Source organism: Pelodiscus sinensis, chromosome 1, assembly GCF_049634645.1.
Source record: "Pelodiscus sinensis isolate JC-2024 chromosome 1, ASM4963464v1, whole genome shotgun sequence".
Lineage (NCBI taxonomy): Eukaryota > Metazoa > Chordata > Testudines > Trionychidae > Pelodiscus > Pelodiscus sinensis.
This window is the reverse complement of record NC_134711.1, coordinates 312,898,779-313,187,136: the sequence shown is the minus strand read 5'-3', so window position 1 is coordinate 313,187,136 and position 288,358 is coordinate 312,898,779. Positions and strand designations below refer to the sequence as shown.

General features: G+C 45.0%; 4 protein-coding genes and 2 long non-coding RNA genes across 21 annotated transcripts; 3 read left to right on the top strand and 3 right to left on the bottom strand.

Moving 5' to 3' along the window:
- Positions 1–28,783: 28,783 nt before the first annotated feature.
- Positions 28,784–34,216, bottom strand: FAM181B (family with sequence similarity 181 member B). Its single transcript, XM_075919461.1, has one exon. The coding sequence runs from the start codon at positions 33,966–33,968 to the stop codon at positions 32,760–32,762; it is 1,209 nt and encodes a 402-aa protein (XP_075775576.1). The 5' UTR covers positions 33,969–34,216; the 3' UTR covers positions 28,784–32,759.
- Positions 34,217–52,039: 17,823 nt separating this feature from the next.
- Positions 52,040–98,585, top strand: LOC112547328 (uncharacterized). Of its 3 annotated transcripts, XR_012900783.1 has the most exons (5): positions 58,646–58,749; positions 70,193–70,378; positions 85,320–85,395; positions 96,549–96,617; positions 98,450–98,585. It is a non-coding gene; the product is annotated as an uncharacterized LOC112547328 (long non-coding RNA). The 3 variants fall into 3 exon arrangements; XR_003091046.2 differs by lacking the exons at positions 58,646–58,749; positions 85,320–85,395 and adding an exon at positions 52,040–52,193; XR_012900781.1 differs by lacking the exon at positions 85,320–85,395.
- PRCP (prolylcarboxypeptidase) lies at positions 91,015–150,223 on the bottom strand. Of its 2 annotated transcripts, XM_075919459.1 has the most exons (10): positions 149,908–150,223; positions 117,881–118,021; positions 116,537–116,638; positions 115,933–116,114; positions 113,325–113,482; positions 111,028–111,200; positions 106,332–106,496; positions 102,882–103,069; positions 94,911–95,119; positions 91,015–92,348 (listed from the first exon to the last, which is right to left on the bottom strand). In XM_075919459.1, the coding sequence occupies exons 1-9, from the start codon at positions 150,112–150,114 to the stop codon at positions 94,915–94,917; spliced, it is 1,521 nt and encodes a 506-aa protein (XP_075775574.1). In that variant the 5' UTR covers positions 150,115–150,223; the 3' UTR covers positions 91,015–92,348; positions 94,911–94,914. The 2 variants fall into 2 exon arrangements, with proteins under 2 accessions (XP_075775574.1, XP_025045023.2); XM_025189238.2 differs by having other exon boundaries at positions 91,015–95,119; positions 149,908–150,216.
- A 209-nt stretch (positions 150,224–150,432) lies between these two features.
- On the top strand, positions 150,433–216,124 carry DDIAS (DNA damage induced apoptosis suppressor). Of its 12 annotated transcripts, none has more exons than XM_075919452.1 (7): positions 150,544–150,773; positions 153,529–153,659; positions 156,419–156,566; positions 164,674–164,800; positions 167,686–167,847; positions 170,008–170,125; positions 182,197–185,183. In XM_075919452.1, the coding sequence occupies exons 4-7, from the start codon at positions 164,688–164,690 to the stop codon at positions 184,732–184,734; spliced, it is 2,931 nt and encodes a 976-aa protein (XP_075775567.1). In that variant the 5' UTR covers positions 150,544–150,773; positions 153,529–153,659; positions 156,419–156,566; positions 164,674–164,687; the 3' UTR covers positions 184,735–185,183. The 12 variants fall into 12 exon arrangements, with proteins under 12 accessions (XP_075775571.1, XP_075775569.1, XP_014433595.1 ...); XM_075919451.1 differs by having other exon boundaries at positions 156,414–156,544; XM_014578108.3 differs by having other exon boundaries at positions 156,414–156,566.
- Positions 208,615–272,686, bottom strand: RAB30 (RAB30, member RAS oncogene family). Of its 2 annotated transcripts, XM_006132171.4 has the most exons (5): positions 272,445–272,686; positions 220,558–220,658; positions 217,433–217,516; positions 213,467–213,650; positions 208,615–210,530 (listed from the first exon to the last, which is right to left on the bottom strand). In XM_006132171.4, the coding sequence occupies exons 2-5, from the start codon at positions 220,648–220,650 to the stop codon at positions 210,280–210,282; spliced, it is 612 nt and encodes a 203-aa protein (XP_006132233.1). In that variant the 5' UTR covers positions 220,651–220,658; positions 272,445–272,686; the 3' UTR covers positions 208,615–210,279. The 2 variants fall into 2 exon arrangements, with proteins under 2 accessions (XP_006132233.1, XP_075775575.1); XM_075919460.1 differs by lacking the exon at positions 272,445–272,686 and having other exon boundaries at positions 220,558–221,031.
- Positions 272,687–273,188: 502 nt separating this feature from the next.
- LOC142826569 (uncharacterized) lies at positions 273,189–283,809 on the top strand. Its single transcript, XR_012900784.1, has 2 exons — positions 273,189–273,583; positions 273,690–283,809. It is a non-coding gene; the product is annotated as an uncharacterized LOC142826569 (long non-coding RNA).
- Positions 283,810–288,358: the final 4,549 nt, after the last annotated feature.

Here is a 288,358-nt window from a genome sequence, read left to right as displayed (position 1 = left end):
TTGTACAGCAGCTGGCATAGTTGTAGCTTTTGTACACTATCATAATACCAAAAATGATGAGGCCAAAAGCCATGCTCAGTTACATCTGACTTCTAAGAAAATTGCTCAGAGGTAGACAAAAGGAGCTCAGACCATTAATTCCATCTGTGTGCACGCTGGCTGAGAGCAGAAATTGGATGAAATGTGCCCATCCTATCTGGAAATATAAATGAAGCTCAAAAATGTCCAGGTTGGCTCCAAGATGGAAAGTCCTGGCTGCAGTAATGAATGAAGACAGGAAATCAGTGAGTGATAGAATGACTGACATGTCTGGCAGCTCTGGACACACAAAACAAGTGGACTGAAAATGCAGAGTGGCTCTTCACTTCTGTAGTGATGGACTCATGGCAACAACACTGTAGGTATGGGGAAATTGGCCTTTTAATGCCTTGTGGAGGGTGAATGCAGCTCCTGAGGCCAGATTTTTGCCACATATAGGCTGTGTCTAGACTGGCCAGTTTTTCCAGAAAATCAGCCGCTGTCTACACTGGCCGCTTGAATTTCCGCAAACGCACTGACTTCCTACTGTAAGAAATCAGTGCTTTTTGCGGAAATACTATGCTGCTCCCGTTCGGGCAAAAAAGCCCCGATTGCAAAAATGGCAATTGGGGCTTTTTTGCGCAAAAGCGCGTCTAGATTGACACGGACGCTTTTCTGCAAAAAGTGCTTTTGCGGAAAAGCGTCCGTGCCCATCTAGACGCTCTTTTCCGAAAATGCTTTTACTGGAAAACTTTTCCGTTGAAAGCATTTCCGGAAAATCATGCCAGTCTAGACATAGCCATAGTGTTCTATCTGTACCTGAAATGCTAGCAATCTGGCATTAACAATGTCTTAGCACATCCCATACTTAGTCCCACATGCTTTGCGGCTACTGACCAAATGAACCAAGTTCAGAAAATGATGAATGTTTTACTTGTACAGCAAATTAATCCTAACAATTTTACTTTGATGGCTGGGTGCTCTTTTGTGTTTACTCATGTATAAATGAAGGAGGACAATCAAACTGAAACTGAACAGAACTGATTTTAACAACTTTGGGGAAGCCAGATTTGGTCATTTGAAGTCTCCTTGAACAGTAGGGTTTAGGGACAGTTTCAAAAATGTGCTGGCTACACAAGAAAAAGCAGTTTATAAAAAAAGTTTATCAGAACATATTTTGCATTTAAAACTTGCTGAGGTATTAGAAGAAGGAAATATTAACTGTCATTAGTGAGTTGAACTGATTATTTCTGATCACAATGTCCTTCAAGATTTTAAAACTAATCGCTCTCATCCTCTCACTGCAAATGTTTGTTTATAGATTGGAAGAGAAAACCAAGTTCTCTTATTTTTTCAACTCCCAGTTGGTTTCTTAACTTTGAATGAATTAGTCACTGAACTAAACCAATTGAATAAACTGAAGGAGGAACCAGGGTTGGGGGTGTGAGGAGTAGTTCAGGGCAGTGGACTAGAGGATGGGGTGGTGCAGAAATCAGGTTTGGAGGCATGAGGAAAGGCTCAGTGTAGAGGGCTGGGGGGTGGAGGGGTGCAGGAATCATGGCTGGAGGCATGTGGAGGGTATCAGAACAGAGGGGTGGGAGTGGGGCTGCAGGAGTCAGGGTTGGGGGTGTGAGGAGGACTTCAGGACAGAGGGTTGGGTTTGATTGCAGGAATCAGGGGAGTGGTCAGGGGGCATAGGGAAGCTCAGGGTATGGGGCTGAGGGTGTGTGGGAGTGCAGGGGGCAAAGGCATCCTGTAGAGTGTACAGTGAGCACACAGCATGGGTTACTCACTCCTCTGCCCCCTCCCTACACCAGTAAGCAGGGATTGAAATGCAGGGACATTGTGTGCTTTCCTCTCACTCCCTGACAGGAACCAAAGTGAACAGCAAGCCACAAGCTGCATCGGTAGGAATGGGGAGCGGCTTCAGCCTGGGATGAAGCTCGGGGCAGGGGTAATTCTGGACCTGTGGGGGAGTGTGCCCCTAGTCAGCTCCTTTCACCTGCCTGCTGTTTAGAACATCAGCAGGAGCCGGGCTGCGAGTGCAGCCACCTCTCCTCCTGCAGCTCTTACTGGAGTGGCCCCCAGGTGCACCACCTCACTTTCACATCTGTGTGACTGTCATAGGACTCAGCATCCTCTGACTATTTTTACAGGCCCTGGGGAAATGTTTCTGATCTAAGGGACAACGGATTATCCTGTAGGACAGGTCTAGGAGCCAGAAGCCAAACCTAAAGATACCTCTCCATGCCTCACTTTCCACACCTGTAATAAGGGAGATGAGAAATGGTTACAATCTCTCTGGCACATTGTGTGGTTGAATCAGTTCCTGTTTGTGAGCATGCGATAAAATAGCAAAGTATTGCTGAAACTGAAGAGCAAAAGTAGCTATTTCCTGACATGCACATCAGTGACAATATTTTAGAATAAAATTAATTGCAACCAGGACCATATAACTAAGGTGCCCGCTGTAAGGAAGGAGCCCTGCTCTGTTCCTATGTTTAATTTTTCGGTGTTCTAGCAAAGTCTTTGCTATACTTTCATTAAAACGCTTACTTGATAGGCACAATACTAAGATTTTAGCACCATCTACTGGATAAAGGACATAATGGTCTTTTTTTTTTTTTTAAGCAAATTACTCTCTGTAAACACATCTAACCAGAATGATTCTTAAATGTTAAGTACAGATGGGACCATCTAGTTCAGCAGTTCTCAGCTGCCGGTCTGTGGACTGGTGCTGGGCCATGGCGGCTCTGGGTGCCGTGGGTCTCCTCGGCTACATCTAGACTGGCATGATTTTCTGGAAATGCTTTTAACAGAAAAGTTTTCCGTTAAAACCGTTTTCGGAACAGAACGTCTAGATTGGCAGGATGCTTTTCCACAAAAGCACTTTTTGCGGAAAAGCGTCCGTGGCCAATCTAGACGCACTTTTCCACAAAAAAGCCCCGATCGCCATTTTCACAATCGGGGCTTTTTTGTGGAAAACAAATCTCAGCTGTCTACACTGGCCCTTTTGTGCAAAAGTTTTGCACAAAAGGGACTTTTGCCCGAATGGGAGCAGCATAGTATTTCCGCAAGAAGCACTGATTTCTTACAGTAGGAAGTCAGTGCTTTTGCGGAAATTCAAGTGGCCAGTGTAGACAGCTGGCAAGTTTTTCCGGAAAAGCGGCTGATTTTCCGGAAAAACTGGCCAGTCTAGACACAGCCCTCCAGAACGTGGACGAGTGTTTGCTGTGTCGCGGGAGGGCCACACGGAGCCTGGCATGGCAGCCTTAGAGCAGCCACGACTCAGGCTGCAGCACTCAGCTGGCAGCTGGGAGGCAATGCAGAGCTAAGTGAGGGGGGTGGGGCAGGCGCTGGGGGCTCCAGGATCAGGGCTAGTGCTGGGGCATCCAGGGTGGGGAGTTGGCACTATTGGAGAAAGGCTGGTATGGGGGACTTCTGGAGGGTTGTGTCCAGTGGGGCTCTGGAAACAGGAGGCTGGCACTGGAGGTTCTCGTGGTGGGGTGCTCTGTGGGGTGGGGGTCTGGCCCTGAGGCATTTGGGATGGGGGGCTGGCACTGGAAGGCTCTTAGGGTAGACGACTGGCACTGGGGGGGTTGGGTGCAGGGGACTCTGGGGTCAGTGGCTGGTGCTGGGGGTTAGTGGAGGAGTAGGGAGTTCTAGGATTTAGGGCTGGCACTGGGGGGCTTAGAAGGCCAGGGTATACCCCAGCTCTGGCCCCCAGAGCTGCCACAAAGAGATGGTTTCAGCTGTGGCAGCCACCGGCCTGTGGCAACTGCCAGAGCTGAAGTTGGCTGTTCACAGCGGCTCTGGGGGCCGGGACTTTTGGTGGACCAGTAACATTTTATTTGCATATTTGTCATACAAGTAATGAATATGCAAATAAAATGTTACCAGTCTGCCAAAAGTTTGTGAATGGGTTTGCTGGTCCTTGGAATAAAAAAGGTTGGGAACCACTGATCTAGTATGACTTGTATAACACATTCACGGGTCAGAAACAGAATGGGTAAAGAGAAGAAGAAGAAGAAGAAATAAAAATAGATAGATCTGCTTAACTGCAATTGAATCTATAGATAATGCATGGAATCATAGAACTGGAAGGAACCTCAAGAGGTCATCAACTCTAGTCTCCTGAACTCATGGTATGATCAAGCACATCTACACTGTATTTGGATGCTGCCTTGTACCAACAATACCTCCTGGACAACAGAATAAAAGGCTGAGAACAGACCTAAAACAAGTACAACAGAGCCACATGACTTTTGTCCATCACCTGAAGGACAAGATCATACTTGGGCACTCAGCCAGTTTTCTGCTGCCACGCAATCACAGATCATTCTCTCCTATTTGCAGTGCCCACTTGATCTTAACTCTAGACCCTCAAATCTGCAAAAAAAATGCACACTTATCAACACAGAATTAAAACTCAAAATGCAGTTTTCTTATATCATTAACTTTTCAACATAATTATGACTTATAATGTAGAATCTATTAATACCAAATAATTCTGCTTCCTATTTCTTACTACACAATAAGAGCTACATGCTCAAGCTCATAATTGCCACACATTGTACAATTACCATTTCATAACAGTGAACAACATAACATTCATTCAAATTTGAGTCAAAATAATGTTCAGAAAATGGTAGGCGGGAAACTGTAAGTGTATTTATGCCTCTGACAGTGAAGAATTTGTATGTAAAATACCTGCTGGCTAACAGCATTTGTTAAAGCCCCAGGCTTAAGGAGCAAGAACCATGCCACCTATATATTGCACACAAAAACTATGTTAAAAGAACATTACTAAAGTAGCAAAGTTGAACACTTAAAAGTTAGAAATTACCAGAATTCAAGTTGTCTGTACCACCTTACTTCACTCCCTTGTGCATGTGAATTATGATAGTCTTTTATTACATGCTCACACACTACTTTTTTCGCAGGACTCCTGCCTCATTCAGTTCATGGAATGGCTGGAGTAGCTATTCAGTATTTGCTTTTATTCTCACTGTTCGATGTGCGCCCATGAACCATATTTACTGCACACTGTTCAGTCTTTGCTTTGAAGACAGAACTGGTAATTTTTTCATTGACTTTCTTATGGCATTCATCACCCTAGTGACTTAGGGTTTCATAACCATTAATTGATTTATATTCATAACTCCCTGTGAGGTGAGGGTAGTGGTATTATCTCTAGTTTACAGATGAGAAACTGAGGCATGGAGATTAAAGTAAAAAATGTCCACTAATTGTGGGTGCCCAATCTAAGACATCTAGGACCTGTAGCTTCCAGAGCATTATATAGTACTTGATATGCTTACAGTACAGCTCTGACTGATTTCCAGTGCAATTGGGAGCATTCAGCATTTCTGCAAATCAGGCCCCAGTATCTCCCATCAGGTATCCAGAAAATGAAGAACGCACAATTAATAACCACCTCTAAAAAGTTTGGTTGAAGTGACTTGCCTAGCATCCCACAGGAACTCTTTGGCCAAGGCAGAGATAGAACATAATTGTCCAAGGTAGACAACCAGGTAACTGATAGCAGCAGTAGGTTGTCATCCTGTATATTAGTGGTGAGGAACTTACATCCCTATGGCCCACGAGGCTTGGACTTGCCCTCTTCTCCTGCCACATGGCTGGAGCACCAGTGCGGTTTTCCCCTGCAGCAAGCAATCCCTGAGCCTTGTGGGCCTGATAAAGGCAATCTGCAGCCGCACACTGCCTGGAAGGCGGGAGGAAGTGACTCAGTGCACTGCAGGAAAGCACTCCCTGCAGGCTCTGCCCCCTGTCACTTCCATTAAAGGGAAGATAAGAAACGCACTTTGCCACTGGATTTCACAGCTATTTACTGGGGACAGAGGAAAGGTAAGACTCAAGAACCTTGGCTTCCACCTCCAAGTTCTGAAGGGGACTGTACTCTGTAGGCACAAAGTCTTCTGGCCATTCCCCCAATCTTGACCCCTGCTGCCATGTCACCTCTAACCTATCAAACCTGCCTCTTTCCTACTCCTGTTAAGAACATAAGAACGGCCATACTGGGTCAGACCTAAGATCCATCTAGCCCAGTATCCTGTCTGCCGACAATGGCCAATGCCAGGCGCCCCAGAAGGAATGAACAGAATGGTTTTTGTCCTAGTCTCCTGACCTAGCCAATCCAAGTCTTCAATCCTCATGTTTCTCATCTCAGTCCCAATCTCTTTACCCAATCATTCTCTGTTCCCTCCACTACCTCCTTTTTCCCAGTTTCCTTGCTCTGCCAGTCTGACCCTCGCCTGAACTCCCACTCTCTATGGGTATGTCTACACTACCCTCCTAGTTCGAACTAGGAGGGTAATGTAGGCATACCGTACTTGCAAATGAAGCCCGGGATTTGAATTTCCCGGGCTTCATTTGCATAAGCGGGGCTCCGCCATTTTTAAATCTCCGCTCGTTCGAACCCTGTGCCGCGCGGCTACACGCGGCACGAACTAGGTAGTTCGAACTAGGCTTCCTAGTTCGAACTACCGTTACTCCTCGTGGAGGCAACTTCTTCCTCCACATTGTCTGTCTCAGAGCATTGAAAGCCTGGGAGAGACCATCCCCTGCTCTCAGTTCCCCCAGGGTTCAGCCTGGATGGACAAGAGAAGTTGCCAGAATGAGAGGCTGCTCACAGCAGATTGTGCAGATGTTCAGAACATTAATCAAGTATGTTCTCCAAGCAACACTTAGCTTCACTGACTACAGCACTGCAATACACATGGGCACAAGGCCTTCAGCATTTGGGAAACTCCAGCTAGAAGAGAATGTTGCAAAAAGTTGCTTCATCAATACGGGCTATCACAAGAATATCAAACCCATTCTCTCTCCCTACCCTCGCCTCTCATAGACCATTGAATCAAGGTCCGGGGGCCAATAGCCTGGGCTCAGACTATCTAAACAATTGACGAAACCTCTACAATGTAGACTGTGGCAATCAACTTCCCTCAACTACTCAAGAGAGAGATTTTGGAGTCATTGTAGATAATTCTCTGAAAACATCCACTCAGTGTGTAGCAGCAGTCAAAAAAGAAAATAGAATGTTAGGAATCATTTAAAAAGAGATAGAGAATAAAATGGTATGCCCACGTCGTGAATACTGCATACAGATGTGGTCACCTCTTCTCAAAAAAGATATCTTGGCATTGGAAATGGTTCAGAAAAGAGCAACAAAAATGATTAGGGGTTTGGAATGAGTCCCATATGAAGAGAGATTAAAAAGACTGGGACTTTTCAGCTTAGAAAAGAAGAGACTAAGGGGGGACAGAAGTCTATAAAATCATGAATGGTGTGGAAAAAGTAAGTAAGGAAAAGTTATTTACATGTTTCCATAATATAAGAACTAGGGGTCACCAAATGAAATTAATAGATAGCAGGTTTAAAACAAACAAAAGGAAGTTTTTCTTCACACAGAGCATGGTCAGCCTGTGGAACTCCTTGCCTGAAGATGTTATGAAGACCAGGACTTTAACAGGGTTAAAAAAAGAGCTAGATAAATTCATAGAGGTTTGGTCCATCAATGGCTATTAGCTAGAATGGGTAGGAATGGTGTCCCTAGCCTCAGTTTGTTAGAGGCTGGAAATGGATGACAGCAAAGGGACCACCTGATGATTACCTGTTCTGTTCACTCCCCCTCTGGGTCATCAGCATTGGCCAGTGTCAGGAGACAAGATACTGGGCTAGATGGATGTTTGGTCTGGCCCAATATGGCCATTTTTATGTTCGTATGTTCACTCCCATGACACAATGTGACTGTCTGCTGTGAGGACAAAGCTTATTTGTGCAGGAGACAGAATCTTCTCTAGGACTGATCCCAGACCCAGACTATGGAAGGAATTCCCCCAGGAACTAAGGACCATCTGCAACTTCCCCATCTTCCACTCCATGTGCAAGATGCACTTCTTCAGCCTACCTTCTCTATCATAAAGACGTAGTGAGACAGAGAGAGATTTACATATGACAGGTGTTAATCACATTGCTCAATGCACTCTTGGAAGGTGCTCCAATGTTAAACTGATGAGTGTGACATAAGACTCTATATAAAATAGAACAGAATAGATCCTTGACCTGAACTTACCCTCTGTGGCACTTGAGCATATCCATAGCCTCTGCTAGGCTCCTTGGACTTGGCTCCTTCTTGACCGGAAAAAAAAATACAGAGTGGTATCTCCCAAATGCCGCTCATTTGTCGTACCTATCACTCAACAAATTGTACAGGTCTGTGAGGCTGGAGTCTAGAATGGGAGTGGGGATGGAGAAGGAGGCTATGGCCCCACCACTTTGTACTAGAGGACGGAGACAGAGAGGAGTGAGTGGGGAGTGGGTCATGGGAGGGAAAGCCTGGCTTTGGGGAAAGAGGTGTGGTGGGACCATAGGCAGAAAGAGGCAGTTGGGGTGGAGTCTCATGGGGGAGGGGTGGAGTTACAGGTTGGACACTGGTGGCCCTCCCACTTCTAGGAAGCTTTCTCCACTCCAGTCTCTGAGGCACTTCCAGCCTTAAACATGGGCAATGAGGGCTGCTGCCCAGGACAATGTGCTGATGGGAGCTCATGGATAGTCTCACGTGACCTTACCTGGGGCCAGCCAACTGAATAAGCGGGGAAACACAGCAGCCAGTTCAGCCAGGGTCAGGGAGGACAGAAGCCCTCACACACTTGTCTCAGGTAACTCATCTGCTCTGGTGGGAGCAGCAGCAGGGTGGATGCTGTTGGGAGCTCCCCATTCTCCCTATGACAGAGGGCTTCTTGTAGAAGCCCTGTGGGGAGTGGATGGTGCAGGTTGTGCTGGAGAAGGCTCAGAATGAATGGCTGAGTTTGGTGGGGATTGAAGGAGTGTGTGTGTGTGTGTGTGTGTGTGTGTGTGTGTGTATGTGTTCACACACGTGCAGCTTTTCTCTGTGTTCTGGCTGGCTGGGGTTTGGAGCAGCCTGCTATCTACATGTGTGTTAGTGTGGAGCAGGTCTGAGTCCACACACTTCCCCTTTGCTTCCCCTTCTCCCGTAAGAGCCCCACTTGCCTAGGAAAGAGCTTTCCCCAGCTCTGCCAGCAGGACTGGTGCACTGGGCACACATTTGTGCTCCCATCCCATCCCTGCACAGAGGTGACACGAGCACACTGACCATACAGCCCAGATTTTCTGGGACAGTCCCAATTTTAAATCTGCTATGTCCCTGTAAAACAGTGAAATGTCCTGGCAGGTGGGGGAGAAAGCCCCAAGGGTCCCCGCGGGATGCGGCTTGCAGGGATGAAGTGAGCCAGAAATGGCTCAGCACGCTACCATTTCCTTTTCCCCATCTGGGAACAGCCTCGCAGCACTTCCTGGAGGCTTTCCCCTTTGCTCCCATGGATCAGAATCAGAAGTGCATCAGGGAGTGGCAGAGACCTGCTCCCGGAACAGTCCCCAGGCAGCCTCTCCCCTCCAAAAATATCTGAAATGGTACCCAGATGAGTCAGGATTGAGCAGAAGGCTGCAAAAGGGCCATGGGCTCAGACAAGATGCAGCCCCCATCTGACAGCATGGAGCTTGCCTTGAGCTGCAGGCCAAGCACCAGGCAAAAGGGCAAGTGCAGCTGTGACAAGGGAACTGCCAGGGCTTCTGCAGAGCCGCTCAACCTGTGGAGGAAGATCCCACTGAAGGGTGAATGACACCCTGGTTTTTCACACACTGTTTCATTTCACAATCTGATGCCATTCAAAACTAGCAGCCTTACTTCTGTGCCTCATATTTTAGGATAAATATTTAATCTAAAATAATCCATTCCCCAGGTAGCTCTTAAAGAAAGGGCTTGGACAAGATGCACTGATAATGACAATTCTTTTTGAAAGGCGCAGAGACAAGTCACAGCTCCTGTGTCTACATTGGCACCCTTTTCCGGAAAAGGGATGCTAATGAGACACTTCGGAATTGTAAATGCCGCGGGGGATTTAAATATACCCCGCGGCATTTGCATGAACATGGCTGCCGCTTTTTTCCGGCTCGGGGCTTTGCCGGAGAAAAGCGCCAGTCTAGACGGATCTTTCGGAAAATAAAGCCTTTTCCGGAAGATCCCCTAGGGTATGTCTACACTACAAAGTTAGTTCGAACTAACGGACGTTAGTTCGAACTAACTTTCCTAGGCGCTACACTAGCGCTCCATTAGTTCGAACTTAATTCGAACTAACGGAGCGCTTAGTTCGAACTAGGTAAACCTCATTTTACGAGGACTAACGCCTAGTTCGAACTAGTGGGAAGCTAGCCCTCCCCAGATTTCCCTGGTGGCCACTCTGGCCAACACCAGGGAAACTCTATGCCCCCCTCCTGGCCCCGGACCCCTTAAAGGGGCACGGACTGGCTACGGTGCCCGTGCCAGGTGCAAGCCTGCCAGCACCCAGCTAGCAGACCCTGCACCTGGCACGGCACAGAGCCACCCACCCGATGCCCCCCAGCCCACTCCCTCTTGCCGGGACCAGGCTGGCGGCTCCCGGGAGCTTGCCCTGGACCGCAAGAGGCGGGCACCTTCCTGGGCTAGTGCGGACATCGTGGACCTCGTCCACGATCTCCGCACTAGGCACAGGAAAGTGGCCGTCTAGGGCAGGAGAGCTGCCAGCCTGGCCACCCAGGAGCAGGTGTGCATGAAAATCAAGGGGGTCCACTGAGACCCCCGACCCTGAGCCCTGAGCTTACAATGGCCGTCCTGGGTCAGACCAAAGGTCCATCTAGCCCAGTAGCCTGTCTGCTGACAGCAGCCAACCCTAGGGACCCTGGAGGGGATGGACCAAAGACAGTGACCAAGGCATTTGTCTCATGCCATCCCTCTCCAGCCTTCCACAAACTTTGGGCAGGGACACCACTCCTACCCCCTGGCTAAGACCACTCCATGGACCCAACCTCCATGACTTGATCTCACTTCCCTTTAAACTCTGTTCTAGTTGTAGCCTTCACAGCCTCCTGCAGCAAGGAGTTCCGCAGGTTAACTATTTGCTTTGGAAAGAAGAACAACTTTCTCTTACTAGTTTCAAGCCTGCTACCCATTCCTTTCCTTTGGTGTCCTCTAGTCCTTCTTTATGGGAACTCAGGAAGAACTTTTCTGAATGCACCATCTCCACCCAACCCCTACTTTTAGAGACCTCTATCCTGTCCCCCCTCCATCTCCTCTTTTCTAAGCTGAACAGTCCCAGTCTCTGTAGCCTTTCTTCATCTGGGACCTGTTCCCAACCCCTGATCATGTTAGTTGCCCTTCCCTCTCCCAGCCTTTCTCTTCCCCTCTCCCACCTCCTTTTCCCAGTCTCCCCCAGTTTTGTTCAATAAAGACAGAGTCAATGTTGGAAGAAACGTTATCTTTATTTTGTACATCAATAAGAAGGGGGGCTAGGGAAGGGTAAGTGGAAGGAGGTGAGGGAGGAATGGGGTACGAGCCCCCGATGGGGAGGACTGGCCTGGCTCTGCGGGCTTCTGGGGGTGGAAGCTCTCCTGCAGCCCCCCGATTTGCCCCCTCTCCCCAGATGGCAGCCTGCGGCAAGTGCAGCCGGGCTGATGTCCGAGTGGTGTGATGTGCCCAGTGTGGGTACTCCGGGCACTCCAAGCCAGAACTTCTGTGCAAGCGGGGCACCCCTTAGAACTGTGTGTCCGGGGTGGGGGTCGGGACCCTTTAAGCGCAGCCCTCGGCTAGCCTGAGACAGCATCTCCATGCTCTAAGTCCTCCTTTTATGCCCTGCCGGCACTGCTTCCGGCCATCCTTAAGCCCTGTTCAGAGTCCACTCAATGTGGACTTGCTAGTTCGAATTAGCAAAACGCTAATTCAAACTAGTTTTTAGTTCTAGACGCGTTAGTTCGAATTAGCTTAGTTCGAATTAACTAATTTGAACTAAGTTAGTTCGAACTAGCGCTGTAGTGTAGATGTACTCCTATTCCTCTTAAATTCAGGAAAAAGGGATCTTCTGGAAAAGGCTTTATTTTCCGAAAGATCCATCTAGACTGGCGCTTTTCTCCAGCAAAGCCCCGAGCCGGAAAAAAGCGGCAGCCATGTTCATGCAAATGCCGCGGGGAATATTTAAATCCCCCGCGGCATTTGCAATTCCGAAGTGTCTCATTAGCATCCCTTTTCCGGAAAAGGGTGCCAGTGTAGACACAGCCCTAGTGTACTCTGTGAACTGTTCCATTTTATCCTTCATTTTATTTACCAATTCAGTGAAAGTTTTGTTTGCTACTTCTCCCTCTTATGCACTTACTTTTCCCATTCTGATAGGCACCAGTCTAGGTCTCAGTTTAAGTTCAACTGGAACCTGGCTTTTATCATATGGTTGTGGTTGCAATGAAGTGGACCCCGTTTCACCTTTCAAATTTTCCAGAGCTACCACTGATAATTTCTGTCCCATGGCTTCAGATACTGTGAAAGTTCCCAAAGGCTATTGCTTTGCTAGGGACAGCACTTTTTTCCTTTACAAGGTTGCTTCTTTTACTTTCCCTATCTGTTTCATTACCAGGGAGGCTAGCAGTGTGGCAGGCTGTTTAAGCCATCTCATTGCCATAGACATAAGTCACAAAATCCTAGGCTTTTTAGTACTATTACTCTTTTTCAGCGCTTCAGTTTCTGCCATGGCTTCACATATACTGGTTTCTGCATACTCTTTTTTAAACTCATATGGCCCTCCTTTTTTAGCAATCCAACGGGTCCATATTTCATCAAAACCTAACAGGGTTTTAAGGGAATGTAGATGGGGGTTACCTAACTCATGATTTTCTGCCATTTTAGAAGTTAGATTGCAAACAGATAAACAGAACCGTTCGCCTTCTTACCAGATCAGTGGTCGGGGTCACCAGTGTCGTACCTCGGTGTTTTCGTACCTTGGTACCTTAGGTGGTCTGGACTGTCAGTATCAGCGTCATCTGGTTAGGGTCATCCTGGCGCACTCCTGACAGTACCTCTACTCCGTTGGTGGTGATAAACTTTCGGCTGCGTGCGTAACAATAGGTACTCCCTTTATCTAGAGTGTTAGACCCCTTGCACTTGGGTCAACACAAGAGATCTCTGAGAGGCCCCGGAAACGACAGATGCAGGCAAGGTTTGAAATCAATCGAGCAGGTTTATTGTCAAATGCGAAGCTCTACCAGTTGATAACAGAGATCCGTACAATGTTACACCACTGGGCACTATGGCCCACGTTGACAAGCCTATTGCTATATAACAGATATTAACAGCCGTTAGTCAAAGTTAAGCTACTGTGCATTCTGTAAGTTTAGGCAATGACACCTGCCATTCAGGCGCCTAGTGCCCCCCCCCCCCAAGGTCAGCCAGAGAGCACCCTCTGCAGTGTCCTTTTATAGACAGGTATAAAAAACTTACATCATTTCTTTACGTACCAGGTTACCACCCTCTGTTGCCTAGTTACCACCCCTCACCTTATGGAAGGGGGGCTTACTTACTATCCTTCATGCTGTCAATTCCAACCTGGTCCTGAACCTAGGTCAGTATGTGCATTCGTTTTTAGGGAGTTTTTGTACCAAGACATTTCTTATTAAGATGTTCCATTACTCTCCTTTGGCTTACAGTCTGTACCCAGTGCCTCCCTATGTCCTTCCATGCTCGACCCAACTTACACAATCACACAATTATCAATAGGGCTTCTTTCTTGGCACCTGTGTTACTGAACCAACGTCTTGCTCACTAGATTGCAGGCCTGTTGCTGTTTCCATGTTGCAGGCCTTAGGCCTGCTAACTCCATATTACTGAACCTCAACTTACTATAATTCTTATCTGCTTTGTTTAACTGGACGCATGGCCAAGAAACACTGGAGATATTCCACAGAGATTTCAACAACCTACACCCCACCATCAACCTCAGCCTGGACCATTCTACACGAGAGATCCACTTCCTGGACACCACCGTACAAATCAACAATGGAAAATTAGACACCACTCTCTACAGAAAACCCACCGACTCATACAGTTACCTACATGCATCCAGCTCCCATCCAGAACACACCATACGATCCATCGTCTATAGCCAAGCCCTTCGATACAACCGCATCTGCTCTAATCCCACTGACAGAGACCAGAAGCTTCAGGATCTCTACCAAGCATTTATAAATCTCAACTACCCACCCAGAGAAATAAAAAAGCAAATTGAAAGAGCCAGACGAATACCTAGAAACCATCTACTTCAAGACAGACCCAAGAAAACCAACAATAGAACACCACTTGTCATCACCTACAACCCCCAACTTAAACCTGTCCAACACATTATCAATAAACTACAGCCTATATTGGAACAGGATACCATACTCAAAGAGGCTCTGGGAGACAGACCCATAATCTCCTATAGACAACCACCTAACCTCAAGATGATTCTTACCAACCACCACAGGACATACCACACTAATACCAACCTTGGTACCTTCCCTTGCAACAAACCCCGTTGCCAGCTTTGTCCACATATTCATTCTGCTGATACCATTATTGGACCTAACCAAGGGTATGTCACTTGGGGTATGTCTACACTACCCCGCTAGTTCGAACTAGCGGGGTAATGTATGCATATCGAACTTGCTAATGAAGCCCGGGATTTGAATTTCCCGGGCTTCATTAGCATAAAGCCGGCTAGTGCGAACCCATGAGGTGTACAGATAGTTCGGAATAGCTAGCTAGTCCGAACTATCTAGCCCGTGCCGCGTGTAGCCGCGCGGCACGGGGTTCGCACTAGCCGGCTTTTAAAAATGGCGGCGCCGGCTTTATGCTAATGAAGCCCGGGAAATTCAAATCCCGGGCTTTATTAGCAAGTTCGGTATGCATACATTATCCCGCTAGTTCGAACTAGCGGGGTAGTGTAGACATACCCCAAGTGAGTTATAAGATCAAGAACACATATTCCTGCGCATCCAGAAATATAATCTATGCTATCATGTGCCGAAAGTGTCCGTCTGCTATGTACATTGACAAACATCTCAGACACTTCGCCAAAGGATTAATGCCCACAAAACAGATATCAGACAAGATCACAAAGAGAAAACAGTTTCTTGCCATTTTAACCAGAAAGGACACTCTCTCAATGACTTAACCACCTGCATTCTGCTACAAAGACCTTTTACATCTGCACTTGAAAGGGAATCCTCTGAACTGTCATTCATGTTAAAATTCGACACTTTCCAACAAGGACTTAACAAACATTTGAACTATCTCACCCATTACCAAGATAGTTTCCCCAATTATCACCTCTAATACCATTAACTCACAAACATCCCACTCTCCCTACCTCTAATATCATCAATTCACAGACACTTACCTTCCTTCCTCCCCCCCCCCCCCCCGCATCCCCCTCCTGTTCTGAAATGTGATTTGTCCTTTTCATATTTGTTCATTTTTTTTAATTGTATCCTTTGGTATATATGGGTGTGACTACTTTCTTCCACTATTTGATCTGAGGAAGTGGGTCTGGCCCACGAAAGCTCATCATCTAATAAACCATCTTGTTAGTATTTAAAGTGCTACATTGTCCTGCATTTTGCTTTTAACTACAGATACTTACTGATTCCCTCTAGCTCTCTGTCTCCCACCCTCTTCACCTTTTTTTTCCCTCCCCACATCCCTTCCCCTCTCCTATTTATTTTGGAGTTTATTTCTAAACTCATAACTCCGGTCATCTGAAGAAGTGGGCTGTGCCCACGAAAGGTCATGACGCCATCTTCACGTTTTGTTAGTCTATAAAGTGCTATCAGACTATTTGTTGTTTCTTAAGGAAACAGTTTGGCAATACTTCTGGGCTACGTATAGACTGGCATGATTTTCCGGAAATGCTTTTAACGGTATAGTTTACCGTTAAAAGCATTTTCGGAAAAGAGCATCTAGATTGGCCACGGACGCTTTTCCGCAAAAAGTGCCTTTTGTGGAAAAGTGTCCGTGGCCAATCTAGATGCGCTTTTCCGCACAAAAGCCCCGATCGCCATTTTTGCAATCGGGGCTTTTTTGCACAAGACAAATCTCAGTTGTCTACACTGGCCCTTTTGCACAAAAGTTTTGCACAAAAGGGACTTTTGCCCAAACGGGAGCAACATAGTATTTCCACCAAAAGCACTGATTTCTTACAGTAGGAAGTCAGTGCTTTTGCGGAAATTCAAGCGGCCAGTGTAGACAGCTGGCAAGTTTTTCCAGAAAAGCGGCTGATTTTCCAGAAAAATTGGCCAGTCTAGACACAGCCCTGTAGTAATTTTTATCAGGAAAACATTAGTATAAAGTTATTTTCCATTCCATATATTACCTTATTTTTCCATTCTTCTAATCTTCTGTAAAACTCAGTGCAAGGGCCATTGCTTGTCACTCTGTTCAAGCTTGTAACAGATGCAGAAAAAATAAGCCCAGAGATATCACACCACTATATGCAGTTGACACTTAAACACTTTTCTGGCCCACTTTTATTAATTACTGGTATTACCATAGCACCCAAAAGCCCCAAACAGGACGAGGGCTTGTGCAAGGTTCTATGCCTGCAGTAGGAGACAGTCCCTGACCCCAAAGGACAAAGCAGACAAAGAGTTAGAAAAAGAAGTGGCATTATCTCCATTTTACAGATGGGAAATGAAGGAATGGAGAGATGAAGTGATTAACTCAGTGTAAACTAGGAAATCTGTTGTAGAGGTAGGAACTGACTGTAGAGCCACTGCATCCCAGTCTACTACTTTAAACACAAAAACATTCTTCCTCTATGTTGATACCCAATTGCCACAATCATGGCCAATCGATCCTTAATTCCACTGCTGAAATACTACCCTGAAATATGAAAGACTCCGGTCGTGGTCTTCCTTTCTTCCAGATAAAGACTAAAGTTCTCTTCACTGTAAAGGCCCACCATCACATATTCTAATAGCTCTTCTTATGAAGCGTCTCTTGGACAGGCATACTAGTGGGAGGATGACTTTACAGAATAGCCTGAACCTCTCTGGTCTGGCACACTCTGGTCCAGCAACATCTGTGGCCCGGCATAATTTTAGTTAGCCAGATGTCCTCTTATCATGAGTGTGGCCAAGTTTCCTGTGGTCCCATAAAGTTTGTTTACAGCCACCTGTCCTGGCTCTCAGTGTTCTGTGCTGTTATTTAGCTCTAATTTACCCCTAAATTGTCTTCTAAGAGCCCAGTAAGCAATGCAAGTGTTGGTAATGCTGCTAAATAATATTGACCTCCCATGGTTGAACACATTCTCTGGTTGGGCACCGGTCAGGGCCCAAGAGTGCCGGATGAGAGAGGTTCAACCTATACATTGTTTTTTCCTGTTTCTATAAGCTATCGTGTAAAAATTCTTGAAAGAGAAATTCAGAGTTGTCAGTTCTGGGGACTCTAGTTGTGCTTGCCTGTTAGCACATGAGCACGCAAAAAATATCCCTAGCTTATAATGCACTAGATCATAAATATCACTTTCTCACATAAATGGGCACCACTAAAATGAGACGAGGCAGCCAAGCTGCTGCCTCGAAACTAATGTGCATATAAGGTGGTACACACATGGTCCAAGCCGTGATTGAAGTGTAAAAACTCACACTCGTGAAAGTAAAAGCTTAGAAAATGTTCTTAATAATTTCCAAATAGTCTAATCAATTCAGGCAGTAGCTGCACCAGAAAGAAACTCCCTTTGTGTATATATGATTTTATTTTTTCAGCAGTTACACAAAACATTATGAATATGGTAATGGCCACCATCTGGCTTAGTAAATATTACCTGCCAAAAAGAAAATGCAAGCATTAGCAAAGTAAGGACAATTCATAATCAGCAGTTGGCCTGAGCCTCCCAATGTGCACATACCAATTAAGGGAAGTAATTAGGCTTTAGCTAAATCCCAGTGGAATTTATTAGAAGAAACCCTTGTAAAACATTTTATCCTGGCAAATATATTTTGATAATACTGAGGGAAACTATAATTAAGAGGTAAAAAAGAAAAGCCAATTCAAGCATACTCCATAACCGAATTGTTTCCATTAAGTCTGCATCTAGTTCTCCTTCCGCCCTCCCTTCCTGGCCATAAATTAAAGGCAGACGCATAAGGACTGTTGTAATAGAGTTGTGAAAACTTCAAACGAGATATAGATCTGTGTTGTAGCTGGTATAGATGAAAACAGTCCATAACATGGGTAAAAACTTGATTAAGTGGATGCTCCTAATCAGTTTGAACTTAGTTGGATCTGTACAGTCCCACCTTTCACTAACAAGGAGATGAAATAAAGAATTGTTCTATTCACCAGGCTCACCTGGAATGACTATTGTATGTTTAAAGGGACAGAGAGCACTGTGTGCTACAGACCTGCCTCTCAATTGCATAAGACCAAACCTCTAGCTCCATAGAGCTGGGGAATATTACAGTGACAGCACAAAGACAGAGAAATAAAAGCCTCTGAGCTCTGATACAGAAGCAAATAGCACCAAAAGCAGCATAAAACCAGTCCAAAAAAAGCTCTGAAGCACATACCTAACTTTACACATGAGTAGCTCCACTGAAATCAATGGGGCTCAGCCAATTCCCATTGAAGTCACTGGAAAGTCTCCTACTGGCTTCAATTAGATCAGACCTATGGGATTTCTCCCCTGCTTAATGCTAGGCATGTGCTGCAGTGCTTTCCTAGATCAGTGCCCATTCCTAGGTAGGAGCTACATCCCTTTTGCACAGGTATAAATGACTACTCATGGTGCAGGACAGTGAAGTATCTGGCCAGGGAGTACAAAGTGAATGCAGAAGGTTACCATTCTAACTACTAGGTACCATTTTACATATAGCTTTGCACAAGATGCCACTCTTCCATCAATTATCCATACAGATCTCACTAGTTTAATGGCTACAGTGAGCAGCAGCTGTTTACACCAGGTATTTTGTTCATCATAAGCAAAGCATGTGGCATAACCACATTGATACTGGTGTACTAACTACATGCTACAGGTTGAACCGCTGTAGTCCGGCACCCTCAGGACCTGCCCAGTGATGAACCAGAGAATTTGCCAAACCACAAAAAGTCAATAATGTCTAGCATCATTATCAACATTTCCACTGTTTACTAGACTATTAGAAGACAGTTAGGAGTAAATTAGAGTTAAACAACAGCACAGAACACTGAGAGCCAGGACTAGTGGCTGTAAACAAACTTTATGGAACCATTGGAAACTTGGCCACATGCATGCTAAGTGGATCTCCAGCTAACAAAAATCATGCTGGACCATGGATGATGCCAGACCAAATAGTGATGGACTAGAGAGATTCGTCCTGTAGTATTTTTACAGCTCAGTAATGTGGTAAGATATTTTCAATTATATGGAGATAACTCTTGTAATAAGGTAAATTTCTGGTTAAGGGCTAGATTCTTGTCTCAGTTACAGCAGGGTAAATGCAGAATAACTCTATTTGCATTAGCAAAATTACTCCAGATTTACACTGGTGTAACTGAAATCAAAATCCAGCCTCAGTTTTCGTGGCTAATTTTGAACTGAACATTCAGCTGTAGTATTCCATACAAACCACTTGAGGGCGCAAGAGGACCTCTGTCTGACACAAAATGCAGGACAATGTAGCACTTTAAAGACTATTGTTGATCTGTCTGACACTTTTGCCTATTTCAGCTCACTGGTACACAGTAGTCCTGTGGCACCTCAGAGACTAACAAAAATTATATATTGCAGTGTTTCCCAATTTTATTTGACCACAGAACCCTTTTAAACTCGAAAGACTTTTGCGGAACCCCGAATAACAGTTTTATATATGGCACTGAAAAAGCAGACCACAAATAAGTATTATTGTAGATATGTAGATGAATCTATCATAGTCAATTGATATTTGTCACAGTTACATTTTTTAATACAAGAAATCATGCGACTATGCTGAAGTAAAGTATTTGTGAGAGCACTGCCTGCGCAGTCCCATACAAGCAACTGGTTTGACAGTGGAAGCTTTGACTATGTCCGATGTGGAGCTAATATATTCGTATTCAGTCACCCACACGATCCACACTACCTGAGAGTGAATATGGGGATTTACGGTGGTATTATAGCAGGCGATCGCACCACTGACTGACTGCGCGCACAGTGCTGAGTAGCGACATCATCATCCCCACTCTCTGGCTAAGCTGGCATTACACAGGGACACATCGTGGCAAACACAAATGAAAATTGTTTTCAATAAAATTCACAAATGCTTAAATATTAATTTTTTTTTAAATCACAAAAAGCTTATTGTAATGGAATTTTCTCGCAGAACCCTTATTTTCACTTCGCAGAACCCCTGGGATTCTGTGGAACACCATTTGGGAAACACTGATATATCGCATCATGAGCTTTGTGGGCAAAACCCAGTTCTTTGGATGAGTCTGAGTGGAGAAAAAAGAGGGATTCTGAAGTCCCTCTGAAGAACTGGATTTTGCTGCCACCGTCTTTCTCGTCAAAAGAAAATGTCTTTCCTTTGTTCTTAAACTCATCCATTTCTCTCCTTATAAAAAAAAATTGTTTAGGTATGTGGAGCCTATGGTGATGAGAGTGGTATAAATCCCTAAATAGATCTTGGTTGGTATATCACATACTTTCATACATTCACACTTTAAGACCAACAGGGACCATTGGGTTTTCTAGTATGACCTCCTGAAAAATACAGTCCATAGAATGTCATTCTATAATCCCTGAATTGTACCCAATAACTTGTGCTTCACTAAAGCCTATCTTTCAGAAAGGCATCCAGTCTTGATCTGAAGTCATGAAGGGATGGAGAATTCTCCACTTTCCTTGGTAGCTTGTTCCAATGGGGTTAATTGTCTTCTCTCATCCAAATCTATGTCTAATTTCTAATTTAATCCTCTCTAGTTTCAGAGTCCAACCACTGGTTCTTGTTGTGCCTTATTCTGCTAGATCAGTGTTTCCCAAATGGTGCTCCATGGAACCCTGGGGTTCCGTGAAGCGAACGTAAGGGTTCCGCGAGAACCTGAACGCTCCCCTCCCCCCGCCCATAAAGAGACAGAGGAGCCCGGCACGCAAAGACGTTGGCTCCTTCCCCGCTCCCCTTTCAGACATCTCCCGCGTCCCCCGCTGCCGCTCTGCTTTTACCACCGGACCTAGCAGCAGCAACAGCTGCTTGTCCCGCTTCTGCCCGATCAACCCAAGATCCCTCTCCCACGTCCCTCGCTGCCGCTCTGCTTTTACCACCGGAAAAAGCAGAGTGGCAGCAGGGGATGCGGGAGAGGGATCTTAGGTTGATCGGGCAGAAGCGGGACAAGCAGCTGTTGCTGCTGCTAGGTCCCTTGGTAAAGGCAGCATGTGTGTGTGTGTGGAGGGGGGGGGAGTACTGTCAGTGAGTGGAACACCGGAACTGCTACTCACTGTGCGGATCGGAACAAATCCCCATACACACTGTGAGGACACGTGGCTCCTGTGTATGACTTTAAGTTTAAGAATTCAATCTAATATCAAAATTCCCCATGGATCATTGGTTAAAAGAAGGAACTTTAAAGAGAAAAGTGAGTACTTCAAACTCCAATATTTTTACTGAAACCAGCAAGGAAAATACTGAGGCAGCTCAAGTTAATTATGAAAAATTTCAGCTGACTAATAAGAAACGCAGGTATTGTGAGGACTATTTGGCATTTGGATTCACAAGCAATGGAAATGAAGATGCTCCAGGAGTCCAGTGTGTAGTGTGCAACAAAATATTATCTAATAGTTGTTTACTACCTGCTAAATTGCGAAGACATTTTGAAACAAATCATCCAGAATACAAAGATAAAGACATTAGTTTTTTTAAGCAAAAGCTTGAATCGCTTGAAAAAAGTAAACTCTTCATGTCAAAAATTGCCAAATCTGATAATGAAAATGCAACAGAGGCATCTTACAAAGTAAGCTATCGTATATCGCTCGCTGAAGAAGCACACACTATTGGGGAATCACTCATAAAACCATGTGCAAAAGATATTGTGATGTGTATGTTGGATCAGGAATCTAGTAAAAAAGTTGAGGCTGTGCCACTATCAAACAATACTGTCACATGTCGTATTCACGATCTTGCTGCTGACATCGAGAAGGAGCTTATTTTTCAGCTGCATTTATGTGATGCATATGCATTACAATTAGACGAGTCCACTGACGTTGCAGGTCTTGCAGTTCTGCTTGTATTTGTCCGTTATGATTTTAATAGTTCTATTGAAGAAGACTTACTTTTATGTGAATTTTTGCAAACCAATACAACCGGTGAGAATATATTCAATTGTATCAATAACTTTATGAAAACACATCAAATAAGCTGGGAAAAATGTGTTGATATGTGCAGTGATGGTGCCAAAGCAACGGTAGGAACAGTGGCTGGCGCTGTAATACAAATAAAAAATGTAACACCAAACTGCACCAGCAGTCACTGCATTCTCCACAGACACACTCTGGTAGTTAAGAATATTTCTCTGTCTCTTAAAAATGTGTTGGACGAAGCAGTACAGATTATTAATTATATAAAAACTCGACCATTACAATCAAGACTGTTCAAAATTATGTGTGAAGATATGGGTAGTCAGCACACAGCCCTGCTTCTATATACAGAAGTCAGGTGGCTATCACGAGGAAAAGTGCTGGTTAGATTATTTGAATTGCGTCATGAGCTCTCCGCAAATCTGATGGATCACAAATTCCAACTGTCTGATCGTTTAACAGACTTTTTGTGGTTATCTAGAGTTGCGTATCTTGCAGACATCTTTACAAAACTAAATGAAGTAAATCTGTCACTGCAAGGAAAGAATGTAAATATTTTTAATGCGAAAGACAAAATTTTGTCATTGTCACGGAAGCTACAGTTTTGGATCTCATCTGTAGGACGAAATGATTTGGATTGTTTACCAACTCTGAATGATTTCCTTGAAGAAAATGGATACAAACTTGATGAAGATATTCACAGCGACATTGCAGATCATCTCCGCGATTTATATACGAACATCATTAAGTATTTTCCAAACATCAATGACAACAATAACTGGATTCGAAATCCATTAAGTTTAACAGAAAAGCCAGTTAGTTTTTCTACACAAGATTATGAAAACCTAATTGAAATCGCTTCAGATGGCAAATTAATACAAAAATTTAAAGAAGTTTCTCTGGTTATATTTTGAGTGACTTATGTCAAAGTCAAGAATATTCATCTTTATCAAGACGCGTAATTCATCAGCTGTTACCCTTTGCCAGTACATACTTGTGCGAAACTGGGTTCTCAAACTATGCAGCAATGAAAACGAAATACAGAAATCAACTGAATGCTGCGCCAGATATGCGAATCCAACTTTCTAGTATTAAATCAAATATAAAAAGAATTTGCCAAGAAAAGAAGAAAAACCACTCTTCGCATTGAAAACTATGAATATAATTAATATTATTTGATAGTTTTATTTTTTGTACATATTTAATGATTTTTGTTGAATATAAATGAATGGTGTTATATTCAATATGTTGAATTTAAATGAATGGTGATCTCATGACCGCATTTAGCATCTTATTACTACCAATTGTGGTGTACTGGCAGTCTGTGTGTGTTTGGGTGTGGGTTTTTTTTTTTTTGCTCGACAAACTTAATCCCTGGCTAGAGGGTTCCTTGAAATTTTTCTGAGTTTGAAAGGGTTCTGTGGTCAAAAAAAATTGGGAAACACTGTGCTAGATTATAGAGCATTTTAGAACCTGGAATTTTCTCTCTGTAAGATAATTATACACTGTACTCAAGATATCTCTTGATCTTGATAAATTAATAGATTGAACTGTTTAAGGCATTTTTTCCAGCTCTTAAATTATTTTTGTGCTCTTTTCTGCATGCTTTCAAATTTTTCCATATCCTCTACAATCAGTGACATGTACGCACAGCCCATGTGGCAAAATGAACCTAAATTCTGTGGCAAGACACTTCTTTTGGTGAAGCAGTGGTGCAGCCAAATGAAAATTCTGCTAAGACTCATGCTAGTTAAAAACAGAGAGTTGTATTAAATGAAGTATGAAAATTAATAATGGGCCCATTGACCTATTTGATATTAAAATCAACCTATCTTATGCTGCTCTAAGTTTCAGTGGGCCACATATTTTAATTTGACAATGCCTAACTGTCCTGGAAAAGTTCTCAAGGGAGCTAGAGGTTTTGGCAGCTGTATAGAGGACAGCTGGGACCTAGAAGGTATAGGAAACAATTTTAGGGTTTGGCACTCAAGAAGTGGTAGTGGTTTTTTGATAATACAGGAAGTCCCCGGGTTACATGGATCCGACTTACATCAGATCCCTACTTACAAACGGGGTGAGGCAACCCCGCACTAGCTGCTTATCCGCCTAGCAGACCAAGGAGACACGAAGCTAGCGCCCCACCCAGCAGACCAGGGAGACGCGGAGCGGCTTTTCTCAGCAGACACCTCAGCTTGAGAATAAAGGACTGAGGGAAGTGACGTGTGGGAGAATAAAACTGAGCTCTGGAGAAATGTTTGGCTAGAGTTTCCCCTACAATATGTACCAGTTCCGACTTACATACAAATTCAACTTAAGAACAAACCTACAGTCCCTATCTTGTACGTAACCCGGGGACTGCCTGTACTCTATGATCTAGCCTTAATAAAAGAGTCAACATAGCAATACAGTCATTCCATTGTTAGGAAGCATTCTGTCCCAGCTAGTTAGAGGAAGTGCCAATTCCCTTGCCTGGTGTTCCAGAACATCCCAATCATTAAAATGTTGGAAACAGAAGCTCTCTCTTGCTATGCACCTGTACAGTGCCTAGCACAATGGGACCTATTAGCACTATTGCAACATAAATAATAATAATCTTCAGTGCACAATGCATCACTTCAAGCAGTGGGAAATTTCTTTTTACCAGTTCTTCCAAATTACTCCTTTCCTATATAAATCACTTGCAGAGGCTGCTTAGTCACGGTCCTCAACTTACTGTGCAAATCTGTGACATTTGTTTTGCTAGCACTTCAAGGGCACAGTGACCTTTTAGTGCTGAAAAGGAAATCTAGATAAAATCACTAATTAATGACTGACTTTGAATCACTCCTCCTGGACACATGAATAGACAAAGAAGTTAAAGGTCTGGCTATCAAACTGAAGAGTGGGTTTTCTTCATAGAGCAAGCATGGTTCTTCAGACTGCCCCAAATGCTAGCAACTGCTCTTAGCCCTTTATTAAAGTGTTTAGAAGCAATTGTATCTAATCTTTAAAGTGGGGTTACTTACACCATGAAATGTTACTATGTAAAAATGGCACTTTATTACTTAGCTGCTGCTGAGCAAACATGGGTAGGAGATCTCATAAAAAATGTCATTTGTTTTTCTTTGAAACTTCATTTTTGTCTAAAATTTCCAAACAATTCTTCTCTGATCTACCCTTTATGTAGATTCATGGCCCTGTCCTCTTAGCTCTACAGAGCCTGCACAGTTAAAAAAAAAAAGCATGGTTCCATTGCTTACTGGGTATTGACAACAGGGTGAGTCCCACTTGCCAGACCCCAAGAAAGAAATGGGACAGCGCAGCTGGGACTGAAGGCAGAATTTAGCCTACAGACTTTTATTACTTGCTGGTGATAGTCCAGAAATCCAGTAGTTCATTCTGACTCTCCACTGTCCAGGCTATTTTGTAGGGCTGGCAATTGGGAATAAATAAAATATCTTTTTTATTCATAAGCTAAGCAAAGTTGCTCTGGAAATCCAAGAGAAAGAATAAACTTAGACACACCCACCCAATGTCATTTTTACATTAAATTTTAAGAGTGGAGCCCCAGTTTAAGGTTGGTGGATGTTGCTTCTGAGTTGATAATCTTCACTTACACATCTAGGAACCCCAATTCACCTACGTACAAAAGAAATTGGCCTGCCCTGAACATCTTACACTCTGAACAGACATGGTCATGGGAGCAGGGGAGAGGAAGACAGAAGTGATGGGGAACTAGACACAGAGATCTAATCTGTGGCAGCACTGGATCTCCTGAATGCCAGTCCAGCGCCTCTCATCACAAGGCCATCACATGCTCCTGTTTCCAGTGGGATTCTTTACATTTTAAGTTATATGTTTTGCAGCCAGTTGTTGGGGGGTTAGCACATTAAAAGTCATGGTGCTTTTTTCCATGCTGTGGGGACACCCAGAGGCTCAGGCAACAGTCTCTAGCTTATATAAATTGGAAGAAAGTTAATTAGCAATCCATGTGTCCAGCTTCTATGCAGAAAAAGAAAATGTATTAAGTCCTCCTTCTCAAGCAAAGCCAGTAGAAAAACAAGGTTACTGCCACCTCCCAATAGCATTCCAGACATTATTAGCTGCTTATATACAATTATACAATGCTCATGATCATGGTATGACCTGTCACAGCATTTACCATTTACATCCAAGACCACTGCACTTAGCTCTATGTGGCATAGTAAGGTACGGCTGGATATTCAAGATGCCCAGCACACAGTGGTCCTCATTCTGGGAATTGCTGCAAGTCGAACATGTTACAGCATCTTATAGGAGGTCCCCAGCACCTCAGAGGATCATGTCCAGGTTTACTAACTAGACACTTGAGTAAGATGGGCAATATCTGTTGGACTTCATGGGGAACACATATTTGATATTGGGCTCTTCACCCCAAAGGTATAACACAAGCCAATGACTGGAAGTTGCACCTAAGCAAATTCAGAGTAGAAATAAAGTGCACATTTTTAACAGTGAAAGTAATTAACCATTGGAACAATTTACCAAAGGTTGCGGTAAATTCTCTATCACTGGCAAGTTCTAAAGATGTGTTCTAGGAGTTATTTTTGAGGAAGTTCTATGGTCTGTGTTGTATAGGAGGTCAGATTAAGTGACCACGATGGTCTGGTATTGGAATCTATGAATCTATAACTTATTCTCCAAACCAGGTAATGATTACAAAACTTGCCATCAATATGGTGGTTTTTAAGTAGGAGGCCTGCAGTTTGCTGATTTTAGCAGACTACTTCTGTGAACCCCTAGTGATTATTCCAGTCGGGGGGGTGGGGGGGAGGAAGAGGAACTTTTGTTTTTAGTAACTTCTACTTTCATTTCTTTATGAAGATTCACCTATTTGCAAATAGTGACAATTAAAGGCTTTCTTTTTAGCACCTTGACAGCTTTTTTCCCAGAGGTCTAAAAGAAGCTTTGGAGTCCAAGGGATGGAAATTTAAAATACCAGCATGCATCAGGATGTCAACCGTTTAGTCTGAATAGGATCCTCCTTCCTAATCTGCAGGCCAATCTCGATTTTTTTTCAGACTTGCCCTGAGAGATATGGACACTCAAGGAGTGCAAGATCAAGTTGCAAATAAAGTATGTCACCACTACAAATTTTTCAAAAGAAAAGAAAAAACCCACCAAGCTGCTTACTTTTAAAATAATAAAAAATGTTGCTCTGATCCATCCTCGTTTTCTTCTTTTAGAGACTCATCTTGCTCTTCTTATTCACACTTTGGGGGAGAAGGGGAGAGCTGGTCTAGGGCAATGTTTCTCCACCAGCAAGTCATAAATCCAAAGATGGTGGAGAATAGACAGATGTTCACATTGAAAATGTTACTACAATCTAAAGCAAAGAAAATCTTGCTCCCTCCCTACTCCCCGCACACTTTACTCTTCAAAGTCAAGTATTCTCTGTCAACCTCCTGAAACACACACACACACACACACACACACACACACACACACACACACACACACACACACAAGTAAATTGCTTAGGTTTATGGTTGATACGTTTTTATAGTAAATGAAAGGGAGTGGTGAAAATATCTGACTTTGAGACAGGGGTTGCCCACCTCACATGGCTGAAAAATGTTGGTTTTGTGGATGGGGCACAATACAGGACTTGGGAGACCTTACTTGACTCTGAGGTACTAAACATTGCCAACCCCATGGGACATGCAGTATCGGGCCCTGATATTTCCAACATTTTTGTTTACGTCACTAATTTTTTATCCAACTCATATTCTTTAAAGTATTAACTGACATACTTTCTTTTATTCCCGTTGCTAATAACTGCAGAATTACCTTCCATCTGGGCATTGTTACTAAAAACATTTTATTCAGAAAATCATAAAACAAACTTTTTATAATTATTTCTGTAAACCGCCCCCCCTCCCCACACACACATACATTATATGAATGACTATGTAAAATCAAAGATGACTAATTATTAAATTAATAATTAGAATGCATCAGAGCATTTCAGCCTCAGGTCTTAAAGACATTAGGGAGCCTGATCCAAAAAAGCCCATTTGAAATCAGTGGAAAGACTCCTACTGCTAAGACTCCCATTGCTTTTGATGTGTTTTGTAGATGGCCCAGACTTTTTAAATCATGGAATATCAAAATGAAGTACTAGACCTTAGTTGCAATCCCTTTGTTAATCTAATTAGTCAATCATCGTTATAGGAAAAAATGTTTCCGCTATTTAAAAATATAAGGGTTCTTATTATTTTGCACCTATTTCAACATCTTTACAACAATAAAAAATTATAAACAGATTTGTACATTCATTTTCAGAAAAGATTTTGATAAAACAGTACAATCTGCATCATATCCAAAACAGAATTTTGTAAATGTGATGTACTACCCGGGCCCTTTTTAACAGTAACTATTTTGATGGCTATATAATAAATCCTCATGAGTTTCAGTGAAGAATAAAACCAGCTAGGAAATCTCTCTGTTTTATTTGTATTGAAAAGAACACAATACTTGAAAGAAAAGCCAAAAGGATCTATTTTAGTTCTCAAAAAAAGAAGACAGTGACTCCTTGTAAAAGAACATTGAACACAATATTCTGCTCAGTTATAACAATTTTTATTCTGACCAACATTCAATATTGGGCTTGGTTATTATAATTTCCCAATTATAATTACAGTAAATGGGATTTCTGTAGGGTATTTATGTTATGATAATATTATTAAACTTGTGCAAATCTGCAAAAGGAAAAGCCCATAGCCAGAGAATGTAACAGCCTTTCAAGAACACTAGGTGGCGCTATTCAGTCTGGAAAAGATCCAATCACTTTCACTTCTAGGCATGCAGTATGGCACACAATTCTTTTTTAAAAGTTGCATAGAAGTTCTTTGTTTGGTATTTGTCAGGGGAAAACAACAGTTTAGATCATCTTGAGCACTGTTAGCCTCTTCAGTGGTGTCAGAAAGATGCTTAGTTTGCTTTGCAAAAACTGTTGTGCAGAGTACCCGGAAATTACTTCTATACCAGAAAAAACCAGCACCATCAGTGAACTATATATTCATTGAGCCAAATAAATCCCAAACAATCCCAAAGTTCTTACTTAGGTAAGATTCTCATTTGAGGAGATAGGAGTTTTGCCTGAATAAGGACTGGGTGAGAAAAGAGTTTCTGGCTTTGGCTCAGTGCGCCTGATTCTTCTCTCACTGGGAGCATGATCCATCTCTTGTTGAAGTCAACAGAAACAGTCCTGTTAACTTCAGTGGGAGTGAGATCAGGCTGCTACATTGGTTTTATACCAGCATAACACCACTGATTTTCAAGGAGTTGCTTCCACATGGATATGAAAGGAGCATCAGACTTAATGAGACAGGGGCAAGGAGCGAAAAAGTATAAAATGCTATCAAATCAGCATTTTACACCCATTTTGAACAGACATCCATGCCTACACAAGGTTTAGGACAATACAGAATCAGAACCAATATCTTCAAAATTGGTATATTGTAATTCTCTTCCAGAGTCCATTCCTGAAGACGTCATTTAGTCCATACTCTGGCAAAATTCCCACTGATGTAAGTGAAAATTTTGCCTGAAACAGAATGGTATAAGGACTCCAGTGATTATAAATTTGCACATGCAGGATTTGATTATCCTGAGAGAGAAATAAAATTCCTCAATAAGAAATTCAGGTGAAAACATGTCCCTTATAAATGTATTATATCTATGGGCCAATCCTGCCTTTCTTGTGCACCCAAGAGTCTTGAGTGTGCAAAGGTTTCAGGAGCATGCCTCAAGTCAAAATGTTTAAAGACAAAGTAACATTATGCTAAATATATCAGTGCAAGGCCATTAGAGCTGAAGCCTCCTAGGAGGAAACACAATGGTCCAAAACTGCTACAAAATCACAAAGAATACAACAAAACCATTACCAGACAACAGAAAACGTATCAGCTCAAATGAGGTCGAAATCAACCTTGTCCTAAATCTTAATCAGATTACATGATGCTACTCTGAACCTGACACTACACTCTATAAAAAAAGCAAAACTCCCATTGTTTTCAGTATATTTGCCTAAGTAAAAGAATACAGAATTGAGCCAACATAGTGTGATGCTATTCTGTAGTACAATTGACCGACGAGTAAAGATTCGCTCATTTCTCTATATAGGCTGGACTGGCTGTCCATTGTTTTTTATATATTTATTAAGCTTAGTGAAATAAACTATAGTTAAATTAATACTTGAAAAGTGCATTGAATTTTTTTTAGTACAGCACTGTGCAGGTATTAAACAAATGCCTCATACCATCCTCATTTACCTGCTTTTCAGTGAAAGGATTACTGTATGCATACATAGGTTATGTGTAAATCACTTGGGGATTTTTTTGGATGAAAGATGCTGTATAAATGTAAGGTATCCTTTTTGTTGGTTAAAAGTAAAACTATTCCCATTACCAAAATAGTTAGCTGAAAGACAAATAATTTATTTCCAAAGTATTATGTAAAGCTCATACTTCCCCATCCATACATCTTAATGTTCGTGACCATAAATCTCAGCTAAAAATGGTATTTGCAGTCATTAATGAATGAGGCATTTTTTTCTTAATTCCCATCAATGATACAGGGTAGAATAATTTGCCATCTCTGGCCACGTCTACAATGGATCTGGAAGGTCAACTTAAAGTACCAGAGGGGTAGCTGTGTTAGTCTGAATCTGTAAGAACAACGAGAAGTCCTGTGGGTCTTTGCCCACGAAAGCTTATGCTCCAATAAATCTGTTAGTCTATAAGGTACCACAGGACTTCTCGTTGTTTCAACTTAAAGTACACAACTCCAGCTACGCAAAATGCTGGAGAAGATCGACTTCCAGAGCTTTGATCTTGCAGTAAGTATAGATGTGCCTTCTGGAAAGAATGTTTGCTGCACTGTAGCCCACACTTCTTGTATCTGACTCCCATTTTTAAAACAATTAATTTAGCTAGCCCAAAGCCAGACTCCAAGACTGCCTCTTAAAGCTGGAATCCCAACTAATTCCCCAACAGGAAACCTCAAATTCTGTTGAACTAGTTTCCTGAAAGTAATTATTTTTTTCCTTTGACTTTATAATAATTTGATACCATTCCTATCATTCTAATATTGTCCTGAAACTCTCAATAGAAAACACAAAACAGGAATAGGTTACTGAAGGTTAAATACAACATTCTAAAGGATTTAGGAAAGATAAAAGTGACCACTAGGCTGTCTTAAATTCTGCCAGCCAAATCTATTGAATGAACTTTACCAAAATTGAAGATGAGAGAGAGACTCTAGTGTATTTAGTTCCAACAGTAGTAACAGCCACAGGTCTTTAAGCTACTGTGCAGTTTTATTTTCATAGGACTTATCATAAACTCTTTTACATAATTTAAATGATTATCAAATAACCTCCTGTACATAACATAACAGAACTCATCTGCCTCACTTTCAATGCTTTGACACATTCCTGAAAGAAATCTAACAGTTTGCGGGAATCATGTTACTACAGTACATTTTGTCCAGAACGTATGCCATCAATTAACATATTATAATATTGCTGTTTGCAATATTCTGCAATACATTGTTAAATTTCAGGACACTAAGATTTGGTAACAGCATTTATAGTTATTTTTATTGTTCTCTTAATTTTTTTATTATGTTTGCACTTGTTTGTGTCCTCTCTTGAAAATCTGCCAGCATTTACAATGCACACAAGTGTGGGATACGATTTTAAATACACTGTAAGAGTTGACTGAGTTTTACTTTTAAACTCAAGTCACTTATAATTGGTCACGGCTGCTTTAAAGAAAAGCAGCCCCCGTTGCAAAGTAACATCAGACATGTAAATCAATTGCATTTGCCTACCGTAAAATAAAAAAGTCTCTCTAATCAATGCTAACAACATGTTACTGTGCACTATAAAAACACCTGAAAGAATAAAATAGTTTACATTTTTATTATGTGCAGTGATAGAACCTGAACAAGGAGACAAGAGATTGTTCCCAATGTAAAAGTAAATGAAAACCTAAAGGCCAGGCTCTGCCACTTTTACAAAACAATCTCATTAATTTCAGTGGGACTACTAGCAGAGTAAGGTATTATGTTCTATGCCTATGGCAAAATATGGCCCTAAACTTACTGCCACTGAAGAGCTTGATCTTTTTCTCAGAGGCAGTAGTGTCTGGTCCAAAGCCTCTGACGTTAGTGGAAAGCCTCCCTCTGGCTTTGGATCAGACCCTTGACTATACTGAAGCCAATGGTGGTGTATAGGAGAGAGGGATCAGACCCAAGCCATCGCCGTTTTCAGAGGCACATAGTAACAGCACACACACAACTCTGGCTATGAAAGACACCCCATCTCAGGCTGGCAATCGGCAGCTGTAAAACAGCCCCGGATTACAGGCTAAGTGGGCACCACCCCCATTTCACAGCGCTCCTCTCCTCCCACTTTCTGGATGTATTTGTCCTCAGTCACACAGTGGAAAGGGAGGGGGAATAAAGTGATCTCGGCTCTCTGCCAGCTGGCAGGTCCCAAGCAGCCGGAGACCGGCCTCCCTCCCCAAGCCTCCCCTAGAGGCCCGAATAGGCCACCCTGTTGTACGCGGCGCTGTACTCATACGGCATGGGGGGAGGCGGCGGGAGGGGGCAGTCGGGGAAGTAGGGCGCAAAGGCGGCGGCGAGGTGGGCTGGGCTCTCCTCGCCTCCCGCGGGGGCCGGGTCCGAGCTGGCCGGGTAGAGGGGCGCTGCTGGGCCGCCCATGGCAGGCAGGGGCCGCAAGGTCTCGGGCAGGCTCAAGTTGCTGCAGGACGCCGCCGCCGGGGGGTTCTTCTTGTTGCCGGGCCCCGGGGGGCTCCAGGCGGGCTCGGGGTAGAGCATCCCCCCGAGCAGGTGCGGGGGCAGCGGCGGGAGGTGGGGCTCGTACAGGGCGTGCTCCATGCCCAGCTCCGGGGGCAGCCGGACCGGGCCGCCGGGGAAACCCTCCTGCGCGGGGGGCTGCTCCGGGAGGAGGCCGCCGTAGTCGGGACCCAGCAGCTCGAAGAACTCCGCCGCCTCCGGGCTGCCGCCGCCCGCCTCCAGCGACTTGGGGCTGGCGCTGAGCGGCGGGGCGCGGGGCGGCGGCTGCGCGGCCGGCTCGGTGAAGAACGAAGGGGGCAGGTTGCGGTTCCGCAGCGGCACCTTGCGGGGGCCGCCCCCGCCGCCGCCGCTGCTGCTGCCCGCGCCGCCGCCGGCCGGGCCCTTCTGGCCGGCCCGGTGCAGGGAGTCGAAGAGGGCGGCCAGGCTCTTGCTCTGCAGGCTGCTGGCCGCCTGCGAGGCCTCCCGCTTGGCCAGGGGCTTGCAATGGCCGGCGGGGCCGGGCAGGCAGGAGGGCTGGGGCGAGGCGGCCCCTGCAGGCGGCGCTGGGCGCTTGGACAGCTCCTGGCCGCCGGCCGGGGCGGGCGCGGCCGGGGCGGAGGCGATGATGCCCGTGCAGCGCTTGATCTGCTTCTGCAGGTACTTCCTGTGGTTCACTTTCCGCTTGGACTTGACCGGCTTGTCCAGGGCCAGCTTGATGTTGCTGGAAGCCGAGTCTATGAAGCTCAGCAGGTCCCTGGTGGCTTCTTTAAAATCCCCCGGGACTTCTCCTCCGCCCACGCCGCCGCCGCCGCCTCCTCCCAGGAGAGCGGCTCCCCCGTCCTCGTAGCTCTTCTCAAGGTCAACATAGTCCGCCAAGCCCCCGGCGGACGGGAAGCAGAAGGGGATGAAGTGATGGGGGTTGAGGAGCGCAGCTTGCACGGCCATCGCCGCCTTCTCCTTTAGCCCGCGCTGCGGCAGCTGCCGGGGCGCTCCGCTCCGGGACCGGGAAGCTACTTTTTGCCCTTTGCGGAAGGTTGTCCGCTGTGCCGCCACCTGCCTGTGTGTGTCATGGTCCTGCCAGGGTGCTCTGCAAACCCTTGGTCCTGCTGCTGCCTGGGAGGGGACAGCAAGGCACACTACCCATCGCTTCACCAGCTCCTGTGCGCCTGTCTTTCCCCTCCCCAAGGGAGTTCATTAGTTCTTGGAAGAGGAGGGGGCTAATGATGCTGTGTTTATTTAAAAAAAAAGGAGGAGGAGGAGGGACCAGGAATTGAACTGATTCTTAACCCGTTGTTTTCATTCTCTTGCAGGAGCTGTAATTTGGGGCGCATCCAGAGTTAATTTTATTGTTGTGTGGGTGCTTAGACATCACAGTGACACGTGCTTTAGGTTCTCCGTGGACTACAAAACAAATTCAGTTATAAGCATCTTCGCTGGGAGGCTTTTAAACACCATTAAAGCACGGTTACATAGATATTTACTGATAACCCTAGCTTAGAAGGGTCTACCCAATGTGAAGAGTGACAAACAGATGAGGGAGCTGCACTACACGGTGCTAGTATTTTAAAGCTTTTTTTTTTTTAAGTTAAATTGTGCTTGTAAACATGTTTTTAAGCATAACTTCTTTTCTGAGGCTAGGCAGATCTTGAGAAAACTCTTCAGGCCTCAGTACTCCAGAAATTTTAATTGGACTAGTCACATATTAAGCATGTTTTTAAATCCATGCAGGATTGAAACTAAAATAAATAGGCTAGATTTTTTTAAAAAATTGGTAAAATAAAATACAGTAATTTCAACGGTCTGTCCAGCAAAAAGATCTACCTTGACATTTTTATTTTTAAACATTTATTTCATTTTCCATTTTTAAAGTAGATAAATATATATGAAGACATTTTTAAACATTTTATATTCTGAGTCAAAGGGTCTAAACTAAATTCACTACAAAATCAAAGTGTCAATTCTCTCAGTCTCTCTGAAGTAATTTTTGCAGAGCTTACTCGCAACTAATTTTGGTTTGCATGAAACTGGGTAGTGTAAAATAAAAGTTCTGAATAGTTTAGATGTATTACATTGTTTAAATTTCATATCCTAATTATAGAGAAGTTTGATTTAGACTAAAATATTTCTTCAGAAAACAATGACTTCCACTTGTCAGTGTTTCCAAAGGAAAGTTATATTGATACATTCGGTTTGGTTTTAGAACATAAGAATGGCCATCATGGGTCAGACCAATGATCCATATAGCGCAGTAACCTGTCTGCTGACAGTGTCCAGTGTCTGGTGTTTCAGAGGGGATGAACAGAACAGGTAATCATCAAGCGGTCCATTCCCTTTTGCCCATTCCCAGTTTCTGTCAAACAGAAGCTAGGAACACTTCAGAACATGGGTTTTGCATCTTTGCCTATCCTGGCTAATAGCCATTGATGGATCAATCCTCCATGAACTTATCTAAGTCTTTTTTGAATCCTGTTATAGTCTTGCTATAGTCTTGAGCTTTACAACATCCTCTGGCAAAGAATTCCACAGGTTGACTGTATTGTGAGAAGAAATACTTCTTGTTTGTTTTAAATCAGCTGCCCATTACCTCCTGTAAACTTATTTGTCTTAGCAATTGACTGAACAAGAAGTAGCACTGAGTAGACATGTAGGCTCGAAAGTTTTACATTATTCTATTTTTAGTACAGTTATGTAAAAAAAAACCCTACATTTCTAAGTTACATTTTCACAGTAAAGAGATTACACTATAGTATTTGTATGAGGTAAATTGCAAAATACCATTTTATCATTTTATAGTGAAAATATATGTGATAAAAATAAAGTGAGTACCATACATTTTATATTCTGTGTTGTAATAGAAATCAATATATTTGAAAATGCAGAAAATATTCAAATATGTTTAAGTAAATGGTATTCTACTCTTGTTTCACCAGTTAATCACACAAATCACAATTAATTTAATCTCTTCCTTCTTGCACAGTATTGAAAGATTGCTGCTGGCCAGATTCTGGTATGAACCCTGGCAGAAATCTGAGGAGGGTGGTATGTGACCCTGTGTACCCCTCTACCCAAGTTACCACAGGAAGACATGGTGCCAGGTGCCAAGTAAGGTGGGTCTGTCCCAGAGCCCAGCCACACATGAAGGGTGGAGAGTGCTAGGCAGGGAGGATTGGTTCAGTCTCGCAATTCCCTCCACTCTCCATGTGAGTATGTGTGTGTCATCTTTCCCCAAATAGTGGAGAGAGGGGTTGGTGAGTGTGTGTCACCGCCTACCCCTTTTGAGCCCTAAAGCCTGAAAGAAAAGAAGGTAAATAGAATCTAACCACTCAGTATTTCTTTTTAACAGGAGCTCAGTCAATTTGATGTTAATTTGAATGTTTGTACTGCATAGTTCTGATTGATTGCCACTGAACTCACTTGAATACAAGTAATTTTACTGGCAGTATGTCTACACTGCAACACTATTTTGAAATACCTAGCACTATTCCGAAATAACTTAGTCCATGTGTACACAGCAGGCAGTGGAATTCCTGCAAGGGGACTCCATGCAGAAGGGGCTTGGATGCTGGGGCTCAGTGGAGGGCAAATGTGGAGCTGCTCAGCCTGTCGTTGTCCTAGATCCTACCAATAGTTTTTGACTTTGCAGTAGAACTCAGACTTCCATTGACTCCAATGAGAGCTAAGAGTTGAGGCAAGATGCAACAATATCCCTTCAGCTGTAGGACTATTCAGCTCTGGGTGGGCTGTCCCAACTCTACTTTCTGCTGATTGCCAGAAACAGAACTTTCAACAATGCAAGAACAACCGGCCGTGTCATGCTCATGCTTGGAGAATGTGAGTCCACAGGCCCCTTCAGTTTACTTGGCAAAGAACAGAAAGCTAAGACTCTGGGTGGGGCATGGCAAGAAGAGTTGGCTCCCATGTGAGCTCTTCCTCCCTCCTGCTCTCAGGAAACCCATCTATGGGTGTCATGTGACATTTACAGCAACACAGGAAAAGAATCTGAGTCTCCACTACCAGGCACTAACATGGCACAAGACCATGAAAGATTTAAGGCCATGATGCTTTGCATGGGCTTTGTCCAGCGCGAGACAATTTCCTTTCAGACAGACATGAGACAATTCAGAAACAGAGTGAGAATTATCATCATGAGATGAGTAGCTGCTTCAGCATTGTCCGAGCAATATTTCATAGCCCCCCAACGGGGGGAGGGAACTAATGAGTTTGGGTGGCATTCTGTATAGAGTGGCTGAATATCTGATACATCAGAAACAAATGCTGAAAGCCCGAGATTCCATTCTATAAGGCTGAATTCATTCAGTTAAACAGCTTTACTAATGCAGATAGTTTAGCAGAAGACTTTATTATGTCCTAGAAATTTCAAGAACATTAAAATAATGGCCCTATCTGTGAACCAGAGTTTGCTTTCCGTTGTGCGATGTGGCAGAATTTACATATTACAGGCAAGATTTGGGGATTAAAATCCTCTCATAATTGCATTAAACATACATATTCCTTCTTTTCTCTGAAGCTGTGCTGATTACCTCAAGCAGAGAAATGCCAGGAGGAAAATGTGCTACGCAACATGATGTCAACAACTTACAAAGACTGATGTTTCAGGGAAGGAAATAGTCATTTGGTTATTCCTGCAAAATGCCTCTCAGGAGTAACAATTATGCAAGCCAATGGTTTTCTCGTGTTTCTCACATTTCCTATGTCACTCTGGGTTGATCAAGTACAGCATTCTGATTCAAATTTTCATCCCAGAATCCATCCAGATAATTCAGCGGGGGGCAGGAAACTGCTCTGAGGGAAGCTGGTGAGAGGAATGCTTTCCCCTCTGGGTCTTCAGGAGAGCCACAAAACAACCATTGCTTCAATCTAATGGCTCAACTAATTGCCACGGTCCTCCTAGTCCTCTCTTCTGGCCTCCAGAAGAACTGGATTTGGAGAGGGAAGACAAGACCAGAGATTTCATGTAGCAGGACATCTTCTGGTTTTGGGCCTCCCCCATTTCACAGCATTCAAAACCCCTTATAGGAGCTTGGTTCTGTTTAAGGGGTGTGCAACCTGTGTGAGGCCTCCCAAAACTTGTGACTTTCCTGTGCAAGGAACCCAACCAGGGATGAGACTTTTTGTTTTGCTTTGTTTTTGCTGAAACATGTTAAGAAGATGAACTCATAAAAACGTCAGCACGGCCATACTGGGTCACACAAATTGTCCATCAAGCCCAGTCCCCTGTTTCCTGATAGTGCCAAAGCCAGGTGCTTCAGAGGGAATGACTAGAACAGTTAATCATCACATGATCCATCCCAGTCACCCATGGGCAAAGAGAGGCCACCCACTGGCAGAGGGGCTGACAGCCTTGCTGGGCCCCTGGGCAAGGTAGGGGAGGGAGGGATCTGGCTCCATGCCCCTGGAATGGGGCCTCAGGCAGAAGGGTTGGGGCTGAGACTAGCCTCCCCCAGACAGCCTCAGAGCTGCCCAGAGCATGCTGCACCACACTGTCCCCATTCCCTGGCAACCTCAGTGCTGCCCAGAATGTGCTGCGCTGCATTCCAGTGGTAATTAGAAGGGCCCAGGACTCCGGCTACCACAGTAGTGGTGAGAGCAACCAAGAACCCTGGACCCTGTTGAATCGCCAGGCCCTGGGGCAGTTCCCCCCATCCCTTGAACTCTTCCTAGCAGTGGGCCTGGTCTAGGGACACCATCCCTGCCCTTCTGAAATAATAGTCATAGATGGACTTTGTCAAGGCTGTTCCCCACTCTAGAACTTGAAATGGAAAAGGTGGGGGGCCTGCAAGAGACTTTCCTTCCCGGTATAGGCTTCTGCTTAAAAACTCCCCAGGGTCCCTGTCCCTGGGTGGGATGCTACCACCACCCACGTGCAAAATCCCTTTCTATTTAAATCCAGGAATTTCACTTGGAAACTTCTTTCCGTGCTCTTTTTACCCTCCTTCAGGAAAGCGCCAAGGAGAGCTTTTACCCTCCCTCAGGAGACAGCTTGAAATTTCTAATAGCTGACCTCTCAGTCTCAGGTACATGCACATAGACCCTCCTGCCTTGTAGGACACAAGAATCAGGTTATAGTCTTAAAAAGATGCTTTTATTAACAAGACGAAGATAAACTCAGTTTCAGTTACAGTGTTCCGGGCAAGGGGGGTTGGCACATGGACTCAGCACGGAGTTTACAAACCAGAAATAAAAAAAAATAATAATAACAACATGATCACATCTAACACCACATTCCCCATCTACTCACTTTTCTTGTTCCCAGGTTCCATCCTTTGTAGACATGAATTTTGCTGGACAGTCTATGTCCAGCTCCCAAGGTTCACTTCATCTCTCCCCAGCTTTTTCTCTCAACCCCTCAAAGAACTGCAGCAGGCACATCACTTCTTTCAATTCAGATCTCACACTTTCTTCCCATTGGGTCTCCTGGCTCCCTGCCAACACTTCCTCAATCCCCACTGTTCTGGGTTTAACTCTTTAGTCACTGAATGCTGGGATGTCTAGAAAAGGGTAGTACTCCTCCCATCCATCACAGACCTAACCCTCCATGAACTTATCTGGTTCTTTTTAAAAAATTCTGTTAGTATCTAGGCCTTTCTAAAATCCTGTGGCAAGGAGTTCCTCAGATTCACTGAGTTGTGTGAAGAAATGCCTCCTTTTGTTTGTTTTAAATCAGCTGCCTATTCATTTCATTTGATGAATCCTAGTTCTTCTGTTATGAAAAAGAGTAAATAATACTTTCTTATTTATATCCTCCAAGCCAATCAGGATTTTATAAACCTCTATCATATCCTCCCTTAGTCATCTTGGCATGTGCATTTGTGATGGCTGCCATCTTGGCCAATGCCAAGGGACCTCCCTTGCTAAAAGCATAAGTGTCTGTGGCTTCAGCATCAGACTTTGTAACCAGGCCACATCCTCTGTGGTTTGAGCGCCTCCGGGGATACATAACTCACTATAACCAGTGGCTTAGGGTACAGCTCAAACTAGCAGCTAACAACAGGAGTGTGGTCTTGGCAGCACAGGCAGCAGCTCAAGCTAGCCACTCAAGTTCAGTTTTGCCTGGCCCTTTGGGTACATGCTCAAGCCACTGTTGCAGCCTCACTTGTTTTTAGCTGCTGGCTTAAGGAGAGCTGGTCCACATGTGTCTACCTGAGCTAGGAATTTTATCTTCCAACTGCTGTGTAGCTGTACTCTTACATCATCCATATATCCTGCCTTTAGTAATAAGCACAGTGTTATTCTTAAAAACTGAGCATTGGTTTTTTGCGGAGCAGGCAGCAGATATTGTCACTTGTTTCAGCAAATAAGCCTTAATGCCTTGTGCTGCCATAGTCTGGCACCGTTACTCATGCTGAGTAATGCCTTCCTGCCTGAGTAACACCACCGAACTTTATTAAACCAAAGAATGGGTATCAGATTCTGCCCCATTGACTTCAGTGGGGCTACCCCTGGGAGTAACTCCCACCAATATGAGTGAAGACTTCCAGTCTGACCCATTGGGACTACCCACAGAGCAAGATACTACACAACACAAATAAAGGTAACAGGATCTGGTCCTAAGTACAGCCTTTAAGGTTTGGCCCCTTATTAACAGAACCATCCCCTATCAATGCCTGAGAGTTTTAATGATCATGTTTGTGGTATTTTCAGGACATGGAATTAATGGCACTTGTTTTTGTTTTACAATTGCCTCAATGAGGCTACGTTAAAAGAGGAAATTCTCTATGGCAAAGCGGGGGAGGGAATTGCCATCCCCTTGCCCCCAGTTGTACAGACCTGTGTGGTTATCAAGTTATGGGAAAATCTCTCTGCCAAAACAGGTGTCACTGTTCTAAGCATACAGTCTCATTTCCTGATCGTGTCTTAATCTGCTAGTTGGTTGTGAAAGTTGATTTCTTGCACATTCTTATATCAGTGGGAATTTCTGCCCTTCCCTGACAAGCATTATGGGCCGCCTTTGACATACAGCCCTACAGGACCTAAATAGGCTGCTATTCTTTCCCTACACTGAAAGGGAGCTTTGTGCCAGGGATTCATTAAACTGCACTGCACAGCCCTTCATAAATGGGGCTCAATAATGAACAGTCGATTTAACTGGAAAAGCTGCTGGAGCTGTTAAATTAAAGGGAAATAAAGTGCACTTCAGGCTCAGTCTGCCAGAAGAAAATGTTGACCTAAAAAATCTTCATTTTATTGAACCTCGGCAAACAATCTAAAATTTGCAGGAAGTTTATACTTGCAACAGTTAGAGAAAATTTAAAAACTGCTGTTTTGTGTTACTACTACTAAAGAGAGTATGTGACACAAGAAAATGCTTTATGTTAGCCACAGAAATGAAGGGCATATATTTAGTGTAAGTAGTAGAAAGAGGGTGTATATATTTATACATATGGGCTTGATCCCTAGGTGGTATAAAACTGTGTAGTGCCATTCAGATCAAATAATCACTTATACGTACTCTTTTATTAAAGGATCAGTGTCTCCGGATAATATTGTGGGGGTTGGGCTGCAGACTTGACAATATGTGAAGAGAAAATTTGTTTTGCCTTTGCGGAACCTGGAGTCCATTGTCTCGGTTTCCTGGGCCCTTTTGATCTTGTTGTCCAGTTCATGTTCTCTAAAACATACTCCTCCCGGAAGAAGAGAGAAAGGGATGCTTGTGCACATGTGACACGAGTGTTTGGACATCACATTCAAAAGAGCTGCATAAAGACAAAGTCTAAACCGGAGTCATTGCTATGCAGATGCTCAGAACTCAATCCAGGAGAGCCTAGAAGGGCTAGATCTCAGCACAGTTGGGCCAGATTCTGAAATTATGAGTAACGCTCATACATTTCAGTGGGACCGCTCAAAGTGTAAGGGTAATGTAAATAAGGATGTCAGAATCTGGCCCTAATTCCCAGACTTTTCCTTCTATTTTTCTTTAATACAACAAAAATAAATTAAATGGAAATTAGACATGAAAGAGACCTGCAAAGGCATTTCGCATTCTACACAAACCCAAAATTCCCACTGGAATCAAGGGATATTCAGGTGTGCAGAGAATGCAGTCACTTGTGAGTTCAAGATCATGTCCTGTATTTTCAGTGTTTGGTAAAGATGCCTTGGATTTATAGAGTATGAACTTGCTTAAAGCCAATGGGAGTTTTGCCTAAGTGAAGAATGCAAGACAGAGCACATACTAGTTTCTATTGGGGAAAATAATTAGCCTGATTGGTGAGGATCAAAAATCCATAATTTTAGTGAGGACACAGCTTCATCTCTTCCTACCTCTTGCTCACCTGCAGCCAAGTTACTGTAGTTTTACCCCAGTATAATTCCTTGGTTTCAATAGAATAACTCCAGCATAAAACTGCAGTTATATAATGGTGAATCAGGTTCTTGATCTTAGTCATTTGTTCCTGCCATACAAACTGTTACTCCATGCCCACGTTATGCATTTAGTATATGCATTTAATTTATCACACTTTCTTATGTATGTGAAATCTATCTTGGGAAGTTAGAGGGGAAATCTAGAATAAAATCAAAATAAACTTCCAGTGGTAAAGAAAACATTTCCCAAAACAGTTTGTAAGAAAGCAACCCTCAATTTCATAATCTGAAACTGTATCATTTTCACTGGGTTAGACTGTAAGATGCCTGTTTGTTGTATGAACATTTTATTTGGGAGGGAGGATTTCCTTTCAGAAGCATTTATGTTCACTGTGTTGTACTGTGACTTTTGTTTTAATCCTCTAGCTTTAAGAAACATTTTAAAGGCCACTTCAATAGATTTCCAGCTCTCCATTTTAAACTTTTTAGACTATTTAAAGCTATCCAATTATTTAACAACACAAAAACCTGGGAAGGATATTGGCTTTATTTTATAAATCTTCCATTTTGAGTCTGCATAATTATTCATGGCTTAATTATAAATGGCCTGGAATAAATCACAATGTCACAAAAGTCACAAAACCATGAAATTCTGTGTCTGCCATGAAAATAGTGCATTTGATAACTTTTGTGGGCTGCCTTATTGAATGCAGAGCATCGATGACTAGCCATTGGTTCTCCATCCCCACCAAAGAGCTACATAAAAGCACCATTTGCCTTTTGGAAAAAGCGAATTAGGGGCTGGAATCATTGTTATTTTATCTGGCTTATTTGTTTTAATACAGATTTGTAAATCCTGCTCCCAGGCCAGCATTAAGCTGCAGTATACATATTTATTAGAGAAAAAAAATCTATGAGTATCTGTAAATAAAAAGACGCTGTTAGTGGTTTTCGTAATGTAGGAGAATTTTTCATTTTCCTCCCCTGTGAAATTTGCCATCTTTTGATCAGTTTCACAGCTTGGCGCACAGTTAGTTCTGCATGTAAATATATGTGGTGTGAGCGAAAACCTATTCCCCTTACCTTTATTATTTGCATGTGGCTTTGATTGTAAATTTTTAAATGAGTAGCAAATAAAAAGGGAAGATTTTTAATGAAACATTAAGGATTAATGTAAAATGCTGCCTTGTTTATCCCGAGCTATTGGGGACAAAGGTACTTCCTCTTTGCTTTAAAAAACACATGATTCACTGAATAACATAGCTCATCAAATGTCTGAAATGCAAGTGCTAGCCCCCACAAATTCCTGGCTCCACAGCACCTTTGATAATCAGGTCTCAATTGCCTCAATCAGGGACCCAAAAATCCAGACTTCCAAAGAAAGTGTTAGGCAAAGTGTTTTGTCCACATTTACAAAAAGTCAACAGTAGAAGTGAGGAAAAGAAGCCAGAAATCCCAATCCCCAATCTCCTGCACTGTCGAATCATAGAATACTGGAACAGGAAGGGACCTCAAGATGTCAACAAGTCCAGTTGCCTGCACACATGGCAGGACCAAGCTCCATTTATATCATTCCTGACCAGGCCCACTGGTGGGGAGGGGCAATGGTGGCAGTTGCCACACTCCCTCATTTTATACAACTGGGCCAAGCTTTGGAGACCAGTAGGCTCCTAAATTGATATTTGGGCACCCAAATAAGGATCCAGTGTGGCTCCCAGCAATGTCAATGTTACTCTTTCCATTGACTTGTCTTGGAGCCGGATTTCCTATTAATTGACCTGATTTTCACAAGTGCTACATGTCAGAGATGGGGATGTAGATGGTCATGCCTAGTGGTTGGAGCAGGAGTCAAGCTACACAAGAGCTGATAGCAAGAATTGGGACCCCAAGGTAAGTGCCAGAATAAGAGGCCAGAGCCAGAAATCAGAAATCAAAGTCGATGGTCAGAAATGGGTAACTTGGAGTGAGATAAGGCTGGGAACAACTATGCGCATGATCTGCTGACTCTTCCAACCAATCGGACAGCATAGCCAATCAGGCAGCCTCCTGCAGTAGGTAGTCTGGAGATTGAATCTGCTTCAGGCCCTGATTCCTGGCCCTAAGTGTTAGCAGCTCCACAAAATCCTTGAGAGCTGCAGGATGCCCAGAAATTTCAAACACTGCATTTTTTGACCTTCTTAGAACACATAGGAACTTAAATAATGCTGTAGGTGTCTAACTTGAAAATCTTGGCCGGGGTGGGGGTGACGTATCCTCACTGTTGAGGTCAGTACTTGACTTAGTAATTGTGTCTCTTTTCTGTTGGGTTTTATGAGAAGCAACCTGCTGCAGCTCCAGCAGGCACAGCATGTCCCCAGCGGGGGCAGATCCAGGTTCATCTGCCCCCTGGACTCCCCAGCCAGAGTGAGGAATGCAGCAAACTGTGCACTTTCCTCTTGCTCCCTGACAAAGGGAAGCAGCCAGCAACAGTCCCATATGAACCGGAGGGAGGGAGTTCCTATAGGAACATTGCTGGCTGTTCCCCTTCAGCCCTCCCATCCTCCCTAAAGGGTCCCTGGGGGTAGAAGGCTCAGGGCTGGGATAATCCTGGAGAAGGGGGCTCACGCCCCCAGCCAGCCTCTTTCACCTGCCTGTCTTTTTTCTATATGATCTTATGAGAAGCAATCCCATTCCAGGCACATCCCATTTTCCTGGCACAACCAACTCCTTACCTTGATTAAAGTTAATTTAAGAGGAAGCTGTATCCTGAATTTGGTGATCCTGGCTTTTACCATTTAGCAGTTCTTGAACAAACAGACTGACAGATGGACACACAGTCAGACACACTGATGTACAGACAAACTCTCTCAAATCTATAGTAGATTACTGTGTTGTCATTTGTGTTACTGAAGAACCTACAGGCACCGGCCAAGATCAGGACTCCATTGTTCTGGGCTGTACAAACACAGAGAAAGAGAGAGCCGCTTCCACAAAGATCTTACCAGCTAATTAGCACAGTTGGTTAGAAACATGAAACAACAGTTTCAGGAACGATTTCAATTTTTTAAAGTTTTTTTTCTTTCAGAGAGTTTGAAATTGCCATTTTTCTTTCTTTTTTTTTAAAAAAATCGTGGTTTTGTTAAAAGTTTTTCCAATTTTTATTGAAAGTTAGTCAATAGGGTTATCTTTTTTATAGAAAACTGAGTTTTCAGTAAACAAATTTTGAGTTAATCAAAAATCTGACTTTCAATATATAAAAAATAGTGGCACTCATTTTGATAATGGTTTGGATTAAAATGGTTAAAAATCTCAAGACATTTTTAACAGAAAAAATTTAAAAGTCTACAGAGGTATCTTCATTTTTTAAAAAAAGCACTAATTTTCCAATAAAAAAAAAATAATGAAAAATTTTTTGACCATCCCTGACAAATAGAGAAGACAATCAAAGGGGGAGAGAGGAAAAAAAGGCAGAGCTAGGTAAAGTATCTTGCCCATGGTCATGCAAACATGTCAGTAGCAGAGTTGGGAAGAGAACTTAGAAGGAATATCCTGGCCTCACTCAAGTCAATGGGAATTTTGCTTTTGACTTTAGTGGCGTCAGGATTTTGCACCGGGTTCCTAAGTCCCAGTCTTCTGCCCTATCTAGTAGACCATGCTGCATTGCTGTTGGCTATTCAATTTCTTGGATTTGCTTCAGTAGCTATGGAGTTTTATCAAAACATTCATTTGGAAGTGGCCCCAAATCCCCATTCATGGATCCACTTCTGGTTAGCCATGCCATGATGTCTTTCCTCTTGGGAAATGTGCAGTCTAACAGACCAGCTTCTGAAAAATTATTTCTGGAAATACCTGCCACATGTGCAATGAATCCATTCCTAATTCATGCTGATAAATGTTTTATACTTCACAATACCTCCCCAGCATGTATTGCATACATATGCCATCCTGCAATGTTAAGTTTGAAATACCATGCATTCAAATGTCGGGAGTACAGATCTGCAGCTAGACAACCCAAAATGGGAAGCAAAAAAAAAAAAGAAAAGAAAAATAGAGCAAAGCTTGTCCTTCCCCTCTCAAAAATTATTATACAAACATTATTATTGTTAATGTTGTAACAGCAATATGCTCATCACTCATCAGTATGGTATCTAAGCACTTTCCAAGGCTTAAGCTGAAGAGACATGCTTGATCTTAATATGAGATTAATCACCATGCTTTGAGCAAGTAGCAAGCCAGAAATGCCTGTACATGTGCCTATACATGAACAGAAGAATCCTGGGAAACAGATGAGAAGAATTAGAAGTCAAGGAACTATAATGTGAATGGAATAACAGAGACTTAGTGGGGTAACTTACATGACTAGAACACTGTCATGAATGGTATAAACTGTTCAGGAAGGACAAGCTGGTGAGAAAAGGTGGAAGAGTTGCACTGTATGGGTACGTCTAGATTACATCCCTTTTCTTGGAAAAGGGATGTAAATTAGACACTTCGAAATTGCAAATGAAGCTGGGATTTAAATTTTCTGTGCTTCATTTGCATAATGGCGGCTCAGGTTTTTTCGAAAAGGGGCTTTTCAAAAGAAAAACAGCTGTTTAGACGTGGATCATTTGAAAATAAAAGCCTTTTTCAAAAGATCTTGTACTTATTTTTTTCAGGAGTACAAGAGTTTTCGAAAAAGGGTTTTATTGTCGAACGATCCCCATCTAAACAGCTGTTTTTCTTTCAAAAAGCCCCTTTTCGAAAAAAACCATGGCCGCCTTCATGCAAATGAAGTGTGGGAAATTTAAATCCGGCTTTATTTGCAATTTCGAAGTGTCTAATTTACATCCCTTTTTTGAGAAAAGGAATGTAGTGTAGACACAGCTTATGTAAGAGAGCAGTATGATTGCCCAGTTCTCCAGTATGAAACCGTTAAGAGTCTTTGGCTTAAGATTAGAGAAGAGAGCAACAAAGTTGATGTCACAGTGGGCATCTGCTATAGACAACCAGACCAGAAGGCTGAGGAAGATAAAGCTTTCTTTGGACAAGTAACAGAAGTTTCCAGATCACAGGCCCTGGCTGTCATGGGAGACATCTGCTGGGAAAGCAACACAGCAGTGCACAGCCATTCCAGAGCATTTCTGGAGGTTGTTGGGGACACCTTCCTGGTGTAAGTGCTGGAGGAAGCAACTAAGGGTCAGGCTCTTCTTGACCTGCTGCTCTCACACAGGGAAGAATTGGTAGAGGAAGTGGATGTGAAGTGATCATGAGATGGTCATGTTCAGGATCCTGACAAAAGGAAGAAAGGAGAGCAGCAGAACACAGATCCTGGCCATCAGAAAAGTAAACTTTGACTCCCTCAGGAAACTGATGGGCAAGATCCCCTGGGAGGCAGATATAAGGAGGAAAGAGGTCCAGGAGAACTGGCTGTATTTTTAAAAAGCCTTATTGAGGATGCAGGAGCAAACCATCCCAATGTGCAGAAAGAATAGCAAACATGTCAGGTGACCAGCTTAGCTTAACAGATAAATCTTTGGTGAGTTTAAACATTAAAAGGAAGCTTACAAGAAGTGGAAACTTGGCCAGATGACTAGGGCAGAGTGTAAAACTATTGATCGAGCATTCAAGGTGTAATCATGAAGGCCAAAGTGCAACTGAAGTTGTAGCTAGCAAGGGCCATGAAGGTTAACAAGGGTTTCCACAGTTATGTTAGCAACAAGAAAAAGTTCAGGGAAAGTGTGGAACCCTTGCTGAATGGGAAGGCAACCTAGTAACAGATGATGTGGAAAAAGCTGAAGTACTCAAAAGCTTTTTTTGCCTTGGTCTTCACAAAGTCTGTTCCCAGATTGCTGCACTGGGCAGCACAGTATGGGAGGAGGTTAGCAGCTCTCAGTAGTCAAAGAACAAGTGAAGGCAGCGGTGGGGCCGGGTTCAACCCAGGGGCTCTGCCTGGCGTGGTGGGATGGAGTGTCTCTGCCCACAGCAGGGAGCACTTCCCTGCAGGCACTGCCCCACATTGCTCCCACTGGCCAGGAATCGTGCTCCTCCCACAACTCCCTCCCATCCAGATCCTGCACCCTAACCCTGCTTCTGCACCCCCTCCCACCCAGACCCCATCCGGACCCCATCCCCCACCCTAACCCTGCCCATGCACCCTCCCTTCTAGATCCCACACCTATCCCACTCTGGCATCTTCTTTCCCTTCCAGACTCCCCACCCACCAACCCACTCCTGTACTATACCTCCTGTACAGACCCCCCCACCTCCAGCCTGCTTCCCTGCAGCCCCCTCATGCACAATGAACTCCCTATTTTTGGCCTCACCCAGGCCTCAGAAGAGTTAATGTGGCCCACCTCCTGCCATGCCCCTTCCTTGGGGCTGGAGCTTGAGGGGGAGTGAGGTGAGCGTCTTTTTTTTTCTGCTCCCCGTTGTGGAGCCAGGGGTTTTGTTTTTGGATTTGGGGTTTGGATTTTTTTCTTTGCTTCTTACTTGTATGTGCCCCCTGACTGTTTTGCTGTGAGGCAGCCTTCTGAGCTGCAGCTGCTCATGAGCTTGATCCTGCCATGAGGGCAGGGGACTGGACTTGATGATCTTTCAAGGCCCCTTCCAGTTCTTGCATTCTGTGATTCTGCGATTCCCCAGACAGTGCTAAAGAGAAAAAAAGGATGCTTTAGACTATCTCTTTCCCTGAAAAGCCAGCAGTCCTCACTCAGTACCAAGGGCACTTCCATCATCTAAACTGCCTAACAGGGTCTTTCAATGAGCCACAAGCTGTCTACAGTTTGTAATGTCAGCCCAAAGGAAACCACATGGACGGCAATTTGACCATGTTAAGCCAGACTGCATCTTTCAGCATTCCCACTGCTGTATGGGCAAATATACGATAGGGTGCCAGAGAATCGTTCATGCTTGGGGGGGAGGAGCCCATGGGATAGTATTTAAAATGTAGTCTAACCTTTTCTGCAAACTGAAAGCAAGAAAAATGCTCATAAAACTGCTCTTTGTGCACAGGAAGAAGTCGGTTTTTATACTGTTGCTAAGTTCCTTATTGTTTTCTGGCTGTTTTTTGTGCTTCTGTGGCAGCCTTTTCTGTGGGCCTCTTTCAGTGACTTGGCTATATTGGCCTGCAGATAATTAGATCAGTGCTATCATTTGCACTGTCCTTTTTCCTCTGGGCCTATTTACATAATAATGGCAGTTTGTGCTACTCTCGCTCTCTCCTCTCTTTTAACAAGTCACCATTTCCAAACCTGAAATAATTCACTGAATAATCTATGAATGGTTCAGTTAAGAAAAGACTGCAAACATCTGGTTAAGAGAAAGTATTTTCAGGGCCCCATCTTCTCCAAGCTAAACATAAATGGTTTTATAAGTTTTATCTTTCCCCGTGAGTTTACTTTTACTGTATTCTTATTATAATCAGGATATATTTCCTATACTAACACAGTGCAATTATGCTCTACCATTTATTTTATACATGTATATATACTGTGTTACATGAAGAAAAACACATTCTATATATATATACGATATATTGTGATTTAATTTTTGTACAGCCAGTCACTTTACAAGGAAAGAAGTTAGGTTTCCTGAATTAAAATGCTTTCAGTCTAAATAGATTACATGAATGGGATGGGATAGATTAATATTTTTAAAATAACTATATCCAATAAGGTGGTTTAGAACAGTGTTTCTCAGCCAGTGGTATCAGTACCCTTAGGGGTACTTGAGAGAAGTCAGGGGGCACGTGAACACAACTGAAATGTGGAGAAAACTGAATTTTTGTTTTAAGTTTTACAGCGCTTTATTATTTTTGTACTTTTTACACCCAAAAATGTCATTGCCCGCCCAGCTACAATTAAGTTGTTTAAACAAATGTGTTGCAATGGTAGGAAAAAATTTTGTGTGTCTGAAAACTGTAGGTACAATTTTTTTGTAAAGGGGTATTTTATTAAATACAGGTTGAGAAACACTGGTTTAGAACACTGTTTACTGTGAATTAAGGCCTTTAGCCACCAAAGTATCTTGAGTACAAGCCTGAAATCCAGGGGCTAACTCAGGATGCATTTACACTGCACCATTATTTCGAGATAACTAGCGTTATTTTGAAATAACAATACAAGCGTCTAGACAGCCATTCCGTTATTTTGAAATAATTTCGAAATAACAGACAGCTTAGTCTGAAATCTGTAAACTTAATTCTACAAGGAATAATGCCTATTCTGAAATAGCTATTTTGAAATAAGGCATGTATAGATGCTCCACTGCTGTTATTTCGAAATAGCCTCTCAAACAGGGCCATTCTAAGTTATTCCTCCCCAGTGCCTTCGGGGGCTCTAAATCAAGGTAGCACGTCCACATTAGGGAAGCCTGCCTCAGTCTAATTCGTGGCTTCCCTGCAGTGTAGATGTGCTATTTTGAAATAAGCTATTTCAGAATAACTGTTCCATAATAGCTTATTTCAAAATAGCCATGCAGTGTAGATGTACCCTCAGATGCTTAAGGTTAGACTGTGCTTATGTAACTGCTGAATTGAGGCCCATATGATTAGGAGTTTTTAACTATATACCATTGTCATAGTACAGGTTTTTTGAAAGAAACATGCCATGTAAAAGAGGGGAGAGACGTGTCATCCTCTCCCTGCATATCCTAGCTTGGGGTAGAAAGGGCCCTGAACCTGTCCTGTTCCTGAAGATCCTACCTCATTCCCATGAAGATTACTAATGTAGAAGAGAGTAGCTGGCACCTCCCTGTCCCTGAAGGGAGCTATCATCTCCACAACCTTCCCTCAACAAGTAACCTGTGGGACAGACATAAAGGGAGTTAATAAAATTGGCGGTGATGGGCTGTAAGGCCTGAAAATGCATCCTGCTCCCCGAACAACGACCATCTGAGCTACTGGGAGTGTGGGGACACTTGTGGGGAAGCCTGTGGAGAGACAGAGAGGCAAAGTGGAAGAGAGCCCTGGTGACCAGTACCCCACCTGAGGTCCCAAGGGGCATGTCTACACTAGGAAACTATTTTGAAATAACTAAAATCAATTTAATAACTCCTGAAATAACAAAACTGAAAGTGTCCACACTATAGGGGAAGCCTCGAAATTAGTCCAAGGCAGGTTCTGTTATTGTGGACACACTACCTCGACATAGAGCCTGAGGAAGCACTGGGGAGTAATTACGTCGAATTATTCTGGGGAATAGTTATTTCGAAATAGCAGCAGCGGAGGGTCCACACTACCGCTATTTTGAAATAAGCATTATTCCCCAGAGGAAGCAGGAGCATAGCTTTTGAAATAACCAGTCTGTTATTTTGAAATAATGGGCTTGGTAGTGTGGACACTCTGCTTGTTATTTCAACATAAGGGGGGTATTTCGAAATAACTCCCTAGTGTAGAACAGGGCATGGTGCTTTTGGGTCATGATGGGATGGATGAAGGCATTCAGGGGACTGTGCTAGTGATGTGTGAGGGGAGCTACCCAGCCTATCTTCCAGCTCCTCAGGTTAGGGCTGTTTAGTCTCTTTACCATCTCCACTGAGGTATTAGGACTCTTGAGGGAAGTGTGTGTTGTTATTGGGGCTTTCTTACTGTGTGCTGAGCTTGTCTCCGTGAGTGAGGGTTGGTGTGTGTTCTTTTTTTGTTTTTGTTTGTTTTTTCCCCTGTGTTTGTGAGTGAGACTTCCCCCCCACACACACTTCTCCTTTGCCCTCCCCCACCTCTTCATGGAGTGTGTGCTGTGATTGGCAGGTGGAAACTGTTGGCTTCTAATTAAAGTTTGAATTCTAGAAGCCTCTGCTGATTGGCTGAGCCTTGGTAGGAGGAGGGACTTTCAGGCACTCCAGGGCTTTATAAGGCAGTGGGCAAGCGACCAAGGAGCTTGCGAACAGGTGAGTGCTAACAGTGAGTTTAGAGAGGGAGTTGGGAAGGGGGTGAGGTTCTCTTGCCTTTCTTTTTAAATCCCCTCTCTAGGACAGCAGCGATGGATGGTGATAGGTCTGCTGTTGTTACCTGCACGGAGTGTGACATGTTTGTCTTCCTCCCGGAATAAAGAACGGATTTCATCTGCACTAAGTGCAAGCTGGTCAACATTTTGGAAGAAAAAATTAGAGGACTGGAGGTGCAAGTGTCGACCGTATGCTCAATCAGAGAGGATGAAGACTTCCTCGATAGAAGGCAGCATTTAATCCTTCAAGCACAGCAGGTGGAAGAGCCAGAGAGGGCAGTACATGACCAAGAAGAAAACTGGCAGCATGTAACTTCTAGAAGGGGAGAAAGCATGGGAATTCCCCAATGCTATAGAGGTAAGTAATCGCTTTCAGGCTCTCTCCACAGGCTCTGCAGTGCTGAAAGCTCTGGAAGGGACCTCACAAGGAAGAAACCGGAAGGGAACACCATCTACTGGAAGGCATGGGATGTGTAGTCCTAGGGATGGGGGTTCCACAGCCACCACCCCCAAAAGAAAACGACAGGTGGTGGTGGTCGGGGACTCCCTCCTAAGAGGGACTGAGCCATCCATCTGCCATCCGGACCTGGAATCTTGAGAGGTGTGCTGCTTACCGGGAGCTCGCATTCAGGATGTGACTGACAGGCTTACCAAACTGAGCAAACCTTCAGATTGCTACCCCTTCCTGCTTCTCCACATGGGAACTAACGATATGGCCAAGAATGACCTTGAGTGGATTACTACGGATTATGTAGTGCTGGGAAGAAGGATACAAAAATTCGGAGCGCAAGTGGTGTTCTCGTCCATCCTCCCTGTTGAAGGGAAAGGACTGGGCAGGGATCGTTGAATTGAGGATGTAAATGCATGGTTGTGCAGGTGGTGTTGCAGAGAGGGCTTTGGTTTCTTCGACCATGGGACTCTGTTCTGGGCACAAGGATTGTTAGGAAGAGATGGGATCCACCTAACAAAGAGAGGAAGGAGCATCTCTGCAGGCAGGCTTGCAAACCTAGTGAGGAGGGCTTTAAACTAGGCACGTCAGGGGACGGTGACCAAAACCCTGAGGGGAGTGGGAAAGTCAGATACCGGGAAGAAATGCAGAGAGGAAGGAGCAAGAAAGGAGGATCCCTGATTTGAATGGAGAAGATAGGGCGATCAACTGGTTACCTGAGGTGTTTGTACATTAATGTGAGAAGCCTGGGCAACAAACAGGAAGAACTGGAGGCCCTGGCCCAGTCCATGAAATATGATTTAATTGGGATAACAGAGACTTGGTGGGATGACTCACATGACTGGAGCGCTGTCATGGAAGGGTATAGACCAGTGGTCCCCAACCTTTTCAGGTGGCGGGCGCCAGGGGGCGGGGACACTTGCCCGCCCGGGGGCGGCCCCCCCATAGCCACGCACCCGGGGTCGGGGGCCCCCCCATAGCCACGTATCCGGGGTCGGGGGCCCCCCCCATAGCCACGCGCCCGGGGCCGGCGCGCCCCCGTAAGCGCCGCGGGGCCAAGACCGGGGCCGGGGCCAGAGCACGCGCGGTGCCCCCGGGGGCGGGGCCAAGGCCGGAGCCGGAGCCGGAGCCGGAGCCAGCAAGGGCATGCGCGGCGCCCCCGGGGCCGGGACCAGCCATGCGCCCGGGGCTGGCACCTGCCAGCCCAGATTGCTCCGCGGGCGCATGTAAAGTGCCCGGCGGGCGCCATGGCGCCCGCGGGCACCGGGTTGGGGACCACGGGTATAGACTGTTCAGGAAGAACAGGCAGGGGAGAAAAAGAGGAGGAGTTGCACTATATGTAAGGGAGCACTAGGATTCCTCTGAACTCCAGTATAAAGAGGGAGAAAAACCTGTTGAGAGTCTATGGGTTAAGTTTAAAGAAGCATACAACAGCAGTGATGTTGTGGTTGGTGTCTGCTACAGGCCACCGAATCAGGTGGATGAGGTAGATGAGGCTTTCTTCGGACAACTGAGAGAAGCTTCCAGATCGCAGGCCCTGGTTCTCATGGGGGACTCTAATCACCCTGACATCTGTTGGGAAACCAATACGGCAGTACACAGGCAATCCAGGAAGTTTTTGGAGAATGTTGGGGATAACTTCTTGACACAAGTGCTGAAGGATCCGACCAGGGGTCGTGAGCAGTTTGACCTTCTGCTCACAAACAGGGAGGAACTAAGAGGGGAAGTAGAGGTGGGTTACAACCTGGGAAGCAGTGATCATGAGATGGTAGATTTCAGGATCCTGACCGAAGAAAGAAAAGCGAGTAGTAAAATACACACCTTGGACTTCAAAAAAGCAGATTTTGACTCCCTCAGAGACCTGATGGGCAGAATCCCCTGGGATGGTAACATGAAGGGGAAAGGAGTCCAGGACAGCTGGCAGTATTTTAAAGAAGCCTTATTGAAGGCACAGAAAGAAACCATCCCTACGCGTAGCAAGAGAGGCAAACATGGTAGGAGACCGGATTGGCTTACAGGGGAAATCCTTGGTGAACTTAAGCACAAAAAGGAAGCTTACAAAAAGTGGAAACTTGGACAAATGACCAGGGAGGGGTTTAAATGTATAGCTTGAGAATGCCGGGGGGTTATCAGGAAGGCGAAAGCGCAAATGGAATTGCGACTGGCTAAGGATGTGAAGGATAACAAGAACGGTTTCTACAGGCATGTTAACAAGAAGAAGGTGATCAGAGAGGGTGTGCGGCCCCTACTGGATGAAGGAGGTAACCTAGTGACAGATGATGTGGGGAAAGTTGAAGTACTCAATGCTTTCTTTGCCTCTGTATTCATGGACAAGGTGGGCTCCCAGACTAATGCGCTAAGTGACACAAGATGAGATGAAGATGGACAGCCCATCTTCGTGGGTAAAGAACAGGTTAGGAACTATTTAGAAAAGCTAAATGTACACAAATCCATGGGTCCGGACTTAATGCATCTTAGGGTACTGAGGGGGTTGGCAAATGTCATTGAGGAGCCTTTGGCCATTATCTTTGAAAAGTCGTGGAGGTTGGGAGAAATCCCGGATGATTGGAAAAAGGCAAATGTAGTGCCCATCTTCAAAAAAGGGAAGAAGGACGATCCAGGGAACTATAGGCCAGTCAGTCTTACCTCGGTTCCTAGAAAAATCATGGAAGGGATCCTTAAGGAATCCATTTTGAGGCACTTGGAAGAGAGGAAAGTGATTAGGAATAGTCAGCATGGATTCACAAAGGGAAAGTTGTGCCTGACCAATCTGATTAGCTTCTATGATGAGGTAACTGGCTCTGTGGATGTGGGAAAGTCAGTGGATGTGATATACCTTGACTTTAGCAAGGCTTTTGATACGGTCTCCCACAATATTCTTGCAAGCAAGTTAAGGGAATGTGGAATGGATAAATGGACAGTAAGATGGATAGAAAGATGGCTAGAGGGCCGGGGCCAGCGTGTAGTGATCAACGGCTCAATGTCAGGATGGCGGTCAGTTTCTAGCGGAGTGCCCTACGGTTCGGTTCTAGGACCGGTTTTGTTCAATATCTGTATTAATGACCTGGATGAGGGGATGGATTGCACCCTCAGCAAGTTTGCGGATGACACTAAGCTAGGGGGAGATGTAGATACACTTGAGGAAAGAGATAGGGTCCAGAGTGACTTAGACAAATTGGAGGTTTGGACCACAAGAAATCTGATGAGGTTCAACAAGGACAAGTATAGAGTCCTGCACTTGGGACAGAAGAATCTCAAGCATAGTTGCAAGCTGGAGACCAACCAGTTAAGTAGTAGTTCTGCAGAAAAGGACCTGGGCATTACAGTGGATGAGAAGCTGGATATGAGTCAACAGTGTGCCCTTGTAGCCAAGAAGGTTAATGGCATATTAGGTTGCATTAAGAGGAGCATTGCCAGCAGATCCAGAGATGTCATTATTCCCCTTTATTCGGCTTTGGTGAGGCCACATCTGGAGTATTGTGTCCAGTTCTGGGCCCCCCACTACAAAAAGGATGTGGACGCATTGGAGAGGGTCCAGCGGAGGGCAACCAAAATGATTAGGGGGTTGGAGCATATGAGAGGCTGAGGGAGTTGGGTCTGTTTAGTCTGCAGAAGCTAAGAGTGAGGGGGGATTTGATAGCAGCCTTCAACTTCCTGAAGGGAGGTTCCAAAGAGGATGGTGAGAGGCTGTTCTCAGTAGTGACAGATGGCAGAACAAGGAGCAATGGTCTCAAGTTGTGGTGGGAGAGGCCCAGGTATTTCACTAGGAGGGTAGTGAAGCACTGGAATGGGTTACCTAGGGAAGTAGAGGAGTCTACATCCCTATAGGTGTTTAAGTCTCGGCTTGACAAAGCCCTGGCTGGGTTGATATAGTTGGGTTTGGTCCTTGATGACCTTCTGAGGTCTCTTCCAGCTCTATGGTTCTATGGTTCTATGATTCTATGAAGGTCTACCAATGCTGAGAAAGCCATTTGGAAGACACCTGTGACAGCAAACCCACCCGCAGACCTATAGGTTGCCTGTGCCTTACAAAAACAGGTGGTTTGAGCTGTAAACGGACAGCCATTCTCAGTGTATCCCCAAGACAATGTCAACTGTCGGAGGTCCCAGCCACAGTTTAAAGCTGTGCTTCTATGGCAATTGAAACTGTTGTGTCAAAAGAAACATTGTCTCTGGTGAGTTATTGTCAGATTCCATATGGAGGCCAGGTGGACCTATTTGGCATAAAAATGTATTTAAAACCTTCTAATGCGCAGGATATTTTATCTGGTATTTTAAAAAAACACCCCTGCTCCCGGGGAATCTGCTTCCTGTAGAAACACAAGTACGAAGAACTGAGACACTCAGGAAAGTGTGTTTTGCAACTACCGGTCCTGCTTTCCATAAAATCAATCCTAGAAGATTAGGATTGGAAGAGACCTCAGGAGGTCATCTAGTCCAACCCCCTGCTCAAAGCAAGACCAACTCCAACTAATTCATCGCAGCCAGAGCTTTGTCAAGTCTCGTCTTAAAAACCTCTGAGGATGGAGATCCCACCACCTCCTTAGGTAACCCATTCCAGCACTTCACTACCCTCCTAATCAAATAGTCTTTCCAAATGTCCAACCTAGACCTCTCCCGTTGCACCGTGTGACCATTACTCCTTGTTCCATCATCTGTCACCACTGAGAACAGTCTAGCATCGTCCTCTTTGGAACCCCCCTTCAGGTAGTTGAAGGCTGTTGTCAGCCTCTCCTCATAAGTCATGCGCCCCAACCCCCTAATTATTTTTGTTGCCCTCTACTGGATTCTCTTCAATTTGTCCACATCCTTTCTGCAGTAGAGGCCCCAAAACTGGATGCTATATTCCAGATGTCAAAATAGAGGGGAATAATCACCAGTGCCAAATAGAGGGGAATAATCACTTCCCTCGATCTGTTGGCAAAGCTTCTATAAATGCAGCCCAGTATGCTTTTAGACTTCTTGGCAACACGGGCACATGGTAGACTCATATCCAGCTTCTTATCTGCTGTAATCCTGAGTCATTTTCTGCAGAACTGTCACTTAACCATTTGGTCCCCCGCCTGTAGCAGTGCATGGGATTCTTGTTGAACCTCATCAGATTTCTTATGGCCCAATCCTCCAATTTGTCTAGTCCACTCTGGACCCTGTCCCTATCCTCCAGCATATCAACCTCTCCCTCAAGCGTAGTGTCACCCTCAAACCTGCTGAGAGTACAATCCAGCCCATCATTCAGATCATTAATGACGATATTCAATAAAATGAGCCCCAGGACTGATCGCTGGGGCACTCTACTTGATACCACTTGATGCCAACTTGACATCAACTTGTTGATCACTACCCACTGAGCCTGACGATCTAGCCACCGTATAGTCCATTCACCTAGTACATACTGCTTAATCTTGCTGGCAAGAATACTGTGGGAGACTGTATCAAAAGCTTTGCTGAAGTCAAAGTATATTGCATCCACCACTTTCTCCATATCCACAGAGCCAGTTATCTCATCATAGAAGGCAATTGGGTTGGTCAGGAATGACTTGCCCTTGGTGAATTCATATTGACTGTTCCTGATCACCTTCCTCTTCTCCAAATGTTTCAAAATAGATTCCTTGAGAAACTGCCCTATGTTTTTTCCTGATTTTTCCTGGGACTGAGGTGAGGCTGACTAGTCTGTGGTTCCCCATATTTTCCATCTTCCCTTTTTTAAAGATGGGCACTACATTTGCCTTTTCTAATCAAATGGGACCTCCCCCGATCATCATGAGTTTTCAATGATAATGGCCAATGGATCTGCAATCACATCATCCAGTCTCTCAGCATCCTCAGATGCAATAGATATGGTCCCGGGGACCTGTGCATGTCCAGCTTTTCTAAGTAGTCCTTAACGAGTCAGTTATTCCACATTTTTGTAGTTGTACATTTGATTTTTCTGTCCTTCCTTTGCTTTTAGCTTCCTTCCATCAACTCCTGTAAGAAAAACTGGCAGGAGAAACTGATCACCATAAGTAAAGAACCACTGCCTCACAGAAGGGTGAGCCCAGACTAGGGAAAGGTACATTGCAAAACTTTCATTACCTTCAAAGATCTGTCATTCTCAGATGCATTAAGAGTAGAGTCAAAGACTTAAGAATTGCTCTGCTAAGCTTGTCTTCCTTGCTTTCCTGCCATGTTGTTTCTGACCGAGTTAGACAAGTGAGCTCAAAGCACCCACCACCTAGATGGAGCTCTGAGGGTATGTCTACACTACCCCCCTAGTTCAAACTAGGGGGGGTAATGTAGTCATACGGAGTTGCAAATGAAGCCCGGGATTTGAATTTCCCGGGCTTCATTTGCATAAAGCCGGCCGGCGCCATTTTTAAATGCCGGCTAGGTCGGACCCCCGTGCCGCGCACCTACACGTGGCATGGACTAGCTAGTTCAGATTAGGAAGCCTAATCCGAACTAGCTGTACGCCTCGTTCCACGTTCCGAACTAGCTAGTCCGTGCCGCGTGTAGCCGCGCGGCACGGGGTCCGACCTAGCCGGCATTTAAAAATGGCGCCGGCCGGCTTTATGCAAATGAAGCCCGGGAAATTCAAATCCTGGGCTTCATTTGCAACTCCGTATGACTACATTACCCCCCCTAGTTCGAACTAGGGGGGTAGTGTAGACATACTCTGAGGGAGTATGTGTAAGTGATGGACGAGCTCAGGAGCTAAGACAACTTCCTGCATGAATGAAACAAAATTCCTGCATGAATGTGGCTCTTTGAGTTTTACGAAGCATTTGCCCCTCATTGTGACATCAGGGCAATCTGAACAATAACTGAGTGGCTAGATACATTGCTATAAAATGGACTTTTCCTTCTGTGGTATGCCATGTGGCCTAACTCCTGCAAACATTTATGTGCAGGGTCCTACTAGATGCTGCGAGAAGCTTGACAATATTCTTTTTATATTCATTCCAATCACGATTTTGTGTTGACTTTCAAAATGGGGCACCCCAAGTTAATTCCTTAGGATAGTGAACCAAAATTTAGGAACCTCTAAGACAGGGATAGATAATAAGACAGCAAATATCATAATGCCACTAGACAAATTCATAGTATACCCACGCTTTGAATACCGTGTGCAGTTCTGGTCCTCCCATCTCTAAAAGGTTATACTCCAAAAGGAAAAGATACAGAGAAGGGCAACAACAATTATTTGGAGTATAGAACAGCTTCCATATGATGAGAGATTAAAAAGATTGTTCAGTTTGGAAATGAAACAACTAAAGGGATATGTGATTAGGATGACAACAGGTCCAAATATTATTGGAATCATCCCAATATTTACTGCTTTGTCTTATATACTCTCCACTTCCCCCCTCCCAAAACAAGTGTCCCAATTTTCAAATTTACTCTCTGGTCACCTAGATATGATAGAGGTCTATAAAATCATGAATGGTGTGAGGACAGGAAATAAGGACATGTAATTTGCCCCATCACATAACACAAGAATAAGGGTCACTCCATGACATTCACAGGCAGCAAGTTTTAAAAAAAAAAAACAGCAAAAGAAATACTTCTCCACACAATGCACAGTCAACCTGTGGAATTTGTCAGGGCATATTATGAAGACCAAAACTATAAATGGGTTCTAAAAATAATTAGATAAGTCCATGGAGGACATTAGCCAGGATGGGCAGAAATGCAATCCTATTCTTTGGGTGTCCCTAAGCCTCTAACTGACAGATACTGGGACTGGAGAACAGGGGAAAGATCACTTGATAGATGTGCTCTTCTATTCATTCCCTTTGAAGCATCTGGGATTGGCCACTATGAGAAGACTGGATGCTGGGCCAGATGGACCATTTATCTGATACAGTATGGCCATTCTTGTGTTCAGAGTGACATTTATTTTAGGCTAAGGAAACAAGAAAGAACAAAAGTAAAGTCACCAAGAAAGACTACAATGTGCACCACTCCTCTGACAAGGGGTGCTGAACTGAATACAAAGAAAAACTAAAAAAACAACAGTCTGGTAGCACTTTAAAGACTAACAAAACATGTAGGTGGTATCGTGAGCTTTCATCACCTGAAGAAATGGGTTGTGCCCGTGAAAGCTCATGATACTATCTACATGTTTTGTTAGTTTCTAAGGGTACATCCAGACTACATGCCTCTGTCACCAGAGGCATGTAGATTAGGCTACCAGACATAGTAAAATGAAGCGGCGATTTAAATAATCGCCGCTTCATTTAAATTTACATGGCTGCCCGCTGAGCCGACAAACAGCTGATCAGCTGTTTGTCGGTTCAGCGCGATAGTTTGGATACGCGGGTGTCGACATCAAAGGTATTTGTCAACCACCCAGGTAAGCCTCCTGGGATGAGGTTTACCTGGGTGGTCGACAAATACCCTTGATGTCGCCACCCGCGCATCCAGACTATCGCGCTGAGCCGACAAACAGCTGATTAGCTGTTTGTCGGCTCAGCGCGGCAGCCATGTAAATTTAAATGAAGCGGCGATTATTTAAATCACCGCTTCATTTTACTATGTCTGGTAGCCTAATCTACATGCCTCTGGCGACAGAGGCATGTAGTCTAGACGTACCCTCAGGTGCTACCAGACTATCTGTTGTTTTTTTAGTTTATCCTGTACAGACTAACTCGGCTACCCTTCTGAAGCTTTTGAATACAAAGTGGCTGTCTGTCTATCTAGAAAGCAGAGCCCTTAGATATTTAACAGTGCAGTACCCTGTAAGCAGAGGGGATCAGTTTCATAAATAAATATACCAACCACAAATACAGTGATTGGAAAGGAAATTAAGAGAATTGCCATAAAGACATTGACTGTAGCACAGAAATAAAAGGGACCTATTTCAGCTCTGCCCTGCTCTCTGGAGTGGCTGAATTTTTTAGTTTTTATGTTTCAAAGTGTCTCCAGAAATCATTGTCCCTCTGTTCATAATAAGGGCTGGGAGATGTCTTAGCATATGATACTCTTTTGGAGATTTTCATTAATCATTTCTGAACACAATTGGTTAAGGTCAGAGAAGAGATTTTGGGGGAAAAAATTGTCCGTGTCAGATAAACATTAGTCATGGTGATTATCTGCCAGCAAATGTAAACAGGCTACCAAGTGATAAGAGAAGCTGCTGGCACCAACAAGCCAGTTTACATTTTTGGCAGGTACAGAGAATTTAATTTATCCAGGCTTTGGAAATAACATCTGATCATCATGTTGGATGGTCCATCAACAATCAGCAGTTTCCAGCCTTTCACTCATGGAAACTCTCTGCATAATTTACTGTACTAGGTGCAAATGGAAGGGACTTGGCCCTATCTCCCTACCTGAAGATTATAATTTTGCTTTTCTGTGCACTTTTTAGATACACAGTGCAGCACGAATCATCTTATCTGTTCCTTTTTTGTAACATTATCCACCACATGCAAGTCATCGATCTTCCTTTTCAGCTTTTATTTGCTGCTTCTTGTCTGCAAGGCTACTTGATTCGGAAAATGACATCATCAGAGAAATATCCGACATTTTAACTGGTCTAAATTCAAAGTACACTCAGCATTGAATAGCACAGCCCTGCACACAAAGACAACTGACAGTCATAGGACACAGAGGCATACTTCAGAAAGGAACAAGATTGATTATTATTTCAGTGAACAGGAAAAGTAGACTTAATTGTACATATCTAAACCAAACCTGGATCATTTTATTAACCCAGCATCTACAATGTGTAATGTTGCACTGCCCGGCTTCAAAAGAGTTGGAAAGGAAAGGCAGTTTCCTTCCCTCTGCTATGTGAATAGAGGACAGGCACGCTCTTGGATCCTATGTTCTGATCAGACCAGGGCCAATAGCAGGGACAGGGAAGGTACGAGTGCCTTCATCAGGACTTGGTTAGTTTAGAAGTGAATTCCAGCATCAAAGGCCTCCCACTGTGAATGCACTCGCCCCAGCTTTCGGATTTACAAATCTAAGGACTGTCCGCTTGAGAGTTCCCAGTTCATGTGCTTTGTAATTTGAAGCATGAAGACAGATATACCTTTTAAAATGCACCTAACCCAAACACTCACATAAGCAATGGGACACTGACTGACTATGCAGGGGGAAAGGTGCAACTGGCTTCCTACAAAAAGCCTGATCCAATACCTAATTAAATCAGTAGGAGTCCTTCCACTGGCTTCAGTGCTGTTAAAGTAAAGACATTGTCAGAGCAGGATGGTTTTTAGTGTTCTGTTCTGTTGAGTCGTAAATTTCCCAGGTACTATTGCTGAAGCTCCAGAAATTTGGAGGTTTTATGGAAATTTGGAGCTCCAGAAATTTGCAGGTTTTATTCTGTTTAAAACAGAACATACCTTATTGCCTCTATATAAAACAATGGTACATGTACGCCCACATCATGAATACTGTGTGCAGATGTGATCGCCTCATCTCAAAAAAGATATATTAGCATAGAAAAAGGTTCAGAAAAGGGCAACAAAATTGATTAAGGGTTTGGAACAGGTCCCATTTAAAGAGAGATTAAAAAGACTGGGACTTTTCAGCTTAGAAAAGAGGAGACACTGGAGGTATTCCGGAAAAGCTCTGCCATGTCCAAAGACCATGCTTGTTTTTCTGAAAAATAATTTGGAAAAGCAGACGCGTTTTTTCAGCATCCCTGTAAACCTCATTCTACGAGGAAGAAAGGATGTTCTGAAAGAGGCTTTTTTTCCCAACATTTGGCCCAGTGTAGACAGGCCAAATGTCGGAAAAGTCTCTTTTGGAAGAAAGGTGGAAAAAGATACACAAATTGCAGCTTGCAATTTCCGTATCTTTTTCCTACTTTTCTTTGTAGTCTAGACACAGCCTAAGGGGACATATGATAGAGGTCTATAAAATCATGACTGGTGTGGAAAAAGTGAATAAGGAAAAGTTATTTACTTATTCCCACAATATAAGAACTAGGGGTCACCACATTAAATTAATACGTAGCAGGTTTAAAACAAACAAAAAGAAGTTTTTCTTCACTCAGCGCACAGTCAACCTCTGGAACTCCTTGCCAGAGTATGTGGTGAAGACTAGGACTTTAACAGGGTTCAAAAAAGAGGGTATGTCTACACTACCCTCCTAGTTCGAACTAGGAGGGTAATGTAGGCATACCGCACTTGCAAATGAAGCCCGGGATTTGAATTTCCCGGGCTTCATTTGCATAAGCGGGGCTCCGCCATTTTTAAATCCCCGCTTGTTCGAACCCTGTGCCGCGCGGCTACACGCGGCACGAACTAGGTAGTTCGAACTAGGCTTCCTAGTTCGAACTACCGTTACTCCTCATTCCACGAGGAGTAACGGTAGTTCGAACTAGGAAGCCTAGTTCGAACTACCTAGTTCGTGCCGCGTGTAGCCGCGTGGCACAGGGTTCGAACAAGCGGGGATTTAAAAATGGTGGAGCCCCGCTTATGCAAATGAAGCCCGGGAAATTCAAATGCCGGGCTTCATTTGCAAGTGCGGTATGCCTACATTACCCCGCTAGTTCGAACTAGCGGGGTAGTGTAGACATACCCAGAGCTAGATAGATTCATGGAGGTTAGGTCCATCAATGGCTATTGGCCAGGATGGGTAGGAATGGTGTCCCTAGCCTCTGTTTCTCTGGAAATGAGTGATAGGGGAGGGATCACGTGAGTATTACCTGTTGTATTCCCTCCCTTTGGGGCATCTGGCACTGTCGGCAGACAGGATACTGGGCTGGATGGACCATTGGTCTGACACAGTATCACCGTTCTTATGCAAATAATATAATGCATTAATTTGGATACACTAATCCTCATGAAAGTCTAGAAATTTCCTGCATCAGCCTTAGGAATGCAGGCATCTCCCTACCCCTTCCTGGCTCTGGCACTTCCCTGAGTTGGTGTCACTGGGCTGGCTTCTGTTTCATTAGCAAAGCCTGATGCTGAATTAAGGTTACCTTGAAGAGGTGAATGCAGTGCCTTGCATGTTCAGGAGCTTCAAGGGAATAGCCGAGTTAGTCTGTTACAGAAAAAAAACAACGAATGGTCTGGTAGTACTTTATAGACTAACAAAACATGTAGATGGTATCATGAGCTTTCGTGGGCACAGCCCACTTCTTCAGATGACCGGAGTTATGAGCAGGGAATATGAAAACTCAAAATAAACAGGAGAGGGGAAGGAGAAGGGTGAGAAAAAGAAAAAAAGGAAAAAGGAAGGGGGGGAGGTGAGACAGAGCATCATTAAGTATCTGGAGAATGGGTACTTAAACCTAAGCAGATTAAAATAAATAGACAGATGCTAAGACAGGCTGCTCTGACCCTGTGGATGGGTTGCTTCCAACTTAATTCCCCGTGTTCCCTGTTCCATTGCAATTCCACCCATAACAGCCCTTCAAGTGAACATGGGCCCTCTGACTCCAATTCTGACCCCAGGGTGGGGGCATAGAAAGAACCAGCTGAAAGTGGGGTCCCATTGGGCAGATCTAGGGACTGAATAACCAGGAATGGGGTTTCATCTGCACACTCTCATTTCCCCACCCATTTGCTTTGGTTATACTCCGTTGCAGCACCACAAATAGCCTGACACACTCCTCACTATGTACGCACTTCCTGCATCTGTAGGTCTAGGATCCTTCTTCCCCCAGACACTTCTCCTTAGTCATTGTTCCTATAGGGACAGCATAAGCAGCCTGGGGCTTTTTTAGCTTGGAAAAGAGATGATTAAGGGGGGAGATGAAAGAGGTTTATAAAACCTTGAATGATGTGGGGAAAGTAAATAAGGAAGTGTTATTGACTCCTTCCCATAATACAAGCACTAGAGTTAACCAAATGAAATTAATAGGCAGCAGGTTTAAAACAAACAAAATGAAGAATTTCTTCACACAACCTGTGGAACTCCTTGCAAGAGTACATTGTGAAGGCTAAGACTATAACAGGGTTCAAAAGAGAATTAGATAAGTTTATGGCTATTAGCCAGGATGGGCAGGTTTGCCAGAATTTGGGAATGAGCAACAAAAAGGGGATAGATTGTGTACGTGCATGGCAGGGACAAGGTCTCCCTCTCTAAAAGCACAATGGCTGTGTCTAGACTGGCCAGTTTTTCCAGAAAATCAGCCGCTTTTCTGGAAAAGCTTGCCAGCTGTCTACACTGGCCACTTGAATTTCCACAAAAGCACTGACTTCCTGACTGAAAAGTCTGAAATCAGTGCTTTTCGCGGAAATACTATGTGCTCCCGTTCGGGCAAAAGTCCCTTTTGCACAAAACTTTTGCGCAACAGGGCCAGTGTAGATAGCTGAGATTTGTTTTGCGCAAAAAAGCCCCGATCGTGAAAATGGTGATCGGGGCTTTTTTGCGCAAAAGCGTGTCTAGATTGGCCACGGACGCTTTTCCGCAAAAAGTGCTTTTGCGGAAAAGCGTCCGTGCCAATCTAGACGCTCTTTTCCGAAAATGCTTTTAACAGAAAACTTTTCCATTAAAAGCATTAAAATCATACCAGTGGAGACGTAGCCAAGGAGAAAGGATGGTCCAGTGGTTAGAATGCCAGCCTGAAACTGAGAAGAACTCATAGGCTCTAATTCCCTCCCAGCCCCAGACTTTCTGTGAGACCTTGAACTAATCACTTCGGCCATGTCTACACTACAGGTAAGATTGAAGCAGCTGCAGTCGATCTTTCAGGGCTCGAATTAGCGGGTCTAGTGAAGACACGCTAATTTGAACTGAGAGGGCACTCCCATCAGTGCTAGTAGTCCTGCTTCTAGCAGGAGTAATGGAAGTTGAAGGGAGAGTGTAACCCCGTTCCTCATCTGTACAATCAGGATGATGGCACTGTCCTGTCTCGAAGCACTGTTGTGAGGATAAATGCACTAAACCGCATGCTGAAGTGTTAGGTGGCTAAGCAGCACTTGCTGGATTTAACATCTTTAATGATTAGAGCTGGTCAAAAAGTAAACAAAATTCACAAGTTTCAATGTGTTCAGAAAGAACTAATTTCAAAAAGTTTCACTGTCCTTTTAACCACTTTTTCTGGGTTGGTTTTTTTTTTCCTTTTTTCCTCCCCTGTTTTTTTTCCCATTTATATCTGAAAAAAAAAGTAGAAAAAGAAAAAATGAATGAAAAGGAAACAAAGGAACAACAAAGCCTTTTGGTTTTGATTTTTAAAAACCCTTCAAAAATTCAAATACATTACAAAGCTTTCATTTTTAATAAGCCATTTTTTGAGAAACAAACAAAAATATTGCTCAGCTCTAATAAACAGTAATCATGATAGCATACTTGGTTTGTTCTTTTAAACTCACCATGAAGGTTCCCTAATCTGGTCCACAAGTCCCTGCTCATTTTCCAGCTGCTCGGTGCTCACCCAAAGCCTCAGATTCAGCCACACATACTGAATGTTCATTGTCTTGTTTCTGTCATCACGAAAACCACACACACACACACACACACACACACACACACACACACACACACACACACACACACACACACACACACACACACACAGAGTCATTCGCCCTTGATTTGTTCATCTATAAAATGAACTTCTGTGTAAAGTGTTTCAAAATGTACTTGGGAGCATCTCATCATCGTTCACTGATGTATCCCTCCAGCTGCCATAACAAACGCCTTTCCCTGCCTTTTGTTTAGTGCCAAACCTTGCTGTGTGGTGTCTTATTTATAGGGTAAGCTCCTGGGGCGAGCAGGGCTCTGTTGTCGTTGAACTGACTGGTAAGCACAATGGGTACTTATAGCACTGTCATTACCATTATTATTATTCCCTGACATGCTTTACAAGTAAATACTCTTTTAATAAGGCAGATTTGGAAATATTTTATCCTTTGTGGCTGTAATAATCTAAGAAAGGGAGACTAAGCAGATTGCTACCTCTGTGGTACTTATAATCCAGCCCAATGACCCTAAAACTAGGCCCATTTTGGAGGGCCTACAAGCATTTTTCAGGAGCTAATCAAGTTTCCGACAAGGAAGTTAACTAGTGGTTAGAGCACCGGACTAGGTGCCAACACACCCCAGTCCTACTCCCAACTTTGCTGCTGACTTTCTGTACAGCCTTGGGCTTGTCATACTTCTCTTTACCCATATTCAAGCTGGCCTAAAGCCAGCATCTCTGACCCTATGGAGATCACCCAGGTCCAAGAGGATTGTTCTTGCAGCACTGTGATGGAACAAAGTTTTTATTCATAGATTCCCCAGAAGGGATTGTGTTGTGCCTCTCACTTGACCTCAGTGGTGCTCAGTTCCTGATGCTCAGGACCTCACCAGCTCAATCTCTTACATTTCTTCATGCTGCGACTAGAGCAGTTTATACATCTGTAAATCACAGAAATGTTTCTGATTCTGAAATACCTGCAATGGCTCCTCTACTAGCCTGCTTATTAAAATGCCCCAGCCCATAAAAACAACATGAGTCATCATCCCCGAGCAAGGAAACCTGTAGAATAATCCTCCGTTTGGTGTGTGGTCTGATCTTCTGTTTCGTCATGCAGACAGTACAGAGACTGGGGGTCATACAGGTCATCAGAATGCTAATAAGAAATCTGATTGATGAGCCGGTGCCAGAAGAATGAATGGGATACTTAATTAATGACTTCTGCTCCGTTTAAGAGAAAGTTTCCCTTAACTCCCATTCCTCTTTTTCTTAAAAAAAAAAAAAACCTTCAAAACCCCCCTATAATCCTAAGTTTTCCAAACAACATAAAGAGACCTTCAAAGACAGACATGGTCGCATTTTTATGTGTTGGGTTGGTTCAGTGATTCTTTCCTTTCTTTGTTTACACGGGCAGTCAGGCTTGATTCCAAGGCTGAAAAATAAAAGGGTGCATTGTTTAATGAGATTCTGAATTTTTACAAGAAATTTCCTCTTCCCCAGTAGGGCATTTAACTGCTTCATTTCTGGGTTTGCTAATACAGAACCATACCATTAGCCTCTGTGTGACACTATTCTCAAAGCACTGTTTTGCCTCAGCAACAAAACAAGCTATGCAGACACTATTGTCACTGAAGTGCTGGTAATCTGCTCTGGATAGTTTTTGGCTTTGAAATACAAGTCTGTTAGGGGAAATATCTGCTAAGAGAGGGCTTAGGAGTGCCTAAAGGGGAGGATGTATTTTGAACAATTGACCACTTGGATAGAGCAGGATTCTAGTCCCAGGTCTGCCATTAGTCTGCCTGGTGATATAGGGCAAGTCACTTCTCCCTTTAAAACCTTGAGAACACAGCAGTAGTGCTAGTACAAGGTAGATTTCTAACTCAGCTTGCTGCATACTCACTGTTCACCTAGAAAAACCCTGAGCAGTTAAAAGGGAATGATGCCAATTAAGGTCACTATGTGTGTGGGTTTTTTAAATTTTGTTCTTTCATTGTAATGATCTATTTATATGTGTGACATCACCTGCGTGTTTGTCCTACTAGAGACTTCAAATGTAACTACAAATCATTTCTTAAAGCAAAACAAAACAAAAACAATGGGGAACTGGCAATGTAGAAAAGTTGTAAATTGGGGTGCATGGGAAAATGTGAAAATTCCAAAAGAAGAAATGTCAAAACAGAGTAAAAATTCAACCGCTTTCAAACCTGGCTGCTTAAATTAGGCACCAACATCTACTATGGGCATGAAAAGTAATACAGATATAGCTGCCACAGGGCCTAGGAACCTCCATACAAAAAAGCCTAATTTACAAAGGTGTTGAACACTTATAACTTCCCTTGATCCCAGTGAGAGCTCAGCATCTTTGAAAAACTGAGCCATGTATTTAATTCCCTAATTATGGATTTAGGAGCCTAATTTTAAGCATCCAAGTCTGCTCTTGTCCAGGATTCTGCTCTTCCAGTTGTTTTTTAACTGGAGAAGCTTTCACACATTCAAAACAGTAAATCCAATCAGAAACAACCTCCTTTTCAGAACTTGGTTCTTCGCATGGTGACAAGAGCTGTCTTTTTGGCCAGGAAGTTCTTTTGATTCCACTAAGGAGGTAAATTCTGTAAAGAAGTTAGGCAATGGAGCCCATAATATCAAATGCAAATAGGTCTTCTTTGGAATTATGTTCTCATTCAAGAATTCTTTTAAAAAATTCCAAACTGGCACAAAATGCCCTGCACAGGCATTTAAAGGGTTAATAAACAAACAACCTTAAACAAATGCATTGACCATAGAGAGAGAAAAAAAAGTTTGGAGAGGGAGAACATTTCAGAACCTTGAGGGAGCTCACTTCAAACACATCGGTTAAAGGAAATGGAGAGAAAAGGGAGAAGCGAGAAAAGATCAGCTAGTTGCCGCTGGGCAACCAATAAAAAACCCAAACCACATTTACCACCCTCAGCTGATTTGCATTTGTATTGGACACTTGGGGAATACTGATAAAACACTCTTTATTTTTCAGTGGAATTCAGGAAATATCATCCACAACATCTGTGCATAAACACAAAAGAGAGAATAAAAGTATTTCAGTGATCCTGGGCTTAGGCAGTGACAGTGATAATGTCAGAATAATGCAGCTCTCTCCCTTTCTCTCCAGATCTCACAGGGAAGAAAAACAACATAGATAAAAGTACAGTTGCTGTCCGTTGTTTCTGGAGAGAAAGGCAGCCAGGGCATTTGGAGTATGTTTTGGGTGACACCAGTTCCAAGTTCCAAGCTGTGAGTCAGAGGACGGATTCACTGAGTATCTAATCCTGTGCTTCTCCGAGCCCCTGGTGCCTGGGTAAGTAGCTGTCCGATCTGTGCTCTGCCAGTCTGCCTGCTGCGCATGTTAAAAATGCACTCTCCACTGGCAGCATTCAGTAACACCCACAACCTTGTGATTATGCCATGAGAAGCTCAGTGAGTCACCACAGCCCAGGCCAAGTAGTAATGAGGCAAAGGAGCCTTTATAGTGTCCCGAAGCTCCAAGTGAATGTATGGAAATTAAAACAGAAGGAAAGGTGGTGTGAGCAGAGAGCAGTCTCTGAAATCCTGTCTCTGTTCCTCCCTAAATACTCAGGCACTGGGCTCTGCCACAGCCTCCGGGTGCAGGATCAAACTAAGATGGAGGAGGGGGACGGCGGAATTGTGCAACATAGGGCTGGTTTCTGGGGAAACTTGGCACAGGAAGAAACTGTTGGCCAAAAATTTAAAAGAGGCCAGTAACAGGTTGAGAACTTTCATCCACCACAACACAATGGAGGGTCAAGCTGCTGTGTTTAAACACCCCTCCACCTGATGCAATCATGTCCTTCAGTGCTCTTAGGTGAGGCTCTCAGATCACTGGCACTGAGCATCACTCCTGCCATGTGCCAGTCCCCTCTGGGGCAGCAATCTCTTTGGTATTCTCCAGCTCACATCTCCCAAATATTCATTCTCCAGGTACCAGCCCTGTGCTTCAGTCACAATAGCAGCCTTCAACAAGCCCCTACCACAAGCCTAGCCCACAAAAGATGGTGGCCAATCACATCCTAGAGTCATTCAAAGGGCTTCCTGGCATGGCCCAAAAGAAAAGTAGTGAAGAATCCCCATGTGGTAGCCAAGAACACTGGAAAACAAGAGCAGCCCTGCGCAATTTGCTTCCTGAGCAGCAAGAAGGTATAACTTTCCTGGCAAGGTTGGAGACTTTCAGACCATGCTCAATCGAGCCCTATCCAGCTAAGTACTTAAGTGAATGAGTCACGCTGTGGCCAATAGGCCTATTCACATCCTTGCTGGATTGAGTGCGCAACGAGAGCAGAAATGCTTCTGCACCAAAATGATCCACCTTCTGATTTCTACTTGAAGTGACCTGAATTTTATCTCCAAGGGTGTGTCTAGACTACAGGGTTTTGTCGACAAAAGAGGACTTTTGTCGACAAAACTATACCTGCGTCTACACTACCGCTGAGTTCTGTCGACATAACGTCGACAGAACTCGGCAGTTTTGTCGACGGCGGTAAACCTCATTCTACAAGGAATAACGCCTTTTGTCAACAGAACTTTGTTGTCAGAAGGAGTTATTGCATCTACACTGTCCTTTGCGTCTACACTCTCATGTCGACAAAGCGGCTTGCTTTGTCAACAGAACTGGATGTATTCTAGACACTCTTTGTCGACAGAAGCTTTGTCAACAGTATCTGTCAACAAAGCCTCTGTCAACAAAAGCCTGTAGTCTAGACATACCCTAGTTCCCATCACCATTGCGAGGGCACATTGTCCCTGACATGTGAAAAATCCAGCCAAAGAGAGTCCCAGTGTGTGAGGAAATCTCTTTTACTAGACTCACTTCTGTGGGCAAGAGAGCCAAGCCTTTGAACTACACACAACCGTGTCTCTCTCACCAACCAAAGTGGGTCCAATAAAGGGTATTATCTCACTCACCTTGCCTCTCTATTATCCCGGGACAAACACAGCTACTACAATAACATGGTCTGGAATCCAGCCAAAACAGCACTGATAATGTGGATGGCTATTTTTTCCCAACTACATCCTCTAGATCAGGGACATCAAGGATCAGTCCATCTGTTCTTGAGCCCAGCTCTTACTACAGCAACTTGCCATGATTAACTAGCTGGCAAATATTATGAGGACAACCTGGCATAAAAATAATAGGACTTAGCAAGCCCAGGTACCCTCACTATGTACCATGCATATATCAAATACCCAGAGAAGAGAAAGAAAATCTAAATGTATTGGTTGCTAGCACTGCATGCCACACTACTACCCAGTGTCTTAGGCCAGGTCTACACTAGACCTGGACCTGGAAGGTTGGGTTAAGGTACTTTGATGGATAGGAGAAGTACTGGTCAGCACTCAGTGACTAACGGGTTAAACTTGGGTAGCTTAGAGTGTTGGCGGGGAGCCAGAAGAACCAATGGGACACAGTGCTGAAACTTAAATTATAACTATATAGCTGCTGCCTGCTCTCTTTGTGGGAGTTCTAAGTTAGCAGCTGGAGGAAGCAAGATGAAATAATCAAACAGAATTACTATACCTACAAGAAATATTGGGCATGGGAATGGATTGGGCCTTGAAGTATAGATTAGTATGGATCATGAGGAGAGGGAAAATGTATATTTGGTTGTGATCAGGCTCATTTTTCTTTATTTTGCTGTTTGGTTAAACTTCTCTGTGTGAAATCCATGTGCTTCCCTCCTCTATTCACCATATTTAAGCTACAGCCCAAAGAGACTGTGATTCTTTGTGGTTTTGATCTGTCCTTTATTTAGTTACTCTGTAACATCTAGCAACCAAGTATGCTTTATCAAGTATAGTTTTTTGTTTTGATAATAAAAATCACATTTTTTTAAGGCAATGATTTGATTCGTGTGTCCTGGAAGGTAACAGGAGGTCTGTGGGTGTGCTTTCCTAGCCTGAGAGGTCAGCTGTCAGAGGCACAGTTTGTTTTGGGGGAGGAGGTTTTTTTTTCTTTTTTCAAGCTCTCTTGTGGAAAAAAAGCTCCAGGTACCCCTTGGGAAGAATTTCAAGTGTTTCTTAGTTTTCAGGGTTTTATTTAATTCACCTGTCAGTGGCAGCCTGTCTCTCAGGGGCAGTATATTTATGACTCTTGAGAGTTTTTGTAAGCAGGGCCTATAGAGGCAAGGTATTTTTAAGGTCTCTTGCAGGCCCCCACCTTCTGCACTTGGAGTACCAGAGTGGGGAACAGCCCTGACTGATACACAACTTCAGCAATATAAAATACATAACTGGTGTTGGCTTATCTTAAGATGAGCTTGGCACTGTCTTCACTGAGAGAGGCCAATGGGAGCAAATGCTTACTCCTCATGACTGAGGAGTACAGGCACTGACTGGAGCCATTCTCAGCATTCAATTTAGCAGGTCTTAACTAGACCCACTAAATCGAATGTCAGAAGATCAATCTCTGGTGTGGCAAATGAAAATGTGGCCTCAGGCTAGTCAGCTTCAACCTGCTGCATAATTTTACCGAAACAGATTCCCAATTTCATAGACTTATAAGGCCAGAAAGGACCAATTACATCATCTAATCTGACCTCCTGTTTTTCCCAGGCCATAGAATATTACATAGTTGCCTCACTCTTGAGCCCAGTAAGTTGTATTTAACTAAAACCTGTCTTCCGGTAAGTATCCAGTCTTGACTTGAAGACAGCAAGAAATGGAGAATCCACCACTTTCCTTGGTAGTTTGTTCCAGTGGTTAATCACCCTCTCTGTTAAAAAATGTGTGCCTTGTTCCTAATTGGAATTTGTCTGGCTTCTGCTTTCAGCCATCAGTTCTTGCTGTGCCTGTCTCCACTAGATTAAAGAGCCTTCTAGTAGCTTGGATTTTCTCCCCGTGAAGTTACTTGTACACTGTAATCAAGTCACCTCTCGACTGTCAAAATCTAATTAGAGAGAAAAGTTACCCACTAAAATATCAATACGGGGTCCTCTGGGAAGCACTGCTTGTGATAGCCTAAGGCTAGCTTGATCTCCTGAAAAGCATCACTAGACTGGCATTAAACAACATAATAGAGCTTAAGTAACACAAAAGTCAAATATGGTAGAAAGCTCTTTGCCTGATCCGTGACTCCTAAGTAGCTTGCTTTTCTGAAGGCAGAAAGCTGCATCTAAGTTACTATCTTCTTTTCTTATTGCTTGGTTCAGCTTTGTAATACAGCCTCAAATAGCATTTGAGGCTACATCCCTCTTGAGTCAATATCTCATATCTGGTCTCTGTTCTTTTGGTGACTATCTCAATTATAATACTTCATGGTGATTGGTAAAAGCCTTCCAAGAATGTCTCAATAGTTTGATATCCTCCATCTCTCTCCCCAGTACTCAGCGCATGGTAGTTAGGCATATGTTGGTCAAACCTCAAACTGTCCTCTTGAAACATGTCAATTAAAAAAAGCTGGGTAGCTAATCTCCCAATACCACCAGTCTAATGTATTCAGATAGGAATTACTTAGGTAAAAAAATTTAAATCAGAGCAATTTTCAAAAAAGAGCAAAGCAGCACTCGTCCCTCACCTCCTAACTCAGAAACAACGTAGGTCAATTAACCTCAAACTTAATCTAAACAATAAACGCCCCTGGGCAGGAAGCATGTAAAAAATTTCAGGCTAGGAAAGACAGGTCAAAATCAGTCTTATAATGGAACAAGGTTTAAAATGTTAACTGTAGGGTCACTACCATGACATTCATACACACACATGTATCTATATGCATAATAAGCATACGTGTGTGTGAGAGAGAGAGTACCATAAATAGTACATTTGATATAGGAAAGAGTCACTCACTGTGCACACACACATTAATGCCATCCAGCAAGGATCAATTTATAAAGAAAGATTTCTTAAGCAATTTCCGCCACTATTTTCTAGACTTTTTTTCTAACCTGGGGGGAGGGTGAAGAGAAGAGAAATTTAACAAGTGACAGAGGTAGCAGAGGTCAGGACCTTGACATACTGTGCTGATCAAATCCTGAGGTTTGACATTACCTTCCATTTCAGCTGACCTAGTTATAGTGTTGTGACTGCCTATTCCCACGCCACGTCAAAGAAAAGGTTTACATTGTTCATTGGATATTAATTTAAATTATTCTGGGGTGCCTAGAAACCATTCTTCCTTCCCCCCCCCCCCTCCTCACCATCTCCATGGGGACTATCGCAGAGAGGGTTTGATATAAATGGACAGACACTGACATGCCGGTTTCTTGCCCCCCTGCCTTCCCTTCCCCTGAAAACTGAGGGGAGTGATTTTCGCTGTTGACATAAGGGAGAGTTGGTGATATTGCTGAATGACTTGTCAGGAAAGGGTTTTGGTGTTCTCTTTACTTGTTCGGAGCTGGTACAAACAACCTGGTAATATCAGTCTCCATTTGTTCCTGAGCCCAGAGGCATGTGTTGTGTTTCTTTTCTTCACACCAACATCCTGCTGTTTGTTGATGGTATTAATAATATAACCAGCAGGAAGCTGTGCACCCTGGGGCCTGGGCTGTCTGAATAATTATTGAATGACATTAGGGCTGCTCTGTAAATTACTTTGTGACCTAGGAATTCAGCAGGTTACCACTATAACTCAGGCTCTCTCATTTTATTGCACTCACCTCCTGCTGCCCTGACATTTATTAGTCTAGTTTACACAGAGAATGCTGACTTTTCTCTCAGGAGAAAAGGTAAGAGCATCCCTCTCATTAAAGTTGGTTCACAAGGGTATGAGCTTTTGAAAGTTCCTGTGACAGGGTGAGGTCACAGAAGACCCCTTGAGGGGATTTCCCAGGGTGCTGACAAGGCCACTGCCACTCACCTTCCTGCTCTCAGGGGCTTCTCGCTACCCTGTACTGCTGAGCCAGCTCGCTGGTCTCCCACAGCCAAGGCACAGAGGTGAGATCACTGCCCCTCACCCCTACCCCTGAGAAGCAGTACAGACACTGAAACTCTTCAGGTCCAAGGAAAATGCAATTTTGGGCCCACCTGCCTGGGATACCACTCCACAAATGGTCTCAAAATCCCCAAAGAATTATTTGGGGAAGCCCACTTTAACAATGAAAGGGGGAATGTACACACTGGTTGTTCCCCCAGGTAACAATTATTTACACTGGGCTTGATAGTAAATAAAAGTGATTTTATCAAGTACAAGCAGTAGGGATTGAGAGGTTATAAGTGAGAAAAGGCAGAACAAAGTAGATTACAAATTTTAAATAATAGAAAATGCTTAGCTAATTCTAACACTAAAACCTCAGTGCAAGCTCATTACAAACTCACCCTAAAATTGTTCTTATTCCAGGTAAGCCTCCAAAACCAGGGAAGTTCCCTTTCCCTGGGGTCTTTGGTTCCTTCCCTTGTGTGTGTCACGCTTGCCAAGGACAAAAACCTGTTCAGCTTCCCATTGTTTTATGGATTCCCACTTTTACCTGGGAAGTTACCTGGCCAGTCTGTACCAGTTAGGGAGGACACATGACTTCCCAGGGCCAACCACTACTAAGTCTTAAAGGACAAAAGAGGCTGTTTACATATGGGCTACATCTACACTACGAGTTCTGCTGCAAGAACCTATGCAAATGAAGCACAGATAGCACTCTCATGCTTCATTTGCATACACTCTTCCTATCTGTTTTTGCGCTAGGGGTTTTTGCACAAAAACAAGCAGTATGACCATGGCCGTTATGCGCAAAACCCCCTTTTTGCGCAAGGTCCTTATGCCTCAAAAAAGGAGGTATATCAATCTTGCACAAAAAGGGTTTTTTGTGCAAAAAGGAAACATCCACACTGCTTGTTTTTGCACAAAAACCCCTAGCGCAAAAATGGATTGGAAGAGAGTATGCAAATGAAGCGCAATAAATGCTAATCTGCGCTTCATTTGCATAGGCTCTTGCGGAAAAACTCATAGTGTAGATGTAGCTATGATTGCCCAGCTATTGAGGTGTCCCAACATTGGAAACACACTTGCTGGCATTCATTTTTACATTTAAAAAACATAAACCATTCCATACTCCGTATCTCTAACTTTAATATAGAAGAGTGATACATACACCAAAAAAAGATATACAGATCCAGTGGATTGTGACATTAAAATCAATAGGTTACATGAGTCAAATTGTCCCAAACATCTTTGAGTTACATATATTTCTGTCCATAAGTCCATTTCATAAAGCATGGCAGGGGACAGGTCCGTCACAGGCCCTGACAATAGAAATCAAAATCCTCAGACTTTCCTCTGTAGGGAAACATCGTTGTTAGATTTGTACCCATATTTCCACTAAGATGTTGTGTTTCAATCTTGGGCTGTGTCTACACTGCACCCCTTTTCCGGAAAATGGATGCAGATTGGACACTTTGGAACAGGCAAATCCGTGGGGGATTTAAATATTCTCCGCGGCATTTGCATTAACATGGCTGCCGCTTTTTTCTGGCTTGGGGATAAGCCGGAGAAAAGCGCCAGTCTAGACGTGATTCTCCGGAAAATAAACCCTTTTCCGGAGGATCTCTTATTCCTGCTTTCAAGGAATAAGAGATCCTCCGGAAAAGGGCTTATTTTCCGGAGAATCACGTCTAGACTGGCGCTTTTCTCCGGCTTATCCCCAAGCCGGAAAAAAGCGGCAGCCATGTTAATGCAAATGCCGCGGGGGATATTTAAATCCCCCGCGGATTTGCCTGTTCCAAAGTGTCCAATCTGCATCCATTTTCCGGAAAAGGGGTGCAGTGTAGACACAGCCTTGGAGGGCAAGTCAAGCAGACCCATTTTCAAATCTGCACTTTCAAAGAGACGTACAGATCTCTGACCAGAAAGATGGATAAAGGCCTCAGGAAATTTGAGCTCAGTTCACAGCTCTGCTACACTGCTCCTGTAGAACTGTGGGCAAGTCACTTTGTCTCTCTGTGCTTTAGTTCTCCACCTGTAAAATGGGAACATCCTGTTTCTGGGAGCTTAGAGAGGAAATCTCAAAGGAACAGCTCAGGATTCAACAGATTTCCTCACTTTCTATCACTGTTAAATGAATACCCCATTTTTGTATTGGGAGCACTGTGTTAAGGCATTAATGTGATTTCACACTAACTCCCTCTGGCCTAACTTGTGCCCAGAGGAACAGTTTCAACAAGCAGTGGTCCCATTGCTCTGACTGGCGAGGGGCAGTAACTTGCCGTTGGCCTAGCAACCAATCATGGTATTCCCACATCTACTCAGATGTGCTTGCCAGCCCCTTGAGGGAGAGGGACAGGGCTCCACCCACCTGCTCCAAGGGGCAGAAATACAGCACCAGAAATACTCCTCCACTCTAGTGCCAACATCTCGGCAGCCCCACAAGGACATAAGAAGGGTTCTTGCTTCTTTTTTTTTTAAAGATTTGTCAGAACACACGCACTGTAAGGTGGGAGAATGAGGCCCTACCTGCTGCCCTCCCAGTGCTGGCTTATGTGGAGGCTTGGTTCTTACAGGACTTTCTAAATATTAGAAGCTGTGCCCGGACTCCTGCACAAGCACTTAGACAAGGAGGTTAGTGGTTATCTAACATGAACATACATTTCCTCCCGCAGCATCACCCTGCTGCAGTGGGGAGCTCGTGCTGACGCTCCAGCCCTGCACCCACCCCAAAAGGCTGAAGTGCTAGCTTCAGGTGGGGAGCCCCAAACCTCACAGGCTGGATCTGGCTTGCAGGGGCTCTGCATGCCGCCACTTCCTCTCCCCTGGCTGGGGGAACAGCATTGCAGGAAACGGCTTACCTGGAGGCTTTCCCCACTGCTCCCATTGGCCAGAATCCCAGCCAATGGGAGCAGCAGAGGGTGGTACCAGGGAGCAGCAGGGAAATGAGCCAGATAAGAACTCCCTATCACTCATGCCCAGACACCCTACCCACAGTCTGCTCCTGCCCTGTCCCTCCCAGCCAGCCTCCCCACCCCCAGCCCACTCTTGCACTCAACCTGATGATCAGGCCCCCCAGCCCCCGCTGGCTCCTGTACCCTTCTTCCCAGCCAGACCTCACCCACCCACCCCTCCATCACCTATTTTGTCACCACGAGTGGTTGGCTGGTGGGCCATGGGAAGGTTTGCGTTGAGTGGGATGTGCTGGGGACCAAAAAGTTTGAGAACCACTGGTATAAAGCACCAATCATTAGCTCTGGCAGTTGGCAAGATGTCACATGCAGGGAATATGTAAGAACTGAAGTTGGAGAGAGAGAACAAGAAGATAATAAGAATGATGGCATTTTCAATGTCCGATAACTAGCATCCTGACAAGGCTAGAAACACACCGTAAGAGAGGACTAGAACAAGCGCTTTCAGGACCAGTAATCTTTTTCCCAGCAGAGCTTTTAGAACTGTGTTCAAAAAGAAAACATTTCATTCCCAGATTATGATTTATTTTTGGCTGATTTGGCTTTTTTGGGAATTGTTACTGACTGTGCAAGTATTCTATAGGAGAGATTCTTAATATTTCTGGTGCTCCCAAAGCTCTGTCTAATAAATTATTTTGCACCCTTCAAAGAAATTCATACTTTGACCCCATTTGTGCTTTGTAATTGGTCTTTGAATATTGGTCTCTTTACAAATGTTAACCCACACATACTCCCCGCATGTAGCCTCAGCAGTTTATGGAGTTAGCTGTGTTTCAGTAGAGGAACCTAAGGGCGAGGTGGTGAGTTGAGGGTCACGGGGTGAAATATCCTAAGGCATGTAGGATTTTAAATAGTTTATTGTCCTTTAGGAGTATCCATTTTGGGTGCTCACCTTGAGACACCTGGGTTCTTAATTCCATAGGTCCTCTAATGATGAACTTACTTGCACTATACTATTCATCTCTACGTGTCTCCATGTGTTGTGCAGAGTTCTAGACTGAACGTGGTCACTCAAACAGAGCTGAAACTCCAATTATGTGGAGACCAAGTTGTTTACATCTATTATGAAGGCAAACAACTACAAATGAATGCCTCCTGGTTCAGACAGACTGCAATTTCATATCACTAAGCACCTACAGCTCCTGATAACATCAGCTGGATTTGTGGGTGCTCAGTCCCTCTCAAGATGGGCACCTGAAACTCAAAGCACTCAAAAATCAGTGGTCACTTCAGAAAACGTGGGCCATGGAGAATTCCATTTCCCAGTATTACTGTTCACAGACACTTCTTGGAAACATGTGAAGCTATGATTATTCTGGGACAGGAAATGCTGCTTTACTGAGGCAACTTTGTCATACAGAAAACCATCCGTCTATTCAAGTTGCCCTGGTCAGATTTCATACACGCATAAAAAACATATTCCTTTTTTGAAAGTGTTAATACATTTTCTTCTGCCTGATGTGGGGGGAAGAACACTCCAAGGGTTTCTTCAGCCACAGTGGCTGTATCCTGTGAGATGCTGAGTTTCCTCTCTTCTTGATGTAATCCAGGGGAACTGAGGGTGCTCAACAGCTTGCCAGAATTAGCCCAAAGCAGCCTCCACACTTGGCCTGTGAAAGCACTCCCCCTCTCTCCAATGCCTTTGTATTCTCTAGAAGGTGAAACGTAAGGCTCTAAAAAGCTGCAAACAGTTCCTACCTCTGGAGACCAGGCATTTACTCTAAGAAAGAAAGCTCAATTGCTTCCCAGCGCATTGTCCCCCCACATTAGAGAAAGGATTAAGCAGATACATTCAGCTATTCTAACAGATTTTCTTTAAGCCTTGAATACCCCTCTCACACTCACTAAGATAATCACATTAGTTTTGTCATTAAAAGATCCCTTTTATAGAAAGTACCTAAACCGCTTAAACCACCCAGAGAGGTCACATACATTAGAAAACAACAAGCCAAACGGAAGGGATTTGCTATTCCCTGTCTCAGTGTTTCTCTGCATCTACTTTCTAAACTCAGGAGATTGAACTAAAAGATTTTGCAAATTATCAGCAAAGGGAAAAGCAGCCGAGTCCTGGGCAGCATTGCACTCAGCCCCGCCTCTATCCCAGCTCAGGATGGAAGAGCTGCCTTGGAAAGGCTGCTCTGGGAAGTTACGGATGACAGAACAGTGGGGCAGAACCTGAGGAGCACTTGCTCCCCACTGAGGTGACACCCGGTATGACACACAGAGGCCTAAAGTCACGTAAATGGGAACCCAGAACCCTGTCCACACCACATGCTGATTTACCCCAGCTGAGTCATCCTGTTCCAACAGATTTGTGAGTCCTGACTTCAGCTTAACCAATTTACAACATACGTTGCTCTTGCCTATGAGGGCTAATATAGGTTACAACCCTATTAGAGAAACATGGGCTAGCCTTTTCTGTAATTTTTGTCTTGCAGTAGCCTAGTGCTTAACACCCAATCCAATGTTGATGCCCTCTTGCATATAGCAGGGTGCGTACATATCACAAGAAGTCAGCGCTTGCCCCAAAGTGCCTGATGAGCAGCAACATACTGTAACACACAGACGCAATGCAACGCTATTCTGATTAGTATCAGAGGGGTAGCTGTGTTAGTCTGAATCTGCAAAGGCGGCAAGGAGTCCTGTGGCACCTTATAGACTAACTGAAGTGTAGGAGCATAAGCTTTCGTGGGCAAAGACCCACTTCGTCAGATGCATGTAGTGGAAATTATCAGGAAATTAATTATTCTGATTAGTGCAGCTGGTTGTTGAGAACTTTCTATTCAAATGATTTTCTTCTAGAAAAATTCATTTTTTAGTGAGAGTGGAAAGAGGGGAGGGAAAAGGAGGCAGAAAATTATTTCCCGCTCCAGTTTCCCTGCTCATTGTCACCATGAAAAACCTAGACTTCCAGCTACCCAAATTGTTGCAGAACAAGGACTTCTTAGCCTGGGATCCTATGCCTCCCAGAAGCCCTGGTATTCCCAGTACCCAAAGTCTCAGGCTCAAGCTGCCTGGTGAACTGTGAGTTCCCACTACCACCCCCCTACACACATCCCCTCCCCAGTGAGCTGAAATGTTTAAAAAATGCATAGACACAGCGGTGCTTTAGCTTTTTGTACATGTCATTTCAGCAGACTCAGCCCATGGGAAATCGGGATTTTTCTAAACAATTTTTTTTTTAGTTCAGAATTCCCCATAGAACAGGAATTCCGATACCCAGCCAGCTCTAACAATTAGTGCAACGTGCAGCCGTCCCAGCACACCCATTACCTACCTGTCCTTGTCCTCACGAGACAGTTTGTCTCTAAAAGCCTCGCTTTGATAACTGCATCACTAATGTGCAAAGGTGAGATCTCTACGGAAGCCCGGGCATGGACATTTCTACCACAGCATCACATGAGCCTGCTCAGAGCAGGTCTAGCCCACACAATGAAAACACTGGGGGCCACATGAGACCTAGCTCCACTTCACTTTGACTAACATGAACGGAGGATGAGACTGCCCCAAACATACTTCGGTCAAAGAGTTTGAGAATGGTCCATACCCAAATAAATTGGCCAAAATTTCAAAAGCCTACACTTAAGATCCTCGGCTCATATTTTGGAACATACGTGGTTGGATTTTCACAAAGCATCCAAATATAGAAAAGTATTTTAGGTCAAAGATGGCCAAGCCCACTGATGGATGGGAAAGGGGCCAGTTGCCCCTGGGCTCGGTAATTCAAAGGGCCCCAGCTACCACAGTTGCCACAGTAACCGCGGCGGCGGGTGGTGCTCCAGACCCTTTTGCATCACCTCCAGAGCACCAGAGCGCTACTCTGTGAGGCTCTGAGGGATGGGGCTGCAGGCTGGTTGCCTACCTCTTCCAGATTTTGGCCAATTTATTTGTTAGGGGCCAATTTCAAACTTTTTGACTGACGTAAGTTTGGGGCAGTCTTACCTTCCATTCATGTTAGTCACAGTAGCGAGGTCTCACAGGGCCCCTGGTGTTTTCACCCTGTGGTCTAGGCACCCGGCCCCCTCCACACATATCTTGCCCCGGAGTTTGTTAGTATAATGGGAATAGATAAGAGCAGTTAAAGTGTTACCGGGCATGGTAGGATTGTAATATATGAGAACACACTTGAAGAAGGTCTCCGTTCCTTATTTCAACGCAAGGTCAAGCAACCAGTTGTGGGGGACAAGGCAGGATTGAGGAGGGAGAGGGAAGTAAAATACTAAAACACCAGAGAAATGCCTGCCCCTGACTGAGTACAACTACACACCTTAACTCTCCCATGGGGTACAAAAAGGTGGGGGTGGAAATGAAGACCCCAGTCCGACAGCCGCCAAAACGAACACGTTCATAAGTTGTAAGGCGTAGACTGTGGGCATGCATTTCGGGTATAATTATGCCTGCTGGGCACACTGGAAAAGACATGGCTCTGTGGTGTCAAAGTTACAGGACACATATTTACTGGAAACTAACCCCAATAAATATTGTATTGTTTGCACACTGGGCTTCTGCCTTGCTCTCTGCGTGACAAGAACTAGGGCAGAGGGTGACGGGAAAGCCAGGACAGCAAGACTCTTGGTTCTCTGCCCAGAGCAATACACTCACTCCATCAGCATCTATCCTCTTCTCTCTTCTCTTGCCTAGGAAACAGAAGCTGGAGATAAGACATAGCTGCCAGGATGCTTAGAGGCAGGAGATCTTTATGTCCTTCTTGAGCCTGAACACTGGGGTGGTAACATGCCCTTTCTTGCTGCCAGATTCTGATATTCTTACTCATATTGACAGTGTCTAACTCCACAAGTGATCAGATGGCCTGCTGTGGGCCCCATCCCTCTGGACCTAAGTGAACTGTGTCAGGCAGCAGCGGGACCCCCTATTCCCTACCAACTTTGCCTGGGCAGGGCATAGGTCCATTTGGCAGGGTGCGACAAGTTTCGCCCAGCACTTTCAGGGGCAAATGCTGTCTTTACAGTACAAGTGCTAATGTTTCACCTTCAGATCTCTGAGCACAGCCCCAGGAAGGCATGCCGGAAGTTTCTTCCTTGCATTCCTATTTGCTGGAGGATTTGATGTCTGTTGTGTTCTAATTAATGCCCAACTTCCATAGACTAACTCCCATGCAGGTGCTCCGGAGCTGCCTCCTGAGGCTGCGTGGCACACACTGGTGCTGAACGTGCACCAACTGCAGCACGATGTCCAGGCTGAGCAGGCCGAGCAACGATCGCACCCAGCCCCTCTGCGCCCACCTCCCCCGCCCTGTGTGTGTGAAAAACTGAGAATATTCACCTGATGACCCTCCCCGCCATCAGAGGATACCTGAGACACATCCAGATTAAGGGGTGCTGGCCGTGTCCTCCTCATCCTGTCCCTGCTGTCCCTCCTCCTTCTCAGCGAGCTCTGGGCGGGTGACGATGGGCATTTCGAGCCCCGAGTCCACCACTATGGGTGGGGAAAAAGTTTCCCCACCCCCTAGGATCTGATGGAGCTCCTGGTAATAGGGGAAGGAGTGAGGTCCTTCCCTGAAGCAAGAGCTGCACTCCCTGGCCCAGGCATAGCCCTTGAGGAGTTCTTTGACTTTACTCTGGACCTGTTCTAAGGTCCAGGGGAAGGGGGTATCCCCAGTCCGCCAGGGCCTCAGCCATGCACCCATCGATATCAGCGTTTCGGCGCTGGGAGCAGAGATCCTGCAGGGTCTCCTCCTTCCCCCACAGCTCCAGGAGGGACAGGATCTCTGCTCCGGACCAGGAGGGCACACGCTGCTTGTTACCCCTGGAAAGGTCCTGGGAGCCCTGATAGTGCTCCCTGTGAGGGCCAGAGAGGGGTATCAGGTGTCTTGTGGCTAGACCATGGGTGGCAATGCCTGTGGCAGGGAGAGCCGTGCGGTCAGGTGCTGCTCCCAGGGCCGGCTTCCTGCCACAAGGCTTGTCCAGGGTTCCTGCAGTTTTAAGAGTTGGCAGGAGACAGAAACTATAGAGTTGTGATTAGTTTGAACCGAGTGTTCAACTGGGCACCTGTGTTATTTCCTGGAGGCCTTTTCTTTTTTTTTTTGTTTTTTTTAAAAGCCTCTTCTGCACACATGCCTTTTTCTGGAGGCGCTCTTTTGGAAAAAGGCTTCTTCCTTGTAGAAAGAGGTTTACCAGAGTTGGAAAACCCCCTCCGTTCTTTCAACTTTTTGTCAAAAGAATGCAATAGCAGTGTTGACATAAGTGTAGTTTTTCCGGGAAAATGCTGCAGTGTAGAGTTTTATGAATGTCTGAAAGATCATTCAAGTACCATCAACAAGGAGGCTCCAGCCAGTCTCCTCACTCCCTTGCCAACTGCCCAGTCTTGACCTCAGAACTGTACCATCTTGCTCTGGATAGAAACCTGACCAGTGTACGTTCATAACTTAGTTCACCGTTTCTGCCTAGGAAAGTGGACGTGCACCAAGCCTTGTAACCTGAGCTGAGATTCCCCCAAGCCCAGTATCAAAGTATGCTGTTTTAGGTAAGATGTAAAGTAGCCTTATTAACTACAGAATGACCCATTTAAAATGATTGTAAGGAACAGGCATTAGAGATCAGACTTGGTTGCCGGAGGAAAACAGATAAATCTGTAGCCTAAATTCTAAACTTTAACAGACTAAACAAGATCTGATTCAAGCAATGTCTCCCCCCAACAAACGGTACACGCAGGTTACAATTCCTCCATACACACTCTGGACCACATTTCTGCCTGGGTCCAAACTTCCTCACTTTAAAGTTCTTTTTCTTGCAAATGTTTTCCCAAGTGTTGAGATGGGGAGAGAGGCCAAATGATGTCATCACTCTGCTTTCTTCCGGCTGCTAGCAAGATCCTTGCTGTGCTGGAGCGGGGGCGGGGGAGGGGTAAGGCAGCCCTCATTAGCCAAGCAGTTTCGTTTGCATACATGTCTTCTTTAAGGAGTCTCTGGGAAAGTGGATTCTTTTCTTGATGGGCAATTAAGGCTGTCAGGCCCCCTTTTGCTTAAACTGAAAGGCCAGCTGTGGACATTTCAATCCTCACAACATAGTTCAATAATGCATATGGCAATACAGGTGGGATCTCCCTGTTCCAGCACTCTTGGGACCTGAGCGGCCCCCAAACCATGGAGTTTGCTGGGCTAGAGAGGTCAAGGCTCCTCTTCTCAGCTGTTGGCCCTGCTCCTGAGTACCAGCCCCAGCCAGGGCTATGCCCCTGCCCAGGGTGAGACTGCACTCCTGGCAGTGCCTGTCCCTCTGCTGGCAGTGCCTGTCTCTCCTCACTGCCAGCCCAACCTGGGCTCCACTTCTAAACCTGGCCAGCTGGGGCTCTCTGGTCCAGCAATATCCCTAGTCCTGCAAGACCGTGGATGTTCCTGAACCAGAGAGTCAAGAATTTTAGGGATTCTAGCCTCTAAAAACCTGCCAAAGCTAGCCAAAAACTCAAAAATTAATAGCAAAATGTTTTTTAAGTACGTCAGAAGCAGGAAGCTGGATAAACAACCAGTGGGGCTCTCAAGGATCACTCAAAGATGATAAAGTAATTGCAGAGAAGCTAAATGAATTCTTTGTTTCAGTCTTCAAGGCTAAGGATATTGGGGAAATTCCCAAACCTGAGCCACTCTTTTTAGGTGACAAATCCGAGGAATTGTCCCAGACTGAGGTGTCATTAGAGGTGGTTTTGGAATAAATTAATAAACTTAACAGTAACACGTCACCAAGACCAGATGGCATTCACCCAAGAGTTCTAAAAGAATTCAAATGGGAAATTGCGGAACTATTAACCGTGGTTTGTAACCTAGTCTTTAAATCAGCTTCCGTTGCTAATGACTGGAAGATAGCTAACATGATGCCAATATTTAAAAAGGGCTCTAGAGGTGATTCTGGCAATTACAGACCGGTAAGTCTAACGTCAGTAGTAGGCAAATTAGTTGATACTATAGTAAAGAATAAAATTGTCAGACACATAGATGAACATGATTTGTTAGGGGAAAGTCAACATGGTTTCTGTAAAGAGAAATCACGCCTTACCAAACTGCTAGAGTTCTTTGAGAGGATCAACAAACATGTGGACAAGAGGCATCCAGTGGATATAGTGTACTTAGATTTCCAGAAAGCCTTTGACAAGGTCCCTCAGCAATGAAAATAAATGTTAGGAATAAATGGTAAGTTTTCCGAGTGCAGAGGGGGAACTAGTAAGGTCTCCCAAAGGTCTGTCCTGGGACCCATCCTATTCAACTTATTTATAAATTATCAGAGAACGGGGTAAAAAGTGAGGTGGCAAAATTCGCAGATGATACCAAACTGCTCAAGATAGTTAAGACCAAAGCAGACTGTGAAGAGCTTCAAAAAGATCTCACCAAACTAAGTGATTGGGCAACAAAATGGCAAATTAAATTTCATGTTGATAAATATAAAGTAATGCACATTGGAAAACATAATGCCAACTATATATACACAATATGATGGGAACTAATTTAGCTACAACTACTCAAGAGAGAGATCTTGGAGTCACTGTGGGTAGTTCTCTGAAAACATGCGCTTAGTGTGCAGTAGCAATCAAAAAAGCAAACAGAAGGTTAGGAATAAGGGATAGAGAATAAGACAAAGGATATCTTATTGCCTCTATATAAAACCATGGTACGCCCACATCTTGAATATTGCGTACAGATGTGGTTGCCTCGTCTCAAAAAAGATATATTGGCATTGGAAAAGGTGCAGAAAAGGGCAACAAAAATGATTGGAACGGATCCCATATGAAGAGAGATTAAAAAAACTTGGACTTTTCATCTTAGAAGAGACTAAGGGGGGATATGACAGAGGTCTATAAAATCATGACTGGTATGGGAAAAGTGAATAAGGAAAAGTGGTTTACTTATTCCCACAATATAAGAACTAGGGGTCACCACATTAAATTAATAGGCAGTAGGTTTAAAACAAACAAAAGGAAGCTTTTCTTCACTCATCGCACAACCTGTGGAACTCCTTGCCAGAGGATGTGGTGAAGACTAGAACTTTAACAGGGTTCAAAAAAGAGCTAGATAGATTCATGGAGGTTAGGTCCATCAATGGCTATTAGTCAGGATGGGTAGGAACGGTGTCCCTAGCCTGTTTCTCCAGAAATGAGTGACAGGGGAGGGATCACGTGAGGATTACCTGTTGTGTTCCCTCCCTCTGGGGCATCTGGTATTGGCTACTGTCGGCAGACAAACTACTGAGATGGATAGACCGCTGGTTTGACCCAGTATGTCCAGCCTTATGTTCTATTTTTACTTCATACCCTCACATATGAGCCAACAGAAAACTAGTGTTCAACAGATTAAGACTTTAATAAATGATACCTCACAAGGTATACTTTGTACAAATTAGGGATGTGAATGGTTAACCAGTTAACTGGCAAGTATCAACTTTTAACAGGTGGGCATAACCAGAAGGGGGCTGGAGCAGCTCCCTGTCCGCTGTGGGGCCCATCATAGACAAGGGGCACACCAGTCCAGCTGGAGCAGCCCATTGGTGGGGGACCCGGCCCATCCACAGTGGGGGGGCTCCAGCCTGCCATCCCCCCTTTAATCAGTTAACTGGTTAAACATTACATTCAGCTGGTTGACTAATTAAACCGGATTTTACTTCCCTAGTACAAATCACAATTATACAACAGTGGTGAATATCGGGGTTCCAGGGTGCTACTTTAGGCTACTGAGTGTCACAACCAGGATAGCTTCTTCTCAAACTGGAGTTTAGAGTTTTTTGTAAACTCATTGACAATGCATGTTTGACTGTATTCCAGACCTACGTCAATGGTTTTCTAACTTTTTTCGTTAGTGGACCCCTACATTTTTTTTTCAAATGGAAATACAGACTCCTTTGGAAATCTTAGTCTACAGACTATGTCTTCTAAGTAGTTAATGTTTCCTATGAGCACAGTACATTATAGACAGAAGCTGTTTAAATTTCCTACCCACAGCCTAAGCCCAGCCTGTAAGGAATGACCCTATGGGAGATGTGGCATTTCAGTCTGTTTAGTTCTATCTGACCTTCACCTTTTGGGACTGTCAGACAATGCCAAAGATGCCAGTTTTCCATAATGCTTGTCTAGCTATAACAAAATACTGGACTATGTAGCACTTTAAAGACTAACAAGATGGTTTATTAGGTGATGAGCTTTCGTGGGCCAGACCCACTTCCTCAGATCAAATCTCAGATTTCATCTGAGGAAGTGGGTCTGGCCCACGAAAGCTCATCACCTAATAAACCATCTTGTTAGTCTTTAAAGTGCTACATAGTCCTGTATGTTGTTTCAGCTACATCAGACTAATACGGCTACATTTCTATCACTTGTCTAGCTATACACTTACATGGCCCTCAGCAGCGGAGGATGTGACAAGGTAAGCAGACATTTGTCTATTGGAGACTAGACTGAGGCTAACAAAGAACAGCAATCAAATGGTAACTTTCAAAATAATACTCATCTGGGCTAGATTCAACCCAGCATCCTACGGGGAAAGGGTTATTTGCCTACTACTAAGCTTGAGAGCCATTAAAACCTCAAAACTGTTCACTGTTTTAACTTTATCTTATCTGAACAGCCAGTGTGAGCTGTCTGGATACTACCAACTAGCGAAAACTTGATAGTGCCTATTTAGCTCACTTTCCCCATCTCTGGCTCAAGCTTCAAGTAGAAAACATACAGAATTGTGGCAGACCTCAGCCTCTAAAACAGCGGTTCTCAAATTTTTTGGCTCGTGGCCCACTTGGCTCAATGCAAACCTTGCCATGGACCACCAGTTGCTAATGGAAACTTACCATTAATTACATAATTATGCCTGAGCCATTTTGCTAGTGCTGCAGCTAGAGAGAATGGTTTAATTTAATCAGTAAAAAAGGAAATATTAAATTATTAAACAGATTAAGCGCTTTAACTTTATTTAAAATAAAGATTGATAAATTAATATTTTACTTTGTTAATGTTTAACACAAAAGGTTTAAATGTTTTCTTTATTTATGGCAGGAGTGGGGAACCTTTTTTAGGTTGGGGATCACATGTGAGAAACAAAAAACCCCTCCTCAACCCTAACTGATACGGCCCCCAACTAAGACACCTCACTCTGGTCCTCCAGCCAGAGGTGGCCCATGAGCCTAGGCAAACTAGGCAGTTGCCTAGGGTGCCGCTGGCTCCGGCGCCCTGTGATTATGTCACAGCCATTGATGGCCGTGCAGGCAGGGACGCTGATTGCACCTTCCTCCTAGGGCGCCAGCTGCCGCAGCTGGCCTCAGACCACTCCTGGCTCCAGCCCCACAGGGTGAAGAGGAAGGACAATGATGACAGGTTCAGGGCTTCCCATAGGCCAGATTTACTTTCTGGGGTTAGTGGATTTTGTGGCTCTGGGGTGGGGTCAAAAATGAGGGGTTCAATGTGTGGAACAGGGCTGCTAGTGAGTGGGATAGGGATGGGGGTGCAGAATCTGGGTAGGAAGTGGGGTACAGGAGAGGGTGAGGTCTGGGCAGGAGGTGTGGTACAAGAAGGGGGTGAGGGTGTGAGGTCTGTATGGGAGGTAGGGTGCAGGAGCAGGATAGGTGTTGGGTGTCTGACCAGGGGGAGAGGACAAGAGCAATGGAAGGTTCAGTGTGGCCAGGAGGGAGGGTACAGGAGCAAGGGAGGATGCAGGAGCAGGCTAGGGGTGCAGGGTCTTGGCAGGGGCAGTGCAGGAGCAGCATGGGGATGTGGGGTCTGGGCATGAGGGGGGGGTGGGGTGGCAATTGCTTTCACTCCCCATGTCACTCTCAGGCATTGTGTCCCCAGCACGGCCTCCTGCTGCTCCCACTGGCTTCAACTCCAGACAATGGGAGCAGCAGGAAAAACAACTAGGCAGCTTGCCCATGTGCTGCTATTTCCCCAGCCAGTGGAGGGCAGGGCAGGAACAGCAACACATGGAGCCACTTCTGGCTCCATGTTTTCCCCACAAGCCAGATCTGCCAGGGAGGCTTGGGGCAACCCCCACCCCACAGAGGGAAGCCAGTGCTGGTGCTCCAACCTTGCAGGGGGGAGGGTGCAAGGCAGGAAGACCAACATTTGAGAACCACTGGTCTAATACCAGCAACTGACTTACTTTAAAAATGAAACAACAACTTCCAGAAATTCACATTTATTTATCTTTAATACTTGTTACAGCATATTTTTGTCATACAGGTTTCAATTTCAAAATCTTCTAACTGTAAGATTCACAATTACTGGCTTTTTATTCACGTCATCAGTGCTTTATATAGAAATATCAATTATTTGTTTTATTTTATGCATTTTCCATCAAAAACGCAATATGTACTTCAAAGAATTCACAACACACACTGAGGTGGTGTATCTGGGATTATTTTCTTGAAGGAAGATGAAATATCGTTTAATCATGATACAGTGGGCCAAATAAAGTTACAACCCTATCCTGGCTCCTGATAGTCTAACGCGCCGGACATAAGCAGGGAAAGTTACACTTCAAAATGAGGTAGCTGATCTTTGTTGATGGTCATTCCCTAATGCACATAAATTCTGGGACTAGGTCTGAAAGATCATTTAAGGGAAATAAGTACACAGATAGACCTAGTGTTTCAACTATTATGATGAAGGCCAGAACAGAAAACTGGTCACCTTGTTAAAAACCTAAGAAAAGTGGTAAAACCCATGAAGTCTCCTAGGGACTTCAATGGGCATTGAAATCAAGCCCTTAGAGATACTACAGTAGTACAGCATGAGCTCAGGCTACAACATTATTATTTACAGATCTTTCTTTATATAAATTTATGAATTCTGTATTCTTAAGACCTGATCCAGTTCCCCCTGTGGTCAAAGGAAATAGATTAGACCCTTATCCTTTTTTTCCTTGGTTCCGAGCAGTGTTCCCTGTAAAATGAGCACTCGGGCGGCCACCCAGGAGATATGCAAATGCACCCAACTGATTAGCAGAGTGCCCTCAGCACCCTCAGCCAACAGCATCTATTCCTACTGGTGACACACATCCACAAATGCCTCAGTGCACAAAACAAAATATATTCTGCACATGGATAACAACAAGAGGGAATATTGATGATGAGTGGTTTGTGCATTCCTAATGTTTAGATGTACGTGGTCAGTTCCCTTCCTTGCCCTCCAATAAAGAAGATTAAGAATAAATAAGATGCCATCTTAAAATACTATTGATTGTGTCTTCAAGTTTGGCAGGGGACACAGGAAATGTGGTTAGCTTTTATTTGATCTAAAATGTTTAAAACATTGTAAAACAACAAAAAAGTTAAGGCCACTATTTTATTGTAAAGAGCACACATTGATATTAGGACACATTTACATCATAAAGCTAGAAATATGACCCATTCGAATGGAGATTACTAACAACCGACAGATTTTTGTCAAATCTTCCCTTTGTAGTAGGATTCTTCTCTTGTCTCACTCTTTATAGGCTCCAAAGTGATTACCTGCTAAAGACAGAGCATGAAAGATTCAGACTGCTCAACCTGAACATAAAGGTTCAAATCAACCTTCCCTAGAATACTGGAGCAAAAGCAAGGATATGCCAAGAGCTCTGTCAACGAGAGAACCAGACTTACTGGAGTGCGTTAAAAAAGTAAAGATTCATAGTAAAATCTGTGTTGTTCCTAGAAAATGCTGGATTATGTGCAAATATGAAAGGCTGCCTGGATTAATAAGAAATGTTGTACACTTGAACCTCCTTAATCCAGATGCCTGTGATCTGGAAACACCCATGATTCTTGCCCCAGCATGGCTGGAGCCCCAGCTCCCCACTGCAAGGGTGGGAGCTCTGAGCTTCGTGGACCAGATCTAGGCAAACCACAGGCTGGATCTGGCCCAGATGCTCTGCCCGGAAGGGGGAAGAGAAAGAGGCACTGCTGCTACCCCCTTTCCCAGCTGGGGGAATGGCAGCACAGCAAAGCTCTTGTCTGGAGACTTTTCTCCTGCCACTCACATTGGCCGCAAACCACAGCCAATGGAAGTTGTGGTGGGGCGGGCAGTGCTTGGGAGTGGTAGTGAGGCACAGAGCCACATGTCCCCAGGGGTGGAGCGCTAAGTAAGTGCCTCACCTCCGTCCCCCTCATGCCCAGATCCTGCATTCCCATTCCCTCATGCATACTCCTTCCCTCCCAGACCTTGCACTCCCAATAATAGTTTAAATACAGTGGCTTAAGGATTTATCTTATGACATGTTATCCATGTCTAGTACTCTATAATCATATGAATATACAAAAGATTTAGCAATAGATTTTGTTTACCATTCATTATGGCAAACACCCATGGTCGGAAAAACTCCATAGTCCGGCACAGCCAGATTAAAGAGGTTTGAGTATATTTTAGGCACACGACTTAAAGCTGGCAAATGCAAACAAAACTGGAATGTTATGAGACATTTGGGTACATTTGTTGCCTTGAGACTTTCTGACTCAAAATGAGCTAGTCCTGCTAGCTTAGAAAAGGGGCCTTTTGGTAGAAGGCTTTCAGTGTGAACAAAGCCAAAGCTGCAAAGTGAGGGGACTGTCCCAGCCATTTATTAATGTCAAATATGTTTCTGCATGAATTGGGCAGTTCTCTCTTTTGGAAGCTCTACAGAAAGCCCCCCCCCCCCCCCCACCTGCTCTGCTGAGCACTGCCTCACGCTTTGAGTTAATGCTGTCCCCATAGTTTAGCTGCATTCTGAAGCGTTTACCCTGCAAACAATTTTTAAAAGGCCTTATTGAACCATCAGCGGCAACCAGACCATGCAGAATCTTATCAATATACAGAAAAGGAAAAGAAAACAAGGTCCTGCCCCAATTATTTGTCACTTAAGATCTAGCCAGCAAGCGTGTCAGGTTCCCTCTGCAGGAGAAGAATTTAAAGAAGGTTTCCCAGTGCTGATCTGGAAAAAAAAGCAACAAGAAGGAAGAAAATACCCACATTTCTCTTCGGCAGCACCACAGCGGCTGGTATCCCGGCCTTAAGGGAAGCAGTGGTGGAGGGACAAAAACAACAAATGGCGCACAGACAAGCAATTGGAGAATTAAAAAGCAAAAATGTGTTTAGAGGCCACTCCTGTTTGGTGAGGAGAACAGAAACAACCACACGTGAGAACTTGTTTTCAGCAGCGTTGTAACCAAGAAAAATATATGGCTGGTCTTTCTGTCCATGAAATCACATCCTAATGTGGTTTTGTTCCCACACTAAAACAATTCCTTTGCCCCCAATCTTCACCATATCAAAGTGGTTTACATCCCCATTAAGTCTCCAACTCAGAGACAACAACTGTCTGAAGCAGAGGGAACACCAAAACTCAGCTCCTACCTGGTTTGTTTTTACCTGGAGATTGGAAACAATAACCGTTCTGCTAGAAAACTTGGAGAAACTTGCAAGCAGTCTCTTAAGACAAGATTTTGCCTATAGGAGGCAATACTCAGCAGCTTTCCTTATACTCATCAACTGAACAAATCTGGTTTCTCATTCTCCAGGTTATAGTATTAACTAGTCTGCATCTGATGGAAGGCAGCATATGTGCAGTTTGAGTTGATAAGGTTAAGCTTTAGGGCAGATCTCAGCTGACACTCCTGTTGGAGCTATGGCAATTTACACCTGCTGAAAAGGAGCCCCTATACTGAGATCCAGTTGAAATCAGGGAGAACTTTGCCATGGAGTTCAGTGATCCCTGCATTTGGTCAAGCTCACACTTTGCTAGCAACTTGGGAACTGATTTGGTGAGGATGTGTGTGGCCTTCCAGGAATTGGGCCCCACACAAGCATGTTGCAAAGAGGCTGGAGGAGGCATTTAGTAGCAGAATAGGAAAGCATGCCGCCCTGAGTGAGTCAAATCCATGCATTTTATTGACTGAGGTTTGCTACTGGAGCAGACTCCCAGTTAGCAGCCACCCCCACTGCTCCTCAGTCACACAGACAGTGCTGAGAGCCAGCACACACACATATCGCTAAGAACGGAAGAGAATGAATCAAACAGGAATGAAAAAAGTTTTGAGCCATGAACACCCCTGTTACAGTACCACTTTAGTATTTATGCCTGGACTTTTCAATCCATTGCTTCATGTACTGAACTTCCAAGGCCCGGGCTTGCAGCACAGATTTGGGGTCATCAGGATTGCTGGCACGTAGGTCCAAGTGATGAGCGCCTTCTGGGATTACAATTGCTATTAGAGAGTCTGTGATATTCTGAGTCACTCCACCTCCAGACCACGGGTCCAAGCCGCCATTGCTATAAGGAAAGTCCATAGATTACAGTTATTATCCTGAGCAACAGTACCTGTGTGATAAAGCTATGGGTCACTGTTATGATCAGAGGCTCAGTATTCAGGATAGGTGAAAATCCTACAACAAAGTCTCCCTGCTCTGGCATGTTCTTCAGCACTCAGCCCACTGGGGCCAGACTGTCCCTCCCCACGTGAAAGCACCACCCGAAGGGAATGTGTCTTAAGGACAACTCAGTAAAAAATCCCATGTGAAGGTTACCACAGGAGACTTTACTTGCCCTTCCCCCTGGCTTCCTGTCAGCTCCTGGGATTGACAAGATGGCACTATCTCCCCACTCCCCTAGGGCCTGCATGCTCATAGACTCCCACCAGACGATGGCAGCTCCTGGGGACTTTGGATCAGGATCGGAGGCTGTATTAACTTTCCCAGCTAACAGGGCCAGAGGGGAGGTGATCACGTGTCTCCCCATGGTCCATCCACTCCACATTTTGAAAATTTTCTTCAGATTTGTAGGAGCTACAAATGTACCACACAATCCTGCCAGACACGGACTAGACTCAGCTGCTATTACAACTGGTGAGAGTTAAGCTTACTCCCCCCGCCCTCCACCTTGGCACAATGAGTCCTGCTAATGCTCTTATGCGATGTTTTTCACACAGGGAGCTTAGGATTTAAAGCACTTTGAGTGTATGCATCAGACTGTGATATGCCACCTAACACCATAAGCAGCCCTACCTAAGCAAATGGGAACGGTTATAGAGTAAGATACCACTCAGTGGGGAGTAAGTGCATCCATCATGTTCTGGTACAGTAGAATTTTTACGTGAACTCCTTGGGATCCATTTCTGCCAGCTCTTTCGGAGATAAAACGTGACTGTTTTTCCACTGCATTCAGCAACACTGAAGTACGTGAAGTAGCCTCCCTTCACTTTAAGTTCCTGGGTCTTTTTTGAAAATTCACATTGAAATGGTAAACTTTTCAACACAGATTGCCTTTTCCATTCAAAGTAAGAGTGAATATAGCACAGGGGTATGTCAACACATGTACTTCTATCTTCTCTTTTCCTCTCTGCACTTTCGATACCAAGCCATTCATTTATTTATGCCTTTATTTTAATGTCTCTTCTGCAAAAAATAATGGAGTAACTTCCCTGTCTTTATAGATACGGAGAAAGTCAAGGAATGATCCAAGTTCTTCAGAGTAGACATGAATTTTGGGTGCCCTGTTGGAGATAACATCCTGTAGACATTTCTGAAAATTCAAGCCCTATAGGCAACAATCTAAAGCTCTAAAATCAATGGGACTTTTCCCACTGGTTTTGGATCAGGTCCATACAGCAAATTAGTGGGAGAATCCGGATTTAAGAGTCACAATCCTGAGCTTAATCCACTAATCTAAAATACTTTTTTTCCTGTCTCTTCTGTTTTACTAGGTTTTCTCCAGTGCCCTTTCTCCAGATGAAAAGAGGTGAGGTTGGACAGCACACCAAACAAATGCACAGGTAGTGGCTGTAGCTAATCCTTATTCAGTCATTCCTATTTAAATCAGGGGAACTGCTGCAAGAAGGATTAGAACCCTGGGTCCTTTTATGTTATTTAGAATGCAAGTTTTAAGTTAAATTTTTCAGATTCTCTTCCTAGGTCACAAGGACATTTCTATTATATCTGTCATCACGCAACTAGAAAAACATTAGTTTAGATCCCGTGCTATTGCTTGGACAGCATAGAGGCCACTGAATATTCTAAACACCTTCACGATATTCTGTCCTAAGCCAAATCTGGTGCATTACAGGCTCGGATGTCTAGGCGTCTGTTAATGTCATGCAGCCATCATGTTTCACAAAAATATTAGTTGATTGCAAAGCATTCGTCTCTCTCCAACTTTTGACCTTAAAACACTACAAATAAAAACTGACTATGCTTGAACTGTAGTCGTAGTGTTCATTTTTCCTCAGTGGAAAAATACAAAAAAATCTTGTTTCTCTCTCTGTACCTCTCGTTTCAATAGATCTTAATATGGCACAGGAGGAAAACAACATTCTGTATTTGCAAAACAAACACACACAGAGAGCTGCACAATAAGCAAAATGCATTTGATTTAAAAGGTCGCCTGCATCAGTCCAGTGCCTTAGCAACAGTAGGTTGACTTGCTGAGAGACTCAAAATGTACATGGACTTGGATTTCTTGGTCACAGTCATGTGGAAATTAAGGCCTGCAGTAGGAAAACAACACTCCTTCTGGCTTTCATGGGAGATTCTGGCTGTTCCGGCCAATCTGTCAAGGGATGGCACAGGCAACACTGATATCACTTGAGGGGCTCTCTCAGTAGGGGCTTTATCTTGGAAGTTGCTGAGTACTTGGATTCTGATTCACTAGGCACTTAAGCAGGTTTAACTTTAAGCCTATGAATAGTCTCATTTACTTCAGCGCAGATTTAAAGTTAAGCTTATGTGCTTTGCTGAGCACCTTACATGTACAGAGACTGAGAATACAAGAGGGTAAAGTCAAGCAAATGTTCCTTTTTAGCCAAGTGCGCTAAAATTCAGGAGTCAGGCATTCCCCTTCATTCACTACTTGGTTATAAATGCTTCCTGTGCAACAAGTTCCAAAGCAAATCTTCATTGACAAGGATCCCAGTGAGGCTTTCAAAAAAACAAAACAAAACCACACCAAGTTTCCAATCTAAAGTTACAATTTCCCACCCCCATCATTAGTTCTTTCTCCCTGACATCACCGTCCAGTATGGACAGTGCAAACAGAACTTCCTAAAGGGCCTTGACCCTAAAGACACAGCTCATTGAGAAAGTTCCCAACCTCTTTTCTCAGACCAGGCCCATCCATCTCTCTCACCCTCAGCTCCCCCTAGAGACCAGAAGAATCTGCTGGGAGGAGCCTTCATAGTCTGATGTCATCACCCAGCTCTGAAATTTGCTACTCACAACAAAAACGCTACAATCACATGTGTTAATGGGATTAAACTGTGGTTTCCACCAATATGCAAGGTTTCTATGCTATGTCAACTGAATAGCTTCCAATAAGGCTCACTGGTAGAAAACAACTGAGGGTGAAATAGTCACTGCAAATACCAAGCTCACAAAACCAAAGATGTAAGGAAGGTGCACTCTCCCGGAGAGTCATACCACAACAGCAGTGGTTCCAGTACTGCTCACAAGCTAGAGAGGGGTGAATGGGAGAGCTCCAAGGAGCTACAGAAGTTGTGCTGTGGATTTGAGTCAACACTAACTAATGCCCCCAGCATGGTACTTTAGGTAGGACACTGCTGCTAAGCAGAGAGCAGAAGTCAAGACCATTTTTGTTTTTTATATATTTCAGGGCATTTTTTTGTGCAAGTGGAGACATCAGTTCTAGTACCCTGGCCAAATTCCAATCTTCCTGGAGAAAAATCAACCCAACAGTTCCTTCTCAATATAGTATGCTTCACTCACTGTCCTAAAACTGTTGTATGAGTTGTTATGCAGTTAAACAGCTGTTGCATTTTACTCTATGTGCGGCTGCATCTCCCTGGCGGGTGTAGGGATACTTTATGGCCCTTCAGGATAAAAAGTCATATGTTTAGTATTTATAATATGTCTGTCTGAAGGAAAGAAGGGAAACAGCTCAGCGTGTGGTACAAAGCATTTAAAATGCCCTGAGCTGGCATTAATACTTAAACATGCTTTAAATGTTTGTTTGTTCATCTGTCAATTTATAAAGCAGAACCTTACTGTACAATTTTGTGGACTCTTATTACAAACAAGTAACAATTTGTTGGAACTAAACTGAATGGGCTTTTTGAATCAATCATTTAAATAAATTTTTCCTTTAAAGCAGAGTTTCACTCTTTAGAGCAGATACCCTGCTGGGGAAGAAACAGCAAGAGAAAAATGAGAGAAAAACAATAGGCTGAATTCCAGAGAATAATCCTTGTTTCAAGCCAGGACACCTTATTTTTAAAATTCACAGCTATTTACTGAGTCCCAAAGACTAATTCTGAAATTTGTTTAAAGAAGTTTCTGTTCTAAAGAAACTTGAACAATGTGAATGATAGCACAACAGGTATTGCCAGCTGTAGGCAATCGCTACAGAGATTTGGAACTCCTCTAAGGACACAAGTTCCAAATGTGTGGGAAACAAGTGTTTATTAATTGACAACCTAATATCTAATGGATTAAATGGACTAGCCAACACCTAGCTCTTTAAAATATACCTTGTTTCATAGCCACAAATACAGTGAGCACAGATCTTTAAAAAAAATAAGTGAAGAATTTAATGGTAGAAAAAAAGGAAGAAAAGAGGTTGAGAAAACACAACAAGAACCACAAATTGTTCATTCAATTTAAGGAATTGTTTGGTTGTGATTAATGAACATGACGGCTGTAGTACGATGAAGGCCTAAAACATAAGCCCATCTAGCACAGGACTGATTAGAGGCCCTTGCTCACAGAACTAGGAACAAACAGGGCTGAGAGTGCAAGACACTAATTGGTAATAGGTCCAGGTGTAGAATAGTAATTGATACTAGGTACCAACTGCAAAACAGTAATTGGTACTGGTCATAAATGGAAAGCACATGGTACCACCAGCTCATTAAAAAAGACCTTGGTACCTAGATTTTTAGAAAGCCTATTGCAACCTTGGTACCTAGAATGCTGCTTAAGGAACAGCTTAAGGAACAGCTTAAGAAATGATTAATAGTCATTTGCTGAAAGAGTTGTCTCACGTGTTAGGAAACAGGGGTCTGTTTGTGGGTTTGGGGTTTATACTACAAATTATATTTATACTCCACTCATTTTAGTATTAAAAGAAGGATCATTCTACATATTAGAGACACTAAGAGATGGGCTGTAAAAGAATATAAGAATGGCCATACTGGGTCAGACCAAAGGTCCATCTAGCCCAGTAGCCTGTCTGCCAACAGTGGCCAGCACCGGGTGCCCCAGAGGGGGTGGACCGAAGACAATGATCAAGCGATTTGTCTCCTGCCATCCTTCTCCAGCCTCTGACTAAGAGGCCAGGGACACCATTTCTATTCCCTGGCTAATAGCCTGTTATGGACCTAACCTCCATGAATTTATCTAGCTTCTCTTTAAACTCTGTTATAGTCCTAGCCTTCACAGCCTCCTCTGGCAAGGAGTTCCACAGGTTGACTATGCGCTGTGTGAAGAACTTTCTTTTATTAGTTTTAAATCTGCTGCCCATTAACTTCATTTGGTGTCCTTTAGTTCTTCTATTATGGGAACTAATAAATAACTTTTCTTTATTCACCCTCTCCACACCACTCATGATTTTATAGACCTCTATCATATCCCCCCTCAGTCTCCTCTTTTCTAAACTGAAAAGTCCCAGTCACTTTAACCTCTCCTCATATGGGACCTGTTCCAAACCCCTAATCATTTTAGTTGCCCTTTTCTGAACCCTTTCTAAGGCCTTTTTTGAGGTGAGGAGACCACATCTGTACACAGTATTCAAGATGTGGGCGTACCATAGTTTTATACAGGGGCAGTAAGATATTCTGTGTCTTATTTTCTATCCCTTTCTTAATAATTCCTAACATCCTATTTGCCTTTTTGACCGCAGCTGCACACTGTGTGGAAGTTTTCAGAGAACTATCCACGATAACTCCAAGATCTCTTTCCTGATTTGTCATAGTCAAATTAGCCCCCATCAGACTGTACGTATAGTTGGGGTTATTCTTCCCGATGTGCATTATTTTACACTTATCCATATTAAATTTCATTTGCCATTTTGTTGCTCAATCACTCAGTTTGGCGAGATCTTTTTGAAGTTCTTCACAGTTTGCTTCCGTCTTGACTACCTTAAACAGTTTAGTATCATCCGCAAACTTTACCACCTCACTGCTTACCCCTTTCTCCAGATCATTTATGAATAAGTTGAACAGGATTGGTCCCAGGACTGATCCTTGTGGGACACCACTAGTTACCCTTCTCCATTCTGAAAATTTACCCAAACTTTGTTTCCTGTCTTTTAACCAGTTCTCAATCCATGAAAGGACCTTCCCTCTTATCCCATGACACTGTAATTTACACAAGACCCTTTGATGAGGGACCTTGTCAAAGGCTTTCTGAAAATATAAGTATACTATATCTACTGGATCCCCCTTGTCTGCATGTTTGTTAACCCCTTCAGAAAACTCTAATAGATTAGTAAGACATGATTTCCCTTTACAGAAACCATGTTGACTTTTGTCCAACAAATTATGTTCTTCTACGTGCCTGACAATTTTATTCTTTACTATTGTTTCAACTAATTTGCCCGGTACTGAAGTCTTTCCAGGCTGTAATTTCCAGGATTGCCTCTAGAGCCCTCTTTAAATATTGGTGTCACATTAGCTACCTTTCAGTCATTACAGGCAGTCTCCGACTTACGCGGATCCGACTTATGTCGGATCCGCACTTACGAACGGGGCTTTTCTCGCCACGCGTGTCCTCCGGGGCGAGAAAAGCTTCTCCCGGTGTCCCTGGTCTGCTGGGGGGGGTCCAGCGGCTTTGCTGGACCCCCCCCAGCAGACCATGGGGACAGGAGCAAAGCCACGGAGCACGCCCGCAGCTGGACAGCCATAGCGCGTCTCCCAGGTCAGCAGACCAGGGAGACGGAGCAAAGCCGTGGAGGACTTGGGCGGTCCGCCACCCCCGTCTCCCTGGTCTGCTGGGGGGGGGTGCAGCTAGTGCCCCCCCCCAGCAGACCAGGCTTTTCTTGCCTACCTCTGGGGTAAAGCAGCTGGGGGCTGCCGGGTTGGTCCTGCATTGCCGCTCCGGACCAATCCGGCAGCACCCCAGCTGCTCTGCCCCAGGCGTCCCCAAGTCAGCCGCTGCTGAAACTGACCAGCGGCTGACTACAGGAAGCCCGAGGCAGAGTTGCTCTGCCCCAGGCTTCCTGGAATCAGCCACTGATCAGTTTCATCAGCAGCTGACTTGGGGATGCCTGGGTTTCTTAAGTTGAATCTGTATTCAAGTCAGAACTGGCATCCAGATTCAGCCGCGGTTGAAACTGATCAGTTTCAGCAGCGGCTGACGCCAGTTCCGACTTACGTACAGATTCAACTTAAGAACAAACCTACAGTCCCTATCTTGTACCTAACCCGGGGACTGCCTGTAGTTACGGAATCCGATTTAAAGGATAGGTTACAAACCACAGATTTGTGGTTAGGCTACTGATTTCTGTGGTTAGACTAAAAGATTAGGCTACTGATTTCTATACTGAAAGGTAAACAGGGAAAGAGGCAGAAGGCCCTAGAATCTCTGCTAAAAGGACCTGAGAACAAAACTGGTGAAAGGGGTCCAGAAGAAAACCTCATAGACAGACAGACGGGCCAGGAACCCGGGGGAGGGGTAAGTTGATATAGACTTGGTGACAGAACTGGCAGGCAGAGCTGGGGTCTGGCAACCACTGGCAGGTGAAGTTCAGCAGCCAAGATCTCAGAGGTAAATTAAAGTCTCAAGGAGGGAGGGAAGTTCCTTTTCTGTGGGCTGGAGCATGAGACTCATGACGACAGACTGGGCAAAAGACTATGCAAACCTTTAAGCCAAATTCACCCTTCACAAATTCCCAGGTAGCTCCTATCAACTTCTTCATGAAAACGGAGGAGAAAATTGAGGAGTGCCAGGGGCTCCTGGCTATGGCTACATATTAGGTGAAACAATAAGTGGCAGGTTTGTGGTTTTGGTTCTCAAAGCCCCAGATTCTATCCCCACCAGCAACCCATGCTGGTGGAAAGGGATCATTACAGAGGCTGAAGTAAGCTCACCTGAAGATAATGTTGCTGTGTGAACTGATGTTTTTCCCTCCATACACAGAAGGAATCCAGGAAGGGCGAGGCCTCACTTTCCACAGTTTGAAGCATTCTTCAGAGAACTCATGGAAGTTCCATTTGCTCGGCTCAAACATGTCATTGACCCCATCTGTGCACATGGGCATCACCATTTCAGTGCAAGCCTGGAAGGCAGAGCAGGAGAATGTGATAGCTTACCAGTGGCCTCTGTAGGGGTATGTCTACACTACAAAGTTAATTCGAACTAACAGATGTTAGTTCGAATTAACTTTGATAGGCGCTACACTAGCGCTCTGCTAGTTCGAACTTAATTCGAACTAGCGGAGCGCTTAGTTCGAACTAGGTAAACCTCATTGCACGAGGACTAAGCCTAGTTCAAACTTACTAGTTCGAATTAAGGGGTGTGTAGCCCCTTAATTCGAACTAGTGGGAGGCTAGCCCTCCCCAGCTTCCCCTGGTGGCCACTCTGGCCAACACCAGGGAAACTCTATTGCCCCCTCCCGGCCCCGGACCCCTTAAAGGGGCACGGGCTGGCTACGGTGCCCGTGCCAGGTGCAAGCCTGCCAGCACCCAGCCAGCAGACCCTGCACCTGGCACGGCTCGAGCCAGCCACCCGATGCCCCCCAGCCCTCCCCCTCTTCCCGGGACCAGGCTGGCGGCTCCCGGGAGCTTGCCCAGGACCGCAAGAGGCGGGCACCCGCCTGGTCTAGTGCGGACATTGTGGACCTCGTCCATGACCTCTGCACTAGGCACAGGAAAGCGGCCGTCTAGGGCAGGAGAGCTGCCAGCCTGGCCACCCAGGAGCAGGTGTGCATGAAAATCAAGGTGGTCCACTGAGACCCCCAAGCCTGAGCCCTGAGCTTACAATGGCCGTCCTGGGTCAGACCAAAGGTCCATCTAGCCCAGTAGCCTGTCTGCCGACAGTGGCCAACCCTAGGGACCCTGGAGGGGATGGACCGAAGACAGTGACCAAGCCATTTGTCTCGTGCCATCCCTCTCCAGCCTTCCACAAACTTTGGGCAGGGACACCACTCCTACCCCCTGGCTAAGGCTACTCCATGGACCCAACCTCCATGACTTGATCTCACTTCTCTTTAAACTCTGTTCTAGTTGTAGCCTTCACAGCCTCCTGCAGCAAGGAGTTCCACAGGTTGACTATTTGCTTTGTGAAGAACAACTTTCTGTTATTAGTTTGAAGCCTGCTACCCATTCCTTTCCTTTGGTGTCCTCTAGTCCTTCTATTATGGAAACTAATGAAGAACTTTTCTTTATGCACCCTCTCCACCCCACTCATGCTTTTATAGACCTCTATCCTATCCCCCCCTCAGTCTCCTCTTTTCTAAACTGAGAAGTCCCAGTCTCTTTAACCTCTCTTCATATGGGATCTCTTTCAAACCTCTGATCATTTTAGTTGCCCTCCCCTCTCCCAGCCTCTCTCTTCCCCTCTCCCACCTCCTTTTCCCAGTCTCCTCGAGTTTTGTTCAATAAAGAGGGATTCTATTTTTGACCACACGTTTTCTTTATTTTGTACATCAGGAAGGGGGGCTAGGGAGGGGTAAGTGGAAGGAGATTAGGGAGGAATGGGGTACGAGCCCCCGATGGGGAGGACTGGGCTGGCTCTGCAGGCTTCTGGAGCCCCTCAATTGCCCCCTCTCTCCAGATGGCAGCCTGCGGCCCCTCAATTGCCCCCTCTCTCCAGATGGCAGCCTGCGGCAAGTGCAGCCGGTCTGATGGCCAAGTGCTGTGATGTGCCCAGTGTGGGTACTCCGGGCAATCCAAGCCAGGACTGCTTTGCAAGCGGGGCACCCCTGAGAACTGTCTGTCCGGGGTGGGGGTCGGGTCCCTTTAAGCACAGCCCTCGGCTAGCCTGAGACAGCAGCTCCACGCTCTAAGTCCTACTCTGATGCCCTGCCGGCACTGCTTCCGGCCATCCTTAACCCTGGTTCAGGGTCCACTTAATGTGGACATGCTAGTTTGAATTAGCAAAACGCTAATTCGAACTAGTTTTTTAGTCTGGATGCGTTAGTTCGAATTAGCTTAGTTCGAATTAGCGCTGTAGTGTAGACATACCCTAGGACACTTGAAATACACTAGTTGTGGTTGTAACTGCACTGTAAAGGAGGACTTCTTTGAATGGAATACATAACACAATAAATATTTGCTACATATTAAAATGCAGGTGCTGAGCCACAAACTGCTTGCTTTTCCTATATCTGTTGACCCACTGACCTCCATATTACTAGCTAGGACATATCAGAAGTGGTTCTATTTGAAGAAACCAGAATCACTTTACCCTTGTATATTTACATGGACTCAAATTAGGGGGGGGTTGTGGTTTATTTTTTCCTGCTTTGCTTCTTACAAAAAAAAAATATTGGTGTTCCAATGTCCTGGAGCCCCAGGTTCTATTCCCTATTCTGCCACTATCTTGCAGTGTGACCTCATGCAAGTCACTTCCCCTCTATGTATCTCAGGCTATGTCTAAACTTTCGCTTTTTCGAAAGATAGCATCCAATCAACGTGGATGCTATCTCGCATTTCGCTTGTGATTACTGTGGATGGAGTGGCCACCAGGGCACGTTGTGCTTTTTCCTGGAGGCCTCTTCTTTCAAAAAATCCTCTCTTCCGCATACACACACACCTTCTTTGGAAAAAGGCTTCTTCCTTATAGAAAGAGGTTTACTATGGTGGGAAAAACCTCTCCAGTCTTTCGACTTTGTCGAAAGAACCCAATAGCAGTGTGGCCGTAAGTGTAGTTTTTCTGAAAAAATGGTAGTTTTTCCGGAAAAACTCTGCAGTGTAGACATACCCTCAGTCCCCCCACTATAAATTGGGGATACTGATACTGATACTGATTTTCCATTTTCGTCTTTAGGGCTCAAAGCACTTGACAAGTGCTGTAAACTTTCACTATTGTCATTCTGACCAATTTTCCCTCTGTCCCATCTGCAAATTACCAAGACATATTCCTCATGTCATTACAAAGGTTCCACCCTGCTACCATCATACATACCAGTTCAAGATGACATTCAGGTTCTGTTAATCAATTTAACAGATGAAGACTGAAATAATGTTTTAAGCTCATCATCTAATTCATACAGATCATCTAACACAAACTTCTTTGTTGGGAAGGCGAGGCCTTCAAGCTGGGAAGGCCAAGACTATTCACAAAAGCTAAAAATAATCCCTTGACACATTTCTATTGAGTTCTGGACCAACCTGGTTTTGAAAAAAAAAAAAGTCTGACACTCAGGTGGTGCAAACGGGCACAGCTGGTGTTGATCTTTCAGTGGAGGTATGCCAATTTCTATCGGTCAAGGATCTGAAGCCATGTATTAATACAAGTTAAATGATTCTGACAGCATGAATTGAGAATTTGCAGTAAGTTTGTCACTTTGAATACTATGGAAAGGTTTATGTGTGTACCTGATAGTACCAGCCCATCAGGCCAAGATTTCCTGTAGCACTCTGAGATGTGTTAAGGCACGATGCAGCTCCTGAGTAGTTGTAGTAGACATTTGCTGCCTGGAAAACATTCTGCAGCAATAATTTGTCTGGCTGTTTAGGATTCTTCAGGAACTTGCAAACTACCTATAGCAAGAGAAAGGGGAAAAGTCTCTAATGAAGTTTGAGACAGACTGACGAACCCTGAAGATTGCTTTCTTTTGAACATTTTGTCAGTCTGAACAGCAGTATTTCTTGGACACCCGTTTTATTTGATGTTATATATTACACAGACAGACAATTCTCTTAAATAAATCAGAATAATGCACCTATAAAATATAACATGTGCAGTGCAGCTGAGTTAATTTTGCTAGTAAGACATGACATTTTGAATTTCCTGACTATTTCAACTATACAATCTTAATACTGCATTAGAGGTTTCTACATCCAATTCCCTTGCTTTATAAAATACTTTGTTTTAGAATTAGATAGAAAAGTTAATAAATAATTTGGGGTTCCTTTGGGATAAAAATTCTCATAAAATATAAATTCGCTGTATCTAGCATAATGGGATTCCAATCCATGGCTGGGGCTTCCAAATGCTACTATAACATAAATTAGGAAGTTTCTCATTTTTAAAGTGATCCTGTTTTTGATTACTCTGGCAGTTTTCTTATTTCTTCAGCTCTGGAAAACACTGGAAGGAGGCACGATGCTGCTGGAGAATTAAATCAATGCTGGGCTTGGTTTGTAGCTCAGGGTTAAATCTATCACACCATGATCTGCCTTCACACAGATTGTCCCCCTTCTCAAACAGAAGACCCTTGAGCATAGCTCCCTTCTCACTTCCTGCTCCACGGAGAGCTCTCCCTAGGCCTGAGACCTACATGAGGAAGGGCAAAGACTGAGCATCCCAATGATAAGAGTGGGATGTGCCCTGGCCCTCCCATCAGACCCCCAACTCATCCTCATCCAAACCCATCCTTAACCCACTGAGAATCTGTCAGTGCGGCTCTTGCCAGAGACAGGGGGAAGTGCACCAGGGACCTGCAGCAGTTGTGAAGTCACACAGTGTCTGTGCAAGCACTTCTGGCCACCTACAGACCTCTTGAGGCCTTCATAATTTGAGGGCAGCTCTGTAGCTTATTGTGGGAATGTGTGTGCTGGAGGGAGGGCAATGTGCATATCCTGTCCCCACGAAAAAAACACAACCTGGAAGAAATTTGGAAAGGAAAATTTGTGCAACTTTCCTCTCCCCTTAGCCTCTTTCCCCCAGATTTCTGGGGGACATAGGCATACAATCCAGCTCCCTGAAGGATGCAGAGAGCAACTCTAACTCCCCAGGAAGCTGCTGGAAGTTGGTGGTGCTCAGAAGTGGGTGTAACATATAGTAAGGCATGCATGCACACCAGATGGAAAGGAGTGTTTTGACTCCTGCTAGCTAACACAGTGTCTAAAACAGTCAGCCCCTACTGAAGAAGAGGTTGTTAGTAGTTTCAGCACAAGTTAGTGAAGTACAGATTAAGGGACCCTAGAATTGGCTGTGACCTGCAGGCTCGGGCAGTTCAGAGTTTTAATGTGAATGAGCAGGTGATAGTCAACTCCAAGTTGCCCCAGAGCAGTTTTAACACAAGTTAGCAGGTCGACGTAGAGGTTAACTCCTCTTTGTAACTAGGATTTTACCTTGTGTTAGCTCACAGGAGGCAGGAATGTACTTAGGCCTATCCTTAGGAGGAGGAAAGGTAAGTCACCAACTGTTCTGCTACAGGTTGGACCGCCCTGGTCCAACACCACTGGGACCTAACTGGTCCCGAGTGAGAGAATGTGTCGAACCAGGGGGAGGTGTCCCCTGCCACTTGCCTGGAGCTAACTGTCCTCCTGCCTCTGGCCCCTTCTACGCTCTCCCCAGCCGAGCTGTCCGTTGTGCTGCTGCTGCCCCCCGACTCAGACGCCATGGGCAGCCAGGGTTCTCCAGCCCCAGCCTGGCCTTGCATTGTTGCGGATGGTCACGTTTCCCTTGCTCCGCAGTGCCACAGGCAGCTGAAGCTCTCCAGTCCGTGGCTCCATGCTACTGTGGGTGGCCAGCCTTCTTCGGCCTCCAGCCCCATGCTGCTGCAGGTGGCTGGGGTTCTTCAGCCCCCACTTTGTGCTGCTGCAGGTAGCCAAGGTTCCCTGGACCTGCACTGCCATGGGCTGCTGGGGTTCTAGGACCCTAGCCCCAGCACTGCTGTGGTGCTCCTCCAGCCCTGCTGCCTCTGGCCCTCCTGCCATTAGGAGAGGCTGGATTTCAGAGGTGCAACCTGTATCATTATTAAGAGAGTTTTCCACCTTGGCTTGTTCCAATGCTTTATTTTGCGCCAGCAGTTGCCAGGACTCTGCCCCTGCAGCTCTAGGGTTGGCAATTCGTAGGTTTGCTACATCAGTTATTAATGTAAAAAAAATTGCTAGAATTCCAGCAGGTAACTGCTTGAGCCCCAGCACGGCTTTCATTACAAAAGAGGTACTGGCTAGTTCTCTATCCAGCTTGCTTCTGAAGAGTTAAAGGTTCTGAAAACTCACTTGTGCACTGCAGAAGGCAAGGATGAGAGTCTAAAGAGTTGCAGACAGCCCTACCTCTCTAGACCAAGCACAGGGGTGGCGGCTGAGAGACCAATCACTTCCCAGAGGGCACCATCCACCCACGCTAGAGAAAGGATTAAGTAGACACATTTGGCTATTTGAACAGATTTTCTTGCCCTAAGCTCTCAATACCCTTCTCCCTCTTACTCAGCTAATCACATTAGTTTTGTCATTAGAGCTCGCATTTCATAGAAGGTACCTAAACAGCTTAAGCCACCCACAGAGGTTGGACACATTAGAAGTGCCAAGAGAAACAGAAGGATTTTCTATTTCATCTTACTGAGTGACTGTGGCTCACTCAAACCTTTGAGCTCTATCAAAGGAAATTCAGGGATGGGAGTCAGGTGGTAAAGTGGATCCTTCAAATTGCATTTACACAGACAAGAGACTGAAATCAAACTCAGGGTATTTATGCTGCTGGGAGAGCCGCTAAGGACAGGCGACTTTCCATTCTGCCAGCCTTTCCTTCCTTTTCCCTTCCACTAGTCAAATCTATGGTTATTTTTGCATGCACATTTCAGCTTTTGCTAACAAGCCAGATCAAGTCAAGCCTACCAATGCCAACAACACAACACAACAGTACACAGTGCAAGGACATGAAAACCACACAAGAACACAATTCAGCAAACCTCTTGCTCACATCCTTGATCATTCAGTGTAGTACCTCATGCTGAAATCCATAGGAACATGCCTTAGGGACTACTCAGTATGAGCTGAAGTCCTTAGGTGTGTAATTAGTCCCCTTCACATAAACCATACTACCCACATTAGCAAGATTTTTCCAGCAGGATCAAATCCTTATATGGCACATAAAACCAAGCCTGCCTACTAAAGGAGATCAACTGTTTTTCTGTTCAAAATTTCAGTTTAATGGAAGATAATGCTAGTATTCACTTTATTTACTTTAATTTTACCTACTGTACATTATTGGTAATACGTATACAGTAGCTTGAAGTGACTCCGACGAATTCATTGAGGGGTTAATAGAGTAGAGACAAGACCAAGAAGAGGCTCAGAGGCCAGGAGCATTCGATGTAAGTAGGGCTAGCAAATGAGGGAGCGGATGTGGAGAGCTGCAGGCTGGAGGTCAGACCACAGCTGCAAAAACAATCTAGTGCCAGCACATTGGGGCTCAGAAGACCAGAGGGCTATGGAAAGATCTTCAGAGGAAAAGGCCGTAGCTGAGATCATAGCAGATGAAGGTATAAATAAGGAGTAGAGCTGAGGGAAAATAAGGACCAAAAGCCACTTTCCAACAAAGCTGGTGAAAGAGAAAAGTTTTGGGTTGGAAGATTGGCTCTACAGAGCCAACACAAGTAACAAAGAAGTAACACATTTTTTAAAATCAAGCAGTTGTGACTCATGTACATAGGGACAGCAAACCACACTGATGATCCAGAAAGTGCCATTTTTACATGATCACTTGGCAAAGCCAATTGCCCTCAGGTTTGTGGTAAGGTTTAAAAAGAGCAAACTGGAACAAGATGGTTTTAGGTGAAAAGCTAGCTGATTTTAAAATTCCCTTTCATGATTGTCAAAAGAAAAGGACCACAGGGCAACCCAAAGCCAGATACATGCACTGAAGACTAGATGCTGGCCATCTGTTATAGGAACGGAAAAAAATATAGTAGTTAAATGTGCAACCTTGTCATACTCAAAACTGTATTCCTTTAAACAGTGTGTCAGACCCTGTACAAGGTGGGTCAGAGCTGGACCTCAGGCAGAAGAGGTGGGGTTTGGGTTGCCTGAGACTCTGGCCACTGCCATTTCTTTTGTAGTAGCGGCAGTGGCTGGGAGGCCCAGGCCCTTTTAAATCCCCAGGCCTTGGGGCAGTTGCCCCCTATACACCCCCATCAGCAAGCCTAAGCAGGGAGCCTAAACAGGAAGCCCTGTAACGAGTTTTGATAAACACAATATATTAATTGAGACAACCTATTATTTCACGGAATCAGTGAGCATCCTGGATTTTCTTAACTTTTTAAAAGCAGCAATTTGCAGTAGATCAACTTGTCCCAGCCTAAAGCCGAATCATTTATAGAAGAAGCAGACACTCACTTACCTGAATAGGCCAAGCTGGCAGGGGCTGTAAGAAGTCAGCTTTATATGGATAGTTCACCATTGCCAAATTTACCCATGTTTCACTTAGCCAAGCTTTCAGCACAGCAACATCTTGCTTGGTTTTTAATGGGCTGCATAAGTGAAATGCGCTGGAAAGCCACTTCAAACCATCATCTAAGCAAGACGACATATAGATTAGTGGTTAATGCCCTGGAGTCAGTCATACATCATAAACGCTATGGATGGTAAGGCCCCGAAATATGCCACAGTTAGTGCAACTTCTTTTCCTAATGTGTAATTAATCCACTGATGTTTCCTCTTGAGTACATGGGCATTCCTGAAAGCAGAATCTGGTCCAGTGTGTTTTTCAGTGAATGAATTACTGGGGGGGGGGGAGGGTATGTGGATAGTGCATATTAAGCATATTAGGTTAATGTGAATCTGGTTGGTGTTTGGAGAACATGGTGTCTAACATAGTGAACACCACAGAGCAAGCCTTTCTTTTCTGAAAGGAAAGATCAAACCTTCTAGTTAAATACATGAGAGCCGTCAGTAGATAACTCAGGATTCTGCTTGCCCTTTTCTCCCTTGTTTTGCCTGACTAAGAATCCCTCTGCCTCAGTTTTCCAATTCTATAAACCAACTTATAATACTGATCTCTCCAGTGGGTCCTGAACTAGAACAGCAAAATAAATTATAAAATTCTTCATCTCTACATAGGCTGCAAACCCACCTGATTGCTCCACCCTAACACATAATGATGGATAGGCCAATGTCCAAATAAGATTTTCCCTTCCTCCTTTTCTGTTTATTTTAAAGCTAGTTTAAACAGAAAACCAAACAGATAATCCGTAAGATCTTTCCCATTCCCCTCCATTCACCTTTTCTCATGAAATTAAGGATGTTGCCTTCCTTCCTAGTCTGCACCAGGCTGGAATGCGACAGATTCCTAAAACAACTCTGATCTGAATCGAACTCCGGATCTGAAGTTTTGCCAGTGGTCAGGAACATTTAGACTTGGATTTTACACCCCATAAAACCAATACAAACCATATGCTATGCCATCAGAAAGGTCTATTTTTAAAGTTACCTTCCCATTTTTGAAAGGTTGATACCATGAGACTTCAGAAACAGCATTCCAGTGATAGCAAAGCTTTCTTTTACCCATTCCAAATAAAAGAAATGGCTTAACTCTCTAGATCTAGACTAATGTGTGCTATTTTTTGTCACTTTTAAACAACCTAGTGATTTTCCATGAAAAACTAGCTGCAGTACCGAGCATGCAGATGTAACATGGACTGTTAGGCTACTGCAAAAAAAAAAAGTGAACAAATCTAGAACTCAAGCAGCATGGAAGCTTTTCTGGGGGGGGGGAGGGGGTTCCTATTTCCATGTGATAAGATAACATATTCTACCTGTGTCTGATTTCACCTTCAAAGCCGATTCTAAATTGTCTCATTTAAAAAGCTATTTTTAATGTAAAAGCTATGTTAAAAAAAGAACGATACACATGACAATCTCTCACACTTTGTGCAATTTCAAAATTTAAACTGATCAGAGCGATAGCTAGTAGGGATGTTAAAATTTGATTAAAGAGCTAATCAAGTAGTTGATGGAATTTCCGTCATCTACTCAATTAGTTGATAAGAGGTAGGGTGGGGTACTCGCTATCCTGGCTGCACCTTTGCCTTTGAAATGTAGTTAGAGCCCTGAGGGGCTATTGCCACATTTCAAGGCAGAGGCAGCGCAGCAGGGAACCCGGGGCGAGCAGGGACTCAAGCTGCTTCAGTCCCCACTGGCGGAATTTCTCACTGGGGCTCTGCCTCCCCTGCTATCCCTCCCCCCGTGTAGACAATGCTGAGGGGGAACCGGCTTTTAAGCCAGCTCCACCCAGCACCGGCTCCTGTTTTCCTCCCCTTGCTGCCTCTGATAGAGAGGCAGCAAGGCACGGGGGGAGCGACTAATCAACTCAACTACCCAATAAGCTTATGCCTATGCTTATCGGGTAGTCAACTAATCGCTTACATCCCTACTAATTAGTCTGTATCCACAAAAACACCCAGAAGTTCTATAGCACTTTAAAGATTAAGAGATTTATTTGGGCATAAGCATTCCTGAGCAAAAGCCCACTTCATGCATCTGAAGAAGTGGGGTTTTGCCCACATAAGCTTATGCCCAAATAAATCTGTTAATCTTTAAAGTGCCAGAAAATTTACAATGATGCTCTTTAAGCAAACTGCTTGAACTTTGTGATCCTTTAAAAAGCATGATTTCAAAAAGGTCTTGCCAACTTCCTACCTGTAGAGGAGACACGGTTAATGGCCTCCCATGAATTCAGGATGCTCTCTGAGCAGCACTGTCCACTCTTTTTGAAATCATTTGTCACTATACTGTAGAAAGTGCCACAAGGTACCAAATCCTCAAACTGCCAGATTGGGGCAGAGGCTGCAAGAGCTCTATGGATGGAAACAGAAAGACAAGATTGTTTGGTGAAACATGTGTGTCTAGCACCTCTAAAAATAATGAGTCTCTGTCCATATGGCAATGCTTCCCTCACAAATTTCCTGTTGTAATTAGAAGTGTCTAAAAATAGATGTTTATAATTCATCTGGGACATGCACTCTTGACTGAGATTTACGTGAACAATACATACATTTACAAAAATATTCCACAGGGTGGAGTGCAAAACAAGTGGGAGTTTTAGCCATGTCAGATACTAGGTCACAGATTTTTTTTTTTAAATTGCTAGCTTGTGTATGTTTATATTTATTTGGACAATAGTGTCAAGAGACCCCAACTGAGAAATCAGGCCTGGTGTAGTAGGCGCACGCGTGCGCGTGCATGCACGCACACACACACAAAATAAAGAGACAGTCTGCCAGAGACCTTACCATCTTAATAAACAAGGCAAACAAAGAGTGGGAGAATTATTATCTTATTTTTAAAGATGGGACTCTGGGGCACAGAGCGGCTAAGTGACTTACCTACGGTCACATGAATGTCTACGGAGGCACTGAACTCAGAGCTCTCCTGTCTCAGACCAGTGCCATAACCAAAAGACAATCCTTTGCCAAAAGCTAAACAGTAATCCACAGTACAAAACAGCAGTGGCTGCCTAGGTCACAAAAGCCACAGAAGGCTGCAGATGCTAGCTTTGTGGCAGGAGAGCCTCAGGCACTACAAAGCAAAGTCACCAAAAAAACCTTCCCATGATAAGTGAAGTTGTCCAAGGAAAGACAGCATCCAGTAGTCAACTCTTGGAACAGCTGGTCAGTCTGCTTGCTGAGGTAAAGACCACATTTATTACAAACAACTCTACTAACTCCCTTGCATGTTTGCTGTGGGGTGGGAAGGGCAGATAGAGGCACTTCTCTTACTTCTAGATACCAAGAAGAGAATTTCTGATCACAATTGCATCGTGGGAAACCCTTCCTCTCCCACACCATAGTGTATCCCGGAGCCTCTCTTTTTCCTTATGATGAGATGAGGGATATAAACAGAGGTGTTGAGTCTTCAGCCCAGTGCTACTCTTTGCTCTTCTCCCTACCTGACCTTCAGAAAAGAGAGAACAGCCAAGTGAAGTGTCCCAAACTTGGCCCATCCTTTATGAAGTTCTTCCCTAGCCAGCGTAGGGGAAAAAGCTTGCTTGCACTTTAAGCTTTCAGGGGTGAGGAGATTCCCACACTCAATTACATATGCTGCAACAAGGAACAAAAATAGGCATTGTAAAATAATTGCTGTTGGTTAGCTATTCATTGAGTTAGAGTTTTTGGTTATGCCAAAAATGCCAACAATTTTCTTTGTTAATAATATTTAAAAGTTACTTCTTCCCAGAGACAGACAAAATCTTATCACAGACAAATTGTTGACTTTCTATGGTCTGCAACTTAAGGACAATGGAGCGTGAAAAAAAACATGTGACTCAAAAAGTAAATTTTCTTAAAAGGGGTCATTTTTAAGAAGTTATAACTAACAGGCTTACTTAAAAATCCTCAGAAAAAAGTCAACAATAGCTTCCAACTTGCATATGAATTTCCCTTTTCAAATCTTTGGAATCTCCTGGAGGGACAGAGGTGCAAGAGTTTTCAAGCAAGCTTGTATATATGCAGCATGCAAACACTCCTTAAACAGAAATGCTAATGTTGGCTTAGGCATGTGCACCAAATGAATGATGGGTGCATCCCAAAGGATATCCTCTATGGCAAACTTGCATCTGGAAAAAGACCCAAAGGATGCCAATGGAGAAGATTACATTCAGGACCACAGCCTTTGAAAACAAGAGTTTAAAGACCGCTGGAGTTAGGAGAAGCAGCAGTCCAGTTGAGCAGAGAAAAAAAAAGAGTTTCCAGAAGGCAGACTCCTCCAGGGACAAAACAATCACTGTTAAATGTGACACGAGGCAGAGATTCTCTCTCTCCAGTGGGTCTCTTCAACAGCAGCCATGGCTGCTATAAAACAACCTGAGTAAATTCTTTACCTCTCAGTGGCACATTTTCAGTGGCTGAGACTGAAGCATGCCTACTACTAACAACTGGCAGATTCTGTTCTGTAAATTTGAGAAGAGATACTTTATTCTTCATCCAAAAATGAAGAGGCTGAATCCCCGTTTTGGAAGAAAAATTTAAGACAGTGTTAACTCTGAGCCTTCAGGAATGCTTTCACGATAGGCATTCCCTAACCAGCCTAGGGAAAAAAGCTTGCCGGCACTTAAAGCCTTCAGAGGTAAAGAGATTCCCACACTCATCTACATATTCTGCAACAAGGAACCAAAAAAGGCAATATTTATAGTTATAAATGCACATTATAAATGCAAAGAAGTATTAGGTCTTCCTAAACATCCCTCTTTTTCCACATCATTTTTATGTGCCATTACTGATCTGTGTTTAGGCATAGCAGCTTCACTCACCCAACCACCACATGAGGATATTTCATTCTAAACCAGGCTGCAAGCATCCCGCCATAGGATCCCCCTATGGCAATCACAGGAGCATTTTGGGCTCCTGGGATTGTCTCCTTTAGGTGCTGAATTAATATCGCAAAATCTGCCAGGGCTTGTTCCGATGTCAGGTAATTCAGATGTTTAGAATCCTGAAACAAGAACACATTATATAGCATGGGACACGTTTTCAAACATCAATCTTTGTTTTTCCATTTGCAATGTGTGAGCGACTGAAGTCCACACCAGAGGTGGCTGCATTAGGGTAACAGGTGAATTATCTCTGCAAGTGTAGCTTGTAATTCTGGAAATCCCTAGATGCTTTTGAAAGGTACTATACAGAATCAATAGTTATGGGAAATGTGACTCTCCTGCCATAAATACTAGTAAACATGGAGCCAAATCCTGCTCATCTTACTCATACAAGTTGTTACTATGTGGTAAACATGGTTATTCGCAAGCCAGCAGGATTTATACTAGCATAGAAGAATTTTAAGGAGAAAGGAAGCAAGCAGTCAATTCTTCTCAACAGTCTTGAAACCAGTGGGTTATCAGAAGGGGAAAAGGCACTTACAGTGTAAGACTTATTTCCAAAGGGCAAGGATTCTCCATAGTATCGGTGTTCAGCAAACACTAACATGGCATTAAGTTCTTCCGCCGTGTCCCACATAAAGCCCTGGGAGAGAGGAGATGTTTAAAACAACGAATAGACAGTGAATTATTACGCACTTTCATTTAAATATACTCATTAAACTCATAACTTCAGTAGGAAATATGTGACTGACTGGTCATTCACCTATTGTATAAGGATAGCAAAAATAAAGAGAACTAGACAACTATAAAATGCAAAGAAGGTTTAGTAAATCACTGACAATACACACAGGTTCAAAATTCTGCAAGTGGCAAGTAACACAACAGGTAAAGGAGAGTGCTATACACTGTTATTGTGCCAGAGCCAGTTCGGGCCATGCAGCCATAATTGCTGTTTGTCGTCTCAGTGTGGCAGCCATGTAAATTTAAATGAAGCGGCGATTATTTAAATCGCCGCTTCATTTTCCTATGTCTGGTAGTCTAATCTACATGCCTCTGGCGACAGAGGCATGTAGTCTAGACGTACCCAAAGTGGCAGCACCACATGGAGCCCAGGGTCAGTGGGGGAGTCCCCTGCTGACCCTGGTTCCATATGGTGCCATCACTTTGAAACACTGCGTGCAGCGTGGGACAACTGGGGACTCCCAGCTGCCTCAGGGATGCACACGCTAAATTGACCTCCAGGGGACTGATCCCTGCAGCGCCTATTTTCCAGTAAGTGTAGACAAGGCCTTAGTATCAAACCATCTCAAAGGGAATAATCAATCTAGCTTCAACTCCTCTGCAGGGCAAGGGAGTATTATAACCTCCATTTTCCAGATGGGGAATCTGAACCAACATAATGCGAGGTGATTTACCAAAATCTGATAGCCAGTTTATTGTCAACACAATATCAACCTTCCTCCTCTCAGGACCCGATTGCCAGCCCTTTGAAATCAATGAGTGTATTTCCATTTACTTCAATGGGCAGGGGCGGATGAGAGTGCCGCGGGGCCCAGGGCAGCAAAATTTCGCGCCCCCCCCCCCCCCCTTTGACACAGCGCATGCGCTGTGGTGCCAAGATGCATGCGCGGGGCCCAGGGCAGCTGCCCCGCTCGCCCTGTCCTAAATCCGCTGCTGTCGATGGGCTTCAAATCAGGCCCTAAACTCCCTTATTCTGCTACATGCATTCTTTTAGCTCACTCTTTCTCAAGGAACACAATTGTTTTAATCAAAATTACTTCAGGCTTGGATTTTAAAATATGTATTCCAATGCAGTCTCCCACTAATGTGCCGCATTGTAAAAATAGGAGGAATATTAGAGAACAAAAATCTATTTTATACACACCGTATTATTGCAAAACCAGGTGATATCACCTTCATTGCCAGTGTAGAAGAGAATTGATCCATTGTCTTTTCTCCAGTGTTGATCTGCTACTAGGTACCGCTGTTGGAATGTAAGATCTTGAACAAATCCAAAATGATCAATCTGTGGGAATGAACATGAAAAAAACCAAACAGATAACTTAGGGAGGTCTAATAACCTCAAGGAGTGAAAGTGTTGACATTCTAAATGAGATTCACCAAGACTGAAAAAACAATTAAACCCAACATTTTTTTACTCTCATACACTGAAATAGATTTAAATTTTTATCCTCTCCAAGTCACAGCTAACCAGAGTTGGATGAACACTGTACAGTCGAGACTGAAGTGAAATGTAATCTCAACTACAAAAGATATCAGTTTTAACAGCATCATATTTAAAGGCAATGCGCTGTTGCATAAATTGCTGGTTTCGTCCCCTTGGAGGCTAGTCTGATTTACCCCAAGAAGAGAGTCACACTTTCAGGCTGGGTCCAACTCACGTTTATTGGTTGCAACCAAGGTACGGCTAAGGAACTCAATGTTCAAAGCAGAGCCGACCCTGAGCGTTGGCTAAGCATCCTTTTTATACTTTCTTTAACTTTCTTATCTAACTTGGCATGTCTTGATTTGTTACCTTAGCTTCGTGTTGCCGCATTATTGGTTAGCATATTTCAACTCTATTCCATTCAGTAACAACCACCAGTATAGCTTACTTAAGCAATAGCAATTAGCAAATTTCCCTAACTCAAGTAATACGTGTAATCCAGTCCTTGAGAAATGGGTCTAAACGGCTAGTTCCCCTTTTTACTACAGCTTCTAAAACATGCGCAATTAGCTAAATGATATGTGCTGTTTCAAGCTTAAGTAATGGAAGGGGGAAGCACCACACATAGTCTTTACTATATTTTACTACAGCGCTGCAGGTGTTCAGGCCTCCCATACTATTGAAATTGCAGTATCTAGAAGATCTGCACCAGGGATCAGAACTCCATTTGCTAGATGGTCTCCAAACACAGTAAAAATATCATGTTTCTCATATTGCACGCAGTCTTGTCACATTCTGGGGGTACAATCCAAACGAGTTAGTGGTTGTATCACAGCCTTCCTTGACACCCTGGGTGCCTTAAATGCTCTGCTGTGGCTCAGCCTGGACAGCAACACCTAGCAGACAAGAACACCCTGAGCATCTGTGTATTAAGCAACTCTGGCTCAGCAGTCACAGGCCCGTATGCAGCAGGGGTGTGAATGCACCCCACCCCATGGTCCCCCTTGGGGCTGATTCCGGCCAGGGTGGGGAAGGCTGGGGTGGCACATTGCCCCAGCCTCCCTCCCCTATGCTCTGACTGTCTGGGGGAAGGCTGAGGCTCATTTCCCCTGGGAGCAAGGCCAGGGATGGGGATGGGGATGGGGCTGGGCCCGGGCCCTGGCCCTGCACACCTCCTGCCTTCTCCTGCTGGCTCTGTCTGCAGCCCCCAAACTGTTCCCCAACACCAATGCCAGACAGCCCACAGGGTCTCCAACCAGACCCAAAGAGCAGCTGCCCCTCTTCTGACTGCCAGCCAATCAAAGCCGACAGAGAAAGGCATCTGCAGCCAATGCCTGGCTGGCACTGTAAGGAAGGGCCTCAGCTCCATGGGAACTGTAGTCCCACCCCTATCCCTCCAGGCCACTGGACACAATGAGGGAAATGCAGGGGGGATGCAAAAGAGGACTGCAACTCCCAGCATGCCATGTGACTCTCCTGTGGTGTGTTATGAGAAGCCAGCCCTATGAGTGAGGTGGGGGCAGAGCATGGACCAGGCCTGGGCAAAATACCCTCAGTGGGCTGGATGCAGCTCGTGAACATAGCAGAGAGCCTCAGGAAGACTCCTTGCCTGCCGCACCCCAGCACACTGCTGAGAAACTGCTGCAGGGCTTTGATTGAATAGCTGTGAGTCTTCACGTGCTGCTCCTGCACCCAGCACAGTCCCATTGGCCTGTTTCCAGCCGATGGGAGATACTTGTCACCCGACAGCTTGCAAAGCACCCTTCCCCTCCTGCCCTGAGGCTCATAGCTGTTCAAAAACCTCATGGCCCCTGCAACCAGTCTGCTTTAGAAGGCTGCTGGCTAGGAGTCAAGGAGGTAAATCTCCCAGGGTATGTCTACACTACAGCACTAATTCGAATTAACTTAGTTTGAATTAGTTAATTCGAACTAAGCTAATTCGAATTAGTGCATCTACACTTAAAAACTAGTTCGAATTAGCGTTTTGCTAATTCGAACTAGCATGTCCACACTGAGTGGACCCTGAACTGAGGTTAAGGCTGGCCGGAAGCAGTGCCGGCAGGGCATCAGATTAGGACTTAGAGTGTGGAGCTGCTGCCTCAGGCTAGCCGAGGGCTGTGTGTAAAGGGACACGACCCCCACCCCAGACAGACAGTTCTCAGGGGTTCCCTGCTTGCAAAGCAGTCCTGGCTTGGAGTGCCCTGAGTGCTACCAGCAGGCTGCCATCCGGAGGGGGGGGTCAACCAAGGGGCTTCAGGAGAGCTTCCACCCCGAGAAGCCCACGGAGCCAGCCCAGTCCTCCCCATTGGGGGCTCGTACCCCATTCCTCCCTCACCTCCTTCCACTGAGCCCTCCCTAGCCCCCCTTCCTGATGTACAAAATAAAGGACACGTGTGTTCAAAAATAGAAGATCTCTTTATTGAACAAAACTCGGTGAGACTGGGAAAAGGAGGTGGGAGAGGGGAAGACAGAGGCTGGGAGAGAGGAGGGCAACTAAAATGATGAGGGGTTTGGAACAGGTCCCATATGAAGAGAGGCTAATGAGACTGGAACTTTTCAGCTTAGAAAAGAGGAGACTGAGGAGGGATATGATAGAGGTCTATAAAAGCATGAGTGGGGTGGAGAGGGTGCATAAAGAAAAGTTCTCCATTAGTTCCCATAATAGAAGGACTAGAGGACATCAAATGAAATGAATGGGTAGCAGGCTTCAAACTAACAACAAAGTTGTTCTTCACAAAGCAAATAGTCAACCTGTGGAACTCCTTGCTGCAGGAGGCTGTGAAGGCTACAACTAGAACAGAGTTTAAAGAGAAGTTAAAGTCATGAAGGTTGGGTCCATGGAGTGCTATTAGCCAGGGGGTAGAAATGGTGTCCCTGGCCTCTGTTTGTGGAAGGCTGGAGATGGATGGCACGAGACAAATAGCTTGGTCATTATTTCGGTCCATCCCCTCCAGGGTCCCTAGTGTTGGCCACTGTCGGCAGACAGGCTACTGGGCTAGATGGACCTTTGGTCTGACCCAGTACGGCCATTGTAAGCTCAGGGCTCAGGGTCGGGGGTCTCAGTGGGCCACCTTGATTTTCATGCAAACCTGCTCCTGGGTGGCCAGGCTGGCAGCTATCCTGCCCTAGACGGCCACTTTCCTGTGCCTAGTGCGGAGGTCGTGGATGAGGTCCACGATCTCTGCACTAGACCACACGGGCGCCCACCTCTTGTGGACCCGGGCAGGCTCCCGGGAGCCGCCAGCCTGGTCCCGGGAAGAGGTGGAGGGCTGGGTGGTAGCGGGTGGCTGGCTCGAGCCGTGCCAGGTGCAGGGTCTGCTGGCTGGATGCTGGCAGGCTTGCACCTGGCACGGGCACCGTAGCCAGCCCGTGCCCCTTTAAGGGCTCCGGGGCCAGGAGGGGGGCAGACGAGTTTCCCTGGTGGTGGCCAGAGTGGCCACCAGGGAAAGCTGGGGAGGGCTAGCCTCCCACAAGTTCGAATTAAGTGGCTACACAGCCCTTAATTCGAACTAGCTAATTTGAAGTAGGCATTAGTCCTCGTAAAATGAGGTTTACCTAGTTCGAATTAAGCGCTCCGCTAGTTCAAATTAAGTTCGAACTAGCGGAGCGCTAGTGTAGCGCCTATCAAAGTTAATTTGAACTAACGTCTGTTAGTTCGAATTAACTTTGTAGTGTAGACATACCCCCAGAGACAGCCTGCCTCCGGCACTCCAACCCCACATAACCCAAGCTCTCTGCCCCTCCTTCTCCTCCTCTCCCAGATCTTGCAACCCGAATAACCTGCTCCAGCTTTAAACCCAAGCCCGCTGCCCTTTCTCTTGCACCCCAATCCTCTACCCCAGGTCACAGCCCCCTCCTGTCCTAGATCACAACCCAAACCCTGTCTTCCCTGCAACCCTATCCCCCACAACCCAAACCCTCTGCCTCTATATTCCCTCCCAGATCCTGCACCCCAAACCCTTGCATCAGGGCCCAACCTAAACCCTCTGCCCCCCTCCTGCACCCCAGTCCCCTGCCCCAGGTCCCAACCCAAACCCTCTGCCTCAAGTCACAACCCCCTCCTTACCTAGGTCATGACCCAAACCCCTACACCCTCATCCCCTAACACAGGCCACAACTATCTCCTTCACCCAAACTCCCTTCCAGACCTCATACCCTCCCCTACACCCCAGTCCCTTACTGCAAGATCCCTTCTGCACCCAATCTCCATCCCAGACTCCACACCTTCTCCATTAATATGGAAGAGTGCAGCCCTTGACCACTTTCCAAATTCTTGGAGTGGCCCCCATCAAAAATTATTGCCCCTGCTTGGACTAACTCTGTGTACAGCACTATCGGACACCAGTAATCACCTTACCTTCTTGCACGGGGATTCTGCTAGGGCTACATCTGGGAAAGGACAAGACAGAATAGCTGTATGAAATGAACAAAATGGGCAAGATGGAAGGTAGAAGAGTGAGAGGGTAAATGGCAGCGTTGATCAAAAGGTTTTTGGTTTTTTTTGGGAGAGGCATGCAGTGGGGAAATACACAGTTTTCTTTTTTGATTAAGAGTTGAAATTTTCCACTGAATGTTTTCACCAAAGCATTTTTTCCTCCCAAAATATTTTTCGCCCATTTTTAATCAATTTTTTCCATGGTCATGAGGAGATGTTTTTCTAAGTAAAACAGCAGTAGTATTAGCTTTACAACTGGGGCACTATCAAATTCACATCATGAAAAATGCATCCTGGATTGTAAATCCAGTCCCCCTCTGTGAAATTTAGTCTTTTCTGTGCCTTTACCCGGCCTATTCTATACAAATTTCATGTGGGGAAGTATTCTAGCGTTTCTCAAAAGGGAGTTGCAAGGGGGGGTGTCACAAGGTTATTTTAGGGGGTCACAGTATTGCCACCCTTACTTCTGTGCTGCCTTCAGAGCTAGGAACCAAAGAGTGGCAGAAGTTGGATGGGCACCCAGCTCTGAAGGCAGCACCCCACTAAGCAGCAACACATAAGTAAGCATGGCAATAACATATCATGCCATTCTTACTTCTGCACTGCTGCTGGCATTGGCTGTGGCTTTAGAGATGAGCTCCCAGCCAGCAGCCACCACTCTCCAGCTGCCCAGCTCTGAAGGCAGTGCTACTGCCAGCAGCAATGCAGAAGTAAGGGGAGAAGTGCCACGACACTCTTCCAACAATAACTTTGTGACAACCACCCCTCAACTCCTTTTTGGGTCAGGATCCCTTCAATTACAATACCATGACATTTCAGATTTAAATAGATGAAGTCATGACTTTTATGACTACAGCTATGAAGCTGACCAAAATGGACTGTGAGTTTGGTACGGCCCTACTTAAAACCTTATTGAAAATACACCCTGGGTTACAGGAGTGAAATTTTCAGCCTTCATGTATGCTACCAACCTGGAAATCAGGGATGATGCTGAGGGAGGTGGAAGGGTTGGATTTTGGAGCCATTCACCTCCCCCTGCTGGAACCACCCTTCCCAGCATAAAGGTCAAATGTTACACAGAAATAAGGGTGGCCTGGTATGGCCTGAAGCAAAATGCAGGACAATGTAGCACTTTAAAGACTAACAAGATGGTTTATTAGGTGATGAGCTTTCGTGGGCCAGACCCACTTCCTCAGATCAAATAGTGGAAGAAAGTAGTCACAACCATATATACCAAAGGATACAATTAAAAAAATGAACACATATGAAAAGGACAAATCACATTGCAGAACAGGAGAGGGATGCGGGGGGAGGGGGGGAAGGAAGGTAAGTGTCTGTGAATTGATGATATTAGAGGTGGGGAGAGTGAGATGTTTGTGAGTTAATGGTATTAGAGGTGATAATTGGGGAAACTATCTTGGTAATGGGTGAGATAGTTCAAATGTTTGTTCAGTCCTTTTTGGAAAGTGTCGAATTTTAACATGAATGACAGTTCAGAGGATTCCCTTTCAAGTGCAGATGTAAAAGGTCTTTGTAGCAGAATGCAGGTGGTTAAGTCATTGAGAGAGTGTCCTTTCTGGTTAAAATGGCAAGAAACTGTTTTTTCTTTGTGATCTTGTCTGATATCTGTTTTGTGGGCATTAATCCTTTGGCGAAGTGTGGGTGTGTCTAGACTACATGCCTCCTTCGACGGAGGCATGTAGATTAGCCAGATCGGAAGAGGGAAATGAAGCCGCGATTAAAATAATCGCGGCTTCATTTAAATTTAAATGGCTGCCCCGATCTGCCGATCAGCTGTTTGTCGGCAGATCGGGGGAGTCTGGACGCGATGCCCCGACAAAGAAGCCTTTCTTCATCGACACAGGTAAGCCTGGTTTCACGAGGCTTACCTGTGTCGATGAAGAAAGGCTTCTTTGTCGGGGCATCGCGTCCAGACTCCCCCGATCTGCCGACAAACAGCTGATCGGCAGATCGGGGCAGCCATTTAAATTTAAATGAAGCCGCGATTATTTTAATCGCGGCTTCATTTCCCTCTTCCGATCTGGCTAATCTACATGCCTCCGTCGACGGAGGCATGGAGTCTGGACACAGCCTGTCTGAGATGTTTGTCCAATGTACATAGCAGACGGACACTTTCGGCACATGATAGCATAGATTATATTTCTGGATGCGCAGGAATATGTGTTCTTGATCTTATAACTCACTTGGTTAGGTCCAATAATGGTATCAGCAGAATGAATATGTGGACAAAGCTGGCAACAGGGTTTGTTGCAAGGGAAGGTACCAGGGTTGGTATTAGTGTGGTATGTCCTGTGGTGGTTGGTAAGAATCATCTTGAGGTTAGGTGGTTGTCTATAGGAGACTATGGGTCTGTCTCCCAGAGCCTCTTGGAGTATGGTATCCTGTTCCAGTATAGGCTGGAGTTTATTGATAATGTGTTGGACAGGTTTAAGTTGGGGGTTGTACGTGATGACAAGTGGTGTTCTATTGTTGGTTTTCTTGGGTCTGTCTTGAAGTAGATGGTTTCTAGGTATTCGTCTGGCTCTTTCAATTTGCTTTTTATTTCTCTGGGTGGGTAGTTGAGGTGTACAAATGCTTGGTAGCGATCCTGAAGCTTGGTATGGCCTGGCTCTGAAAGCAGAATGGAGAGTATGGTGGCTGCTGGCTGGGCACCCAGCTCTGAAGGCTGCACCACTGCCAGCAGCAGCAGAGAAGAAAGGGTGGCATACTGAGCACAGGGAAGAAGTGGGGGGAAGGAAATAACAAGCGGGGGGAGCATTTATAAGGGAGGGAGAATCAGGGGAAAAGTGGGATTGTTTAGGGAAGCTGCTCACAGAACAGGGAAGGGGAGCATACATAGGAGAGCGGGATCACAGAGCGGGAAGGTGCATAGAGGAAGGGGACTTGCAGTGAGGGGAGGAGAGGATGCATAGTGGTTCAGGAATCACTGACAGGGGAAGGGGGCAAGGACAAAGCATGGAGAGCCCCAAACAGAGGGAGAGTGGGTAGGGAGCGATGAGTCCCAGGTAGGCAGGCACCCTATGAAGAGGAGATTGGCACATGGTGGAACGCTAACACCTTGTACAGGGCAGTGCACAGTGTGGGGGTGGCACAGAGATGGGAGACTGCAGACTGAGCAGAGGGCAGGGGCCGGCAGACACTGGTTGTCTGGGGGATGCTAGCAGTGCGCTTGCCAGACACTGAGCCAAGCTGTGCCACAAGGTGGTATGCAGCACTGACCTTGAGCTTCAGTTCCAGAGCCTAGGGTGGCTTTAGGATCCTTCCTGTGAAGAGGCAGTGTTGGGCCAGAACTCTCATGCTCTTCCCAGGCCCACAACAGGACAGGGGAGCCTCTGAGCTCCCATGTGTGTCCACAAGATGTATAGCACAGTCCCTCCCACAATTTTCTGTCTAGCCCACTACAGCCCCACACCAGGAAGAGGCTGGCACTGGCCCTGCTGGGAAGTTTACCAAAACAGATATCCTGGAATGTCCTTCTGTTGACATTCTTATTTTGATACAACAGTGTCCACAGGGTGAGGGGCCTAGCTTACGATCACTGCTCTGGAGTAGCAGTTTCAGTAAATTTCCAGTCATAGTTAAGTCCTAAGGCATCACCACTTTTGCTTTAGAAACCTGTGTTTGGTGCTTCCACCCTGGGAGTGAGGAGTACCTGTAACTGATTCCCAGAAAGAATAGTATCTGTGCTTCAACTCTATCAGTCTCCGAGCTGGACCAGTAGCACAAGGATGTTGTCAGAAGCTTACTGCATGCTGCTGGTAGAAGCCTGACATCTGCTGGAATGAACCTCTGTCCCTGCTGCCTTTGATCATTAACATACGTTCTCAAATAGAATAATTACCATTCGTTCTCAACCTATTTATCACTGAGCGCTGCATAGATGGTTTCAATAAAAATACCGGACACACTTGACATTAGATCACAATCTTCATTACATCTTATTTAGAAAATACTGTACATTTATATTTTCTGAATTTGTTTCCTGAACAGAAAGCTCAAATACTGGACTGTCTGGTTCAAAATCAAACACCTGGCAACCCCAATGCTGGAGGGGAGGGGAGCTGTGAGCTTCAGTGGCCAGATCCAAGCAAGCTGGGGGCCACATCTGGCCCCTGGGCCTGAGATTCCCCACCCCTGCTTTAGTACCTCAGGAGAATGTTAAACAGCAGTTACTAAAGTTATACATTTTTAAAATAGCAGGTCTAGATAACTTATATCCAAGAATTTTAAAAGAACTGGCTCAGTACTTCACTGGATTGTTAATATTGATTTTAAGTGTATGTGTTGGAATAAGGGAAAGTTCCAGAAGTCTGGAAGAGAACTAATGTTGTACAAATATTTAAAAAGAGTAAACACAATGATCAGAGTAATTATAGGCCTGTGAGTCTGGCATAGATACCAGGCAAGATAATAGAACAAGCTGATACGGGGCTTGATTAAAGAGGAATTGAATGATGGTAATATAATATGAGTCAACATGAGTTTATGGAAAAAAGATCCTGTCAAATGAACTTGATTTTTTCTTATTATGGTATAAATTTGGTGGATAAAGGTTATAGTGGTGATGTAATATACTTAGATTTCTATAAGACTTTTGAATTGATACTGCACAACACTGATTAAAAAACTAGAATGTGACAGGGCGCCTGCCCTGCACTGGGCCTTTAAGCCCAAGGCTCAGGCCCCGAGCCTGAGGGAAGCTGGAAGACCAGCTGAGATGGTGAGGCTAATGAGCCCAGCTGCCGGCTATAAAAGGAGAGGCACAGTTGCTGGAGAGGAGGCAGGGCTGACTGCAGAGGCAGCAAGAGCTCCTGGGAGGGCTACAGCTGCAGGAGAGGGACTGGAGAGAGAAGCTCTCCCTCAGCAGTTGCCGGGGACTCCAGGAGAGGCCGGGAGGAAAGCAGAGGCGAGTTGGTGCCACCTGGAGACTACCTGCCGAGGGGACGCCGGCCTGGAGATCGCAGCCAGCTGGGCAAGGCCAGGTAGGAAGTGGCCCAGGGCAGGAGCGGGAGGCGCCCCTCTTAGCCCGAGAGACTTGGTGGGTTTTGGCTAGCTAGCCCCACCGAGGGAGTGACCCTATACCCGGTCGCTCACAGGGCCCTGGGCCGGGACCCGGTGGAGTAGGGTGGGCCCGGGTCCCCCTACCGGGGGGTGCCCAGCTACGACGAGAATCTGTTTGGAGACTCGGCCTGTTTAAAGGGCCAGTATAAACTGCGGTGAAGCCGATGATGAGCAACCCATACAGACTGTAACTTGCCCTGAGATGGGCCATGTGAAGACAGTCAGGGGGCACTGAGGCTACTGGGGGGCGTGCGCCCCATGACAGATGGTGGAGAACGTGGGCAATACCCCAACCCCAAGGTAAAAGAGGGGTCTTCATGAACCAATAGTGGTCCGTCGGCCGCGGGACTAGACCGGGAGTTGGGGAAAAAAAAAAAAAAAAAAAAAAAAAAACCTTTTTTTTCCTTATGAGAATGAATAAGTATTGGAGGGCCTGGGAGGCCCTACAGGCTTGGCCATGGAAAAAGGGGAGCCGGCCACAGAAAAGGGGTGACCCTGGACTCCATAATAAACCAGGCCCCAAGAGTTGGGGGCAAGGGCCGAGCCTGAAAACGTGTTGGGCCTGTGGGCGCAAGGGACACGTGAGGAGGGAGTGCCCCTATGGGGTGGGAGCCAGGAGGCCCCACCCAACTAAGAGGAACAAAGGGAGAGCAGCCCCGGTGAAGGTAACCGGGGAGGCACAGTTATGCTGGGCCTGTGGGGAGCCCGGCCACCTATGGAGGGCATGTCCGAGTAGGACCAGGGAAGCCCCAGCCTGCTCAAGGGGAAGGATGAAGAGCCAAAGCCCCGGGAGGAGGCCGGGGGACCACCAGCCCTTGACGTTAAGGGGAACCGAAGGGCGAACAGAAGGTGGTTTGGACCCAGGTGGAATCAAGGAGCAAGGGAGCTCAGGCGGGAAGCCCTCACAGAGGTCGTACGGGCCGGTACCCATAGGACCCCGGCGGGCCGGCGACGCCCCTACCGAGGGTGTGTATGGCCAGGTGATGGCTGCAGACCTCCGAGCGAGACCACAGGATAGGACAAAGATTACCCTACAGGTAAAGCTGGAGGGGAAGACAGTGACCGCCCTGGTGGACTCTGGGTGCAGCCAGACAATGGTACGGACAGAGCTGGTCCCAGAGTGGGAGGCAGCAGGGGGAAACATCTCCATGCAATGCATACATGGAGATGTCCGGACCTACCCCACGGGGTGGGTTCGCCTGTCAGATGGGGTGGACGAAGCGATCTGCCGGGTAGCGTTAGCCCCGAAACTGGTATACCCGGTACTGCTGGGCCGGGACTGGCCGGGGTTCAGACGCATCCTGCATGAATGGGATGCGCAGGAGCAACCGCCACCAGCTGGGGTGGCAAACTCGACAAGGGGCATGCCACAAGGGCCAAGGGAGGAGCCCGAACCGGAGAAAACCCTCGCTTCAGAGGAGGTAGGAGGGGAAGAGGACTTCCAAAGAGACCAGCGAGAAGACCCCTCCTTAACCCATGCCTGGGAACAAGCGACTGGAGAGAACGGAGACCCCGACGGGACAGCGCCCCGACCAACCCCGCGATTCGAGGTAAGAGCCGACCGATTATATCGGGTCGCGCGGACGGCTGAAGGGCAGACGGAGGTTACCCAGCTGTTGGTCCCGGCAAGATTCCGAAGGCGGGTATTAGACCTTGCGCATGCTAATCCCTGGGCAGGCCATTTGGGGCGCGAAAAAACCCTACAGCGCATAACACAAAGGTTCTTTTGGCCGGGGATTTATAAGGAAGTCCGAGACTTTTGTGAGTCCTGCCCAGACTGCCAGAAGACGGGACAGGGAGGGGTACCAAAAGCCCCTTTAGTCCCCCTCCCCGTGGTAGAGGTACCATTCGACCGGGTGGCTTTAGACCTAGTAGGACCTCTGGAGAGGTCCCGAAGAGGACATCAATATATAATGGTTATAATTGACTATGCCACCCGATACCCGGAGGCGGTCCCCCTTAAGAATACGACAGCGTCAACGCTGGCACAGGAATTGGTGCAAGTATTCTCCCGGGTGGGAATCCCGAGGGAAATATTAACAGACCAAGGGACCAATGTGACCTCTAAGCTGATGGCAGAACTTTGCCGCCTATTAAACATTAAGGCATTGCGTACCTCAGTTTACCATCCCCAGACAGATGGACTTGTCGAACGCTTTAACAGGACACTAAAGGGGATGTTGCGGCGGTTTGTGGAGCTAGACCCAAAGGACTGGGACCGGTTATTACCGGCCTTATTATTCGCAGTCCGGGAGGTGCCCCAGGCCTCAACGGGCTTTTCCCCATTTGAACTGCTGTATGGCCGACAACCCCGGGGGATATTGGACTTGGTGCGGGAGGCCTGGGAGGAACAGGATTCAAGGGTGAAGGGTACGGTACCGTATATTTTGGACCTACAAAAACGACTCCGAACCGTCGGTGAACTGGCTAAAGAGAATCTTCTCCAAGCCCAAAATAGGCAGGCCCAATATTATAATCGAGGGGCCAAATCCAGAACATTTCAACCAGGCGACAGGGTACTCCTGCTGTTACCAACACCAGACTCGAAATTACTGGCCAAATGGCAAGGACCCTTCGAGGTCATACGGCAGGTGGGGCCAGTTGATTATGAGATCAGATTATCAGGAAAACGGAAAGACAAGCAGATCTATCATGTCAATTTACTAAAGAAGTGGAATGCACGGGAGGGTATGCTTGTCACCTTACAGCAACCAGAGCCGGAGCTTGGACCCTGGGGAGGCGACTTGGAGGCAGAAGGGGCAACGCATATCGGGGCAGAGTTGACGGAGGCACAACGCCGAGAGATGAACGCCCTTCTGCGGGAATACAAACAGGTCTTAACTACACAACCGGGCAGGACGGCCTTGACGAGCCACCATATCATGACAACCCCAGGTAAAAAGATCCGGGACCACATACGGCCCCTCCCCAAGAAAATGTGGGAGCCCGTTCGGGAAGAGCTGCAACGGATGTTGCAAATGGGGGTGGTCAGGGAGTCGAGAAGCGAGTGGCGCAGTCCCATCGTATTGGTGCCTAAGTCTGACGGCACGATGCGCTTCTGCATAGACTTCCGGAAAGTCAACGCAATTTCCCGATTTGATGCTTATCCTATGCCCAGAGTAAATGAACTGTTGGAACGGTTGGGTAAAGCACATTACATCTCTACGCTCGACCTCACTAAGGGGTATTGGCAGATTCCCTTGACGCCAGCCTCGGAGGATAAGACCGCATTTGCCACACCATTTGGCCTGTTCCAGTTCACCACAATGCCATTTGGATTGAACGGGGCCGCAGCGACGTTCCAGAGGTTAATGGACAAGGTATTATACAAACATCAGGAATATGCTGCTGCATATATTGATGACATTGTCATTTATAGTGAAACCTGGCGGGAACATCTGCAACATCTAAAGGCGGTCCTTGGGGCCCTGGTCGACGCCAACCTCACGGCTAACCCCGATAAGTGTCACTTTGGACAAAGGGAAGTATCCTATTTAGGTTATGTGGTGGGGCAGGGAAGGATAAAACCGCAGGTGGACAAGGTGGAGGCCCTACGAAGCTACAAAGCCCCCACCACAAAAAGGCAAGTCCGCCAATTTCTGGGATTAGCCAGTTACTATCGGCGGTTCATCCCGGAGTTTGCCACGATTGCGGCGCCCTTGACAGACTTGACCCAAAATGCACGACCCCAAAGGGTCCAGTGGACCGCGCAATGTGAGAAAGCGTTCCAAACGTTAAAGCGCCGATTGATGCAGACACCGGTTCTCCATCAACCGGACTTTACTAAACCATTTATAGTACAGACAGACGCGTCAGACCGAGGACTAGGAGCCGTCCTCTCGCAGGAGCAGGAAGGGGAGGAACACCCCATCCTGTATTTGAGCAGGAAATTACTACCCCGGGAGCTACAATACGCCACGATCGAGAAAGAGGCCCTGGCAGCTAAGTGGGCAATAGAGGCACTCCGCTATTATCTGCTAGGGGGGACCTTCACCTTGATAACAGACCACGCACCATTACGATGGATCCAGACGATGAAGGAAACCAATCCGCGGGTCATGAGATGGTACTTGGCCTTGCAGCCTTATAAATTTGAGGTCTGTCATAGGCCGGGGAAAACCCATAACAATGCAGATTTTTTTTCTAGGTCCCTAGCCAATAGCGAGGCGGCGGAAGGGGATGGAGTCCTGGGAGAAGGGGCGAGAGAGGGGGCAGTGGAGTCCCATACCAGCATTGGCGGGGTGACCCTCTGGGGAGCACACCTGCCGACCCGCCGACATTGCGGCGCATGCTCAGAGGCCGCGAGGGCGAGCCCGAGGGCAGTTAAGGCCTCCAGGGGATACCAGGCCCCGAGGGAAGGGATAAGAGAGGCCCGGCTGGGACTGGCGGAAGAAGGGAAGCACGAGCCGAAGGGGAAGGTGTGTGACAGGGCGCCTGCCCTGCACTGGGCCTTTAAGCCCAAGGCTCAGGCCCCGAGCCTGAGGGAAGCTGGAAGACCAGCTGAGATGGTGAGGCTAATGAGCCCAGCTGCCGGCTATAAAAGGAGAGGCACAGTTGCTGGAGAGGAGGCAGGGCTGACTGCAGAGGCAGCAAGAGCTCCTGGGAGGGCTACAGCTGCAGGAGAGGGACTGGAGAGAGAAGCTCTCCCTCAGCAGTTGCCGGGGACTCCAGGAGAGGCCGGGAGGAAAGCAGAGGCGAGTTGGTGCCACCTGGAGACTACCTGCCGAGGGGACGCCGGCCTGGAGATCGCAGCCAGCTGGGCAAGGCCAGGTAGGAAGTGGCCCAGGGCAGGAGCGGGAGGCGCCCCTCTTAGCCCGAGAGACTTGGTGGGTTTTGGCTAGCTAGCCCCACCGAGGGAGTGACCCTATACCCGGTCGCTCACAGGGCCCTGGGCCGGGACCCGGTGGAGTAGGGTGGGCCCGGGTCCCCCTACCGGGGGGTGCCCAGCTACGACGAGAATCTGTTTGGAGACTCGGCCTGTTTAAAGGGCCAGTATAAACTGCGGTGAAGCCGATGATGAGCAACCCATACAGACTGTAACTTGCCCTGAGATGGGCCATGTGAAGACAGTCAGGGGGCACTGAGGCTACTGGGGGGCGTGCGCCCCATGACATAGAACAAGATAAGAAGAACCTGGCACAGATTAAATTAAATAAAAATTGGCTAACTGATAGGTCTCAAAATGTAATTATAAGCAGGGGAACAGCAGCAGGTATGTGGTTTCTAGTGGGGTCATGCAGTGAACTGCTCTGGGCTCCACACTATTCAACACTGTTTTCAATTATTTGGAAAAAAAACAAAATAATTGCTGATAACGTTTGCAGTGACAAAAATTGGTTGTATGGTAATTAATGGCATACAGAGCGACCTGGCTCTCTTGGCAAACGGGGCAACAACAAATGCTGTATGCTAATATGGCTAAATGTGAAAGTACACATCTAGGAACAAAGAACATAATGCTTACAAGAGGCAGCGCTCTAGTTTGGAGTATAGCAACTCTGAATAAGATCTGGAGTTCGTAGTGGATAGTCAACTGTGGCCAAAAGGGCTAATGCAATCTTCGGATGCATAAACAAGGGAACCTCAAGTAGAAGCAAAGAGGTTATATTGCCTCTGTATTTGGCACTGGTACAACTGCTGCTAGAACACTGTGTCCATTTCTGTCCAAACTTGGTTCAGCCAAGAACCATGAGGGTGATTTAAAGGATTAGAAAACTCGTCTTGGTGATATAGACTGAAGGAGCTCAATCTATTTATCTTAATTAAAAAATAGTTAAGTGGTAATTTGACTGTAATCTATAACAACTATATTTAATAATAGGCTCTTCAATCTACCAGAGAAACATAATCTAATAGAAGCTGACATTAGTTAAATTCAGCCTGGAAATAAGGCATAATATTTTTAGATTATGAGGATAATTATGGTAACCACTGGGACAATTTACCAAATGTTGTGATAGATTCTCCCTCCATCCCTGATACGGTTTAAATCGTGTGTGTATGCGTGTGAGAGAGAGAGAGAGACTGAGACTGACTTCAGGAATTTGAGGAAAGTTTTATGGCCTGTGTTTTATAGGTCAGACTAAATGAGGGCTACTCAACACGCAGCACGTGGGCTGCATGCGGCCCGCAGTGTGATTTGGGTTTACACAGGGCTCAACACGTGGCCCGCCAGTGGGATCCTTTGAATATGGCCTCCATTGGGAACATGCTCCATAGTGGCAAGTCAGTATAATAGTCTTCGGTTGATATGTGTTTTAGTAGTTAAATTCCTGGACTGTCACTGCTCATTAAAAGTGCTGTCATATAGGTGGAAATAGGGTAGATATTGCATTTTATTAATAGCTGCAGGACTGACTTAAATGGGGCCTGTCTGTTATGTAGTCTTGCCTTAATCTTTGTATTCATACCTGTCATGTGAAGGCATATATATGCTATTTGCATATATATTTGCATGTACATGCAACCACACTCAAGTTTTAGCCCTTGGCATGTGCTGTGAGTATCACTGTGGCCACAGGGCTTCCAAAGTTGAATAGCCCTAAATGGTCCCAACAGTCCTTTCTGACATTGGAATTTGAAAAGTGTAGCTACACCTACACTACCAGGTTATTCCGAAATAACTCCTGAAATAACTATTTCAAAATAATGTATTCCTCTTCGCCAGCAGGAGTTGTTATTTTGAAATAACAAGCCCATTGAAGTAACAGGCTTGATAGTGTGGACTTGTTATTTCAAAATAAGGGAAGTTATTTTGAAATAACTCCCCAGTGTAGACATGCCCCAAGAGAGCCAAGATAATTATAGAATAATTTAGATCCATAAGGGGGGGGATTCTGATAACACCAGAGGGCGATATTGCATAATCCATCTTGAACAGACTTACTGAAGACAAGGAACTGTCAAATGCTAACCTCAAGATTTACTAAAATGATTTAAAAGCAATCAGATTTTGCACACTTTTTAAAGGCACTTCTGGGGAAAGAACCGATGACTCAACACAAAGATCCCTGAAAGTTAATCAAGATAGACAACAGAGGGTTTTACCACTTAAACATTTACAGATCCTGTCAACTAAGCTTTGTTTTTGTGTCAGATTTTACAAAAAATGTAGTATGATTTCTTCCCAATGGAAGGAAAACAGATTTTCTCTTGTAGCCTCATCAGCCCAAAGACTGTAATCTATAACAACTATATTTAATAATGGGCTCTTCTATCTACCAAAGAAACATAATCTAATAACTATCAGTGCCTGGAAATCTAAAAGTGAAGATGACTAGAGACAAAAAACTATTTTTGTTGTCCATTGTGAAATGCAAAGGACTAACATAGCAGCAATGATACAGAAATGAATACAGATTTTTAAAATTCAGATTTTGATCATCCAAAGTATTATCTGTAACAATGATCTAGAGAGGATCTATATTATCTTAGACTGTGTATTTGTGTCTGCACAGATTTTTCTAAAGATAATCACAGTTTTGCTATCAGAAGGCGTCATACTAAAGACGTATGTATGAAGACATTGATCTTAACTAGCTATATAGGCTTAACATTTTAATTTCTACCAAGCGTATGTAGCGTTAGAGAACTTGGTTAGAAACAACGAGCCTAGTCAACAGTTGCGGGGCAATCCAGACATTCCAAAGGGTGTTCTATTTTACAATTGTAGCAATAATCTATGTGCTGCTTCAGCACTTACCTACAACCATGGTAACCTACAACACTGAATACTTTTGAAATGAGTGTTAACACCTAGAATGTAAAAAGGCTATATAACAGCTGTTAATGAACAAATATATAAATATGTAAAATGTTAACACTGTAGCAAGAGAATTCTTTGGAAAAATCACAACTACAAACATCTCAGATGACGGAGAATTGGCTCTCTTTCAAAAGTCAAAATAAAAAAAGTTATAATACAAGGATTTTTGTATCTTATTTTTTTGCAGAGCACCTTTGATTCAGAAGGACACAAAGCATTTGGCAAAAACTAAATAGACATGTCACCTATAGCTGAAAGGCAGCCACCTCCACATGGAACCTCTGCAACTATTTATCAGTGCACAGAAACAGTTTAGGGCTGCATCCACTTGAAATCACCATATGAAAATGTAGGTAGACAGGATATAATTACCCTAGCTGCTAGCTTATATCCACTTTGAGATCTAAAAGATCAGCTAAAGCTCCAGGATGAAGACCATAGTCAACAACTTCACTTCTTGGGTACAATTGGCACTTCCTACAATCAAGAGTCAGAGCCTATTTGGTGGCTAGTCAGAAACTGAAGAATGAAATCCCCCAGGAACTACAGTTTGTTGCAAACCTCGCTACTTTCCACCCTAAGTGCAATGCCCAGTTCCTTGATCCTTGTTTTAATATATTCATGTTGCTATCCAAACCAAAATACTTCATTCCCCATACTTCACCTCCTGGGGAGAGGATGAGAGAACAGACAAGTGGCAGGTGTTAGTCACACTGCTTAATGCACTATAGGAAGGAAATCACATACTACTGTAAACACAGCATAACCACCTATATGGAACAGAACCAGGGCCGGATTAAGGGGTGGAGCTAGCCGGGCAGCGCCCAGGGCGCCAACCTATGCGGGGCACCCTGGGGGCCACGCAGCACTCCTTAGAGCTGCAGTCAGGCGCCACGTGCCCAATTTCAGCTGTAAGGTGTATAGCGTGCTGGGGGACAGGGCCACGCATTCGTTGCACGCCCGCTGCCCGGGGCGCAGGAATGGCTCGAGCCAGCCCTGAACAGAACTGAGTATCAGGACTAAGAACGCTTATCTAACCAGAGGTAGCATTTGACCTTTAATTACCAAAGAGTCAGGACCTCAGTTCTAAATCTTCTCCAGAGGAGATTTTACCCATTTTTACTGTACATCCTGCAATGGGAATTTCAAGGGGGTAAATAACACAAAATAATGACACTTTAAAGTGTTCCTGCAATAGCTTATTTTTCAGAATTCCTCTATGCAACAGCTTTGTTTTCCATAATTGGATATTTCATTTGCAACTGAGTTTACTTTAGTGATTCCACTGGTGAGTAGCCAAGTGCTCATCCGGTCTGAATTATTGCTACACTGTGGAAAGATACAGGAAGGGTAGAGGATATCCTCCTGCCTGAAGCAGCAGTGTGGTCATCAGCCTGTCTGTGACTCAAAAGACCTGGGTTCTATTCCTAGGGGGGGGAGTTTGCACAAAAAGGAGCCATCTACACAGCTCATTTTTGCGCAAAAGCCTCTTGCATAAAAACGGCTACTCATTACTTATGCAAATGAAGCACGGTGCTTCATTTGCATATGCTTTTCCGCAAGAAGGCTACAGTATAGACATAGCCTAATAAACCTTTTCTGGAGGCAGTCATCACCTCAATGGTTACTTAATACATGAGGCATAGGAATTCACAGCCTAATTTTTTTTTTCTTCAGAAAACCCTCAGAACAGGGACTCAGTGTGGACACACCTTTCATCTGTGACTGTACCATTGTAAACAGCCTGCTAGTGTGTCTTCTTCAGGGACAAGAGCAAGTTGTTATTGTTTCACTAAGGCTTGCTTTATTTTGTGGGAGTCTTGACACTTGTTCTGAATAGGTGGTCATGGTTTAAATAAATCACTCACTTCCAGCACCCATTTGTCGCATTTGTGATTAGAAACACTGAAAAGAGAAATCTTGGCAAGGAACTCAGCTATTGTCCTCAGTCACTGTTTACACAAACTGCCTGGAAAACAACAGACTGAAAAATACTCAGATACCCAGAGGAAAATGTAGAAAAGTAGCCAACTCTATTCATGTTAGCTTCTGTTAAAAACAAGTCATAATGCAGAGCTATTTTTATACAAAATCAAAATAAATAGTTAAAATTTAAATGGCAACAAAGTGAAGGTCTTAGGGAAGTGAAAGATGTACTCTGTACAGGCAGTCCCCGACTTACGCGGATCCGACTTATGTCGGATCCGCACTTACGAACGGGGCTTTCTCGCCCCGGAGGTCGGGGCGAGAAAGCCCCGTTCGTAAGCTGCTCCGGTGCCCCTGGTCTGCTGGAGACCGTCTCCAGCAGACCGGGGCACCGGGCGGGTTCCCGCGCTTCTGAGGCTTTGCCAGAGCAAAGCCTCAGAGGCGCGGGGAACCGCCGCTGCTGCCGCTTCAGTCTGGGTGCCTGTGGTCTGCTGGGAACCGTCCCCAGCAGACCACAGGCACCGGGACTGAAGCCGCAGCCGCGGCGGAGTCCCTCGCCTCTGAGGCTTTGCCAGAGCAAAGCCTCAGAGGCGCGGCACCCCGCTGCTGTTGCGGCTCTGCTCCCCGTGTCCCTGGTCTGCTGGGGGGGGGGGCGCGCAGCTAGTGTGCTTCTCCCCCCCCCCCCCCCCAGCAGACCAGGCTTTTGTTTTGGACTCTGGGGCAGAGCAGCTGGGGCGCTGCCGATTGGTCCTGCAGCGCCCGCTCTGGGCACTACTGGACCAACCCGGCAGCACCCCAGCTGCTCTGCCCCAGGTCCTGATTCAGCCGCTGCTGGTCAGTTTCAGCAGCGGCTGAATCAGGACGCCTGGGGCAGAGCAGCTGGGGTGCTGCTGGGTTGGTCCAGTAGCACCGAGGAGCAGCGCTACTGGAGCAACCCAGCAGCACCCCAGCTGCTCTGCCCCAGGCGTCCCCAAGTCAGCCGCTGCTGAAACTGACCAGCGGCTGACTACAGGAAGCCCGAGGCAGAGTTGCTCTGCCCCAGGCTTCCTGGAATCAGCTGCTGATCAGTTTCAGCAGCAGCTGACTTGGGGACGCCTGGGGTTCTTAAGTTGATTCTGTATGCAAGTCAGAACTGGCGGTCAGTTTCAGCAGTGTCTGAATCTGGACACCAGTTCCGACTTACATACAGATTCAACTTAAGAACAAACCTACAGTCCCTATCTTGTACGTAACCCGGGGACTGCTTGTACATAATTTGACAAAGTTCAACCAGATCCCTCTCATTATGTCCTTCCAGCTTGACTATGAAGAACTGGGCATGTCAGCTAAAACAGGGGTTTTAGAAACTGCAAAAAACAGGCAGCAGTTAGTCAAGGGGTGGGCAAAAATTTTTGAAGGGGGGCCACTTCATGAATTTCAAAAGTGGTTGCGCGCAGCCCCGCAAGGGGTAGGGCCAGGAGACTTTGCATGCTCTCCTGCCCTCAGACTCTGATTGGCATGAGGAAGGGGTAAGGGCATGTGTGAAATGTTTGCCCCTGACCCTGCCCGGGGCATGTGGCACCTAGAAAGCCACCAGCTGTTGTCTGGGGCAAAAGGGGTGGGGCCAAGAGACTTTGCGTGCTCCACCTTCCCGAGGTCTTGACTGGCCTGAGTCGGGGGAGCAGCAGTGCAGCTATGGGCAAATCAATGGGCTTGGCGGGTCGTATCCAGCCTGCAGAGGCCATCATGCCCACCCCTGAATTAGTCATTTGGCCATACAATATCAAAGATTACCAGCTGCCACTCTACAGCAGGGCTCTACATTGCTATGAGAAAGCCCTAACGAAATTAACAGCTGCTCAGCATGGTAGACAGAGCCTGAACATTTGGGACAATAGTAGACTGGGTTTTCTGTAGTTAGAAGTGTCAGAAGCAAAATGAAGAGTTGAAATATTTTTCAAAGAGACAGAGACAGCTGGAGGCATTAGTTTTAAAATAAAAAACAACAGCCTCACAAGATATGCACTACCAAGTTTTCTGGTATCCATGTACATAGCAGGTATTCAGACAGTGTTTTATCTCCAGTGATTTCTATGCAGAATGATTTTCTCCCTGGCTTAATCTATCCTAATTTCTTGGAACATGGCTGCCTCTACAAGGTAATTTAAAAGAGAAAAAAATTAATGTTAATTATATTTTTACTTTTAATTTCAACTCTTTGGGGTATTTTTCCCAAAATAAGCACTCTGAAATATGACAAAACCTTACTAAAGCTTGTATTCCTAAACCCCTTAGGATCATCTTTGACGTTGGTTAAAAAAAAAAAAAAAAGATGTGGGGAAGGGGAAAAGATGTCTTAAAGCTAGCCTACTCTTATCTGAAAATCAGCTCTAGATTCCATTTTAATCTTGGAATTAAATTCATGTTGTGATGAGACTCAGGAGATTGGGTAACTGCAGTCTGGGACTGGTGTTAATCAACTGGTAGAGCAGCATTTGCAGAATACAGCAAATTAGTGCCTGGAAAAGGGCTGGTATGTTAAATATACAGATCAAAGTTTCAGAAGCAGTACAGTAGTTAGTTTCTGTTAAGAGGACAGGGAATAGCAGACCAACACAGGTACTGCAAGCGACTAGATTCTTGCATAGTTAAGACCATTTTTGTCCCCACAATTAACAGACCAGTTTTTATTATTTGCATCATGATATAGCCTAAGGGCCAGCTAGGATAAGAGACCCCACTCTGATAGGCATTATACACATAGAATGAGAATCTCTTTCCCAGAAAGCTTACAATTTAAACAGAGAAGGAAGGGATATAACAAAGAAGCAGCATGAATAAAGATAGATTTGCAAACATCCTGTCAGTGCCACCATCTTTTCACTCTTTGTTTGGTTTAATTTGTGGGATGTGTTTTTTTGGGAGGGGATCAGCTAAACAGGGAGAAGATTGGGATGAGGGGGAGAAAGTATCAAGCAGAATAAGCACTGTTTCAATTACATCCAAGTCTCATTTCATTTTGTATTCCTTCAGATTTTGCAAATCATCTACATTGAAGGCAATGATGTCTTATCACAGACATGCTCACAAGCAGTTGTATGGTTTGATCCTTCGGAGTTGGAGAATTCAATGTAGAACATACGGGCATTAAATACCACTTTGAATTGTTGGCAGGCTATGAATCCCTGCGAGCAGAAGAATTCAGATTCAAGATTTTCATTTGACCCATTAAACACAATGCTAAGATCCTCAAGTGGTATAAATCAGAATGACTTCAATATAACTGTATAACTCCATTCACCTGAAGAAGTGGGTTGTGCCCACAAAAGCTCATGATACCACCTTAGTCTGCAAGACTATTTGTTGGTTTTTAAGTTTTTCCAGACTAACTCAACTACCCCTCTGAAGCTTTCAATAGAACAATTCTGATTTACATCAACTAAGAATCTAATTGGATGTGGATTTCATGAAAGGCCTTTTTCTATTTCAAAGTTTCATTTGTTTAGCCTTTTAAAGCTTTCTTTAATCAAGACAATGTTATCCACAATCACCTTTAGCTTATTATAGTTTGTTAAAGGGTGGTGCTCAAAAGAGGAAGTGTTTGTTTTCAAAGAAGCAGTGGTGATTACTGATGCCTTTTGTAGTGACTGTATTAACTGCTCTCTTGAAGGAAGAGGCTGCAAGTTGTGAGGAAATTAAGTATTTCCTGCTTACTTTGAAAAGGTGATGTCTGCATTGTGACTCATAGATACAGTGCATAAAAATAAAAATTCACTAAAGCTTTAACAATTACTTCCCTACTTGTCTATCTGCTGAACAAGACCTATTGTTTTTGCTTGTAGCTTTATGTCTCACTTACAGTTTCTGGTTTAAATACCACTATGAAATCATACAGTAACTGTTGCCAAACACTCCGATACTACTTGATGACTAAAATATATAATCAACATAGTATTTGTCATCAACTCAAATTATCACTTCTTTTTTTTAAATCAATGACACTACTTTTAAATTAGCACTAAGTGGGTTTCAAAAAGCATTTTTTCCTTTTATAAAAAAATTATAAGGTTATTGGTATTATGAAATAGAGATCCAACTTATTTGTTCATATTACTACGATGCTGTCACTAGCACCAATTAAATATTGCACCATAATTACTGGAATTAAGAGTATTAATCAAGAGGGTGTGATTTAAGGTCACCTATTGTTTTCCCAGATTTAGCCTCGATGCTTCAGTTTTATCACTTCTTAAAATGGAAATATTGCTCACACCTCTTTGTAAAGTGCTTTGAGACTTACAGATAAAAAGTGTTACATTAGTGCCAAATCATAGAATCAAAGAATACTAGGACTGGAAGGGACCTCGAGAGGTCATTAAGTCCAGTCTCCAGCCCTCATGGCAGGACCAAATACTGTCTAGACCATCCCTGATAGACATTTATCTAACCTACTCTTAAATATCTCCACAGATGGAGATTCCACAACCTCCCTGGGCAATTTATTCCAGTGTTTGACTACCCTGACAGTTAGGAACTTTTTCCTAATGTCCAACCTAAGCCGCCTTTGCTGCAGTTTAAGCCCATTGCTTCTTGTTCTATCCCCAGGGGCCAAGATGAACAAGTTTCTCCCTCCTCCTTATGACACCCTTTTAGATATCTGAAAACTAAATTATATTATACAGTTCTGTTTAAAAACAAATCAGTCGCTAATCCACACAAAAACAACATACTGCATTGAGAATTCCAGAGTTGGGGGTAAGAGTATTTTTGTTTTAATAATTATAAACTCCCTTCTTGTGACCACAGTACATGTGTAGGTCAAGTAAGTGTTAGCCTGAGTGGTCCAAAAGAAGGGGAACAGTCTCTCAAGTAGACATGGCTCATGCAATATAGGGATGGATGGTTGGAGTCCATAGCTTGTAGCCAGAAATTATTAGGAAGCCAATGCTGTTCAAGGAACTGGTGTAATAGAGTCTTTATGGCCACCTAACAGGTACCAATCATATTCTAAACCAGCTGTAACTTCCCAGTGAGCATCAAATGCAGCCACACAGACAGAAGTATAATAATCAAGTCTGAAAGAAATAAAGGCAGTAGTGACTGGATAAGGTCCAAATCTGACAGAAGCATTCAAACTCACACAATCAGAGACAGGTGGGAAAAAATTAAGTAGAAGATGCTTTAGCTACCATTCAAACAGTTTGAAGGATTACTACATACACTACTCCCCATGCCACATCTAATTCAACTTATGGAATGTATAGGCAACACCTATTAAGCATCACACCCTTTTAATAGCTGTTTTTCTGCTTCTCTCCCCATAGGATTGCTTTTATAAGGTATTAGAGGGTCAAGCATGTTACAATTTAAAAATATATATACTGAAAACCTGTCCTGAGTTGTGCCTAAACTAGAAAACTCTTTAGTATCTTCAGCTCTACCAGTGGGAAATTTTAGCAGAAATTTCATTGTGCAGGCACACACAAAGACATATTTACAATGTTTAGCTCAATGGAGCCCTGATGTAATAACGAACCTCTAGACACCATTGTAATAACAAAAACCAACATGCTTAACCCACTCCCCCAATAAAAGCCTAGCAAAACCAAAGTTTCCTAGCAGATAAGGCTTCAGAGCTAAAATAGTGCTTACACAAAAGTTATAGGTGGACATAAGCAGCTGGTCATACTGTGACACTTCATTCTTGAGCACATCATTTGACCATGCTCAGCACAACCCTATGGTGATGGTCATCCCAGAATGTACAGGCTTCTCCAGTTGAATGTGAAGGTTTGATAATGAATCTTAATCCAGATGGCAGGCAGGTCTTGTGAAACACGGAATCAGAAAGAGTGATGGGTAGAAGCAAGGCCTATGACACATATGTATCAAATGCCACAGAAGCACTATGTATCAAAGAAAACTCGGACAGACCTTTTATCAGCTGGTTTGCTGAAATAACTGTATAAATATTATTATTAAATACCATACAAAGATACTCATCAGGAAATGCAAAAAATTAAGTTATTGGAGTAACATCACTTTGGCAATACTGGGCATTCTGGATCATCAGTTCTGCTGTTAAATTTGTACTAAAACCAGATGTTTATACATATCTATGAAAAACATCAGAACTTATAAGTAGCTTCCCATATGCCATATCTTAGTTTCCTTATGTTGGGAAGTCCTGATCTTAAACGTATGAGTAGATACATTGATTGGGTTACAGGACTACTTGTAGCAACGTCTGCTGGTGTTCGCCAAAAACAGACTAAACTGGTACAAAATGCCTTCTTGCTGTTACCTGTCAGCAGTTTTCCTTCATTTCAGCTTTTGTGACCCCTTACAAAACAAGCAAAACACTGTTTTATGTCACTTTGTAGTTCACTAATAGTTTACTTGTGTTAACTCTGGGATACTGACATCAGACAACTTGGTTACCATCCATAACAACTTAACAGGCATTGAAATGTAATTAACATAATCTACTCCTATGTGAATTTCAAATAAATGTACTAGATCAGCAATCATTAACCATTTATTTGTAAATAAGGAGCAATCCTGTGACATCTAGACATTAACCAATATATTATATCATGAACTTTTGTGAGTAAAACCCACTGCATAGATGAGTTGAAGATTTATGTATATTTATTCATTTATTTGTAGTAAAAACTAATTAGCAGTTTGTAGATTCTAATTTCCTTTCATGTCTTAAGTGTTTTGTATTATGCATATGGATGGTTCAGTTAAGAACAAAGATGTAAGATACTACAGGAAACTAAACTTGATCTTAGCCAAAAGGCCGAGAAGCGATTAGTATTATCTATATTATCTTCAACTTTTAATTATCTATGCTATAATGAAATACTGGCTAATTGCCTTTTATGAATGAATGCAACTACTTTACCTGTGTATAGCTAGTAAATAGAAGATTAGCTTCAAAGCAACTATCTTCCTATTCTTCCTAAGGCAAGGTTCTGCTGTGACAAGAGGCTTGTCAGCTTTCTAGGGAGCCATAAAGGAGAGCCTCAGGGCTGATTCTGCCATCCCATGTCTTCTTAAATTTTAAGAGAGAAGGTCTAAATCATAATACTGTAACGAGGTCTCCAGGTTTACCCTGGAATTCTCATGGAAGAACTTGAACAGATTCTACACCTCCACTGCTTATTGGGCTATAACCTTCTAAGATGATTCCAGAAAGTCTTGTACAAGTTAGCACCCTTACCAACTGTGCTATGAAATTGATATAAGGACTTTACACACATGTTCATATAGTATCTCTTAACCACATACAACTCTCACTTTTCTTTTATTAATATTTGGCTAATAAGGATTGGCTATAGTATGTATTTGGATGAGAACTGAAATATTCATTGGCCTGGCGGACAATGTGTCCAGTCCTTTAAGGTTGGTAAAACTTTTATGATGAATAAGGTTTTAGTAACGCCTCACATTAGATGGGAGCCAAAGGCTGGATTGTCTAAAGGAGACTATTTGGTTTCTGGTTAACCAGAGTAGAATTACAGAAATTGTTTTGCTACAGGATTGTTGAATCTACACTAGTCTTGGATATTGTCAGCCCTATTTCTTGCAGTACGCCCTGAGTTGGCCTGTCCAGGTACCATAACCACAAACCCTACTAAAGCAACTCCTCCAACACAGGGATGTTAGATAGCATGTAATTGAACAGTCATGTAATTGAACAAAATATTATTGGTTACACAACTATTTGATAGTCCCTGGGGATGGGGCCAGCAGCCAGTGAATTTCTGGCCTTACTCTCAGTTTAAAAACCACTCTCCATGGACACCGGCTCCTGCCTGCTGCCCTGCAATGCTGCCTCTGATACAGAGGCAGCAGTGAGGGGCACCAGCAGCCCCTATCTACAATGGGCCCAGGCTCACCGTGGACAGAGGCTGCATCACAGCAGCCTCCCCTGCCCCTCTGTGGAAGGGAGAGGGGGCAGGTAGCTCCACAGAGCTGGTGCTGTGGGGGGGAAGGAGAGGGGAGAGCTAGCTTTTAAGCACCAGCTTCTACCTCCCTCCCCACCTCTGTAGGAGGCAGTGGGGGGGAGGGGAGGCGGGTGCACAAAGCCAACATACGCCAACAGCCAAGGGGCCATTTAGGGATCTGGGGCAAATCTGTCAGGAATGGTACTTGTTCTTCCTGTGAGAGCAACGGACTGGACTTGATGACCTCTCAAGGTTGCTTCAAGTTCTATGAGATAGGTATAGGTGAAAGCCAGCTACCTACACATATCGGCTTCTGTCAGCCCCCCTCGCCCTCTGCACTGCTGCCTCTCTTTCAGAGGTAGCAGCCCGGGGGGGGGGGGGGGGGGATAAGTGGAACTGGTGCTTGTAGGGAGCCAGCTTAAAACCAGCTCCCCACGGGCGCTGGCTCCCACCTCCCCATACCTTTACTGCCTCTGATACAGAGTTAGCAAGGAGAGGGGAGCCAGTTAGCAAGGAGAGGGGAGACCAGCAGACCAGGGAGACGGGGAGCAAAGCCTCGGAGGACGCCGGCAGCGGGACAGCCGTGGCGCGTCTGGGCTGTCCTGCTGCCCATGTGCTCCGCGGCTTTGCTCCACGTCTCCCTGGTCTGCTGGAGACCAGCAGACCAGGGAGACGCGGAGCAAATCCGCGGAGGACCCGGGCGGCGGGACTGCAGTGAGTCTTGGTCCGCCACCCGCGTCTCCCTGGTCTGCTGGGGGGGGGGGGGGCGCAGCTAGTGCGTGCGCCCCCCCCCCTCCCCCCCAGCAGACCAGGCTTTTCTCCGGATGCCTGTGGTAGAGCAGCTGGGGCGCTGACGGTTGATCCCGTAGCACCGCTCTGGGCGCTACTGGTCAGTTTCAGCAGTGGCTGTATCAGGACACCTGGGGCAAAGCAGCTGGGGTGCTGCTGGGTTGGTCCAGAGTTGCTCTGCTCCAGGCTTCCTGCAATCAGCCGCTGATCAGTTTCAGCAGCAGCTGACTTGGGGACGACTGAGGTTCTTAAGTTGAATCTGTATGTAAGAACTGGCGTCCAGATTCAGCCTGTTGAAACTGATCAGCGGCTGATACCAGGAAGCCCGGGGCAGAGCAACTCTGCCTCGGGCTTCCTGTAGTCAGCCGCTGGTCAGTTTCAGCAGCGGCTGAATCTGGAAGCCAGTTCCGACTTACATACAGATTCAACTTAAGAACAAACCTACAGTCCCTATCTTGTACGTAACCTGGGGACTGCCTGTAAAAAACAAAAGACAAATGGGGAAAAGGACAGTAAGGAGAAGTAACAGGTAGCAAAAAAGACAGTAACCTGTGTGAGGACATGGCCATTATTGTGCCAGGCTATTCCAAATTTGGTTTTCAGCAATAAGTTTGCCAGTCAAAGACATGCACAGTGCTGTACAAATAAGCTATTCAAGTTAAGTCTCATAGCAACATTAACTTCTGCATTATTTGGCTTGTTTCTCAAAATAACTTATTCTGGACTTTAGCCTCCATCAACATAAGCTTTTTGCATTTAACTTCACTTTAAGCAAGAAAAAACAAGGGTAACAAAAGAGGAAGTTAATGTTAAACTTCCTGATGTCACTGCATACTTCCCCAATTGCACAAGGAACATATTCAGCAAAAATTGAATCTCAGCAAGCTTCTGGAACAAATCCTGCTTCAAACAGTGCTATACATAAGAATGGCTGTAGTGGGTCAGACCAAAGGTCCATCTATCCCAGTAGCCTGTCTGCCAACAGTGGCCAGCACCAGGTGCCCCAGAGAGGGTGGACCGAAGACAATGATCAAGCGATTTGTCTCCTGCCATCCTCCTCCAGCCTCTGACAAACAGAGGCCAGGGACACCATTTCTATCCCCTGGCTAATAGCCTTTTATGGACCTAACCTCCATGAAATTATCTAACTTCTCTTTAAACTCTGTTATAGTCCTAGACTTCACAGTCTCCTCTAGCAAGGAGTTCCACAGGTTGACTACACGCTGTGTGAAGAAGAACTTTCTTTTATTAGTTTTAAACCTGCTACCTAATTAATTTCATTTGGTGTCCTCTAGTTCTTCTATTATGGGAACTAATACATAACTTTTCTTTATCCACCCACTCCACACCATTGAAAAGTCCCAGTCGCTTTAACCGCTCTTCATATGGGACCCGTTCCAAACCCCTAATCATTTTAGTTGCCCTTTTCTGAAACCTCTCCAAGGTCAAAATATCTTTTTTGAGGTGAGGAGACCATATCTGTACACAGTATTCAAGATGTGGGCATACGATAGTATTATACAGAGGCAGTAAGATATTCTGTGTCTTATTTTCTATCCCTTTCTTCTTAATTCCTAGCATCCTATTTGCCTTTTTGACCGCCGCTGCACACTGTGTGGAAGTTTTCAGAGAGCTATCCATGATAACTCCAAGATCTCTTTCCTGATTTGTCGTAGCCAAATTAGCCCCCATCATATTGTACGTATAGTTGGGGTTCTTTTTCCCGATGTGCATTACTTTACACTTATCCACATTAAATTTCATTTGCCATTTTGTTGCCCAATCACTCAGTTTGGTGAGATCTTTTTGGAGTCCCTCACAGTCTGCTTCTGTCTTGACTATCCTAAACAGTTTGGTATCATCCGCAAGCTTTACCACCTCACTGCTTATCCCTTTCTCCAGATCATTCAACATATGAATAAGGTGAAAAGGATTGGTCCCAGGACTGACCCTTGGGGGACACCACTAGTTACCCCTCTCCATATACAGTGTTCATATGCTTCACAGTCAAACAATTTACACAGAAATTCTATAGTAGCCAAAAGAGATTTTTCCCCTAGACTTTACTGTTGCATAGGCAACATTACCATTGCTGGAAAGGTAACATCAAAGAGGAAATGTGGTTTCCCAAATGTTATATATTACACATTCACAGATAATACATTTTACATGGAAAGTGGGATAACCTGTACTCAAATAGGATGATCATTCAGATGCTTGATACCCAATTCCACAATGTTAGAACAAGTTCTACTGAGAACAGTAATTAACCAGCATTTTATAAGAGATTATTTCCATTAGCAACAAGACTGTAGAGTCCCACAGGCCAATAATTTGTGTCTGATGATGTCCTGTGCTGAAGTTTAAAAGAAAAAGAAATCCGCTTACTACAGCCAGAAGCAGACTTGACTCTAAACTCTCAAGAAGGCACTCACTTCAGTGGGATTTTTTCAAAGATCTGGTAATATGTCACACTGGATTATGTACCACTATTACTTTATTTGTATTGCCTCAGCAACTAGCAACCCAGGGACCAGTATACAACTGGGGGGAAGATCACAAACAAAGATGGTCCTGGCCTCATGGAGCTTCCACTCTTAAGTACATTTATTTGGGCTGTACAGGCAGTCCCCGGGTTACGTACAAGATAGGGACTGTAGGTTTGTTCTTAAGTTGAATCTGTATGTAAGTCGGAACTGGTGTCAGCCGCTGCTGAAACTGATCAGTTTCAACCACGGCTGAATCGGGACGCCAGTTCTGACTTACATACAGATTCAACTTAAGAAACCCAGGCGTCCCCAAGTCAGCTGCTGCTGAAACTGATCAGCGGCTGATTCCAGGAAGCCCGGGGCAAAGCAGCTGGGGTGCTACCAGGTTGGTCCGGAGCAGCGCTGCGGGACCGACCCGGCAGCCCCCAGCTGCTCTACCCCAGGGGTAGGCAAGAAAAGCCTGGTCTGCTGGGGAGGGGGCACTAGCTGCACCCCCCCGCCCCGCAGCAGACCAGGGAGATGGGGGTGCCCCGCTGCCCGAGCCCCTCTGCGTCTTCCTGGTCTGCAGACCAGGGAGACGCGGAGCAGCTTTTCTCGCCCCGGAGTACACAGGTGGCGGGACCGCGAGGTCCCGCAGTCTGTGTCCTCTGGGGCGAGAAAAGCCCCATTCGTAACTGCGGATCCGACGTAAGTCGGGGACTGCCTGTACTTCAACAAGACATATAATTCAACAAGACATGTGAAGCTTTAAGACATATCAACTATGTCTATACTGTAATTAAAAATCTGTGGCAGGCCCATGCCAGTAGACTTTGGCTTTCAGAGCTCAAATGAAGGGACTTTAATTGTAGCACAGATACAGCACAATTAAATACCCCTTTTGCCGAGCCCAGTCAGCCTGAGTCAGCTGGCATAGGCCAGCCACCGGTGTCCAATTGCAGGGCTCTGTCACACCTGCCTTGGGTCTCCCCCTTGGCCCGGATTAGACAGCTGGAGATATATACATAAGAGAGAAGACTTAACAGACACACCATAAGGAGGGGGCGGGGGCAGACGATATCAGTCCCTCCTGCCAGGCAGTGGGGGGATGATCAACAAAAAGAAGGGGTCCTACCAAAAAAAGCGTTTGGGGACCCCACACCTGACGTACCTGGGGACGCAGGTGAGCCTCCATAGCCATACTGCCCCCGGAGAAGATGCTGGCCGCTGCTGGGGAGGGGGGTTGCAGTACAAGGCATGGGCGCTGGGGAGCAGCAGGAAGGGGCTGGGCTCAGCAGAGGGGACCCCAGGTCGATGCCGAGTGGCGGGCTAGCGGAGGCGCTTACCTTCTGGGGGAAATAGCGGGTCTGGTAGGGGCGGGGCTGAGGTCTCTGCTGGGGGCCCCGCCGGGAGGCCAGGGGCAGGGCGGAGAGGGCCCCTGGAGGGCAGCAGACGCTGCTCACACTGAGCAACAGGAGCAGCCCCGGCAGCTTCAGCATAGCGACTATGAGCAGCGCCGGCCGCGCGCCGCCCGCTTTATACCGGCCCCGCATGGGGGGCGGGAGAGGCCCAGAGGGGAGCCCCGGGGGGCGGGGAACGAGCGCGGACGAAGGGGGATTGGAGGAGCGCGGGAGGCGGCCGCTAGGGGACCTCAGAGCCCCGCCCCCAGGGTACCTCTGAGCCCCGCCCCCATGCCTTCTTAGGGGAAAGGGCTCTGGACTATCTTCGTCTAAGTCCCCAGCCGCCTGTCACGAACGCGGGGGAGGGGCCAACCCATCATAGCCCTCTGTGACCCTGTGATTGGCCTGCAGGCCGGGCTAGCAGAGGGAGATGGATTTCCGGGCATGGGTCTGATTGGCTGCCGTGCTAGGAACGACTAACGCTGATTGGCTATTGCGTTTCACCGTGATGATTGGCTGCTTGATTGGGCTGTGAAATGTATTGGACTGTTCTCTTTACAGCGCCGGGATTGGCTACCTCGTCCGGTCTGAGACGGCGGCGATTGGCTCCCTGAGGATGCTTCCCTCACGTGATCAGTGTCCAAGCTGGGAGCGAGGCGACGGAGTCTGTTTTTGTGCATGGCCATTGGTGTGCGAGCGTGAGGCTGTGCCCCTGACGTCACTTCCCCCGCCCGCTAAGTCCGGGATGCTCGGAGTTGTGAGGCAGCGTGGTCTGGGGCGGCCTTTTGCTCCTTGAACCGAGCTGCGACTGGGTGAGTCCAGCAGGCTCTGTCTGCCCGGTCCCGCCTCCTTCTACCCCTCTCCCGCCGTGAGCGCCCCATCTCCGCCCAACTTCCGGGCCCGGCGCCTGCGAGCAGCGGGCTGCGCGCGCCTCTCGAGAGGTTCTGCCTGGGCTGCCCCCAGCAACGGCCGTTCTGTGCCGGCACGAGGCTCCCGCGCGCGCCCCCCTCCCCCCCAACCTTCCGCGGCGCGGGAGCGGGCGCCCAGCTCCGGAAGGACCTGACGTGTCTAGCCCCCCTCCCCCGCCCAGCCAATCGTTGGACGAGCCAGGCTTGAGCCCCGCGCTGGGCGCCGCCGGCAAGGCGAGTTGGTGGCTTGTGCAGAGCTGGGTTCGCTTCCCGCTCCCGCCCGGGGGGCGAGCGCTGGAGACCTTGACTGTGGACGCACCGTTCTGCTGTATGGAAGACTGTGCTGGCCCCCGCTCTCCTCTTCCCCCCCCCCCCCCCCCGAGATGAACTGGGGGCTATTTTTCATAGCTCCCCAAAAATCAGTTTCTTTGGAAGGGCGACAGTGGAAACTTGAAATTCAACTTAATCAACAAGAAATTCTGTGGCACTTAATAGACTAACGGATTTCTTGGAGCATGAGCTTTCATGGGCAAAGCCCTCCCCCCACCCCGCCGTGCATCTGACGAAGTGGGTCTTTGCTCAGGAAAGCTGGTGCTCCACTGAGTCTGTTAGTCTGTAAGGTGCCACAGGACTTCTCATTGTTTATGTAGATTCAGAATAACATGGCTAACCCTCTGATACTTGAAATTCAGCTGTTTGTTGCGCTGAGCAGAAATGCTCTGTGTAACTCAAAACATCTAAAATTTTATAAAGTGTCAGCTACTGGGGGGATTAACCGAATACAATATAATTGTGTTAAGACAGGGATGGGCAATAATTTTTGCCTGGGGCCATGCCATGATTTTGGAAACTTGGCAAGTGCTACACATTTCTGTGGTGGAGGTGTAGGGTCTAGGATGGAGGCTGAGTGCAAAAGGGTGCATGGGTTAAAGGATTAGGGGGTACAGAACAGGGTGTGAGGTCTGTGAGGGAGTTTGGGTGGAGGAGGGGGTCGTGACCTACGTCGGTACTTAGCTGTAGGGTCAGGGAGCGTGTCTGGGTGCAGAAGACGATTCTGGCTTGGGGTAGGGTTGTGGAGGAGGTACAGGATCTGGGAGGGAGATGTGATCTGGGGCAGAGAGTTTGGATGGTGACCAGGGGAGAGAGTTGAGGTGCTGGAGTGCCAGAGACAGGTTTTGACTGGGAGCTGCTTATCTAAGCATGTCTCGGCCAGTAACCATGCAGCACCCCCAAAGCAGGCTGGGCTCCCTGCCTACTGCAGCCCCAGACAGCTTGAAAATGCAGGCTGCTCTCTCCATGTGACTCTCAACTTCAGAAGGAGGAAGAGGCTTGTGCCACTCCTCCTCCCCCCAATCTCCCAGGCCAATCTTCCAGCTCCTTTACTGGTTGGTTATTTCATGCCAATAGGAGCTGAGAGATTGGCTGGGTCAGTTCCTATTAGCCAGATGTTTCCAACCATAGGAGCTGAGGATTGGGCTTGGGGCAGGAGATCATATGAAGCCTCCCCTTCCCTCTAGAGCTGTGGTCACCAACAGGTCGATCGTCCCGCCCCCATTTCCCTCCCACCCCCGAGAAGCCCCACTACCTACCTCAAGTGAAAATGGCGGTAGTGTAGGCTTCCTGGGGATGGACAGAAGTCCCGCAGCTTAGCGCCACTTCTGGCGATTCTGGAAGTAGTGCTAGCTGCTCTGCCGGTTGTACTGTGGGAGGAAGCATCGGCTCCCTGCACTGCACAGGAGGGGTAAGTCAGCCCCTGGGCAGACTGTGCACGAGGGGGGGTGTCAGCCCCGGGGTAGATCGCGTGCGCGGGGGGGGCTTCCCTGTGCCGTGGGGGGGGGCATCCTGGGAGGAGGCAGATGTAGGGGACTCTGCCTCCACTGGCACCCCACACCCCTGTCCCCACTCCCCTGTCCCCAGCCACAGAACCCTGTCCCTACTCCCCTGTCCCCAGCCACAGAACCCTGTCCCTACTCCCCTGTCCCCAGTTACAGAATGCTGTCCCTATTCTTGTCCCCAGCTGCAGAAACCTGTCCCCACTGGCATTCTGTCCCCTGCTGCAGAACCCTGTCCTCTGCCCCCCTAGCACCCTGTTCCCTCTTCCCTGCCCCCTGCCACAGAACTCTGTCCCCATAAAATGTATAATTATTAATGTTTCATTTTATATTTAAATAGCATGAACAAAAAACAGACCATTTCATAACTATAAATGCGTGATTTTAATTTTATATATTGCATAATTTAAAAATAAACTGTTTATCAGAGTGTGTAAGTAAGGGGTGGGGATAGCAAGTGATGGACAGGAGGAGAATAGAGAGGGCGGGGCAGTAGATCTTCACCTGTTGGGAGATTTAAAAAGTGATCTTGGGTGTAAAAAGGTTGGAGAGCACTGCTCTAGAGCAGAGGCACATAGAGAATCCCTGTGTTTAAAACAGTGGCAGCTGTGTGCCTGAGGGCCCTGGCAGTGTGTCCACGGGCCGGATCCAGTGGCCTGGCAGGCTGGATCTAGCCTGAGACACACATTTTGCCTACTCCTGTGTTAAGATTAATGAAATGTTAAAAAAATCATTTCTATCTTTATATTGTGCAGTTCGAATGGCAAGTAAATAAAGGTAATTTTTCATTGTAGACATCTCATTTTTTTTCTCTATATTGAATGTAGCGGCGGGCACTCATCTTGGGCTGGCCCTAATGAAAGATGAAGCTTCGGACTGACATACTGTCATTGCAAAAGAGGTGCAAAATGCTAGCTATATGATTTGCTCATCCAAAACTTAACTACGAGTACCAGAGGTGAGACGGTAGTGCTCTGCTTGACCATAATTGGCCTCTACTACTTTGTGGATTTGCCTTGCACATCAGCATTCACTTTAACAAAGGGAAAATAAATCAGTCTAAAAGGCTAAATATGTTAATTGCACAGCTAGCAGTCTCCAGTTAGGGCATTTTAGAATTAGAATGGCAGGAGTATTGCAACTTATGATTCTGGTGTATTGGCCTTTTCATGTCTGGAAGGAAAAAATTAACAGATCCACTAGAGGGCATTCAACGCTGATTTATGGAGTTTGAAGTGATCAGATACCTGGAAAAAGGGAAGCCTGTCTGGTAACAAAAAAGGACTGTATTGGACAACTGTGTTCAGGGCTGGACCTTTCCATACTGTTTTTAGTCTCTAGTGTTTGTATTTGTGGTGTGCTTGCTGCTTGCCTGAAATATAGTAGGAGGCTACGTCTAGACTGGCATGATTTTCCGCAAATGCTTTTAATGGAACGGTTTTCCGTTAAAAGCATTTGCGGAAAAGAGCGTCTAGATTGGCACGGATGCTTTTCCGCAAAATCTAGACGCGTTTTTGCGCAAAAAAGCCCCGATCGTCATTTTTGCGATCTGGGCTTTTTTGCGCAAAACAAATCTGAGCTGTCTACACTGGCCCTTTTGCCCGAACGGGAGCAGCATAGTCTTTCCGCAAGAAGCACTGATTTCAGACAGTAGGAAGTCAGTGTTCTTGCGGAAATTTAAGCGGCCAGTGTAGACAGCTGGCAAGTTTTTCCGCAAAAGCAGCTGCTTTTGCAGAAAAACTTTCCAGTCTAGACACAGCCAGAGAGTTTGACGAGGGAGACCATTTACGGGCTTTGGTGATCACAGTGCCTGAATTGGAGGAGCTAAGTAAGAGTGACAGAGAGGTATACTGATGAGACTTTCTGGATCCATATAGGAGTGGTGCAGCAGGGGCAGGTGTGCCACCTGTCTGGCTCCACCCATAGTCGGTCCCCAGAATGCCTGTTGTACGCATACTGGGGGTGGAGTGTTGCTGCCCCCCAAGTGCCTGTCCTTCCTGTGCTCCAGGGCAAGGGCTGCATGGCACCTTATTTACCCCCCACACACACACACCTGGGTGTTGTGCCAGAGGAGGGTGGGGCTGTGCACCCCTCCTCTTCTCCCTGGTGTGGAGGGGGGGGGGGCTTGCCTCCCCCAGTCCTACCTTCTGCCACTACCCAAGGACCCACCCTTGATCTGATAGTCTCTGTGCTGTTGAAGAGGATGTTGTCCTTTCCTGAGAATTTCATCCAAGTGGAGCAGAGACACATGATCCCATAGTTGGGACCCTTTCAGATGACGTTTTATTCTCTGTCACTGGGGATACCGCTTCAGGAGAAGCGGGAACTCTAGTTATTCGGAAGAAACAAGTAATAGTTATATGGAATTCAGTCATTAGAAACATAGACTTTGTGATGACTGGGAGAGCTGTGTGGTGACTTGCCTGTTTGGTACAAAGGTTGCAGATGTCTGGAGACATGTAAGACTTGCATGCAATGCTGGGGAGAAGCCAGTGGTCATGATACGAGTAGATATCAATGACATACGATATGATAGGGGAGAGATCCTGGAGGCCAAGTTTAGATTGCTAGATAAGAGATTGAAGTACTATACCTCCATGTATCAGGGGTAGCTGTGTTAGTCTGGATCTGCAAAAGCAACAGAGTCCTGTAGCACCTTATAGACTAACAAATGTATTGGACCATAAGCTTTTGTGGGCAAAGACCCAATTCGTCAGATGCATGTCTGAAGGTCTTTGTCCCCGAAAGCTTATGCTCCAATACATCTGTTAGTCTATATGGTGCCACAGGACTCTGTGTCGTTTGTACCTCCATGGTAGCATTTTCTGAGATGCTTCCAGTGCCCTGTGCAGGGCTAGTTAGGCCGAGCTGCACAGCGTGTTGATGAGATAATAGTGTATAGAGGAGAGGTTTAGATTTATTAAGATCTGGGGAAACTTTGGGGGAATTGGAAGACTATATACAGGAAGAATGGGTTCCACATAAACCAAAATAAAACCAGATTGCTGGCACTTAATTTAAAAACTGCTCTTTGGCCTTTTTAATGTTAAGGGCCTGGGGAAGGACAGCAGATGTGGACAAGCACATGGTTTGGACAGTAACATCCCTTAAGGGAGGATCTATTGATGATCCTATGTGTCCTAGTAAGGAGAAGATAGAAAATGATGAAATATAGGTAGGATCTGATTAGAAACAGTAAAATAAAAGTCAGATTTAATTGCATCTGGGAATGACAGACAGCTAAAAAGTGACAATTTTAAAGTGCTTATATACCAGTGGTACAAGTCAAATAATAAGATGGGTGGTCTAGAATGCTTCCTGTGAAATGAAGATAGTGATTTAATAGGTATCACAAACCCTGGTGGAATGAAGATATTCAATGGGATACAGTAATAATACTAGGATACAAAATCTATCAGAACAGAGCAAGTCATGCTAGTGGAGAATGGCATTATATGTGAAAGAAAGCATAACATCAATTGAGAGAGAAATCTTAACCAAATTGTACCATTAAATCTCTCTAGCTAGAAATTCTATGCTGTAATAATAAGAATTATAGCAGTATGGATATATTACTGACCACTTGATCAGGATGATTATAGTGATTGTGAAATGCTAAGAGATTAGAGAAGCAATACACATTTTTAAAAAACTCAATAGTAATGGGGGATTTCAGCTGTCCTCATATTGACTGGGTATACTGTCTCCTCAGGACAGGATGCAGAGATAAAGTTTCTTGACACCTTAAATGATTGCTTCTTGGAGCAACTAGACCTGAAATGCACAAGAGGAGAGGCAATTGTTGATTTATTCCTAACTGGAGCACGGGATCTTATCCAAGAGGCGAATATAGCTGGATTGCTTGGTAATAATGACTATAATATAACAAAATTGAATATCCCTATGGTGGGGAAAACATTACAGCAGCCCAACACTGTAGGTTTTTACTTCTTTTTGAAATTAACAAAATTGAGATGAAACAGAAATTAAAAGGTATAGTGCCAAAAGAGAAATCTCTGCATGGTGCACAGAAACTTTTTAAGGACATTATAATAAATGCTCCACTTAAATGTATACCATTCCCCTCCCAATTGAAAGAATAAATAAATAAGAGAATCAAAAAGTGCTGCCATGGCTTACCAACAAAATAAAAGTGGTGAAAGGCAAAAAGTCATCCTTTAAAAAGTGGAAGTTAACCAAAAGAGGAATATAGAAAGGAGCATAAACTCTAGGAAATGAAGTGTAAAAATATAATTAGGGAGGCTAAAAAGTAATTTGAAGAACAGCTGGCCAAAGACTCAGAGTAATAACAAATACATTTTTAAATACAGGCAGTACCCGGGTTACGTACAAGATAGGGACTGTAGATTTGTTCTTAAGTTGAATCTGTATGTAAGTCGGAACTGGCATCCAGATTCAGCCGCTGCTGAAACTGATCAGTTTCAACAGTGGCTGAATCTGGACATCAGTTCCGACTTACAAACAGATTCAACTTAAGAACCCCAGGCGTCCCCAAGTCAGCTGCTGCTGAAACTGATCAGCAGCTGATTCCAGGAAGCCCGGGGCAGGGCAACTCTGCCTCGGGCTTCCTGTAGTCAGCCGCTGGTCAGTTTCAGCAGCGGCTGACTTGGGGACGCCTGGGGCAGAGTAGCTCGGGTGCTGCTGGGTTGGTCCAGTAGCGCGGCCGCTCCTCGGCGCTACTGGACCAACCCAGCAGCACCCTAGCTGCTCTGCCCCAGGCGTCCTGATTCAGCCGCTGCTGAAACTGATCAGCAGCGGCTGAATCAGGACTCTTGGGGCAGAGCAGCTGAGGTGCTGCCGGGTTGGTCCAGTAGCACCAAGGAGCGGTGCTGCGGGACCAACCGGCAGCGCCCCACCTACTCTACCACAGGCCCCGGGCTTTGCTTCACGTCTCCCTGGTCTGCTGGGGGGGGCACTAGCTGCGTTCCCCCCCCCCCCCCCCCCCCCCCCCCCCAGCAGACCAGGGAGATGCGGAGCAAAGCGGCGGAGGACCCGGGCCGGACCGCGGCGCTTCCAGATCAGCTTGCAGACCAGGGAGACGCTGAGCAAAGCCGCGGAGGACCCGGGCCGGACCCGCGGCGCTTCCAGCTCATCTGATCCAGCTGGAAGCGCCGTGGGTCCGGCCCCGGGTCCTCCGCCACTTTGCTCTCCGTCTCCCTGGTCTGCTGGCTCGCCCAGCAGACCAGGGAGACGGGGAGCAGCCTTTATCGCCCCAGAGGAGGTGGGCGGCGGGACCGTTAAAAACATTTGCGGAAAATCATGCCAGTCTAGACTTAGCCATAATGTTTAACCAGTTAACCAATTACATGGGATTTTGCATCTCTAGTAACAAAAGGAAGTATTTCTTCACACAACACAGTCAGCCTGTAGAACTCTTTGCCAGAGGATTTTGTGAAGGCTAAGCCTAATAGGATTAATAAAAGAACTAGATACATTCTAGAGAATAGATCCATCAGTGGCTATTAGCCAGGAAGGACAGGGATGGTGATCACTTGATTACCTGTTCTGTTCATTCCCTCTGGGCCACCTGGCATTCACCACTCTCTGAAAACAGGATACTGAATTAGTTGGATCTTTAGTTTGACCCAATATGACCATTTGTATATGCCACACTCCCAAGACAAAAATGATTTTTTGGGTAATGGTAACTAAAGCAGAGTAGATTTAATATTTCCACATTGCAAAAATGGAAATGCTGATTGCATATGTTCTATATAAACTGCATCTGAGATGTTAACCAAATTTGTAAAACACAAATGTTACCCCCCCCCCCCCACCCTATCTCCATTTCAGAATGTGAATTTGTGTTTATTTCCTATATGAGTGAAAATGCATAGGTAATAGTGTTTTGACTGTGTGGTGCCAGTTCTTCCATCTACTTTGTGCATGGAACACTATTGATTTCTGTCTGAATTAGGGATATAAAAATGTGTTTGTTTAAGCAACTGTTTAACTTGGGGGGAGGGAGGACGGTTCCCACCCGTCCACCAGCTGATAGAGGCAGCAGCATGAGGGGAGTTGGGGCAAACAGACAGCTCCCTGGGAGCCAGTACATTCAGGGAGCCCTCCCTGCACATATTGGCTCCTGCTTGATACAGAGGCAGTGGCTCCGCAGTTGGTTGCACACAGGGAGCTCTTGTGTAACTTAAGCCTGCATGTGACTGTGAACATTAACCCATGGGCCCAGGTTCATCAGTTAACCTTGTCCACGGTTACATGTTCACATCCCTAATCTGAATTTTATATTTGGGACAATTACAAGATCAGATTCATTCTTTATCAACTTTCAAGTTTATTCCATGTCCATACTTATTTTGTTGTATTATTTTGTAACTCTGTGTGTGTTCTTGAAATTAAAACTGTTGTTCATGTGTCTTGGTAGCACTTACAGAACGTAATGGCTGTGTCTACACTGGACCACTTATTCCGGAAAATCAGCTGCTTTTCCGGAATAAGCTGCAAGCTGTCTACACTGGCCCTTGAATTTCCAGAAAAGCAACGATGCTCTATTGTACAAAATCAGCCGCTATTCCGGAAAAACTATTCTGCTCCCGCTCGGGCATAAGTCCTTATTCCAGAACACTGTTCTGGAAAAGGGCCAGTGTAGACAGCCCAGTAGTCTTTTCCAGAAAAAAGCCCCGATTGCGAAAATGGCGATCGGGGCTCTTTTCGGGAAAAGCGCGTCTACATTGGCCACAGACGCTTTTCCGGAAAAAGGGCTTTTCCGGAAAAGCAGCCTGCCAATGTAGACGTTCCTTTTCCGGAAAAACTGAAAACGGAATAGTATTCCGTTTTAAGCATTTCCGGAAATTCATGCCAGTGTAGACACAGCCAATGTGTATAATGCTGTGGATAATGTCTGTCCTTTTACAGTAAACTTCCGATAATCCAGCACCTTAGGACCCAGGGGGTGCCGGATTATCAGATATGATGGACTATCGGAAGGGGGGGGCTATGAGGGGTCTGGGGTGGGGTATCCATATGTATTTTGTCTTTCTGTGTCTGTCATCTAAACTTTTAATCCTGGGTTTGGGACCATCTACTTATTTGCACAGCCCTCGACATTTTTTTGTGTACAACAAAACCAAAGTTAGCAAGTTTTCCAACCAGAATGACCACTGTGCTTAATCCAAATCTTGTTTTACTTTTCCAAAACAGATACACCCTGCTTGCTATGGCCAAGGCTAGTGGTGATGACATCATCAGTTATTTAGATATCTTATTGCCTTAAATATTTACAAAATAGATATCCTTTTGAAATATTTTAATATGGCTATATCTGCAAACTGTAAAAGCTGTTCTTGAAGTCTTACGCATGTGCATACCAGAGGCAGCTATATGCTGATGCTGTGAATAATACAGGATCTATGATTCCCATGGAAATTATAAGAAACTTTTTTCTCAAAGTTGTAAGTTTTTGGTTTTAGGGGAAGAAATGTGGCTAGTTTATCTAAAAAATTATATAGGTTTGGATAATACAGTGACTGAATCTTCATAGAGAAGTTTTAGGACTTGTGATGCAGTTGCAAAGCTTTGTGTGGTCTGTTAAAGAAGTTTGAATTCTACATAGCACACTGCTCAAAAGTAAATTGTGACTTAATTTTGAGGTGTAAGAAAAGATTTTTCTACCCTTCTGTGAAGCAGAATACCCTTGGGTATTCCTTTTGATTGCAATTAGAATATTTAAGGTGAAGGGTATTGCTCATTGTGAGCAATCATGGCAAAACATTGCCATTATCAATTGTTTGCTTAAAAATGACATATTTGGAGGTTACTGGGGATACCTAAATGGTTGAATGCATTAAAGCTCATTTAAGTTATATGAACGCTTCAGTGTGTAAGTTTCAGAAATCCACACACTAGTCTTACCTGAAGAACTGTTCATCATCATAAACAATATCCTCTACTTCTGTTTGACAGCTTTGGCATCACATCTTTCATACTGATTAGTTGAAGATATTTCTGCTATGTAATAACCCACAGCTGAGACAAATTGATCATTCAGTGAAGAAAACTAGAAAAGCTGGGTATTTGTAATTAAAACTGTGAATGGTATAAGGTGCTAACTCTTTTAAAAAATCTTCAAATGCATTTCAGGTTAAATAACATTTGAATATAATTGAGGGCACAAAGTTTGAATTTGGAATTGTAATGTTTTTTTATATAAAAAGCAGGTGTTCCTGAGTTGATTTGGCACCATATGATTAAAAGGGCGCTTTTTCCTCTGTGCCAGTATAGTAAGGAGTTTGCTTTACAAAAGCAACATTAAAATTCCAAGTGTTGGTCTGTTGGATTGAAAATGTTTATCATGATGAAATGTTTTAGAGAGACCTTTTCATTTGTCTTTTAAATTTGATTTTATTTTAGGTTAAAAGTACTGTAATTTTAAGGGCTTCATCTGTAAGCGGCCTTCTGATAACTCTAGTTTTACAATCTCTTTTGTTTTCTCTCCCTCTCCCTCCCCCTATAACTATTGGAAAGCCCACACAAATAAAAAGAACGATCACTGTAAAATGCATAAAATATATTTCTGTACATTGACTGTCTCACTAAAATGATTGAGTGCTCTGCAGCTTCAGAACTGAAGTTTTGTGGTATCGATTCTTATATTTAAAAAAAAAAAAAAAACCTTGCAGAGCAAGAAGCATACATGAATGGCTAAATGCCTCCTTGAGAGTAGCAGCTTTGAGAGAAGTGTACAGAGCAACACTGTATTCAAACCAGCTGAACTACATTTTTTAATTTTGGTGAAACACAAGACTGAAACCACATGTGCCAAATCTTCAGCTCAAGAAAAATATTTTGAGTTACATTCCCCTGAAAAAATAGATTTATCACAGAGGCGTCTTCCAGTGTTCCCTCAAATCTATTATATGTGCAGATTTTGATGTACCTCACCAGAAGAAACAATATCTAGCTGTGAGAGCTCTGCTAATCAGCTGGGTGGCATTTGAATCTCTCCTGAGTGGTCACACAAGCACCCAGCTTTCACAGAACACTGGTACCTTCTGTGTTTTAACGACAAAGTACACTAGCAAATCTGCAGAGAAGATTAAGACTACTGAGGAAACTATTTAGCTCCTCATACTAAGGATGTTAAGAGGCAGGTAACTGACTAATTGTGTAGTCAATACGGTTTGTATCAACTACATGATTTGATAAGGGAAGGTGCTCAATCTCAGCTTGTGCTGGGTCCAAGACCTACCCTGCTGCAGCTCTGCAGTTTAGATATAGTAAGAGCAGGGCACACAGGCAGCCTTGACTCCTACTACATTTAAACTGAAGAGCTATAGCAGGGGTAGCTCCCGGTCCTGGCATAAGATATGACTGAGCAAGCCTGGCTCAGTCCCAGCTTACACCAGGTCTGGGAATTATTAGCAACTACATTGAACTGCAGAGCAACAGGCATAGCTCCCGGACCCGACGTGAGCTGGGATAAAAACCGGGCTTGTTCAGTCCTGGCTTGTGCTGGATCCAGCAGCCTCTGTCTGTGGGGGGTCCCAGCAGGGAGCTGAGAGCCCTCGCAGCCAGGGGCTGCTATTGTAAAGCAGCACGTTTGCTGGCGGCCTGGGCTGGCCACGAACAGAGGCTACTCCAACAGCAGTCCTTTTCTGCTTGGGGTCTCAGCTCCCTACTGGGACACCCCACACCCACGGACAGGGGCTGCTTTGCAGTAGCCTCCCCTGTTGTCTCCCCTCTGTGCACTGCTGCCTGTGATAGGCAGCAGTGGGGGAGGAGGTGGCACCATGAAGACAGTGTTGGAGGGAACTGGCTTTTAAGCAGGCTCTCCCCAGCACTGGCTTCTGCTATTCCCCCCACCCCCTTGCTGGCTCTGATATGGGGAGGAGGAGGGGAATGCAAGTAAGGTGACTCGACTACCCAATAAAACTACTCACTTACATCCCTATCTCATCCTGCTGTCAGATACAGATGGGCAGACCTGTGCCTCATTGAAGTTAGTAGAGCATTTTGCTGGTCTGCACTGGTGGATCAAAATACAGAATTATGGTCTTCATTCTCATTTGAAAGGACAAGCTAGTGATTTTTCTAAGTGCCTAGTGTCTACATCTCCTCTCACTACTGAAGTTGAATTCAGTCATGCAAACATTCTCTGGCAGGTATCTCAGGTTTTTAACCACATATTGTAATTCCTGCTTAAAGAGTCTAGAATAATTGTGCTTTAAAGCTCGGATGAAGCATAATTATAATACCACCTCTCACAGTGTTTCTCAACCAGTTGTACGAGTACCCTTAGGGGTACTCAAGAGAAGACTGGGGGCTACATCAACACAACTGAAATTTGGAGAACTGATTTTTTGTTTTGTTTTAAGTTTTACAGCTCTTTATTATTTTTGTACTTTTTACATCCAAAAATTTCATCGCCTGCCCAGCTACGATTAAATTGTTTAAACAAATGTGTTGCAATGGTAGAACTTTTTTTGTGTGTGTGTGTCTGAAAACTATAAATAGTGGGGGTACAGGCAGTCCCCGACTTGCGCGGATACGACTTATGTCGGATCCGCAGTTACGAACGTGGCTTTTCTCGCCCAGGAGAACACGGACTGCGGGACCTCGCTGTCCTGCCGCCCGTGTACTCCGGGGCGAGAAAAGCTGCTCCATGTCTCCCTGGTCTGCAGACCAGGAAGACGCGGAGCAAAGCCGCGGAGGGGCTGAGGCTCCGGGACAGCCCAGGCGCGCTCCAAGGCTTTGCTCCCCGTCTCCCTGCAGACCAGGGAGACGGGGAGCAAAGCCTTGGAGCACACCCGCAGGGGGACAGCTCAAGCGCGCCCGGGCTGTCCCGCTGCGGGCGTGCTCCAAGGCTTTGCTCCCCGTCTCCCTGGTCTGACCAGCAGACCAGGGAGATGGGGAGCAAAGCCTTGGAGCACACCAACAGTGGGACAGCGCGGCGCGCCTGGACTGTCCCGCTGCCCGCGTGCTCTGCGGCTTTGCTCTGTGTCTTCCAGGTCAGCAGACCAGGGAGACGGAGCAAAGCCGTGGAAGACTTGGGCGTCCCCACCCCCGTCTCCCTGGTCTGCTGGGGGGGGTGCAGCTAGTGCCCCCCCACCCCCCAGCAGACCAGGCTTTTCTTGCCTACCCCTGGGGTAGAGTAGCTGGGGGCTGCCGGGTTGGTCCCACAGTGCTGCTCCGGACCAACCCGGCAGCACCGTAGTTGCTCTGCCTCAGGAGTCCTGATTCAGCTGCTGCTGGTCAGTTTCAGCAGCGGCTGAATCAGGATGCCTGAGGCAGAGCAGCTGGGGTGCTTCTGGGTTGCTCCAGTAGCGCCGAGGAGCCACGCTACTGGAGCAACCCAGCAGCACCCCAGCTGCTCTGCCCCAGACGTCCCCAAGTCAGCCGCTGCTGAAACTGACCAGCGGCTGACTACAGGAAGCCCGAGGCAGAGTTGCTCTGCCCCAGGCTTCCTGGAATCAGCTGCTGATAAGTTTCAGCAGCAGCTGACTTGGGGACGCCTGGGTTTCTTAAGTTGAATCTGTATTCAAGTCAGAACTGGCATCCAGATTCAGCCGCGGTTGAAACTGATCAGTTTCAGCAGCAGCTGACGCCAGTTCCGACTTACATACAGATTCAACTTAAGAACAAACCTACAGTCCCTATCTTGTACGTAACCCGGGGACTGCCTGTACTTATAATTTTAAAAAAAGGGTGGGGGTACTTTATAAAAAAAAAAAATGTTGAGAAACACTGCCACCTCATTCGGGATGGTATTTTGTAGTACTCTTTTGAAAAACTTAAATATTTCTCTTTAACACACCATCAAGTAGCTTTACTGCTGCTTGTGAAACAGAAGACAAAAGTAAATTAATATACTGAGGTTAAAAGGGATACAGACTACTACTTTTTAAAATACTAAAATTTTATTTTTAAGAAAGTGGTTTGTGTTCTCATCTCATAAATGAGAATTTCATCAGATCCTTCTGTGTTTCTCTTTTCAGGTGACACTGAACACATGAATGGCAGGAGAAGACTATTAGTTGCCTCTGTAATTTCTATCCAGAATTTCAGCTTTGTGTATCCTTCTTGTCAATACTGCTTTTCTAAGCTGATATTAGATTCTAATAGGTAGGTCCAAGTTGGGGGATTGCTGATTTTTTAATTTGGCAAGTACTTTGCGTGCTATATACAAAAATAGTGCCTACCCCAAAGAGCTTACAATGTAAGTTGGGAGAACAGATGAGACAAGATAGAAGGGGAGCATAATAACAAAAAAATGCTGGTTCTCCTCAATTACATTGGGATATGTCTACGCTGCATTCCTCTTTCGAGAGAGGAATGCAAATGTGGCTGAGCGAAATTGCAAATGAAGCACAGATTTGAATTTCCCATGCTTCATTTGCATAATCACGTCGGAGCGCTATTTTGAAATAACCATGTCTAGACAGCGTTACTTTTTTCAAAATAGGGTATTTCGAAAGAAAACTCTTCTTTCGAAATTATCCGTACTTCTTATAAAATGAGGTTTAAAGGTAATTTCGAAAAGTTTTCTTTCAAAATAACCACATCTAGACACCCTAGTTCGAAAAAAGAAACGCTATCTTGAAATAGCTCTCAGACACAATTATGCAAATGAAGTGTGGGAAATTCAAATCCACACTTCATTTGCAATTTTGCTCAGGTGCATTTGTATTCCTCTCTTGAAAGAGGAATGCAGTGTAGACATACCCTAAGTCTCAGCCTAGCCGGTCTTAGGTTCTTTATAGGTCTTATTGCAATGGAGAGTTTTAAGGGAGGTTTGAAGGAGGAAAATAACATGGCAGAATAAAGGGCACTGAGCACATAACACCTTTACTTTCCCATGAGTTCCTTGAAGTGTTCGTTCCCTAGTTCCTACTTTCTTATGCCAGTAAAATCTATGGGCTCAGTACTGCACCTATATGCACATTTTCCTGGAAAGGGGAGCTGACAGCTTGTTCAGACTCCTGGACGAGATTGGGGGGGGGCAGGCTCCATGCTCCCAGAAGGGGTAGAGTTAAGGCATCCAGCCCAGAGCACACCATGCTTCCCTCCCCCCAGGTCTCAGAGTTGCCCGGAGCACGTGCATGGTGCTCAAGTAGCAATTTGTGCCTGGTGCTCTGACCACCTCCAGGTCTTGGCACAACTGTCCCCTTAGCACTCTTCCTGTCAGCGAGACTGCTTTTGGATATCTTCAGTTCAACATGACTGAGCTGATCTCTCAAACTTCATGAATCCTTTGGCTTCCCTCAGTCTGTGACTGTAGACAACCCCATCCTTCGTCTTGTAGTATGGAGTCCTATATGGCTTCTACTTGCCACTTATCCAGATTGTGCCCAAATTTTGCCCTCTCCTGCACAACATCTGTCAATCACAAGAGCCATTGATCTGTGAAATCAAGAAATTCCCACAGGTCTATGGAACATCCAGATTGATGTCCTGGTGAACCCTGGGCACTGAGATTCTGAAGCAGATGGAAACAATTAATTTCATAAATATTAAAGACACCCAGCTTCATGAAGCTAGATTTCTCAATAGCTAGAGCTTTGCACGATACAAAACTCTACTCCAGTGATGCCCCTAATTTTTTTATGTCCATGTGGGGAATGAATTACGTGAACCAATATGGAGGTGGTGTGTGACCTATAACATCCATATTGGTGCACATCACAAAACTCATTCCGCATGTGGATGATGTGTGGCAGGATGGGCCAAGGGGCCAAGTGTGCGGAAGTGGGGACAGAGGGCTGGGGTGTGGGAGGATGAATGCAATGGCTGGGGGTGTGGGCTCTACAGAGGGGCCAGGGATGCAGTTGGGGATGCAGGAAGTTGTGGGGGATGGAGGGTGTGCTCAAGATGGGGGTGCAGGCTTTAGGATGGGGCTGTTGATAAGGGTTTCAAGGAGATGCAGGCTGCCCTGGGCAGAGTGTACTACCCCCAACCCTCTGTCATTACAGAAACCCTTGGGTCATGTGGGAAGTGCCTCTTCAGGGCCCCAGCAGGACCTGGCCAAGGAGCCGCTGTCCTGGCATATCAAGGCTAAGTTAAGAGGGAGCTGAAGAAAGGACACCTTTACACCAGCTGCCGCAGGCCTGTACAGGGGCTGGGTTGAAGCTGAGGGAGGGGCACCTCTCCCCCATCCATGGCAAATCGGGGATAGTTCTGTACTAGGACCAGTGGGCAGAGGCGCCTCTTCTCACCACAGCCCGGAGCCCCTGTGCATGACTTAATAGGCAGATGCGCAGCCACGCAACTTAGAGGGAATTTAGCTCTGTTCCCAAGAACTGTAGCAGCCAAGAACAATGTGGTGCTGCTGCTGCTCCCAGAAGCCTGCACTTGCAGCTGTGCTGCCCCCAGCTGCATCTGCTGTCTGGGGTTGTACAACCCTACTGGGGGCATTACAGCTGCATGGGAGGAGCTGCCAGTGTGGGGCACTAGCTCGTGGGAGCGGTAGCACTACATTTTTATCATTTGGCTGCTACGATTCTCAGGAGTAGAGCCCTGCGGGCTCTGACCATAGCATCCAATATTGAAGAGAAGATAGACAGTGAAAGCTTGTCTCCTCAGGGGCTTTTGTTATCTTTGTTTGATTTATTCAGTGCTTTAGTCTAGGTATTAGATAAATATAAACCATTCCAAAACACAAATACAAAAATTGTTGTGCTAGGAGTTTCAAAGTCAACTTACTCCTCACTCTGCACTACATCAACAACAATAAAGTAACCCAACTTCCCCTATAGTCAGTATTAGGGTTCTGTTTACTAAATGTGTAAAAGAGCTTCACTGAATTTCATGGGGCTTTGCATGATCACAGGAATCTGCCTTTATTAAGCTTATTTCAGGATTGAGGCCTTAAACAAAGAATAAGAAAAAACTCTAAATTTCTGACTTGGCAGAAGATAGATTATGCTTGTAGTATTTATTCCTGGATATAAATCCTTACTACACTATCAGTTAACAAAAATGTGTGCTCATTTTTCTTCCTGTCTTACCAGGTTTAACTGTCTAAAATGTGGCTGCACAGGTGAAGCTAAGGATGCAAACTACAGGTATAGGTTGTCCCTAAAAGTTGCTGACACTAATGAATTGTTTGACATCACCGTGTTTGGAAGCTCTTTAGATCCATTCTTTGGGGTCACAGCAGGAAGTCTTCATAGGTAAAGGATTATTTTAAAATTATTTAACTCTCTCTTCTTCAACCTAACAATCTAGAGAGGGGTGCATGATTGGGAGGAGGGTGCATGAGTGTACATTCATGGCTCAGTATTTTCTTAGAACAGTTTGCCAACTTGATATCTGAGCAGTATTCCTTAGCAAGCAGGTAAAAATTCAATCTGAGTAGATAGTGATTTATTTGTAAAGGAGAACCCAGGAAATATCCACTTGTTACAAGCATTTGACACCTATTGCCATGATATCTGGGCATTTTAAAAGACTTAAATTCAGACATTAAAGATACAGTTCACACTGCATTTGGAGCTTGGTCCCTTATGTCCCTTTGTCATAAGTGACCATTCCTGGTCTGATAGCAAGTTGCTAAATAGCGTAGCTTTCTCAGACTTACATACTTTTCTGCATCACTTAGGTGAAAAATATTTTTTGTCTGATCATTCCAGATCTCATTAGAAGCATATCTCTCTTGCATTCCTTTGTGTTTTGGACATTGAGGTAGAAAAAATGTCTTCTAACTCTCCACTGAAGTGGTCAAGTTTGCGTTTAGCAAGAAGAGAATTCTAGAGTTGTGGGTTTGCTACTGAGAACTCAACCACCAATTTCACCCTTTGGCCATCAAGTAAAGTCTCTGTCCTGACTAAACATTTTAGAATGGGATTTAACTTCATGAGAATTTTATGCATGACTTCAGTAGAAGCAGAGTTGGACCAAAGTTAATAGTTTCTGAAAACTCATCTTAATAGCTTCGTTAGGTAAAGAATGCATTCCCATCAGTCTGATGTGCATTATCCTTTGCTAACTCTCATTACATACTTACTGTTTATAAAGCAGCTTCAGAAGAGTCATGTGATCTCTCCTTCAGATTTCACACACAAGTTTTGGGACTAGACAAAGCAGCTTGCTTTGTCTTACATTTTTTTAAGGTTAGAAAAATATTCTTGCTTAGCCTAATTTGGCATCTGCCCATTAATAGGCCCTATCATTAGAGTAATATGTGATACCATTTTCTTATCAACTGATATTCTCTTGCTTCAATTCCATGTTTTTCCAGTTCTTTTATCAGCAGTAGATGATATGAATTAAGGAATGCATAGGGAATACACTTGCAGTGCTGCAATGGTACTTATTATACCATATCTCCTACTGGCATAAGTACTCCACCTCCGTGAGTTAATTCAGGCAGTCAAGAGAAAGTAGCTATATTGATGGGAGAAGCCTTCCCATCACCACAGCACTGATTACAACAGGGCTTTGTCGTGTAGACTAGGGATCAGACCTCTGCACACGTGCTTCTATACATCTTTATTTTGTAGCAGAAAAATGTATCATGAATAGTTTCTTTAAAAAATCCACCAGTATAGTGCAAGATGATTTCTATATTTCAAGCTTGGGTCAGGCCAGCCAAAGAGTTTGCAGGGCCCAAGGTGGTTGGCTGCGCCACATGGCTGGGCACCTCCCAGCCATGGCAGAGGCTGGGCACCAGGAAGCGCAGGGCCCTAAAGGCATGGGGCCCAAGACAACCGCCTTGCTCTGAGGCCAGATCTGAGCTTGGTGTTAGCTTGAATTTATGGCCTTATCTGCAGTAGGACAATAGACTGCTTTTACTATACTCATACCTGGAGTGGCACAACTCTCACTCCCCTTAGAGTGCGCAAAGTTATCTTATTGTGAAAAGTGTTTAATACCAGTATAGCTATTCCCATACCAGAAGGCGAATAAGTTATTCAGGTATGTCGCCTTTATCCCAGTATAACTCCATCACAGTGTGGTGGTACTGATCTAACTACCAGTAAAAACACACCTCTTACAGAAATGCTTATATTGTTATAAAAATTGTGTTCAGACTAGGCCTAAAATAAAATGTTTTTTTACTCCGTTATTTCCCTACTTGATACTTTTCCCAGTTGTGTGTATTCAAAAGAGAAGCCAGGAAGATCTGGAAGTGACAGTTGATTCTCTGCAGATTACTGCTTTGTCACTGCTAGCTTCCTACTCTGACTTCATCTTTTCATTCCACATGTAGCTCAGCAACCAAACCCAATATCCCATCCTCAGTACGGCTGCCCTAATCATAACTCTTTACATAGTGTTTAAATTGTAATGTGCTTGTGCTAATACTTGGCATTTAATTTTCTTTATTCAAGGTGTATTCAAGATTTTAACCAAGTATCAGGAGAGCTGGACAGAAATGCATCTCCAAGTGAGTTAATTCAAGCAGTCAAAACCTGTTTCATTGGGAGAAGATTTATATTTGGAGTGAAGGTAACTTTTCTCATTTTATCTGTTAGTTCTAGTTGAATCATGCAAATTTTACTAGTCTTCAGGGTTTTAATGTAACATGTTCCCACATTGACAGTAGTAGAGCGTCATGTATGATGTGTTCTGAGGACTGTAATACAAAGCAGAAAAGGCAGTGGGAAAGGACATTAAGACAAGGAATCAAACCTGTGTTCTACTCTCAGTTCTGGTATTAAGTTTCCATGTAACTGAGTAAGGCCCAGATCCACAAAAGGTATTTAGCAGCTTAAACCCCAGATTTAGGCATTTAAGTTCCAAGTTAGGCGGCACTGCCATGCACAAAACCACCATTTGGCTGTTAGCTAGCATTGTGGGTACCTAAGGCCACTTGAACCTTCACCCTGAAAATGTAGGTGCCCCAACACATCTAAACTTCTGCCTTTGGGCATCCAGGTGCGTGTCTCTCAGCTAAGCACCAGTGCAATCCACAACCTGGGAAAATTTAGATAGGAGGCCACTAGTTCACCACTGTGGGGTCTGATCCAGTGGGCAAGCTCCGAGCAAGGCTACCAAACTGGGCCCCATTCAGAGTTTGCAAGGAAGTGCTGAGTTTTGTAACTTAGTCCAGTTCATGGTGTTTAATAAGCTAGCTGCTAGCCACGGGTAATTTTTTGGCCAGTTGAGTGTGGCTAGTTCACTATAGCAGTAGCCACTAGGCTGGCTACAGCTTCAGAACTGGTTAGACACCATGGATCTAGTGTCTAGAGTACTTACCCAGTATGTGGAAGACCCAGGTTCCATTCCCCTCCCTGCCTAAATGCTTGTCCATGGGATATTCTGATCTCTCTCTCAATGAAGCTAGTCCACTTGTATAAATAATTTAAGCATTGGAGCTAGGAGACTGGACTTGAGATTTCTGGATGACCTACCATTGAACTATAGAGTGTAACTTTTCTCTTTCTTCTCAATGATTGTTTGGTTTGCTTTTTTTTTTTAAACTTGGTTACTGTTTGAGAAGGTTCCCTGTAAGCTTCGTCCTGCAGCAGTTTTCAGAGCTCTGTTAAGAAGTTCAAAGGTCCCGTGCAGGCAGGGAGATCAGCTGACTTGTGGTGGGCGGGGCATCTCACAGAGCAAGCAGCTAAACTGAGCTAGCTGTGTGCTTGAATTGAGGAACTCCAACAGCCAGTAAAAAGGGAGATTAGACAGTTAGTGGCTGGGGGGATAAGGAGGGAGGGAGTAATTAATTAATTGACTGAGTAGAGGGGAGAGGAGTTTAAAGTGTCCCTCTGCAGGAGGAGAGAGAGGCAGAAACTCAGCACTGTCAAGCCTCCTGGGAAGGGGGAGATAAGGGGCTGACTGCATGGGGTAAGTTGGGGAAAGAGAGGGTGGGTGGGTGCTGGCATTTGTGCTATGAGGTGGAGGCAGGGGACAGTTTCTTTGGGATGTCTGACTAGCTGCAGTCCTCTCTGTCTGCCTGGGTTGAGGGGGCTGAGGGGGCAGGCTGCACTGGAAGTTTGTGTGCCAGGATATTTTCATGATTGCGTTTCAAACAAAGTTTGCATAAAGAGTTAATTATTTAAGAAAGAAAAAGATTCTTTTAACAGAATGTTTTTGGGGTGTTGCAAATAACTAAAACTCTGAACTTTATGATTTTTAAAAAAAAATCTGTTACTAATTAATATATGGTATATCGTATTGCATTACGGCCAGATCTTTGCTATTTAGTAGAGTTCTGGCTCTTGCGAGTCAGAAGTTGCAAGTACTAGCTTGAGCTGTTAGAAAGCTTGATACATGTATTCCAAGGGTTAGTGTTAATTTTCTTTTTTATTTAATTTCATATTAAATATCATATGCAGGGCTCTGTGTTAATTATCACTTATTTTAAAATATTTTCTTCCACACATATGGATTGCTTAAAATTATGTGCGTGTGTTTTGTTTGTATTGGTGCACATCTACACACACACTACCTCAATATTGGTGGTGCACATAAGAAATGTCAACTCACCCAAGGATAGAAAATGTTAGGAGGAACACTGCTGCCAGGTAACCAATGCTAAACAACTATAACTGCTACACATCGGTTTCTGCACTCACAAGTTCTTCATGCATGTCTGTGTTAATTAAGGTCTTCATAGATCCAAAGACACTACTCGAAACTGATAGCTCAATGGATACCTCTTAAGTGTTGGCTATATTTTCATTTCAAACTTTCATATTAAACATTTTCTATCTATGTAATCTCAGGTATTATCAATCTAGACCAGGGGTCGGCAATGTTTTCAAACCAAAGAGGCAAACGACATCAAAATTCAGCACAAGTGGTCAACAAGGAACCATATAAGAATGCTCATTTGCATGAATGAAAAAATACAATGTAATGTTATTGAAAATTGATACGATTAATAGTAGCAGAAATTAAACATCTTTTTGCACATTTCTTTGAAGTTTACATCATAACTGGTCAAATTCAACTTGCACACATTCAAGCTGTCTTCTGTCAGTCTTGAGAGCAAAGTACCCTTGATGTGATTCAAATGAGAGAGCCTGCTCACACATATAGGTGGAGCCAAACATTGAAAGTAAGGCCAAGCTGACATTCTGCATGGTGTTATATGTGACAGGAAGTTCTTTCCAAGTTTGCAAAATCAGATGATCCTCACGCTCCAATTTCTTCATGTCAACCCATTTATGCAGTTTTGCCAATTCTGTATGTTGTTGAGCAAGGCATTCTAAATCTGCTGTCCCCTGCCCCTCACCTTCCTCTGCTGTCTTGGCTCCTGCCTTTCTCACTCTCCCCTCAGCCCTCCTGGTACCTGTCCCCCTCCCCATCCTCTCTGACCTCTGCACCTGCCCTTCCTTCTGTACCCACCCCTCTGCTAACCCTCTCCTCCCCCATCCTCTTTAACACCTCTCTCTGCCACTGCCCTGCCTCTTCTGCCCTCTGGTGCCCTCCCCTCCTCATGTCTGCCCTCCTGCTTCACCCCCACAATCCTCCTGGTACCTTCACATTCCCTTACCCCCATACCTTCTTGGTTCCTCTCCCTTCCCTCGCTGATTCTGCCTTCCCAAAACCTACTCCTTTGCCCTCTTCTTCCCTAGTGCCCATCCCCTCATCACCCCCTTCCCTAGTTCTCCTCATGTCCCTCTGCGCCCTCATATGACTTGTTCCATAGCCTGCCTTCCTCATGCCCACCCCTCCTTTCAAATCCTCATCTCCTGGCACCCACTCCCCTCTTCCTTCCTTCCTCTTGCCCCCATTGTCCTTCTTCTCTCCCACTGACACTTTACCATTTCCCCCACTCCTTCTGCCCTTTTCCCCTCATTGTCTCCTCTTGATCCCCTGGGATTTCTCTCTCCTCCACCTTGCCCCTTAGTGCCTTCCACTTTCTTCTCCTGCCCTGGCCTCCTCCACTCAGCATGAGCCCTTTCCTCTCCTCACACCCACCTTCTCCTTAGTTCTCCCCCTACCCCTTCTTCTGCCTTCCTAACACCTGTACCCCTCAACTGCCTCGAGTTTCCTGGTTCTGGGGCTGGGCCACATGGCAGGCAGTTGCCCCGTGTGGTGGGGTTGGAGCCAGGGAAACAATGCTATTTTTAGTACCCTGGCCCCAACCCAGGAGCAGCTGCATCGTGGCTTGGCTCCAATCCCGGCACACGGGGCAGCCACCCACCACGTGGCCCCATCCCAGGAGCAGCTGGGGTCAGGGCTTTGTGGTGGCTGCTGAAGCCAGGACCGTAGTACTAAAAATAGCACCACGGTCCTGGCTCCAGTCTTGGTATGCAGAGCACCTAAGGGGGTGGACAGGCCTTGGTGCACAAACTTATGGCCAGTGGAACAAAAGGCTGAGCTGGAAGCCCGAAACTTGCTGGCAGCCCCTGCTCTCCCTCTGGGTAAGTGGATTCATGGAGCCTGGGGAGATCGATTCCTGCCTCAGAACTGGCTCCGGGTACTGAATTATAGCTCCCTGGCACAGGGTGCTGGAGAGGAGACTGAAAGATGAAGCTGCTACCACTGAGCTGCCAACTCTAGCAAGGGTTTGGGGTGGAGGGTGGCTGGAAGAGGAGAATGGGAGGCTGGGAGGGACGGACCAGGGGAAGGGAAGAGAAGGCGGTGCTATGGGGAGGGACAAAGAGATAGGCAGGGATTGGGAGACAGGGGAATGTGGGGAGGAGGGTGGCCCCAGCATGCAGTGCAGGACTGGCCCTTGTGCCTCCCAGGGAAGAAAGAAACCCAGCTCAGCGGCTAGTTGAAGGCCAAACCCAGCTACCAGCATACTACTGCCTCCTTCCTATTTTCAATGGGGCTGCGGACTGAAGCAGCGACTACCCATCTCTGCTCCTCAGGGCAGCACACCCCTGTTCCAGGACCCGGAACAGCTGTTTTTAAAACTGCAGATGGCTGCTGGAGCTACAGCCAGCCATTGTGTGGTGGCTCAGGGGGCCAGGATGTACCCCACGCCCAGCCTCCCTGCAGGCCTTGCTGCTAGCCCCTGCCCTTGCCGTGGGTCCCGCCACCGGCCCAAAACAGCTGTTTTTAAAATGCTGGTAGCTGCCAGAGCTACAGACAGCTGCTATGTAGCAGCTTGGGGCAGGGTGTACCCCAGTTCTGGCCCCCTGCCCACCTGCCTGCCATGTGGTCCTGGTCTCCCCCTCCTCACTCTCCCCCCAGAAGCCCAGCAGCATCTCACCTTCTAGGTGTAAGGAAGGTAAGTGCTTCTGTTGAGGAGGTGAGCGGAAGTACAATTCTTTGTGCCCCACCCCTTGGTGCGCAACCAGTCAGAGCCATATTTAGATCTCTTGAGAGCCATAGGTTGCCGACCCTTGATCTAGACTGAAATTCGGATTAAAGCCTGAGAAATACTGGTTAGCTCCCACTCCCACAGATGTGATGGGAGTACTAGGTACATTATATCTATTTCTATTGCAATTGAATAGTTGTGCAACCGCATGAAATCTTATCAGTTACATGACTATTTGTACTCCCTGGGGATAGGGGCCTTTGCTCCCTCTGTAGGAGGCAGCAAAGGGGCGAGCAGGCAGGTCCATTGAGCCAGCACATGCGGGGATCCAAAAGCCAGCTCCCTGTGCATATTGACTCCAGCCTGCCCCCCTCACTCACCACACTGCTGCCTCTCTTATGTGGGGCCCAGTGCTCGCGGGGAAGCCAATTTAAAGCCAGCTCCTCACAGGTACCGGCTCCTGCTCCCCTCCCCCGCCTTGCTTCCTGAATATTGGAAGTTGAAAGATCAGTTTTGTGACAACAGGTATTCACTAAGGTTCCAGTTCTCCTGCCTGTATGTATGAGGGTACTCTTTATGCACCTGAACAGTTCTGTGGATGAGAATGAGTCTATTCAAATTATAAAGTTTTTGAGGAGTGTCTAACTGGGTATAGTTGTGTACACCATCCACACATGCTCAGAGATCAAAACACTAGTGTTAAATTCTGCAGTGATTCAAATAGAAAGGGATTCCCCTAGCCTGTAAGTAGCTACATGGGGAACAAATATTGAATAATGAACTCTTTAGTCTATCAAGAAAGATACATTTGGACTGGAAATAGGCATGTATTTTTATCAGAGTAATTAACCATTGGAACAACTTATCAAGGTTCATAGTGGATTCTCCATCACTGCTCCACCCAATATTGGGTGTTTCTCTAAAATGTCTGGTCTAGGAAATTTTTTGAGAAAGTTCTGTAGCTTGTGCTATTCAAGAGGTCAGAATAGAGATGATCATAGTGGTCTCTTCTGGCCTGGGAATCTGCAAACATTCTACAGCAGGTGGCAACCTATGGCTCATGAGAGATCTAAATATGGTTCTTCTGGAGTTCACTCTAGAGTGCGTGCCACAAATGACTGTACTCCAGCCCACTTCCTCAGCAGCAGCACTCACCTTCCTTGCACCTGGAAGGTAAACCGCTGCTGCTGGTGGGCTTGTGGAATAGTGGGGGAGACCAGACCTGAAGCCCGCTGCAGTGCTGCTGCTCCAGGGCTGGGTGAGTGTGTACACTGGGCATGTGGCCCGTGGCTACTGGAGCTAAAGCCAGCTGTGGTGCGGCTTCTCTGGGACTGGGGTGTACCCTAGGCATGTGGTGGGCAACTGCTGGAGCCCGACTGTGGTGCGGCTGCTTTGAGACTAGGGCTGGGATGTATCCCAGGTGCATGGCGGGTGGCTGCTGGAGCTGAGGCTGGCTGCTGTGTGGCAGTTTCTGGGGCTGGGGTACACCTCAAACCCCAGAGCAGCTGAACTGCAGTTTGGTCTCCAGCTCTGGCAGCTGTCACTGGGCTGGGTGGCTGCCTGACTGCTCTTCTGGTGGGCTATGTGGTCGGCATGTGCCAGAGTTGAAGCTGACTGCCGTGTGGCGGCTTGAGGGGCCAGAGCTGGGAGGCTTCAGCTCTGGCAACCACCCACCACATGTCTGGGGGGTACATCCTGGCCTCAGAACCACTATGGGGCTGGTGGCTGCCCAGCAGCTCCTGGAGTGGACCACGTGGCGGGCAGCTGCAGTTTATTAGGATAAATTTCCATCTAACTTTTTTTTCTAACTGATAAACTCAAAAAGCAGTAAAGTAATTGGAAGACATACCAAGCAACACACATTTCCCCTCCCTGCTTGCTATCCTGAACATCTGGCTCTGTACTGGCTATATGGTGGCCAGGATTACTTCACTTTTACTATTGACCTGAGCAGTATGAAGGTAAGGACAGGCCTCTTTCCCCTGCCCTAAGTTTTTAAAAAGAAAGGAGAAAAAAGATTCAAGATTACCTTCAGGTCTCTCAAGTAAAAATATCTTGCAAATCTATTGAGTCCACAGTTAAGTACATAATCAGAAAACAACTTTTCCACACCTAATAAACTTTGTGGACAAAATGTTCAAGGCAACCTCAAAAACAAAAGAAAGATTAGATACTACATACCTTCAAAATCCCAATTCATTTCTCATCTAATTTTGAAGGTGCCTGAAGTTCAAACTTTGGCAGATAAATTTCTCAAGTACCCAAGTTTGTGGACCTGAATCCCTCTCTTCCCCCACCACACACACACTCCAGTCGTTTTCCTTGAGGCCCCCACACTTAAATTTCATACAGGCATTGTTATATTCTACAACCTCCCTCCTTACCCCGCTATAAGACCACAAGAGGTTGGGCAGGTTGTGAAAGGACAGTATCTGTGAGAAATTTAAGTTACTTTCACTCTTGCCTTTAATACTGTTCATTTTAATAGCCAGCCATTCTTTCCACTCATTCAGGGTCATGCATATTCAAGACGGATATTAGGACAAGAAGCAATGGGCTTAAATTGCAGCAAGGGGAGTTCAGGTCCACAAACTTGGGTACTTGAGAAATTTATCTGCCAAAGTTTGAACTTCAGGCACCTTCAAGATTAGATGAGAAATGAATTAGGAAAACTTTCTAACTGTCAGGGTGGTTAAACACTGGAATAAATTGCCTAGGGAAGTTGTAGAATCTCCATCACTGGAGATATTTAAGAGTAGGTTGTATAGACATCTGTCAGGGATGATCTAGATGGTGCTTAGTTCTGTTGTGAGGGCAGGGAATTGGACTTAATGACCCCTTGAGGTCCTGTCCCATTCTAATGTTCTGTGATTCTATTATTTTTATTTGATTGGTTGAAAAAATCTTTCATGATGGTGTACTGTTCTGTGATCCCTAACAGTAAAAATGGCGAAGAGAAAGAGCAGAGATGACGAGTACCGAAATTTTCAAAAGGAGTGGACAGACTTGTATGCATTTGTGGATAGGTATGGATCTCCACACTGTCTCATTTGTAGTGAAACACTGTCCTCAAACAAAAAATGGAACTTAGAGCGGCATTTCATGAAAAAACATGCAGCATTTGCTACTAATTACCCTGAGGGTGATGCGCGAAAAAAAGCTTGCAAGGAGCTGCAGCAACAAATGAATGTTGGACAAAATAGCCTCCTCACATGCTCAAAAAAAGGTGAAAGCTTAAACTCGGCAAGTTTTGCAGGCTCGTACAGCATTATTCGAGAGGGGAAGCCTTTCACTGACGGGGATTATGTGAAGAGATGCATGCTAAAAATTGGTCATGAGCTATTTGACGAGTTTCACAACAAGGACAAAATATTACAGAAAATTCAAGATATGCCATTATCGGCAAAAACCATTCATGAGACAGCTGTGAAAATGGCCCATCAAATTGAGAAGGTACAAATGCAAAAGCTGAGCACAGCTGCTTATTTTTCGTTTGCTTTGGATGAGACAACCGACATATGTGACATTAATCAGTTGTGTATTCTGGGACGATATATTTGTGGGCATGCTGTGCACGAAGAAATGATTGCAATATTACCAATGAAAAATCAAACAAGGGGCGAAGACATCCTTAAAACCGTGATGGACTTTGTAAACGAGAAAGAAATACCATTGGATAATCTTGTGTCTGTGTGTACAGACAGTGCACCTAACATGGTCAGCAAATACAGGGGATTCCTTACTCTTTTGTCAGAACAGCTGAACCGCCCGCTTTTGAACTTTCCTTGCATTGTGCATCAAGAGGCACTTTGTGTGCAATCTTGTGGAACTGAACTCGGAAATGTAATGGAACTGGTCGTTTGTATTGTCAATTGGATTCTTTCCCGAGCCCTTAATCAGCATCAATTTCAGTCACTGCTAGAGGAAGTAGATTCTGAATACCCTGATCTAATAATGCATAGTAATGTTCGCTGGTTATCCCGTGGCAAAGTTTTGTCTTGTTTTGCCACCTGCATTAATGAGATTAAATCATTTTTGGATATGAAGGGTGTCAAACACCCTGAGCTTTCAGACTGTGACTGGTTGCTCAAGTTTTACTATCTCGTCGACATTACAGGTCATTTGAATGAGTTGAACCTTACGCTACAAGGGCAAGGAAATACAGTCCTAACTCTGCAGCAGGCAGTGTTTAGATTTGAGTCAAAATTGACTGTCTTCATCAAAGATATTGAGACGGGCAGACTGGCACATTTCGAAAAATTGCGAATGTTTTGTGATTCGTATCAGAGAGAGAATCCCAATAACAGCCTTGATTTGCAGCAGCTCGCTGGGTTTGTTTCTGAACTCCTAATGGTATTCAAGTCTCGTTTTGTTGAGTTTCATAAACACGGTGTTCTATTTACATTTATGATTCGTCCACATAAAACATTCATTGAAGAACTGGATTTGACAGTCATTCCAGGTATCTCGGTCAGCAATTTGGAAATGGAAATGGCAGATTTCAAGGAGTCAGATATCTGGGTGGAAAAATTTGTCAAGCTGAATTCTGATTTAGAATGCCTTGCTCAACAACGTGCAGAATTAGCAAAACTGCACAAATGGGCTGACATGAAGAAATTGGAGCGTGATGATCATCTGATTCTGCAAACTTGGAAAGAACTTCCTGTCACATATAACACCATGCAGAATGTCAGCTTGGCCTTACTTTCAATGTTTGGCTCCACCTATATGTGTGAGCAGGCTTTCTCTCATTTGAATCACATCAAAGGTACTTTGCATTCAAGATTGACCGAAGACAGCCTGAATGCATGCATGAAGTTGAATTTGACCAGTTATGATGTAAACTTCAAAGAAATGTGTGAAAAGATGCAGCAGCCAAAGTCCCACTAAATAAAGTGTGTGAGTACAAGGTTTAATTTATGCTATTAATCATCATGTCAGTTATTAATAATATTAAGATGTATATTTTTAGTGATGCAAATGGCATTTTTATGCGGCTTCTTGTTGACCGCTTGTTCTGAATTTTGATGTAGTATAGCTCTTTGATTTGAAAAGGTTGCTGACCCCTGTTCAACAGTCTGTACTTTCCAGCCATACATACATAACATACACTACTGTCTTGTAAACGATATCTAATGCTACAACTGAGAGGGAGGAAACACCACAAACAGAGTTGCAGTCTGGGGGGGTTTTGAGGCAAATTATTTGTATTTTTGTCCTGTGAACTTGCAGGTAGCTATAATTTGGGTAGCTGCTCAGCGGTGGCATTGCATATGGGATTTTTAAGCACTACGTGAGCTTAAATTTTAAGCATTCCATGAACTGACGCTTTCTTTTTCCAAGAATGCCTCTCAATTTGCATCTGCAGTTTCCATTCCGTCACTGATACACAGCGGTGCAAATAGAATACCAGATGAGGCCTCTCAAAAAATATTGACCATACAGGTCCAGCACTGTTTAGACCTAACCAACGGGATCCAGGTAATCTTCTTCTCCCCTTCTGGCTGCCACCTCTCCCTCAGGTATCAAGAAAACCCACTTCAAAACTTGCTTGGTACCTCATAGTTCAAAATAAGGTATCTGCTGACTAGTGACTAACTAGTACAGTAAAACTCCAGTGGTCTGGCACTCCTGATGGTCTGGCACCATCTGGAACCCGGAAGTGCTGGACAACTGGAGCTGCTCTGCCCCTGGCTTCCCCAGTTCAGCTGCTGCCGAGAGGTGCTTCCCCTCCCCCCCCCACTCCACTCCAGACCCCTCATAACTTCCCCCCTTCCAATAGTCCAGCATATTTGATAATCTGGCACCTCCTGGGTCCTAAAGGTGCCAGATTATTGGAAATTTACTGTAGTCAGTTTTGCAATATGTCCCTCTTTGCAAGGTAGCCTTCTCTAGTGAAGTAGTTTTTCTTCTGCCCAGGTGTTGTCTTGTCTCCTCAGAATTTCTACTGAATTCACTCTGAAAATTCTTTGTTCTTTGTATCATTACTACAAATGCCTTCTGGCTGGAATGTCCTTTATGCTATTCTGAGAGAGCAGGTTTTCTTCTCTCTTCCCCAAATACCCTCCTAAAAAGAGACTGTCTTTAAAATTAATTGTGTATGAGATTTGTTTGGACTTTTTTTGCTCTTAGTCTCCATTAAAATTTTGCTCTGTATCCAGACAAATCATTACACTAATGTCAGCCGACGGTCAGGGCAGTGTGTGTGTATATGCTTCTGAGAAAAGGTTTAACGTCTGTGTCTTTACTGCTAGGACCGGGGTCCCATCGCAGAGGGTGGCCAGCAGGCCAACAGACGCCCTGTTATATAGGAAGAGCTTATTACACCTTAGATTTTAGCTGCTAGAACACAAAGTTCCTTCGCAGCGGGCAGCCTAGGAAAGGCTGAAAAGGTGCCCCAACGGATCTTGTCACCTGGGAGTGACACAGATCCAAACGCCCAAGCTCTCCCTATGTCTGTCCCTTTTATGACCAGCTGAAGTTCTTTTAAATTGTGCTTGGTTCTGTTACAGCAACTGAAGGAGTCAGGTTAAAGCTTAAACGGTTACAGGTTTATTAAAAGACTTATAAAAGCATATGGTTACAATGGCTATTGCTCTATTTCTTAAATGCTAGCAAATATAAATATAGATTTTAAAAATGGTTACAGGGAAAAGGTAAAGATAGAAAACAGAAATAATGGTACCAAGTGACAGCTTAATCTTTAAAGAGCTCTAACACTATGTAAATATACTTAAACAAAGGACCACATCCAGGTACAATTTTTACCCCTTTCTGTGCCTCTCGACTCCAGCGTGTCAGGCCAGGGCCGGTCTCTCAATTCCTAGGAAAGACGAATACGAGGTGGGCGTCCCCTCTGGAACCTCGGGAGATCAAACACCTAACCCGACCAGCAGATAGATGGTAGATTGACACTCAGAGAAAATATGCTGCTGGACCCATCTATATACCCCTGGGGGCTCGTATCCTCTTTCTTATCTACGATGCCAAATTGTACTGGTCCGTTTTGTGGCGCTAGTTCTTACAAGCAAGTTTCAAGTTAATTTACACTTGCAAGAGAGATAACTAAATTGTGAATACTAGACATTTTTTTACTGGGCGAGAGATTCCTCCCCCCGCGGATGGATGTGTGTTCGTATCAATATGGGTTTGAGTCAAGGGCACTCCTTGGCAGCCTCTTGGTCAGCAATTGGCGTATCTCTGTTTACAGCCATTCACAGTCACACAGCCTGGGCCTTCTGCTCTGTGTGCCCTGAATGCTCCAGGCAAGCAAAAATGGATGTTACAAGGGAGGGGGGGGGGGGGGAGTTCCTGTCTGGCTACAACTAATAAGCATAATGATTTTTTTTTCCAGAGTTCAGAAAACCATGATGGAGGACACTCTATTTCTGGCAGCATTTTACAAAACTGCTCCAAAATTAATAGACTTACAAGAGATTTTAAAGCCTGCCAAATCTTTCTGCCTCATGCTAATATTGCCGGCTTTACTGTTATCAGCTACTTCCATCAACTCCTGCAATCTGCTAATTTCAAGAGCAGTGACAGCAGCTCACAACGACCTGATTGTCCTTTAACTGGAATAGATCAGCCTAGCAGTGAGCTCAGCAGCTTGTGTGGCTCTGGCAGCAACTCATGTTTTGTTACATCGTGTGCCCAAGAAAACTTTTCAGGACCCTGGCAACAGTCCTTTGGCCTGACTTCTTCATCAGTTGATTGGATAACGACAGAAGATTTTTCAACTTTAGAATTGGGTGAGGTTGCTGTTGAACAGTGTAAACTACAGAAGCAGCATTTCTCTGCAGAACTATGTCACGTAAATCCTAGCAACCACACCATTCAAGATTTGCAGCTCTGTAACTCTGTGAATGAGAGAAATGAACAGGAAGATAATGAATTCAATTCACTATCTAGTCAGTCAAACACAATCTCTGCAACGGAAAAACTAGAGAGCTTCTCTTTTTTACAGAGAGAATGGCCACTTGACTGGAACACCCCCAGATTGTTACAAAGCCCATTGGATTTGGGGGGGAAATACTCTTGCCCTGAAATTATCAGCAGACATGATTACTCTCAAGAAAAATCTTGGAACTCCTTGCATTGCCAGAGAAAAGATTTTTCATTTTGCTCCTCAACAGTGTTTCATAATCATGGAAGTGCAGCTGGAACTTCTCAGGATGGCTCTGTGATTTGGGACGAGTTGCCATTCTCTGAAAGTCTAAATGAATTCATAGCCAGAATTGAAAACAACAAGAGCACCGTCTTCCCAGTAGGTCTCGATGCTCATAAATGTTCTCATGAAAAAAGTGAGTTGGATGAAAGTCCCAGCAAAATATCTTGTAGGCAAGGCATCGTGGTGGTGGATTTGCAGGCAGTACGTACAACAGGGAGCTTCCCACAAGTAGCAGAGAATGTGAACACTTGCAAAGAGCATATTCTTTCCTGCCATCAATCAAATGTCACTCCTGTAACTGGCTTTGTATCACAAACTGAGCCTTTGTACAGCGTTTTGTCTACAAGTACTAAGGGAGGCAAGGAGTCTGACTCTATACCTAGTACTAGTAGAGGTGTGTTATCACAATCCTTGACAGTTAGAGCAAAAGATTCTCTTTCAGAGGACAGTTTTCTACAGTGTGAGGAAGCAAATGTTAACATTTCAATCAATGCCCGTTCTTTCACCGATCTTCAGTGTACCATGAAAGATGCAGAAAGCTGGTATTTACAAAGGAGAGAAAAACCTACGCACTTACATTCTCTATATGATGGCTTATATGATGGCTGTGTAGCCGAATGGGAAAATAAAGAAAATTGTAGTTATCCACCAACCCAGAGAACAGATCTTAAAAGTTCTCAGGAACTGGGCTGTGATTCAGTAGCTCCCTACAAAGCTAAAATTATGTGTGAGAGAGAGTTAAAACCATTAATTGAATTGCAAGAAAATATAGTTAGAACTATAAACCAGAATGACTTGCTACAGAACTCCAACCACCCCAATAGCAGCTACAATGCTTCTGCTGATCTCTTTGATGCTAGTGCCAGAGAGATAGAAACCATCATAGAATTTTCAAGTAAGTCTCACAGCTCTTCAGCACATGAAGATGTTCTGACTGCAAAGTGCACAGCATCTGAATTAGCGCTTAGTCCATTAGGTGTTAGCTACAGTGATTCAGAATGCAGATCCTCATCTAGTTTGCTATCTCCTTTTGGTAAACACAGTACACCTATAAGTTCACTTTATGATTCAGAACTTGATCTGGTAGCTACCCAGAACTTTGTTCCTTATTCACAGTCAACTCCTGTTGCAAGACCTCTTCAAAAATTCAGATCACATAGTGGAAGAGAATCATTTCTCCCTAAATTGACACCTAAAATCCATTGCAAATGCAAACAGTCTAGGCCTTCTTTTAAAAATATTTTATTAAGACAACTTACCAGCAAGTTCCTGAAACACAAAAGATCAAGTAATACAACCAACAGTAAGTCTGTTTCACTTCAGTCGTTTATCAATAGCGAGTTGCCGGAGAATGACTCTAAAGAATGGGTTCCTCCATCAGCAACAAAATTGTTACAGCCAGTTGCATTTTCTAATTTAAAAACAGATGAATTGCAAGCCAGGAGCCTAGATATTTCTGAAAACAAAGCCAACAGTGGAAAGCCAAAAGCTGATGCATGTTTAAGAAGCAGAACATTAAACCCTAGGAATAGAACTGGGATTCCAACAACTCCTACATCTGCAAGTGCTGCTAAGGCCTTGCTTCTAAAAGGTGCGGTCTCTGGAACGTCTTCCTGCTCAGAAACCAAGAAAAGCCCTTCATGTGCAGCTTATTTAGTGAGTGGATTGGATGAGGCACTTAGCTGGTCTCCTGAACTGTTTACAGAACAATACTATTTCTAAGTGATGAGGCTTTTGGGGGAAAAGCCTCATCTTGAAACATGACAATATTGCATTTGTCATTGTTTAATTTTTTCAAAAGTTTAATTATTCGTATGTCTCTTGGTATCTGTCTTGTTTAAGATGAATTATGCCTATCTGCAAAGATTTTTGTCCTATATGGAGGTTGGGGAACACAAAACTCTGCGGTCACTTTATTTTACTGTAGGTGAAATAAGCTATGAAATGTCAATTTTATTTCACATTAATAGGCTACTCAGCCTTACTTTTCAAACCTATTCAAGCAAAGACTTACCTAGCCAATAATTGTACCTTCCCCAGAGAGAGAGTTGTTGAAAACACTGGCCCTGTATTCTGCTTCCAATGAAATCCTTTTGTGAAAGGCCAGCTTTGCTGTTTTTGGATCTATTGGGAAATACATCACAGGAGGGAATAAATTCAATTCTAAAACAGTACTATGACTGGAACTAGACATCAGATCACCTGGGTTCAGGTCCATCTCTGCTACCCATTTAGCGTCTTTGCAGAAGGTCATTGATATTTCTAATGCTCCTGTCTTGGCACCTGGAACCATATCTAGTCCCCCAGTCAGAGGAGGCAGTAGGAGACTCTTCATTATGTCGGGGTCTCCAAGCCATTCACTATCTCTGGGCTTTAGATTTTTTAATCTGTAAAAGAGAACTTGGCCACTGAGAGCTGCTGGAAAGAAGCATGTAAATGCAGATCTATTTCTGTTCCCAGTCTGCCTAACAGCAGCTTTCCTTTATATTCAGCATGGACATTTTATCTTTCAGCGTGGCCATGCATCTCCTACCCATGGACTTTGACGTTCATCTGGCAAGAGGGGTCATTCAGTTAGCATGAGATGCTCCTTCCTTCCTTAGGAGCTGAGTCTATTGATACTGCAGTGTTCCTGCAAGCCGCAAAAGAAAAGTTATTAGTAGATTTATAGCAAGGCTCCCTAATATCCCCGACCAAATCTACTTTAAAAGGAGCTTTTTAGTTGTGTTCAGTGATGTACACTCAGTACCTCATGCCCATTGACAATCTGATTTTCAGCAGCCTGTGAGGCGGAGCAGAGTCTCCATCTGTACAGTGCAGGTAGGGAAGCACAGAGAGTCAGTGACTTGCCTGAAGTCAGAGGAAGTCTGTGATACAGACAGGCATAGAGCCCAGATTTCCTTAGTCCCAGAGCAGAAACTTTAGCACAGGCAGACCATTTTTCCTATCTCCCTTCCACTACTTGTGGCACTGACAGTGAGCAACAATTCTCTCCAATTCTGGGATTCCTACAGCACAAGATGGTGAAGGAAAATAGTTGGGCCTGCAGGGATGTTCTGCCAGCTCTATCCCATCTGTGGATCCCAGACAGACGTACAACATATGAGAAGAAAACACATAGGCTCTGCTACACAAAGTACAAAATATAAAAAAGTAAATAGAAAAAAACTACATTTTTTTACCTTCTTGATCAATGCCATCTAAAAACAGGTAATCATCACAAGTGGTGGGCATTGGGCCCAAGAGTCCAACCAGCTGCAGCATGGAGGTAGCTAGTGATCCTCCACATGGTATAAGTGTAATCTCTGCCCCTCATGCTATATGTGCAGGGTCCCTAAACAGCCAGTGGAACACACTGATAAGGTGAGCAGATACACAGATGTAAAAGCCCTTGATGGTGAGCTTCTGCAACAGAAAGCAGCGTGTTTCCCTGTGGGACATGCAGCAGCCCAGAGACCTTGCAGCATTTGGCGGAGTACAGGAAACATGCTGCAGTTGGAGCACCAGAAGCTGGGGGGCTAATGTGGATATTTCGCACTGGTTCAATCATGCTAGTGCAATTTTTAACTGCAGGCGAGAAGGTGTGATTGTGAGTCTTGGCAGTGTGCACTTGTGCCCGTGTGGTTAATTTACAGAGAACCACCTCACAAGTTATGTGGCATATTTGACTCAGTCCTATATGTAAGTTGCCATCTACCAATCAGCCCCTCAGTGCAGTTGGGTGTGACTATCTGGCATGGGTGCCTGGAAATACATATTACCAAAGCTATTTTATATAGAAGATAGACCTGGGCTCAGGGTAAGGCAAGTATCCAGCTGGCATTGAAATAAACAGTTCAGCTTCAGTGATCCCCTCCATTCTAGTCACTGGTGTTCTTACAAGATGTTCGTTATGGGAAAACATCTACATAAGGATACAGCTTCACTGCTAGTTCAGACAGGTAACCAAGGACTAGGATCTGCACTAATGGTGAGTGGCAATGCAAATGTACATTACAGGTGCACTACCGCCGATATCAGTAGGGTTTGGCCAAATTTTAGACCATTTAGAAATGTCTTGCTCTGCAAAAGCTGAACTGTGAAATACAAAGCCACAGGAATATACAGTAAACTTCCGATTATACGGCACCTTTAGGACCCAGGGGGTGCCGGATTATCAGATATGCCGGAGTACCAGAAGGGGGTCTATGAGGGATCTGGGGTGGGGGTGGGGGGTCAGCGGGGAACTGCGCAGCGTGGAAGAGGGTGGCGCTGTGGGATCACCCCGCCAGCACCCCAGCTGCTCTGCCCCTGGCTTCCCCAAGACTGCTCCCCGTCAGCAGCAGCTGATTTGGGGAAGCCGGGGCAGAGCAGCTGGGGTGCTGCGGGGTTGGTGCCAGGTTGTGTGTGGGTTTGGGGAGCCCCTTCTCCAGTACCCCGCTGTGCCTGGCATGGCTGAAACCAGCCCTGGTCTTTGCCTACCTCAGAACCGGAGCCACTGCCTGCAGGCTGGAATGGGCAAGGAAGAGACTCTGCTCCTCACCCCTTCCCCACCCGTGCTGCTTCCTGGAGGCTGCGAGTCCCAGCCCTGCTGTCCTGCCAGTGAGTGTGCTGTGGGTATAAGAGTGTGGGAGAAGGAGGAAGGGGAAAGGAGGATGCTGGAGCATTAGAGGAGTTAGGGGTTGCATTGGGGCGATTTAGGGGATCAGGCTGTGGGGGCAGGATGAGATGGGGAAAGGGTTGCACTGAGGGGAATGGAGTGATGCAGGGGGTCAGGCTGGGGGGAATCGGGCTGAGGGGAGTGAGGCTGGAGCAGAGGGAAGATGTGAGGGGGAGGAGATACAATTTTACTTTGCAGAAGCTGCACTTTCCTTTACTCCCCACTTCTTTGCCTCCCTCCCAAACTATTTGGCAGCATTCTCAATTTTTCACCTTTTCTGCATTACTGTCCTAACCCTCCACCCCCAAACTCCCTCACGTACCCCCACCCCATGCTCTCTCCTGCCCCCACCTCCCTCTCGTACCCACACCCTCTCCTGCCTTCAAACTCTTCCAGACCCTGCACCGCACCTCCCACCCAGATCCTGCATCCTTATCCCTCTCGCTGTCGGCCCTGTCCTGCACATTGAGCACCTCGTTTTTGTTCCCACCACAAAGCCTATGAGGGGGCCCACAAAATCCATTGACTGATACCCCAGAAAAGTAAACCTGGCCTGTGGGAAGCTCTAAACCTCAGTCCTCCCTGCCCCTTCCCCTTGCCCTCTAGGGTCTGGAGTGCCAGGGGAGTGAGGGTCGGAGGTTTTGGAAGGCCTTTTTTGCTTCTCAATTGTGTGGTCCCCAACTGATTTTTTCTGTGGGTCAGTGTCCCTGACCCAAAAAAGGTTCCCCACCCCTGCCATAAATGAATAAAACATTGAAACCGTTTGTGTTGGACAGAGTTGAAATGCCTAATCTGTTTAATAATTTAAATTAAACCATTCTTCCCCAGCTGCAGCACTAGCAAAATGGCTGGAGTGTAATTATGTCATTAACAGTGAGTTTCCATTAGCTAGTCCATGGGAAGGTTTGGAGAGGGCAGGGCCTCGAGAAAGGGGTGGGGTCTCAAGGAAGGGATGAGGAAGATCTTGACTTACCCTGAGATTTAAAATGTGATCTTGGGTGTAAAAGGGTTGGAGACCACTGACCTACAGGCTTTCTGGCAGCTGCAGTTTCCTACGTGTTACTGTCTTCTTTCCTGAGGGTGGAGCCATGCTGGGAACTCTGTGCAAGCCTGGCATTCAGCATCAGGTTATTTATCTCTCTGGATCCCTGAGCTCTGGTGGGGAGTGGGATGGGTATCTGGGCGAGGGGGTCTTGTGGCTGGGCTCTAGGAGGCAAAGGGATTGGGTGTATTGGCTGGGGTGAGCTCCATGTCTGGGCTCTAAGGCTATGTCTACACTACCCCCTCTTGTGGAAAAACATATCCAAATGAGGCTAAGCGTGGAATATCACCGTGCCTCATTTGCATAATTAATGAGGCACCATTTTTACGCAAAACCCCTCTCTTGCGCAAGAGCCATTCTTCCAGAAAAGAAGGCAGAAGAACGGCTCTTGTGCAAGAGGGGGGTTTTGCACAAAAACAGAACCTCAATTATGCAAATGAGCAGCGATCTGCCACGCTTAGCCTCATTTGCATATGTTTTTCCACGAGAGGGTCAGTGTAGACATAGCCTGAGGGGATGGAGTTAGGGGCATCTGTCCCCCAGTTGGGCTCAGAGGGGAGAAGGGAGCAGAGCATAGGCACTGGCTGTCAGAGAGGTTTCTTTTACTCTTGGAGGCAATGCTGTGTGTGCCAATACCGTCAGACATACTTGCTGGCAGGTACTATATTTTGACATGAATTACCAAAATAAAGCTGGTGTGGTTATATAGTGTTATTTTTTACATGTAACACAATTTTAAAATACTGTGCACAGAATTAACTGTGGTGCAGAAGGCCCCCAGGAGTAGCAGTGTGCGTCAGGCACCCCCATCTGCATGCAGCTGCACGAGCGTGGAGTGCTCAGCCTCCCTGCTGTTACACAGCCCTATTATTATCCATTCCAATGTGGCAGTGAGGGGCTCTAAGCTTGCCTCTAGCCTCCATCCTCCTCCCCCAACATGAAGCAGGAGTTGCTAATGCCAGTGTTCTTGCAGGGGACATTTTTCTGTGTTCCAGTGTCACGTTTTCCTTGCGTTAGGATGTCTCCCTCCCCCTTCTACCGCAGAGTTGCTCCTGGCTGCCTCTCGCTCCAGAACTCATCTTTTAATAATGCCGCTGATAAAAAACAGCAGCTAGTTGAGGCACATGGAGGAGGCAGCTGTGGTGGCCCTTGTCGTACCTCGGTGTTTTCGTACCTCGGTACCTTCGGTGGTCTGGACTGTCAGTGTCAGCGTCGTCTGGTCAAGGTTGTCCTGGCGCGCTCCTGACAGGACCTCTACTCCGTTGTTAAACTTTCGGCTGCGTGCGTAACAATCGGTACTCCCTTTATCTAGAGTGTTAGACCCCGTGCACTTGGGTCAACACAAGAGATCTCTGAGAGGCCCCGGAAACGACAGATGCAGGCAAGGTTTGAAATCAATCGAGCAGGTGTATTGTCAAATGCGAAGCTCTACCAGTTGGTAACAGAGATCAGTACAATGTTACACCACTGGGCACTATGGCCCGCGTTGACAAGGTACCAACACCGGGCAGGCCTATTGCCATATAACAGATATTAACAGCAGTTAGTCAAAATTAAGCTACTGTGCACTCTGTAAGTTTAGGCAATGACACCTGCCGTTCAGGTGCCTAGTGCGCCCCCCCCAAGGTCGGCCGGAGAGCACCCTCTGCGGTGTCCTTTTATAGACAGGTACAAACAACTTACATCATTTCTTTACGCACCAGGTTACCACCCTCTGTTGCCTAGTTACCACCCCTCACCTTATGGAAGGGGGGCTTACTTACTATCCTTCATGCTGTCAATCTCGACCCGGTCCTGAACCTAGGTCGGTATGTGCATTAGTTTTTAGGTAGTTTTTGTACCAAGACATTTCTTATTAAGATGTTCCATTACTCCCCTTTGGCTCACAGTCTGTACCCAGTACCTCCCTGTGTCCTTCCATGCTCGACCTAACTTACACAATCACACAATTATCAATAGGGCCTCTTTCTTGGCTCCTGTTACTGAACCAAAGTCTTGCTCACTAGATTGCATGCCTGTTGCTGTTTTCATGTTATAGGCCTCTATTTAGGCCTGCTGACTCCATGTTACTGACCTCAACTTACTACAGCCCTGTCTTTAGTGACATAGCAATTTGCCAAGGTGAGGGGTTTCAAGGTCAATGAGTGAGTCTACAAGGGCTAGGGATGTGAATGGTTAACTGGTGGGCTGATACAACCCTACTCCATTGGGAAAGAGGGCTGCTCCAGCTCTGCAGGAACACTCTAGCCTGGCCAGAGCAGCCTCTGCCTGTGGTGGGCAGTGCAGGAGCCTGCGCCAGCCTGGCTGTGATAGGCAGAGCTTGCTCCAGCCCGGCCACCTCTGTTTAATCCATTAATGGGTTAAACATAGTATTTAACCAGTTAACTGATTAACTGGGATTTTACACCCCAAATAAGGGATAGATTTCCCCTCTGCTCCTCAGGCTTCACACTTTCGAAGGAAAAAAGTGTGATCCATAATCACCCTCCGTTTTTCTTAAGCGCTAGTGTTGGTGTAGGTACTGCACTCCAGACTTTGCTTATTCCAGGGGGTAGTCAGCTTTAAAAGAAGGCCATGTTAAAACTTGAAGGCTAAAGTTTTATGTAGTCTAGAGCCTGAATTTGAAGACTTAGATCAGACAAGTTTTTTTTTTAAGTCCACACACAGTCCTTCTAGTTGTAACCTGAAAATACCAAGATCCTACAGCTGGTCCCAAGCCAAAAGTACTGGGATGGGAACCTCCTGCCCATTTCAGCTCTGATCCAAACTTGGGTCTATTGCTACCGAGGTGGAATAATTTAAATCAAAGTGATTTAAATCACCAATTTTAATCAGAAATTAAAACAGCAAGCAGGAACCTTTGATTTAAATATTGACGTTAAATCATGTTTTACAGTTGTACATTTTATTTTCCTAAAGAGATTCCCATTGGTTAACTACTAAAACATGTTGATTTGCAACTAAATATAGCCTTAACACTAAATGTGATGCTTCTTTTTGCTTGTCAAGAGGATATACTCTCTCTCTCTCCCCCTATACATACATACATACATACACACACACACACACACATTTAAGCAATTAAATCTTACCTTATTTATTCAAATCTTAATTTTAATTATGTTAAATGCATCATTCACATTTTTTCTGTTTAAAAGATTAATTCTTGACTTTTATGTCATGTCCTATTTGGATGGAAGTTTGAAGCAAATACACAAAAACGGTATTTTAATTTTTTTATTAAAACTACCTTAAATAGGCTAGACACAAGGAAAAAACTGTCAAAATTTTGAATTAAAACTAACTTATTAAATATTTGTAGTTAGTGAATTTAAATAATTGTTCCTAATTACCATGAGGTTCAAGGTATTAGAACTGGTAAATCTCATCCTCACACCTACTTTTTATTCATAGGTCAGAGGAGGAAAACAAGCTTTCCTGCTTTTTTAGCTCCAATAGGTCTCAATTTTGAATTAACTTAAATGAAGCATTTATTCTCTTTGAAACTGCAGAAGAGATCACTTCTGTCAAAAGCTGGGCCAGCATATCAGCCAACTGGTGCCTCCAACCCTTCTCCCTCTAATCCAAATACTTAAAAAAAAAAAAAAAAAAAACCTGATTTTTATTCATTCTGATCCTTACTAAGATGCCAGTTTGATTTGTTTCAACTCTGGAAACACACAGGACTGTAAAGAGTTGTTTTGCATTCGTGTACCACTGCCCTCTAGTGGTGGAATTGCTATTTCAATTACATGCTCTAGGACCCTCTCTTTTCACATGCAAATAGAAATTCTCCTTTGGCTCATCTGGCATTTACTAATGTTCACAATTATGATAGCTCTATCCCTGCTCTTACTGCTCAATTCCAAGTGACTGTTGTGCCACATAGCAACAATTATGGAAGTCATTGGTGGCTACAGTAATGATACACTAACATTAAATACTGTGCTCTTATTTAAAGTACATCAGAATTTTTTAAAACATTGGAAAGGGAACTTCCCACATGTCAAAGTCTCACTGGGTGTGAGACTTAGGCATCAGCGTGACATCTCACACTCACATATTAATAGAAACTGCACTTTTGAACAGGTTGAGCACTTCGTGGGCAGATACCAGCAGTATGTGTTCAGTGTCTCTCCACCAGAAACAGAGATGTTACCAGAGAAGTTGGTTAATTACCCCTTGATGCAGAAATTAGCTATCCTTCAGTGTGTATGGGTTATCTGATGCAGATAACACTACTGTGCAATACAGAATGGGTACTGTAATCATATATTAGCAATGTCAAAAGCTTTAGTGGTCTTTAGTTACCAATACTGGCCAGGAGTGGTAGGCTTGTCTGTCTTAGTTTTACCTCACACAATTGCAGGAGAAGAGAGAGCGTTCAGTCTTGTTCAAAATGCTAAGACACTAATCAGCCGAAATCTTGAACTAGATGGGCCACAGTCCTCTGTTATCCAAATGATCTGGCAAATCTTGACCCATGTTTCTAAGTTATAAAAATAGCAAAGGGAGCCACATGGCAATATATAGCTCAAGAAACAAATGTGAAACTAAATTAGATATTAAAAGAAATGTGGATTGTGAATCCTTTTATCTGTGGTGTATTAGATTAATTTAATTTAATTTAATTAATTTTTAACATTCATTTATTGCATTGTTTGGTTGTTTTATTTTAATTATTTTTAAAATGAGTAGTCCTGTGGCACATTAGAAACTAACACATACTATATCTATATATATATATATATATATATGCATATATATATATATAGATATAGATATAGATATCTAATCTATATTATCATGAACTTTTGTGGGTAAAACCCACTTCTTCAGATGTTCTGGAGTGGAAAAAGAGGAACCCAGAATTTAACAGAAAGGCTGTGTCTACATTGACAAGATTTTGCGCAAAAGCAATTGTCTACACTGGCCGCGAGTTCTTGCGCAAGAACACTGATGTTCTAATGTAAGAAATCAGTGCTTCTTGCGCAAGAACTATGACGCTCCCGCTCAGGAATAAGCCCTCTTGCACAAGTATTCTTGCGCAAGAGACCAGTGTAGACAAGCAGTCAAGACATTTTGCACAAAAGCAGTTTCAACGGAAAAAAGCCCTAGTGGCTGCTTGGACGCTCCATACCTGCAGGCAGCTCCCGGACTTCCTGGTTACCCGAGCCCTCTTAAAGGCAGACACAGTCTGCAGAGGCCACAAGGCAGAAGTCTTTCTGCTGCCTCTGTCCAGAGCTCTGCCATGCGGCTCTGCTGCCTTCCCCAACAGCCACCAGACCAGGATGGCCACTCCGGGGGAGGGAACAGCCACCCGCACCCCCAGCACAGGAGGCCCCAAGGGGCAGAAAACGAAGAGCTCCGTCCTGGTCCCCAGGGGAACTCGAGGCCCTCCTGGACCTGTGGGAGGAGGAGGCCCTCCATGACACCCGGGGCACCCATCGCCACAACGTGGAGATCTTCCGATGTATGGACTAGGGGCTGTCGCACCAGGGACATCCAGCCCGGACCCTCAAGCAGATCCGGGCTAAGTTGAAAGAGCTGCACCAGGGCTATGACTAGGCCAGCGAGGGCCAGGGGGCAGGAGCCGACAGCTGCCCCCCCCTACCAGTGGCTCTACCGCATCTTGGGCCAGGCAGCACCGCATGGCCCGTCCGTGCCCATGGACACCTGCAGGTGCCCCTGTATCACCAGGCCCAGCGAGGCGGGGGAGAAAGATGAGCCAGCCAGCGGGTCGGAGGATGAGGGCAGCACTGTCACCCTGCAAATGGAGGTACTCTCCAGCAGCCCCAATGTCTCCTGTGCATCCTCGAAGGCCGGGGAAGGATCCACTGGTGAGTGTGGCACTTTGTCCTCATAAGGGCGGGGGGGAGCCAGGTGCCCGGGGGGGGGGCAGAAGGGGGAGGGCGCATCACTTAGGCAGTGTGAGCTGCACGCTGTGTAGCATTAGCAGTATACAGCACGTGCAGCCTGGTGACCGAGCAGCACGTGTCCGCAGCAGGCAGCTCCAGGGCACGCCTGGGACTGTGCTGCTCACTCACGTCCGGACCAGGGGGGAAGGGTGGATGCCGGCTGGAACCAGCCAGGGCCCCAAGGGCTCAGGCCACAGCCCACAGCTCTGCAAGGGTACAGCACACAGAACAGCACAATGTTCCATGCCTCGCTGTGAGGCACAGCCAGCTGCTGCTGGGAAAACCGCAGTGTCACAACCCTATGAACGTGGCCCCCACTGAGTCCCTTGCCTGTTCCCAGAGCCTTGGCTGGCTCCCCCAAGGGAAGTCCCCACTGCGGCCACACACGTCCCTGGGCTACCGTATTGTGAGGGCTAGCGGGAGGGGGAGGGGAGAAGCGCTCGGGCTGGCCCTAAGGCCACCTGAGTTTCGCTGCAAGGATGGTACACACTCCCCAGTCACCCCTGGTTCCGTCCAGGAGACAGCCACGTGATAAGGGATCTGAGAGCAGGGCACTATGTGGGGATTCATCTTGCTCCATGTCAAATACCATTGTTAGCCCAAAGCCTAACAGCCTCCCCCAGCAGGGAGTTCCACAGGCTAACCCAACACACGCACCCTCCCACCACCCACGGGGCCAGGACACAGACCGGTGGTTACAATACATGGAGAAGCACCCTTCTCGGGGGCAGTGCTGTATGCAAAAATACAACACGGGGGGGAGGGGGACGAGTGGGCCCAAGCCACAGTACCATGGTGTCACCTTGGCCAGGCTGCCTGACTGACCCATCCTTTTCTCTGTTCCCTGCAGTGGGACTGAGCAGGACCGGGGGATCCTCCAGCCCTGTGGCAGCGGCAGCACCCCCAACCTCCCAGGCCTCAAGCCAGCAGGTCCAGCAGCGGGACCACCTGCTTCAGCGGCATGTGCAAGCCATTGAGTGTATAGAGGCAGCCATCACCCGGCGGGTGGAAGCAGATGTAAAGGGGCGCCAGCAGGCCTGGGGCCGCTTCCAGGCCCACTATGACCGAGTGGGAGGTGCAATCACTGCCCTCGCGGCTCACATTGGCCATGCCGTGCACTACAGCATGGCAGTGCCCCATCCACCCGCCATCCCTCCCTTCCAAATGCCCGTCCCCTCCCCTTCTGCTGGGGGGAGTACTTGTTAATTATAATGAGGCTAACTGAGTGGGCTGGAAGTGTCCCATACTTAGCTTTTGATGTAAATGGGGCATTACATGTATGGAAGGCTGGCTTTATAATGGGACATTCAGGTAATGTATTTGTCTTTTAATTATTTTGCATTTATTTTGGAATTTGATTGGTGGGGAGGGAAAGTTCAGTGGTTTGAGCATTGGCCTGCTAATTCTAGGGTTGTGAGTTCAGCCCTTGAGGGGGCCATTTAGTGATCTGGGGCATATTTGTTAAGGATGGTACTTGGGCCTGCTGTGAGTGCAGGGGACTGGACTCAATGACTCCTCAAGGTCCCTTCCAGTTCTGAGATGGTATGATATAGTTTTCACTAACACAATAAGCAAGAATATATACACCATGAATTTGTATAGTAAACTGTTTCTCAAATGGTGCAAGCACCATAAGGTGACAGTCAAAACAAACATTGCTTTGGTAACAAAATAACTGATTTAGTTGTATATAAAAATATGTTTTTAATATTTCTCTTGGACTATCACTGACTGTATGCCTAAACAGGATTAACAACTCTGGTCCAATCAAGGGCTCTCCAACCATCCAGATTTTCATTTCAGCCAGCAAATAATAGTTTTTATTAAAATCCACTGGTTAGCAGTGCATATAGAATTCTTGTATGTCCTAGACTTTAGTATGAAATAAACAAATGTTAGCTTTCTTGGCAACAGAAATTTGATTACCATACAAAAGCCAAATACTCATGGTAGTTTATGATTCATGTTTTATAATAGTATCTTTCATTTTCAAAATAAGACATTGCCCCATAAAACATAAAAGAGGATAGTCTTAGAAAATAGTGCATTTTCTGTGATGAAATGGCTATTTCATTATTTATGCATCATCCTGTCCTTGTTGTGGCTGTGAGATTCAGACGTTATATTGTGCTAAACCCATAATCAGTGGAAAAATCCAGATGCCACAGCAGTTATTTACAGAGCCATTAACATTAAAAAATATTCCACCTGAGACATTTTCAGCATTCTTTTAACATGGATGCTGTCAGAAAAAATGTTGCTATTTGCTTTTAACAAGCTCTTAAGCACAAATCAAACTGTAGCTGATGATACTTAGTTCATGCTTAAAAATTATCTACTTTAATTTTGATTTCGTGCTGATCAGAATTGATGATAGTTTGGTTCTTTCTTTAAATAAAAAAACCTTATGATCTTTTAAAAATAAACCTTAGTTTGGAAAGAAGAAGACTGAGGGGGGACATGATAGCGGTTTTCAGGTATCTAAAAGGATGTCATAAGGAAAAGGGAGAAAAATTGTTCCCCTTGGCCTCTGAGGATAGAACAAGAAGCAATGGGCTTAAACTGCAGCAAGGGAGGTTTAGGTTGGACATTAGGAAAAACTTCCTAACTGTCAGGGTGGTTAAACACTGGAATAAATTGCCCAGGGAGGTTGTGGAATCCCCATCTCTGGAGATATTTAAGAGTAGGTTAGATAAATGTCTATCAGGGATGGTCTAGACAGTATTTGGTCCTACCAGTCCTAGTATTCTATGATTCTATGAACTCCTCAATCCCCTCCCCCCAGCTTCACTGATGTGGCCCCATCTGAGACACCTCCCTACCCTGGCACCCCAGCCCCATGGGGGGAGGGTAGGTAGGACTGAGGTTCAAGGCCTCAGGCCAGATTAACTCTTCTGGGGTTCAAGGGTTAGTGAAATTTGTGGGCCCCTCTACACTCTGAAGTGGGGCCAAAAATGAGGGATCTAGTGTACAGGACAGGGCTACCAGTGAGTGGGATAGGGATGGGGTGCAGAATCTGGGTGGAAAATAGGGTACAGGAGAAAGCTGGGGGTAAGTGTCTGGCTAGGAGGGATGGGGCATGGTGTTGGTGGGGCCCTGAGCAGGGGGCAGGGGACATGTGGGGATTTGGGCAGGGGGCAGGTGGGAGTGTGGCCAGGGAGTAGGGTGCTGGTGGAGGCTGGAGGAGGAGGCAGGTAGGGCCCTGGGCAGGAGCAGGGTGCTGTATGGTTTCTGGCCAGGGGGCAGGTTACTGGTGGGGCCTTGGGCAGGGGGGACAGGGTACTCGTGGGGGTCCGGGCAGGGGGACAGGGTACTTGCATGCTTCCTGAGCAGTTGGAGCTGGCAGTCCTGGGACTCCTACTCCCCCCTTTTCCCTCCCCCTCTCCCCCACACACAGGAAGATAGCAAGGGGAAGGAAGTCCCTGGCTTTTCAGGAAACGCCCCGGCTCTTTGGGGAGGGGGCAAGCAGTCCATGTGCTTCCTGAGACGCTAGCTCTCGCGTTCAGCTGCGGGTCCCCCAGCTGCTCTGGTCTTAACTATCTTGAATAGTTTGATATCATCTGAAAATTTTGCCACCTCACTGTTTACCCCTTTCTCTAGATCATTTATAAATGAGTTGAATAGGATGGGTCCTAGGACAGACCCTTGGGGGACCCCACTAGTTAGCTTTCTCCACTCGGAAAACTGACTATTTATTCCTACCCTTTGTTTCCTCGCTTTTAACCAGTTATCAATCCATGCTGGATAGGACTTTCCCTCTTATCCCATGACAACTTACTTTACTTAAGAGCCTTTGGTGAGGGACCTTGTCAAAGGTTTTCTGGAAATCTAAGTAAACCATATCCATTGGATTCCCCCTTGTCCACATGTTTGTTGACCCCCTCAAAGAACTCGAGCAGATTAGTAAGGCATGATTTCCCTTTACAGTAACCATGTTGACTTTCCCCCAACTAATTATGTTCATCCAAGTGGTCCAGTTATATTTATCTCTTGAACCAGATCCTGCGCTCCACTTGGGACTAAATCAAGAGTAGCTTCTTCCCTTATGGGTTCCAGAGCCAGCTGCTCCAAGAAGCAGTCATTTATGGTATCAAGAAATGGTATCTCTGCATCCTGTCCTGAAGCGACATGTACCCAGGCAATACATTGGGATAGTTGAAAGCTCCCGCGATTACTGAGTTTATTTTGATAGCCTTTCTAATCTCCCTTATGTCAATCTCTGAATTGAGCGATTTATGGCAACTATTACAACTGCACATCAGTGATTCATCCCACTGTGCAAAACAAACCGCCAAAAGCTTGAGTAGGTTATGTTAGGCCAATACAAATAAAAGGCGTAGTTCTTTACTTGCCTGCATTTGTGGAATACACTTGACCCAGAGGTTCTGCTTAGTACCATCTTAGGCACTAGTTTGCTCTTTTGCTCTCCACTGTGCTTCAATTTCTCTAGCTGTAGAAGATTTCATAAAACCAACCTACTTCACATGCTTGGGCTCTGCTGGGAGCAGCGGCAGGTGTTGCAAGGAATAATTAATAGGGCTATCAATTGACCTGCATTAACGCCTGCGATTAACACAGGACAGAATTAACACGTTAATTTTTTTAACTTGTTAATCGCAGAGCAACATTTCAAAGGGGCTTTGCAATGCAGAACCAGGGATAAGCTAGAGTCCCCACCTGATCCCAGGCTCCTAATGTGCTGCCTCTGGGAAATGCTGCCACGGCACTTCCAAGGGGTGGCGCTGCATCGAGCCCAGGGGACAGCTGGGGACTCGAGCTGATCCTGGGCTCCATGCAGCGCTGCCCCGTTGAAACATCGCCGCAGTGTTTCAAAGGGGAGGCACACATGATTAATTGCATGCTTAATCACAATTACATTTTTAATCATGCAATTAATAGCAATTAATTTTTTTAATCGCTTGACAGCCCTAATAATTGTCTGTAAAGCTCAGATTCTCTGGTGAAAGGTGCTATATAAGATCATAAATTCTTTAGGGCAGGGAGTCTTTATTATGTGTTCATACAATGCCTATCACGTGGAAGCCTAAACAACATGGCTGTGTCTAGGCTGGCAAGTTTTTCCGCAAAAGCAATTGCTTTTGTGGAAAAATTTGCCAGCTGTCTACACTGGCCGCTTGAATTTCTGCAAGAACAGTGACTTCCTACTGTCTGGAATCAGTGCTTCTTGCGGAAATACTATGCTGCTCCTGTTCGGGCAAAAGTCCTTGCCAGTGTAGACAGCTCAGATTTGTTTTGCGCAAAAAAGCCCCGATCACGAAAATGGTGATCAGGGCTTTTTTGTGCAAAAGCATCCGTGCCAATCTAGACGCTCTTTTCCGCAAATGCTTTTAACGGAAAACTTTTCCGTTAAAATCATTTGCGGAAAATCATGCCAGTCTAGACGTAGCCCATAAGACACTGAGCAGTGCAAACACTTTCTGAAGTTCTTCCACCATTGGCCTAGCACTAGTTCTGCTCCCCTGGCACATACAATATATAATGGCCCCGTTCACCTTTATATTTGGTTTGGTTATTGCAGGTGTGAGGTTACAGATATGTGTTGCAGCTTTTTTTATTACTATAAAAGCCAATTCTGGCACTGGCAACAACACCAGCAATTGCTGATGTAGACCAGATGCAGGGATATTTTTGTCCCCATATCCTGTAGCCCTAAACCAGCTCTAGAATTTTGGAAGCTACTCAGTGTAGACATGGCCTTACTGCAAAGACTCTTTCAAATCCATTTTATTTTTGCCACAGGATGTACCCAGGTGGAAAGTGGAGGGGAAAAAAAATTCAGTGCTGATAAATGTTACTGCATTTGCTTCCTCAGAAATAAATGCGTCAAATATTGCTAAACCATGGATTCAGAGCCCGATTTCATTAACTACTGCCAACACAGCACAAGTTTATTTCCTGGCCTGACTAGAAAAGGGATTCTTTGGAACTAACTTATTAATTTTCAGTCATATCTGTGGCATAGCCATTTTTAATTTCAATAACTTACTATTAAAGCAAATATAGGAAAAAACAAAGAGAAGGCAGTGTTTGCAAAATTAAGGCTGTACTTCTAAATGCCACGTAAGTAGGATGGTCTACAGCATCCATCCTTTGGAACATTTAACTAACCTAAAAATGAAAAATATTCCAGGTGAGACAGCCTCCCAGCCAAGGTAGAAAGACTTGAACTAGCAAAGCTTAAATAAGAGGGTGGACATTGCAGCCTTTGACGGACGCTCAGGCTTAGCCTAAAAAGAAAGAGACGCCTGGGAAATCTAAAGCCAAAAGAACTTATGAAGCCGATGAAGGAGCCAGACACCCATGTGCTTTGACCAAGAGACAATTGGTGAGGGATTTGTAAAATGTAAACCCCTAAAGAAGCTAGAAATTCATAGGCTGGATTAGAATTTGGATGGATTTGTTGATGTTACATAAAGAATTCTCTCGAGAAGGGATATTGTTAGACTAAAGTCACACAATTGTTTCTGAAGTACTACAGGGACTCAAGGAATGGAGTCCCATCTGTACTTGGCCCACCTGTCATCATAGGGCACCGTGAACAGGGGTAATTTAGACAGTTTTCCAGTCATTGGAAATGAATTAGTTAATTTTCTTTTATATTGTAGGAAACAATCCTGTGCTGCTGCATGGAGACATTGATTAGATGATATACTAAGTCCTATATCTGTGATGGATATTAGATAAACAAGCCCAGTAAAGCCAATGCACACAAAAGATTAAAAAGTCAAATTCAAGCTATCACATTGATAGAGGCACAGACCAATCAGAAGTCAGACAGGATATGTTAAAAAAAAAGAACTGGACTGTACACTGAGGAATAGGGTCCTTCTAAAGGAAAAGAGCCACATTGCCACTTCGCGTTTTCAGCTTCACTCTGTTGTAATCACAAAAAATGTCCAAAATACTCAGCATGTCATGTCACTTAGCAGGGGGTCAGACTCAATGACCTCCTGAGGTCTCTTCCAACCCTATGATTCTATGCCCAGCATTTCCATTTGGCCTTTTCTTACAGCATGAAAAGAAGTTGAACAAGCACCAGGCTTTAGGGATAAAGTGACTTCTGTGAAGAATACACAACCAATCGCTTTTGACTGTAATTGTGAGCCTCCTCAACAGAATGTCTGGAAGGCCCATTGTTACATGCATGGGCATAGATACCCAAACCCCCTTTTCTACATTACTTATCTCCGCTTTTTATCTTGTCAAGCCACTGTCTGCAGCCAGAACATCAGCCTGAAGGCATTTTTTTTTACCAATGCTAAAGAAATTCAATAGCCATTAGCCACTAAGGCCAGACTTGCAGGAGCCAATTGCAAGGGGTACAGCGAAAGCTATTTTCACATCAGTGAATAACAGACAGCACAGAGGATTTTAGAGCGAATCACTTTAGGTGTTCTATAATAGTGAACTAAGTAGCAGATCTTATCATAATTCACTAGGAATTTAATTGGGTAATTATCACAGCCATTCAGTGTGTTTATGTGACTTATCTGTAGTTCAGATAGTACAGGAAAAGTCATCAATGCCCTGATCTTTTTAAATCTTCGTAATTTTTCTCATCATACCCCTTTGAGCTCACTAGTCCTCAGAAAGCAGAGAGTCTCTGGAAACGCCCTACTCTAGACTAGAATACACACTTTTATTAATTATATTACAGTAGCACTTGGAGCAGTGGTTCTCAAACTTTTTGGCCCGTGGCCCACCTGGCTCAATGCAAACCTTTCTGTGGTCCACCACCATTAATTACATAATTACGCCCAAGCCATTTTGCTAGTGCTGCAGCTAGAGAGAACAGTTTAATTTAAATTATTAAATAAAGCATTTAAACTTTTTCATGTTAGCTTATCAAACTTCATTTTAAATAAAGTAAAATATTAATTTATGTCCAACACCAAAGGTTTCAATGTTTTCTCTATTTATGGCAGGGCTGGGAAATCTTTTTTGTGTCAGAAAAATCAGCTAGGGACCACACAAGTGAGAAGCAGAAAAACTCCAAAAACCCCTAACCCTCACTAATGTGGCGCTCAACTGAGACACCTCACTCCTCTGGTGCTCCAGCCCCATGGGGTGAAGGGAAAGGACAGGTTCAGGGCTTCCGATAGGCCAGATGTGTAAGTTGGCAGCTGTCATTTTGGCCACCAATGCCATTTTGGACTGTAAAACAACTGGAATCTATGTTGGAGTCTCTTCTTCCCCCTCCTTTTCCTGCACTTTCCACATGGTGGTGGTGAAACCCCGGCTGTCACATGGTTATAACCTGCCCAGTGACTGAAATCACATGGGCACGGACTACACCGGTTACGTCAAAATCTGCCTGACAACTGCAGATTTTATAGGGCCACCTCTGGCGCAGCCGGGGGCTGCTCACCTGAGTGGCTGAGTGTTACTGCTGTCTCTTAGAGTGGGTACGCCGGTCTCACGCCTAGGGTACTTGTGTGGGAATAGGCTCACTTGCATGCAAGGAGTGGGTGGTTATCCACTGCTCCTTGTTATCATCTGCATACTTGCAGCCAGGACGACGCAGGGGAGGGGAGGATAAATCAAGGCTTGTCATTGCCTGTGGTGGTTAGACACCACCACTATTCCAGCTGCTGCTGTTCCTGGTTGCTGGTCTGACCCCTCCTGACCATCCAGAGCTGTGTCATAAGAGCGAGGGAGAAAGCTGCAGGATATGGTACAATGCTGGTGGCTTTCTGTCTAGCCACCTTCCTGTCCTTTGGTTCTATTTTGTGTCACAGTTCAGTATAGTTCTGTTCAGCTATACAACAGTGTATTCTGTTTCCTATATTCCTTTGTAACAGTGGGGCCCTTATAGATCTGTATGTATATTAGTTGTATAGTTAATACTTACCTGTCATACCTTGTTCCTATCCCTTTTCTTGTTAATAAAATCCCTTTAGTTTACCGCTCTGGGTCTGTCTTCTTATCTTTGGAGTGAGCTATTAACAACCGGATGATAGATGTGGGTGTGGGGATGGGCCTGACAGTTGAGATTCCTTGCAGCCAAGGTTTTTCAGCGAACAGATGTACTCTTTGGGGATCTGGTATTAGTGGACTTTGTGGACTCCTCTAGGCTCTGGGGTGAGAATAAAAATGAGGGGGCCCGTGTGTGGGAGAGGGCTGCCAGCATGTGGGAGAAGGATGAGGGTTGCAGGATCTGGGCGGGAGGTGGTGTGCAGGAGGGGGTGAGAGTGTGAGGGTGGATGGAAGGCAGGGTTCAGGAGCAGTCTGGGAACAGGGTGTTTGTCCAGGGGGGAGGAGGCAAGAGCAAGAAAAGGTACAGTGTGTGGCCGGGAGGGAGGGTGCAGGAGCAGGGTGGGAGTAGGTGTCTGGCCAAGGTGCAGGAGCTGGCTGGGACTGTGAGGTCTTGGCAAGGGGTGATGCAGGAGCAGGGTGGGGGTGTGGGGTCTGGGCACAAGCAGGTTTGGGGGTTCCTTACTTGCTTTCATGCCTTACACTACTCTTAGGCACCATGTCCCAGGCGCGGCTGCTCGCTGCTCCCCAGCCGCATTGTGGCCAATGGGAGCAGCGGGGAAAAGCCTCCAGGCAGTGCCTCCATACACAGCTGTTCCCTCAGCTGGGAGAGAGGGAAGAGAAGTGGCAGTGTGCAGAGCCACTTCTGGTTCCGCTTCTTCCCCGCAAGCCAGATCCGGTGGGGAGGCTCAGGGCTTTCTTCCCCACCCCCAGCGGGAAGCTGGCACTCGCACTCCAACCCTGTAGGGGATGGGGCAAGGCTGACGCAGCAGGGGCTCCCTGCAGTGAGGGGAGGGAGGGCTGAGCTCGAGCCACAGACCACTGGAAAGGCGGCCACAGATCACTAGTGGTCTGCGGACTGCAGTTTGAGAATCACTGGCTTAGAGGCAACCCACAGAAACAAGAGCCCTGTTGTGGTAGGAGCTATACTAACAAGACTGTGCTTGCCCCCAAAGAGTTTGCAGTCTAAACAGACAACACAAAAGGGCTGGAGAAAAAAGCACCATCCTGATTTAATGGATGGGGATCTGAGGCACAGAGAAATTGAGCTGCCCAAAGACACTCAAGTAACTCAGTGGCAGAAATACCCTGTCCTCATCATCACTCTTTTCCTATTTAGCTTCTCCCTTAAACAAACCCACCAAAACAAAAAAATAATTTGCTGCCATCAGATTGTTTACATCCCTTCACACACCCTCTCTATCTTCTCTATTTCAATTGTACATTCTTAGGAACAGGGACCATCTATTGCTGTGTTTGTACAATAGGGATCCATTCCTGATTGAACCTGAGGCACTACCATAATAAATATGATTAATAATAATTGTAGATCATCAGATTTCTAGTCAAATGCTGTAGCCACTCTATGTGCAAAATTTGCTACAAATGCAGCAACTTTGTTCATGGATCACTTTGGACACTCTTTATTGCAACTACTTGCTTTAGAATTCAAGAGAATAGTTAGGCCTGTGACTGTAATTTTTCTACCCTTATTTTCCCATCCCACTGACAAACCTGGCACAACATCCAGGCTGTTGTTAGTGGTGCTGATGCAGCTGCTATGCTCCAAGCTGAGCATTCCAGAAGGGACCAGAACGTGGAATTGAACACACACACTCCAGCTACATCTAGATAGCGGGACTATTTCAGGGTCCCGGAAGTATCCCAAAATAGCAATTCCACATCTTTAAATGCGCCCATTATTTTGAAATATATTTTGAAATAACAGGCACGCTATTCCAGCATCCCTGTAGCCCTCATTCCACAAGGATTAAGGGACTTGTCAGAATAGCACTTTATTTTGAGGAAAGGATGCTGTGTAGATTCACCCTGAGAAACCAGAGGATTTGACTGGATTATAAATGCCTGGATATATGCAAATGAATATGTATGAAGGGAATACATCTTCAAAAAGCTATTACAATAAAATACCGTTTACTGAACTCTACATTATCAGACACTCATCTAGCACTTTGTTAGCAAACCGCCACCTTGGTTTATCACTTTGTATACATGTTCAACAAAGCAACTTTGTTTATCTTCAGCTTCTAACAGACACACATACACCTTTCACTCCAGCCAGACTTTGAAAGAGGTTAGGGCCAGAATGGATTATGGGTGGAAGAATTTGGGGTTTATTCCTCCAAATTGCTGAAGATACCTTATTGCAACATTAGCTTAATTATTACATTCTGTTACACTGAAACAGACATTATCAAGATCTAAATATTGAGCACTTATAAAGGGCAGCTTTGCTAATGTTAAACCCCACTGTCTGCAACTCTGATATTTGACAAGCAAAATTGTAAATGAAGAAAAATAATCACCGGAAAAGAAAAGGTTCAGATTTAGAAGCCTCACACTGAATATTCAAGAAAACAGAATTAGCATCTACAAGACAAAGTCAACATGTTCCAGCAAGAGGACCAATAGCTGTTCAACCTCTCGGGGCTATTAGAAGCATTTTAAATTTCACAGGGCATGCCACTCAGCAGTGGTGAACAGTACTCATCCTTCACTCAGACTGCTCAGGGGGCAGATTTCTTTCTCTGAAGTCAGAGCTTAATGAGTGCCAGAGCTCAGCCCCACCACCTCTTTTCATGCTGGGTTCTGGCCCCAGCACCTCTTCTGTTACGGTGTCCTTCTTGCATTGAACATGCGAGGTCATGCTGCCAGAGAGACAGCAGTACACACTTTAAAATGGCATCCTCTGTGCAACTTGAGCACCATCAGCACTCTATGAATTAAGCACTGTTTACAGTATTCCATAGGGATCCTGTGCCACATACGAAGTCATTTATAGCTCACTAAAGAACCTTCCAACCTAAGGCATTAGGTACTTGCAGTATGCTTTTTTGGATAGGGCTGAAAGAATCCTACTATGTTTGTGCCTTCTTATATCCACCAGCTTCCCTTCTCTCAAGAGCAGCAACCATTTGCACCAGGGTTCCAAATAATTTTTTTTATCTTTACACCGTGAAGTTTGTTTCTTTTACATTTAATTTTGTCTTGTTTTAATAGAGTCTCTCTAGTTTTTTTCTTTTTAGTAATGTGATCATTGTAGGTTTTAATGCCAGCCTTATTTGAGTGTAGCTCACACAACTGTTTAGGCAGTACTTACAAGCACAGCATTGGATGATTCAAGAGAAACCAATTACATGCCCTTCTAGCACCAGTGTTTTGAGGGTCCCAGTTGAGAAAACACTGAGTTTGACCATCAGACCATACATTGATAAACATGGCTCAGGTATCGGAGAATATGAGCAAGTGGTTCTAGAGATTAAAGAGAGACCTAATGTCTCTAAAATATCTTTAGATTACACCTTGGCAGTATTTCTCCATATTCGAAAAAATTAACTTATTTTCTAAACAGCCCCTACTTTGGATAGTTACACTGTGGGTGGCATACAGTAGGAAAAGAGAGATCCTCTTCCCTCCCCCCATCTCCAAGGATGGCATGTCCCTTTCTCTAGAGAGCCACAATGCCAAAGATGTACAATCGTTTCAACAATTGATGGGCCAAGAAAACACAAAATTCTTTGATGACCACATGCTGAAAGTATGGAGTCTATAACCACAAGCGACTTACCTTCAAAGAAGGAGACAAAGGAGTGAGGATGTCATGTCCCAACTCATTTTTTTCACAGCATTTCCTATTTTGTAACACTTAGGGTGTGTCTACACTGCACCCCCTTAGCTCAGAATAAGATACGCAATTTGAGCTACACAAATTGTGTATCTTATTTCGATCTAATTTCAAAATAAACTGCTATTCCAAAACATCCCTTAACCCTGCTGGAACAAGGGTTACGGGGACATCAGAATAGTGAGACTGTTATTACAAAATCCATTTCGAAATAACAGGCTGCTTTAAAAGACATGAAAGACACTGCAGTCTAGACATACCCTAATTTTGTAGCCAGGAAGAAGAACAATTTTGCCTGTTGGATCTATAAGGCAGGACTGTACACAAGTAAGGCTGTGAGTTTGTCATGGATATCACAGATTCTGTGATTTTCTGGGACCTTCATGATTTCTGCAGTGGCCTGTGTAGCTGAGCAGCTTAGACAGCCCCTGGATCAGTTGCATCATCCACTGCTGGGCAGTCTTGGGCCATCATGCCCCTCCTCGCCCCCTGGCAATTGTAAGAGTTTGGGTGTGGGTGGGAGCTCTGGACTGGGGTAGCAGTTGGAGGACAGGCAGGGAGGCTGACACCGGGCGGTACTTACCTCAGGGGCACCCCAGAAGCAGTAAAATGTTGCTCCTTTAGCTCTTATGCAGAGGCACGGCCAGATGGTGTGCTGTGTGCTGCCTCCAGCCATGGCACCACCCCTGTAGCGCCTACTGTCCATGTTTCCAGTAAGGATGTTAAATTGCAGTTACCTGGGTAATTGTGTAGTCGTGTGTAGACTATATGATTAGTCGATAAAGGGCCACTCTGCAGAACCTCATCTGGGAGCCACCCACACTATGGCTCTGCATTTTCCACTGGGCTCTTACTACATTTAAAGTGCAGAGGTGCAGTGTTCCGGACCAGCGCAAGCCGAGACTAGTTGGTCCCAGCTCACACCAAGTCCAGCAGCCCCTGTTTGTGGCGGCCAGGGCTGGTCACAGCCAGTTGCAACTGCCAGAGCAGCCCCTGCACATGGCCAGCCCAGGCCACTGTGAACCGGGGCTGTTTGGCGGCAGTAGCCTCTGTCTGCAGGGGGCCCAGCTCCCTGCTGGGGTCCCAATGGACAGGGTCTGCTGCCAGAGCAGCGCCTGCCCGCGGTGAGCCTCTGCTCCATTGTAATACCTAGCACAAGAAAAAACACCAAGTCAAACAAATTTTCCCGTTGATTACACTGCAAGGGGGGAAAAATGCATGCTACAACAGGAAAATATGCACTACAAAATGGCCATCTTACACTCTTGATCCACAACACGTACCACACACAATTCCTATAAAAAAAAATCGAAGGCACAGTATGATAGTGCCCAAAACCTGTTTAGAAAAAAGTGACAAAGCATTTTAAAAGGCCATTTTTATTTTCAAGATTTACTTATTGGCAGCTTTTTTCATGTTAATACAAAAGGCCAGTCAACATCTTCAGCAAATAATACATGATATCGAGCGGATTAATGCTAAGTTACAATGTATCACAGCCACGAAGTTACCAAGAGTTTTAGCCTCATTCAAAGTCAATAAAACTGATACCAAACATTTAAGAATTATTTGCCTTGTATGTATCCAACCTCTTTTCCAATTTTACTTTAGCATCAATGTGCAAAGTCCAATGTATAACTAGAACATGGCACTAGAGGTGTAATATAACAAATACCATAGTGCTTCCACATTTGAGGTTTTATAGAAGGAAATTGCCTAAGCAAATAATTATACATACATTGGAATCTGAGACTTAAAAGTACAAAGCAACAAGAAAATTAAATGAATCTATGGTCATGTATCCAAAAGCTACTATAATACAGAGTCACTGACAAACTGGTACCTTGAATTGCTTCAAGATACAGTTTCATAAGATGATCACTGCATGAGTAAGACACAAAATGATTCATAACTTGCTGCCATTTTCATTTAAGCTTAAAAAAATCATACAAAATTGTATACTTGCTTCTCAAGCAAGACCTGTAACTACAAGCTTTCATTACTCAAACACACTGGACTGCCATCTAAAACTGTGCTCTGCCTTTGAACCCTTACACATGATCAATGCAAGCACAATATTTTGGTCAGATCTGATCTGTTTATAATTCCATCAATAAGTATTCTCAAAACTAGTTCATTACATTAAGAAATTATTGTTTACAGAGCCCCTGTTTGTGGCGGCCAGGGCTGGTCATTCATTTTTTGACTCAAGGAAAAAGTCTTTTCACCCCACAATTGACATCAAAGAAGCACAGTCCTTATCCACTATGTTCAGGCTGAGAAAAAGAGGTAATGATATTTTATGGACAGTGCTTATTAGCATATTTTCACTAATTACTGTAAGTTACACATTCAGAGGACAGTAATGTAATAAAACTAGGTTTGGTCTATGAAATATTCAGCTGAAGTGCTAGCACCAAAAGGAGTGACTGAGCCAGGAGACATATCTTTTTTTCCAAATGTTTTGTTTGGAAATGTTGATATATATATTTTTAATTCCAAGTTCATGAAAGTGCCTGCAGATGGCAGATATAACACTATTTCAAACACAGAACTGAGTCCCGCATCAGGATGCTTGGGGCACACGCTATATACACATCCTACGCATTCCTTTGGCTGGCAGCCTGGAAGAATGCCAATACTATATAGTCCAAGGCTTAAAGTTCATCTTCTTTAAAAAGGACCAAATATGTGTGCTGCAAAAAAGATCCTGCTTTCTTCAGTATCATCAGGGGAGGTTTCTTCTTGTCTTCAAAGAAAGTAACGTAGCAGCCCACGCTTTGGAATTTATTGAGTTCTGTGTGCAAACTTTTTTCCTAACCAACGCCAGAGACTGCAAAAAAGATTAAACCATATTATATTCTGCTATGTTTACCTGCAGGTGGAGCGGCCAGCCTGCCATGCTTTATGATCAAGAACCTGACTTAGATGTGAGTCAGATGGGTCAAAGTGGCAGGAATTGCCTTCACTGAGAGAAATCTCAGCAAAAAACTCTCTGAGCCCATTGGGGTGGATCTTGGGCCAGCTCTTAATTGAAATTGCAGCAAGTCAAATAGCTAATACTTTTCCCCTCTCCTGGTATCGGGGATGCCACATTGTTCACAAGTGTATTCTGTCTTGCCTCCCTGATCAGCCGGCAAGCTAAGTCCAGAAAGAGTTTTTCCACGTTATCCGATTCTTTAGCAGAAGTTTCCAGATAATACATATTTTGGGCCTCTGAAAATTCTTCAGCTCTTTGTTTGGAGACTTCCCTTTTTTCGACTAAATCAATCTTATTACCTGCATCAATATAATATTTTAAGAAAAGGAATTAATTTGACTTGCAAGACAAAGCCGACAGAAATTGATCAGAAAGAAAGGATGCATTTGTCATCATGTGTCTTGTGTTAGGTTCTTTATTTTAAACAAAATGTTGGCCTTATAAAGCTACAACATTAAATGCTCACTCTCCTGTTCCTCAAAAAAGAGGATTCTCTGATAAGACAACCAAGCCCTTTTTATATTCGTTCGCTTAATGCAATTTTCCCCAGGAACACGCTAGCCATTTAGTGCTAATGCACCTGTTTAATATCAACTGGCATTAAAGGATCTCCCTTATAAAGTCTATTGAACAATCGCTAGTTTTTGCTCCAAGGAGCACTTAACATGTCAATTATTGCATGTGGGGGTGCCAAATGCAATATTTTTTCATCTAATGATGAGCTTTAAAATGAGTGCTGTTCTCCACTTTTAATTATATAGTTTTTGTTCGTTTTATGGTTATTGAACATGGAGAATGAATAGTTGCTGGGAAGTTGATGGAACTAGGTGAGGTGAAAGACTCCTACCCATCCATCTCCCCCATGGAGATTTCATTTTTAGCTTATGGCAGAATCGATCAACATCTGTATAGGGAATAAGCCATCTAAGGATTAATCTGATATTAACAGTAGTTGGTTTGGGAAGAAGTGGGCATTAAGGACGTACTGTTTCACTGGTGATCCTTTTCCACTGCCATCATTTCCATCCAACAATTTCTCTTTTAAAATGTAACGGCTCGTGGACATACTTTGTATGGGGATACATTTATAGAGGGCTAATAAGCGAGTGTTAGAGTATGTCAGCATCTTAACAAGTTACACAAGTTATAAGCATGTCAGTAGAAGGTGCTATAGATGAGGAAAAGCAACCTATTAGATTCTAGCAATTTATTAGCACAATTATATTAATGGTTAATTAATCTTTTATAAATTATTTATAAAATATTCTGTACCTTTAATCTATAGTGTGTCAAGGAATTTTGACATTGCATTGTTAGTGGGCACTAGGGCACCTAGAGTCTGAGATAAGCGTCTTTTTGATTATTTTGAAATCCAAATAAAGGCTAAATGCACCGAATTATTCTGTAGAATTGTACTATCTCCTTTTTAAAAGTCAAGCCATTTAAAAGAGAAAGAAAGAGATCTTGCTGTTGAATAACTATTCAACCAACTAGCCAACTAACCCTTTCTCCGAATTATGTGTCCATCATTCTGTGCGGACACTTGGCCCTAGTCCCTGAAAAGTAATGTTTTGACTAACGGATTCTGAAAACAAAGTGCAGCAATGCTAAAAGTTAATGGCCTCAGAACTGTGTACATCTTTGTGCACTCTACTGACAGCAAACTGGTGTCTGATGGCTGGCTTGGCTTCATTTCAAGCAAAGACCCTGGCATTTTATTCATTTATACATTTTGAAATTCTCTAAAATTCCATCTTAAATTCTGATTTAGTACCAGTGAAAGGTGTGGACTCATGGCCCTGGAGACAGAAACCTTCTGTTTATTCCCCAGACAGAAATGATACAGACAGCAGCACATCTTTTTCTCCACCTTCCACGAGGTGTACCGGTAGTTCGGAATAGGAAGCCTAGTCCGAACTACCTAGTTCGAGCCCCGTGTAGCCGCGCTGCACGGGGTTCGAACCAGCGGGGTTTTAAAAATGGCGGCTCCCCGCTTATGCAAATGAAGCCCGGGAAATTCAAATCCCGGGCTTCATTTGCAAGTGCGGTATGCCTACATTACCCCACTAGTTCGAACTAGCGGGGTAGTGTAGACATACCCTGAGTGACCTCTGTGCTGAGAATGCCAATGGGAATGGGATTGTTTGTCATGTAGACACCTGCCACTGCAACAGGACTGAAGCCATCACAACAGCTATCAGAGTGTAGTAACTTTCAGCCACCTCCAACCTGATCTAGATTTGAACTGAGAAGCTAGAGGTGTAAAGCTCCAGTGACTTTCTCAACTGCAGCTCCATAGTCAAAGCCATGGGGCTAAATAACCAAATGCATAAAACACTCAGGGAAGGGAAAGTGAAGCAATCGTTAAATGGTTCCTGGTTTTTGGGGGCTTTCTACCTAAATACACCTCCCCATACTGAATAACCTTGTGTGGCATGAGATGGTCTACACTCTGAGAAGCAGCAACTGCTATTCTGAATTGTATTATTAGTGCACTGGAGTTACATATTGGAGAAATCATTTGGATACGATCATTGTCTTGCCAATTTCACCAGGTAAATGTCTTTACATCAGCAATGGATAACCATGTCCAGTGAGTGGCCCTTCCTCACTTTTGTAGCACTATGAACCAGCTGATTCATGCTCCATCCCTTTCCTTTCTCTTGATAGTTAGGGACAGGACACTCTTCCTGTTACCTCCCAGTGCTTTTGGAGTGCCATGAATCACCTGATGCATGTCCCATCTCCACCTATCCCCTCCCTCCCAGAGTGTGAATGGCCATGAATCAGCTGATTCCCAGCTGTTGATGCTCTGGGAGGAAGGAGGAGGAGTGGGGATGGAGTGCGAATCAGCGGATTCGTGGTGCTCTGAAAGTGCTGGGAGGAAGGGGGAGGAGTAGGTAAGTGTAGGGCTCCAACGCCCCAGTGCACAAGAGGCATGAGGAGAAGGTGGCAGAAAGAGGGTGCGTGGGCCGCAGGTGGGAACGGCCGCATGCTGCCTGCGGGTTGCCCACCACTGCTTTACAGTAAGGTTCTCTACCTATCGCCAGTATATAGCATGTACTGGCATCAAGCAGTGTCCAGACCACCATATTACGTGGAGATCCTGGCACCAGAGACAAAATAAATGAAGCATTTTCCTCTTCCAATGGCCTTAGTGAAGCTCCAGCTGGACATGGCTGATTATTATACTCTTCTGGCAAAATATGCTCTTAAAAACACAGTCCTCACTTACCCACTAGCACAGTTATGACCTTATTGCTGGCATACTGTTCTATTTCTCTCAGCCATTCGGGAAGGCATCGGAAGGATTCTTCACAGGTTATGTCATAGGTCAATATTAATGCATTGGCACTGCGATAATAACTCTGCGTAATGGATCGGAATCTCTCCTGACCTGCCGTGTCCCAGATCTGCAGCTTTTGGCACAAGACGAGGGGGAGAAAGAGAAGGATAAAAGATTTTTTTAAGAAGCATGAAACCATTCTTTACTTAGCAACAGGATAGCATTTAAATGCTTGCAGGAAAAACCCAACGGTAGGAAATGAGGCAGCTTTTAAACCCTTATGATCCCTCTTCCCCCCACCCCCCACCCCCACCACCCATTTTTGTTTCTGTTTCTGCATTTAAAGATTTAAATTCAGGGCACTAAGTCAGCTGGCATTCCAGCTGATTTCCCTTGGAAGCAGCAGGTCTGGAAGCGTTCCTGTGACTGTTAGCATTTCAGTCAGCAGTGGAAGAAGCAAGAAGAGCTGGCTTGGAATTCTAATGCTGGCATTACAGGGAGAAAGCAATGTCCCCTGCATTGAGAACAATGACAGCAGCTGAAAAAACAAAGACAAAACATCTCCCCCGGCAGCAAACAAAGTTATCCTGTTTCGAATGAAGAGTGTGAGGAGGGGGAGGAGAGATCATAAGAAAGAATAAACATCTTCATAAGAAAGTTCATGGGTATGAACTTTCATCCAAGTATCCTAAGGTTCTGGCTCTGCATAGACCTCACTGCTCTCTGTACCAAGTCTGGCACTGTAAGGAAGAGTATATACCCACTTATCTACATCAAAGGGTTTTTTTAAGCTCTTTGAGATTGTGAAAGACAACTCAAAGTAGAAATGCAAAGTACTATCATTCACACCATCTTCTCAGAGGCGGGGAGGAGAGGGCTTTTAAAATAACACTGGCTTTGATCCTATAGGGCAGTGGTTCCAAAACTTTTTGGCATCACGCCCCCCTTTTTGATTTTTGAAAAACCCTCACGCCTGCCCCCCAAAGAGCAGCAAAACTTGTTGAGCAAAAGGAAAAAAGGAACTGAACAGGGCAGCAAAACTTGATGGGGGGGAGGCTGGGTTGCCCTCCCGCTGGGGTTCCCCTGGGAATTTCCTTCCCGCCCACTTACCCATGCAGCAGCAGCGTAGTAGGGCAGCAGGCAGCCAGGTGTGCTGCAGCTGGAGGCAGGACCACGGAATTTCTTCATGCCCCCCAGTTTGGGAACCCATGCTACAGGGAGCTCTGGGTTTGTATCAGAGCATGGATTTGCCTACACCAGAGGTCTCAAACTCCCAGCCTGCCGGCCATTCCAGACCAGAGCAGGTTTGCAAGCTGGCCCCAAAGTCCTGGTGGGGGAGGGCTGTCTATTCCCATTGCCTAAACTCAACCTATTTCAAGCTTTGGATTTTAAACTGCCTGTCACTATATCTCGACAGCTGAATAGTTGAAATCTGATCAGAAAGACCAGCTACATTTTGGCAACTTTTGGTGGAAAGGTTAAAGTCAGTGGAAATTTGTTCTGTACTCAGTAGCCCACAACAGAGTAAACAAAACTTGAGATTCTTGCTCAAGGGGAACATGAAAGTTAAATTGTGTCAATCATGGCATCACGGGTAATCTACACTATATTTGCTTCTGTGACATGACCATTGTCTGAGTTTGAAAAACTGTTTCTGATTTTGTGGACATAAAATTAATTGTGGTACCAATTCACAACAATCAGGCATCTGACTGCTCTGTTGACACATGGCATTTAGGCTATGTCTAGACTGCAGGCTTCTTTCGAAAGAGGCTCTTTCGAAAGCATCTTTCGAAAGAGCCTCTTTCAAAAGATCGCGTCTAGACTGCAGGCGGATCTTTCGAAAGAGAAATCCGCTTTTTCGAAAGAGAGCACCCAGCGAGTCTGGATGCTCTCTTTCGAAGACGGCCTCTTTACATTGAAGAACGCCTTCTTTCGAAAGAGGAACTTTCGAAAGAAGGCGTTCTTCCTCGTGAAACGAGGTTTACCGCCATCGAAAGAAAAGCCGCGTTCTTTCGAAATAATTTCGAAAGAACGCGGCTTGAGTCTGGACGCAGGGGAAGTTTTTTCGGGAAAAGGCTACTTTTCCCGAAAAAACCCCTGAGTCTGGACACGGCCTTAGATGGGAAAGTGTTTAGATCTGCAGTAAAGTGGGTTGCCATATTATAAGCACAGTTCCTTGTAGGTACAAATCAGGTGCCAGGTTCGATCTGCTTTAAAAATCAGGGTCTTTGCAAACTGGTTTTGTTTCTGTCGGCTTGATGTTTCTGTTCAATAAACAATTATTAAAGCATGTGTCCACATTTTGTATATCTGCAGGATATTCTAGGCATGATCTCTCTCAGCTGAAAAAGGCTTTTTGATGAGGTGATGTTCTGTCACTCCAACATCATGAACTTGGAAACTGGAAGAAGCTGCTTTGGGGAATGAGAAAGAAGCTCCTGTGATTGGATTTAGCTGTCATTCAATCTGCCTGGTAGATATTTAGGTCAGAAAAAAAGCCCTAGAATTTCTGTTCATTGATAATCTGCTTTCAGACAAAATGTGTGTGTCTGTGTTTATCACCATTCAACTTATTGCTACCCAAATAAGTGAATTTACCTTCTATATTTTCCCATGTTATGGTCTCCCCTGGGGATATTGTCTGACTTACACAAGAGCCCTAAATTATCTGGATGTTGTTTCTTGGGGAAACCTCCTACAGACCGTAGGTGCTTCTGACTTTGTGGATGCTCCAGGTTTGGAGCACCCATGAAAAATAAATAGTGGGTGCTTAGCGCTCACTGGAATCTCTGTGTATCAATTCCTCCTCCCCTACCCCCAATCCTCCTGCCCACTGGCTGACCACACCAATCAGGTCCTCTCCCGCTTCACCCCACACCTCCTGCCCACCATGACCAGCTGTTCAGTGTATTCAAGATATGCTTGGGGGGAAGAAGAGGAGCAGGGTCAGGAAGAGGTGGGGAAGGAGCAGAATTTGGCAGAGTAGGAAAGAGGTGGGGGTGAAGGCTTGAGGAAGGAGTGCAGTGGGGGCTGGGCCTGGTCGGACATGCCACAGGAACTGGAGACATTGATGCCTCTACTATAGACCTCAGTCTCCACTCACATCTCTAACTTCATACATAGGAATAATTCTGTTGTGTTCAATGAGACCCACAGCTGTGGATGCTGATGTCTGCAGCTCATTTTGTGGATATGAATGTGGATACAAATTTTGTATCTAAAACCCTGTAAATTTGTAGATATCTGCTTTACATACGTGGGCATCCACATCCACGGATGTCAACATGGACATCCATACCTCATTTTTGCAGATACAGATGCAGATGCGTATAGGGCTCTATGGATCATACTGCTTCCCATCCACCTTGTCACATTAGAGTTTCTCCCAGGCTGCCCAGCTCAACAAAAACAAGGTGTTTCTAGGGCCCTTCAGTCCTGCAAAGCTCCACAGCCTGGAGGTCAAAGCCTATCAACCTTAGGCGTTATGCAGGAGTAGAGCTGCAGTGGCTTCAGCTGGGTGGAGGGATGGGGGCAGCAGACCACATCTGAATTAACGGGAGTTTGGTAAAAACCGGATGAATTGAAATAGTTCTTTGCGCCTCCATATATTGCAAGTGCAATACAAATATGGACAGAGCTTTGCAACACCCTTCTTTAAAAGTACAGCATTATAATCCCCATGGATGGACATTTCATTTAAGTGCTGTGCCTCTGTCCATCAGAGCCAGGAACAAGACTCAAAAGTCCAGACTTCTCCAGGAAATAAGGCTACAGGCATGTTCTCACTCTCCTGTGTCATTACAGAGCTTCCAACACCCAACAACTGCTTCCATCACAGATTAGAGAAATGAACACTGCACGCTCTGCCTAAAGCCAGACAGTAACACAACAAATCACATCCTCACTTCCTACCTTCACTTTTTCACCATTTATCTCCACAGTCTTAATCATAAAGTCAACTCCGATAGTGGCTCCTTGACCTGGTGGGAAGAGCCCCTACAAAGAAAGCAAAGGGGTTAACGGAGATTTTGTGGCAAGATGAAAAAGAAGATTTCGCCTGCTTATGAATCCCCTCCAGGTTGTTGTCCCATCCCATTTCCTCTTTAATTTTCTACTCCCCTTTCCCCAAACAGATCTTTTCCATCAGAGAAAAGTATCAATAGATGGGAAAACAACACAGAGTCAATTTAGGGTGGTCTGATCGCAGTCCGTAATAATGGGCTCTTCAATCTAGCAAAGAAAGGCATAAAACAATCCAGTGGCTGGAAGTTGAAGCTAGGCAAATTCAGACTGAAAATATGGAGTAACTTTTTAATAATGAGGGTAATTAACCACTGTAACAATCTATCAAAGGTTGCTGCGGATTCCCCACCATTGGCAGTTTTAAAATCACGATAGAATGGGTGAGGTTTTTTAAAGATGTGCTCGAGGAATTATTTTTGGGAAGCTCTATGGCCCAGGCTATACAGGATGTCAGACTGGCCTTGGAATCTATGACCTGTTAATTCAGAGAGACCTCTGTACCACTCATTCATTTGTTCTACTGTCCTAATTAATGGAGCTCTAGACCACCCCATCCCCCACTCTATACACAAATTTCTAAGTGATTGTGCTGGGAATCCACAGCATGGAATAGCAGCAAAATCAATTCTAGTTGGGCCAATAAATCATGTCTCTTGCTGTACAAAGGTCTCTCCAATGCATCTCCAACTCTTTTCCATAGAGTAAGGCAGTGGTTCCCAACCTTTTTTATACCACGGACCAGCAAACTGATTCAAAAATTGTTGGCGGACCAGCACTGAAATATTTGCATATTAATTGTGTCAATTAATTTATTTGCATACCTATTATGGTAATTTTAACCCATGGCATATCAGGCAAATCAAAGGAGGGGGGACATGATGGTTAACAAGAATTTGAAAAACTGCTGCACATACATTTAAAAAAACCAGTAAGATAGTTGCTAATACTTGTTAAAGAGTATTCGCCGGTCCAAACCTTTTGCCTCAATTGCACCAGAATTAAAGAGGCAGAAGTTAACAGGTTGCTGTCACATTCTGCATATTCATATTTTCCTATGCATTTAATATCATATAATAATAATAATTAATATGTGTACCTGCTGGCTGGGAGCAGCTAGAGGCCAGGGGATTGAGGGGGGGGGGCTCCCGCTGAGAAGAGAGGGAGGAGAAGCAGGTTGCAGGGGCAGCTGCCCATCACGGGGCGCTTGGCCCTGCTGGCAGGCTCGCTCCACACAGTGCTTGGGCCTGCCTGCCAGGGCAGCTGCACTCTATGCAGCACCGCTGGCCCAGCCGTGTAGCGGCTGCAGGACAGCCTCACCGTGGTCCTGCCTCCAGCTGCAGCACACCTGGCTGCCTGCTGCCCTACTACCCTGCTGCTGCATGGGTAAGTGGGTGGGAAGGAAATTCCCAGGGGAACCCCAGCAGGAGGGCTAAATAAAAGCTGGAGGCGTGGCCTGGCAACATGCCATGGCCCGGCAGAGAGGGGTTCGCAGACCAGTGGGAGGTGGGGAAACAACTTGATTTGTGAGGTGGGGGAGGTGGGAGGGAAGGGACAAGAAAAGGGAAGGGGAATAGAGAAAGGGGAGGAGAAAACAGAAAAGAAGGATAGATGTTTACACCCTTCTCTGGAGAATCTGATATTGACAGATGTCAGAGATAGGGCGCTGGATTAGATTGGCCATTTAACTGATTCAGTGTCAGTTTCTCAGTTCCTAAGAATGAGAGGTGGCAAAAACCTCAGAAAAGAACATTTTGTCATCACAGATTTCCACTTCCCCTACACTTCAATGCAACTCTGTGAAAGCCACTTTTCAAACAATACTCTTGCATTTTTACACTAGCGTTTGTGTGAGTGAATGAAAAGTCAGCTGCTATCTTGACAGTAGCCTGGTCAAGAGGCTGTAACTTACATTTCTGGTAGTATTATATTTAGGGATAGTGAAGTAAAGGGACCCAAGCAAAAATAAAAAGTAAAATAATAATAGCTTTTCAATTATTAGTTTCCAGGCCTGCAGACCTACACAAAGGCACATTGATTTCTGGCCATATCTGCCTCTGCTAGCAGCAGCAGCAAGCCAAAACTTGGGGAGCAGCACAATTAGCTGCAGATTTTACAGTTTAGACCCTTGGGTTTAGCTCTAGTGCTGCCAGCAATTTGCTTGTAGCTGAAGAGGGAGGAAAAGAGTGAACTTAAGATATCCAGAGACTTATTTGTAAAACCAATCACTGGGAAAAAGTGCTGAGACTTTAAAGTGAAACTTGACTGAAAACCATAATTGGAGTTACTTAAAAAATAAAAACTTCCCCATTGGCCCAGATTACAGAAACCCTGCCTCTCCCTTCCCCCAGGATTGCTGCACAGAAAAGGAAATCAGCCCCAACACTGTTGTTTTTTTCATGTTCTGCTAGGCAAGCAGGGACCTTCTCAACCCCCATTTCTACTGGGAGGCTTCAGCTGTGTGGATCACACATGCAGGGGGCTGAGAGTTTTTTTCAGAGTTACCTCTGATTTTAAAATGGAGCATCAGTCATCATTAAATGCCCTTTCAAAGCCTATTTTTTTAAAGGGGAGGGGAGGGAAGGTGCTGCACTGACAACCCCAGACACTGAATTTCTCTAGCTAGAGAGCAGTTTCAAGCAGCTGTGAAAGCTTCCCAAACCTCCCACCAACATGCCTTTTATACCCTGCACTGCAGGACTCAGGGAAGAAAAGGGGTGGCAGTGAGCTGCAGCAAGAGGGTACTTCAGTCTCTATGACCCATACAGGTCTGATCTAAAGCCCACCAAAATCATGCCCATCTCATGTCGCCATGTTTTTCTCTCTAGAGCTGCCAAGATGGGGCTAGTTACAACCAAGTGCTCTCCCTGATCCGCATTGCAGGCAACCCCTCACTTCACAGCCACAGATTCCAAGCGATCTTACAGGCAGCTACTCATTCAAGTGCATTTTCCCACACAAACTAAAAACTGCCCTGATAAAGCACGGAAGCCTCTTCCCCAACAGAAATGTCCTACCTGAGTGAAGCGTCGGACCAAGCAGGTTTTCCCCACGCCAGCGTTGCCAATTAAAACAATTTTGAACAGAAAATCATAATCTTCCATACTCATTTACGCAGCTGCAAGGGAGAGAGAAATATAAATAAGCCAAAGGGAAAGCATCAGCAGAGGCTCACCCAGCTGGTAATTGTGCTAGCTCTGCATTGTCGCTTCACTCTCAGGAGCCTGGCATGTGATCTTCTCGCAGGGCGCCACTAACAAAGCAATGCAGTTTTCAGATTCCCTTGCAACAGGGAAACCAGTATGCGCCTTTGCGATCCGTTGAGTTACTGGTGAACTTTACTCCTCCAAATACTCAGGGCAAAGTTTATTACAGAGTTTGCACGGCTAATAAGATAAGAGACTTGCATCTACAATGGTGAGAGGGCGCTTACCTTCCTGACACAGAGGCATTTGACATGCCCACAAATCTGAGCACAAGCCAGCAGAGCCAATTCAACCTTTGCCATCCTGCGAGGCAAAATAAGGCCCTGTTGTAAAAAGATGACTGAGTGTGAACTTTACCTCCATTCAGTGTGATCCTCAGTGTCCAGGCTGCCGGCTACATGGAATTACAGATGCTGGTTTATGAGCCTATCTTGCCTAGTTTCTGCCAGTACCAACCCTCCCCCCCCCCACACACACACTACATAAGCCTTGGAGAGACAGGTACAAAGTTTCATTACACGTTTTGCTCCCAAGGCATCTGGTTTGGGCTAAGCCACAAGTTTTCTCTTTCTAAAGAGAACACATTACTTGTTCATATTAGAGAAGTTAGGTATTGGGTAATTGAATAGTCAAGTAACCACATGAATTCTTACCTGTTACTCGACTATTCTATATACCTGGGGCTAGACCGGCAGCCAGTGCGCTCCAGCTCCACTCCCAGGGAGCCCCCTGCCACTCCATGTTGCTGCCTCTTTAGAAGAGGCAGCAACATAGGATGGCAGGTGGGAGCCAGCAGCCTCTGTCCACAGCAGCCCCTGTCCATGGGGGGATCCCAGCTTGGATCCCTGCGGACAGGGGCTGCTGCCACAAAGCAGCTTCTGTCTGCAGGGAGCCTGGGCCTGCTGTGGGCAGAGGCAGCTTCCCGGCAACCTCCCCTGTCCCCACCCCACGCTGCTGCCTCTGATAGAGACAGCACCGGGGAAGGGTGGGGAAGGAGGCACCATAGAGCCGGTGCTGGCTTTGAAGCCAGCTCCCCACAATGCTAGCTCCTGCTTCCCCTGCCTTGCTACCTCTAATACAGCAATGCGAATAGTTGAATAGATTACAATAAGCCTAGGCTTATTGGTTAATCGCATAGTTGACTACACATTTACATCCCTAGTTCATATTCTGATAACTGGCAATACCAATCAGGGCTCCACTGTGCTAGGCACTGGACAAATCAACAGCAGAGGCGACATTAGGGACATGAAAGGTTTAACCAGTAACCCCTACCCATTGGAGGCAGAGGGCTGTTCCTGCCCCATGGGCCACCTCAAACATGGCTGCTCCTGCCAAGTGGCAGGGTCCAGCTCAACCAGCCCAATATGTTTAACTGGTTAACCAATTAAATTGGATTTTACATCCCAAAGAGGCACCCCTGCCCCAATGAGTTTGCAATCTGCACCTGGCAGGATTCAACAAGTGGATGAAATGAGGGGGGGTGGGTAGTAAATAGGAAACAAGCTATCAATAAAATAAACAGGGTTTGGCATAAAGCCAAAATCTTAGCTCTCCACCTACCTAGCTAATACTAAAAGATAGCAACTTGGTGGTACTATGGCTGAGGAAAGATTTTAAAGAGTTTTAAAAAGAGGAAGAGGTGGAAGCCTTCTTATTTTTGTCAGGGAGTTTATTCCCACGCTGTCCCAGTCCCTTCAGAGAAGCAGACAATCAAACCTGCCCTCATTGACAAGGGGAAAGCAAGGCTGGCAGTCTAATAAGATAGCAGAGCAGAAACAATACTGGCTAGATGGGGAAAGGCCCTATAAGCTTCCTTAAATTGTACTCGATGGGGTAGGGGGAGGAGCTAGTGAAAGGATGCAAAGAGGGTGTTGCTGTGATTAGATAATGAGACAGGAAGATGTCCCTTGCACCTACTTTTTTAGTGGACCATATGGTTGGCATCTAGGCCAGCAGAAATTAGAGCCATTAAGGCAGGGCTACTCAACACGCGGCATGCAGCCCGTTTGTTTGCAGCCCGCGAGTGAGAGCTAAAACAAAAAAGTAGTCAATATATAGGGTTGCCAGATAGTTTAACCAAAAATACTGAACATCCCCCTCCCTCACCTCACTCCCAAAAAAAAACACTGGAAAAAAATTATGTTGGGGGAGGGGAAAAAAGGGGGAGGGGGAGACCAAAGTTGTTGAGCAAAAAACAAACAAACAAAAAAGGACTCCGAGAGTTATTAAGCACAAAAATAAATAAATAAATAAATAAATAAATAAAACAGCATTATAACAGAGTCAGGAACAGGGGAGCAGTTGCGCACTAAGACCCAGGGAAGGCATTGTTTCCCCTTGGTCTTTAGGCTTTTTGCTGGCGGCCATTTTGTGTTATTGATCAAGCCAAAATGCAGCTTCCCTGCAGAACTAGGTAAGCAGGGGATCCGGGGGCGGGGGGTGTTGGGAGTCAGGGGGGAGGCCGGGGGTTGGGCCCAGTTGCCAAGTGTGTTCTAGGGTTGCCAGGTGTCCGGTACTTTCGCCTCCTGGCAGGGAAAAAAAATCAGAAAATACTGGGCATTTTAGGTATCCAGTATTTTCTGAATTTTTTTTACTGGACAGGAGGTGAAAATACCGGACCGTCCAGGTCAATACTGGATACCTGGCAACCCTATCAATATAATGGTCTTCTGTTGATATGCATTTTAGTAGTTAAATTCCCGGGCTGTCATTGCTCATTTAAAGTGCTATCATATGGGTGGAAATGGGGTAAAAATTGCATTTTGTTAATATCAGCAGAACTGACTTAAATGGGGCCTGTGTGTTGTGTAGCCTTGCCTTAATTTATGTATTCATGCCTGTCAGTGTGAAAGAAGCTATTTGCATATTTACTTGCATATACAGGCAGTCCCCGGGTTACGTACAAGATAGGGACTGTAGGTTTGTTCTTAAGTTGAATTTGTATGTAAGTCGGAACTGGTACATATTGTAGGGGAAACTCTACCCAAACATTTCTCCAGAGCTCAGTTTTATTCTCCCACACCTCACTTCCCTCAGTCTTTTATTCTCAAGCTGAGGTGTCTGCTGAGAAAGCCGCTCCGCGTTTCCCTGGTCTGCTGGAGGGGGGTGCTAGCTTCGCATCTCCCTGGTCTGCTGGAGGGAAGCAGCTAGTGCAGGGTTGCCTCACCCCGTTTGTAAGTAGGGATCTGATGTAAGTCGGATCCATGTAACCCGGGGACTGCCTGTACATGCAATCACACAAATTGCGGCCCTCGGCATGGGCTGAGTATCATTGTGGCCTGTGGGGCTTCCATAACCCGGCATTAAGGCATGAGATGAAGGTTTAAACAAGAATCTCGGGAATCTGGATAGGTGGAAGAGGGGTCCCCCTAGTGGGGGATTCACCTGCACAGAGCTTCTTGTGGGACTGGGGTCTTTGATTACGAATCCTTGGTATTATACATAAACACAAAGCACAGATCCCTAGCAGTATCAGCGCTGGCTAATCAAAACATTATATTAAATACTGTTATCACATTTTTGCTTCTATAACTTTCAACCACAGGACATTTTCTGATGACTCAGTCATATATGAAGCAAAATGCAGGACAATGTAGCACTTTAAAGACTAACAAGATGGTTTATTAGATGATGAGCTTTCGTGGGCCAGACCCACTTCTCAGTCATATATGAATGCATTTTTCTTTCCCTTTTCTCTCAATCCAGCAAGAGCATTTGAACCACCATAACAGTCGTTCTTGCTGCCAGGCACTAGTGCATCTCCAAGGAACTGTGACACAGCACTTAGTATTTTTAGTTACCGACTCAGAGTAAAACAATTCCTTATTATTCACGTGTGATCCGCTAAGCATGATTACTTAACATGAGTAAGCAGAAGTTGGATCTCACACAGCCACACTGAAATCCAGAAGTGACACAAAGGGAAGAAAACCACCTGACAAATCACTCTGAGAGGGAGAGAGCTCATTTCTTCCCAGAAGCATACTCTGGTCCCCAGGGTTATCTACTGCCAGCCAGAGCCATGAAGCCCAGAGAAGACGTGCCACCTGGGCCACGATCCAAGCACTTTTGGACTGAATCGGACATGAGTGGCACTACGACCCCATGTGCCAGGTCACAATGCCACTCACTGAACACTGGAGTCTGTGAGTATAGGGGCTCATGGACAACGGAGGTCCAGCTGTTGGAGGATGCTAGAGAGGGGGAAAAAGAGCAGGGGAAATCTATCCACTGCCCCAGCCATTCATACACAGTCCTCCTGCTGACTTGGAGGTCCCCATGCACTCTCCAATCCACATCTTCCACGTCCCAAAGAAATCTCTTGAAGGAGGAAACCAGCACAATGGGGCCACAGGCAGTTCTATTGCCTCTCAAACATATTAGTGAGACCCCCATGGTACGCTTGCCCCCCCCCCCCACGCTGCTCCCTCCTGACAGACACTTACTGCCTACACCACCCAGCTGCTGTGGAAGTTCTGTGCTTGGTAGTGTTCCTTCACCTTGCCAGGAACGAGTGGGACCCACTCATGGGAATAAAGTCAGCAGAATCCCCCTTTGTTTTTCTTTTTAGTCTGACAGTGGTTTGTCTGCATGTAGCACAGCCGAGTTAGTGGATGACTAAGATATTTTTGTGGGTTAATATTTTGTTCAGCATGTGCCATGGACAAGGAATTTATCTGCAGAAAAGAAGTGCCCTAGGATTTATTCCGCTGAGAATTTAACTTCCAGTTTGATTTAGTTTCTTTCCAAGGGAACTTTATTCTCCTTGCATTTGGCTCCCTTCACATGTATTAGTTATCCCAAGCTGAGCCTGGTTTCCCTCTCCAGTATTTTTTGTTGTGCTTCCTACAGACTGGATAGTTTCTTTTTATCTGCTCTTTGCATTGCTCTTCCATGTATTTGTCTGGAAGGGAACAGAAGGTTCCTCCTTATCTTTGACATCCTGACAGAACATACAATGCACAGTCACTCAGAATAACAGAACAAGCAGTGTAAGTTACGGGCAAGGATTCAAAAGCTAGATGGGAAATGTTAATTGTTTTGGAGCAACCGAGTTCTTATTTTAAAAGGGTGACACTGAAAGCTTGACATGCCTTCGCATATTTGCCTGGTGGGCTTGTCACATTATTTTCCTCTCCTAGAGTTTTATGCTACCACTAATCCCTGATCTTTGTAGTATCAGAGCACCTCCCACACAAAATAGATGTGAGGTCTCCAATAGACTTCATGGAGCCTCTCGCTCTTCTTTCTCTCTCAGGTTGAGCAACTCTGCTAGAAGCAGAGCTTACGTCTGAGGCCAAATTCAGACCTTGTGTAAGCATGTGCATGACTTGCACTCACTATCCTTCCCAAGGAATCAATACCAATATATAAATAAACTGCAGAGATCGCTCTTACATAGAACCCACCTTCAACGGGACTACACATGTGAGCAAAGTTCAGTGTGTTTGCCATATCAGCGCCCATCGCTCTGCATGTCAATGCACAGCCTTCTCTTGGAAAACACACAGTTTTCTTCTGTTATAGCAACCAAATGCTGTGTTGGCTGATCCATTAGAACTGCCACTACATGTAGGAAGATGTAATTCAAAAGAAAACTAGTTTCAAGCTGCTACTTGGTGTCTCAAAGCTCAGCTCTGAAGCACAGGTCTTTCGCTTTACCATATATTGAACCAAACATGTTTAGACATTTTTAAGGAGCACTGCCAACATTAAAATAAAATAAATAAATAACTATGCACATACATGCACGCACACGCAATATAGTTAGGGTGGAGGGGAAGAATCTAAATAAAACATAAGATCATTAGAACAAAGATTAGAACAAACAACATTTTCCTGTTTCCCTGCCCCAATTTTTTAATGCACATGTGACAGGGCATTTCATATGCTTTATAAAAATATGCTTATGAATATGAATAAGACATATCTGGAATATGCTTTATACAAAATACTTCATGTAAGATATCTCTGGAATAGTTATAAACTACTGAATATGATTTTCATTTATATGGACGTGTCATCTTTGTAGATCAAGTTGGGAATATGGAGTATAAACCTGTGTTATTAATGTAGTCATGCTAAGTGAGGGCCATTAATGGTACTTCAGGGCTATAATGGCCCATTAGCAAGAATTTAGACTTCCTGCAGCCACGTGGGTCAGCCCCTGAAGAGAGAAGACAGAGGTCTTGCACAGACATGTGATCATGTCACTGGAGACTGGAATCCATCTAAAACCATGAACTTTTCCATGAATAGCTGGGAGGGGATCAACACCTCCTATTTAAGGGTGAGATGTAAGGTATTCTAGGTTATGAGTGCTCCTTGGCTTCCCCACCCAACATGACTTCAGGAAATATCTGAGGGAACAGCTGGACCAGAAGCCTATTAGAACATCTATGAGGGTGAGATATTACATGTCACTAATCTCTTTAGTATACTAAGCTTAGCTTGCATGTTCTCTTTTATTTTGCTTAGTAACCTACTTTACTCTGTGTGCTATCTCTTATGACTACTTCAGTCCTACCTTATATACTTAATACAATCAATCACTTTTGTTTATTAATAAACCCAGTGTAAATAATTGTACCGGAAGGTGGGAGCAGCTATGCATCTCTTTCTTTAAAACCAAACAAAGAACGTGAACAACATGAGCTTATCCTGAATCAGTCTTTATACAGGGTAAGATGGATTTATCTAGGGTTCAGGTCCCATTGAGACTGTGCATTTGGGTGCTGTGACAAGTCCCTTTAGCTGGGCCTTCCCAGAGCAGAGCTGATCTCAGTATCTTTATTATACTACAGAGAGCTGTAACCCCGTCTCTGTGTCATTGCTGGACGAAGCCTGAGGGTCTGGCTCAGCACGACAGAGTTGAGGGGCACCCAGGAGGGCAGGAAGGTGGCTCTGTGATATTTCAGCACCTCAAGTGACAGTCCCAAAGGGGTCCCAGCAACCAAACCCATCACAGTATGTATTTGTTTTCACTTTGTATATAGTAACATTCACTGTCTTCGCTGTAGACAGTCAGTTTTTCCTGATTGATGGCAGACTTTAATGGGACCTAAACAGAAGGACTTAAGGGGCAGAGATTAGGGATGTGAGATATCAGGTAATGGAATAGCCATGTAAGCGCACAAAATATTGTCGGTTATACAACTATTCGACAGTGCCTGTGGGCGGAGCTGGCATCCAGTGCGCTCCTGGCCTCACTCTCAGGGAGATCCCTGGTACCCTGTGCTGCTGCCTCTCTATCAGAGGCAGCAATCTGGGGTGCCAGGTAGGAGCTGGTCTGCAAGGGGAACCAGTTTAAAAACCAGCTCCCCACCCAGACAGGCTGCCTGCTGCCCCATGCAGGATGGCAGCAGCCCCTGTCCAAGGGGGTTTGAGCTCCCTGCAGACAGAGGCTGCTGCGGGGGGGGGGGGGGGGGGGGGGGAGCGAGGAGGCTGCCACAAAGCAGTCTCTGTCCAAGTCGACCCAGGCTGGCTGTGAACAGAAGCTGGTCTGGCAGCAGCCCCTATCCAAGGGGGAGGGGAGGGAGAGGTGTCCGAGCTCTCCACAGGCAGAGAGAGGGCAGCCCAGCATATTATACTTTAATAGAAACAGAGAGTGAAACTGACGAAGAGCCAAAGTAAAATCTGACCAGCCTAAGATGAAATTAAAAATAATAATGAAGAATAAATTAGAGTTTTTAAATTTTCTATCAGATCAGCTGTGGTGCATTTGTTAACAATAGTACAGAGGGAATAAAATTCAGAAAAACAAGGTACATGAGGTTTTTAGCTCCTAGTGCTGTTTCAAGAGACTTGATGTTGTCCTTTATTGGGAGTGGGGGAAAACAAAAACAAAAGTTAAATGTTAGTTGCATTCTTCTAATCCCAGTGTTTGTGTAAAATGCACATTTTTCCAGAATTCTAGTCTGTAACATGGAGCACTTCAATAGAGCACAAATTTGTACTGAAAAGGCATTTTATAAAGAAGAATGTGGAACATGCCCCATCACTTCACCCTCTACTCTGCCTCTCTCCACAACAAAAACAAAAAAGCGAAGGATCTGGAGCACAGAATCAGTACAGCCTGCACTATCACTCCTTCATTACACAGGCCAGCATTCCTCCTGCTGACATCAATGCCTATTCAGAAACCAATCTATTAATTAAGGTTAGATTATAAAGTCATTGAGACAGAAATAGTCTTTTCATTATGTGCAAACATCTATACTGTGATTTATTTATATTTTTGCATGCACATAAAATAAAATGCATTTATATTTTATATTTAACGGGAGCCGGTGTGGTGTCTGTAGGGAACAGAGTACTGGAGAAGGTCTCAAGAGATTTAGCTTCTGTTCCTAGCTCTGCCACTCACGTGCTGAATGACCATGGGAAAGTCACTTTATCTCTGTGTGCCTCAGTTTACTCCATTTTACAGAGGTGGGGCCGTGATACTAACATCCTATGTTAAGCATTTGAGATCTATGGAAGAAAAAGCACTATGTAACACTGAGATGGCCTTATTACCATTAGTGTTGTTATTGTTATCCACAGCGCATATGGGCCCCCAATCAATGACAGGAGCCTCTATGTCAGGGGTGGGCAATAAGCAGTTTGTGGGCCAGACATGGTTTGCCAGTGTTAGCCCCTAGGACCACCAGATGCTTTATTTATCTGTGCATCCATGGGTATGGCCATGTTCAGCGCCCGTTGGCCACAGTTCACTATTCTTGGCCAATGGGAGCTATAGAAAGTGATAGTCTGGCCCACCCCACTTCCCACAGCTCCCATTGGCAGAGAACAGTAAACCACGGCTGGGAGCTGAGAGTAGCCATGCATGCAGACACACAGATAAACCAAGCATCCTGCAGTCACCAGCGCCTAACCCTGGCAACCAAGTGAGCCACTTATTGCCCACCCTGGCTGTAGGTCCTAGCATCTGTATATCAACAATCCCAGGACTGGGCTGCCTGCACAGCCAGAGCAGCCTCTGCTTTGCGGAAGCCTCCCCTGCCACTCTCCCCACCGTGCTGCTGCCTCTGATAGAGGCAGCAGCACGGGGTGGGGGACAGGCAGCTCTGTGGAGACGGTGCTAGGGGGAACCAACTTTTAAGCCAGCTCCCTCCCAGCACCAGCTCCTTTTCCCCCCACTTTACTGACTCTGATACAGAGGCAGGAAGTCGGGGGGGAGGGGGCGAGAAATGCGAGTAGTCAACTTGACTAACCGATAAACCTAGGCTTATCAGTTAGTCAACTAGTTGATGACTCACTCACATCCCTAGCATGAAGTGATGGAAACAGTTAGCAGCTTCATTCAGTGATCTTTTTGTTAAGAATTTCACTAGGTTCGATCATCACTGGGATCTGTAATCTGTTACCAACCAATTTTTCAATTCTTAGCCACTCTACAGTCGGGCAACATTCCTGGCTTTCAGCTACAGTGCAGCATGTATTTATGTCATCCCAAGAGTGACAGCAGAGGTAACTCAACCAATCACCACCCTTGGCCAACAGCTAATTCACATGCAACAATTTCATTGGTTATATGAGGGAGACTGCACAGATGGTGGGTTACTTGACCCAACTGCCACACCAGTCTGATGAGCTTTTGGCTATTAGTAATACAAATAAATGACTGTTGTCCATTGTAGCAGAATGCAGTGGTTACAGTCGTGGTCAGGATCCAGCACTTTCAGAAATCTTGAACCAGCAATAACTGTCATTCATGAAACCCACGCTTACACCGTGTCAACAGTCCCCCACTAGTGCCTAGATCAAATCAAACCTCATGATGACACAGGGACTTTGAGTTATCAGAGGAGGCTTTTAGCTCAGGGAGGACAGGATCATGCTTTTGCATCCAGAGTTCAGTTCCCACTAGAGCTGAAAGCGCCATGCTGTTTTAACGCTGTTTTATTTTATTTTATTTTTTTGCGCAACAACCTTGGTCTCCCCTTTTTTCCCCCCAACAGAATTTTTCCCATGTTTGTTTGTTTTTTGGAGGAGGAGGGGTTCGGTATTTTTGGTTAAACCATCTGGCAACCCTACTTAGGTATACAGAAAATATTACAGTTAATACAGATTCAAAGATAAGCCTAATTCTTCAGCCATCAAATTATCCCTTGCAGGCCTATGCATTGCAAAGCGCTCAGGTCCAGACACGCTATTGAATTACCTAACATATAAATACAATAGTTTCATTTGCAACGGATTGTGGGATGCAAATGTAAGCCCAGCTCATGCCCCCTGCATGGACAAACTGCATGGAGTTTCCCGCAATATTTTATTTTGGCAACATTCATTTCCCTCGCTGTCATAGAAAAGTCATAGGGATTTTTCCATGGCAGATATAATAGGGACCTGGGCCAACCACACTGCTTCTCAGCTCCCTGCTGCTTTGTCAGATGGGAGAAGTGCTGATCAGAATGACAGTGAAGAGTTTTCACGGCACACAGGCGCTCCCTGCCAAAGTCTGTAAAATACTTTAGCTTCTGCAAATAGAAGCTACTTTAAGAGCAAAATATTATGTATAGGAAAAAAAAAACCCAGAGCACCACATTCCATCAAATACAGCTAATGCTTGCATTTGTTTGTCTTGGACATCTATGGTGGTGTGTTGCAACCGCTTCTATGTTACTGAGACAATATTAAAACAGACATTACACTGCAACTTTTGCAAATGGACACAAAGATTCATTTTTCATGTGGGTTAAAAAGTACAGCTGAAGTGAACATATATAATGGTGACTGAACAGGGAATGCATATGCAAATGTGTCCCAGGCAGTTTTTGCTATGTGTTTTTTCTACCATGGTTTTAAAAAAAGAAAGCACATTTTTATAGAGAGTGGAAAAATAAGGCAGAGATGTTTATGCTTAAAACAACCACCCACACTTATTTACCTTTATCCAATAGGGCATGAGTTCTGACTGCTGACCTTCAAACTAATTGGAAAAGTCAAAAACAACTTTTACACAGACTTCCAAGACATGTTTAGACATGGAATTCAAATAGCTTATGGTGCCTACGCATGTACAGTGCATCATCCAAAATACAGCATGTCTACAGGAATAGCATGCAAAGAGTCAAGAAGCCAACACATGCGTGAATAGACAGACCTTAAAATTGTGGAAAACTGTGCTGATCAACAGTAGCCAAAAATGGCTTTTAATCTACTCAAAAGCTGTTCCTTTCTTCTACAAAGGGGAAAAAATATGAAAAGGTTTCAAAAACCACAGCCAAAAACACTAACTGGAATGTGTCTTGTGTGGAAAGCCAGCAGACATTCATGTGGGCAGCTCTTCAACAAGGAATAAAATTTCCCTTAAAAAGCTGTAGGTTTCTGAATAAATGCTATCATGCCGCCACAGATAACCGAGTCAGAAAAACTGCCATTGTTTACTACTAACTGAGGGTACGTCTACACTGCAATACTATTTCAGGATACTACAGTATCCTGAAATAGCAATCCTGCGTCTTCACAGCAAGCCTGTTATTTCGGGCTCGTTATTCCTGTGTCCCTATAAATCTCATTCTAGTAGGAGTAAGGGACGTATCAGAATAGCACTTTATTTTGAAATGTAGTGCTGCGTAGACAGCGCCAAATGACAAAATAAGCTATTTCAAAATAGCATTGAAATAAGATATGCAGTTTGAACTACGCAAATTGTGTATCTTATTTCGAGTTACGGTGCAGTGTAGACACACCCTAAAACATCAAGGAGTCTTATGGCACCTTAAAGACTAACATATTTCTATGGGCATCATCTTTTGTGGACAAAGACCCACTTCATTATCATCTTTGCCTACAAAATCTTATGCCCAAATAAATCTGTTAGTTTTTAAGATGCCACAGGACTCCTTGTTGTTTTTACAGGTACAGACTAACACAGCTATCCCTCTGATAATTTAAAAAATGAGGAGTCCTGTGGCCTTAGAGACTAACAAAATATATACAGTATCATGAGCTTTCATGGGCAAAATCTCTGATAACTATTTACTACTGTTATCTCTACAATCTCACCATCTCATTCCCCTTTTGGTGTTGGGAACTAATTATTCAGAGTCCACTGCCTCTAAGACACACTGGCCTGAGACACTCCTTTGTGCTATAATTCTACTAGGCATGACACAAAGGGGATGGAAAAGGATACTGGCATGCCCAGAGACTAAGGATGTTAAGAGGTAGGTAATCCACTAATCGTGTAGTCAATAAAATTTTATCGACTACACAATTAGTCAATAAGGGATGCCTTCCTGTGTGCCTGGTTCTTACTACATTTAAACTGCAGAGCTGCAGCCAGGGTAGCTCCTGGACCTGGCGCGAGCCAGGACTGAGCCATCCAGCAGCCCTTGTCTGTAAGGGGTTGCAGCTTCCTGTCTGTTGGGAACCCCACGGACAGGGGCTGCTGCTGGAGCAGCCTCTGCCTGCAGCCAGCCCAGGCCACCACGGGCAGGGACTGCTTCATGGCAGCTTCCCCTGGCCACCCTCCCCTCCCACACTGCTGCGTCTGATGGAGGGGCAAGTGGCACTGGGGAGATGGCGCTGGGGGGAAACCGGCTGACACAGAAGCAGCAAGGGGTGGGGAAAGTGAGTAGTCGAGTAGTCAACTACTTGCTTACATCCCTACCAGAGACTAAAGCAAATCTTCTGCCTGAGGTTCTTGTGTCTAGTCTCGTACAAGATGGATATTCCTTTTCTGCCTACCATCCTCTATTCACCTCCAGCAGCTGCTGGGGGCTTGCTGTCTGTTTGAGGCACTGTTCGCATCTTTTAAAAGCACACAAGACACTGTTTCAAGTGAAGGTGTTTGTTCCTGTGCCGATAAGGACCATCAGAGCTGCCATGACAGACTCTCTTTGGGAGGTGCCAATTAGACAATGCACCCACCTCAGTACAGCGGAGTGTTCTGAAAGTCAACAAGAGAACCACAGTAGCAGGTAGGGATATAAGAGGCTAACTGGTTACCCAGTAAGCAGATGGCTTATCAGCCTGCTTACAAGGTACACAGTTAACCAGCCCTGATGGTTGCAGCAAACCCAGGGACTGGGACCAGCGCAGTCCTGGCCACTTGCAGCTGGTGGTTAACCAGTTAAACAATTTGTTACACTATTGTAGCCACTTTTTACATTCCTAGTAGCATGCATTAATCCCAAATTGTGACATTAGACCAAATTCAAACTGCAAAAGCAGGAGACTAAGTCAACGGAGCTTATGCCAGTGGGAAATTTGGTCCACAAGGCAATGGATGTGGAAGGCCTCAATCTTACAGAGATGGAACATTGCATTTCTAAAGTCAGAGGGATGTTATCTTGGTCATGACAACAGGCACTGAACCAAAACTAACAGCATCACCCTCTGCGCTGGAGCTAACGGACTACATTCTGTCGCAGGGATCAGTGGAATGGGCAGTGAGGGACAGACACAGACGCTGAACGGTGAGTTACAGCCTTGAGTGGGATGATAGCCATGATCTTTGCAGTTCATTTCACTGACCTTTGGTAATTCAGGGGGAGATTGCACCATCACAGCTGGAACTCTCAGAAGGCAGTTAAAATGTACCTAAAATTGAGCCACAGCAAATGGATGACTAGCAATCAATCTGTCCTTTTTATATGGTTAAAATTCACTGCTGCTATATTAAAGCAAGTTGCCATTTGTGCAAATTGAGCAACAGGAGCAATGGCAGCAGAAAGGATCTTGGCTGGCTGCTCAGCACTTTGGGGGTTTGCTCTCAGGCCTGCCAAACTGAAGTGGTTACTCTTCAGACTGTAGCTGGCCTCACAAACATTACTAACTAGCATTAGCAAGAACAGCAAGGAGGAGAGCAAAATTGTCAAGGTAAAAATAACACTTTCCTGGGCATTGTAATGGATTCTGCCGGACACCTTATTTGTTTATTTGATCTTACTAACAAGAGTGTCTAGACAGCTGCACCTCCTGAAGAGTAGCCACAGTACTACCTTCAACTGCAGTCTGATTTCCTGCATCTTTAAGTCTCCAAAGCAAAACAGACATTTCCTTTAAGAGGATTTCTGTGTTGCCCTATTAGAGGATTACATGCATTTGTGTTAGTTCTCTTACAGTAACAATAATCAAAGTCGAAACTGCAAAAGTCAAGATGTTACATCTGTGAGAACAGTAGGTGTATTGTACAATAAAAAAGCCTTTTTTTAAATGTTCCATCTGATTATATCATCAGCTACAATGAGAGCAGAAATGGACCCCTTAATTAGCACCACTCACACACATTTTATAACATAGCCTGAAGTGCAGCAATGAATCCTTCCCAAGACAAGCCCTCTGAGAAATTCTCTCTGAATCAGCGCAGCATTCTGTTAGCATAGGTGTTAATGCCAGTGCATTCTGACACAGGGAACACTAAGAATTGCTGCTCTTGCATTTTCGTGTAGAGAGGAAACATCTGGCGTGTACAACAGGAACTGGAAATAAGAACACAAGCTCTGCCACTGACTCACCACAAAACTTTGGGCAAGTCCTTTAATTGCTCGGCAATTTGGTAATCTAAAAAATGGGGAATCCCATAGGATATAGGATGAAAGACTCCCAAGCACTGACTAAACAGCAGTTCTACAGAAGAGGACTTGGGGATTACAGTAAACAAGAAACTGGATATGAGTCACAGTGTGCCCTTTTCGCCCATAAGGCTAACGGCATATTGGGCTGCATTAGTAGGAGCATTGCCAGCTGATCGAGGGAAGTAATTATTCCCCTCTATTCAACACTGGTGAGGCCACATCTGGAGTACTGTGTACGGTTGGGGCCCACCACCACAGAAAGAACGTGGATAAATTGGAAAGAGTCCAGAGGAGGTCAACAAAAATGATTGGGGAACGGGATTCATGATTTATGAGGAATTGGGCTTATTTAGTCTGCAGACAAGAAAAATGAAGGGTTCCAAAGAGATGGTGCTAGGCTATTCTCAGTGGTGGCAGATAACAGAACAAGATTCAATGGTCTAAGTTGCAGTGGAGGAAGTCTAGATTGGATATTATGAAAAATTATTCACTAGGAGGGTGCTAAAGCACTGGAATGGGCTATCTAGGGAGGTGGTGGAATCTCTGTGTTTAGAGGTGTTTAAGTCACGGCTCAAAGGTTGGGGTTGGACCTGCTTTGAGCAGGAGGTTGGACTAAATGACAACTGGAGGTCTTTTCCAATCTTCTATTAATCTTCTATGATTCTATGAGTAAAAACAGTTTTACAGTTTGGTATCTTACAGGGAAATTATAAGAATGTTTGTGGAATTCTCTGAGATTCCTAAATGGCAGACACTATGGAGCTGCAAAGTATTTAATATTTCGTCTGCAAAGTGGGATGGCCAATGTTTAGTATTGTGGGCAGCAAACAGTACATCAGAGAACAACAAGGACTAGTTCAAGATGTACTTCACTTTAAAAAAAAAATTGGTCACCCTTGTTTCTATATTTTGTTTGCATCTGCTCTTACACTCTGCACAGGAAGGAAAAAGCAAGCTTCAAGTATGTTAATTACAAGTTAAACTCTATAATTCAGGTGTGCATCAAACATACTATTCGAGGGAGTAATGGTGGGGAAATCAAAAAATGCTTGTGTGAGGAAAAGAGATACAAGGAAATCCTCCCTCAATGAAACGACATAAGAATAATTAGCCAACCATAATTACAGGCCATCTCTTGCAATTGGGATAAGAAGGATAACAATTCATAGCACATAGTTCATTCATCCTGTAAAAAGGAACTTCAACCTATGTTCTTATGTAAGTATGTATTTTTCATAGCTAGGTATCTCTCTCAGAACTCGCCTACACCACGCTGCATTTGGAAAAGAATACTACTGACAATGTTTGTAAAGTGCTTCCAAGATGAGACAAAGTATTGAAGTTCTAATTCAGTCTCACAACTCCCTTCCTTCCCCCTTCCCTCCATAAGGGAGGGAGACATTCAAATTCCTCCATTTAGCAATTAAAGCAGAGGCAAATGAAATAGCTGAATGATACTTGGTTGAATGATCATTTGCTCACTTTACTGTTAAATTAGCCTCTCCTTTCTGCAGCCCTATATGTGTGTGTAGCATTCGCCTACTGCAGGGGTTTTCATTTCAAACTCTGGGTCAAACTCTGTCCCAACCTGCAATGCTTCCCACAGCTCCCATTGTCCTGGAACTGTGATCCACAGCCAATGGGAGTTGCAATCACCCATGCTTGCAGAGACACAGGTAAACAAAGCATCTTGCAGCCAGTTAGCAGCTTTCCCTTACAAGCCAGGCCCCAGAGTTTGAAAACTTCTGACCTACTGCATTTTCTTATCATCTAGTCCAGTGTTCTCAACCAGTGGTACGAGTACTTTTAGGGGTACTCGAGAGAAGTCTAGGGGGTATGTCGACACAATTTAAATTTAGAGAAAACTGAATTTTTGTTTTAAGTTTTACAGCGTTTTATTATTTTTGTACTTTTAACACCCAAAAATTTCATCGCCTGCCCAGCTACAATTAAGTTGTTTAAACAAATGTGTTGCAATGGTAGAAAAAAAAAACCCTCTGTGTCTGAAAACTGTAGGTACTGGGAGTACTTATACTTTTTTTTAAAGGGGTACTTTATAAAAAAAAAGGTTGAGAAACACTGCCTTAAGTCCACAAGCCCCTTTGAGGCAAGGACTGTCTTTTTATGCATGTCTGCACAGTATCTAGCACAAAGGGTCTCTGATCCTTCATTAGTGCCCCCTCCTGCAATAGTGAAATAATAAATTACATTTAGTAGGTACTAGTACTTCCAACCCATATTATCATCAGAGGCAAGGAGATTAACTGAACTGGCCATGGCCACCGAGCGAAGGATAGAATTCTGTTTATCACATTAGTTAAAATGCAATACGGTACAGTCCTGTTTTTGCTGCTCTGTCCTCTATTGATACAAAACAGGACGCCTTAATGTCCTATTTTCTCGAGACCAGAGGTCAAAGTTAGCTGATGCGCCCCAGAGCAGTGCTCCAACAAGAAGCCGGCTGGGGCCAGCTGTTCCCAGCCAAGTTGGGCTCCTGGGACTCTCCTTCAGGCTGCCTTGCTAAGTAGCAGGTAGCCAGGGAGGTGAAAGGGACTAGGCTGGGGTGCCCCAGCTGCTAACACAGCCTCCCAGCACACTTTGGGGGGGGGGGATATGGGTCTTCTTCCCTTATCAGGGAGTGAAGGGAAAATACAGTTTGTGTCTCTCTCTTGTTCCTGGCTGCTTGAGGGGAAGGCAGAGGAGGAATGCAGCAGTCTCTGTACTTTTCCCTCAATTCCAGAGAGTCAGAGGAAGAAAAGCAGCAGCGACCCAGTATGTTTGGCAGCAGCCCTCTCCCTCCCGAAATGGCCCCCTGGCCCTCCACACTCACCCCTCCGCCCCCAGCCCTGACTCCTGAACCCCTCACATTCCCCAGCCACAGGCCCCCTAAGCATTAAATGCAGTTGTCCTCTATTCTTGAGATAGCTTGATGACCACCCTATTTTCAAGAGAGGAGAAAAATGTACCGCTGGGACTTGCAGACCACACTGCCTATTTGGAATCTGTTGACAGTGATGAAAAGAAGAACAGCAGCCTCATGTTATGCCACAGAACAGCCTGTTGGCCTCTCTTGGACTATTATTGACAAACATACTAACTGGTCAGATTAGGTCTTGGAACTGAGAGAGAGAGAGAGAGAATTAATACAGTTCATGAACGGGTTGAAGCATATGCTCCGCTCTACTGATTGCAATATGATCTTTCGAAGGTCAAGGGCAGGCCTGGACAAAATACGGCCCACGGGCCGCATCTGGCTCGCCAACACACCAAATCCATCTACAGACACTGCAGGGAACCCCAAGTAGGCACCCCACTTGCCTTGTCCCACTCGCACACAACTCAAAAACACAGCTGCAGGGCGATTTCACTTTAAAAACTGAGTCCCAAGGGGAGGGGGGGGAAGCTTTAGGAGCTGCTCCTGCCTCCAGCACAATCCCATTGGCTGGCTTCTGGCTGAAAACTGGTCAATGGGAGCTGCCTGTTTCAATAACATGTAGCCACAAAGCACAAGGGGCTCGTAGTTATTCACAGAGCACATGGCTGCATCCTCTGCGGGGGCGGGGCAGGCAGGGAGGCTGATTGAGGAACAGGCTGCTGGATTATAAATCTCCTGGCCAGAGCCTGCCTCTGGCACCCCCGCCCTCCCTTTCCCAACCCTCTGACCCCACTCCTGCCCCCTTACACCACATACCCAAATCCTCTGCCTCCCTCTTGCACTCATATCTCCTCCCAGATCAGGCACCCCAAGCCCCTACCCCAGATCACAGTCCCCTTCTCGCCTAGCTCACAACCCAATCCCTTGCACCGCTACATGTATACCAATTCCCTGCCCTAGGTCACAATCCAACCCTCTGCACTCAGTCCAGTACCTCAGGTCACAACTGCCTCCTTCACCCAAACTCCCTCCCTTATTCCAAGCTCCCTCCTGCACCTAATCTCCATCTCAGACCCCGCAACTCCTCCCTTAATATAATGGAAGAGTGCAGCCCTCGACCACTTTCCAAATTCTTGGAGTGCCCCTCCCCCCCATCAAAAATTATTGCCCACCTCTGGTCAAGGGTCTTTTACTCAAGTGGGAAGGACCAGTGTTTTTAGAGCAGGAGAATCTGACTTCTTTCTGTGCTGTCACCATAGCATTCCAACTAGCTACAGGCAATCCCCGACTTACGTCGGATCCGCACTTACGAACGGGGCTTTCTCGCCCCGGAGGTCGAGGTGGCGGATTGCTACCTGCGAGCTCCGGGGCGAGAACGCCCCGTTCGTAAGCTGCTCCAGTGCCCCTGATCTGCTGGAGACCGTCTCCAGCAGACCAGGGGCACCGGGCGGGTTCCCGCGCTTCTGAGGCTTTGCCAGAGCAAAGCCTCAGAAGCGCGGGGAACCGCCGCTGCTGCCGCCTCAGTCCCGGTGCCTGTGGTCTGCTGGGGACCGTCCCCAGCAGACCACAGGCACCGGGACTGAAGCTGCAGCCGCGGCGGGGTCCCGCGCCTCTGAGACTTTGCCAGAGCAAAGCCTCAGAGGCGCGGCACCCCGCTGCCGCTGCGGCTCTGATCCCCGTGTCCCTGGTCTGCTGGGGGGGGCGCAGTTAGTGTGCCCCCCCCCCCCAGCAGACCAGGCTTTTGTTTTGGACCCTGGGGCAGAGCAGCTGGGGCGCTGCCGATTGGTCCTGCAGCGCCGCTCTGGGCACTACTGGACCAACCCGGCAGCACCCCAGCTGCTCTGCCCCAGGTCCTGATTCAGCCGCTGCTGGTCAGTTTCAGCTGAAACTGACCAGCAGCGGCTGAATCAGGACACCTGGGGCAGAGCAGATAGGGTGCTGCTGGGTTGGTCCAGTAGCACCGAGGAGCGGCGCTACTGGAGCAACCCAGCAGCACCCCAGCTGCTCTGCCCCAGGCGTCCCCAAGTCAGCTTCTGCTGAAACTGACCAGCGCTGACTACAGGAAGCCCCAGGCAGAGTTGCTCTGCCCCGGGCTTCCTGGAATCAGCTGCTGATCAGTTTCAGCAGCAGCTGACTTGGGGACGCCTGGGGTTCTTAAGTTGATTCTGTATGTAAGTCAGAACTGGCGGTCAGTTTCAGCAGCGGCTGAATCTGGACGCCAGTTCCGACTTACATACAGATTCAACTTAAGAACAAACCTACAGTCCCTATCTTGTACGTAACCCGGGGACTGCCTGTATTCTGTGGAGCACAACAAGAACCATGAAATCTTCAGTAACCACTAAAATGTAATTCTTTCCCTCCCTCCTCACACACACAGCTATAAGCAAGCTGCAGGAGAGTTTGATTGCTGCCTTATTCTCTCTAATACATTACTCACTGGGAAGCGGGCACTGGTATTTGGCTGAAATCTTTGGGGGGGGGGGGGAGAGATTACCTGTGCCTTGTTTGTGACCTCCTCTATGCCCCATTTGTAATCACTCACATTTACATGCCAAGATGATGTCCAGACTCCTTACCATGGACTTCTCCTTCAACAAGAAGCAGATTTCAAGGTTCTAAAGTTTGCTACCAGGAAAGGGGAGACTGTATTTTATATCTAATGGTCTTATTTGAAAGAAAATTCTTACCTGACAATAAGCCAGCATTTCTTATAGAAATTCAATTGCCAGTGAATATTAGAGTACCCACTTTTTTCAAAGATGTACCTAAGCACATATTTAGCCAGGGAATTGCAACTTTTAGTATCTCTCAAATAAATATATGCTGTAAAGTCTTCCAAGAAAACTATATAAATGAGAAAAAAATGAACTAACAGACTGGGTGCGATGCAACCACCCAGCTCTGAAGTAAGAGTGGCAATACTGTGACCATCCTAAAATAACCTGGTGACCTCTCCCTACAACTCCCTTTTTGGGTCAGGATTCTCATTTGAGAATCACTGGTCTCCCCTGTGAAATCTGTGTGCTTTTATTCTATACTACACAAAAGGCCAGATTTCATGAGAGGAGACCAGATTTCAGAGACCACAATATGTTTTTAAGGTCCGTGATTTTAGTAAGGCCTTACTTATGGGTCAAAGTCTGTCTGCTTTTGCACACATCAGAAAATTTGAGGGCAAAGAGGGAGCATAGGGTGGACACTTTCTTCTCTAGGTCCAAGCCACTGCAGAAATCTTATTCTATAGCAGTGGTCACCAACCAGTTGATTGTGATCAACTGGTTGATCATGGAGGCACTGCCAGTTGATCTCGACACAGTGTTCTCAGCCCCTCCTTGATTCCCGCCCCCCCACAACGAAGAGCCTGCACTGGTGCTACAGCCTCCCACCCCTCACAAAATTGGAGCCAAAGCCAGCTTTCTGTGGCGGGGGCAGGAGGAGAAGTCCTGCGGCTCCATGCCAGATCCAGCTTCTCAGGAAGTGCGCACTCGCTGCTCCTCCCCTCCTCACAGCAATGCGCATGATTGTTGTCTTGCCTTCCTTCCCCCGTGCACCAGGGAGGCAGAATCAGGGAGGAGCTTAAGATGGCAGCAGAGGAACCAGAGTGGCTGGATTTCTTAAAGGAGCGGCACATGTGCTTCTTCCAACACTGCCTGCTGATCCTTCCCAAGAGATACTCATCCCTGGAGACCCCCAGGTACCAGCAGAGCTGCCCCTGCCCCCTCTCCTCTGCCCAGACACTCACCAGTGCCCTGTTCCTGCACTCTCCCTCCTGGCCAGACACCTATCCCCAGCTTGCTGTTGTACCCTACTTTTCACCCAGATTCTGCACCCCCATTCTTATCCTGCTTACGGGCAGCTCTGTCCCACACACTAGAGCCCTCATTTTTGTCCACCCTGGGGAGCCCACAAAATCCAATAACCCTGGATTATTAATCTGGCCAGCATCCCCTTCTCCTCCTCCTCTTGCACCCAAATTTCCTCCCAGAGCTTGCACCTCTCACCCCTTCCCACACCAACGGCTGGGGACAGCAAGTGATGAAGGGGAAGGGAATGGAGAGGGTGGAGTCTCAAGAAAGGGGTGGGGTCTTGGGGAAGGAATGGGGTAGATCTTGGCTTGCCCTGGCATTTAAAAAGTGATCTTGGGTATAAAAAGGCTGAGTCTCACCAAGGGGGATATAGGAAAGATGTTCCAAGGTAGGACCTGTGGGGCAGAGATCATTTTTATTATGTAGGATTTGTGCTGCAGTAGCACCCATTACCCCCAACCAGGGATCAAGGCCCCACTGCATTATGCATTGTATGTGCACACACACACATACAATAATCTCAACCCTAGAGACTGTACAAACTAAAGTATCAGAGGGGTAGCCGTGTTAGTCTGAATCTGCAAAAGCGACGAGGAGTCCTGTGGCACCTTATAGACTAACTGAAGTGTAGGAGCATACGCTTTCGTGGGCAAAGACCCACTTCATGCATCTGACGAAGTGGGTCTTTGCCCACGAAAGCTTATGCTCCTACACTTCAGTTAGTCTATAAGGGTACGTCTAGACTACAGGCTTCTGTCGACAGAAGTTTTGTCGACAGATACTGTCGACAAAACTTCTGTCGACAAAGCGCGTCCAGACTACATTGAGTTCTGTCGACAAAGCAAGCTGCTTTTGTCGACATGGTAGTCTGGACGCAAAGGACAGTTTCCATTCAATAACACCTTCTGTCGACAGAAACTCTGTCGACAGAAGGTGTATTCCTCGTGAAATGAGGTTTACATATGTCGACAAAACTGCTGAGTTCTGTCGACGTTATGTCGGTAGTGTGGACGCAGGTATAGTTTTGTCGACAAAAGTCCACTTTTGTCGACAAAACTCTGTAGTCTAGACACACCCTAAGGTGCCACAGGACTCCTCGTCGCTTGTACAAACTAAGTAAGTCCCATCTTCATGTATGTGCATTTATATTCTTAGCTCAGCTATTATTCACTTCCGTACACAGAAATTATTCACACTCCTGGTAGGATTCATTTATTCAGAGACATCTACAGATGGGTGCAGCAGACGGGAACACAGGGGCACAATAACTCCACTTTCATGACACTGATATTCATACATATTCATGTGGTTCTCACAATGTGCCAATATTTAGCCTTATGAAGTATGGCTGAGAGTTTCAAAGCCAGGGGATTTGGGAACCTAATTCTCATTAGGAATATAAAGGGGCAACTGGTTACCCGGTAAGCATTGTCTTACCAGCATGCTTACCAGGGTAACCAGTTAACTGGTGCATGGCCCAGCCAGAGCAGCCCCCACCCACAGTGGAGGGTTGCTCTAACCCATCTGCGCCCACCACACCATGCCGCAGGAGAGGGGGGCTCCAGCCTGGCCAGGCCACCGCAGGCCCCCACCTGAGGTGCGGCAAGCCCTGTCTGGCTGGATCCACCATGGTGCACTGCAAACGGTAGGAGTTGCTTTCACCAGGCCCATTGCAATGTGCCATGGGCAGGGGGCTTCTCTGGCAGTTCCCTGCCCATGGTGAAATGCGACGGGCCAACATATAGTTTAACCAGTTAACATTTTTAATGGGATTTTATATCCCTAATTCTCATTAGATAGGAAAGGGAACTAGGTGTCCAAATACCCATTACGCATACTGAGGATTTAAGGCTTTTCCCAGATGAAAAGCATTACATGAATATAACATCACAGACCCATTTATTTAGACTTTTCCCTTTACTAATTCTGCATTCTCCAGAGTAGCCTACACCAGACTGGGAAACATTTGTGAGCATTTCAAGAGCTGCCTTGCTAAAATTAAAAGGTTTCATCTTGTTCACTTAAAGCAAACATTACCCAATTCATTTCTCTCCCTGAGCACTGATATCAGCAAGCGTGTGCTCAACTCTGAGAACTGTTGCACTTCAGCTATGGAGCTACAGAGGGAGCTCACACATAGTTTTACAGATGGAAGTTGATGTGTCAGCACGACACTGGTATAACAAAGCAGTGTTCAATTGGAGGGAGGGTTAAGATTACAGCAATTTCTAAGAGGCAGGATTAATACTGGTGCTATACATAAGATGACAGTATCAGTGCTTCTTCTTGCCTTTCAGCTAAGGTTGAAGACTAACCCTTCTCTCGCTGAAGTCAATGAGAGGGCTCTACCACTGATTTCAAAGGGGCAAGCCTCAAGAGTACTATCCGTTAAGCGTCAGCTATATCTTCGGTCTTTACTAGAATCTGCTCTAGCATGGGGATAGGCTTTATGACCCAACAAATCTTTCCATCTCTTGGTCACTATGATTCTATATAAATATTGGCCTATATAACAGACCTCAGTTGTTCAGGATCTCGATTACAGTCCTTGGGGAATTCTGCAATTTACTATGACTCCATGTGCGACAATTGCAGAATTCCCCTGGGACTAAAATTGGTGATCAACATTACCCAAAAGAGCCACAGAAGTGCGAGTTCATTGTTCTACTGATTATTTAAATATTCTCACAGAAAAATGACTGTGCAAGTATTCTACAATCGGTTAATAATTTAATAGCATAGTGTTTTAATACCATGTGCTTCAAAGAGCTGCAGGAGACACCCAGAAGAGCCACTTATGACTTTTTAGCATTAGTCTGAGTATCATAGCTATACAGGGCACATGAACTAAAAGGCTATTTACCTCTGGAGTCGTTATGATCCTGACTGTTAAAAAACATTAATGTGATTCGTTATTATTATGATCTATTGGTACAGAATCCCATTATACTAGGTGCTTTGCTAAGACAGAACCAAAAAAATATTATTTTGGTGAGATACTATGGTGATTATCTAAGATCTATTTCTTAACAGGGAGCATGAAAATATTAGCATTAACAAGTTTTGTACAGCTCCCTACAAAATACTATGCAGCTATGACAGGGATATAATTCATGAGGGAGGGAAAAGAAGACTGAGGTTTCCCAACTCAATTAATGTTTAAAATAAAAAAAAAATCATATGAAGGACAAAGCAACCACATGGTTCTGCAGTTTCTTTGGTTGTCATGGTAAATGAAAATCACTAGCTCTCAAATTTGTATGTTCTGGAGAAACCAGGGAAAGACAACAAAACATCTCTTTTTATGCACTAGAGAGGAACATTTCCGTAACGGCTGGTGAAACTACCAGATATTCTACAAAACAAGCGCTGCCCCTTCCATATGAAAATGTTTGTCTGCTCTCTGTCTCTTCTCTTTGACTTACTAAATAACCTTTTGAAAGTCAGGGAACACAGGCTATTCAGTGTAAGCAGACATTCAGGCAGGGGTAATGGGAATCACGTGTGAGCTCTTGCCAGCTGAATTAATCAAAAAGATCTATGCTGCACTGAGGCTACATCACTAGATGACCAACAGAGCTGATGAGAAGGTACAAGGAAGAAAGAGATGATGTCATATAATTTCCCCTCCCAGTACATCACATGAATAATGATTTTTAGACACTGTATTAATGCAGTGTTCCCCAACTTTTCTTGGCACCAATCTACTGCTTTTGTTTTGGGGCTGTTATTATTTCGTTTTATTTTTAATAATTTGAGTTTCATTCAAATTTCTTAAAATTTGGTGTGGGGGGGGTTCTACTTGTATCTACTATAATGACTAATTTAGAATACATGTGTTATTCATTACAGTACTGTAAACGGTAATCTCTTTATAATTTTTGCTAATGCACTTTAACATAGGACTATTTCAACAGTGCTATGTTAAAGAGTCCTAGGGAACCTTTAATGTGCACAACAGGATCTATATGGACCAATTAATGGGCAATACATTAGTGCACTTTAGAAATCAATTCCTGTAGCCCGTATTAATGTTCTGTGTAGACAAGCTCTTGGACACAAGTAATCAATTCTGGTATTTGTTGGATAAAAAAGAAGCCTCTCTTTCTTCTTTGATGACGTTTTAAGCTGTGTTTATTATTTAAAAACAAAACCGGAAGCCCTCTATGTATACTGTGTTGTCCTACATCTGAGCACATATGGCAAACCCTATGTCCAAGCACAGGTACTGCCCTCTTTTTTTCTCCGCCCTTTCTTTCTCGTTTTGCCTGTTCATATATTCCTACTTTTAACTGCTTTTGTGGCCTCCTCTACTCACCAGAGGGTAGGAGAATGGTCCATTGGTGGACCCATGAAGCCAGGCCCACATTATGCTTTTTTAAACAGAACTTAATGCCTTGAAAGCAGAGACAAGATGAGAGGCTCTGTCCATGAGGCTGCTGCCTAAGCCCACAGCTCTGTATGGGGGAGCTGTTCCCACTGTTGGCTGCCTCTCTCTTTACTTACAGCTGCAGGAAGACTTTTGCAGTAGAGGAATGAGGCAGATCTGGTATTTTCTTACTAACAGTGCTTCATTATTCCACCCTGCCGCTGTGTTTGCACTAGAACAGCAATGACAATAGAAAATATGGTGTAATAGCAGCAAATATCTGCTGATTTTCCCCAGCACAGACCTTCAGATTATAGATGTTTATGGTAACTGAGATAAAACTTCATCAGCAGGCCTCTTGAGAGCTGATTATTCCAATAAAAGTGCTGTTTGTTCCTTGGCTGCAGACTGAATTCCTGTGAATTTCAGGATATCCACACAAACGTCAGTGCACCACAAGGACTTCTCGGTTGTTTTCATTCTCTGCTCTGCCCCCTCTGCGAACTTTCTCTCCACCCTTGGGCTAAAATTCAAGGCCTTTTGTCTTGGTGGAGCAACAAACCCCTAAGGAATAATGTTTATTATATCATGTAGTCACTAATGCTGCTCCTCCTCTGGATGGTTATTTTATCCTGCAGGCAAATCTCCCCACTCCTCTATTTATTGCACGTTTGAGACCAGCAGAAGTTTCACAATCACACACACGTGCAATTTGCTGGAAGGAATCATTGCTTTAATGAGAAACACAAGCTCTACCACTTAAAGTGCAGTGACAAGCAACTATGTACAAAACAGCAAGATCTTATTTAGCAGATCTGTTCTGTGCATGTATTTAGGTTCCTATCTGTGGACTTGAATAACCCTTGGTAAGCATTTTCTGCTAGACATTCCTGCTAGCCCTGCAGAGCCCAAGTAACTAGAGAAAGCCAGCTGTATTCTATTCCTTCTTGAGCATCGTCCACAAAATTGTTTACTAAGTTCCAATCAGGTAGACTGGGGGCTGAAAACAATCGAGTTGCACAGCTAGACCCTTTATTACATATACTGATGTACAAAAAGGAAAGAACCCCGGTAGGCTCTCAAGGCCCAGATGGTATTTGCAGAACTGTTTCTTAAGCACCATCATTAAACTTGTAAAGTGAGCATATTACATCTTGAGTCACTTTTGGTACGTCTACACTAGCTCGTTAGTTCGAGCTAGGTAGGGTAATGAGGGGTAACGGTAGTTCAAATTAGGATCTTTAATTCGAACTACCTACTCCGTGCCGCGTGTAGCCGCGGGCACAGAGTTCGGACTAAGGGGAATTTAAAAATGGCAGCACCCGGGAACATGCAAATGAAGCCCGGGATATTTAAATCCCGGGCTTCATTTGCAACTCCGCTTGCCCTCATTACCCTACCTAGCTCAAACTAACGAGCTAGTGTAGACGTACCCTTTTTGTGATAAGTAGGAAGGAAGCTCTATGACAAAAAAAAATTTTGACACTCTTCTTTCAGTGTAAACCACAGTAAATCCTATCCAGTCTTTGTACGTGACTAGGACACCACCAAACTAATGGTCCATTTTGGTCAATTACATGGCCATAGGATTTTAAAAATAGTACATTTCATTATGTCACCGATTTAAATCTGAAATGTCACGGTGGTGTAATTGTAGGGTCCAAAAAGGGGCTATTGGAGGGTGCGATGACAAGGTTGTTGTACGGGCCGTTGCTGTACCCCTATCCTTACTTCTGCACTGCTGCTGGCGGTGGCACTGACTTCAGAGCTTGGCTGCTGACTGGGAGACCAGCTCTGAAGACAGTGCTACCAGCACCAGCAGCACAGAAGGATGGCATGGTCGGATATTGACACCCTTACCTCTGTGCAGCTGCCTGCAGAACTGGGCCCTCAGGGCTTCAGCTGCCACTCTCCAGCTGCCCAGCTTTGCTATGGCATTGCCACCTTCACCTCTGCACTGCTGCTGGCAGGGTACCACCTTCACAGCAGGGCAACCGACCAACAGCTGATGGTCTCCGGCTACGGAGCTCTGAAGCCAGCACAGACGTAAAGTGGTGTCACAGGCTGATATACCCATCACCTTTTGCATGTGCATCACAGTCCTAAGTCAAATCTGAAGGGCTGTTCCGGGTCTCAGGGCTATGCAGGTAATTGGCCTTAGTCCTGAATACGGCCTTTGCTAGCACGATGGTGAGGTCTGTTAGCCAGAGTCAATACTACAGCCCTTGATGTCAGGGCCGGGAAGGCCTATTGGTCAGAGTCAGCAATACTGGTGAGGTGAGCCACTACCTTGGGCTAGGTGATGGCTGGTTAGGGGAACACGAGCCCATTCTCTTCACAAGGTCCCAACACAGGGCTCTGTCAGTGGCACATGCCACGCTTTGGTCTGGTTCAGTAACCATTTCCCTCCAAAGCCTCCACAGGCCGCTTCCTACTTGTGTCTCTGGATTGCTCCATCTCTGGGACTCTACAGTCTCTCAACACTCTCCACGATGTCCTGAGTCTGCCAGCTGGGGTCTGCATCTGTCTGTCTGGCCTCTGCATCTTGGAACATAGGCAGATTTCCTTCCCCATGGGCAGTCAGCCCAGACTGAGCTGCTCTGCCGCCTTTTATATGCTGGCTCCAACTGGAGCATGCATAGCAGAGCTGGGAGGGGCATGGCCTCCTCGGCTAAGTGAGAAGGATTAACCCCTCCTATACCAGTGTGGGGGCTGACACACCCCATCACACATCCTCTCCCTTAATATGCCATCGGTAGGAGGAGAGTTGTCTCTTCCCCTCCTCTTCGGGAGAAAAAGCCCATGTTTCCATGGGCCTTCTCTGGCCAGCGTAGCACACTGAAGGAGTAGGGCTGAAGTTGTCGATACCAACTCATGATTCAAGCATTCATTTCCTTCTTGCTATTAATCTATCATTGGCCAGGACCTGGTGGGGGCCCCTATGTTTGAAGGGGACCATGACACATGGGCCAGGGGAGGGGGTCCTCAGTTCCCCCTGCTGGATGGCCTTCTGACACTAGGCAAGAGACTCAGTAGTCCTGCACTTCTTAGTATAAACTGGGCCAGAAAAATATTTGGGCCACTTGCTGCAGCATTTTCTCCCTCACCAGGTGCCTAGCCCAGGGTACCGAGTGAGCCAGATAAAGCAAGCCTCTCCAAAATTGCCATGGGTCTTCCTTCATCTGTGAGTCCTGAATGAGCTGTTAAAGAAGGTCATTGCAGGTCTCAAACCAAGATCCTTGGAGAAAGCACTGAGGTCAGTCCTCCCAGGCAGAGTCCACCGCCTGCTCCCAGGCAGGGTTGGGTCTTCCCTTTGTTCTGCTAGGAAGTCCCCATCAAAGTCCAGCCATCCTTGTCCTCTTCTTGATGGAATTTCAGCCAGACGGAAGCCCACTTCTGCTGTCCCAATGTTCCACAAGGGTCCTTGTAATAAACAGGAGGAGTGCTGATCAGCACCCAGTGAGTAGGGGGTTAATCTCAGGTAGCTAGCAAAGGGGTTGGCAGGGAGTCAGAGAACCAATGGGCATATGGTGTTGAAATATGAATTGTACAAGACTCCTTGCCTGCTATCTTTGTGTGGAGGAGAGAAAAACCAGGAGTTGAGAGACATAAAATGATTTAAACCCAGGCAGGACTACAAGTCTCCAAGGAATTTGGGACATGGGAGTGGACTGAACCAAGGAAAGATTGAAAATAAGTAAAGGGAAAAAGTGGATCTAGTCACGATCAGGGTATTTTTCTTTATTTTGTGCTTTGGTTTGAACTGTTCTGTGTGAATCTATGCCTCCCCCCCCATTTACCATCTAGCATTGTGCCCAGAGACTTCTCTCTGTTTCACTTTGTTTTCCTTAGTTGGTCTGTAACTTCTAGCAACCAGGTATGCTCTCTCAAGTTTATATTTTGTTTCGTAATAAAAATCACATTTTTAAGGTGATGATTTGATTCTTGCGTCCTGGAAGGTGTCCTGGAAGGTCTGTCTATCTGTGTGTATCTGCAGGCCTCGTACTGAGAGGTCAGCTACCAGAGACTGCAGCTTGTTTTCCTCTTTTCTTTTTTCAAGTTATTTTGGGACACCCCTGGGGTGGGTTCAAGTATTCACCCCTGGTTTTAGGAATAAAAATCACTTGATGGTGACAGCTTGTTTGTTTGTTTACTTCTCAGAGCCAGGGTATTTGTGACTCTGGGAAGTTTTGGTAACGAGTGTCTATAGAGGCAAGGTTTTTAAGCTTTCTTGCGGGCCCTCCCTTTCTGCACTCAAGAGTGCCAGAGTGGGGAACAGCCCTGACAGTCCTTCGGAGGGGTTATCTGGTCTTCGGAAGCCCGGCAACTCCTTCTTCACAGAGTGTGCCCCTCTAGCTCTCAAGGGGTACGCACTCCACTCCAAAAGGGGGCCACTGAAGCCCTGCTAGCCATAGCCTGCCTGGTAATCTTGGGGTATCTTCAGTGCCATCCCAACTAAGCATAGCCTCTCCTGATAAGTGGCCTCAAGTCGCAACCAGGCAGTAGGGTTGCCAGATGTCCGGTTTTCTACCAGACAGTCCGGTATTTGTGCCCTCTGTCCAGTAGAAAAATTCAGAAAATACCAGACATGTGCAATGTCCGGTATTTTCTGAATTTCCGGCTGGGCACCGGACAGAAGCCTGGCACGGGCAGGGGAGTGGATCTGGCACGGTGCGGTGGCAGTTGTCACATGCCCCTGCTCCTGACATGCTCCATGGCAAAACAGAGAGCACAGGGCAGGCGTACTTGTTCCACTGCACTCTCCTTCCCCTCGACTCCTGCTGCCATGGGGAACATAAAGGATGTGACTATTACTGCCACATGGCACCAGCCTTCCCCCCATCCCCCAGTGATCCCCAAAGCTGCATCCTTGGGGACAGAGTGCATCGGGGCAAAGGCGGATAACAAACTGGGTCCCTCCGGCCGGCTGGGATTTCTGGGCCAGTTTATACAATTGCTCTGGCCAGGGCTGGCCTTCAGGCTGAGAGTTTGAGACCCCTAGTTTAAAAGCAAAACAAAAAAGAGCCATACCAACCAAAATAATTTAAAAATGACTTGCGTAAGTCTCATGCATTCCGGCATTCTCTCAACAAACAGATCAAGTATTAAATTCCATTTTATAGCACATTCCACACTTTGAAAACATTAATTAACTAATTTTCACACCAGTAAAACCAAGTAATATTATCCCCATTGTACAGATAATGAAACTAAGGTACAGAGAGCTTAACTGACACCTCCGATCACAAAGTAACTGTGAAATTAATTAATAACCTTCCGAAGATGAGAATCCAAAGGAAACATACACAAAAGTTTTATGGAGATCAATTGAAGAGGTTAAGTGGAGACTTGATCGTGATCTATAAATTCCTAAGCAAGAGAGATTTCTGATACTACTCTAATCTAGCAGACAACAACAGCATAACAATATAAAATGGCTGGAATATGAAGCTAGAAATATTCAAACTGAAAATAAATAATATTTGTCCTCTTTCTTTTCTTTTAACAAGGATAATTAACCATTGGAACACTTAATTCTCCATCACTCAAAGTATTTCAAATCAAAACTGCACGTCTTTTCTAGAAGACAACCCCAAGACCATCCATAAATTATCTGATTCGTAATTTACTGGAATAAAGTTCTATGGACAGTGTTATAGCAAAAGTTATACTATTTGACCACAATGGTCCCTTTCAGGTTGCAAAATCTGTGAAACCAAGTATAAACTAATGCGGTGTTGTCTGCCAGAATCTGCAGCCAGAACACCTCCAGGGACTCTAGTATTGCACCAAATCCTGGCCAGTTTTCATTGCTGCTACTCAAAATCCATCCGTTTCACACAGCTGTCATTTGGGAAAGCTACAGATGCAGACTGTAGAGATTCACTAGGGGGAAGGAGCCAAACACAGGGGCTATGTCTACACTGGCAGCTTCTTGCGCAAGAACAGCTGTTCTTGCACAAAAACTTGCCTGCTGTCTACACTGCACGAGCGTTCTTGCGCAAGTAAATTTACAGTCTAGCATTGTAAAACAAGGCTTCTTCTGGAAGAGTTATTCCTCTCCCCACAAGGAGTAAGCCCTCTTGCGCAAGAGTTCTTCCACAAGAAGGCAGTGTAGACAGGCAACATGAATTTCTTGCGCAAGAAGCCCGTATGGCTAAAATGGCCATGTAAACGTGTAACTGTCACTGGGAGTGGGGGGGGGGAGGGGGGCTGAGCGTCCCCTACTGTTACCTTCACCACACCCACAGTACCGTCTCTTATGAGTCTCGCTCTCCCAGCGCTTGCGGGAGTCCCGCACTATTTTGTTTGTCCTCCCTTCCACGAGAGGGGGACCCAGGCCTGCCCTCAGTCACGGGCCCCAGCTCAGGGCCCTAAGGACTTAGAGCCTATGAGAGTCCAGTCTGGCTGGCGGGGCTTCCCGTCGAAACTCGCCAGCCCACCAATCCAGTCGGGTTCTGCCCTGGGCTGCTTTCTCTCCCCTTCTCTGCATCTCCCCGCTGACCACCTAGGTCGGGGCCTACCAGGTCTTCAATATCAAAACCTCCGGCTTGGTCCCTGGGGGAGGCGTCCTTGGGCTGCTTCCGGGTCCCTGTCCCGCCAGGTCTGCCATCTGTCCTCCTGGCCCTCTGCAGCTCCCGAGCTGAGGAGGCCTCCTCGGGCGCGCTGCCCCTTGCCGCGGCCCCATTCCTCTGCCTCCCCCCTGCTGCCGGCCCTCCCGGTGTTTAAATCCCCCGCCGCCACTGGCAGCGCTGGGGCACAGGGCTGTGACGCGCACGCAAGGGGCGGGGCTCCGTAACCTGCTGCGTGGCTCCACCCCAGTTGCGGTTATGGCCCCTGTGGCCGCCAGGCTCCTCGCGGTCTGCGAGCAGCCTGCGCACTGCCGGTGCCGAGTCTCATTCTGGTGTTTTGAAGCTAAGCCCGCTGATGCTTATAAAGCACACTGAGCATTATTTTATTATTAAAATGAAGACAAATATACAAAAAGCAGTGGCTCGCCACCCCCACTTTTTCCTTAAGGTAGAAAGCTATAAGACTTGTGCAAATTATAATATTAGATCATCTCTGATGGAACCTAAATTAATCTAGCTCTAAACAATGATATTGTTTTTCCACTAAAATTGATGCCATTTTAACATGCATTGGTTGTTTGCTCTCCTGGGTTGCAGGCTTTGTTAGTTTAAAAACCAAAACCTCTATTAAACACATTTAGAGCAACCTCAAAATTTAGCAAGATTGCATATGTGACTATGGTGCAAAGAAAGTGGATTTGTGCACAGTAGCAAGAAGGAAAACAGGGCTTGCTGCTGAGAGGACAAATCCAGGAGTGCATGAAGACATAATGATATACAAGTGGTGAACTGAGAAAACATACAAAAGAATGGATAGTCTAGCAGCACATGTAATGGTACCATGAGTTTTCGTGGGCACAACTGAGTTTTTTTCTGAGCGTTAACATTGTCTTAATTGGTGATTCCTTCATTTGTATTGCATTGTGTTTAAAGGATAAGCTCTTTTACAGCCTTACTTCTAACAACATTTTTCACATGGGAATGTCCTGGTTTTAAAAAAAACATTGTCAGGCAGTAGGGAACAGTAAAAGTTATAGGAACATAGGGGAGACAGGAAGGATAGCAGGGGAAGATTTAGGGCAGGGGTGACCATGGGGGGCAATGTTGGGGCAGGAAGTCTTGAGCCAAGGGTATTGAGTGGAAGGATATAAACTTTTTCGAGTTTCAAGGGGCAGAAAGCAATAATGGGTGAGTGAGCAGAGATGAAGAAGAGAATGCAAGACATACTCGTGTGAACTATCGTCTATGATTATATCTGACTTTGTATATGTCCAAGACAACGAAGGGAAAAAAGGAGTATAAAACTTCAAGAGAGCATTTTTAAAGTATTTCCACACAATGTTGGCTGGATTTTAAAATACATATTATCTTCTGAATAATTATTGTCCTAAACCAGGAAACTATTCAATCAGTAAAGAATGAATTAGAAGGGTTTTAGTACAATTCTCAATGCAACCTTGACAAGGGAGTCACTGCCAATGCCTCCATAATACAGAAAAATATTTTATCTTGCAGGCACACTGAGAAACAAAACCTCCTTTTATCAGCTGCATGTAGGCTTTTGAGTTATCACTGAATTTAGGAAACATCATAGAATAGTCATAGTGAAGACAGACTGAATAATGGAAATATACTGTTTAAATGTCAAGTATCAAAGGTATTTTACATCCCAGTTGACCTTTATATGCCTCCAGTTAGAACACTGGTTGTGTTGTGATACGTACTGTATTTAAACATGTCCTCTGTTATCATAAGCTTAACTATTTAAGCCCACACAAACTGCACATGAAAAAGGCATTCTTGTAATCCTAGAGATAGAAAACTTCATCTCTACTGAAGAAGTTAAAATTCTTGCAGTTTGTTCATTAATCTGCTCCTTTGATTGGCTAATACTTCTCTGTGGTAGACTCAACATACTGCCTACAGGTGAAGCTAGCAGCTCCCAGGCTCTCTCTGAAATTGGTTTGCATATTTTTTGTTGGCAAATAATAACTTCCCTGCAGATTCCTGACTAAAACTGGAGCAGCCATAGAAAGAAACTACCCAGGTAGAAAACCTGATTTAAAGATTTTGAGGACTATTCCAAGGGCAGCGTAAATACTTATACAGTGCAGACATTATTACTGAAGTTACCATAAGCTCATAGAGGCAGGGTCTGTAGTAAGAGTCAGTGCGTGCCTCTCTTTTTTGTCTATTTTATGTTTTGTCTCTTTTATGCTGCCACCTCTTCCCTATGGCCAGGAAAGGAAAAGGGGATGGGATTCCTTCTCGAGGGCTGTCCCTGGACCCTGTTCAGGAGATCCAGCTTTTGTATTGTGTCTCATAAGTATCAGATAAAATTATAGCTGCTAGAATGGAGAAGGAAAATTCTCTACCTTCCCCCCTTCTCATCCTGTATCCTCGTACGTCCTGGGATGGGAAGTGAGAAGTATCCACCACTGTCTAGCACTCCTTCGATTTTCTGGCTGCCTCAAGAGGTAGGCAACATGTGTTGCAACAGAGACATGCCCAGGCATACCCACATGTCAATTCATCTTCTCAATATTTCACCAAAGAGGGTTGTATGTGGTTTCTGCTGAAAGGTAAAGTGTAGCTGATTGCATGGCTATTGTGAGATGTTTGACCAGAAATCAGTTCTAGCGTTATGGAATATATAAGATCTCATGTTGCAAAGCTGTCCCAGTAAAACCTATCATCTGAAATGGGGCAGTTCGAGCACTGACCCAACAGAAGAACAATGAACATTTGTGGAGACAGACCCTGCTGACTGAGTGAGATCCAGGCTTCTGCATTGGCAAACAAACTCCAATAAAAATATCTGAATAGGAGACTCCTGGGCTACGAGATGTGAAAAGCTGAGACTTCATCTGGGGTCGCACTCAGGAAGTTTCAGAATCTCATTCCTTTTCCACACATGAACACATTGCTCCACCCTTTCCAGGTTCTCGGACATTGGTGTCTTCCACTTATGGGGACGTTCAGTCTCTGAGTCGCCTTACAAAAGTTAGGTCTGTTTAGAGTGCTCTGGCATGGCTGACTCAGTCAGGATTGATTGTGACTCCTGTCCTACACAGGGGCAGTCTGTCCATATAGGCCAACTAGGCGGTCGCCTAGGGCGCCAAGTTAAATGGGGCACCAAATGGTGGCGCAATATCATTGAGGGGTTTGGAGGTGGGGGGTGCCGATTGCATGGTTTGCCTAGGGCGCCAGTTGCTGACAGCTAGTCTAGGTTCGCCCCTGGTCCTAAAGTAATCGGCTTGCCCCTGGTCTGTTAAGCGACTGTGGGTGCTGGAGGCTTGTCAATTATTTCCTCTCTTCTGATCAATATGGGACAATGGCCTGGAATTGTAAAAGAGAATTCCTCCCCATTACAGGAGCAAGGACTTTAATAGTGTGGGACTCTTATGAAAACTGAATCCTAGTTTTTGGATCCCTTCTGCAAGGAAAGAATGACCTTTAGATGAGAGAGATCTCATGAAGCAGGAAAGTACTTTTTAAATAAATATGGACTATTAACTGCATGTTATATCTTTCTTTTATCTGTAGACTCCGGTTTCCAAAATCCTTGTATGGTATTTTCTTTGACGCTTTAGCAAGCTCAGGTAAATAAACTTCAATCTGGTTTTACTATAAACCTGTTTAAGTGCCTTGTGCGAAGAAGAATGTTGATCTGAAGTGAAACCAATCAACTGGGTTGAACTGCTTTCTTGGAAGCAGTGTATCGATGTGCATTGTAAGTGTTTAGAAGCAGAACCATCCTGTCCTTTGGGGACCCCCATGGGGCCTAAGAGAGTGCTGAGGGGGCCTGGCACTGGCAGCAGAGACAGGCCCACCTCTGCACTCACCAGCAGCAGGAAGTAGGGATGTTAAATTTAGATGAATAGGCTAATCAAATAGTTAATGCAAGTTGCATCGACTATTTGATTAGTCTATTAGGGAGCCTCGCTTTTGAAGTGTAGCAACAGTCTCAGGGCTGTTGCTACACTTCAAAGACAAAAGCGATGCCGGGAGCACTGGGCCAGCAGAGGACTGATGGAGTCCCCTGTTGGTCCCTTGCTCCCTGTGGAGTTTCAAAGCGGCAGCATCACATGGAGCTGGAGGCCAGCTGCGGACTCCCCCACTGACCCTCACTATACATGGCATTGCTGCTTTGAAACACAGCGTGGAGCCAGGGACCAGCTGGGGACTCCCCCGCTGACTCCAGCTCCATGCAGCACTGCTGCTTTGAAACGCCGTGGGGAGCTCCTCACATTTCAAAATGGTAGTCCCATGTGGAGCCTGGGGTCAGTGGGGAGCCCGCAGCTGACCCCGGCTCCACACAGTGCTGCTGCTCTGAAGCCTCCCCCCCTCTCCTCTCCCCCCACCCCGGCTGCCTCTTTCTGATAGAAGCAGTAAGGGGGGAAGCGACTAGTCGACTAGTGTATCCACTGTCTGATAAGTATCCACTATCTGATAAATCTTTCATATACCTAGCAGGAAGTGGAGCAATCCAGCCCCACCCTGCTCTGCTCTGCCATCTTCCAGCCAGGTTGCTCCACTTCACCACGATGTCAGGAAATGGAGTGACCTGGCCCCAACCCGCTCTGCTCCCCCCAGCAATGAGGCTGGGAGCAGAGCAGGCTGCGGCTGCATCATTTTACTTCCCACTGCCGCAGTGGGCGTAGAGTGGCTTGACCCTGCTGCCAGCGCCAGACCTCCCAGTAATCCCCCTGGGTCATGTCTCTTGAGGGAACAGGAGCGGAGTAAAGGCAGGAAGAGGTGGGGCAGAAGTGGGGCTTGGGGGAAGTAGTGGAGTTGGGGGCAGGGCAAAGCAGGGGCAGGAAGAGTGGGTGGAGAGGGTGTTGCTCCTGCACCCCCGTAGGGACAGCACTGTCCAGAAGACTAAGGGACTGGGCACTCAAGCTGAACAAAACAGGATATGTAAATGCTTATCCTGTAGAAGTGTAGAGGGAAAGAACAGGGCTTGCAGAGCCTAAAGTGGAGCTCCTGTTTTACCAGTAGTCAGTGGCTGGAGAGTTTCCCATAGTGAACAAAGACTGGGCTCCCTCCCTGACATTCACCCCAGACACCTAGTGTCACCCAAAAAGAGTCACACGTCTCCACTGCTCCACTCCAACCTCACTTGAGCTACGTCTACATTGGCATGATCTTGCGCAAATACTCTTTAACTCAAGAACTCTTGCGTTAAAGTATTTGCTCAAGAGAGTGTCTACACTGGCATGTGCCTTTGCGCAAGAGATGTGTTTTCACACAAGAGCATCTGTGCCAGTGTAGATGCTCTCTTGTGCAAGAAAGCTCCGATGGACATTTTAGCCATCGGGCTTTCTTGCATAAGAAATTCATGTTGCCTGTCTACACTGGCCTCTTGTGCAAGAACAGTTGCGCAAGAGGGCTTATTCCTGAGCGGGAGCATCAGAGTTTTTGCGCAAGAAGCCCTGATTTCACACATTGGAACGTCAGTGTTCTTGCGCAAGAACTCCCCGCCAGTATAGACAGGCAGCATGCCAATGTAGACACAGCCTCGTAGTTTAAATCTTCCTTTGCTGTGAGTAGCTATAATGCCATTTCCTTACTCACACAGTAACAAAAGTGAGATTATTCTGATTCTTAGCCCCACGGGTTCTAAAGAGCAGCAGATAAAGGGAAAGACTCCAGACAGCTTTTTCTGTTGCTTGGGAAAAGTTCTGAAGAGTAAAGGCAGTGTTGGAGCTGTCTGCTGGTTTTGGAAGGCAGCACTGCATTGGTTTTCACACTATATTTGGAAGACTTTCACAGCCATATTCACAAGGTGAGTTAAGAAAATAAAAATTAAAGCTTAGTTTCTCGAGAACCTGATGGCACCCGTACTTGCCCAGGAAATCTTCCAATTTATCACAGATCACCATGCTCTTTCCCTCTGCAATCTTGTCCTCCATCAACTTTCATAACTCTAGCCTCTCCTGGCTTTCCACTTACTTCCAATCATTCCTTCAACACTTCATTTACAATCTTCATCAGCATCTTCACTCCAATATTTCTGGGGGGCAGGTCCTACAGAAACTTAACACACTCCTCTTCTTCCTCAACAGACTCTCTTCTGGGTGCTCTAAGTCACAAATATTATTTAAACTATCATGTCTACCCTGATGATTCACAGATTTACCTTTCTACTCCTACCCAGTCTCCTGGTCAAACCAAAATCTCAGACTGTAAGAACAGAAGAACTTAAAAATGGTGAGACTAGATCAGAGCAATGGTCCACCTAGACCAGTATCTGGTCTTCTGACAATGGCCAATACCAGATGCTTCAAAGAGAATGAGCAAAACAGAGCAATCATCAAGTGATTCACATTTTGTGATTCAGCCTCAGCATCTAGAAGTCAGAGAGAGATCTGTTAGAAGTGGTGGCAGAAAAACAAAAAGTAAAACACTGAATCTTAAAATGCTGAGCATAGACGTATAATTCCTTTCCCACATAATACAGATTGGTCTGTCCATTTGAAATAGATCTTTGAAATACAGGACATGAAAAGAGCTTTTTATTGTTTGTGACATGCCTCCTTCCAGCAGTCAAAACTATTTGCATATTAGCACATTATTTCTCCCTCTTCATATTACTGAACAAGTTGCAACACCTTACTAGGCAAGACTTCACGGATATGCAAATGGAAAGTCCCTACCTATATTTCATTCACTGCACAAATAATGGTTCCAACTTTAAAAAATATGTAATTAATGTCATAAATACAAACAATAAAAGGATCAGAATGGTACTGGTTGGTCGTTCATGTCACAGTAATATTTGAAAAACTGTTTTAAAAATAAATCAATCCTTCAGGTAGGAATTCATTACTATAATAAATAGCAAGAGTCAAATTCTGAAAACATGAAAATAGGGATGTGAATGAAGAGTCAGTTAGCTGATAAACAAATGCTTATCAGTTGACACACTAGTCGACTAGTCGCTTCCCCCATCCTTGCTGCCTCTATCAGAAAGATGCAACAAGGAGGGGGGGAAGAAATGGAAGTGCTTCAAAGCAGCAGCGCTGTGTGGAGCCCGGGGCCAGACCCTGGGCTCCATGTGACACTGCTGCTTTGAAATGCTGCTCGCTGACCCCGGGCTCCATGTGGCGCTGCCTCTTTGAAATGCCACAAGGAGCATGGAGCCAGTGGGGGACTGCGGCCTTGTGCTCCCCGCAGCACTTTTGCCTTTGAAGTGTAGCAACAGCTCCAGAGCTGTTGCTACTCTTCAACGGCAGAGGCACATTTATCAACTAATCGAATAGTCGATGCAAATTGTATCGACTATTTGATTAGCCAATTAATCAACATTTTACATCCCATTTTACATTGAAAATTCAGCTTTAGTTGAGTCATTGGCTGTCAATGTATTTTTAAATGTGAAAAGAGCATGACTTTCTTTTTAGGTCTAAATTCTGCATACCTAGAAGTCCACAAATTAGCATACAATTCTTTTAAAAGAAAAACTCCATTCTAGCAAGACAAAAATATGCACTTACCCAATAACCTACAGTTTCCTCAAAAGCTCAGTTGTACAAAATACATATTTTGCAAATAGACAGTGAGTGTGTAACTCACGGACATGTAAGTCTAAACCTTGAGCCTTAAGCAGGAAAAAGAAAAAGAAAAAAGGATCCACCTTAAACTGCAGAATTCTCAATTATCTCAGTGGTAACTGGACTCCACACAGGCACATCTGTTTGCAGAACCAAGCCCACAGAACATCAGTAGTCATGAGGTTAAAAAAATGAGGGGCATTATCCAAAGGAATATTCACAGGACGAAAAGGGAAAGTAGTTTACAGTTTAAGTTGTAATGTGGTCATTTCCAGAAAAGAGTCTGACATTTAACATCCTGACCTGGTTATCTAATAGCTACTTTAGGAACTGATGCAATAGACTTACTGATTTGATGAGCCACAGTCAGTAAACAATAATTAGTGCCAGTTTTGTTATTTTGCTTCAGAGGCCAATTCTCTGGTTTTTTATATTTATTTAGATATCATCCTCATTTATCTTAGCCAAAGTGATTATGGATTTTTGTTGCTGTTTGTTTTCTGTTGGTTGGCTGTGTTGTGGGAGTCTGTGCTCAACTTATTTTGGATTTAATCAGTTCAATTTTGAAACCTGTAACAGGGAGAATAATTAAAACTACTCAGTTTTTTAATAGTTTATTTTCCATGTGTAAGGTAACACTCTGTCTTTTTTTACTATTGCCAGCGAATTACTTCTACTGTCTCTCTTCACCATTACATATTAGTTCAGAAAGCAGGGAGAAGGAAAAAAAGAAGTTTTTAGTTCAAATATCCATCAAAACAATTCACATACTTAAAGCTGAGCATGTGCTTACATGCTTTGCAGAAGTAGGTCCTGATTCTCTGTTTCCCTACACGGTACCTAATTGTTGCTCCCAACTCAGGGTTGATCACTATCACAAAATCATCCCTTTGTAATAAAGTGAGGGTCTTTTAATGGTCCAACATACACATGGTTTGAATATCCGCATGGGCGGTTGGTGCAGCTGGGGCTAGGGAGAGACAGACCCGCCCCCTCTGCTGAGGCTCTGCCCCCACCATGCAGAGGGGAGAAGGAGGAGCCACACTGAGCGTGCATGCCCTCCCCCCACCATAGGGAGGGGAAGAGCACATGCATATGTGCCTCCGCATCCCCAGAACAGTGGGAAGGAAAGAGGCCACATGGCCCAAGCCTTCCCCAGCCCCAGGAGCAGCAGAAAGGGAGGCGACTGCAGCCCAAGCCGGCTCCCAGGAGCAACAGGAAGGGAGGCAGCCATGTGGTTCCAGCCTCCCTAGCCCCAGAACAGCAGGAAGGGAAGCAGCTGTGCGGGTGGCCCAAGCCTCCCCTCCCCTGGATGCAGCGGGGAGGGAGGCGGCAGTGCGGCCCAAGCCTCCCTGGAGCACAAGGAGGGCAGGTGCTCAGGGAAAGCAACACTCCGCCACCAGTGCCCCTACAGCAGGCATTCAGGGGGTGGACTGTGGTCGGGGCGAGGCTGATTGTTTAGGATGGCTAAGCCACCGGGACATCCATGAATATCCTCTTGACAAGAACAAACAGAAAATTTGTCTCAGTCCTGGGAAACAGGCTGAAAAGAGAAACACTACCAGAAGGGGAGGAGATAACACCAATTCATGTGGGATGCACGAGAAAGGGGCACAAATGGCAGTACAAGTATTTCTGATGGCAGTACAGGTTTTTTTTTATAGTGCAGTTGTTCCATGAATAGCATTCACAGCAGCAAGCTCATAAATGGTATATAAGAGTAGTTCGTTCTAGGCGAGAACGAAGAAACTGCGGGCATTTGACTCACTATTCCCTGAGAGGACAATAGATACTCTACATTATACAACAGCTGTCCCATACTACACGATGGTTATTTCCCATAAGATTCTTGGTCCCAGAAGCAAGGTGGAGGACACTGAATAGCTACCCACAGTTCACATAGTTTTGCTGATACATTTTGAGACTGCGTGGGCACAATACACCCAACACAAGTGGCCAATTGCGTATGTGCTCTGCCAAAATAGATTTGCAGTCGCAGTATGACGACAGCTTTTTACAGGTGCAGCTTGCTAGTACAGAGAAAGCCCATGCTAAGAAGTTGCATCTTTGGGTTTGAAGGTGGATGGGGAGTTTTGCAACATCTGACTATGGATCTATTTAAGTCTGTACTTAAAGTATTATACTGAAGTAGTAGTCAGCTGGGGAAAAGTGAAAGGCCATGCAGCACTTCCACCTTTGAAATGAAGCAACAGCTGCGCAGGCTCTTACTACATTTCAAAGTGTAAGAGCCCTTATCAACTAATTAAATAGTCAATGGAAATTCCATTGACTATTCGATTAGTTGATTAATCTAATTTTAACTTCCCTAGTTTTCTAGACCTTTAATCATTTTTGTTGCTCTTCTCTGGATATTCTCTAATTTTCTACATCTTTCTTGAAATGTGGTGCCCAGAACTGGACACAATACTCCAATTGAGGCCTCATGAGCACAGAGTAGAGCAGAAGAATGACTTCTCATGTCTTGCTCACAACACTCCTGTTAACGCATCCCAGATTCATGTTTGGTTTTTTTTCCAACAGTGTCACAGTGTTGACTCATATTTAGCGTATGGACTACTGTGACCCCTAAATCTCTTTCTGCAGTACTTCTTAGACAGTCACTTCCCATTCTGCATGGCTAAGTCTATACTGCAGAGTTTTTGCACAAAAACTCACGGAGCGTCCACACTACAAGCATGTTTTTGTGCAAGAAAAAGTACAGTAGATCGTCAAAAGTCAGGGCTTTTTGCTCAAGAGTTATTCCTCTTTCTATGAGGAATACGCCTTTTTGCGCAAAAGCTCTTTTACAAAAAGGCATGTGTGGACAAACAACAGGAAAAAGCACAAGTGCTCTGATGGCTATTCTGTGAATGGCCGTCAGAGCTTTCTTGCACAAGAGCATCCATGGCAGTGTGGATGCTCTCTTGCACAAAAGCACATCTCTTGTGCAAAAGCACATGGCAGTGTGGATGCGCACTTGCGCAAGAATCCTGCAGTGTAGATGTAGCCCCTGTGTGAAAGAGACTGTTCCTTCCTAAATGGAGTACTTTGATTTGTCCTTATTAAACTTCATCCTATTTACCTCAGACCTTTCCTCTAATTTGTCCAGATCATTTTGAATTTTGGCCCTGTCCTCCAAAGCACTTGCAACACCTCCCTGCTTGATATCATGTGCAAACTTAATAATCATGCTCTCTATGCCATCATTTAAATCGTTGATGAAGATGTTAAACATAAGTAACACATCACAACAAAACACATCACAAGAAGCAGCTTCAGTTGCATGGTTCAGATAAAGCAATTTCCATTTGGTTAGGAGTTTGCACTTTTATTTGCAAGACAGTTAAGTGAAATTTTGACTAATTTCTACAAATTAGTCAAAGTTCAATCAAACTAATGCAAATTTTTGTGTGTACACACTTATCGTATTCATGCTGAAAGATACTACTGTGTTTTGGAAATATGAAAAAATGCTGGAATGAATAAAATGCGCACAGATACCCTTTAAACAGTATACATTATTCAGAAACAGAAGGGATACACTTTTTTTTTTTGTAACAAAATGTATGTGCCAGCTCTTGAAATCTCAGACTTCTTGGATCCGCAGCATAAAGTCTCAATGCACTAAAGTAATTTTGTATATACAAAATCCAAAATTCTCCAGGAAATCCCCTAAACCCACATAATGTCCTCAAGCACTAATATTTTCATTGGGGAATATGACATACCTGAAATATATGTAAAAGTTAAGCATAAAGGCACACAGTTGTGTTCCTACTAGCTACTATGTGAGGAGGCTGAGAAGACAGAGTTTTTCGTGAGAAATAATTGATACTGATAAATTTGCTTCACTTGAGCAGTTTTCAGTCACAGAAAAAAAATGACCCCCTTTTTAGTGAAAGCACTTCCCCTTCTGAAGTTCCATCATCAGAAACATGGAAGGCATGACTGAAGATCTGGAGTTAAGCATTAGTCCATTGATACACTACTGTATTAAGAAATAAATCCTACAAAAAAAAATGTGTTCTAACCAACAAGTGGTAGTTAACATCAGGTAAAATACTAATGAAGACATGGCACCTTGTAGTTTTTAACACTAGTTAAAAAGTTAAAATAAACTTTAGATTTCCTCATATTCTTTATCTCAACTTTATATAGTCGACAGACTAGTCGAGTAGTCACTTGCCCTCTCTTGCTGCCTCTATCAGAAAGATGCAACAAGGGGGAAGAGGGAGGAGGGAGTGCTTCAAAGGGGCCAGACCCCAGGCTGCACACAGCACTGCGACTTTGAAACACCACGGGGAGCCCAGCGTCAAGCTCCACGCAATATTTCAAATTGGCAGCGCCGCAGGGAGCCCGGGTCACCGGGAGAGTCCCCAGCTGATCCCAGGCTCCACGCGGTGCTGCTACTTTGAAACGCTATGGGAAGCACGGGACCTGTGGGGAACTACTTGAGTCCTCCGCAGGCTGCGTGCTCCCTGCAGCACTTTTGCCTTTTAAGTGTAGCAACAGCACTAGGGCGCCCTATCGACTAATCATCTGGCATCAGGCTCCACATGGCGCTGCCACTTTGAAGCGCCCCCTCCTTTCTTTCCCCCCAGTTGCCTCTTTCTGATAGAGGTAACGAGGGAAGGGAAGTGACTACTCGACTAGCCTGTTGGCTATCCAATAAGCAAGTGCATTTGCTTATCGGACAGTCAACTAGTTGACTCGTCATTCACATCCCTAATACACACTAGCTCTGACTGAGCTAGCATACAAAAAATAGAAGTGCTTCTATGGCAGCACAAGCAGCAGGATAAGCTAGCAGCCCCAAGTTTGTGTCTATCGTTTCAGAAGTAATCATACCCAAAACAGTTCGCCTATCCCACTGTTGGCTTTGCCACATTTATGCTTCTGCTATTCTACGTGAGCTCAATCACAGCACCACAGTTATATCTACACAAGCTGCAGATTGTATCTCCAGCTCCAGTCTAGTGATGTTAATGGTTAAACGATTAACCAGTAAGCCTCACCCATTAAGGTTAATTGGAGCCCCATGTAGCCTGCCACGGGTGGGGCCCTGGCTGGAATAGCCCCCTGCCGACCTCATTTAATTGGTTAACCACTCAAACATTAACTAATCAAACAGGATTTTACATCCTTAGTGTAGACATACCAACATTTAGGGCCTGTGCAAATGAAATACAAGCAAATTGCATTGACTATTCAATTAGTCAATTAATCAAAATTTAACATCCGTAGAGTGTATATGGTTCTCCGAACTGGAAATCACATCTCCTGCTCCAGGGTAGACATGCTGTATAGACAGTTTTAGTAGCTCAAATGAGGAGCAGTGAAGAACCAATTGTAATAAAGATACACTTTAATTTGCTCTCAGTTACATTTGGGTTTGGCAGAAACAATTTTTTAAAATACTATGACAGATCATATCAATATTTACTTTAAGCATTAATTTTGATATTATCAATATAAATGTGCACAATTATGGGAAAGTATAGAAGGGTCAGACAATAGAAGAGGTCAGATAATCATTTGACAGTAGACACTAAGTCTACATCTAGACTGCAAGCCTCTTTCGAAAGAGGCTTTTTCTAAAGATACTTTTGAAAAAATCTTTCAAAAAAGAGCATCTAGACTACAATCTGTACTTTCAAAAAAGCAAGCTGCTTTTTCGAAACAGAGCACCCCTGCACTTTCGAAAAAAGGCGTTATTCCTCATAAAACAAGGTTTTCCACGGTCGAAAAAACTGCCGCGTTCTTTCTATTTACTTTCGAAAGGACGTGGCAGCAGTCTAGACGCAGGGGAAGTTTTTTCAAAAAAGGCCACTTTAAAAAAAAACCTATAGTCTAGACACACCCTAAGATTTGGGATGTTAAAAGTTCATAACCGTGAAAACACAAATTGCCAATATCACATCACAATATACGTGCTGAACTTCTCTAGTCCAGCATCCTCAGGACCTGAGCAGTTTCAAACGAGAGAATTTTCCAGACTAGGAGAGGTCAATATTGTCTAGCAGCACTACCAACACTTTCACTGCTTCCTGGACAGGACATTTCAGGGTAAATCAGAGCTAAATAACAGCACAGAACACTAAGAGCTAGGACTTGTGGCTGTAAACAAACTTCATGAGACTGCGGAAAACTTGGCCACACCAATAAACAGTGGACATCCAGCTAACTAAAATCATTCCAGACGACAGATGTTTCCAGACCTGAGAGTTCTGGACTAGAGAGGTTCAACCTGTACAAAGAAAATAACCTTGAAACAAACTGTACAACTCCAGATAGGAAACATGGCTGGAGACAGGACTGAAGGTGGTATAGCTGTATGCCTCAGAGAAACTGCTGGCACAGCACAGTGGCTCCTAGGAGTGATGGCAACACACGAGGGATATAAACTGGTTAAACATTATGTTGTAGTAATGCTATAGACTACACGTATTTCTGCCCCTCCTCTCTGCCAGTAAATTTTTTTAGCAGGCTAGCCAGCAGCCTGGCTCTGGCTGGAATCTACCTATCAGAGGCAGCAGCACAGGGCAACAGGAAGGTGGTCTGCGAGGGGAGCTGGTTTTTAAACTGGCTTCCCTCGCAGACCAGCTCCCACTGGGCATCCCCTGCTGCTGCTTCTAACACAGAGGCAGCAGCGCAGAGTGGCAGGGGGCTCCTCAGGAGTGGGGCCTTAGTGCACTGGCTGCTGACCCCACTCTCCAAGTACTATAGAACAAGTGAGTAACTGATAAGAATTCATGAGGTTAATTGACTATTCAATTAACTGATATTTAACATCCCTAATTTCTGGGGGGTGGGGGGGATGAAATCTCTCTCTACCAACATGTACCACTAAAATTTGAATCCTGCCAAATCTAACTACATTTAAATAGGAACGTTGATTGTAATGGTCCAATTTATTACAATTCCTCATGTAATTGTAATGAATGAAATGGAGTTACATCAGGGATACATTTGCTCCAATTTGTTTTGTTTCACTTAATGGTCCAGTTGAGACGCATCATACTCCAGGAAAGGTTTAGATCACAAACATGACAGAACAATTTTTCATGCTATAAAACAAGCATTAAAAACCAGCACAATTTTTCTCACCAATTATGTCAATAATTGATTCTATGATTTCATCCTGCAGTAAATAAATTAAATGAGAGACTAAAAAGGTTCTTTTAGGTCATCTAGCCCATGCTCCCTACCAATACAGAGCAGTTCCTACAATCCATACTCCAGGTATTCTTCAACTGAGTTAATGATTTAATAATAGAGCTGTCACCACTTAGGAGAACGGAATAATCTCCACTCAGCTAAGTAAGTAAGCCTCACTCTCAGAGATTTTGCTTGATATCTATCCCCAATTTTCCCTGATTTAAATGTTATCCCATTATTCCAAGGTTTAACCTATCTTGTCCCATCCTCTGCAATTCCTGTCCTATTGTCCTCATCAATGCACTTACTTATATTGATAGAAATGTAGCCGTGTTATATTATGATCAATAATTTCTTTAACTTTCATTTTGCCACATACATCTGTAATCTGGACAAAACACACACACAAGCCAGCTGGTTTCAGACATGTTTCCTGACTGATATTTCTGAAACTATTATCAGCAAAATTTAATAATATTTTAGGACCCATCACCAAAAAAAAGCAAATCTCCCACTAAAAACTAAAAGGATTGTACCTAATTCTTGACTATAGAATCAGGCCTGTTATAACTGTTCATTTAATTTTATTTATGAGGAAAAAAATAAGCGGGCCCCAAGCAAGCAAACAATACAGCTGCATCATCTACGTAAGTCATATCACAATTTACACCAGACAACTGAAGTTGCCAATGACGGATGCCATCTTGACTAATACACTTAAGACTGAACTGGGAACCTCCAGAACAAAAACCAGGAGTTGCTACAGCTTGAGTGAAAAGGTAAGGCTCTCTCACTCAAGTTATACATGACTCATTTCATGCACACTGTCATGGGTGGGAGGGGGAATTTAATACACTCACAAGTAAGTTACATTGGTCAAAAAAATGGAGGAAAAACCTGGTTTGTGTGTGGAACAAAAGAAAAAGACACACAAGATATGCCAGACTCAGCATCCTCTTCATTTTTCCCTCCCACTGCTGATGTCTCTTCTTCCAAATGTCCCCAATATGACGGACCACTTAAGCCCCAGTACATCAAACTCTCTTCATTCAAATCTTTTCTAAAGGCTCATTTCTCTCACAACCCTCCACGCCTTACCCTAGCCTAAGTGAGTCAAATGCCTTCTCTCACCCAGCACTGCAGCAGAGAACAAATCCATGTCAACACTTTCCTTGGATCTCTTAGTCCACCTTTTATTATTTGTGTCTGTGTTTTAGATCCCAATTGCATATCAGGGTTGGACTTAAAATGTGTCCATGCTAGTAGATTCCAGTGTGGGATTGTGACCTTCCCTATCCCAAAGTATTTACAGTTACGGACCATTTTTCTTTGCATCCAATACAGTGTATAGCTCATTGCTGATTCTTAGCAAATAAATCAAGGGTGGGCAAAGCAGGGTCCATGGGCCGGACCCGGCTCACCAAACTATTTGATCCGGCCTACAGCCATCCTGCTGCTCCCCCACACCCAGGCCAATCAAGACCTGGGGACAGGAGGGAGCGCACAAAGTCTTCTCCCCCAGCCTGGGACGCATGGCACAAGCTGTTGAAAATGGCTGGTGGTTTCCTCTAGGCACCACGCACCCCTGGCAGGGTGGGGGAGGGAGACGTCATGTGATCCCCTATCCCTAGATCCTGATTAGCCTGGGGGCAGGAGAAGTGCACAAGGTCTCCTCCCCTCCAGGGATGGACTACACCTAGAAGGAATAGCCCCCTTCTGCCTGAGGCCCCCCTGCAAAGTGTCCCCCCTGCAAAAATTATTGCCCACCCCTGAAATAAGGTGTTGACCTTACAATCATGTTGACTTGTGCATATCTTTATTCACACAAGCAGTCCTTTAAAGCCTAATAGGGTTATTATTTGCATGAGTAAATACACACACTTGAGTTTTTGCAGGATCACGACATAAGTAACCTGAAGTTTCTACAAATCAGCTATTTAGGAGGAGGATTGACCTGATAGTTCTTGACTTTGTTCATTCATGGTTTTATGCAGTGTAGGAGTAGCAATGTCAGTCCCAGGATCTTGGGGAAACCATGTGGGTGAGGTAATATCTTGTAATGGATTGAGTTCAATAGCTTGTCTCCCTTACCAACAGAAGACAGTCCAATAAAAGACATTACCTCACCCACCTTGTTTCTCATTCATGGTAACAGATGATGACCTATAGTCTTTTTCCATTTCTGTTACTGCAGGGCAAAAACTGCAACACATCCCCATACATATTGCATTTGCCTGCATGCTACTTGGTGTTTGAATTTTTTATGTGCTTTCTAACTCTAATTTTTGCTAAATTATTATGTAGCATCTGAGAGCTAACACGTTAGGAAAAATTATTACTAATTATATAAATTCACTAATATAGGAACATGATAAAACAAGCGTACATGAAAACAATGAATACGAATGCAAGATGAGTATAAATACACAGGCACTGTATTTACATTAGGGACTATAGTAGCCCCCCATTCTATGAATCCCCTGATGTATAGATTTCTCATAAAACTTACATATCATTGATTTACAGAATACACTTTCATTCTATCACTGCAGTTCTAGCACTTGCTTCTCATAGCTTACAAAATCATTGCTGTAAAGGTTTCTCTCTTACAGCCAACACGAGAACCATATATTAAATTACACGCTCACTCCCTTAATAAAAAAGGGGAGTATGGGGACGCCATTGCACAAAACAAAAGTCTAAAAAAAAACAAAAGGCAACTGGACTGCATGCACTGCTTTTCTTCTCCTTTAACTTAGCAACAACGAGGAAGGAAGGAAGGAAGGAAGGAAGGAAGGAAGGAAGGAAATAGGAGGAGAATTAGCTGAGGAATGTTTACCCCTCGGGAATGGAGTTGCAAGATAAGATCACATAAAATGCACTGTTTTACACACTGACTCCATAACCATTGTGTTAGTGTTTGCAAACACTTTGATCAAAAGAAACAGGGAGTTTCATTGTCCACATTGCACTCATGTCACACATCCCTTAGCATTGCTATTCCAAGGAAAGTTTGCCAGAGGACAAAACCGTCTCAGTTACACAAGAGTAGCGCAGAAGCAAATATGCAGCAGTGAGGGGAAAATCAGCTCAGCTGCACACACCCTTCCTGTGCCCAGAGTCAGTCCTTGGAGTAAAACTTTGACAGGATCCTGCTGGGAGATGCTGCGAATTCTGCAGTGAAGAAAAGCTTTATTTTTACTGCTAATATGTTATACAACAGAAAGTAGATTTCTCTGGAGCACACTTCGATTGGAGTGATGATATGATTTTAGAAAAAGAAATATTTTGAACCTTGTTAATGGTTCGTGCAAACATCTGAAAGCACTTAACAAAAGTGGGCATTATCCCCATTTTACAGATAGGGAAACTGAAGCAAGTGACTTTCCCCACAGAGTTAAGAAGAGAATGAGGAAAGGACTCAAATTCCCTCTCCCCCATATCCTGTGCTCTGCACTGCCTCCAAAGAAAATGAGGACTGCACTGTGACACTGTGTTGGATTCCAGAGTTAATTTTAAAACACCCACATTTCTTCTATTTATGTCAAAAGAAAAACCAAGTGGATCACAAAAAGAAAGTTCAATAGTTAAGACTGGGAACAGCTGTCTAGAGCATCTAACAGTCCAGCTGTTGGTTTTAAAAGTATATATTCACTCACCCTACTCAAAAATAAATCTGAAATAACTGAAATAGCTAATAGCTAGTCATGCAACTCAAGTCACTTTTTCAATAAAAGAGACAAGCAACAGATCTAACAAAAACCTACAATACACATAACAATAGCCCCCAGTGCCATTTTTTTTCTTTTCCTATCACCAGTCCCAGAACTCACCAGCCAGAAATACACTTATTTTATAGCATCTTGGCATCATTAAGCCATAGCAAATTAAGATCTTAAACTGATAAGATCAATCATATTTGCTGCTACTTTCATCACTGAGATGGCAAACTGCAACAGGATTCCCTCCAGTTTTTTGTTATTAAAACTGTCTCTCAGGAAAGTACAATCAAATTACTACTTATTTGTTATTGTGTACTGACAATTGCAATGGAGTTTATTTAAAAAGATCTAGAGATGCTTACTTTTTTCAAACAACTCAGTGACACTTGGAATTAGCCATATTTAAAAGAGAATACTCTTAATTTAAAAAAATCAGACAAACATCCTGTGACTGATAAAAAGAAATGTGACACACTAACACAGAAATGTGAAGTGTGTGTTGTACCTTTATTTTTATATTTTATACAGATATTTTAATATGATTGAGCCTACCGCCTGTGGCTCTTTCTAATGTGTTAACCTAAAGATGTGGGGAAAGGGAAAGAAAGCATTTCACATATGCAGTAAGTCTGTTATTCAAATAGATCATCCATTTGTTCTTTTAAATACAAGAAAAAAAGACAACAAAGTATTCAAAGACAATATTAAGTCACTATCTTATTTCCCTTTAAATCAACTCTTGAAATGCACCAAGCATTTGAAAGGCACCAAACTACCATAAATCCACATCTCAGTTGCGTCTTTCCCTCAATACCGGACACACATCCCTCCAACATCTGTATACGAAGGGAAATCAACACTGTCTGATGATCGTTCTGCAGACGGCAAGTCTCTCAGTAAGGATTTTTCACACGCAACCACCCCTCCAAAATAATTATCAAGCTTGTCGACAACTCCATGCACAGAAAAAAACCCGGAGTGATTCTTCCCTGTGGTACCATGCCCCCACAAAAAGCCCTGCACAGAACCTTCCCCATCAATAGCACTTTTTTTACTTAAAAACACGTATTACTGCCAAGTTGATAACTAGAAATCACAGAACTCACCTGGGTTTGGGATTTTCCCCCTTCTCCTGTGAGACCATAAAAAAGACACAACGTGGGAGTCAATCACCTAGACATGGGGTAAGGCTAGCGGCTCCCTTGGGATGTCTGTATGGTTCCACCCCGCCCCCCCACTTTGCTTGGGAGTCACTCACTGCCCTAGTGCTTCAGCAGCAGGGGGAGGCGGCTACAGTGTAGCACAATGAATTGCAGTGCAGAATCCTCCCCAGCCTGTTTTGCAATGACATCATCCCTATCGCCAGGGTGGGAGGGAGGAGGGGGAAGCCTCCCATTGGCCCTTAAGTTCGGCGGTGCGGCACTCTGGGATTTGTAGTTCCCTCCCATAGCTAGCGGCAAGCCCCAGGTGCATGGAGAACTACATCTCCTATAAGGTTCTGCGCCGCGCAGCCGCAAAGAAAATCGGGTGTGTGGGGCGGGGGGATAGGCTGAGGGCGCGTTCGTTCGGCGGCCATGTTGCTGGTGTGGCTTCGCCGTTAGCTTGGAGGAGCGGCCGGGAAAACCGGATTAAAATGTCGGCAAGGGGGAGGGCGGGAGCTGAATGCGAAGGGGCGAGTAAGGAAAGGGTGGGACACCGCGATGGGGTCGCGCCTGTCCTTCTTCCACAGGCGACGGGTGGGCGCGGGAGCCAAAAGATCCCATAGTGCGTTCGGTTATCCTTCCCCCGGCGCTGGACGGTGTGGCGAGGTGCGCTTAAGTCCCCTGCGGCGGGCGGGGGGGGCAGTGTGGGGGGGAGGCGGTTGGTGTGTACGAGCATGCGCGGCAGCCGACCCCCCGTTTCGTCCGCGAGCGGCAGCGGCGGGAGGCCCCGGAGCCGTGAGAGCCGAGCGGGGAGGGGGAGGAGAAGCCCAGCGCCTCGATCCGGGGCTGGGCGGCCGGGCGCTCGCAGGACCCGCCCCGGAGCGATGGCGGGTGCGTGTCGCGGGCCTGTGGCGCAGGGGGAAGGGCCGCCGGCTGGCGACGCCCGCGCCGAGCATGGCGAAGGCGCGAGCTTCGCGGAGGGGCTGAGGCGGGAGTCAGCGCCAAGCTTCACCCCGGCTCGCCTCCGGGCCCGGCACATCCGGCCTGGCCGCGGCACCGAGCGGAGGGGCTCTTCCCGGTGGGGAGCGGGTGCCGCCGGCGAGGTGAGCTGCGACTCAAACCGGCTTCCGGGGCGTCTGATGAGCGGGGCCGTAGATGTGGGACGATGGGCCTGTCCGTCGCCGCTGCAACAAATGTGTTCTCTTTCAGGATACAGTGATACTGAGGAAATGGAATGCAAATGTCCTCCGCTGCCTCTGCTTTTTAGGCTGAAGATAACACACACTCTGCCTTCTCCATCCTCCCATAAAACTGTCAGTTACTATTGAGCACTTTAGGCCTTGATTTTTTTAGGTGGAGTCAAATAAAATTATTGCCATGTTGGACACTGAAGAAAAGGTAAATGATATCGTGTCTGTTGTTGGATCAAAAATGTCTTGCACCTCATAGTTCCTTTCTCCAATGTATATGGATGTTACAAAAAGCAGTTTTACCAAGTGGTAAGTTCTTTTCCTGTTTTTTCATTACCTTAGGCGAAATCTGCTACAATAATTTCTGCTGAGGAGAAATGAGGGGTGTGGGGTTTTTTTTGTTTGTTTTTGTTGTTTTTCCAGAAGGTTTGGGATGTATAATTTTGGAAGAACAGCTGTCTAGTTAAGGATTTAAAACTAAATCTAGGCTACATCTGATCAGCTGGAAGCTCTTCATATTAAGCCAAAGCAGTAAGTATTTTGAATTAGTGCTTAGATAATTGATCTTCATCCTGTGAAAGATGGTTCCGCATATTATCTGCTGTCTTGTCAGAGATGAGTCAGCCTGCCTTTTTTTGTATTTGACAGGTTTCCTGACCAACAAACAGCAGTGAGTGGACAGATTCTAGATACCACTTTCTTCGATGGATTTGTGGGGAAGCTTGCTTTGTACACCTTCACTGTGCATTGGGTCAGCATAGCTGTCCCCTATTTTTAGGAATACACAACTTATTTTTCTTCTAGTGTTTGCCTAAAGAAGATGGGCTGCTTCTTCCCCTGAAGACATAGGTTGATGCTTTTGTAACAGCAATTTTGAGTTATCAGAGAATGTCACCTTTATTTAAAAAAAAAAGGGGGGGGGGGGGACAATTGCAATATCAAGTTGGTTTGTAAGTCCAGTGCATGGTAAGTGGTACACTTGAACCTCCATAACTGGGGTATCCATGATACAAGAACACTTAAGGTTTGTACCCTGGCAGTGGGATAGCAAGTAGTTCTGCATGTGCTGCTCTCCTTCCCTCTCAGCTGGGAGAATGGCAGTGCAGTGATCCATGGTCTGGAGGCTCCCCTTCCCTCTCACCCCACTCCGTTATTAGCACAGGGTGGTATTTGGGAGCAGTAGGGGGCATGGAGCCACTACCCTGGGAAGTGCCCCGTGCCCAACCCCTTCACACACTCCCCTTTCAGACTCCACTCCTCCGCCCTTACCACCTTTCATTATGGTGAACACCTATGGTATGGAAAATTCCATAATCTGGCATGGCCTATTTCCCAAAATTATGGGATTAAGAGATTAAGTGTATAGACTAGATTGTATTACATAATTTAACTTTTTTTCCCCTCTTAAGATTGTAAAGCTCTACACTAGTATCTGCAGCTATCAGTGATGTTCATTAATCACACTTGCCATATCTTTCAGAAGTTTCACTTATATATTTCACAGATGCAATGTGACAGTTTTCTAAAATTATTTTTCAATTTAAAGACAACAAACACCAGCATTATGTTTCCAAGTTTCTTCATATTCAGATACTGTATTGCTGACTAGTGTGACAGGAAATGGTGCTGCAGTAGTAGAAGTGCTGTCTTTTTAGGTAATATGGTAAGTTTTCAAGTGGCTTTTCAGTTGAAGACAGAGCTTTTGACACTTCTCAAAATGTGTGAATCCTTTTGTCTTTTCTAATACTGCTTTGGTAGCAAACTTGTTTCACGGTCTGTACAGCAGCTCAGCCCATAAGTATTGTCTGTACTTGTGCTGTTACTATAACTCTTTGATAGGAAGACACACTAGATTGCCACACTTGTGAAAGTAACTGTAGTTCATATATTTCATCTAACTTTCTGAACAGCTGAAGAAAGAGTCCTTGAAAATCCAAGTTTCTGGGGAGCATACTCTTTGCTTAATAGAACAAAAATGGAGCAAAATTGTCTGCATGGAGGTAGAGCCTTTCTGGGAAGGAAACACAGGCATTTGGATGTGTATAATCACTTCTAGGCTTTTCAGTATTTTGGTTAAAATGGAATAAGTATAAGCAGACATCTAAACAAGTTCATCTGCAGAAATTCAAGTAAGACTGTAGCTCTTCAGAAAACCTTGTCTTTCAGGAAATTCTTTGTGAATTCTAACTTCTTTGCAGACTCCATATAATGAAAGCAAATCCACACCAATGTAACGTGCTAGTCCCCAGATGAGACTGTCTGTGTATAAATTCAGAGATGTGGTTCCTCCTTGAACATGGCCATGGTAGATGAAATTGTCAAGTATATCAGCTACCGTTTGTTGATTTTAAAAAAAAAATCAGCTCGTGTGTGTACCAAGTCTAAAGTACAGTGGTGTCTATCCCTGATGCCAAAGGAATATTGAATTTGGAGATAGAGCTGCAAAGTTTTTTTTTTTTTTAAATAACACTTGTTGGAAAATGTCCAAAGGACAATGTCTAAATGTTCTCAGGAAATTCTGAAAAGTTTTAAATCAAGCTGAGCTGACCATTTCCCTTTTTGGAAATAAAAAGGGATTCATTTTTTTTCCCCCTGCCATGTTGCTTTTCCAGTTGTAAAATCAAAAAGATATTTTAACCAACTTCACCTACTTCCTCTTTATTTTTGTCCCTCCCCCTTTTTCCCACTGGGAGAAGATAGAATGTTGACAATTACTCACACAGAGCCCCCAAAGAAAATGAACTTTCTTAGGGGGCAGGGATGTTGGTCAAAATGAGGTAGCATTTTGGAAGTAAAATTTCAGGAAAAAACTTTGGTATTTTGACTAACTTCCGGGGGGGGGGGAGGAAGGACCCTTGTTGCAGAAACAATTTTTTAAATATAGTTTTCAGCTGTTGAAATTGAACTAATAATAATCTTGTGTCTTTCAGCTTAAGGATGCCATGGAGCTTTAACTGAAGAATCTTTTCATACATCATGAATGTGGCTTCTCAGTTCAATAGCATTTACACAAGAACAAGAAGTAATATATACTGCACATTTTAGGATTTCTAGGAACTTAATGGCTATTGGTGCTTCTGTAGCCCCCCTTTACTATGAACTTCCTGTCAGTAGTAGGGATGCAACTGAGGTCTTGCTAATCTAGAAGTCAAGCCCCTTTCACTTTAGCTAGATAAGACTGTTTTCTTGTAGAGAAGGTATCCTTTTATAATGAAGTTTTCTCTCTAGCAAACTGAACTATGCTAACAAGCTTATACTATTCTGCCCCATAGAAACTTGAGGGAGAGTGATACAGGTACTGCTGTGTAACTTGTCAACATGAAGAATGGCTTCAGTACACATTACTTACCCTCAGGAGGGGGGGGGGAAAGCTATGCATAACCCATGTCCTATCTACCTGTTATCTGCCTCCACTAATAAGTCTAACCATCAGGAAGAGCCAAATATTGGCTTGTCAACATTACTTCCAGAGTTGACTGTGTCCTAGAAAACTCTTAATCAAGTCCTGATCTGGTGTTATGCTGGCTTGTTTGATGTAACAGGCTGACTATGTATGTGATGATATGGATACAGCCTGAGTGAGCTGCTGAGACATGAATTATTTTTTTCAAGTTCAAAACAATTCCTATGCAAAAGCTATTTTGAAAGGTTGAAAGTAACCTATGGACATCCAAGTATCTGTCCTCCCCAATTTTTTCCCCATGGCTAACTTCAAGAAAGTCCAAATGTTACAGTGTGGAAATGATCTAGTCACCTCACTTTTCTGCAAGTCTTTCTCTACTACCCAGGAAAACTGCATACAGAAACAAAATCCTATTCCTTATATTAGTCCCCAAATTCCATTAGTGTTCCTATTGCTCTATCCAGAACCAGTTGTGGGATTAAGGCCACAGGTCTTGGAGGGGTTTTTTGTTTTTTAAATCCACTAAATAGCATCTGTTTCTTATATGGTATAGCATTGAACTTGAATGTTCTTCATATGCTTATATAAATCCCCAATACTATAAATCAAAACATTGCTTAGCACCTATTGGCTGAGGGCTCCAGCTCATTCTGCTGAGCAAAAAATACATAGAACTCTGATAAAATGATGTACCTTGGGATTATATTCCTTTTTACTACACATTTTACAGAGGTCCTAACTACCTTCAGATCCTGCTAATGACTAGGAGCTGCAGAATCCTAGCCCCTCAAGGTCATTTTAAAAAACTGCATATCAAGTGATAGCTTTAATTGCCAAACTTACAGGGGAGACTAAATTATATGGGCCTTTGGCAGGCCTTGGTAAATCTAAGGCTACATCTGTACTGCACATTGTGCAAAAAGATATGCAAATGAGTCACCGGGATGATTATCACCATGCCTCATTTGCATACCTAATGAACTGCCATTTTGCAGAAAGGAGTTTTGCGCAACTAGGGGCTATCTACACTGCTTGCACACAAAAAAACCCTCTTGTGCAGAGCTGTTGTGCTGCTTATTTTCAGGAAGAAACTGCCCAAGAGCAGTTTTTTGTGCAAGAAGGAGCAGTGTAGACAGCTCTGTGCAAAACCCCCTTCTGTAAAAATGGTGGCTTATTAGATATGCAAATGAGGCATGGTGATATTCATCCCTGTGCCTAATTTGCATATCTTATTGCACAACAATGCGCAGTATAGACATAGTTGAAGAGTGGGAGCTAGCCAGTGAAAAGGAAACTGATGGGCTTGCAGAATAGACTGTTGATCCTGTGTATTTTACAGCACCCTGCATTTTTTTTAACTTTCTAGTGCTCTGTATTATAGGAAATTAGGAAGATGTTCTCTGATTCAGGTCTTCAGTTTTGTTTTGGGCTCTGCTGTATGTCTTCCCCATTCCACTTCTGACTTCATTCCTATGCTTCATGCTTTGTACACCCCTGTATGTGCCTCTTGTTTCTTTATCAAATCTTCCAGGAAAACTTGATGGAAAAAACTGCTGACACCACCTCAGATTCTCTCTGCCAGCTTCCCTTCCAGGATGAGTAGTTCAGGTGGTTTCATTTGCCCTATACTCACCAGTATTATAGCATGTAATCTAGAGGAGTACTAGTAAGAGCCTAATATTTCCTGGTATCAGTTTGCTTGTCAGTTTTATATGTAGTTGGGCTGCTGTCCCATCACAGAGAAGTGCATAGGGGCAAAATTAGGCCAAGGCACAAAATGAGCTCAGACTAGTAAGAGACATAAAAGGTAACACAACATACCAATATATTAGAAGCAAGAGTAAAACCAAGAACAGAATAGGGCCATTATTCAATGAAGAGGGGAAAATTATGGAAAATATGAAATGGCACAGGCGCTTAATGACTGTTTCCATTTTCATGAACATGGGGGGGGGGGGGGTGATTGGATGCCTAACAGTGAATGTCATTGAAAATGGGATAGGTTCAGAAGCTAATGGGAAAAGAATAAGTTAAAAAATTAGACAAATTAGATGCCTTCAAGTTACCTGGCCCTAATGAAATGCATTCTAGAATATTCAAGAGGTGATAGACAATATCTGTGCTATTAGCTGTTACATTTGAAAATTTCATATTCTGTGATGATTCCAAAAGGGAAATAAGGGCAACCCAGGAGATTACAGGCCATCTTAACTTCTGTACCAGGAAGGAAGGGAGTAAATAATTAAGAAATCAATTTGCAAACCTTCAGAAGATAAGGTGATAAGTAATCATGTGGCTATGTAAAGAACAAATTATGTCCACTGACCTGATAGCTTCTTTGATAGTATAACAAGCCTTGTGGATGATGAAGTGGTAGATGTGGTATATCTAGACTTTAGCAAGGCATTTAATACATGATAACATTAAAGTAGGAAACTAAACCTAGGTGGAGCATAAGGTGGGTGTATAATGCATAACCATTCCCAGAGAATAATTAAAGCTTCACAGTCATGCTGGACAGGCATAACAAGGATCAGTTTGTGGACCAGTTCTATATTTTTGTCAGTGATTTAGATAATGCCGTAGGGCAGTGTTTCTCAACCTTTATTTTAAAGTGCCCCTTTAAAAAAATACCTTCAGTCTAACCCACTGTCCTTACCCTTCCCACAGAGCCAGGCACCCTCTAGTTCCCCTTCTGGTCCAACTCAATGAACCCCCCCCCCCTTCCAGAGCCAGCCCTCCCACTAAACCAGTGCCCCTTCCCCAGAGCCAGGGAGCCCCAGATTCTTTTAACACCACCCAGGGGCTATGTCTACACTGTGCACTCTTGCACAAGAACATATGCAAATGAGGTGTGGTGATGTATATGAGTATAGACTCTTCGTGTGCAAAAGTCCCTTATGCAAAAATGGTGGCTCATTAAGTATGCAAATGAGGCATGGTGATATTCATTGCTGTGCCTCATTTACATATGTTCTTGTGCAAGAGAGCACAATGTAGACGTAGCCTGGGTCTCACTGGAACCACAACCACACACTTCTCCCTCTAGGTGCTGGGGTGCATGCACAGCAGCCATGAACTGCCCAGGTGCTCGGCTCCAAAGACAGTTGAACGTTCCTTTGAAGTCAGGTGCTACTGCCTCTTCCCAGAAATCTGGCTATTTTTTGTGTGTTTTTTTTTTTTAAAGCTTGCCAGACAGCAATTTAACATGAGAAAATGAGGCCAAGTCCAGGAAAAACTGGACATATGGTAATTGTACCTTTGAAGTGCCTGCTCCTGCTGCCCCTCTCTGCCTCAGTGGCTTGTCTGCAGGGAGCAAGTGGCTCACCAGTACCGGGATCACTGTGTGGGGCTGTGCACTCCCAGCCCATCACCTCTATAGTATGGCGCTCGAGGGCAACTGTCCCCTCGCTATGCTACTGGCCAAACCCACTGCCCCCAACTTGGAATTGTCCTGGGTCTCATCGGAGTTGCTGCAGCCACGTGCTTTTCCCACCAGGCGCTCTGGCGTCTGTGCAGGGATGTTGTTACTGTCCAGGCATGTGACTCCAAACATTCAATTTCACAGGCACGTGCCACTGTTCCTTTCCCAGTCTTCTTTGTAGGGCAAAGTCCCAGACATTTTTTCCAATTTTCACTTGTGCTGATGCACCCCTCCCCCCCAGACTTATCTTGCGTACCCCTAAGGATACACATATCACTGGTTGAGGAACACTGTTAGGCTATGTCTAGACTGGCAAGTTTTTCTGCTAAATCATCTGCTTTTGCAGAAAAATTTGCCAGCTGTCTACACTGGCCGCTTGAATTTCCAGAAAAGAACTGACGATCTCATGTAAGATCATCAGTGCTTTTCTGGAAATACTATGCTGCTCCTGTTCGGGCAATAGTCTTTTTCCAAAAGACTTTTGCGCAAAAGGGCCAGTGTAGACAGCACAGTAGTGTTTTCCGCAAAAAAGCCCCGATCGTGAAAAAGGCGATCGAGGCTTTTTTGCGGAAAAGCGCGTCTAGATTGCCCACAGACGCTTTTCTGCAAAAGGTGCTTTTGCGAATAAGCGTCCTGCCAATCTAGACGCTCTTTTCCGCAAAAAAAGCCTCGATCGCCTTTTCCATTAAAAGCATTTTCGGAAAATCATGCCAGTGTAGACGTTGCCTTATAGGGTATATCTATGCTGCAGGACAAAATTTAATTAAGATATGCAACTTCAGCTATGTTACTTGTGAAGCTGAATTTGAAGTAGCTTAACTCAGCTTTTGGCTCTGTTACACTTCAGAAAGTCAAAGGAAGAACACTCTTCCTTTGACTTCCCATACTCATGAAGGTGGGGTTACCAGTATCGACTGGACTGCCCCTCTCACTTTGATTTAGCTGTCTTAACTAGACCACTAATTTGAACACTGGAAGATTGACAGTAGCAGCTAAATAAGAGTGAATGGTGTGACAAAAAAGCAAGCCATTCTAGGATCTATTAACAGGAGTGTTGAAAGCAAGATATGAAAAGTAATTCTACTCTGTATTCTGTCCAGTTCTGGCTGCTACACTTCAGGAAAGGTGGACATCAAGGTCCGAAGAAGAGCAACAAAAATTATTAAAGATCTAGAAAAATGATGAGGGAAAATTGAAAGAATTGGGGGGTTTTAGTGTGGAAATGAGAAGACCAAGAGGGAACTTGATAACAGTTTTAAAGTATTTAAAAGGCTGTAAGAAGAAAGTGAGAGAAAAATTGGTTTCCTTAATTCATATTTGAATAAGAAACAATGGGCTTATATTGCAGCAAAGAAGCTTTAGGTTGGACATTAGGAAAAAATTCATGTTCACATGGTTAAACACTAGGGCTACGTCTAGATTGGCATGATTTTCCGGAAATGCTTTTAATGGAAAAGTTTTCCGTTAAAAGCATTTTCAGAAAAGAGCGTCTAGATGGGCACGGGCGCTTTTCCGCAAAAGCACTTTTTGCAGAAAAGCGTTCATGGCCAATCTAGACGCGCTTTTCCGCAAAAAAGCCCCGATCGCCATTTTCGCGATCGGGGCTTTTTTGTGGAAAACAAATCTCAGCTGTCTACACTGGCCCTTTTGCGCAAAAGTTTTGTGCAAAAGAGACTTTTGCCCGAACGGGAGCAGCATAGTATTTCCGCAAAAAGCACTGATTTCTTACAGTAGGAAGTCAGTGCTTTTGCGGAAATTCAAGCGGCCAGTGTAGACAGCTAATTTTCCGGAAAAACATCTGATTTTCCAGAAAAACTGGCCAGTCTAGACACAGCCTAGAATAAACTGCTTGGGGAAGTTGTGGAATCTCCATCATTAGAGATTTTTAAGAACAGGTGGGGCTATATGGTGCTTGGTCCTGCCATAAGTGTAGGGGACTGAACTTAATGACCTTTTGTGGTTCCTTCCAGTTCTATTCTATGGTTATTCAGTAGATTCTTTTCATTCATAGTAACTCGGGTTTATTTAGTCCTGCTCTTGATGTTGGAATTATTTATGCAGGGTATAATGACATTTAATCATAAATTATTTTATTAAATCTTAAGGCTAAATGATGTTTATATAATTGCTGAAAATATGTCTAAAAAGCCTAAATCAATTTAGTACATCCAAATAGTAATTTAATAAATATTTGATAGGGATACTTACAAAGTGGCTAAAGTCAGAGCTGCTTAGACCCATTTCGATTAAAAGTTTTTTATTTTATATCTTAGACCAGTGATATCAGTGCTAATTACTAGATCTTAACTAAGCTCATAGGAAGGAGTTTTATATAATTCTTTATTGCACCTGTATCCAAATAACCTTTTTTATTCTAGGCCAAACATCACATAAGATAACACTGTGAAGGGTCACTACAAGTTTAACTCTTAATTTTTATGGTCTCATTCTGGTCATATGCTTTTTGCCTACTCAAGCTAATATCCTAATTCTGTTTTAAAACGCAGATCTATGGTGAGCCTGTGTTTCTACACTTGAGCTGTAAGGGTACATCTAGATGACAGGCTTTTATTGACAGACTTGTCGACAAAGCTTCTGTAGACAAAGAGCATCTAGACTACATCCAGTTTTGTCGACAAAGCAAGCTGCTCTGTTGACATGACAATGTAGACACAAAGGACAGTATAGATGCAATAGCGCCTTCTGTCGACAGAACTCTGTTGACATAAGGCGTTATTCCTCGTAGAATGAGGTTTACAGCCGTCGACAAAACTGCTGAGTTGTGTTGATGTTATGTTGACAGAACTCAGCGGCAGTGTAGACGCAGGTATAGTTTTGTAGACAAAAGTCCACTTTTGTCAACAAAACCCTGTAGTCTAGACACACCCTTAAGGTGTGTCTCAGAGTTATTTAAATCCTGCTCCAATCCTTTAAATGGGCCAAAGTGCATTAAAATGAATGGGGAATCTTTCCAGTGAGCTAAATGAGTTTTGAATCAGACCCTGAAAGCTGTCAGGAGCTATGTGTCTCATTGCAGCATGAGATTTAGAAATATTCATTCTCTTCTCCCTTGGGAAGACCTTTGAGGTTTGGAAAGAAGGAAATAGCTGTGTGTAATAGGGAGTCCGATGATGTGGTTTCATTCTCAACTGGTTTGACTAGGCTTTCATACTGTGGAGTGTTTATTTCAGTGTTCTGGAGCATTATTTATTTCTGTTCTGACTCGTAGCAAACAGCATTTTTTTTAAAAAAGAGCTAAGCCTTGAATACTTTTAAATTGTGTGTTTTGTCGGGGGGGGGGGGGGTTAAAAATCACAACATAAGCACTATTCAGAATAAGGATGTAACTGGTGGTGACGCTTACCAGTTAACCCGTGGCCAGGCTGGAGCACTCCGCTGCCCACATGCGCAGGCTAGAGCAACCCTCCCACTCCCAAATTCCTGCTTAACTGATTAAATTGGACTTTAAATCCCTAATTCAGAATGAAAAAAAAAGCCAATATTTTGCATGTTGCTTAGGAAACTAGCATTTTGATTAACATTAGTGGATGCTTTTTCACTTTAAGAAATAACACTAACAATTTGAACAGAAAGCTAAATGGCTGTTTCTGCTCTGTGCTTATTCAGGGAATGCAGGTGTAGGTAATTCCCACAGCCCTATTTTTGTAGAGTAAATACATTTTTAGTTACATGCAAAATCAATTCTGTTTTCATAGACTCATAAAATACTGGAACCGGAAGGGACCCCACAGGTCAAGTCGGGTCCTTGACCCTCACAGCAGGACCAAGCATCATTCTAGATCATCCCTGATGTCAATCTGACCTGCTCTTAAATATCTCCAGTGTTGGAGAGTCCATAACACCCACAGGCAATTTATTCCAGTGTTTAACCACCTTGACTGTTAGGAATTTTTTCTTAATGTCCAACCTAAACCTTTCTGCAATTTACGCCCATTGCTTCTTGTCCTAGCATCAGAAGTCAAGGAGAAAATTTTTTCTTCCTCTTCCTTGTAACACCCTTTTAGGTACTTCACAATTACTATCATGTCCCCTCTCAGTCTTCTCTTGTCTTCTCTTTTCCAAACTAAACAAACCCAATTCTTTCAGACTTCTCTCATAGGCCATGTTTTCTTGATCTTTAATCATTTTTGTTGCTCTTCTTTGGATCTTCTCCAATTTCTCTATGGCTACGTCTAGACTACATCCCTTTTTCGTAAAAGGGATGTAAATTAGACGTATCACAATTGCTGATGAAGTGGGGATTTAAATCTCCCCCGCTTCTTTAGCATAAAAATGGCTGCCGCTTTTTTTCCGCACGGAGCTTTGCCGGAGAAAAGCGCCAGTCTAGACGCGGATCTTGCGGAAAATAAAGCCTTTTCTGAAAGATCCCTTTTCCCTCTATGAAATAAGATTTAAATCCTCGCTTCATTAGCAATTGCGATACGTCTAATTTACATCCCTTTTACGAAAAAGGGATGTAGTCTAGACGTAGCCTATATGTTTCTTGAAATGTGGTGCCACAGAACTGGACACACTGTTTCTCATTGTGTAACTCATATTTAGCTTGTGGTCCACTGTGACCCCTTGATCCCTTTCTGCAGTACTCCTTCCTAGATATCACTTCCCATTCCGTATGTGTGAAACTGATTGTTCCTTCCTAAGAGGAGTATTTTGCATTAGGTCTTATTAAACTTCAGTCTTTTACCTCAGTCCATTTCTGCAGTTTGTCCAGATCACTTTGAATTATGACCCTCTCCTCCAAAGCACTTGCTTGGTATCATCTGCAAACTTAATAAGCATACTCCCTATGCTAATATCTAAATTATTAATGAAGATATTGAACAGAACCAGTCCCAAAACTGACCCCTGCAGGACCCCACTTGTTACGCCCCTCCAGCATGACTGTGAACCTATAATAACTACTCTGAGCAGTTATCCAGCCAATTATGCACCCACCTTATAGTAGTCCCACCTAGGTTGTATTTCTTCCGCTTATTTTCAGGAAGAACAGCTCTGCAAAAGGGGTGTTTTTTTGCGCAAGAAAGAGCAACGTTGACAGCTCCTTCTTGCGCAAAAGCCCGTTCCACAAAAATGGCAGCTCATTAGGTATGCTAATGAGGTGTGGCGATATTCATTCTTGCGCCTCATTCGCATATCTTATTGTGCAACAATGCGCAGTGTAGATGCAGACTTTTAAAATGTGTTGCTGTAGTACTTTAGTGTAGAAACCTCTGCTAACGGGAGGGATTCTTCCATTGGTGTAGATAATTATCTCTCTAAGAGGTGGTAGCTAGGTTGGTGGAAAAATTTCTTCCCTCAATGCAATGCTGTCTACACAGAGCTTATGTCTTCTTAATTACACTGCTCCTGTACTGTATCTGCAAAAATCTGTGGATATGCACATTACAGATGTGCAGGGCTCTACTGGTGAATATACTTTAATTTTCTAATGTAAATCAGGCCTTAAAAGCCTCACTCTGTAAGGAAGACCTTGCCCATCATTCTACCCATCATTGTCTCCTATTAATGCCCATCTTGTAAGTTTGGCTCATGAGCCAATGGACTGTTCGCAGTGTTTTTCCAGCTGGTAGTTTTAAAGCCTGCAATTATACCTTTAAAAACTTTGAGTCTGCAAGCAGTGTTAGAGGCTACTGGCTATAGCTCTATTTAAGGAATACCACTAGGTGAAAGCTTGTGTGCACATCATTAGCAAATTAAGGTATCTGAAGCCTGGTGTACACTATACAGGGTGACCTAAGGCAGCTTACATCTACCTAATTAGGTTAGTGTGCACTACAGTCTTGACCCACCAATATAAGTGCCTTATTACACCAACAACTCTGATCTCCATGAGAGGTATGGGGCTTATGTTCTTTATTTAGGACATTCCGTTATTTAAGGCTTTGTATACACCAGTGGTTATCAAACAGTTTGTACAGACAATCCTTTTCACACAAGCGCCTTAGAGGGCTACCCCTCCCCCCCTTATAAATGAAAATTAATTAATACCACTTTTCAAGCAGACTTACTAGCACAGATTTTGCAGCAGACTTGCTAGCTAGGTGGGTAGCATATATCCACAATGCTCATGTAATCCCCTATTTTAGAATCCTTGGTCTACACTAGCCTTTTTTAGAGAAACTTTTTTTCAGTCAAGGAGTCATGTGGGAAACACCCCCTTGGCCAATATAAGTTTCACTATCAAAAGTACCTGTGTGGACAGTGCTGTCAGCAGGAGAGGCAAGTGCCCTGGGGCAGCCCTGCTCTCTCTCTCTCCCCCCCCCCCCCCACACTGCCCCTCTTCAGTAGGTGGAAGCCCTACTGGTGAGGATGCATGCCACAGAAAGGAGAGAGTACTGTGGACATCACTCACTGTAATGGCTGTAAGTCAACAAGACGAGTCAGGGCTGCAATATAGACTTGTCACAAGACCTACAGAATAAACAAGATAGAGTGTAGGTGCGTGGTCTCATCAAAGTAGAGTTTTATGTATTTTTGTTTGCTAATCAGCTGAGCAGCATTTGAATTTCTCCGGAGCAGCTGCACAAGCACCAAGCTTACAGGCAACATTGGTAGCTACCCACTGCTCTTTATTCAGGATAGATTGTAAAGTTACAGTTTAACTCAGGGGTGGGCAAGGGGCAGCTAGCGGTCCACCCAGCTGGCCTGCAGCTGCTTCGCCAACACCCTTCTACAGAGCAGCTACAGCTACTTTAAACAGCAGGCTGCTAATTGTTATGTAGTCTGGGCAGGAAGAAGAAAGTGAATGCTGTCCCCGCCCTCTAGAAAAATTTCCCTATCTTTCATTGGCCAGTTTCTGGCCAATAGGAGCTGAGAAATTTTTCTGAAGCGGGGCAGTAAATGAAGCCTCCATCTCCCTCTGTGGGAGTAGAGTCATGTGGAGCAGCCCAGCACACAGGCAGGGGAGCCTGTCTCAGGTTCCTGCAGAGCTGCTGACTGGGAGCTGCCTAGGTAAGCACCCCCCAGCCAGAGCCTGCCTCGTACCCCAGACCCTCTCTCCCCCAACTACCTGAACCAGGCCTCCACCCAAACCCTCTGTATCCCCTCTCCCTACCTCCTCCAGGTCACAACTCCCTTCCAGACCCTACACCCCTTCCCCAGGCCAGAATCCTTTCCTGCACACATACCCCTCCCTGAACCCTATTCCCCTGTCCCCATCACCACCCAAACCCTCTGCACCTCCATTCCCTCCTCCCCAGTCACAGCTCTCTTCCAGACCCTGTATCCCTTCCTACATCCCTCCCCCAAGCCAGAATCCTCTCCTGCACCCCATGTCTCTGCCCCAGATCATACCTCCCTCCTTCACCCAAATTCCTCAGATTCCACACTCTCCCTTGCACCCCAGTTCTTTATCCCAAGCTCCCTTTACCCGCCATACCAGACCCTGTGCCCCCTCCACAGAAGTGTGGTCCTTGACTATTTACCAAAATGTTGGCATGGCCCCCCATTAAAAATCATTGCCCATCCCTGGTCTAGCTCCAAATGGAATTTATGTCTGAACCACTTCGGTTCTGTCTAAACTACTAAGCTTGGAATATATTTGGATTCACATGCAACATGGTGAATACTCAGTACTGACCACAGTGGCTAAGTGATATTCCTTTCTAGAGTCCTGGGTGAGAGTAGAATTCTCTTTGTGAAACTAGTTCATAATAAGGATGTTAAGGACTAGTCGATTATCCAATAAGCAAATGCTTATTGAATAGTCGAGTTGACTAGTGGATTCTTCCCATCTCCCCCTTGCTGCCTCTATCAGATAGAGGCACCAAAGGGCGTGGGGGGGTTAGGAGGTACTTCAAAACGGCAGTGGTGCATGGAGCCCATATCAAGCTTTTAAACA

What these genes read in the sequence shown, in the direction of transcription:
- FAM181B (XM_075919461.1), bottom strand. Translation starts at nt 33,968, where the DNA reads ATGGCCGTGCAAGCTGCGCTCCTCAACCCCCATCACTTCATCCCCTTC.
- PRCP (XM_075919459.1), bottom strand. Translation starts at nt 150,114, where the DNA reads ATGCGGGGCCGGTATAAAGCGGGCGGCGCGCGGCCGGCGCTGCTCATA. An exon ending in TTGGAAATAAGTCTTACACT is followed by an intron (nt 116,115 to 116,536) that starts GTAAGTGCCTTT and finishes TTCTTGTTTCAG; the next exon opens with GATTCTAAACATCTGAATTA. An exon ending in TGATGGGCTGGTACTATCAG is followed by an intron (nt 103,070 to 106,331) that starts GTACACACATAA and finishes TCTGCCTTCCAG; the next exon opens with GCTTGCACTGAAATGGTGAT.
- DDIAS (XM_075919453.1), top strand. Translation starts at nt 164,688, where the DNA reads ATGAATGGCAGGAGAAGACTATTAGTTGCCTCTGTAATTTCTATCCAG. An exon ending in CTGATATTAGATTCTAATAG is followed by an intron (nt 164,801 to 167,685) that starts GTAGGTCCAAGT and finishes CTGTCTTACCAG; the next exon opens with GTTTAACTGTCTAAAATGTG. An exon ending in GATTTATATTTGGAGTGAAG is followed by an intron (nt 170,126 to 182,196) that starts GTAACTTTTCTC and finishes TTTTTTTTCCAG; the next exon opens with AGTTCAGAAAACCATGATGG.
- RAB30 (XM_006132171.4), bottom strand. Translation starts at nt 220,650, where the DNA reads ATGAGTATGGAAGATTATGATTTTCTGTTCAAAATTGTTTTAATTGGC. An exon ending in TGGTCCGACGCTTCACTCAG is followed by an intron (nt 217,517 to 220,557) that starts GTAGGACATTTC and finishes CTTTCTTTGTAG; the next exon opens with GGGCTCTTCCCACCAGGTCA. An exon ending in GGTCATAACTGTGCTAGTGG is followed by an intron (nt 210,531 to 213,466) that starts GTAAGTGAGGAC and finishes ATATTGATGCAG; the next exon opens with GTAATAAGATTGATTTAGTC.